Source organism: Vulpes vulpes, chromosome 12, assembly GCF_048418805.1.
Source record: "Vulpes vulpes isolate BD-2025 chromosome 12, VulVul3, whole genome shotgun sequence".
In the NCBI taxonomy this organism is placed as follows: Eukaryota; Metazoa; Chordata; class Mammalia; order Carnivora; family Canidae; genus Vulpes; species Vulpes vulpes.
Window position 1 is genome coordinate 11,936,640 of NC_132791.1, and position 288,358 is coordinate 12,224,997.

Consider the following 288,358-nt stretch of genomic DNA (forward strand, 5'->3'; position numbering starts at 1 on the left):
GTTAGTGGTTTTGCTGGTATCTCAGTGATGGGGAAGAGGCAGCTCTCAAACAGGACAGGGGAGGAGGCACTGAATACAACCTCCAGGACTGTGATTCCTGGACATAGCTGAGGGTATTTTCCTCCTCTTCTTCTTCCCCTTTCCTTTCTCTCTCTCTCTCTCTCTCTCTCCTTTATCTCCCCCTCCTTTCTCTATAATTCTTTGTATACAACTCTATTATATTATTCATTATATTGTGTTGTATTTTGTTTCCATGGCTGAGCTCCTCCCGCCTCCCATCCAAGACAGTGAATTTCCTGGTTTCAGAAACAATGTCATATCTTCCTTAGTGACCACAGGACCCAATATGGCCCTTGAATACTTAGCCCTTTCATGGGAGCTCAACAGTGGTAGAGTGAATAAAATGAATGAAAAAGGCTATTTAAGAAAAGACAGGGCAGGACACCTGGGTGACTCAGCGGTTGAGCATCTGCCTTTGGCTCAGGGCGTGATCCCGGAGTCCCAGGATCGAGTCCCACGTCAGGCTCCCTGCATGGAGCCTGCTTCTCCCTCTGCCTGTGTCTCTGCCTCTGTCTCTCTCATGAATAAATAAAATCTTAAAAAAAAAAAAGAAAGAAAGAAAAGAAAAGACAGGGCAAGAATGAAGTACATTTCATTTCTTCTGCCATTGGGAGATCAAACATCGAATAGTGTGGAGGATATTGATATAAAACCTTCCAGGTTAGACCAAAAAAATGTTTAATTCTCGTTCTCCTCAGGAAACCCTTTAACAAATGCAACCAAACACCTGGGAACAAGAGACCTGCCACTGGATCATCTATTTGATTTCAAAATGGAAACCCTAGACAGATTCCCTCGCCTGCAATTATCCAGGTGGAGCACAGACAAGTTAATATCAACAGCTCATCTTGATGCCTCCACTGCCTCCAGAATCCAGAGAAAGGTTTTCTTCCTTTTAATCCTCTGTGGCAGGACAGATGGCACTTACAACCCAGCCTCGCACCTGGGAAATGTTTTTCACGCTACCAATTAAGACGCGTTTCCTCTGCTGTGTCCGTCACTTGTACCTGTAGGACAACTGGTAGCCTCGCCAGGAGCATTTTCCATCTGATCACTCCCTTGTCCATTGGGGCACTTTGCTACAGTGCACCTGAGCTGGAAACTTCCTGGTACACTACTCATGGAGGTCCCAGCAAATTTTAAAAATTTTTTTTCATCCTGTGGACAATTTCTGTAAACCTACTATATAACAATAGACAGCAGAGGAAAAATAAAAGATCAATAAGACTCTACCCCTGGGGGGAACTCATAGTCTAGTGGGATGACAGATAGTAAACAATTCACTCAAAGTCACTGTGAAAATGCTTTCAGTAGAGAGACTTTGAGGTATGGATGATACAGAGAAGCAAAGGATGACAGATTTTGAGGAAGGGCCAAAATAAAGTCTCAGAGAGGTCATGTGTGTCAGTCCATATTTATATAAAAATACTAACTCACATTTCTATAGTACAATTTGGTTTTCAAAACATTTTCACATATTTGTTTCATTTTATGGCCTCACTACCTATAGGAAGAAACTCTCCTTCTTCCTTATTATTGTGTAAGGAGTTAGGGCTCAGACAGCCTAAGAGATTTGCACAAAATGGCCCCCAAATGGACAGCGGAATTCAAAACTAGGCTTTTCATTTCAGAGTTTATTTTCTTTTAAGATTTTATTTGTTTGACCGAGAGCGTGCGCACCCAAGCAAGGGGAGGGGCAGAGGGAGAGGGAGAAGCAGGCTCCCCACTGAGTTGGGAGCCTGACCTGGGGCTCCATCCCAGGACCCTGGGATCATGCCCTGAGCTGAAGGGAGATGCTTGACTGACTGAGCCACCCAGGAGCCCCTCATAGTTTATTTTGAACTTATTCTGAATTAAACAGGGCTCTTAGCTGCAAGCAAAAGTTGATCCAACAGCACCAAAACAAGAGACCCAAAAAGCCTCTGGCACGAGGGTTGGGCACCCTGCAGGCAGGAATACCACTGCCCAACCAGGCCCAGCACCAGCCTGGTCAAGGCAGCAGTGCAGCCTTCCCTGGGCATTCGGTGCCATAGCATGCACACCCGAAACCACCACCATGCCTTGTGATGTCTCTGGGACTGTTGCCCCAATGCTTCTAGAAACTCAGTAGAGTTGCCCTACCCTTTGGCAGGTGGATTCTCGATGATTCCTGCTTCTTGAGTCCTTCACTTCTGGTGGAATCTGAAGTTAGGGCACTGATGGACAGAGTCTCCATCAGGTCCCCTAAATGCAGGGAAGGCCAGGGAAGAAAGAGCTGACATTTTTAGTTTTGTGGGAATTGGACACAACTTCACAAGTTTCATAATTCTCAAGCACGAGAAAGAGGTTTAAAAGCCAACATTTAGCAGCACTTTATATTTCCTTCACCGTTACCCGTCAGTAGTACTGATTTTCCTGCTTTGAAAACCATGTTTATTCTGTAGGACTCAGTCTGTGACTCCTAAAGCCCTTTTGAACTCAACATGAACAAGCAAAACTGCTCCTAACCACCACCTACGTTGTGCAGCATGACCAGGGCTTCATCAACACAATCATTCCAGAAACAGCTCACTTAATTATTGATCAAACCATTCATTTACGTTTAGGTGTGTGGTTAAACCCTCTTCCCAGGATGACTGGCCAAGCCAGCTCGAGAGCTTCCTCACTAAGAGCCAGTGACTTTTGCTTCTGACCACTGATTGGAAGAGGAGGAGCAAGCGTTCTTACTAATCTGTGGAATGAAAAACGACTTCCTCTGGCTCTGCTGTGAAAGCAACGCACTGTTTCAGATCTGTAGTCCTTTTAGGTCAGTAGCTCTCAAAGTGTGGTCTCCTGGACAGCAGCAGCAGAAGCACCTGGAAACCTGGGAGATGTGGAAATACTTGGGACCCACCCTGGAGCCACTGACCCGGAAATTCTGGGGGTGGAGTGCAGCTATCAGTGTTTTAGTAAGACTTCCACGAGATCCTGAGGCAGGTTAAAGCTTGAAAAACACTGCTTTAGGCCAAGGAGCTGCTTCTGACATGGGCAACAAGCTTTTGTTCTTTCGGGGACTCAACTCTACTGGATGGGAAATGAAGAAAACCCATTCCCCGTCATGCTTTTGGGGAAATCTGCTCTGAAAAAGATCAGCCTCAAAGAAACCAATGATGATTGGCCACTTGAACAAACTAATGATGACTAACCCTTGCACTACTTCATATTCATTATCTCGTTCTGCCCACATTACAGGCCTGGAAGGGAAGTTGTTTTCAGGATGAGGAAACAGATTAGGGAAGTTAATTGACTTACCCAAGGTTGCCTGTCTAGAGTGGGATTGCTAGTGGCCTCCACACTATGCCAGGGCTTGGGGCATGACTGGGGGCAATCCAGGGAGAGTCCTCCCATCACTGACCCATCATTATTGTATCACAAGCACCTCAACTAATCATCCGTCTCTGCTGAAGAAATGTATCACTTGGTGAAATTCTCAGGAATTGTTCTTTTTGAGGAGACTCTCTTGATAAACACAATTTCATACAAATCTTCTATTAGCGCTTTGTCTTTGCAACAAAAATGACCCATTGCAGGAGTGTGCAGGCGAGGCGGTCCATTGTAGGAATGGCGGCATGTAGTAGGAATGGCACGGGGGAATCAAGCAGCTTCCAAACCCAGCTCTGTCAGATTGAGACACAAATGGAACCATTAACCTTCCTGAGTTCTTGTGAAATGAGAGGCTATTTTTCAGGTACTTCTAAGCTGCCTCTTTACTCTTATTCCAATATTTCTGACCCCATTCAAATTTTTGCTTTTTTAAGAAATCCCAGCTCATTTTTGCCTCTTTCCTAACTTAGCCTGGATCCCATGGACTGTATTTCAACTGAATTTAACCCCCTTGTTCTGTGCCCCACCCCAGACACACAAACACACACACAGCTCTTCTACCTGAGATGAATTTACTGCTCCCTTGCCCTCGCTCCTGTTTCTGAACTATTGATCGCTCCCAAATTAAAGTACTTAGCGGTGCTTTGGATTAGCTTCATTTCAAACCTATGCTTTCACTGGCAGCAGGGCTCTCAACCCTCCCTGCCAAGGCTTTCTCTCTCCTGCCTCCTCCTTCCCTTGTTGCCCACTGCTCTGTTCCCACATTCTGTCTCTTCCCTCTGGCCTCCGTCATCTCCTGATACCATTCATTGTCAACAGACAGCCTTGAATCCTGGGTCACAGAAGATAATGGCCACCAAACAGGAACTTTTTCAACTCCCTTTCTCTCTGCTTCCTAACTGATCTGTCTTTACCCATTGTTATGGACAGAATGTGTGTGTCTCCGAGATCCATATATTGAATCCCTAACCCCTAAGATGGTTATATTTAGAGACAGGGTTGATGGGGAGGTGATCAGGTTAAATGAGATCACAGGGGTGGTGGTGGGGGGTACTGATCTGATAGGATTGTGTCCTTATAAGAAGACACCAGACAGCAAACAATCTCTCTCTCTCTCTCTCTCTCTCTCTCTCAGTATACAGTGAGGAAAGGCCACATGAGGACACTGACATCAGCCATCTGCAAGCCAGGATGAAAGCTCTCACCAGTCTTTTCCAGTGATTTCTTTCCCCTAAGTCAGAACTACTTGGCAGGGCAGGGACTTAGGTGACTGGGGATGGGTTGTAAGACTGTTGGGTGAACCAGGAATTAGCACAGAGGGAATAAGATGAATTGGATACTTAATGACATTAATTAAGACACCTGATAAATCCACTTCATAATCCTGAAGACTTGAAGTGTGGAAGCTACAGCTTCCTTGCAGTTGGCTAAAGCTGCATAACAAACCACCATCACATTTAGATAATGAAATCGATTCATGTAATTCTTCAAAATGGGCTGGGCTCAGCTGGGCAGTTCTTCTACTGGTCTTACCGAAGGTCAGTCATATGGCTTTTTGTAGTTACTGGTCAGTGGGGGTTTGGTTCAGCTGAGAGGCTGGGATGGCTGGACCTCCTCCCTTTCCATATAATCTCAGGACCTCTCCTTTGATGCTGTTTTTCCATAGGTCTCTCCAGTGTTGCCAGACTCCTAGGATGGGGGCTTAGGGCTCAGCTGATAGATCTTCTTTAGGCTTAAACCCACAACTGGCACAGAATCACTTTTGCTGTCTGTTTATTGAAGCATGTCAGAGGACCAGCCCAGATTCAAGGAAGTGGCTAAACAGAGTGGTTCATTGAGGGCCACCTATGTAACAGGACACTACAAACATTTTGTATCCATCAACCTACTCAACAGGTAAGGGCTTTCCAAAAGGACTCTACACATCTGCTTCTGAGACTCTTCCTTGCTACTGTTGTAACGTTTCTAACTCCATCTTCTGAACCATCTATCCTATATATAGTGAGATATAAGAGAGCCCCCTATGCTTGGGAATGCTACTGTGTCTCTTTCAGGTGACTCTGCATATCCTTTTCGGGAGAAAAATTTATTTCCCAGTTTCTGGTACCACATCTTTTAGCTTTAACTACTGACAGTTATGATCGTAGAGCGCTCTCACTCTTGCTATGGCTTCACCTTCCATGTTTGGGTTTCAGAACCAAGCACAGACTTGAGCTCTGTTTTCAGTGGTGTTTAGAAGAAGACAACTGGTATTTGGCAAATATGCTAGGATAGGATTTTGAGTTAACCCGAGTGTGTTCCATATTCCACACACACGGACTTCCGCGTTTCTACTATACCATTTTCCATATTTCACACACACAGACCTCCGCGTTTTCTGCCATACCATGGGAAACCTCTATCATTGCAGACAGCAGCCATGGCCGTCTAAATTCATTGCCTCAAGGAAGGGAGGCCACAGCCAAACAAAAGAGAACAAAGGCATCAATTCCCAATCTTGAGTTTCAAAAGAGCCTTTTCAAAGTCCTGGCAAAGAAAACAGGTTAATAGAAAAGGTTTTTGAGTTTCAAAAGCTTGGCTTTTCTTGTGCCAAAAGCCATATGCTATGCTATTTACAATAGATTTGGGGAGAATGTGTGATGATAAGTAAAAATATAGAAACTATAAAGAAATATATAAAATTTTAAAATATAAAAATATATTAGAAACACTTTTAAAGTGAATGATCTAGTTCTATAGAATCTGTAGAGATTCCAGGGGCTGAGCTGAGGAGCCGAGGTGGTTCTTAAGGGAATGAGAGTTGCAGTTCTGACAAGGGACCTTAAACATGACCCAGCTTAGCAGACATTACTGGTTGGGTTCTCTGCAAGTAGACCCAGAGATGAAGTTTGGGGTGCAAAATGCTGTTGAGGAATTAACACATAAGAAAGAAAGGGAAAAAAAGCAGGATTGGGCAGAGGGAGAAATTAAGCTGGCTGAGAGATAAACCTTCTCTGGTAGGGAAGCCTGAGGCAAGTATTATTCACTATGGTGATTCTGTTGGGTGGAAAGGCTAGATCTAGTACTCTCCACCTTACTCAGTCTTTGGTGCCTGCTGCTCTGAGAAAAGCATGCCCTTGAACCAGGTGGGAAGAGCATCTGGGAGGAGCTGATAGCTGGACATGTCTGCTGGCTCCACTCCCTGCAGCTTGTCCTTGCATAGAGAAGGATCTGGGCAAAAAATAAATAAATAAATAAATAAATAAATAAATAAATAAATAAATAAATAAAATAAAAATAAAAAATAAAGAAGGATCTGGGCAGCTGTGGGTCTCCAGGTCTACATGCTCCTCCTCTCCTCTCTGAGCTTAACCTCAGGCCAGAAGATGATAGGGCAGTTGGATAGGTTTGGAACATCCCAAATTCAACCCAGGAGAGACAGTGTGGTAGGCTGGAAGTAAAGAGGAAATGGCAACAGGATGGGTAGAGTACCCAAGTCAGCTCCTTCTTCCCCAGACTGCCATGGAGGAGTGTCTGAAAATTCCCTGTGACCCGAAGAGGGTCAGAGATGGATTGCTTGGGCCAATTGACACCTGGAATTGGTAATGGTGAAGGGGACATCTCAGCTGATAAAAGTGAGATTAACCAAAGATCACAAAGTTCTTTTTGGTAGATTCCAGCAAAGGCAGATGATAGCTATACCCAGATCACCCTCCCTTTTTTCCTGTCTGGGCCTAGGATTCTATAAAGCCCCCCCCCCCCCCCCCAAACCCACTATCCCAATTGATTTAGATAAATCCCAGGTCATGAGCAGAAGAAAGGGTGGAGAAAAATCCAAATTGACTGAGTTTAAACTTGAGGAGATGAAGAAAACCCCTAAGTGATTGAGTTTATCTAGGATTAAATAGACTTCAGTTTCGTGCCACCAGACAACGTGGGGGTTCCAGATAGATGCCAAGTTTAATTATGAGGGGAAATATTTTAAAAGTTATATTTTTGATTCACTTATGCCATAGATTAAAAATTCATATTGCTATCTAGATAGGAAATGATCAAAGAAGTAATCATTGCTTCCGTCAGTAGCAGAGAGAGATAATGTAAACCAACGAAAAGAACCAAGTTTGCTCTTGGCCAAGTGTGTGGTACAACTAGGGACGCTATCTTGAAATCCAGACACTCAGACCCTGCTGGAGGGGTTGATACCGGGAGGTGATTTCTGTAAATCTGCTTGGATATATATACATATATAATCATGGCCTTAAATTATTTATGCTTTTTGCAATCCTACTTTTAGGTATCAGGCTTAAGAAAATAGCCATATATCATCCTAACTGCTGTACGAGGAACAGAGAAAGCAGAGAAACAAGTTAGGGCACTGGTCATACCCAATCCCTAGCAACAAATACTGACCTCAGGCACCTCGGTGATTGCAATGGGGATAGAAGACACATAGTAGATTGGGGTGTTCTTTAGAGTTAAGACTTGATGGTGGGCTAACTGGGTGTGAAGAGTAGGCTGTGATTTTTAGTTTTTGGCGGAAGCACCTGGGTAGGTAGTGGTGGCATTTACTACTAGGGAGGAGGTGAGAGGCAAAAATGGTTTTTCATGGAGGGAGTAGAGATCAAGAGGTTTAAGGCGGCCCATTTGAGCTTCTGAATCTATGAACTATCCACAAGGCTCTATCTCTTTGACATCTAGGCCTGGAACTTGTTGGAGGAGATGGGGTGGGAAATATTAACCTGAGAATCATGAACGTAAAGATGACATTTAAAGCCACAGGACTGAATGAGATCGTTAAATGAGTGAATTACTGAATGGAAATAGAGCGAATTGGATGGATGATAGGACCAGAAGTATAAAGTTATTAGAGATTTTTTTCCCCTATTGTTTTCTGCATTTTCCAAGGTGCTTACAATGCAAATGTATTACTTATATAATCAGAAAACAGGTAAAGTCATAATAAATCTGCTGCTGCCACTCAGAAACACGGCCACATAACTTTCTTGCTTCTTTGCTCAGAAAAAAGCACTTCACCTTGGTTGGGCCTTAAAAATATTAATGTGTTTATTTAATTGGGAATCTTAGAGACAGTGTTTGCATGAAAATCAACATCCTCACCTCTTCTGCAGTGCAAATGAGCCACTCATCCTCTGCTCTCACCCAACCTGCACCTTGCTGCTGATTGAACCTGTGCCTAATTATGTGTTGCTCCTTGAGTTCTGGAGTATGTAATAGCAATGTTTATTTGCCAAGGTTGACAGTGATGACTAAGTCATTTTCCTCTTCGTGGGTTTTTTTTTTTTCTTTTCCTTTGCTTTTTTAAGAGAAAGAGAGAGTAACCCTGCCTGTCAGGCCACCAGCACAGCGTGTTGACGGGGTTGTCCCCAGTTAGCGAGAACTGGGGCAGGAGCTCAAGCATCGGCAGGATATTTTGTCAGAAGCCCTGGTGACAAGAAGTTTCTGTAAGTCATCTGGGATGACTTTCAGGTGGTGGTAGAAAGGTCCCCTGGCCTGAACATTTATTCATTCAACTAACAGTCAGTACATCTCGAGAGGCAATGCTGCTAGCCCTACTCTGAGCGGTGACAGAGATGAGTACCACCCCGTGTAGGATCTCAGGGAATGTTAAATCTAGAGAGTCAGTCGGAGTTCCGTTTGTTAACAGTCGTGAGGAGGGAAGTGCGGGGCAATATGGAAACATGTAACCTGGAGAGTATGGCTCAGGGTCAAGGCTGCCCGGAAAGGAAAAATAATAGCTCGTGTTTGTCAAACTGCCTGGCACAGTTCTTCATGCCTTCGATGGATCGACTCACTCCTCCCTGGGAACGACCTGTGAAGTAGGTATCATTACTATGCTTATGTTATGGGATCAAAACCCAAACCCCTACACGTGGCGGGATGAGCACTGGGTTTTATGCTATATGTTGGCAAATTGAACTCCAATAAAAAATTTTAAAAAAACCCAAAAAACCCAGAGTGGTTAAATCTGAGCTGAGTATGCAAGGCCGAGAGGAGTTCTCTAGGTTGGAGGCAGAGAGAGGTGTTGCAAGCTATTGGAGCCACAGGTGGAAAGGTGCGGAGCATCCATGGGGAGGGCAAGGGGAGTAACTGGGGGGCAGACTGCAGGGTGTTTGCTGTGACTGGAGTCGGCAGGCAGGGCCCGGCAGATGGAGCTTGAGGGGTGCGAGAGGTATGAAGAGAGGAAACCAGCTGGGAAGTGGTCTAGCGGCCTTGCTAAGGCGGGACGGGACGGCTAAGCTGCAGCGCTTGGGTCCAAGTGGTGGGTGGGGCAGGGGGTGTTGTGGGGCGGCCCACTGGGCTGGGGACGCACCAAACACGTGGGACTGGAGTGAGGGAGGAGCTGGGGTGTCCGGCCTCTCCCTGGGTGGCTGGGCAAGAGGCTGGGCGCCCAGAGGAGCAGCACGCCTGTGCGCCCGGATGGTGCCTGGGCGTGTCCTCTGAGGGGCCTTGAGCTGGGCCTGCGAACCCAGGGAACATTCCCCCGGGGAAGCCAGCAGAAGACGATGCGCGTCCGGATGGAGACCTGCCCCTGCGAACAAGCAGGCCACCCGACAGACTCCTTCATGGTCTGCACCGCCACCTGAAGTTGCAGCATCTTCCCCAAACCTAAGGGGAGGGAGGTCTTGAAAATCTTCCTACAAGCAAGGGATGGTAAATAGAAATTAATTGGATGGCACTTGTTATTAGGGTTGTAATATGAGTTAAATGTCACTGACATTTTGTGTCTCCTTTTACTCTATTTTGGGGAAAAGTTAAAAATGTATATTCCTAAGACTTTTCATAGGTTTGCTGCTCCTGTGGCCCCTTCCTTCTCCGCAGTTCTCTGGAAGGTCTCTATTTCTCCAAACCACAATTCTCCTACTCTGGCAGTTTTCAGCAGCCCGTTCCTTGAGGCCGGGGATGGGGGGCAGTGCTTTATTTATGAACAGCCTGTCTCACAGGAAAGGAAAGGAAGACTCCGAGAGGACCAGTGATTTTCCATGGTCCCATTTCCAGTCAATCGCGGAGCCAGTGTTTTAAGACAAACTCACCAGATCCAAAGGTTCGCAGGGCCGATTGCCCTCACCCCGGCCCTGAGAAGTGAGTTGGGTAGATTGCAGGACGCCAGCTTGCAGAACCATTCATTTGTTTTCAGAAAACTTGAAAAGAATTGCACTTAAAAAAAAAAAAGTAAAAAGACTCATCGACAGGAGCAGCACATGCATATACCAAAGGCTTTGAGGATGTAAGCACCACTTTGACCCAGCTGAGTTACTGGTAAAATTGAGAGGTCCCCTTGGGCCATGCCTCCTTTCAGAAATTGGCACTGATGTTCTCCGGTCTCACCCCTCGGTCAGGCAGGCCATCAGCACTCACTGAGCACCTTTACAGCGGGCCAGGTGTGCTCAGAGCTGTAGGACACAACAGGAAGCCGAAGAGAGCCCTCCAGAAGCAGTGCTTCGTGTCGTGTGGACTCCTCTGCCCCACGCTGTGCGGCCTCGCGTCGCATTTCCACAGTAGGCACCGGTCATCCTCACCGTAGGTAGAGACCAAGGCACAGAAAGGCTGAAAACCTGTCGAAGCTTTCGAAGCAAATAAGAAAAGGACCTGGCACTCACACCGGGCTCTGTTTGACCCCAGAGCCCGTACCGGGAGCTAAATCTCTTCCGTTAGGACACATTCGGTCGAAAGAAACCATACCGTTCAGGCTTTTGTAGGCCCAGCGGGGGGATAAGTCAGTAGATGGTAAACTCCGGGGCCACGTGGCGCGAGCCCAACCCATTCTCTCTCGCCTCTTTCCATCTTAAGCCACTTTAAGAAAGAGACCTCGCTGTCCTCGAGAGGTGGGGAAGCAACGATTCCAGATCATTAAGGAGTCGGCCACGTGGCGAGCACGAGGACGGCTCATATCGGTTGGGCACAGACTATGGGAAACGCACAGCGCTCAGTGCCACCTGTGCATGTAATCTTTGTCACACGTGTGTGACTAATTCCAGGCTCCATGCCCTTCCTCCGACCCCATCATGCCTCAGAGGCTTTGACATCAGGGTGAGCATGAGCTAAGCCCACGGGGCAGTCTCCTCTTTGATGCGGATCCCAAAAGGCGCTGGGCCGCCACTGACCGGGCCACACGGGCTTCAGGTAAGGTTTGCCTCCCTTGGCCCTTTACAGACCTCCCTCCTCTTCTGGCCTCAGAGCCGTTCTTTCAGCAGCCTCCCCCCTTGCAGGGTGCCCAGCAGCCTCCAGGCCGGGCCGACTGGGGACAGACGGACACAAGAGGAGGGCTTCGCAGGGTCCTGGGGAGCCTCAGATGAGGCCGGGCCTGCAGCCGCAGTCTTCCACCAGCCCCCGGAGGAGGTGCTTTCAGCTTCGGGGAAGGTCAGAATTTCAATCTTGTGTTTTCACACATCTTAAATGGATTTCAGAGCCACTGGCCCTGCCCTGCTCGGCTCTGAGCGGTGCGGTTAAGCTGCCTGGCGCGGCTGGCGCTGCCCCCCTCCCGCATTGTGATGTGGTCTGGGGAAGGCAGCGTGCAGTCAGCTAACCACACTAAGCTGCTCCATCCTCGGGAGCAAACCCGACGGAGAAATTGTGAATAGGAACAAGGCAAGTTTGCTTTCCGCCGCTAATTCAAGAAGCCAGATAATTAAGTAGGCGGAGAAAGGAAGTATCCCTTCTGATTCCAAGAGCTGGCTCTCTGTCTCCTTCCTTTATTCCTGGCTCTCTGTTTCCTTCCTTTATTAGGTGGCGATGGTGGTGGTTGGTGGGGTGTGTGTTGGGGGGGTTGGGAGGGGAGTCCTAGCAAGAGATCTGTCACCCCGGACCCTGGGAGGGAGCCGTTCCTGTTGTGTGGCGAACCTAATAGTAATTGTTCTCTGTTCTCGTCCGCTCCCCTGTCCCCTCCACTCAGCTCCACATGGCCCTCATAGCAGCTCCAAGTCTCCACCTGTCTGCCAACTCATCCCCCACCGGCCACTTTGGGTCCCACCTCAGAGACCAAGGTCATTGGCGCCATCTCCATCTCCACCTGCACCTGCACCTCTGGATGCACACAGAGACCACCTTCCCCTCCCCTTACCCCCCAACCCCCTAGGAGGAAAGAGTCCCTCTCCATCTGCAAAGCCCATTGCTCCCCTGTGGCCTGGATCCCAGGAGGAGTCTACTTGCCAGGTCCCCTGCCGCTACCATGGCTCCTTCCCCCAGTATGATGAACGTGTCCGAGGCTTTCATAGTCCAGGAAAACGTCTTCTGCCAACCCTGCCTCTGGAGCTCCCCTCCCCGTGTCCGAGGTTCGCATCCACCGCCACGCATCTTAACACAGTCTACCCCCTTGTCACAGCCACATGTCTCCCCTACCATCGCCGCCAGCTCTGGCTTCTGCTCCCCCTGCCCCACAGCCAGTCACCACAGATGCCTAATCTTCACCACCTAGGGGACCTCCCCACCCATTTGCTCTTCACATCTGAGCAAGGCAGCAGGAAGATGGCCAAACTGACCCCTTGAGGGGGACTGCTGGTGTTCAGGGTGCTAAGGGTTTGTCTTCTTCTTCTTCTTCTTTTTTTTTTTTTTTTTAATTTTCCAGAGAGAGAGAGAGCGAGCCTAGAGTTTCAGACAAAGACATTTTCCATCTACCAAACTGCATATTTTTACTTAGATATTTAAAAAAGCAATCTCAAGCTCCGAAAGAAAATGTAACATTGATGCCAAATCAGATGAGAACTAACACTTGGTATCAACAGGAATATATTTGAATTTAAAAAGGCTAGCTGCATCTGACAGCAATGTGTCTCAGCTCCTTAAAGTCTGAGCTGGAGCGGGGGCTGGGGAGGAGGAGAGTCTTCGGTACATGTTTATCAGGCAGGGGACAGGTGATAAGTAGGGTGACCGCCTGAGTCATGTGACCCGTAGAGTCAGAGGCGGCTTCACATCAGAGCTTAGGTTTAGGCTGGGTCTTAAAGGGGAGGTAATTTCTGGTAAGGAAAGGAGTTCACTGAAGGCAGAGAGAACGGCATGTTGCAGAGGCAGGTTGTCTGGAAAAGAACTGGCATTTTGGGGGGGATAATGAGCACAAAACCTCGAAGCATCTTAGGATCTCTAGGACCAAGCGCTATCCCCTATCGCACCCCGGGCCTGAAATATGGACAGTTGCAAGGAAAGAGCCCATCCTATAGTAATGGTTGTTAAACTTAGGGCTAAGGACCCTCCAAATGCATAGGAGTCACCAACTTCTCGTACACTCTCCCTCAAATGTGGGCTTTTAGACAGGAAAGGCATTCACAGTCAGAGCCATCTGTCCCCAGGGATCCGGTATCCAGAGGTAGGTAGCCAATGGCCCAGCAAGCTCAGCACCTCCTGTGGTGCTCATCTTTCCCACGTTGCCCCTCTGGTCTCTATTCATGGGCTGCCCGAAGGAAGGTGCCATGCTTGTTGTTACGGTGGCTGGTGCCATATTTGCTCAAAACTACTGGTTAAGGGTGTGGGTGATGAGCCCAGCATCTTGTGCTTTATGAAGAATAGAGGGTTCATCACCCCTACAGTTTCCAAAGAACACTTCTATGTAGTCCCTGATTGTGTGTGCAAGGTGTCCTTCTTGGGCACAGGGGCAGACAAGGCCACACACTCCTCAGCTTTCTCGGGTTTAGCTGGGGCCCCGTGACCTGATCTAGACCTTGAAGCAAGACTAGAAATGATGTGTGCTACTTCCTGGGTGAGGCCTGTAAGTACACCACCCAGAGCTCTCAACAATGATCCCCGGATTCATGGATTGAGATGGCAGCATCAGATGGGGGAGTGCGGTTCCTGAGTCACCAGGTGGAAGCGTAACTCTATGGTTCTGAGGAGTGGCCTTGTGGCAGCCCCTACTGGGACTAATCTACCAGTACATTCCACTTCCTTTCCAGAAAATAAAGTGGGAATGTGGATTAGACATCAACTCAACAAAAACACCGTTCATTTAATTGATGGTGGCCACAAGAGCTGTTTTGCCATGGATAAGTTCTACATTGCTTTCTCCTCTTTAGAAAAACACACAGAATAAACTTCTCAACTCACAGTTTTAGAAAGGCTGAGTATCTCTTGAGCATTTGATAATAAAAAGTTACTAGGAAAGTGATTCTTGATGGATCTTTCATTTCTTTGCCTACCAGGAAGCTCTGAGCCAAATTATATGGCTTATGCATGGCCTCTTGGGGCCAAATTTTTAGAACGAGCTCTGGACAAAAGATACATGACCCTTTCATCTCCTAACCCTGGTGAAGACGGAGAGTATAAATCAGCTTGGAGTTTAACAGTCTGTGCTGATTTTAATGGACTCTTCTAGTTTTCATGTCTACTACTTTTTCCTTTGATTTATAACAGGGTAGCTCAAATAATATTTTAATGATAATAATTACTGGCGCAGGATGCATAGTAAGATAGTTTGTGGTAGTCGTTGTATCTTGCAATTAGCTTAAAATAACTGCTTATGGATTCAGGGTCCCCAGATGACATTTAATCACAAGTATTTCCTCTTTCTGAAGCTTCATACACAATTTTGACTTACATTTTTGATGGAAACACCCCCCTCTATGAAATTTCCCCAATTGGTGCTAAGTATCTGATGCAGAGATACCAATTCTTAAAATCCCAGCTCACACCTCACTTTGTTTTCCATACCTGTGTAGATTCAATGGCTTGAATTAGCTCTCATGTGCATGCACTGAAAGGCAACACTGTTATTATTCCTACATTTCATATCTGTAGTCCTATCTGTAAATGATCTACAACAGATGCACATAGACACATGTGAAAAAAATTCTTTATTAATTTCTCACATTTCATTACAAAAATGTATGTTGCAAACAACTTGAATAACCTACTGGTGTGTTTTTGTTGTTTTTTAAAACCCTTGGCTTCAAGAACTCAGAATCTCCCTCTCTCCTATCAAGTATTGGGAAACACTGATTATTGGAGTCAACAGGTTCTCATTTTGCTATTTATTTTCTTCTCTCAAGCTCTGAAAAAAAATGTCCTCTGTATAAATTAAACAAAAAAAAAATGTTGTAAATTCTATGTCATTACAGTCAACAGAATTATAATAATGCATCCAAAATGTGCGGCCACAAAATATCAGGTATATGTTTGAAAACAGAAAAAAATGACATTCTAGCCCTGTTAAAAGGATAATGGTCCCATATTTTTATTAACAGGTTAGCAAAACAAAATCCAATGGATTACAATATTTACATGTTATTTGAAAAATAAAGTAGTGATAAAAGCATGTCACAATTATTTTCTTTTTTTCCTTTTTTCTTTCTTTCTTTTTTCTTTTTTTTTTGTTTTTTGTTTTTTTTTTGTTTTTGTTTTTTTGTTTTTTGTTTTTTTTTTGGTAACCATTACAAACACCCAATCCAGGTATGGAACTGTTTAATACATCTGAAATGAGGCCAATTAAAAACAAATATGGACACAAAATGTTATCTTTGTCTAGATCACACTTTCCCCATTTTCTGGTTTCCACATGATGGCCCCCATCCCTAAAAAAAAAAAAAATTTAAATTAAAACAAACTCCCTACAAATAAAATTTCTTAACAGCAAGAAAATAAAAGAAGAACATGCTTTTCAAGTAAGGACTTATTCCACAAATGCAATATCTTTCCATGGATTTTATTTGAAGCTGTGTGGGACACTGTCATCTCAGCAATTCCCTGTCCCTTACTTCCCTCCCCCTCCCACAACCCTTCCAAGTAAAAAACAAAAAACAAAAACAAAACAAAACATGAAAATCAAAGGACTCACACACACGCACATGAGCACACACGCATCCAAGCACACACACACACACACACACACACACAGAAACTTCTATAACCTAAGCTTCAAGGAAAGTTCTTTTCTACTTTTTGGAATGAAACCCTTTGTTCACAATCAGAACATATTATAAATGTAGACTTAGATTTAGTCTAAGCTGCTCCCTCCTGAAAAAGCTAATATGGGGAAACAGAGCAGCTGGCAGCTAGATTAAGGAAAAAAAAAAAAAAAGTAGTTCTCCAGGCTCCTTGTAGGATATAAGTATTTCTTGTCCACTCTCACCAAAGGGATGGGATTCTAACACATCCCCTTGTCCTGCAAAATAAGTGAAAAACCCTCCCCCAAACACAATGCAAACAAAAACAGAACACAGATTTTAAAATCACACACAGAAGCCAGCCCATCCGAACAGAAATTATTTGTGTGAGACGGATAATGTGTTAATTTGACGAGCAACAAAAGGGTGAAGAGGACTTCCTCGTCTGGCCCACAAGCTGCATAGCTGTGCCGAAAAGTTTGGTTCTTTAGTTAAATTAAGAAAAAAAAAGTTAACTTCTTTGTTATTTCCATGTTTAAAATAAAAACATTCCTATTCACAAAAAAACCCCTAAATCTCCCTTGCCCCCAAATTAAAACAAGAACAACACGCACACAAAAAACAATTTATGTGAAAACTGAATTGTGCTGTGTTTGTAACACTCAAATTGATAGAAAATAAACATATGGCAAACAAAACTCCACAGTCACCATAAAATTAGCTCACATGAATCTACCAAATTCTAAATTATAGTTGAACACTAATAAACAGCTTACCTGGAATAAAGGATGACAATTCACAAACAGTTATCTAATAATTAAAGTCTGTTTCTTTTTTTTGTTTTGTTTTTTACTAAAATAATTAAAAAAATCACAGTATTTTAAGAAATAAAACCCACGTGGGGATTTTAAGCACAATTTGTGTTCCTTTCTTTAAAACTCTCTCTTTTTTTTTTTCTCCATTCACCGTCTTGCCCAGCAGTTCTCTCTACATTTAACCACGACGACGACAGGTAGTACTGACAAATGCAGAGAATTCCCTTGGTTAAGTTTGAGGTACTAGGAAACAGGTGACTGTTTTATGCAAAGCAGTTTTTTTGTTTTCTGTGTTTTTTTTTTTTTGTGGTTTTTTTTTGTTTGTTTGTTTGTTTGTTTGTTTTTTTCCCAAAGCGGCTGCAGTTAGGTCTTGAAAAAGCTTAAGGTATTAAAACTAGAAAAACGCACCAAAAGATGTGCGTCAGAAAGTTGTTCCCCTAAGAGAAGTCTTCTACTGTCATGGAGCTTGTTTCCACATCCTGTCCAAGACCGCCACAGAGCACACCGTGCGCACGGGAGGTGCTTCCGTATTCCACAACAAATGACACTTCCAGGATGAAGATCCAGAAGAAAAGGTGTAGTGATGGAAAAGGAGCCACATATTCCAACCATTTAAATAACTTTAATTTACATACTCACTCACACAGGTACCAGTGCTTTGAAAATAGATTGTTCAGTCCTAAAAAGCAGCTTTGTTCTGTCTTCTTTTCTGTCCCCCCCTTCTCAGCCCAAGCTGGCCCTCCCACTTTCTCATCACGGTTCAAGTACGGTTTGATTAAGAATTTCACCAAACGCTTATTCATTTTTGGCCTCTGCATTCTCCAGGAGAGATTTGTCAGCAGCTACTACACAGATGGCTACTGTTTCATTCTTTAGGGAAAAGTCTATCCCGATTGCCTCGTCATCTTCCTTTTCCTCTATAGAGGGCATCTTAATACTGTCCTCCACACTCTCTTTCAGGTGGATTTCTTCTCTGCTCACCGGCTTGGTGTCATTCAACGCCCTGGAAAAACATTGATGGTAGAGATGGATGGGTATGCATTTTGTTTTTTCTTTTTCAAATTAAACAAAAAAGTGTACTTATTTCCCTGATCCTAAAAAGACCCTGGGGTTTCCTTTGCATAAATGCCACGAATGTAGGACTAAATTGCCAGTGATTTATCCTTGCTACAAGTTAGGCCTAGGTCATGTTTTTCTGGCATCTTATTAAAGATGTGAATCTACAAAAGTATCCATTATTATACTATGTTTTAATTACACCATGTATAACGTGGACACATTAACATAATTATTTTATGTTCCCTCATCTCCTGCATTGGTCACAGGTCATAAGTGATAGGAGCAAGAACTGTCTTTCGCTCAGGCTCATCTGTGGAGCCCACAACTTGGAGATTGGCCATCTTTATTAAGACTAAAAGAGGAACTCGGGTAAAGATTTATGGATGGGTCCAGAAACAAAGCATACAAAGAGCAAAAACCTAAAGAAAGGACCCATGTCTTGGGAAGCTTAGTTATATTCTCTGAAGTATCGATGGCTTGGGGCTTCTGGGGCATTTTCTACTCAAGGACCAACTCCTAGGTTCTCTCTGTGTCTCATGGCTAAGACTGCCTCATCTAGGGGACAGTTTTATGTTCAAGTGTTTTACGGGTATGCTCCCACCTACCTGGGAGGCAGGCAGAAGCTGGCTCTGTCCCCGAGGCAGAGCATTGAAGGCACCAAGAGGTGCGAGGGCATGTTCAAGGCCACTCAGGGAATGAGTCATCACAGAGGCAGGAACAGAAGCCAGATCTTTTGACCCCGGTCCACGCTCTATCAGAGAATGTCATGCTAATGAAAGCTGAAGGGACACTGGCTGGAGAAGAGCACTAAACTTCCACGCGAGGGCTTGGGTGGGATTTGTCATTCGTAAAGATGATTTTTCCACATTTGACTGGTGTCTGGGTGACCATTTAAAAAACCAACAGAAAAGAACAAAACCTAGTTCCTGACAACTGCCTCTCCTCCCATGCCCAGAAGTGTGACACTGAGGGAGCGGTCTATGGATTGTCAGGGGAACCAAAAAAAAAAAAAAAAAAAAAAAAAGAAGAAAAAGAAAAAAAAGAAAAAAGAAAAAGAATAAAAGAAAAAGAACCTGCTCTCCCTGCCACTTCTCACTCTGGGCAAAGGCGTTCCTGGGATGGCTCAACTTACATGCCGTGTCTCAGCACGTGCCTTTCCCACTCAGAGCCCTGTGAAAACGCCCGTCCACAAAATTCACACGGAAAACGCTTCTCGGTGTTAATAGCAGCCCCATGGTCGGAAAATCTCATCAGATCTGTGAGGAGAAAACAGAAGTGTTACCTGTGCGCTGTGGGAGGCGGAAGACGTGAGTCCACATTCGTTAGGAAACCTCCTCTCCTTCCTTCACTCCTGAAACCATCCGTGAAGGCAGTTCCACATTCCTTACTCTTTCTCCTACCGGCTTTTCACCTAAGGGTGCTCTCAGCTAGTTCTCAAGAACCGTTCCTGGCTCCCTGGCCCCCGAGTGTCCCCCAGGCCTCCTCACTGCCCCAGCTGCTTCCATAACAAGTAATCTGGGTCTTTCTGGCCTGAGGAACCCCTTCTGTCCATTCCAACCATTTTTTCCTACCAAATCTCTTCCTTCTGAGATGCTTTGTCAGTGCCTCATGGGTTAGCACCTACCCGACGTGGGGGTTCCCTTTGCTCGCTAAAAGGAATACAGCAGCACTGGACCAGGTTACACGTAGCAGACCTCAGGGCTCTGACTCATTCCAAGTAAGGCTGAGGGCTCACCTGTCATGGATGTCATAGTCACCTCGCACGGAGGCTACGGGCCCTGAACGAGATCTGCAAGCGAAGAGCCTAGTGTGAACGAGAATCCTGGACAACAGGGCGGCCAGGATGTGAAAGCATGTCCTCAGCTGGTGAGGGACCCTGGCCGGCTGCCTGGCATCTACTCGTCAATCGGTGGTATTCCTGAATGTGGGGATACAGACATTTCTGCCCAGGTCTGTTGTAAACATCAGATATTGACTGTCGTGTTGTTTCCTCCACGGCGCTGGGCACATGTTAGGGGTCTGATAAATGTGGATTGGTTGGCTAATTGTTTACAGACCACCCCTCCTGGCAGACTCAAAGAGGAGAGCTCACATGGCCTTTGTGCTCTCCTGAGTCCTGGGCCCATATGTCTTGCATTATACCACAGAGGGCCCGTCTTCGTGTGGGTGAAAAACAGCAGGACCGAGATAGTCCTGCAGGCACGCTGCGACGTGAGGGCAGCGTGCAGGCAAGTGCCCACCGTCTCTACGAATCTGATGGCTCTGCGCCTGTACACGCATGATGTTACAGGAGGAGGTCTCCTGGTTGAAACACTCCATCCCATAAAACCCTCAGGATGACGTTAACGGGATAGGTGTCTCTGTGCTGCCTTAATCTTTAGCACAAAAAGCTATGTGAATGGGGCCAGTTTTAACAAAAGATGAAACATTTTCTCACAAATTAAGAAGATCACCACACAAGCCATTAAAAATAATTGCACAGACTATCTTCCTTGATTCTTTTCATTGGAAATGAGACAGCACCATCTGCTCTGCGCATTAATTCCTTAGCAGGGATTATCTTGGGCAAGAAATCAACAGAATGCCTTCCTGACTCCTCCCAACTGCATAATGAGAGGGGGCGGGGAGGATTCTGCTTGGGTTAATTTTGATTTCTTCATGCCTGGCTTCTTCTCTTTCAAATTCTCTCTGAGCTTCCTAGGCAGGACCTGCAGTGTGGCCACGGGCAGTCTTCCCTCCAGTTCCCGGGTTGGAAAGGGCACTGGCAGTGGGGTAGCTGCAAGGGCCTGAGCCCCCTGAACGGAGTGCGCCTGATGAAAGGCTACGTTGCCAACGAGGGGTATGCTCCTGGCACATTTGCTCCTTTACCCTTAGGAAACATGAAACCAGTCATCTATTCTTTCCAATGGCTCATGCTGTTTCATCCTCAAAGGAGGAGACCAGTCATTACCTGTCACACATCAAATAGCTCTCCATCAGCCCTGAGAGCTGCACTAAAGCCACCTCCCGCTCTACTCCTAGAAGACAGACTGTCTGGCAAAAACACCCCGAGGCTATTGTGTGCCATTTCTTCTTGTTGGCAAGAATATACCTAGATGGTGGAAAATTGATTCAAAGGAGATGAGACAAAGGAGGCTGTTCTTTCAAGAATTGCGAGGAGGGTGGGGGGTGGGCTAGGCTTGTACTGCCCATTAACAACACTAGGAGTTACTCATGTAAATCCCCTATGCTCAGAGAAGGGAAGCATGCTCCTCCACCCCAAGACTCTTCTTTCCCCCATGTGGTTAAGGCTCATGAATGTGGGTACTACACTTTCCAGTGCAAAGCTAGCAGCCACCAGGAAACCAAACTGTCTGATGCCACAGTGCCCCTGAGAAGGGGGCAGCCACACCGGTCAAGCAACAGTTATTTGTCTGGTGCTCCCCGCCAACCCTAACTGTTACCTGTTTTTCTAATTTGCTATGCTTTCATTTTGGAGGAATCACAGAGGAGGGGAGGACCAAAGGGGTTCTTGCCTTTGCAATGTGTATAACCTCTAAAATCGTATGTGCTCAGCTTTAGAGATTAAAAAAAGTCACAGCATCCAACAAGGAATAATTTATTTCCTGGAGAGGAACAGCAGGGCACAGAGCATCATGAAGCAAAAGGAGCCTCTGTACCCTCTGTCAAAAGCATCCTCTTCCAGAGAACTTTGGTAACAGTGCACAGACGTTAAAGAATTCATCACTAAGAACATATTTGTGAAATGTTAAAAAAAAAAAAAAGGAAAAGGAAATTAGGAAACATGCTTCCTCAGATCATAGCCATTTTCTTTGCAAGCAATGGATCACTGTGGCCTCTGCTAATAAAAGCTGTCACTTTACAAGGGCAGTCAACCCGGATGGTAGGATGTTTTCTTTGTCCATTTATTTTTTTAGGTTGACCACGGGCAAGGTGGGCTCTGGAGGGCCGGCGGTCCCTGCTGTGGTTTTCACTGGGGGGTTTAGGGGCCCAATGGCTCCTCGTGTTGCAAACCTGTGGTCTCCTGCTATGGTGTCATGGTGGGAATGGAGTGGAAGTGGGCCCGGTCAGGAAAAAGAACAGGGGGGAGCCTTCAAGGGAAATGGCCCCCAAATAGGCTTCCGTAGGCCCACAGACAGACGGAGCAAGGAGGAAAAACAAAGATGTTCTGCAGGGGTGCACCTCAGAGTGAGGACCGGAGGGGATTCAGGGCTAAGGCTCCCTTCACCTTAGAACATTCCACTGCCCAAAGGGTTAGGGAGATGGGATGTAGTGTACAGAGATCGTGTCTTTGGAGCCCAAAAGACCTAAATTCGGCCTCCAACATATGATGGTTTTGTTTTGTTTTGTTTTTCCCCCTTAAAATGAGCTCTTAAATTTTCTGGGCCTTTATTTCTCCATTTGTAAAATGGTAATACTACCACATACACTGCAGGGTTATCATCACTTATGAGGTGATTACTACGTTCTAGGAACTGGGCTGGTGTCTTGTATGTGATCTCATTTAAGCTTTCCGCAACTCTAGGAGGTAGGTGATATTATTCTTGTGATAGATGATGAGTGCATACAGGATAAAATACTTGACCCAAAGTCACAGAGCTAGTTTAGCAGGATAACTGGGAGCCAAATCCAGGACCCTTGACATTATATAAGATTAAGGATAAAGGATTATATAAAACCCACCAACACTGGATCTGGCACATAAGGAAGCCTGATGCTGGTAACTAACACCATTCTTCTGGTATCTATGATGTTTGTTATCCACGTGCTTTTGATGAATCTGCAATCACTAACCTAACAGAACCCAAACCCATATTCTTCTATGTGCCGTCTGGGGATTTCCACAGTGTTCTATGTCGAACAATATAGAACATCAACCCTAGGCCATACAAATGTATGCCTACCGCTAAATATACTTTTGAGAAACTTTATTTGCAAAGTAACAGTAGGCTCAGAGGAAACTGAAAATAGTACAAAAATCCCACGAAACCTTTCCCCCTAAACACCTGGCTGAATGAAAACTGTTGGCCTCTTCCTCCCTCTTTACAAAGCAAAAAGAGCATCAGAAGAGGGTTAAGGAAAGGGCCAGGCAGAGGGACTTCTGGGAAAGCTCAGGGCTCAAGTCCTTTGCAGTCTGCCCCCTACCCCCCAACCCCACGCAGCCTCAATACCTAAGCACCCGATGGGAAGTTCATTTATGTTCCCCCACAGCTTTACGGTGTCCTCTGCCTCACTGCCTGCCTGTCCTTACTGTGAAGATCCCCTAGACACCAGCTTTCCTTATTAAAAACAAATCACCACCATAGGTTTTTAAACAAACATATAGCTCTAGTTAGAGAGAAAATGTCTGTCTTCCTTAGAGTTCCCAGAGCTGGTAATAGTTTACGAAGACATGGCCCTTGACACGTTTCTGAACTCAGTCTGTTCTGCTACTTAACTAAGAAGGATCATTCCTTCTGTTCCCCCTCCAACAACCTTCTGCCTCCCTTCTGTCTCACCATGGACGTGCTAGATGCCAGCTGGGCCTCCGAGGGCAGGGCTGAGACTAACCTCTGTCAGCAGCCTTGCTGCTCATTTCCTCTTCCTTGTCCTCGTCCTCACTGCTGGAGCTCTCCATCTTTTCCTTCATCTGTTCCAGCTGATCCAAGTTAACCCGTCCAACCAGCTCAAAATTACGGCTCACCTGAAAGAGGTCCAAACAAAGAGAATAATGAACCACACACGGATGGGGGCTCTCCCCGGGGGGACAGATCTTTCCATCATCATTTTCCCTGGACCGTGTGTTTTTGGAACCAGGACCAAACAACACCAGCGCCGCAGAAGCGCTTTACGCTTGGACTGTGCCAGAGATGGATCTGAACCTCACCCCCGCGTTCCAACATTTTTAGAGGAACATTGGACAACCTTCCTCACCAAATGCAGTAAAAGAATACGAGCTCCGGTCAGCAGGAAAGCGAGGTATCACAAAGCCTGGGGGATAGGCTAGATGTCCAATAACACTTTTTGAGCTGAATTCAAAGGTGTAATTTTTGTAAACTATCCAAGGTTCAAATACCTCTGGAGGTGAAGAGGCTCCCTAAGTACCCTGAAAAGCAGCATGAGAGTCACAACCTTCCTCTCCACAGTCTCGTTAACTGGGAGGGCCATGGGCGGCCCTGGCTTAGGCCAGATGACGACTAACTGACTCCCGACTCCATAAATGGAAGACAACACTGTTACTGTTAGTCTATTTTTGAAGCTATTGATTAAGGCTGGGATTACCTGAGAAAAAAGTCTAGATGAGTAACCCCTAAAAAGCCCTCCCAGTGTTAACTAGGGCTGTAAAAGGTGGTTAGAATAATGTGGGAATCCAAACTTTCTTCCAAATAATGTCCAAGGGTTAGATAAAAATCCACACTAGGAAAATTTTATAATGATGCTATGTTTAGGAGTCTCACATCAACAGTAGCACAAAATTCACCTTCTTGACTAATCTATTTTCGGAACCTCTCCAGTTGTATGCATAGAATTATTAGGAATGACAGGTGAGCACGGACTCAAGCCAACAACATGTCTCAAGCCAATCAACAGCGATGGGCTTATTCCTCTGTAGAAGGCGCTGTGCTCCCCCTGTTGGGGGTCAGGAATGGGACCCACAAAGATGAATGAGATGCAGTCCTGGCCTCCAGAGGCTCACAGTTTAGTTGAAGAGGGAAGGCAGACATCATTAATGAGGTTCCAAGGTAGATTTACATAGCTGCTACAGTAGAGATAGAGCATATTGAGGGCACAGGAGAGGGAAAGGGAGAATTTACAAGATAATCCCAAAATACTCTCTGGGACCAGACTGGAACAAAGATTTGCTGAGCACCACCAATTCCATATGCCTGGCAGATGGGAACATCCTCATCAACTGTGACAAATGGGAGAGAAAGAGACTCAGAGTACCAGGGCCAATAGACAGTCCTATGAAAAGACTTAATATTGCCCCAACAACACCCTGAAGAAGGTAGGGAGCATTTAAAAGGAGGAAGAAAACTCAGGATAAAAGCTCTTTTAAAATGAGAGAAACAGGGATCCCTGGGTGGCTCAGTGGTTTAGTGCCTGCCTTCGGCCCAGGGCGTGATCTTGGGGTCCTGGGATCGAGTCCCACATCGGGCTCCCTGCATGGAGCCTGCTTATCTCTTTGCCCGTGTCTCTGCCTCTCTCTCTCTCTATGTCTCTTCATGAATAAATAAATAAAATCTTTAAAAAAATAAAATAAAATAAAATGAGAGAAACAGGGGCGCCTGGGTGGCTCAGTAGGTTAAGCGTCTGCCTTCAGCTCAGGTCACGATCTTGGGGTCCTGGGATGGAGCCTTGCATTGGCCGGGGGGGTGTCCCCTGCTTAGTGGGGGGCCTGCTTCTCCCTCCCCTGCACCCCCTCCACTGATGCTCTTTCTCCTTTCAAATAAATAAAATATTTTTAAAAAATTAAAAAATAAAATGAAAGAAACAATGGATTGACCTAACTGTAATAATGCCATCCATGAAATTGGTTAACACTCGACTCTGAAAACAAGTCAACACGAGGGACGAAAGATGTTTTTACATCTCAACGCTAAAATGCTCAGGGAAGACAAGATCTTATTTTGGTCATTTGCAAAATTAATTAAAATTAACAATAAATAGACTCAGTTGAGAAGGAGGAAGAGTCGAGTTCAGAACCTTCATATTTCTCTTTCCTCCCTTGTAAGAGTTCACGGTAAGTCTTCAAAGGGCTGTGGCTTGCAGCACCTTCCTACCTGGATTTATTACTATGCCTCACTCTTACAGACCCGAATCTTTCCTTGTTTGTTTTTATGACATAAAAGCAAAAAGAGAGCACAAGGAGCATGGGCTTTGAAGTCTGATCCCGGTTCAAGTTCAGAGTCTGCCATTAACCATGAGACTGTGGGCAAGTTACTCAGCATCCACCCTCAGTGTCCTCGTTTGTAAAACGGGGTCAGCATACTACCTGGAACACAATCATTCCCCAAAATGTAGTTTCCTCCTTCTTTCTGGGAATGTGGCCTTTTCCAATTTTGGCTTTTGGAAACACTTATAACAAGCATCGTAAATGCATATTTATGAAGTTATGTTTAGCCACAAAGTCTACATTTTAACCAAATAGCATTTATGACAAATATTTGAATAAAAGTTTTCTGGGTTGCCAGGTTTTCAGGAAAATGAGATAAGGTTCCAGTTTACCTAGCTTTGAAATCTGTGTGAAGTCACATATCCTTAAGTGACCAATCCGCAGAAGGCAGCCTTTTCTGACCACATCCCTCCACTTCCCATCTCTAGCCAGGGCAACGGCAGGTGTGTGTTAAGAGGCATGAGGGGTGGCCCTTGCCAGGAAATGAAAAGAGCAAAGCCAAGAAAGGTCAAAAAGAATCCTCAAATGCCTTCTTTAATCAGTATACATTCACTCATTTCTTCCTTCCTTCCTTCCTTCCTTCCTTCCTTCCTTCCTTCCTTCCTTCCTTCCTAGGGCCATTTCCCCTGCCCCAGGGCCCCATGCTAGATGTAGGAGCCCCTGCTTCTCAAGGAACTCATGGTGACATAAGGAGCTCCGTCACAAAACCAAATGTTATCTTTTTTCCCTCCTTCTGGGTTTCTTTGAGGCCTGTATTTGCCCATTTCCCCATCACCATCGTCCCTTCTCCGGAAAACTGTTAACATTTTGGATTCTGCACGATTTTAAAAGAGCACATGACATTTCTATGGCATGATGCTCGTCTGGGGCTAGCCTACGATGTATTTGTCCTTAAGATTCATAAAATATTTGTTAGGTATTAAAAGATAAAAAGCAAAAACTAAATATCTTGCTATTTAACTAGAAGGTTTTAAAATAAAAACTCTAAGAATTGGATTCTTTTTTTGTGTGTGTTGGATTCTTACTAATAAACTTTAAACCCCCAGTCAGCCATCCAATAATATTAATCTTCATACAAAAAAGACTCTCTTGCTGCATTAATTTATTTATTAAAAATATTTATTTATTTATCTTAGAGAGAGAGAAAAAGACTGAGAACACGAGTGTAGGAAGGCACAAAGGGAGATGGAGAACCTTTAGCAGACTCCTTGCTGAGACTGGAGCCCGATGTGGGGCTTGATCTCACGACCCTGAGATCATGACCTGAGCTCAAATCAAGAGTCAGATGCTTAACCGACTGCCATCCATCCAGGGGCCCCTCCTTGCTGCATTTAAAAAAAGTTTTTTTGAGCTATTATTTGGACTTTTAACTATATCTCAATATTAGGACTTTATCACATTCACTTTTAATTAATTATTTAGTCATGAGAGACATGCAGAGACATAGGCAGAGGGAAAAGCAGGCTCCCTGCGGGGAGCCCAATGCAGGACTTGATCCCAGGACCCCGGGACCATGACTGGAGCCAAACGCAGGCGCTCAACCACTGAGCCACCCAGGTGCCCCATCATATTCATTTTTTTAAAAAAAATCATACATGATTTTAAAAATGGAGGTATAGTTAACACACCCTGTGACATGAGTTTTGGGTATACGATAAAGCGACTGGTTTCTATGTTACGCTCTGCGCACCACCAGTGTGGCTACTACCAATCACTGTACATCACTGTTACAGTCCCATCCACTGTATTCCCCATGCGGTTCCTCTCATCCCCGTGACTGACGCAGTCTAGGGCCGGGAGCCTGTATCTCCCACTCCCCTTACCCACTCTGCCCATCCCCCACCACCCTCCTCTCTGGCAACCATTGGTTTGTTTTCTGTATTTATGGGTCTGTTTCTGCTTTTTGTTTGTTCATTTGTTTTTTCGATTCCACACGTGGTTCTTGTCTTTCTCTGTCTGACTTATATCACCTAGTATCATACCCTCCGGGTCCCTCCTTGCTGCATTGTGGAGCCACCATCTCTTACCTGGAATATTGCAAGCTGCACCCCCACCTCCTGCCCCGCACCCCCGCTGCTTTCCTGGCATCCATTCTTGCCCCTTCTTGCATCTATTCTCCAGTGTGGTCTGAGAGAGTAAAACCATGTAAATCTACTCATGGCAATTTCTGCTTGCCCTGAGGATAAAACCTGATTTTCACCATAGTTAGGAATGGCCAGCTATCTTCTCACACTGGCCCACCTTCTCCAGCCCACCTGAACCGACGTTCCCGGAATACGCCATGCTCTTGACTTTGTGCCTTTTACTGCACATGCTGCTTTCTCTATTGGGAATTCTTTCCACTGCCTCCTTCACATGGTAACTCGTCTTCCAGCCCTGCTTCCGTGTCACTACACCCGAGGGACCTTCCCTAAACTCCTTCTTGGTTAAATATCCTTACTTTCTGCTTCCACAGTGCTTTTCCCCTCCCCTTTTGATAACTCATTCCACTCAGTGGTTGTCTGGGGCCTGTCACCCCCACTGACCCGCATGCTTCATGAGGATGGACAGACATCCTGTGCATCCCGTTCACAGCTGGATCCAGGGTCAGCGAGAGTGGGTGCTGCTTTCACCTGCTGCCTACTGCACATCTTCCTTTTAACTTATCTCTTTCCTATTCATGGTCACAAAGAATCATTCGAAAATAGAAAAACTTCAAGTCTAGCTACCTATGTGTATATACAACTGTCAACAATGTATTGTATTTCTGTAATCCTGTTCTCTATACATAGATTATTTAATGCTGTAACCATATTAAAACGTGTGTGTATCCTGACTTTTTATGCCCGACATGGTATAAATATCATTTTTATTTTTTATTTTTTTAAATATCATTTTTAATCACTATCTTATCCAGTGCATAATATTGTGGTTTACTTGACTTCTTCCATAGGATTTTTACCTTTGGCTCCTCACTATTAAAAATGCAGCAATAAATCTTACTGTATATAAATTATACAGTTTTCATTCTTTCACATTTAGCTTTAATTTTATAGGTTAAATTTCCAGACAGGAAATTACAGGATCAAAGTCAAAGTCCATGGACTTTATTCAAGTTCCAACTGATTTCCAAGTTGGCTTCTGAACTGATCATACCAGTAAGTTACTTTCTGGACCTAGAGACTGGTGGGTATCTGGTGCAGAGGACATATTGAGGGAAATTCACTTCTTTCTCTGGAGGTACACAGAAATGTATTACTCTGTTTCCCAAAAGGCCCACAAAAGAGGGAGAAAGAGCAAAGCTAAAGAGTTTGAGATTTAGAACCTGGCTCCTTGCAGCCTTTGGAAGGCAAAACTAACCATACATGTGTTTGAAGGTTTGGACTGTTCAGATACATAATCCCTCAGACTATAAAACTATATATAGACCCTTATATCTTGTGAGAGTTAGTTGTGATTGCCTACAAATCCAAAGTCCTCTGTGAAGGCCACTCGCCTCTAAGAATGTGAGATGAAGTGCCAAGAACCAGCAAAAAGCTCTACCTGTTAACACTGGAGAGTTGATGCCGTCAACCCTTCCACGCTCACGCTAGATATGCAAGCTCCACAACTGTGTTCGTCTTTTTGTTTGTTGGTTTTTAACCATGCAGCAAAATGAATGAATTTTCCTAGCGTATGAACGAATTTCCATACTTGAGGCTTATTCTACAGGGAGAAGCATTACACGATTTACAAATACTATCAAGTTGAACATACATCTTCATGCTCTCCTATGGTGCGGTAAACCCGGTCTCACAGGCAAGCCAGCTGTAACCTTGCCGGTTAACGAAAGAATGAAATCAGACACCCTTGTCCTCAGATTACTTAGCAGACATTAAACTGGGGAGACTGTGATGAGAAGAATGCCGTAATGTTTCCAGAGCTCCCCCTCCTTCTTACTTAACATCTGTACCTTCGAAAGGGACATCCTGTCAGGATGTGCACATCACCTAATATTGCATGTTCCTGTTAAAAAGAAAGGCCAAAGTGAACATTTTTATTTCCAGAAAAAGTGACACGAGAGAACATGGAAAAACTGCCTCTTACATCAGAAATGCCCATCTCAGCTAAGGATGTGTAGCACTGACAAAGACTTTAAAGGCCTTACAGCACAGGCTGGCCAACTTTCTGCAAAGGGCCAGATAAGTAAGTATTCCAGGCTTTCTGCACCACCTAGTTTCTGTCACAGATACTCAACTGCTGCTGTAGCTTGGAAGTGGCCACAGACACTATGGAAATGGGCGAGCATGGCTGTGTTCCAATACAACTGTGTTTATGGACACTGGAGTTTGAAATTCATATAATTTCACATGTCATGAAATAGTACTCTTTGGATTTTTTTTCAACCATTTAAAAATGTCAAAACCATTCTTAGCTGGTGGGCCATATAAACACAAGCAGTAGGCTGGATTTGGTCCATGGACCAGGGTAAGCCAACCTCTGTGATTTACAGTATCAGGTGGTCTACCCAACGATCTTTGCCCATCTTTGAAAGTCAGAATGGGAATGAAATCAGTAGGACAAAGTTCAGCAAAGCACTGTCTCCACAATTTCTTATAGGAAGGCGGTCAAAGGTATAAGTAAAAATCTTGAATTCTCGGATCAGAGCATTTTGATCAGAGCTCCCATAAAAGCTTCTAGAAGGGATATTCAGCTAAGTATATTAAAGTTCTATGGGAGATAAGCCGTGACACCATATTTGCTTTGTACCGTACTGCCCTATTTCGTAGATACCTTTATCAAGAACTTAACGTGCTGGGTTATGGTTCTTTATTTAAGCTGTGTCACCTCCTTGCTTCTAAACTCTTCCAGGGTAGCAACTGTTTCTTATTAACTTTATATGCTCAGTGTAGGGTATAAGATTGGTCACCTAGTTGACACACACACAATAAGTGTTGTTTGAACTTACTGGTGACACAAAAACCGTAGGAGATCATCAAGTATAAAGAACTTCATAATATCATACCCAATGATAAAAATTTGCCTGCTACTAAGAATAAGATCAGACATTTTCTAGAAGATTTTGTTTCAGTTCTTACCAAATATCTATCATGGGCTAAAAATTAACCCACTCGTTTTCACATGTATCACTTAACCTTTATGATCATTTGGAGAGGTAGGAGTTACCTTCCATATTTGTGGGTGAGGAAAGCAACACAAAAGAAGCTAAGAGATAAAGCCAGGATTAGAACTCACATCTTCAGATGACAAGGCTCCATCTTTCCCCATAATAATGCAAATCATCTGTAGAAATGCAAACTTACAAAACATGTAAAAATTATCCATGGGATGCCAACTGAACACTAGAAGGAGACAGAAAAAAAGCACTGCGACTGTAACATTGCAAATTCGATGGAATAGAGGAGTAGCAACTTTTGAGAATTTTTCTTCGAAATAAAAACCTTTCTAAGCACAGTAAGAATAAAGGCTGGCAAAGTACCCAGGAGGCTATAGAGCACAGAGGTCAAGTAGAATATCTAGTTTCTTTTGTAATCACTGAGTCAGAAGCAGAAAACATGCTTCGGCCCATCCTAACTTGGCAAAAGCCCAGACAAAACTAAGTCATTTTGAGACTCTCGGGATAACCGCAGTCACAAGTACTCAAGAAAGCCAAGTGAAAGGTATCGTCAAGAAAGTCAAAGAACTTCAGTGCTGGCGAACTGAGCTGTGGCTAATCCCCTGAACTTGAAATCCAGAGGGCAAAGATGTGGATGGTGCTGCCACATTTTGCTTATGTGAACAAACAGGATACTTGAAATTTCCGATTGGAAAAGCGATTTCATAATATTGATTTATTTAGCAAACAGCAACCAGACACTTTACTGTATGCAGGGTGCTAGGACCAGGTGTTGGAAGAAAAGACAGATAAATAACATGGTTTCCATTTTAAGAACGTTGCATCCGATGGCAAGATAGAGACTTGTTAAAATGAGTTACGGGGTGTAAGTTGAGGCAGGACGAGATATGTGCCTTTACAGAGAAAAGAACAGGCCTGTGGAAGCTTGGAAGCAGGAACAATTCACTTTGGAGAGTTTAGTGGACAGTTCAAAAGATATAGGCGAAGAACACTTGCAAATGTCTGCTGGAAAAACACCATGTGAGGTTCTGCTAGGCACGTCCCTCTGACAAATGGTCCAACCTCTCTTGATCGTCTACTTCTGATTTCTCGGTCTTCCAAAATTCATGAAAGAAACCGGGTCTGTGGCTGACAGATCAAGAAGCAAGCCCAATATAAGGGAAAGCAGAGTTGAAGTGACGTAATCTTCAGGAGAAACCTCCAGCTCACACAAATCCTCGCAGTTGATCACGATACAGCTGCTGGCACTCAGTTCCAAAATTAAATACAATCCCCAAAACTGTGGCCAAAGGTGTGTTTTATGATCTGGAGTCAGGGGAAGGTTCTTCTTTTGTTTTATTTCTTCTCCTTTCCTTTGCTGGACACAAATGTCCTATGGGATTCTTCTGCCGCTGTGGATTTCACTAGTCCAGAAAGCTAAACAATTTTATTGGCATAACTGAAATGTTGGTGATTCCTCCTGAGCTTAATGTTCGGCTGCTTCTCCCAAACTGGCAAAAAGTAAGAGTAAAAGATACGAGTTCCTTAGAGTTCGGCCGCCTGAGGCTCCATTTGTATAAAAAATTAAAAACATTTCAAAGTAAATTCAATTAGTGAATGTGTATTGCCTGAATAGACTATCCTTCTAAATTTAATATAGCGAACATGACAATTTTATGAGCAAACCAAGTTAGAGATAATATATTTTTATGTTCCTTAAACTAGCAAAGAGACTTCAGAACCATAAAGAACACTAACAAGGTACTGCATATACTTAAACTTTCTTTAAAAAAAAAGTGTTTCTTAAATGTGAGTACAAGATCTTTTTTTTTTTTTTTCATTCTTCATGACTTTGAGGTTCTTGAATATGTGTTCTTCATCTTTCACTAGCATTACTAATAAATGGTGCCACTGATGTATGACTTCACTGTGTGTGTTGGGGGAGAGAGAGGGAGAGAGAGAGAGAGAAAGAGACGGGGAGGGAGGCAAGGAACGAAGGAGGGAGGGATTGAAGGCATGGAGCAGTCGGCCTCTACAAGACCCAGTGAGACTGGAGAAAACAGAACTGAAGGACGAAAAAATAAAATTTCAAATAGCCTGTACTGTTTACTTTAGATTCCAAGAGATTGCAAGTGAGTCTTTGGTCATTGGTGCAAAGATAAAGGTCTAGGAAGACAAGATGCTGTGTGTCATGTAAAAAATGAGGGTTACTGTCATCCCTCTTCTACTTCACTCGGCTTCCGAGGATAAACATGGCAGCGTGCATCCAGGGCTCCTGGGAATCCGATTCTTAAATAGAAAGGTGCATTTGACTTCAAGGATCCTTTCTGCTGTACCAGGATTCCGACTGGTCCATGAATGACAGGTCTATGGGCTTTGCAGGCGAATTCTAAAGGTTGGGGTGTCCAGGTCTGTCTAATAAAATCCTTGGACTGAAAACATCCTACAGTATCTCTTAGTTTTTTCTATAGATTCTCTCCACTACACAAAATCACCTAAAGCCATTTGTGGAAGAATATAATGAGCAATGCACTCAGCATATAGTCCAACTTGGGGGCAGGGGTGGGGGGAAGCAGTAAACCTTACTTTAGAACCAATTGCTAAGTCTCCTGCACACGTTATTTGTGGCAGGTTACACAATAATCTGGATCTCCAGCATCTTGTAGATCTGTTCCCAGGATCAACTTTGTAAAAGAAAGTCTGTAGGAAATTAACATGACTGAGGCTCTCCTGTAGGTGTCAGGTCCTGGGAAACTCGGATCTTTTAGGTATGAGGTATAATTTACTCACCATACAAGTCATCTGTTTTAAATAGTTCAGGGAGTTTCATTAAATTGATGCATCTGTGCAATCCTCACCACAATCTGGTTCTTCTATTACTTTGGGGAGTTCCCTCATAACCTCTGCAATCCATCTCCCAACCTCAAGCCCCAAGCAACCTCCCATCGGCTTTGTCTCCACAGTGTTGCCTTTTCTAGAAACTTTGTATAAATGGAACCATGCAACATGTGATCTTTCATGTCTGGCTCTTGTCCGCTTGACATGATGCTCTTGAGATTTATCCATGATGTTACATGTATCAGTAGGCTCATTTCTTTTTAACTGGTAAGTAGTATCCCCGTTGTACGTTGTATGGATATAGCACCTTTCATTTATCCATCCACTTTACAGGGCAGTAGACTTGCTAGATCCGATGGTAAGTGTACATTTCACTTTTAAACAAATTGCCAAAATGTTCCAAAGTGAACATGCCATTTTACATTCCAACCAGCGCCACATGAGAGTTCCAGTTTCTCCACATCCTTACCAACACTTTGGCACTATCAGTCTTCTTACTTTCAGCCATTTGCACGGGCGGGTAGTGATATCTTTCTGCTGTTTTATTTTGCATTTCCCTAATGATGACTCTTATTGGACCTCTTTTCATATGATCACCTGCCATTGGTGTATCCTCACAGGTAAAAGTGTCTATTCAGGTATTTTTCTCATTCTTAATTGGATTTTTATTTTCTTACTATTACGTTGTAAAGTTTGTATATTTTGGTTAAAAACCTTTGCTAGATAATTACTTTGCAGATATTTGCTTCCAATCCATTGCTTGACTTTTTTTTTTTCTTAATAGTGTCTCTGAGGGGCAGAAATTTATGTTTGATGGCATCTAATTTACTGATTTTTCTTCTTTTAATGTCTGTAGCTTTTGTATCATATCTAGGAAAATTTCCACTAACCCAAGCGAGATTTTCTATTATTTTTGCAGAAGTTTTCTGGTTTCAGTTCAGACACTGAGGTTTACGATCTATTTCGATTTAAATTTTGTGTTGGGAGTGAATTAAGGGTCAGCGATCATTATTTTTTTTTTTTTTTTTTTTTTTTTTTTTTAGCGATCATTATTTTGTATGTGGATATCCAATTGTTCAAAGCACTATTTGTTGAAAAACTATCCTTTCCTTATTACCTTGCTACTTTTGGTAAAAAAATAAAAATAAAAATAAAAAATAAACAAATGAACTGACCACATAGCTGAGGGTTGATTTCTGGACTTTTCCTTCTGCATCACTGATCCAGGCATCTATCCTTATGCCAATACCACATGCTCTGGAGTACTGCAGCTTTACGGAAGAATTTGAAATCAGGAAGGGTGAATTCCTCCAATTTTGTTTTTTTCCCATGCTAGTTAGGCTATTCTAGGTCCTCTGCATTTACATCTTAGTATCAGCTTGTCAACTTGCATCAAAGAAAAGAGATTTTGATAGAGATTCCGTTGGATCTGTAGGTTGATTTGGGGGAGAATTGCCAATACTGAGTCCTCTCATCCAGTCAATACAGTATATGTTGCATTAACTTTGTTCTGTTATTTCTCTCAATAACATTTTCTAATTTTCAGCACATGGCTTTCATAGTTCCTATGACAAATTTACTTTGAATGTTTTATTCTTTTTCATGTTACTGTAATGAAATTAATCAAATTTCATTCTCAGATTTCCGTTTCTGGTATGCAGACATAGACTTGATTTTTGCATACTGACCTTGTATCCTGCAACCAACTCTGCTATACTCACTAGTATTCCAGCAGGTTTTCTTTTATAGATTACTTCTAGGATTTTTCTCTGTACAAAGATCACCTTGTCTGTGAACACAAGTGATCTCATTTCTTCCTTCCAATTCTTAGGGCTTTCATTTCTTGTTCTTGCCTTATGGCCCTTGACCTTTATATATATGTGTATAAAAAGTTTTTATATGCATACATATATATAAATTTTTTAAAAAAGATTTTATTTATTTATTCAGGAGAGACACAGAGGGAGAGGCAGAGACATAGGCAGAAGGAGAAGCAGGCTCCCTGCGGGGAGCCCAATGCAGGACTCAATTCCAGGATCCCAGGATCACAACCTGAGCCAAAGGCAGACAGTCAACCACTGAGCCACCCAGGTGTCCCCCTTGATTTTTATATTTGAATTATTAGCAAACTTCACTTTAGTACACCGTATAGTGACACTCTTCATACCCCTTTCATAAATGCTCAAATCACCACAGTGAGTGGACTGTGTTTAACCAGCTTATGTTGTCGCCTACCAGTCATAACCTCTCTTTCAGCAGCACTGCTCTCCTTGTTTGTCAAATACTGTTTGGATAATTATTTAGAAATTCCAACTGCATTTTGTACTCATCATTTAGAAATGAAGGAACAGAAAATGGGAAAAAGAAAGTGCTGCCATCAGTAATAAGCACACATCTCATACACTTAACAACATTTGAGACCAAGATGAAAATTATTACGCATGCTGGAAGTGGCAATTCTTTAGCCTCAATTAGGTGCTCATTGGACTTAATAGGCTGGTCAACCATGAGAGAGAGTAAAATTAAAGAACATAACATGGCCTAGTGAAAATATAACATCAAAGACCATATCTAAGATGTAAGGTATAATTAGTGATTTTAAAATATATTTCAGTTCTAGGGGAACCTGACTGCCTTTCTGAGAGATACCATAGCTCTGTTTTTTATTCTTTTATTTTTTTAAAATTTTATTTATTTATTCATGAGAAACACAGAGAGAGTCAGAGACACAGGCAGAGGGAGAAGCAGGTTCCCTGCAGGGAGCCTGATGCAGGACTCGATCCCAGGACCCCAAGATCATGACCCGAGCCAAAGGCAGATGCTCAACCACTGAGCCACCCAGGCGTCCCTACCGCTCAATTCTTTAGTAGACTGAGGAACACATTAAGTCTCAAAGTGTGGGATATACCAGGACTTCATTTACTCTTACAAAACTTCCGGGAAAGATAAAACAACTCTCATAGAAATCAGAGAATGGGGGCACCTGAGTGGCTTAGTTGGTTAAGCACCTGTCTTGGGCTCAGGTCATGATCCAAGAGTCCTGGGATGGATCCCTGCTTGGCGGAGACTCTTGTTTCTTCCTCTCCCTCTGCCCCTCCCCCTGCTCATGCTCTGTTTTTCTCTTTCAAACTAAGTAAATAAAATCTTAAAAAGAAAAAATCAGAGAACAGATAAATTAGAGAACACATACAGAAACTTAAGTAACTTGCTGAAGTCGTATGGTTAAGTCGTGGAGACAAGACTCAAACCTAGGTCTGTTTGCTTCCAAAAGCTCTGAATTGAGGCCCTCTTTTCTGGAGCAGCCCATTTCCCTGTTGGGTATCCTGAAGCCCCAGCCTTCCATGCCTCCTCAGGAAAACCCCCGAGTCCACATGTGTCTGGTTCTAACCTTCTCAGCAGTGACTCAGAGCAACTGGGTAACGGGAGGATTTATCTTCCTGGTTTGCTCTCTCCCAAAATACCAGCCCAAAGGCTGAACACTATAATAAAGAGATCTGAGGTGGTTACATAAATAAGGTCCATGTGCATAAATGTGGAAAGCTCGGTTTGAAATGGATGAGCGATTTTCCTTTGAGTTTGGAGGCAGAGATGCCCAGGAAGTTTGACTAAGAAAGGACGCGAGAAAGTTTTTCAGTGAGGTAAAGTCAGGCTTTTCTCCTCTGCTTTCATTTTTGGGCAAACACATTAGAAAATGAATGCATTCCCAAGCAGAAAAGTGACCACGAAACCACTTCGTGGTGGATGGGTGATAGAGCTCAGCCTTCTCTCTCAACACCCCACAGAAAAATTCTACCCCTTGGGCGCAGATGATTCGGACTAAAATCTTGATCACTTGGGTTTGCAAGGCCGGGGAAAGAGGAGGAGGACACAGAGCAAAGAAAAAGGAAATTATCGAAAGCCCTTCTTCTCATTGTGCCTTAAGTAAACACTCCCTGGAGATTTTGGATTTTTGGGTTAATCAGAAAACATTTCAATAGGCTTTTTTTTTTTTTCATGAAACAAATGCAAATTGTAGTTCCAGTGCCCTCTGGGCTATCCACAAGACCAGAAGCAAGCATCTCAATTCCCCCCTGTGTGCCAGATAAGCCCTGGGACGCTGTCCTGTAGGATTTTGCTTCTCGATCGGCAAACCTTCCTAATCATCAGAAGTTTTTTCACAAACCCCGTATTTTAGGTCTTGTACTGACGTGTTCTCGTCCTCCTCAAATAAAACATGTATTTTACAGCCCTCACACCGTTTAGACACAAATAGCAACACTTTGGAACATCTCAGTAGTTAGCAAAGTACTGGGAAATGACCTACGTGATTGAGGGCCATCAGATCAGGGCCCAGCAGCGACAGGACCACAGCCTGCCACCCACTCCCATAAATAAAGTCTCACTGGAACCCAGCCAGGCCCGTTCATTTATATCTTGTCTGTTGCTGCTTTCTCGCTACAAAGGGCAGAGTTGAGGAGTTGCCACTGAGACCATCTGGCCCGCAAAGCCTAAAATATTTACTATCTGGTTCTTTACATAAAAAGTTCACCAATTACGGTGATGCTACATTTATAAAATGATACGGAAAAATATTCCTGTTAAGTAAAAAAAAAAAAAAAAAAAAATTGTAGGGATGACACACTATTACATGTGTGGTCTAGTCTGAATTATGTAAAACAAGGGAAAGCGGGCAGAGAAGAGGTAAAAAAATAAAGGTTAAGCAGGTAGATTTGGGTGGCAGCATTAGGGGCGATGTTCCTTATCCCCATCTATAGGTTCCCGTTTTCTAAAATGACCTTTTCTTTCTTTCATCGCAGAAAGAATACGGAACCTCACGCTGAACATTCTTTTAGTCCGTCTCTGACTTGCACACGGTGGGGGTGACTGCATTCGGCTCTGTCCTCTCGCCAGGCCCGACCCCACAGGTGTGCTGAGGGCGGCGGGGACGGGGGGGAGGGGAGGGGGGCTGCAGGAAGCCCCTGGCAGGTACCTTATGCTCGTCCCGAAGGTGGCTGTCCAGTTCTTCCGTGTGCTTGGTCTCGTAGTAGCAGAGCTGGCATTTGTAAGGTTTCAGTTCATTGTGCTTTTCTATGTGTTGCTGGAGGCTCTCGTCGCTGGAGCAGGTGAAGGTACATTTATCACAGCGGAAAACCACTCCCTGCAAGTATTTCGACAGCTTGGAACGGCACACCTCGATGGGGACGACTCGCTCTTCTGTGGAGACAAAACGGACGGAAAGATGGGAAGTTTCGCTGATGGTCAAGCCCACGCTCCTTCCCTGGCAGGTGGGAGGAAACCCAGCCAGCCCGGCTGCCCCTCAGGGGTCTGTCGGGAGCGGCCTGCAAGGTGCTCAGTAACCGCTGAGTGCAGGAGGCTCTAAGATGGGACAGGGGTGGCTACTGCGTCCTAGAGCCCCGAAGACCGTGGCCGGCAACTGTCCGCACTCCCCGCTTCCTCGCTAAGTGCCAGCCGGGCGGGACCCCGCGTCTCTAAGTAGAAGGGACAGTGCCAGCGGCCAACCACCCGTGTGCCACTACCGCGCACCTTCCTGGCAACTCTAAGAGCGCCGGCGTTATTTCTGTTTTTACAGATTAGTAAAGGCAGGAACGAGGCTCTTAGTAACTTCCTAACGGTCACACAGACGTGGTCACGGGCCCGGCTGAGTGCTGACCCCCGCCTGCAGAACTGCAAGTCCTTTATGTCGCACGGTTTCCACTTCCACTCCTGCTTCCCCTTCCGAGCTGTTCTCAAGGAGACGGTCTTCCTTATCCTGAAACCAAGGGACTCTAATCTAACAACAGATCTAAAAACAAAGGACCTGTACATTTTCATTCACTACAACTCCAGCTCTCTAACTAGGGGAAGCTCACAAATGAAATGGCTGCGGGCAGCATTTGGGGGTGTGTGTGTGGGGGAGGCAGGGGGTAGCGTGGGAGATAGGGAGGATTTGTGCCTTTTCAGACAATCTGTAATCTGATTGTCACAAGGGAAAAAATAAAAGAGGGAGAGGATTTGGGTGCTTTTCCCATTAACATACCAAATGCTGTAGGGCTGGAAATGCGTGTGCTTGTTTATTTTGCACTCTCTTACCCTTGTGTTTAACTGCTCAAATTAAATTTCACACCAGTCTGCCCAGAGTATCGGCGCACGCGCCAGATATCCATAACTGGGATAAAATTAAAATCTGTGCTATTTATGCAAGGATCAAATATAGCGTGTGTTTTCATGCTGTGTCTGGATTTCAGAAGACTCTGGAAGTTTACAAATGGACGCACACAACATATACTTATATTATTTAGAAACAGCAATGTATTATTAAGTCAAGAACGCGTGATTTATTCTCAGAGTCACTGAGTAGCAACGTTTCCAGGCGTCCGTGTTTTGTGCACTGATGCAGCTCACCCTTTGTCGTCGGCCGGCCCGGCCCCCGGGGAACCCTCGCCACCCAAAGCCAGGCCCGAGTGTCAACCACCACGTTCTCCCTGCAGGGCAGGCGGTCCCCGCCTCGTGAGTCCTCGAATACAGCGATTAATTGGCCAGCAAAAAGCCGGCCAGAGGAAGCGTGGAAGGTGGTGTCTGCTACATACTCCCCGGAGCTCTAATGCATATGTTATTTTCCCTATACAAAGAGTCAGTCGCTTATTTAGAAATATAAATATTTTTAAACCAAAGTAGAGCAGACAGCTAAGAAACACATGATTATAATGTAATCCACACATTTTCTTAGAATAGCAAATGTTTAACAGTCTTCTAACCATTCAGTTCCATGGTTTGGTGTAATCCGAGGAAAAAAAAATGCTTTGGCATCAGCCAGCCAGAGCCTTAGGAGGGCCCGAGCTACCGTGTTCCAGCCCCACACCAGAGTTTGTCCACAGCAGCACTACTGACATTTTGAGGCCAAACAGGTCTTTAGGCGGGGGGCTGTCCCATGCACCCGAGGATGTTCATCAGGTTCCCTGGCCTCTATCTCAACATTTGCCAGGAGACCCCTCTTGCCTCCCCGTTGTGATGACCAAAAATGCCTCCAAGCAGGTGCCCCCCGAGGAGGCAATGCTTGACACCAAGTGTCGGGCATCGCCTCCCACCACTCTGGGGGAGACACGCATGGACACGAGCCGTGAGCAACCGGGGCCCACCCTGAAGCCCTGAGATCGGCCCCATGGGCAGTGTGGACATGAACTTTCCCGGCTCCTTCCTAGACACCACAGCCCCTTCTGCTCTCCCCCTGCGTTTGGGCCCCGACGTGTACTTGGTCATTTCTATTGCTTCCACGCTCCGGCTCAGGCGACCCCAGTGGAGACGGACAACAGCTGCTATGACAGTCCCTGTGACGGTGCCTCGAGCGCCTGGGACACAGGCACGCAGTCGGCCTCCGCTCTTCACTTCTCCCCGTAAAGAATCGTGTCTTTCAGACTTGGTTTTTATGGGTCTCCCTCTCAATTCCTCTGCCACCCTGGTTAATTTTCTTTGCAGTTTCCGATTTCACTACATGCACCTAAGTGCATTTTACACAAAAAGGCACGAGCGCTCAAGATACTCCGGAGCCTAAAAAATAATCATTCATGCAAATGATCACAGCAATTTACCAAGAGCACGCTACGTCTCAAGCAATGTTAGGTATTCTCCTCTCACTGTCACTTTTTTATTCTCCAAACACTCTGCGAAGCCAGTTTTATTACCTTTCGTTTCCTGATGTGGAAGCTGAGAACAGGTCTGTGGAACTACTTTCTCAAAGTCACGCCTCTGGTTCAGAACAAAGTTGTGACCTGGGAGCACAGGTCTCCTGCTGACTCTGAGCCGGGGGGCCCTCTTCCTTCACCCCTGAAAAGAGCTCTCCTGGGGCATCCACTCTGCATGCCATTTATTTATAAGCCTTTTATTCCTAATCGTTGAAGAGTACAAAAGCAAGGCAACCATTTCTATCTGAATTTTCTTTCTATCTATCTGAACCATTTCTATCTGAATTAGATAAATGGTAAATTCCCACATACCTACAAACCCAGAACCTAAGACTTCCCATTTCCAAACTAAGACATCACCAACGTTCCGAATCTCCTGGTTACGTGGATTTTTACTAAGATATTTATCTTAGAAAAAAAAGTTAATTTTTCTCCTTTCTAAAACCAGGGCTAACACGACGAAGATAAAAAAAAACAAAAACAAAAAAACAAGACAGACTTGGAAAGGCGGGCAAATCACCGACACTGTTTTCTGAATGAGGTTATTCATTATTGAGGCGAGTCAAGGACATAAAGTTAGAGACTGGAATGTTTCCAGGTATGGACGGAGCCCTGTCTTGGCTACAGAAGCTCAGTGCTCAGGACTTTTTTTTTCTATGGAGGCAGCGACAACTGTGGCTCTTTCTTGACTTCACACCTCTCAAAATTACCTTGGGTAAGAAATCAAGGCTTGAATCACACTCATTGTGACTCAGCTTTCAGAGCTGGCTGCAAAAATATTATGACTTCACCAGTTTGACTACAAGATAGGTTGTGTCTCTCATCTCTTCCTACTCAAAAGCCGCTTGGTGCTACAGCTGGACATAAACCCCAAGAGTAATGCCACATGGAAGCCTGTGGGAACTAAGGCGCAAAGGAGCCTACAAGTGTGTGCCGACAAACTCCCGTGGTGCCCAGTGGAAAGATCTGCGGAGTTGCAACTAGAAGGAGGGCGGAGGGTCACTTTTGCTCCAAACAGAGAAAAACCACATCACTGTGGAATCCAGAATCACCAAGTGAAAATTCTTCCTGAAAAGGCAGACCGCAACACACTTGGGTTTCCTCCCCACAACATGCCAAGTCTGAACGAAGCAGGGAGAGATCTGGAAGTCATTCACGCCAACAAACTCCATATGCAAATGGTCATGCTAACGGGCCAAGACCCTCTTTGGACCAAACCAAAGTCCCACCCATTACTCTCAGCCAAACAAGTGACAAAAGTTGAGTACTAGAAAGCCATTAAGAAAATAATCGTTTCTAAAAAAAAAAAAAAAAATTTTTTCCAAAACATAACCATAAACAGACACACATAAACATAAGGACAACAGCTCCTGGTATGAAGTGATTAATTTGATGTTAGCCAGGCTACCGCCGTCAAGCCAGAGAAAGCTGGGAACCACACCTGTAGTTCTAACAGGCGAAGCATTTGGTGGGGATACAGGGGAACCTGTAATTTCACTGAATAAAATGAAAGACTAGTGATTTCACTCTAGATTTTTTTTTCCTTAAGAAAAATGATACTGATAAGGTAAATTTAGGGAGATTAGTTTTATTCCCCAAAGAGACCCACCTACAGGGTTCAGTTAAAATTCATTGTTTGCCTAGGTATTGGGGTTAAAGGTTGGGAAGCAGAAGCTTTAAGTTACCATGCCAACTGGAGACCAGCATCAATGATTACACAGTTCAGGAATTATAAATAAAAATACCTGGCAAAACTGTTTTATCCCTACAATTCAATCTGTACCCAACTTTCCAGGTGCACTGTAGGTATGCAAGGTACACACAGGCAAAGCTGTGCATGAGGCATCATACTTCGAGTGGTGCTGATAAACTGATAAACTCAGTGGAAATGCACTCATGAAACTATTTATTGCCTGTTCACTGTCTCTTCCCATTAAAGGTCCTTCAGTGCATGGACCTTGCCTGACTTCACGGCTGTATCTCTAGGGCCCAAAACACTGCCAGCACATAGTGAATGTTCCATAATTACGTGTTCCATTAAACGAAAATCCACCAAGAAGTCCTACCTCCAACCTTTTCCTTCAAACAAAAATCTCAGGGCTTAATTTTTCCCTTTCTAAACTGGTCCAATTAGGGCCAATCTCACCAAATGTTGGTCTCACCTAAGTTCCTACACATGATCTTAGCCAAAAGGCTGAGAAGTGATCACCTAAGTTCCTCAAAGAAATGGGTCTACCAATCCTTGGCTTCAACCTTTGCTAAACTGGTATTCATCAGGTACCCTGGTTTCCCATCTGAGTTCAAACTCATACATTGGTCTCCAAGCCCTACCTAATTTGCCAGAACACACTTTACCTGCCTTGACCCCTATTCCCTTCAGCCCGCCTCAGAACTCTCTAATACAACTCTGTCAACATATCTAGTTCCCACCTACTTCATCGATTTAAACCCCCCTCCACCATGAGGGACACCAATAGTGTCCCTCAGAAATTTATGTGTACCCGGAACCTCAAAATATGATCTTATTGGGACATAAGTTCCTTGCAGATGTAACTAGTCAGGATGAGGTAACAGTGGTTTGCAGTGGGCCCTAAATTCAATGAATAGGTTATTGGGAAAAGGGAGAGGCCACACAGAAGACACACACAGGGAAGATGGCCATGTGAGGACAGGTGCAGAAACCGGAATGACACAGCTGTAAGGCAAGGATGTCAGGAGCCCCCTGAAGCGAGGAAGGGCCAAGGGAGGATTCTTGTCTAGAGTCTTCAGAAGGAGCACGGTCATGCTGTCACCTTGCCATCAGACTTCTAGGTCCCAGAGCAGTGACAGTTCATTGTTGTTTCAAGCCACCCAGGAAACTCATATACCCCACCTTCAATCTTCTTTGCCTGCTGAAATGTCATCATGGCTCAGTTTCAAAGTCACACTTCACCAGCTTTCTCTACTCCAAACACAAATACACCTGCCACCATGAATCTCCTAGATACCCGTCACTCACTACCTTCTGCACGCAGACTTACGCACATGCTTCATCTTCTTGAGGAGGGCAGGTACTGGGTTTTACCTCATCTTGCCCAAAAACCCAGCATAGTATGGCATGTAACAAGCAAGTAATGAATGCTTGCTGAATGCATGGGCAAACAGTACGCTCTCTTTAGCTATAGCCAACATAAACCCACGACCATTTCTCATTCAGATTTCCCATGAGTGAAACGGATTCTCCTCTCTTTCCTCCCTATTTAAATATACCCTTCTGTCGGGATAAAAAGCTAAGGAAACTATTCTTGCAAGCAATATCTCAAGTTGAGAAGTTGTTTTTCTTCCCTTTCATCCCAAGTATTTTAATTAACCAAGGCCTCGGAAAGCTCTCTCACTGCACGCCCTAGAGACCAAAGATGTTTACTCATCCACAGAGCAAGGAGAGCACAGGTGCAGAAAGAGCTACATCTTGTTACTTTGAGATCAACCCTGACTTGAAATTTCAAGGCAAACACCCAGCCCTGGTCTTGACTTGTCAAGACCGGCTTCCCACCAAGATGCCGTTCTGAGTGGAGATGGACACCAAAGCCAAGCCAGGACACAGATGGAAGACATGGCTGTCCTGAGGCACCCTGCCATCTGTGGTGCAGTGGTCCTCATCTCTGACCTCCAACCCCACAGATGATTCCACCCTCAGACCCAGCTGCCACAGCCACTGTGGAACGCTCAACAGGGTGACATAGCCACCATCCCAGGGGAGAGACAGTGATGCCTGGTAGTTATAGGCCTGGGCTGTGGGGCAGGCAAGCCTGGGTTCAGATCCCAGCTGGGTCACTTATTAGTCATTTGGATCTTCGGTCACACTCAATCTCTCTGTACTTTTTATCCTTGTTATTGGGGAAAACAGTAATACCCATGCCATATAGGGTTTTGTGAGAATTCCATAAAATGGCATATTGGACTCACTCAGTATAGCACCTGCTACTAGCAAAACACTCAGTAATAGTAATTTGTTGTTGTTAATGTTGTTATTATTACTGCCAAGCCTCAAATGCCCCTTCATTCCAGACTGTGCACTTTCCAACCCTGATAAAGATATTTATCTATTTAGGTGGCTCTTTTAACATAAGTTACCTCTACAAATAAACAGAAGAGACTGTAAGTAACTAATGACGGGCAGTATGATGCATGGGTCACAGGATCAGAGGCCTGGAGTTGAGTCCTAGCATGGTTAGCGCTCAAGTGACTCCGGTTCAACTGGTCAGCTCTCGCTCTCCCCGTGGGACTTACCACTGTATTTGTAGGGGGGAGGGAGAATGCTACACACTGGATCACACATGGCCCCCTTTGGAGACCCCACTGGAGAAATCCTTCTCAGGTTTCCAGTGTCCAGGATCCCTGGAAATCTCCTGAACACAATTTCCAAAGTTTAACAAACATTTGAAATCCAACTGATTTTGTTGTTGTTGTTGTTGTTTTTCTCTTCCAAGGGAGGCTGGGATCTCAGGGCCAGACCTGCAGCCCACCGCTAACAGGTGCACAGCACCTCACTACATTCACTAGACACCAAACTCCTGGGGAGCTTCTCTGTATGTCTAGGGGGCTTGCAAGTGACCTCTTATTCCGCATGTGCCCCAATTTCCCATTTGTTTTAATCCTGTAGTTTGCACAAATATCTTTAAGATATCTGAAATCTCTTGTGGGATGACCACAAATAATTACACCAAATCAAAGAAAACATAGTTTTTTTCAGTTTCATGCAAGTAAAGTGGGAATACAAGTAATAATACTAGCCCTTACGATGTTGTTGGATATGAATGAGTTGGTGTCAAGTGTAGCACTACAAGGGTATTTCTCAGCTTTAGCATTTACTCTCTCCATGTCCCTCCACCGCCCCACTGCCCGCCCCCGCTTTCTTGAAGTCTCAGCTCAGCTTGGGAAATCATTGAGCTCATTAGACACTGAAGCTCTGATCCCGCCAGGCAGCAGTATGGGAAGCCGGAGGGAATCAACCCCAGAAGTGAGGTCTCATGGCTTCTGTGTGCTCAGCAGCAACGCTACTCATGGCCTCTCCTCACACTATGACGGGGACACACAGCCACCACAACACCTGGGCTGGGGGACCAGAAGCCAGGGGACTGAGGTGGAACACCAGATGGGACCACCCCGGCCAAGACTTCCTGCCTAAATGTTCCTACGCTGCTTCTCTCAGCTTGTGGGCGGGCGTCCCAGGCAGCAGCGGTGACCTCGCGTCTCATCAGAGTGGCCTAGAGAGGAAGGAAATCCAAGGGTGCTAAATGTGGCCTTCCACGGGGTGTGCGGCAGAGGTGGGCGAGATGTCACAACACGCAATGGCCCAAGACGGTGGCGCCAGGTGAATGCTGGAAACTTTTGAAAATGCTCAAAAAATCTCCAGCAATTCAGGGTGAGTGACATCTCAGCAGGACAGCAAGAAGGCACTCATTGTTTTTGAGGCACACGTGGCAAAACCAGAAAAGCCTCCTAAGGTTAGAGGCAAAGGAAGGAAGACTGGAAAGAAGAGGTGGACGAGGAGGGAGGGAGGGTAGGAACAAAGCAAAGATGAAAGATCCGTGGATGGGAACCGCACGAGAGACTGGCAACCAGGATTCTGGTCCTCTTTTTCCATTCACCTCCGGCTCGAATCTTTTTAGGACAGAGTAGTTTTTACATAAACATATTTTTCCTTCTAATGCAGAGGAAGCCTGTTGTTTAACAGTGTTTTAATTGGCCAAGAGTAAACTCCACTGAAAGAAAAACCAAAGAGGACTTGAAAGAAGTATCCCTGTTTATCAACAGGAAGCAACATGTACGGAACACCCAGTATGCATCCACCACGGAACACACTAGACCTTGGCTCATTATTTCATAGGCTTGACTGTCATCTCTTCTTACAGATGGGAGAGCAGGTAAATACAGGAGGCTTTAAAGCCAGGACTGAAATCTGAAGCCTATGGGATTTCTAATAGGTACCCAGGCCACTTTCATTTTAAGAATTTTCTCTCTCCATCCGTTTCAAGGATGATTCCACGTTCTGCTTTAGAAATCACCGAACTGCTTACAACCAGTTTGCTCGTCGCCTTTTATAATGAGTCCCCACCCGTCCATCCTGTTTCTCAGTCACTCCTTCCTTAGCAAGGCTGTGAGCATAGAGGGGTCAGAATGTGAAAACCCCTCAGGCTGGGAAGCCCCCAGAGAAGTGCTCACTGCTGAACCCACCACCTTTGCCTCCCTGCAAGGGGAGATCCTCGTGGCAGGGGCTTTTACCATTGGCTGTCACTGTGGCCATCACTGTGCTCGCCTGCCTGGAGATAAGGTGAGGAAGGAGGGGACCAGAGCCAAGGTGCCAACTGCCACCCCAACACAGGGTGTCTCTGTAATGCCACCCACCCTCACCCTGGTGCCCCAAGACAAGCACACTTAGGAGGGTTACCTCGGTGCAGCACGATGTGGTCGATCATGTTGCGTTTGTATTTGGTGTGATAGAGGCAGAGAGGACAGCGAAGATCTTTGGGGCCCTCCTCGGGAACCGCCGAATGCCCAGCTTCCACGTGCATAGTAAAAGCAGATCTGAGAAGGAGAGGGGTGAGGGGGGAGAGAGGCAGTGAGTGCGACAAGGGATTGTGTCACTCGCACATCCCCATCCCCCGCTGGCTGACTTACTACGGGTCTTCCAGGTGTGACACCCCGGCTTGACGGGACAGAACCAAGGTCCTTAATTAATCATATTTGCTGACCACAAGCTCCTCAGTCACTCATCCAGTAACTGAGCTTTGTCATGCAGCGGTAACTTCTTTTTTGAAAATGTTTGCCACTTGGCTGGGGTCAGGGCTTAGTTTGAAAAGAAATGGATTTCCCCAAACACTTCTATTCTTGAAGATTTAGAAGTTGCCTATTAAGAACATAAAGCCAGGGACACCTGGGTGGCTCAGCAGTTGAGCTGAACGTCTGCCTTTGGCTCAGGGTGTGGTCCTGGGGTCCCAGATCAAGTCCCATATCAGGCTCCCTGCATGGAGCCTGCTTCTCCCTTTGCCTGCGTCTCTGGCTGTCTCTCTCTGCGTCTCTCCTGAATAAATCAATAAAATCTTAAAAAAAAAAAAAAAAAAGAACATAAAGCCAAAATCCCTATGAGAACTTATTTCTCATCATGCCTGGAAGGAGGGGGACTAGAGTCCGGTTGATTTACCAGCTGCCTACGTGACTCTTCACACCTAAGGATGGGGAGGGCGAGGTGGCTGGGACATCATGGCGGTCGAAGGTGGCAGGGTATTGTTGCCTTTCTCTCCATCCTTTTCAAAACTTCATCATTTACAAAGCCTTCAAAGTCTCATAAAAATGGATGAAACCAAGAGTTTAATGGGCAAGGTCCCCTTCTTATTAACTCCAGTGCTTCTCTCAGGGGAAACATGTGCACCCGTCAGTGGGCCCTCGTTATCTGAGTCTTCAGCCTTTTCTCAGTTCTAAGGTCACATGCATATTTATTCGAAAAACAACTGAACCAAATTACTAGTCAGAGACGTAAAACATTTTCCATCAAATCCCAGCAACCACCGTATTGGTGGAAAAGAAACTTGTTCTTCTTCCAACTGTTTTCTGTTGGCCATGAAGCCTGCTTTTGCCAGCCTTGCTGTGTGGAGTCTGTATGGAAGCACTAGAGTGGCCTAAGGCTCAGGCCCTAATTGCAATAGGAAGAGATAATAATAGCTTTCCATCTGTAATATAGCATCTCCCACCATATTACTCTAATAGCTTTCTAAGATATTATAATACTTATTAGTGTTTCCTTTGCACCAGGCTCTATTCTGAGCACTTCAGATACTGTGGTTCATTTGCTCCTCCTAAGAGTCCTGTGAGTGGCACAGTATTACTATCTTTATTTTGCAGATAAGGAACAGGAGACACAGAGAAGCTTAGGGACTTGTCCAAAGTCACACGGCCAGACTGTGGCAAAGCTGGGACTCGCACCCAGGTAGTCAGGCCCCACATCCTGAACTCATAACCACTAACCTAAACAACGCTGCACAGGATGAGATTAAACCACAAGAGTCTAGATTACATGATGGGAAGCACTCCACTCTTTGAGTTCACCGATTCTGTTATACACAGGAGCAAAGGTGCTCTGGATTATCTTTCTCTGGATTGGAACAATCTCTCTATAGTTGTTCAGTTCTAGTCTTCACAGTGCTGGAGTTTTGATTCTCTGGGTGGCTTTCAATAATATGATCTTAGGAAATACAGTTTCTAAAGGGTAGCAGGGAAATCACGATGGCTGGATGTTCTCTCTTGACTTTGACTTCACTTTCAAAAACCTGTTTTTTTTTTTTTTTAACCAAAGACAAATTTTAAAAAGGGAGGATAGTCCTCTGGAGGAAAAACATGGATTGTTTTATGCACCGGGCCAGAGAAATCCCTTCCCACAATCTCACCCTGCTCGGGTGCCCATTTGTTCTAAGTTTGAAACTGGTTTGTCCTGACATATAGCGCTTCATGCCAAACCCCCTCCACAAACCCCAAAGCTGTCTTCTGGAAACTGGCCTCCTTTTGCGAAAACCAGACCCAATCCCTGTATGAGGCCCCGTGGGCAGGGGGCCTTCCCTGAGCTCCGGGTAGGATGGCGCAGGGAAGAGTGCGGTGAGGGATGGAGCGGGCGCAGCCGCCTCGTTTTTCGAGGCTGAGTTCTTCGCGCCACTTACTTAAAGCCTGTGTAAAAGGAGCAGTCTTTGCACTTGAAGAGCTTCTTCCCACCATGCTTGTCCCTGTAATGGCGCCTGATGCTCTGGATGTAGCCAGAGGAGAATTCACAGAATTCGCAGTGGAGAACAGCCTCGGTTTTCTGCTCGGCACCCCCGGCGGCCCCAGAAAGGGGCACGGGGCTGACGCGGCTGTTGTTCCTCGCCAGGGCAGCCGACTGATAGTGGTTCAACTGCTGCTGCACATCTGGAGGTTCTGAGTAGGAGGAGTCTGTGGACAGACGGGGAAAATGACACCGGACACAGAGAACACCAGGGAGGCCGGACACCTGAAAACCCTTGACATTACTGCCATGTAATTTTTTTTTTTTTTTTTTAAAGATGACGACTACGATCCACCTTTCATCTTCATTTACATCCTACAACACAGATCTAGGGAAGGGCAGGTAGGAAGGAAGTGCCACCTCTTTTCATCTGACTTTTGAGGGCTCAGAGCATTTAAAAATAAAACTCTGAGGTTAAAGGTTTCAAAGTGAAGGAAGAAAGTAAACTGTTTTCTAAAGGAAATTGCAGCGCGGCAACGGGCTGCCACAGGATACCCGTCCCCGTAGGTGAGATGAATAAACGCACAGAAGGTACACAGGCATCTCTGGGAGAAAGTCGATGATGTAAATCTCCTCCTCTGCAGCCCAGTACTAGTCCAGCCAACCCCCCACCACCCCCCAAAAAAAGATCTTTAAGAGAAACGTTCGAGCACATGGCAATCACAAATATAAAAAATGCTTTATGGCTTCACAGGCAAGTGATTTAAAATTTAAAATATAAAGATCTCATAGTGTTCTCCTGGAATGGATGTTTAAAGCTTAGTCAGCATTAAGATGGAGATTTATTCATAAATCCCATTAAAATGAAGTTCCAAACAAGTTTCCCTAAAAGGTATTTTAAAGTTTTCGATTTGGAGGAAAATGTGGGAAATGACAGGCATAAATCTCCACCCGGAGAAGCTTCCATGGTATGGGGTGGAGAAATCTGATCTAGATGGGAGGTGGGGAAAAACATCTCGGTCTCTTAAAAAAAAAAATAGGAGAGAGTGGGAGAAAGTAAAAGAAAGGTCTTGAACCTTTTCCCAACACGCGGCTTTGAGCATTGGGGCTACGCATTCTACAACATTGTCCCCCGGAACCTACAGTTGCCTGTGAATGACACAAATGACATCTATGAATACCACGCAGATGAATTTCAGTGTAACTTCCCTTGAAAAGAAAACAAAAGGCTCCTTTTTTTTTTTAAGCCTTTCAAAATGCAGGGGGGAAAGGGGATAGAAACTGTACCAGCCTCCTCCTGATGTGATGGACACTTAATTTTCCAAAGCACGATTCCCCGAGGCAGGACATGGAGGGATTCGGTAAAACCCGTATTTGCTGAAACCAGTCCCATCCATCCCATTGGCCTCTTCGAGAAGAAAAACAAAAACAGAGCAGCCTCCCTCATCTGTGGGGCCACCTCCTGTCTTCAAAATACTAAAATACCTTCCCTTCTTGTTCTCCCCCGCCCCCTCCTCCATTCGTATTCCTCAAGATTGAGGAAAAACCCCTTTGGAAATTGTAAACAAACCTGCCACACACACAAAAATAAAACAAAAGGAAACTTGAACAATACCTCCGAGCCTCCATGGGTTCATTACCAGGTGTAAACTGAAGACAAAGGAAGAAAGGAATGACACCACCGAATTCATTTTGCTCAAGTCTTTTATCTCTGCCTTCTTTATTCCTCAACCCTAGCTGATGAACCCACTCAGGATCACAATAATGCAATTGTCAACTTCTCATTCTTCCTTTCAATAGCAGGTTTGTTTACCACCGCACGGATTGTTCAAGATGTTTTCTATTTAAGCTCTCAAGACTACTTTCTGCTTAAAACACGCGCACAATGTAGCACAAAACACACTCCGCCTCTCTTGTTAACACAGGCTGGGGCTGCGGGTCGGGCCTGGCCCCACCAGCGCCCCGCCAAGGCCCCCGCCAGCACCCCGCCTTCTGGTCTGCAATCTGCGCTGCAGGATCGAAATTCCGTGCCCAGCAAGGCCAAAGCCAGGCCCCGCTGCCTGTGGGCAGGCCACCACCCGCAAGGCTACCCAGAGACCACATCGGATGTCCCAAGGAATGGTCCATCTCTCAAAAAGCAGCCAGCAGCTCCCTCCGGGACACAGCACCCAATTCAGGGAGTCCTGCAGGTTAGCACGGAGGCTGGGAGTCGCCTCAGTCACAGACCCCGACTTTCCAGCGGAATGGTCGAGAAATCAGTTGTTCCTACTCAGATCACAAGCCAGGTAAATTCATTTTCCCCTACCTCTCGCCCACCCCAGCTTCACACGTGCACTAATGTCTCCGGGAGCCTCCCTCCCAGGGAAGGGAGTCTCCTTCGATTTCACACATTTTTCTTGTCTCTAGGGTCTACTTGCATTTTATTCCATCCATCCCAAAAATCGAATTCTAAATTTTAACTTCGGTATATATATGTGACATGAAACTTGAAGAAACAGAAATGCAAGAAGTCGTGGGGAAAGCATTCCAAGAAAGGGAGGCTCATCGCCCTTCCTTCTTAAATGGCAGTGCAAGAGGAACAGCCGTCTGGACCGTGTTATGAATTCCTGTTTTCCTGGTTAAAATCGGACGGACAGGGTTTATTTAGCAAAATAGGCAAATCCCACTGCTGAGGGTACCTCGGTAATAACGCCCAGGTTACAACTTTTTGGGTCTTCTTAGAGCTTTACTTTCCTGTCGGGTGCCAAGACACACCATGTCTCTCATTCTCTCTCACTTGGGAGTTTGTGAATAATGTACAATTTTAGCACTTTGGGCACTCAAGTGACAAAGACGTGAGCGTGTATGATTCCACCGATCTTAAAAAAAGCCCACTTGCTAAGCTACATCAAATTCCAGCTTGTTCACGAGGCACAGCCTGAAGACGGTCGTCTTGTGCCCAGGTTAGAATGGCAAACCGATTGTTAGTAGTGAAGGATACGTCATGGAGGTTAAAAATCATCATTACGACTACTCCCTTCATTCCGAGCTCACAGAAAGTAAAAAACTCTGTGCTTCAGACAGCCGGGCTTGCAGTCCCTGAGAAATACAGCAACGGAAGCACAGAAGTGTGAATCCAGTGGGAGACTGAGCCCGAGGTGGTCACTCAGGTTACAGCTTTATCACCTGGATGGCCAGTAACGCTTACACTACAGAACCAACAGCAGAGACCAGGCTGGTCCCTGCGTTCCTAACTCAACCCTGAGACACACCTGCTGGCTAGGAGTTTAATTCTCTGACCCGGGACTTTATTTACGTGCAAAGTTTTGGAAATTACGTTATCATGTATAGCTAGAGTAGTAAAATAAATCTAAGTCACATGTAGCTGTCCATTTTGTAACTGTCTTTATAAAGATAATTTTCTTTTGTAAAATCTGGATCAAACCAGAATTCTAGCACAGACGGTCATGGTGCCTACAGATGTGGGTTTGGAATTTACTGAACAGCCAGCAATTAATTCTCATAGCTACGGTGTGCACTGTAGGTTCTCATCCCAATTTTCCCCATGATGTGGTTGAGGCAGTTGGTTATACGGCGAGTAACAGGCAGGGGTTGGATTTGAACAAAGGCTCATCTGACTCTAAAATTGGAGTCTTGCCCATCAAGTATCTATACCCAATGGTGGTGACCTTGGGTCCCATGATGCAAGTCAGACGAAGGAGAAAGAACATTTGAGTGTTCCATGCTCCTGGAGAAATGGAAGATTTCTTCTTGCTATATTCCATCTCCCAGAATGCCAGCCAAATCCAGGGGACCATCAGTGTGAGGGTTTTCGCTTTCTTTTTTCTCTAAAAATCAGCCAGCCCAGAAACAATCACAAGAAATTCGATTCTATAAAGGCGAATGATAAACAAGTAAACTCTGAGAGTAAATAAGCATAACAGGATGAAGTTCTTGAATATTCTTAGGCTACAAACATTGAGGTAATACCCTCTTAGTGCCAGGCTATGTGCTGGCTGTAGGGATTCAAAGTCCAAGAAGACACGAGGGGTCCCTCCTCAGGGCTGGGGCCTGATGGGGGGCAGGCCGTGCTGTTGGGACAACACCAGCTTTCTCCACGTCTAGCAAACTTACTCCATTGATTGAAGAAGGAATAAAAGAGGCAAGGAGAACAAATGGACAGTAACAGGAGAATTTAACTCTTGCAAGATTAAGGAAGACACAAGAAGAGTAGGAATCAATTGGGCAGTAAATTGTGGGCGCTGTGGAGGACAGCCCCCTTATGCACTGAGTGATCCAAAAAGGAAGCTGTACGGGAAGATCAATTCTCAATTTTCTACAGGTCCACAGAGAGGATGCGAGTGAAGGTACAAAAGTGGCAGAAGTATCTTGGTGTCAGCAACCACACTTAATTCTATTTGAACTAGATTTTCATGCAGACTTTGGAAGGCAGCCTCTTTGGTCAGCATGAACCAAGTAAGTACCAGGAGAAAAATAAAAGACAAAGGATCTTAGGCAAGCAAATTTTAGGGGTGTCCAGAGGCAGGGGGCAAAGGCTTCCATTATATCCATTTGTTCAGCAAATATATACCAAGCATCTAAGTCAACAGGAGACTCAGTTTTGGGGCATAGGACCGGGTTCCTGCCCTCAAGCAGCTCACCATCTCAGATGGACATGTAAATAACTGATTGTAATAAATGCAAAAAAATAAACCTCCTCATAGAGGCATCCACCAAGAGCTAGTGGAGAAGAAGCAACATCAAAACTGTCAAGAGAAACTTGAGTGCCCATTAATAATGAGTATTAGTCAGTGCATTCATTAATGAAGTCAACACTTGACATGAAGATGCTGGAATGTTCAATTCACCACACTTCTACCTTAAGTCAGAAATAGAAAATGAAATAACTACATTCTTAACACAATGAGAAAAAGTCACGTAATCCTGACAGGGAAAAGGAGTGAAGATCAGAGGATGAGTCTGAACGGAAAAATATGTACACCCGAGAGTGGGGTAGATTGCATAAGGGAGAATTTTAAATCTCCTAAAATAGCATAGAAAGTTCAAAATAATGCATGGATCGTAATTTTCTTTAGAAAAGCAGGCGACTTAACAACTCAAGTTTGGTAGTGTAAGGAACCAGAAATAGAATATTACCTGTGGATAATTTAACCACGACTATTGTAAATATCCAAAGTATGGGGGGGGTGGGGTGGAGGTGGGACCCACAAAATGCTGGAAACACAGCCCACTATTTCCAGTCAAGAAATCATAGAAAATTGGAGAAGGGCACGTTAACAATATCAAGGGAGCTGTTAAAGATGTACTTTAGTTAATAGCTGGGAAACCCTGGGAATGCCATACAACTTCTATCACACAGCTCCTAATAAACTTGGGGAAAAGACAAAAATAGTCTATGTGTTTGCACACATGTGCTAGTGACCCAGGTATCTGCGGGGACGAGAGAATCCTGCTGTCATGAGAAGCCCAGTGAGCTCTGAGATGCTTGAGTTTTCATGTAACGCTGAAAAAAATGTCAGACTCCTTAAACCCAATGCTGTGAAGATGGACCTCCTCTTTGCCCAAACTTCTCCTTGTGCCCTTTTTGTTCCTTTGCCCATGTGTCTGAACGTTAGTTAATGGCTCACCATTTCGTTCCAGTTTCAGCTGTGAGATTCTTCCTCCAAACGGTCCTTGGCAGCAGCTCTTCAGCCAAGTACCCCGCCCTAGAGACACAGGTCACACTCAGCTCCAATTGTTCCCCTCTCTAGGCCTTCCTTCCCATTGTTCATTCAGGCCCTCATATCCTGCATGGGCAGCTCGAACAGCCTCCTATCTGGTCTTCCTTCCTCAGATATCTGCTCTAGTCTAACCGACATGCCCATCAAAGACCTACAGGCAACATGTATCATTTACGTGGTTATGGTAGATTAGCCCTAACCCCTCCCCCACCCTGCCCCCCTGTGCCCAAAGGTGAAGTCCTGATTCCTTAGTGCAGTATGCAGAGCTCTTTAGTCTGGCCCCAGAGCACGTGTTCAGCCTCATTTCTAGCTAGTTCCCCATTCCTTGTACATTCTACTTATTTAATTCATCACTGGGAGTTCTTGACTGGGGCTACCAGTGCCCTTCCTCCTCTTCTTGCCCAGCAAATACCTACCCGTCCTTCAAAGCTCAGCTGAAATGCCATCTACATGGTGATGATTTTTCCCAACAATCCGCTCTCTTCTGTGCTTCGTCAGCACAGACACATCAGGATTCTCGCCCTGATCTCATTACACCTCACATTACACTTCTATGTTCCCCTAAGCAACCTCCACCATCACATTTGGCCAGATCAATGCCGCTGACCTGAAAACATCCTGACCAAAGAAGACCGATGGCAACAGTGTCTGGACTGGTGCTGTGGGTCACCCTCCAGCGGGCCCATCCATTTCTGATTCCAACAGTTGAGTTAATGCTAACAAGAATCCATTTTATTTGCTCCTAGACTTCTTTGGCCTGTGGTACTTGTTACTGAGCTTGTTCAATGTAATTAATATTACCTCAAAGGATGAAATGTGGGCATAAAGTGTCATTTCTATGAAAGCTACATTGACTGCTTTGGAAAGACTTGATAAAGTCAAGTTGCTAAAAAAAATTTTCTGTCAAATTATGTTTTGGCAAGACCAACTATAAAAGATTGAGAACATAAAAATCTAGAAGGACTCTCCTCTAAGACTGTTCCACAAATGTCTAAATTACCACTCCACTTAAAAAGAAACCAAATCTGAAAGGAGCACGTGATTCAATGGAGGTGCCTGTGGTTTATGCAAGAGACGAAATGCGGAACTTCAATCGAAGGACTTCCAATACACACGCTTGACCCTACATCATGATGCTGGAGAGTGAATCTATTTTGTAGGTGAAAATAAAATGCTTAAGGAATTTGAAAAAGGATTCCCTGCATTTAGAGACTTTCAAATATAACTGAGAATGTGGGTATTGATTACACCAAATGGAGTTTCTACTGCATCGGTCTACAGATTTGTTCCCAATTTTCTGTTAATTCAGAAAATATTTATTGAGAGGCTTCTGTGTGCCAGGCACCTCTAAGAACTTGGGATACATCAGTGAAAACAACAACAACAACAAGGATCCTTGTGGAGCTTACATTTTAGACTGGCAGAAGTAGTAGCTTGCAAGCTTTTACAGCCACAGAGACTCACGGTCCTTTCATCAAGTAAAGTACTTATGAAAATGTTGCTGGATTGAGTTTGTGGACTACTTTCTTAAATCTAGGCCGGCCTGCCTGTCCATCCATCCATCCATCCATCCATCCATCCATCCATCCATCCATTTATCATTTTAAGTTACATAAACAATATGCTGTCAAGATGATTCACAGACTCAAAAGGTTTAAGAATTTTTCTTAGGTTCTACCTGAATCCCTTTGAAACTCAATTTAACTCCCTTTGTTTCTCAAGATACCTGTTTACTTCATGCTATTAACACAGAGCAGAACTTGGCATTCAGAAGAATACCACCAACTACAAATCATCAATGCAACTTTCCAAGCATTTCCTTTGAAGAGTCTCGAAAATGTTCTCTATCTATGGGCCATTCCAAAAGAAAATCATATTAGAAACTAAGCTATGGAACATGAGCCATTTCAACTCCTTCTGGATAGTGTCTAAAGGGGAACATAAATCTCTAGAGGCAGCCACACTCTTTTATTTCCTTCTTTTGATTATGCCTTGAAAATCTCCAGGCCAAGGACTCCGGCACCTCCTCGTCTTCCATCATCAGTGGAGCTCTCTGGCCTGGATGCACAAGATTATGCTACAATGGCCAGGGGGACAATGGGCGCTGGATGACTATATATAGGAATTCTGGGCTTGGTTGTCATGGAGGCAAATGGAAAAACAAACGCCTAATCCTGAAAATAAGGTTGAGGCCAAACTTGAAGGAAACACACTTTGAAAACTTCCTGTCATTCTGATGAGTAAAAACAAAACCTTGAAATATGATCAGGGAATAGATGAGAAAAAAACAAAACAAAAAATTAGTCTTCAAAATGACAAAAACACAGAAAAAAAAAGGGCCATCTTCTCTTTTTGAGATTTAGTGTCCCATCATACTTAAGTTCATTGAAAGGGTCTTTCAAGGCCTTATTTTACACGAAGCTTCATGTTCTTGCTCTATTGGGGGATCTAGGCAAGTCTGACCTAAGCCTGCTAAGACTTGCAGTTTGCCAGGCCCTATATTTGGGCCACAAAACCATTTGTCTCTTTGTGGTTTATTTTGCAAATGGCATCACCATCCACCCAGTCAACAAAATTAGAACAAATCCTTGATTCATCTCTCTCTTTCATTCAATGTGTTCAATGAGTGGAAAGCCCCGTTGGTTCATCCCCCCTGAACAGCACTTACTCTGTGATCCACTTGCTACTCCATGGCCATGGCTTTTATTCAGGCCCTGTGGTTGCGCGCATTAACTCCCACTGCAAGATGTTCCTGACGAGCGTTCTATTTTCAAGTTTCTTCTCCTCCTAAAATTCCTTTCTTTTCTAAAAGCAAACATGACCATCACCACATCTTACAGGAAAAAGTCCAAACTCTGCATGTGGTGCTCCCACCCTCCTGCACCTGTCCAGACCTACCGCACCCCACATCCACATTGCTCACTGCCGGCCACACGGAAGGCTCCTAACGCTCACTGTGTGCTTTTCTTTCACCGCGTCATGCAGTCTTGCAATGCCTTTCATCTTAGGTTTCAGCGTTCTCCAACTTCTACCATCTTTCAAAACTCAACTCAGTTTAAATCTGCCATTACTGTAAAGATCTTCCTTGATCTTTCTAGATATAATTATTAAAATTCCTACTAGTGTTCAAGATGGAGCACTGCAGTTATTTTACCTCTGCCAAACTAGGATCTCTCTGAAACAGGCTATCCAAGCATGCATGGATATAACTTTTTAAAAGTTCGTATCCCCCAGAACTTAGGTCATGGTCTGGCCCAAAGCAGGTGCTCAATAAACATGTTACTAAGATCCAAAAAGAGTTCAAACTGAAAAGAGTGCCCTGGAAAACTGGATTCAAAAGGAAAATCCAATTAACCAAATGGCACTCTCGCACTGGACACCGAGATTGATAGAAGCTTCCCGTTTGAAACAAGCTACTTTTACTGAGACAAGCCGAGGCCTTTTTTAATTACCTGGAGAATGGCTTCTGGAACACTTGAGAGTTTGGATGGCATGAACTTCATAACCCATGGCCACCCCAAGAAGCCAAAGGCATAATTTCTGCTTTTGACCCTACATCAGCTCTTAAGTCTAAACTTTGAAACAGATGATTATCAGGCTACCTGGCAGCCACTTTAGTTGATTCCATATGCAACTCTCTCCTCCTTTTTTAAAGCACCCAGCGACAGGCACAGACCTTTGTAAAATGTGCAGGTGTAAATGGCACCACATATATAAATGCACCGTAACTTTTCTACAGTCAACTTCTACGGCCATGAAAATGGAGCCCTCTGCAATGCATGAGAAGGGATTCATGGATTATTTGCACACATTTATTACTATATTTTCACCGTATAAACTGTTTTACCAATTTTTCTCCATCAGGAACGCACTCTCATCTGAGGTATGTAGCATTCAGACAAGGCATTTTGTATGGAGACTTGTGGTGGTTTGGCAAAGCAGAGAGGACTTCCTGCTCCCCAGCCAGTCAATGGAGAACAGGAACATAACCCGGGGCCCCTGCGTCCCCTCGTTTCAAAAACACGTTCCTTTTCTGCCATAGTCATTAACAAACACTGTGGGCATTCCTTCTGCACTAAACGTTGTTACTCAAAGTATGTGTTCTTAAAAACCCTCCTCGGGGGGGTCCCTGGGTGGCTCAGCGGTTTAGAGCCTGCCTGTGGCCCAGGGCATGATCCTGGAATCCCTGGATTGAATCCCATGCCGGGCTCCCTGCATGGAGCCTGCTTCTCCCTCTGCCTGTGGTCTCTGCCTCTCTCTCTCTCTAGCTGCGTGTCTCTCATGAATAAATAAATAAAATCTAAAAAAAAACCAAAAAAACAACACAACCCTCCTTGAAGCAGGCTAGAAATTTGTAGGGCAACAAACGAATGTATAGTAAAGGAGCCTTTTTCTAATGTTTTTTCGAAGGAAGCTCTAGGTGGCATCTGCCATTGTTAATTGAGAAGCTCTTACAATACCAAATGCAAAATTCACCTGTGACTCTTTTGAATTGTGTGATGAGGAAGTAACGTTTCCTGCTGTTCGTTTAGATCATATAGATGTCTTTACCACCACACTGAAAATCAATGCAAAACTTTTGAGTACAAAAGCCTCTTTATATCAGTGACTTGGCCTCAACCATAGAGTGCTTGCTAGCAACTTCAGATGGCATTGAGAGCTCACGGGCTGTGGGCAAGGCCACAGAGCTTCCTCCTCAAGACCAGACTGGAGAGAAGATGCCTACGGACTTCAAGGACTCGGGTCACAATGGATGGCTTGCTATGAACAGTGCAGTAGGCCTGGGCAGGGAACAATTGTCGTGATTTCTTCAAAGATTAGATAATCAGGAGAAAAGAACACATCTGAGTTTAAGCATATATATTTAGATACGTGTAGAGCTCTAAGTGATGATATGGAAATCAGGTGAGAAAGGCAATGGTTTATCAAGAATAGAACAAGCAGCCACACTTCAAAGCACAGAGTTTTGCTAAAACTGTTCCAGGCGGCAGGAGTCTCCTAACCAACAAACCTAGTGGGTTTCTTACCGTTTTTCCTTTTCTTTCCCATGCCGTGGAAGGAAGAAAAACCTGGCTCTGAGTTAAGCTACATTTTTAACCATCATTAAAACAGGAGGTTCCTCCTTTGGGTTAGCAGCTCTTCTGCTCACACTAAACTCGCCTGCTCATGGGGCTTGGCTCAGGTGCAGGGCGAAAGCATCCAAGGATGAGGGACAGGTGGTGAGATCCAGGTTCACCATCTCCCGTCTCCACCAGCTCTAGGTCTAGCACCTATGTCAAGGGCTTCTTAGGAGGTCTCACCGAGACCTTATGAAATGGGAAAACCAAGGGAGCAAGTGTGAAAAAAGGCAACCTCTCATTTACCTAGAGGGGCACCTAGGCCCCTTGGAGAGGCTTAGTTAAGCAGACCTCTGCTTCCTCACTTATAAAATGGAGACTGGCAAACATCATGGCGTGGGGCAACGTAGAGGAAGCCAGAGTGGGAGGTACCCAAAGGAGTGCTTTAAGGGTCTCCGTTCCACAGCAGTTAAAGTCTACATCAGGGAATTTTGCACTAAATTATCAACTGCCTTTTAGGATGTCTGGAGTGTTTTCTATCCATGGGAAAATTCAGTCTCCTTAACTGGACCGCGGGATGGAGTGGCACGGGCATCTCTACCACTGCTCTGAACAGATGTAACTAACGTTCATCCCAGCTCCAGGTACGTGGTAGGAGCTCGGCAGGTAGTTTTTGACTGACTGATTCTGGGCAAAGCCAACCGCACTGCTACTTCTGGCAACAGCCCACCAGCTTATTTGGAAGGTGGAGAGGGCTGCAGTGGGGAGGGATTGTGATGGTGGAGCTTGGATTCAGCTCAAAGGCAGGGCTTGACCTGAATAACACCACAGACGCAATGATTCGCCCCATTTTGTTGGATAACAATGCACACAGCATGGTCACAAATCAACTTGCTGCAAAAAGAGTTGTCAGAGCAAATTTCATTTCCAAACTTTAGACACTTTTCTGGCAAGCCTTCTCGGGTTGACTTCCTTTCAGATTTTTTTTCAAGCTCACCTCCAGGTTTGAGTGAGGTCCTTGGGCATCCAATTTATAGGTGTGGCAATCATCCTCATTATCAACGATTGTCTCCCAAACCATCCCACCTGACACTGCAGCCCCCACCTTCCCTTTCCTTTACCTTGTTCTCCTCTGGACAGCACTTCCTGCCATGCAATCTATTCTAGATATGGACTGCTTGATTATCTGGTTTTCCCTACTAGCTGTGAGGGATTTTGTCTCAAATTTCTCACCATGCATGTATTTTGGATTTAATTTCATGACTAATGAGGGCATCTAAGCTTGCTTGGGAACCTGTGGCTTGGCTGAGCCTGGAGCATTTGGCCAGCACTCAGTATGAGAAACCTAAGGGCTTGTGCCAAGAAGTAGCCCTGCCATCACACGTCCTACATCTGGGCCTTTTGAGTGCCGTGGCCAGTGTGTGGCACCATGAACATCAACACTTCTAGGTTCAGTCACTCCAATAACTCATTCGAGTGCCCATAGTTTGCAAAGTAATCTGCCATGCTCTGGGGACCCAAAAATAAAATGATGACCTTTGCCTTCAAGAAGCCAATGGTCTTGGGGGAGCTGGAGACAGAGCAGAGAATGATCAGTGCTGGGTCACTAAAGAGACCTCAAAGATCTATGAGGAGCAAAAAGGAGGCTGCTCAGCCAGACAGGAAGGTTTCTGGAGGAAACACTCAAATTTTCAAGGATGAGTAGGAATTAGCCAAGTGAATGGAATAATGAGGAGGAAGGGCAGCAAAGGATGTTCTGGGCAGAAGGGACCACAAGGCCTGCGGTGCAAGATAGGATTGCAGGAGTCTGTGAACCAGAGCATTTGCGTGGCTGCAGCCCCATATGCAGCAGGGATGAGGGATGACGAATGATCCCAGACAGAAATGGGGGACCCAGAAAACAACTTTCATGCTGAGCTCAGAACTTATTCTGAAGGCAAAGTAGACAGCCCTCAGAGGGTTTTAAGCAGGAACCAGGTGAGATATAGCCCTCACATTTTTACCTTTTCTATGTCTCTAAATTGTACCCACAACCCTTGACCAACGACCTTTGGGTTGGGGGAAGATGGCTTGCTATAAATGCTAAATGCATTCCCACTGTGAGAAAAACCAAGTAGCAGCAAGTTCATTATTGCCGAGGGAAGATTAGCGGCAGTCTGTGACTCCATACTTTGTTTTGCTGAGTAGAAAACACCTATGTAGTATCTCTTCTGCTCTGGATTTTACTAGCAGGTTGGAAGTGTTCATCTGAAATTCAGTTCCCACTGTTTCTACTGAATGTACTAGACTTTCATCTGGAATAGATTATGGCCCTACTCTATGGGAAGGAAAGACAGAAACTCAATAGGCTACCTTTTCTGCTCCCTACTGACCATTCATGTGCCAAATACTAACAAGAAAGCACAGGGAACCAAGTGGTATGTCCACATGCTGGCAAATATGAGAAATGCGTTGGTCCAACCAAAATCCTGTGGTCTGTGTTCCAAATACAGGGCCTCAGCAACATCCAAAATATTTCTAGATCGGTATTTTACTCAATTTTAGTAGCCATGTGTCAAGCCAAGGACTCGATACATATTTTCTTACATTCATTTAGATGTTATACAAAATATTTTTTTGTTAAGTGATTCAATATTCTTTTGGATTAGCTTTATACAAATGGTCTGTTTATCCACAACAAACAGAACTATGATATGTTGATATGTTGGGTATTTGATGGATACAAAGATCATCATAGCTCTTATTTCAAGAGTTCTCGGGCTGTTAGGGGAGATTACTACAGTGCACACTGCAAATGAGTGAGCCCCCAAAGAAAAGAGCAAATGCCCGAGGGCATTTCTATCCATTCCTTGTTAGCATAATGGCTGGAAGACAACTGGGTTCTGCAGTGAGAAGAAAATTTAAATCTAGATTTATTGCTTTCAACATTGTAGGACACAACCAACTTTCATTTTACATTGATAGGACATCTGTAGGAAGAAAGTGACCCTGTGCCAGATGTTTAGAACATAAAGATGAGCAGGACAAAACTCCTGTCCTGAATGAGCTCCTTTTCTGGCATTATGACAGAGTCGGCAGGATGGACTACAAGTCCCCAGAAGAGGGAGGCCATGGCACCAGACGATTTCAGAGAAGGGAGAGCTGACACATCATGGACATCAGGAGAAGCATCATGAAGGTGGAGGAATCTGCACATGGCTCTGAAGGTCTAGTAGGTTGTGAACGTGTGGAAACAGAGGCAGGAGGGGCAGCTAGGAGTGGGCGTGGAGAATGTCGAGCGTGGGAATGTTCTTTAACTGTAGGGGCACCTGGGTGGCTCAGCGGTTGAGTGTCTGCCTTTGGCTCAGGTTGTAAGCTTGGGGTCCTGGGATCGAGTCCCATATCAGGCTCCCATTGGGAGCCTGCTTCTCCTCTGCCTGTGTCTCTCATGAATAAATAAGTAAAATCTAAAACAAAAACAAAAACAAAAAAACCAAAACCAAAACAAAACATAAACAGGCTACGTAGAGCTGTTAATGATTTGGAAGTAGGAGAATAATGTGACTCAACTATGTATGGAGTGGGTGAAGGGAGGAGTCTGCAGGTGGAGGGGATATGGGGATGGCTTCAGTAAGAGACGGTATAGGAAGGAAGGGTGGGTATGAGAGGATGTCGGGAGACAGAGGACAATAGGACTTTGTGGGCAGCTGAGCGGCTGATGGATCGTGGGCCAAGACCTGAAACACAGATGAGTCCAGCTGGCTACCATGAGCGCTGGGAGAGGGACAAGTCTGGGAAGAAGGCAAGGAGTTCCCTTCCAGAACCTTGGAGGTGAAGGTTGTGAGAAAACCCCAGGTAGAGAAGGCGAGAAACAGATGGAAAAGAAAGTCTGCAGCCAAACCTGACAGGTTAGGCTGGAGGTTGAGATTTTGGCAGCATCATTTAAACAGTGAGTTGATTCCACATGTCTGTGAAGGGGGGGGCTCCAAGGACCAGACCAAGAGGAGGGAAGACTGGCCCACAGTCTGTGTGTTGGCAGCTGGAGGAAGAGCAGTTGAAAACAGAGTAAAGACAAGGTACTACCAGCGAGGCCAGAGGAGAGCCCAAAAGAGACAGCAGGTCCCAAACCACAGGAGAATTCTCCTGGGAGGAAAGTCAGCAGTTTTAAATGCCACGGACAAAAAAAGAAGGATGAGGCAGGAGCAGAGGCCATGGACTCAGTTGTCTGGAGTCCTCATCAACCCTTGGGCAAGCCATTTCATTACTGTGCTAGGGGCCAGAGTGACACTGCCAGGGATGCCAGACAGGGCAAGGGGGGAAGAGGAGGCGGCAGGTACGAACAGGGAGGGACTCCCCAAGGAAATGTCACTGAGGTAGCTGATAGGTCCCTTCATGAGAGTGGTTTCAATGAAGGGCTGAAGGCAGAACAGGGATCCCAGCAATTTAAGAAAAGAATTAAGTGGTGAGTAAGTGTAAGTTGGGAATACTGGTTCTTTCAAGAGGTTTGGAGGCTAAGATGGCGACTACAGAATCAAACCACAGAAAATCATATCCAAGAGTGGTTTTAATATTTAAAACACAGACAGCCCTTTCCCAAAGGGGCTCAGAGAGCTCCTCTTTTTTGGACTTCCCATGGGAAAAATAATACATCCAAGAACTGAGGTTTAGGGAAACAGTGTCACACAGGAGATGGGCCTGTGGATTAGGACATGCACCTTAATCCCAATCTGCCAGGTAGTGACCAAGTGACTTCTTAAGCCTTTCTACCTCCTTCTGCAAATAGGAGGAAGCTAGTTATGGAAGGTTCCTGTCTCATGGGATTGTTGTGTGGACTAAATGGAATGAGATGACGTTTGTAAAAGTACTCATTCAACAGACATTCAGTAAACAACAGTTATCATTAATTAAGATATGTTTTGATTAGGGCCAATAATACTAATACTAATGAGACTGATGCGGGGACTTAGTGCATTTCCCCAGCCCATTAGGGCATCCACTGCTAAGGACTGTTTTTTTTTCTTTTAAGATTTTATTTATTGATTCATGAGAGACACAGAGAGAGTCAGAAACATAGGGAGAGGGAGAAGCAGACTCCATGTAGGGAGCCCGATGTGGGACTCGATCCCGGAACTCTAGGATCACACCCTGAGCTGAAGGCAGACGCTCAACCACTGAGCCACCCAGGCATCCCTGCTAAGGACTTTCTTGTGTGGATGGTTTCAATTAAGCTCCAAAGTTCAAATAAATTTAGATCGACAGGACTCTAGATTAAACACAACCTTCCAAACACTGAATTATTTTAGACTCCCAAGAAACAGCTCATGATGTGAGAGATTTCATTCAGCTTCTAAGGCTAAACAAGAACATTTTTTTCCTATTTTATTAAAAAAAAATCCTCATCAATCTCTGGATGATGACAACTGATTATATATTAACAAGAAACTTGCTTCTATTATACTACTTTAATAATATCTAAGATTCCTACAGTCACTTAGAATCTGAAAGCACATTTCCACATGTTATCTCACTTGATCCTCGAAATAATCCCACAAAGGTGGCATTAACATTATTTTACATGTAAGAAATGGAGGCTCAGAAAAGGTAGATGGTTTATTGTAGCACACTCCGGAGAGATGGAAGTGGACAGGACCTCCGCCGAGGCTGCACAGGTGGGTGTCTCATGGCCTGCTGTATGGATGGATTCCTGGGTTTGGGTCTATAGCAGCTCTCAAGCCAGACCTCAAACTCAGGAGCCTAACATTCTTGTGCAGAGAACCAGTTTCCGAGAGAGCATTTGCCTCTAATTTTCATGAGCGCCAGTGGCTTTGCTCAGTTAAAAGGAATCCACGGATGCACAGGAGAGTCATACTCGATGCCAGTATTGCAGCCCACCTCCAAAATTCCACTGAAAATAAATGGTTATAAGCTGGGAAGGAGGTTCTCTGAGACATCTGGATGCTTCCCCTGAGTGCAAGGGCCTGAGGGGAGCCACGGCCACCAGAATGCCCCAGAAGAACTGGATCAGGCTCAATGTGTCATCAGATGTTGCTGACCTGTGTGTATCATTAACCCTCATAACCCTTCTGGACACTGGAAGCCCAGAGCTGCTCCCCTTGGTCTGCAGGAAGGGTCTGGCCCTGTGACCCTCGGCACTTCTCAACTTTATATATGGCTTTATGTGGCCAGCTCAAGTGGTCAAGTAGAGTCACCTCCTTTGATTGGGATTATGGTGATGAGTATGAAAACCACCAATTTGCTCGGTATATTAGTTTACAAAACTTCTTTCTCATACTTTTTTTTTTTTTTTTTTGGCCTTCTCTCAGTTTAGGAAATGGCCCATAAATAAACACATAACTAAATCAAATCTTAAGCCTGTCTCTGACTTGCACGGAACCGCCCCTCCATCCTAGAGTTCTCGAACTCTTTGCTGCTCTGGCAATCCACAGTAGGTGAACATCTATGTTCTCAATGGTCTTCCCTAGGCATAACTTAAGTTTGGATAATATAACAGAAAATTAGAAGAGGGAGAAATATAGTGAAAAGCACTATAAACCTTTTTGTTAAGCTACAGGGGTAGAGGCACATAAAAATAAAGCCACTGAAAAACACTAGGAAAAAAAATAAATCTTTCACATAGAATTAGATTGTTTCAAGAGCGAGGTTTTCCAGTGTTCTCGTATCTATGCAACATACCCAAGATGCAAAAGTATATTCTAGCTGTCTTAGCAAAAATGATCTTATTATTAACATAACAATATACAGGACTTACCACTTTCAATGTGTTAGTTGGGAATGTTACTCACACTTCACTGCTTTTGACTTAGTTACCACAATTGTGGTCTCTCTTAACGGACATGCTGGTGGCATTATTCTTGCTTGCATGCAAGGTAGGAGTGGATTTCTTCATCTTCCCCTCTCTGTATTCCTAATTAAAAACTTACCCATGGGCAACATTTAAAAAAAAACCACAACGGTGAAACAGAGTAACAGTAAAATCACAATGCACAAGCACAATCATTTGTGACTGCCACAGCTATTAACTACATAGCTGCTCCTGCCATTGATCTACTATTAGCTTTGGGGCAGGCAAGATAGACTGCAGCTACTTGCAACCTCTAACACAGTGGCTGTGACTCCACTCTGGTCTCTTTCACTCAGGAGAAACACTTGGCACACTTGCAGGTAAGCTGGCGTTATAAAGGGATAAATCTGAATAAGCTCAAATTTATTCTTAAAAGTAAATCAGACTTGTGGTTTACAAATGTAACCTTGATAATAGATTGGAGAAGCTTGGGATCTGAGCCAGGACACCTAGCTAAAATCAGAGAAGTGGAGTGAGGGTTCTTTAGGGTGGGAGTCTGGCAAGTTGAAAGCAGTGAAGGACAAGGGAGTTAAGAGAAAAAGGATGCTGGGGAAAGCCCCTCTGAAATGGCTAACCTGGCCTGGGATGGGTAGAGAGGTCACAGAGAATTCAGAGCTAGAGATGCTCGAGGTGAAGCAGGTAGGGTGAATTCAGGCACCGGGGAATGGTGGCTGGAACACAGTCAGGAAGGAGGTTAAGTCTCTCTACCTGAAGAGAGGCAACTATTTGTTGGGTCATTATCACTGAGTCTAATACCTTGGGAATTCCAGAGCATGATGGTCACGGCTGCAGTCAAAAGGAAAGCGGTGAACCTGGCACTGAGTTCACTGAGAAAAGTGAAAGAACATTCCAGAAGATAAGGAGGAGGAAATAAGCAGAGAGCAGGCATTTGAAAGGGACCATTAAATGAAGGAAGCAGAAATATTCTCAAGAGGTGGCGGAGAGTAAGGTATGTGCTCTCCCTCTTCTTGGCCACTTGGGAGGAAATAGTCACTTTGGTCATAGAAGCTGAAAGGGATATGGTGTGGTCATTGGGGAGAAGGCCAAAGTTAGTTAATTGAAGGAGACAGGTGAGACCCAGGAAATGTGCACAGTATAGGGCAGCACATCATGGTATACATGCAGCCCAATTCCATTGGCTTTTTCCAAACATTATGCGGCATAACTGAGCTCACAGTCACTAAAAGTCCCAGGCTTTTCCACACATAAACTACTGTTTTGTCAGCTCTCCTTGTATGTGGCGCATTTTGCTGCCCTAATTCAAATCAACAAATATTTATTGAATGGCCTGCCAAGTGCTAGGGATCTGAAACAGTCCTTGACCTCAGAGAGCACACAGTTTAGCTGGGGAGACAGATATGATAAGCAACAATTATAAGAATATTTGGCAAGTCTAGTACTGGAAGAGAATATAAGGGTCAGAAGCTACCCAGCATATTTTATATTTATCACCTAGCAAAATCTCATTATAGCTCATACTCAGAACAGTCTAGACAGTCTGTAATCTTGATTCTGTCATTTAACTTATGGACAATTTGCCAATATTTCAAATGTACTAAGCCTCAAGCAATAGGAAAAAAAAAACTTAAGAAAATTTTTAAGCAATGAGTGAGCCTTAAAATTAACACAATTAGTGGATTTTTGATTGGCAAAACCTCAAAGGCCCTATCTAATTCGTAGAATCTCATCCTAAACACATTCTCCCTCTCTCTTTCTCACACACAAATAATTGCAGCCTTTAAATAACCTGATATTTATTATATGAAGGGGAATTGGTTTTTGTTCTTTGAGATACAGACCCTCATATTTTAAAATATAATGTGAATCAAGTAGTGATAGAACCTATCAAGTGAGAACCAAAAAACATGAAAAAAAATAATTTGTATATTATGGTTCCAGTTTTCTAAAGAAAAAAAAATTAAAACAGAACCTATGTTTGTGTATGTATAGAGCAAACACCCAGATGACTTTTATATTTTATTTTACATATTGCCATGAAGCTGTTTTTTAATTAAGAGTAGGTATTACTTTTGTAATCAAGAATAATCTGTGTGGGCATCTTAATGCAAAGACTATAGATGCTAGCTTATTTCACCTAGGGTTCAAAAGTACCCTCCCACTTCCAAAGGAGATAGAGCCCTTGCTGCTGGTCTTCCCTGTTCAACTTGCATCTAAAAACTAAAAATGTCTTCCTGGTACTAAGTACCACTGCAGTCTGCACCTCTGCTCACCTCGCCAACTCTCCTCTCACTAACATGCACCCTCCTGTATGGCCCAATCGGTCTCTGCATATCCCAGGAGTCCTCCTTCTCTACGTTTACTCACTTCTGAGTAATGGACTCATGGACTTCCTGCATGGACTTCCACCGTGTAAAACACACTCAGCCTTCAAGGCCCAGCCTGAGCCCCAGAAGCCTTCCATGACTCTTCAATTTCTTCTCCTCTCCATGGCTGTAACTATTAAAATCTAAGTGCACAATTTCTCACTTCACTCCATTCTGGTCTAACTTAACACTATCTGTGTATCTATCTATTAACTTAAGCTCCAAATCTCAGTCAATAATAAAAACTTAAAAAAATAATAATAAAAACTTGACTTTAGTTTCCTTTGGAAGATTCCAGGATCTCCAAACATTAAAAGAGGAGGTTGTCCGTTAGCCACTCTGGATCATGTGTGGATGTGCATTTCCACTACAAGAATGCCATGAGACGACACAAAGGTTAAGGGCACAAGCTTTGGATTCAGACAAGCTCTACCATACACACCCACACCCACATTTTGTGACAGGCTCATCATGTCACTCCTCAGGGTATCAGTTTCCTGCTCTATAAAATGAGACTAATAATTTGTACCCCTGACTCATCAGACATATTAAATCAGATAACAGATTTAAGGCAATCAGCAGAATTAAAAAAATAAAAATAATGGTAAATTTTATCCCTTAGGAATTAAACAAGAGACACAGAGAAGCCCTTTATAACAAAACCAGAATGGATGACTTTCAAACTGGTCAAGGAGGAAAAAATAGCTAGCAATGCTAAAAAGCCAAGAACTAGATTAAGGGTTCTTTAGAAGGCCCTGTTGCTCGACTGGCTATCATTGCCGCTTTGATGGAGGGCTCTCAGTGCATTAAAATAAAAGATGACATAAGGAGGGTGGCTTGCATGAGTCATCTAAGAATATTCTGTGTCCCTCAGGAAGCTGAAGAACCCAGCCCTGGGCTGACTTCTCGAAGAGCAGTGTACTGGTAAATAAAACCTTAGCTGGGCTCTGTACTCGCAGCCAAACATCTCCTTTGGGTCGACCTGATGGCTCTGAAACTGCTTGCAAAGTAAAGAGCCCCCGTGGCAGGAACTTATCCTTTCCTGGGCACAGACTACAAGGGAGTAAATCCAAGCAAAAAGCAAGCAGATCCTCCTGCCTAAACCTCTCGTGTCACTTTGGCTATTACTTACTTGGCCATTTTTTATTTAATCACCGCAATTGAGGTTTTTCTGTAGAATATTATTTAGGATGATGAATGATTTAACAGGAAAATGTGTATATTATTTGGACATGCTTTTCTGGTCTATATCATCAAAACTCATATAATTTATTTTTAAAAATAATAGTTGTTTTCTAAAATATTATTTCTAGCATCTTCTTCCCATCTCTGCACTTGAAAAAAAAAAATCTTCTTTGCATACTTATTCTTGCTTGGGACATACCCTCTGCTGGATCCAGCAAGACTGTCCCAGGATCTCTACCTCTGAATCATGGCTCACTCAAGCTGGTCCCTCAAAATATAATACCTTTCTTTCTGCTTGTCTAAGTTCCTCTAGCACAGAACAGTATTTGAAAGCGAGGAGAGAACCTATAGAAAAGGATTTTTTTAAAAAAGATTTTATTTATTTATTTACTAGAGACACAGAGAGAGAGCAAGAGAGGCAGAGGCACAGGCAGAGGGAGAAGCAGGCTCCATGCAGGGAGCCCGACGTGGGACTCGATCCCGGGTCTCCAGGATCACACCCTGGAGCTAAGGCGGCGCTAAACCGCTGTGCCACCATGGCTGCCCGAAAAGGATTTTTATATCAAATATAATAGGGCTAAAATATCTAGCTCTAGTTACAGAGAAAGAAAATTTGATAACAGCAATGAGAAGACTGGGGAAATTCTTTCTTTCCAAAAAGAACCGAAATGAATGTTTTAGATGATTTGACCAATCACAGAAAATATTTTCTGCCAAAGAATAAAACAGGTTTCTTCTTTCAGTTACTTCCCACAACACAGGTTCTAGGAGACTTAAGGTAACATCTAAGCTGTCCACCAAAAGATGTAAAAAAAAAAGATGGAGTTATGAAGCAAACTCCAGTGTTGGAGGAACTAGCTCTGAATGAGTTCAGTAGTATATATAAGCTTGTATTTCTGATGAACAAATGTTTTTCTTGGCATGAGAAGAGGGAGATGGGTTAGTTGACTAAGTTCCCAGGACACAGAAAGCTTACACTTGAAATGTTTTTTAATCCTTGGCACATGAAACTGTGGCTAATTCAAAAAGTCACAGAAATCTCAGGCAGGTGGGTTCTTTGGGAAGGATCTTTCACATGATACTCGACTTCGGGGTGGTGGTGATTCTGGAGGTTTCGTGTTTGCCACGGACGCCAAGTTCTAACACCTTAACGTCTGAAGACCGCTGGGCATAGGACAGGAGATCCATCCATACCGTCTTATCACTGGAGACACAAACCTCTAAATCTTTTTAGTAGAAATGCCATTCTTCATAAAAAGCATGAAAATAAACTCTAGATCACATTTTAATGTAGAATTCTTAGGTCAAAACAGGAAGGTTAGTATTCTCTGGTCAGATCATTTTGTGACCAGAAGAACCTACTAAAAATTATGGTCAAGCCATTAAAATTATGCCTTATATCCTATGCACTGGAAACTATGTACATCTTTGTACTTCACAATTATTCACTCTAGAGTCTCCACTGCATTATTGTCATTTTTAAAGAAACCACCTCTTCTTTCCTTCACCCCAAGAGAAATCTGATTGCAATTGGAACCTGTGTGGAAGGTCTGATGCCCTAGCAACTAATTGGATCCTCTTAAAGGTTGAATTTTATGTCTGACCTATTTAGAAATCTGAAAAGCTTCTCTTTGAAAAGCAGGCATCTCAGATCTTAATTTTTAAGTGTCAAGTACTGCTGCAGTCAAGGTTAAATGAGTTGATAGCTTGGCGCTAGACTCAACATAATTCTTAGAGAAGATTTTCTTTTAAGCTTAAATGTAATTCATGTGCTAATATTTTTAAACTCTATCTAATGCCCTACATTTCATATATGAAATAAAGAATATATTTAGGTCAAGTTACACTTTAAGTGGCATCTAGGAATATTCCGTGTTAAATATAAAAGTTGATAATGACATTTATTAAAGGCTGGGTTAATTTCATGGGTATTGCTGTAATCCCCTCCACCCACCCCCAGTTATCTAGGGCAGAGGTCAGTGACACACTGCCCATAAGCCAAATCTGGCCTTCCTTCCCTGTTTTTTTTGTACATAAAGTTTTATTGGAACACATCCACGTCCATTTATTTATATAGTATTCATGGCTGTTTTCACATTACAATGGCACAGCTGAGTAGCTCTAACAGAGACCGTATGGGTCACAAACCTGGCAATATTTTCTATCCGGCCCTTTCCAGAAAAAGTTTGCCAATCCCTGATTTTGGTAGAAACTGACCAGTGTATGAATCTCATAAAAAAGAGTCTCCTCTAATCAATATATTACGTTAAAATCCCAGTGGGTACGATTTTGAGGTAGAATAGAAAATGTTCAGAACTCATTAAACCATGGGTTCTGTTGGTTGGTTTCATTCTACAGAGTTTCTTTGAATTTGGATTTCACTGCAGCCGAACACTATTTCCCCCCGCCCTCCCTCCCCAAAGATATGGAGAACAAACATGCCCCCTCGAGGGTCAATGGTTGTGTACACTTGGCTCTACCACCGGGTGACCACTTTAGTAATGCCACACCTCTCCAGCTCTACTACACCCTGTCTCCTTCTGAGGGTTGGAAAGGTTTATACTCTGTTTCCACCTTCAATCTCCCACCTCTACAGAAGGGCTTGTTATGCAGGGAACAATGACCATGTTTAAAACACTTCATCAAGGTAGATCTTCTCTTCTTGGAGAACGTGTCAGAAAATTTCTGTTAAAGCAGTCTCTGAGGTTTCCTCTTTAGAATGTTTGCCTTTTGAACTTTACTTTTAAATGGAAATGAAATACATGTGCCCTCCTAACTTGGTTCTGCGGAGTTAAGTTAGACATAGAGACTCAACACAGGAATTGAAAATTGTGATGTCTCCAAGAAATCACTGGTCATTGAAAAGAAGTTAGGATTTCATATGTCCTTACATCTAACTGCTCCCATCAGAAAATCAGGGGGCAGAACCACTCGCATATCCACAAGTACAAACAGAGCCCTGAGAGTTACCAGAGTAGAGGGTTGGGCCAGTAAAAGTCAGTCTTCAGAGAAAGTGAAAGTCAGAGGCTTACAGACAGAAGCAGACAGGGAGGAAATCCTTCCAAGCTCCCAGGAGAGCCTATTCAAAGGCATGGGAGTGGAAATGAAGAAGTTAGATACTGAAGGAGGGGAGAGGTGGGTAGCTAGCACAGAGATAGTAGCACATCATCAGTATCTGCTAGCGAGGTCACTCTGGAATGGGGAGTGTGACCCAATGGTAAGTTCTCCATGCAATGCCCAGGACTTTGATATGACAAGTGCCTGGAGTTCTTTAGTGAGAGGTATCTGAGTAAAAACAGTGCTTCTCAAGCATTATTCTAGAGTTCAGAACAGAAAAGCTAACTGAAAAAATTCTAACAGAAAATCTCTTACTAACAGAAAAAATAAAATCACAAAGCTCCTTACAACATTTTCCTGCTGACCCGTAACAGCAAAGACTTCTCCACTGGGTGGACTGTATCCAGACCAATGCTGTAAAGAGAAAAAGGTATCACGACCAAAAGTTCGTGGCCTTCTCTCTAGGTCGCTATCAGGGCATAGACGAAGAAACTATGTTGTCCTCCTCCACCCAGGTGCCTGGTCTTAGCATCTCATTTTTGCTTTAAACGCACCACAGTAGCTACTTCCTAAAGCAGGCAATCCCATACAGCATCACTGGGTAGATAGAAGGAAGAAAATAATCTGTTCTTTGGGGAAAATTCAAGGAAGGAAAATAATGAAATGTCACCATTGGCTTGACTTCGTAGAAAGGATATGGCTCAATTTTCAATGACATGGCCACTATCCATGTATCACAGAGCTTCAGAGACCTAACCAAACTTCATACTAAACCATGTTCTTCTCGTTTCTTGGTTATTTTATACAGGTGTGCGTCTATGTGTTTTTCCATCCTGGAAGCAGAGACTTGGAAAAAAGCGTGACAAAACCCAGTCCTCTATTTTCTATGGCAGAAGAAGGAATCCAGTAAACACAAACACAGCAGCACTTCCTTCTGTTGACAACCTTATGATTTCCCCTTAATGCATTGTTTAGAATAGCAATTACGTGTCACTTCCCATTATCCTACACACAAAACCACCACCACACAGCCCTTGCTTTTCCTTCCAACAACCGATCGCAGAGAATATAGAAAGAATTCACATGCTGGTGGAACATGTCAAGATGGACAGCCCAGAGCCCAAGAGCTCTGTTTATGGACAGAACAGGTGTGTGGCCAGGCAGCTGGGGTGAAATCTCCCCTCCACCTTCTCAGCACCCCTCCCTTGCAGTGCTGGGCTCTGGGTTGGGAGGGAAAGCAGCTTTGGAAGAACCTTCTTTTTCAGCCTGTTTCCTCCTGCCAGAGAAGACTGGCTCGCTCTCAAGACTGCAAGCATTTGACCACTGCAAACAGCAGTGAGCATGTCAACTAGTTTTATTCACATCCCTCGCTAGGGAATCGGAAAGCCAAGGACACACTGGTGATTTCCCTGGTTTTATGGATCTCTACTCCCCCCAGGCCTGCAACACATTTTTGGGGCTTGTGTTCACAGTGTCCTGGCATCTGCAGTGTGGGAAACCCGAACTGAGAGCCAACAGCCCCAGAGCTTCTCCCTATTAAAATGTGCAATTGGATTTCACATGCGTGTTTCAAACACCATTCAAGGCATGATTTACAGGCTACTGTCTAGCCCCACAGCTGTTTTTTCATCCCCTAGACTTAGGCGTTTCTAGGAATCCACCACTCAGCTCCCCGGCAAATCGTCCTCCCCAATTCCAACCTCCTCAGTCCTTCCTGGGCACCCAAAGCTATGCAAGACCTACACTAAGGATTCAAGAAAATATTTATTGAATGAATAAACTATTATCCTTTCTACAGAACCATTTATTCATGAGAATAGCCCATTTGATGCCTTATTTCTGTACCCACCTTTGCATCAAGTTTTTTTTTTTTTTCATCAGATTAAACTCATCACTGCCGACCCATTGATAAAGGTTATTTATATACATTAAAAACAGTGCAGGTCCAAAGAGTTGCCACCCAGGGCTTTCAGAGTTGCTGAATTTTTTCTAGGGATGAGAAAAGAAAACACTTTTATATATTGCCAGATATCTTCTTGTGGTTGAATAGAGACAGACTGTCTGTGTTCAGCAGAGAGTTATCCTACCATTGTATTTCTGTGACCACTCACCCTAAGGTACTAATGTAGTCTCACTTCCAAGAATCTGAAATCACCCCCAAAAAGGTTAGACCTCAGGCTTAGGGTTATGGTTGGTTCAAAACCATATTGACAGCATCTTCTAAATATCTGGTTTTAAGCTACCGGAGGACCAGAATGGTAGTGTATTTATTTATGATTCTTCTGTGCAGAGCACAGCTCTTGGCAGAGGATGGACTCAGACACAGTGAGCAGTCGGCAGGATTCCCTTGCTCTGTGACTGAGGCCCACCTTTTAAGGGAAGAGGACAAAGGCGGGGGGGGGGGGCATGACACTGAGAGAAATGTCACAGGAAAAGTCCTTGCTGGAAATAGTGTGGATGGATCAATTTCACCCAAATGGCTCTGCAAATGTAGCTTCCATTTCAGATGAAAGCAATTAATTAAAAATGATGTTAATAAAGATCTTACAATTTACATCAAATGACATTTTGCCCTTTGTTGCAGTATACCAATCTTTTCCAATGACCAGAATCTCAAGGTGCAAAGGGGACACCTGTCCATTTTCGCATACGCTCTCACCGCACCCCCACCCCAGCGCCCTCCCACCCCAGCTCTGAGATTCAAAGTTTTCCAAGAAAACTTCCTCATCCTCCTTGAACTACTACACAACACTTGAGGAGATTCACTTTGTACAAGCCACAGTCACAATAACAAGCCTTCCTTGTTAAGCCAAAGTCCCTTAAGACAGGAATACTTGTAGGGAACTCTTGTGTTTCACATAGCATTTGATGGCTAGAAAGGCGAGGCCACCAAGTTCCTTAACTCAACAAAGGCAGCTTTAGTCTCGGGACTCCCCTTCCCTTCTCCTCCCAAAGCTGTGTCTTTACAGACCTCATGAAGGAAGATTAATCATTTACTCTTTGGATAATCTGATAATCAGACCATGTTGACATGCTGGGCTGTCAGGCCTGCAGGTTACCTGAAAAGGCTCTCCTTTTTTACACTAAAAATAACCCCAAATTCACACTTGTTACAAGTGGCTCCAAAGGCTGAAATCCCAATTGAAGAATAAAAATGGCAGCAATAAAATGACTCTTTATTAAATATCCACCATGCATCCGATGTTGTGTAGGGTGTTTGACACATGTGCCTTCTCTCCTTCACCTCTCAAGATAATCAGTGGAGGTAGTATTGTTACCTGATTCTACGTGAGTGTAGAAGTCACAACTGCCCAGAAAAATACAACTGGCATTAAAAGAAAATAGACTTAAAGCCAATCCTTTGTGCAAAAAAGCTCACGGACTTTCCTTCCAGTCCACTGTGCACCCACCCCCACCATGAAGGGAACAGTAGACCTTGGGAACAGTGCACTCCCAGGCTGGGAAGAACTCAAGCTGGTAGGAGATTGAAGGAGCATGAGGGGCAGGGAAGGGAGCAGCCCTGGCGTCTTCCACATCCTGAGAATCTGCACGCGTCCTCCTGTCCTAAGCACCTGATTCTGCAGTCCCCGGAGGTGAGCTGAGCCATCAAAACACTTGCTTCTTGGTCTGGTCAAAACAATAAGCTGTCCTCTTGCTCACTATGCCATACCTGCAGCCTCCCCCCCTACCCCACAGCTTTGGGTACATTGCCAGTGACGAGACCCCTCCATGGCTTTCTGTATTTCTGAATCTCCAAACCCGAGCAGTTAGACCCTCTTCCCACCTGGTGCTTTCTCAACATCCTTCGGTTATCGGAAATCACTAGTTACCCCTAAATTATCCTGTGACAGAATCAGACATACTTGCCCCACCCAACCCCTCTTTCTCCCTCCTCTGAATTCTGTGTAGCATAACATGACACCCCAGACACTTCACGCATATGTTTTTTTGGATTTGCAGGTTATTTTTTTTAGAGCAACACAGGATATAAATAAGTAACTAAATAAATAAATCGGCCTGGTATATCCCATTCCTTTTCTTGCTCACAACCACACAGAAGACTCCCAACGCTGGTCCACCCACAGGGAGTGCGCTTTCTGCAAGCACTGCCCACACGAGTCCAGCCTGACATTTCTGCATGGCGCCAGACACTCACCCAGGGTACCCCACCTTCCCACTCCCATTTTTACACTGTTGCGACCTTTCCCCATTTCTTCCTTCACTTGAACCGTCATGCTTTTGGATTCAACTTTCCTCCAGGAAGAATGACTGGCAATGAATCCCAGCCCACCCCGACCTTCGGTGCTTAGCTATGGCCCGAAGCCCAGTATTACCATTAGAGTCTTCCACTTCTTCGGCTGGGGTAGCTTTCTGGGAGGAGTGGTGAGCGTGTGAGGAGAGCAGACTGACGATCCGTGGCCTGGGGAGGGTCAGGGCTTTTCCGTGGACCTTGAGGGAGTGTTCCTTCAGCTGGCTGATTGTCATGGTGGAAAAGGAGCAGCAGGAACACTTGTAGGCATGCTCACCTGGAGGAAGATGGCAGTAAGGGGCAGAAGAGGAAAAAGAGGGGAGGAGAGACGGTGGGGGTGGGAAACAAAGTGACAGAGTTAATTCACGCCAGAGAAGTGTCTCTGAAGCGTCTTGGTCTGAGAAGCCTCCTAGACCAGTTATCGTCCCTTCGCACACAACCACAATGGTCCTCTGGGACTCGAACTCCTCGAAGAGCTCCATTATCAAGTGACCTGCTCCCTTCTCATTTCATGCTCTACTTACAGGGAAGAGCCCTATGGACTGATTCCCCAACGAGGAGTGAAACCAAATGTCTACGGCCCCACCTTCAGAAAGGTTTCCCAGTCTCTCGATCTCTCTCACTCTTCACTAGAAATGACCATGTCGGCTTTCGCTCAAGGATGTTTTTTTATCATCTGCAGAATATGATATGCTTAATTCTCACTCCAAGGGCCTATTGGTGGCTTTCCAAGCACAGACAACTAAGTGCAAACTCTGTTGTGTTATTTTCATCCTTTACGTCTTTGCTGACTATACACCTCCCTCCATTCCACACATCCTAGTTTTTGGTTTTTTTGGACCAGTTCACAAACCTCAGCATAAAACTCCACGCTCCTACTTAATCGTGCAGAAATGGGTAAAAATGAGTCATTTCTTTAACCGAGAGAGAGTTGTATATGTGTGTTAGCTCCCATATTCTTTGATAAGGACAGGTCAGTGAAAGTAGGTATTTTAATTTTAATTATTTTTATACCACTGAGACAAATGTGACCAAATGAGACTATGATTCACCTTTGCCCTAGGTCAGCTGTTAAATGAACTGCATTTTAAAAAGCCAGGCTGTGAAATGGGCATGCTTATGTTGTTGTATAAACACTGGTTAGATCCACTCAGAAAGCAATTTTGCTTTTTATAACAATAGGCTTAGAACGCTCATGCTTGCAGCTCAGTATTTGCACTTCTCAGAGTTTATATTAAAAAAGTATCCTTTGACACATAGGGTTTCCAGCCATAAGGAAATGATTAAGTAAATGTGGACACATCCTCTCGATGAATGATCATTCATTAAAATAAATTCTTGAAGAGTTTGTAATCATATAAAAAAACAAAACAAAATAAAATAGTGATACTCAGAAAAACAAACAGAAAGGCACAATATATTTTAGATTGAATTATTATCACAACTGTTAAAAATAATAATAGAGGAAATGGTTGAAGGGAAATGTCATCAAATGTTAACAGTGGTCTTTGGAGAATAAGATTATGGAGGACTGACTCTGTTTCTTCTTTCATTTCCAAATTTCCTCAAATGAGTGGAAGTTTTTTAACATTTCTTTTTTTTTTTTTTTTTTATGATAGTCACACAAAGAGAGAGAGAGATTGACAGAGACACAGGCAGAGGGAGAAGCAGGCTCCGTGCACCGGGAGCCCGACATGGGATTCGATCCCGGGTCTCCAGGATCGCGCCCTGGGCCAAAGGCAGGCGCCAAACCGCTGCGCCACCCAGGGATCCCCTTAACATTTCTTTTTAAGGTGAAATTGTAAAACCAGAGAAAAGGGAAGTGGAGAAAAAAAAAAAGCAGCAGAAAGGACCTTTAGCAAGGAAAAATTATGTGGGCCAGTGACAATGAACTGTGGCCACAGCTGCAGAGAAAAAGGTAAACCTCTGTTCCTGCTTTGATCCAGCTGGGATGGTTAGCTCCCTGCCACCTGGAAGATGACTAATGTTTTCACATGTGAGGTGAGCACAGCATCCCAAATTCTGCACTGAGCCTCCACTTTACCACTAGTGATCCTCAGAGCATGTACTGCCAAGAAAGTCTTGAAGAGAACCTTGAGTGATGCAACATCCGACAGACCAAGGAGGAAAGGAAGTTCACAGTCAGATGACCTGAACTAGAACCTCAGTCAGTCCCCAACTGTGATCCAGGAGTCCGGATAATGTCAGTTTGTCAACAGTGGTATTTATTACTATAATACATATGGATCTGTAGAATATTATTTATAATACAACATAGAATACATGTGCTAACATGTATTAGGGGCAGCCCGGATGGCTCAGCGTTTAGTGCTGCCTTTGGCCCGGGGCGTGATCCTGGGGACCCGGGATTGAGTCCCATGTCGGGCTCCCTGCATGGAGCCTGCTTCTCCCTCTGCCTGTGTCTCTGCCTCTCTCTCTCTCTCTCTGTGTGTCTCACAAATAAATAAATAAAAATCTTAAAAAAAAACCACATGTATTAGTTATTGCATATAATACGATTGACCTCCTTATTCCATTTTTTTTAAAAGATTTCATTCATTTACTCATGAGAGACAGAGAGAGAGAGAGAGAGAGAGAGGCAGAGACACAGACAGAGGAGAAGCAGGCTCCATGCAGGAAACCCGACGTGGGATTTGATCCTGGGACTCCAGGATCGCCTGGGCTGAAGGCAGGCGCCAAACCACTGAGCCACCCAGGGATCCCCTCCTTATTCCATTTTAAAATGTTTTAATGCAAGCTGGCTGCATGAACCCGGTTGGGCAGTTGCAAATAGCACAACCTGAGAGAGAATTCAAATCCAGATTATTTGATTTGTCTATGTGACTTTTACCCTTTAAAATAAAACAATGCATCTAGGATGGACAAGGTGAGTCAAGAGTTTTGGAAAATGTATCAGCTTTCTCCAAGCCAAGCCACTCTCAGTGGCTAAACTCCACACCATGGACACCAAGTTTCCCAGGTGTGCAGAGAAACAAATTATACTGCTCCCTCCTCTCTTTCTGGATGCTTCCTTCTCGCCAACCAGCGAGCACAGTCCACATGGTCAGTTCAATGCCCCAGAGTCAGCAGGAAGCCTCTGGCACTCTCTTAAAGTCCTTCCCACAGGCCAAATCATTCACCCAACTTCCACTGCTGACTGCTTTTGACAAGATGGAGACCTGTGAGAAAAACTGTCCAGGATGGTGTCCCAGTTGAATAGTTTACCATATGTACATGTTACAAAATACTGGTCTGAACCCTGAAGCCTCTTACTCTATAGCCTTTAGTAGACTTTTCCTGAAAACACAAAAATACTAAGAGACAAACAGAAGTCCCTAGAGCCAGTCTCCCTGTCCCACCTGCAGCCCAGTGGGGCTTGGGGCTGCTAGATGCCTTCAGTAGTTTCAATCCATTAAACCAGTTCAATAGGACCCAACATGACGAAACATGGGCAAGACCTCTGAGAAGGCCACTGGGTGCTGCGGAGTCCAGTGTGGCTGAGACCATCACAGAGAGGCCCCCAGACTGACTTCCCTGCATCACACCTCTTTCCTCTCTTGGCTGAGCTCTGATTTGCTACCTGCAAACACCCTCCATCATGTGCAAAAGGGAGAGAAGAACAGTATCTTGTCAGGGATGAGGATGGAGGCTTTCGTTCTGAAGTTGAATTCTTAGTGAAAGGGTTATACAGCCTTGAACAGGTTCCTTCATGTTGAGTCTCTGTATCCTCTTCTGACACTGAGGGTGACACCACCACCTACCGTTTAGGACCGTCATGAGGATGAAATAGTATGATGAACAGAACGTGCTCAGGCCACAGCCTGGTAGGTGAGGGTTGCTCATGAGATAAGCACAATGAGATGGAACCACAGAGTGACACAGACCAGCACAGCTCCTGGGCACTCAGGACCCAAAGTCATTTCTCATCTGCTGTATAGAAATGTATTTAGGGGCATCTCATGAGAAATCTTACACAGCTTGAGGACTTTGTCCCTTTGAACTTCCTCAGGATTATAATTTTATTTTAGTTGGGGATTATCTTTAGTAGATACTCACAATTCATGCCTTTCCAGTAGAAAGGCTGGGCAATTTAGAAATTTCGCTAAGAAACAAAACCCGTTAGTAGCACAAATCAACTATGACATGGATCAAGCTATTTTGGCTTTGGGTGATCATTTATTTTTTAATATAGTGATCATTTATTAATATATTTCTTCATTAGATTAAAATAAAAATGAACACACAATCATGTCAAAAATAACTTCTTCTCACGTGTGGCACAAGAGACTTTGAATTTCACTCAGGGAAGACCGCTGGATTTCCAATTCAAGGAAAGGATTCTGTGCATCAGGAAGGCTAACTCACCAGCATGAGCCTTGAGTATATGTGTTTTCAGCCGGCTGTTATAGGAGGACTTGAAGGAGCAGAGTTTGCACCGGAATGGTTTATGGTGTCCGTGGTGGGTTTGCATATGGCGATCCAAGCTTGATGTAGAAGAAAAATAAAAGAGAGAGAAAAAAACAACAGGATTAACAATTACATATATTTTCCCACTGCCCTTTCCCAGCAAACCCATTCCTAAACTGTTCAAAGTCATTGTTACTTTCCAGGGATGGCGCTTACCAAAAACAACGACAACGATGACAAGAGTGGTCATACCTACTGGAAAGGGAGGGGAGGCTAAAAGGAAGGAAGAGATCAAGAGCCCTCTGGACTGAAAGACATGGCAGCGGGAATAGGTCATAGTAGACTCTCATTTTCCCTTCCCTAGAAACATGTATAATCGGAAGAGGGCGTCCAAAGAGAAAAGGTAAAATACCAAGTGCGAGTTTCCTGCCAAGTCAGCAAGGAGTACCTATCACAGGGTCTCTCAACTTATTCCAAGAAAAAACCCAAACCACATAAGAATTAGAGAAACTTTGCATTTAAAAAGGGTTTTCTTTTTTAAATCTCCATTCTGCATTCCTGGTGAACACTCAGGAGGGAAAGGGAAGTTTCAAAGTAGTTGAGCTTTCAAAGTAGTTGAGCTACTTGCAACGGGGGCTGTCACGTCTCCAACATGAAAATATGGAGGCAAAGTGCAGGTGCGTTTAAAAGAAGTCACGTGATCCAAAGGCCACTCATCCCTTCTGATAAACACAACCATGTTTGCTGTACCTCAGTCTTCCAGAGCAACTTATAAAGAAGTTATTTAATTATGGTGAACTCCTAGTATTTCATAATAATTACTAGTCTAAAAAAAATAATAAATCTACCAAACAAGGTGTGGGAAGAAGTTCTAATTTGAATCGGTACCCCAGAGAAATAGATTCCATTCTAAATGACTCATGTGGGAATGGTGCTGGTTACCATTTAAACATATAATGTTCTCCTGAGCTCCAAAGCAGCACTTTCAATTGCCTCCGGACACCTCCCTCTGGGTGTCCGTTAGCTTTCTTAAATTCAACTGGCCCTAAACAAAACCATCAGTTTTTTTTCTCCCCTCCAAAACAAATGCTATTCCTCATTTCCTTGCTTCTGCAAAGGACACTACCATCCTCAAGCCAACCAGACTGAACACCTAGGTATCATTTGTCCTCTACTTTGCCTCTCATCCCTCATCCCCTACATTAAGTTGATTTTTCCTAATCGTGAAGATCCTACTTCCTTTAACCATTCCCAAAGTTCCATCCTAACTTCTCAGCTCACCTACTACTACTGCCTCCTAGTTGGGTTTCTCCCACGGTTGTTTTCAACTCAAGAGCATAAGCTATGGAGTCAGACTACCTGGGATCAAATCCCAGCGACGGCTTATAAACCGCGTGGCCTGGGCAAGTTGCATAAACCTCACTTTTCTTACCCACAAAATGGAGAGAGTAGTAGGACCACACCTCATAGGGTTGATTTAAGAATAAAATGAGATAATACTTGAAGGCACTTAGCGCACCGGTGGACACATAGGAAGTCTCAATAAATGGCAGTGATTATGATGACTCTACTCATTTCAGAGTCTTCCTTTTCCCAATAATGTAAATGACAAAATATTAATTCCACATTCAAAGATTCCAAATATGGTCTCTACTCAAGTCTTTGAACTTTATCTTCCATTATTCTTTTACATGTAACTTAAAGATTAGTCAGACTAGACTGCTAGCTGCCGCCCCCCCCCACCGAGCCTCACGCTCTGTTCCACAGGTTTATGCTCTCATCACTCCCTCCATGCTATACGTCCTTTCCAAACTAGTCAAGTCCTGTCTTCTGACTTTAAGACCTGACTCAAGGGCTCCCTACTCTGTAAAACCTTCCCAATTCTTCTACAGGGAGTATAACATTTCCCCTCTTTGAAACCTCACAGCATTTTATTGTTGTAGTTTTGAAAGGTACATGCCTTATTTTGCTCCATTTGTGTGCTTGCTTTATTTGTAACTCCACTGGCCCCTAAACTCCCTTAGCTCGCTGACCATGGCCTCTTCATCTTTATACTTCCCTTTACATCCCCCACTAAGTCCCCACCACACTGCCGAGAACAGGGGTATCCATTCATTCACAACGATCTGTTGAGACTGCTGGGTATCAGACAGCAAGATAGATGCTGTGGAATAAATATACGCCTTAAGCTGATGGGAACTACACAAGCTTTACGTCAGTGCTCGGATCTGACGACAAAGATGACACATTAGGCTCCGTAGGATTCAGGGTTTGTGTAACCCATCCTACTCTCTGTAAAAGCATTGCCTCCTCCGGCCTTTCAACAACTCACTAGCACTTTATCTTTTTAAGAACCGAACAGCCCAACATTTGTTTGCAATTATCATAAAAATAAACAGCACGTCAGTCTTACAATCGGTCACTTCCATCCAAGACGGTGGCACACACATTATTGAACACGTATCTCTCTTACACAGCTCAAAGACAAACGCAACCAAAGGCTGTTTCTTCTCCGAACCATCCCTCTTCCTGTTACCCCCAAAAGCCTGACATGATATTCTAAATCTACAATCCCAACGCCCTGATGGGCCCGGGCAGTTCCTTCTCCTCAACACCCCCCTTACATCAAGCACTTCAAGGTCTTTTTAAAATATCACGCAATGAGAGAATAGTCACACCAGTGAATAGTCCTAATTTTACCTCCTTCACCACTCAATTTCCCAAATGGCCTTTTGTAAATCATAGCAGTGCATCCAAAATAGACAACCCCCTTATTTTTTTTTAAAAGGCCTGTATGTGCCCAGTCTAATGTTAAGAGATCTTGGGCTCTTAGCCCCACTTCACAGACGAGATGACCGAGGCTCAAGGTGACAGAAGCAATTGCACGGCAGGTGCAAACCCTGAGCAGGGCTCACAGACCCCTCCAAACCTCCCCTGCTCTAGCTCAGCCACCTTCCACTATGACATCTCCTCCCCATCACCCCCCATGATCACGAGCCAGCACTTACTTGTGCCTGAAAGCAGAAACAAAGGAGCAATACTGGCAGCTGTACTTGTCCTCGCGGGTAAACATGGCCAGGGCCAGATGGCTCCTCTCATGAGAACGCAGCCCCTGCATGGACATCAGGACTCTGTCACATTGACTACAATGGTATCCCCCCGGCCGGGTTTCATCCTCCAACATTCCATCAAGCAAGCAGTGTTCACCATCCACCCGGTCCACCAGGGTGCCACTGGCATCTTTGGCTGCTTCCAGTCCATCCAGGAACAAATGGGAAGGGTCTTCGGCCTCCTGCTAAGAGAACCACACACACACACATGCCCCACCAACAAAATAAATATCCATCATCATCGTCTCCAGCTCTCCTCCTCTCCCTTCATTCTCCCAAACTCATCAGCATTTCCTGGTAAAGCTTTCTCCCCTGCCTCTCCAGCTCCCCCTAGAGGAAGGGCAAGCCCGCCTGCCATCCTTCATGCAGTGCTGGTGATTTTAGAGCAACGTCTCCGGGCACAGGTCGCTACTGCCTGGGAAACACGAGACAGGGGCTCTCCCACCGTGAAGACAGTTCACTCACTCATCTCCCATCTTAAAGAGAAGATTCAAACTGACACAAAGCAGGGTTAGGGTGACGGCTCAGAGAAAAGAAAGAAAAGGAGGAGGAGGGGAGGAAAAAGCAGAGTAGTGTGGGCATCTAGGAGCCATGGGCCATCTCTGGGAAAAGAAGGGAAGGGAAGGACCTTGCCGCCCGTGCTCTTCCCCATCCTGCCTGTGGTGACTCGGTCCATTGACCGAAGGCTGCCGGACGACCGACTGAAAAACTTAAGGAGCAGCCTGGTTTCAAGACACTCGTGTTTGGAGGTGACTCCTTGGGTTACTGATTACACATGAAGAGCTGCTCTGTCTCCCTCGAGCAATTCCAGGAAACAAGCCTGGGACACACCGAGGTGCCGTGGAAGAGGCTGACCGCCGCTGCCCCCGGGGGGCCACTGCTCTGCTGAGAGCCGGAGGCCTTCAGTCTTTACGTCCAGGGAAAGCAGAGACTTTACGTCCATGCTCCATGGGCAACACAAGACCCTGGAGGGAGACGGGCAGATGACAAAAATATATTCACGTATCTAGGGAGAAGGAGCAGGGCCCTGAACTAACCAACGTCTCTGCTCAAAAATGAGTGCTTAGCCGTATCCTGGAAGGCAGGGATGGTGGCTCGGTTCCCAACAGTGGCCGCTCTTCGGATCACCATGTTCGGAACAGGGGGCCTCATCAGAGCCACGGGGAGGAGGGAAAGCACTGGTCAGCCACATACGGGGAAAGGGCACGAAGGAGGCCAACCAGGTCAAGGGGCTCTCGGGCCTACTGTGGTGTGAAGGCTTTCAGCTTTAGATTTCACGTTTCTTACGCTCCTCAGAGGACCCAGAATAAGAAGTGAAAAGATTCTCCGGGGCTCTCTACACCGTCAGCCAGATGAGAACAGTAAGGAGTCAGGCAGTGGGAGGAGCAGAAGATGATGGGGAACAGGACCCACTTGATTCCAATCAAGAGCTCGGGCAACTCGGAAGAGCAAACACCTAACGGCACTAAACGCAGCACAGAAGGGCGACCCAAAGCCTCCTGCCCCGAGAGGCCCGGATCCTCCGTTTCCACCAAACTATCCGCGTGGAAGGCAACCAGATCGAAACGCGACCGGGTCGAGACACGAAAGATGAAGAAGGTCCAACCTGCAAAAGAATCACAACAAGCCAGACCGATCCAAGCGCAGCTCAGGAGTGCCCACATTCTGGGACGCCCTTTCCTGAGCTGCTCTGAGCAACGGGGGGGTTAATAGGTAACTGGAACCGCTCACACACAACAACGCTCCTCCAGGCCTCCCCCCCCCCAGCTCTCACCTTCACGGCGGCGGACACGGCGGGGACGCTGCCGTACTGGACGTGCTTTCGGAGGTGATTGCAGATGGCTCGGAGCGTCGGGTGCACTTCCACACAGAATTTACACTTGTAGCCCACCACCTTCCTCTCCTTGATCTTTGGCACCTCTTCTAAGTGACCAAAAGGCTGGTGAAATACAGTGGTAGCCATCAGTACTCCGAGCCCCCCCTCACATGCCGGCATTTATTCTTGCAGCTTACTAGCAGATTTTATTTCAAAGCGGATTAGCGGGTTAAAAACCAAAGGGAGAAATATGTGAGTATTTTTACATAACGAATTCGTCAGAGCCGTGGCACGCTGCCTACTATGCAAAGTCTCTGGAACCCAAATATGTTACAACTTGTGAGTAGAGAAGATTTCTGTGGAGAAGCCTCATCGTCACGGCCACCAGGTTATGTGGTTTTTCAAGCCAATTTCAACCACGCAGGTGAAACGTTGCGTTAGCTACGCCATTAGTGAACTTCTTGACCAAAAAAAAGGATCTACTCCCGGAGATGTGAGGTTCGTGTGGCGGACACCGCAGACCACAACACGGCTGAGAGGTGCCAGTGATACCCAGAGACGGCCCCCAGCTGCCTTAGAAAGAGAGCGAGCGTTGTCGTGCACCTAGGCCTCACGTAAGGCTACTCGGCAGAAGGAAATACAGAGAAACCACCCCAACCCTCCCCCCCTCCGGGGGGCCTGGGGTGGGGGGGCGGGAGCGGGAGGCAAGGGGAGCGGGGCCGTGGAGAAGGGCGAGCATGGAACGGGGGATAATCAAGCTCGAAATGTTTAATTGACTTATTGAGCTCTCTGGCAAGCTAAGTCGCTAGGAAGCCTGTAGCAGTTTGGCTGGCAACGAAGAAGTGCATGTGGGCACCAGTGATGAGAGGCCTCCTGGGGGAAGGGAAATCAAAACATATCCTTACCCTCTCTTGTTTGAAATCTGCAAAAGCACCATCTGCATATTTCTGCTTGCTCAAAAGCTGTTTCCTCCTCTCCTGACGTTTGGCACGCTTCTGGAATTCCTCATTGTGAATGTTCAAGTGTGAGGTCAGCTCCGCTGTGCTTTGCAGTTTGCTATCACAGTGCTTGCACTGGTAGGCGGGGTTCTGCAAGCGGGGGCCGCTGGCCAGAATGACGAAGTCCCTCTTCAGGTCCCGGCTGTGGTGGTCAGTGTAATGCATGCACAGCAGCTCCGCCGTGCTGAAGGACAGCTTGAAGCACTTGATGCAGCGGAACGGGAGCCACTCCATCTCCTGCGCTTCGCTTCCCTCCACCTCGGCTTTCTCGAAGCTGCCTCGCTCTTCCTCTTCCATCAGCACCGGCTTCTCGTGCTCGTCGGCGTAGACGGCCGTGAAGTAGCCTCCCAGCTTGCTGGCGTGCTGCTTCTTGGGGAACACCCCCGGGTGGCGCTTCATGTAATGGGACACGATGCCCTTCTTGCTGAAGGACTGGAAGGAGCAGAGCGAGCACTTTTTCTTCTCCACGGCCCGCCGGAGCTCCTCGCTGAGCTGCGGGGAGTCGTCCTTGGGCGGGGACGGGATGATCACCTTGTTGGGCTTGTCGCTGATGGTCCGGGAGGCTGCCAGGCAGTGGGTGTAATAGGCGTCGATGTCGTGGCGCTTCTGGTAGTGGGCCGCCAGCCCTTTGCGGATGGGGTTGGTGTAGGCGCACAGGGCGCACTTGAAGAGGTTGTTCTTGCCCTCCGGCTGGGCGCGGACGTTGTTGTGCTTGATGCGGTAGTGCCTGGCGATCCCCTTCCTCGTGGAGCAGAAGTACTTGCAGAGCTGGCACCGGAACACAGTGTGGGAGACCAGGTGCGAGGTAGAGAAGTGAGACGTGGACACGGGCTCCTCTCCCACGTCCTCCTCGGTGACGGAGACCTGGGAGGGGCTCACTTCAGTGGTTATCTCGGGCTCGAGGGAGACCGGCAGCTTCGGGGGCGACTGGGAAAAGACATCGAATTCAGGCTGATTGTGGTACTTCTCGTAGTGGATTTTGAGCTTCTCCAGCGTGCCGTGCGTGTACGGACACAGTTTGCAACGGTAGGCGCCGTAGCCTTGCTTGAAGATCCTGCTCGTCTCCTCCACGTCGTTCTGGGCTATGTCGGCCGACTGCTCCACGTCGTGCACAAAGTCCTCGGCGGTCACCTTGATGGACGGGTGTCGCTTCTGGTAGTGGGTCAGGACGCCATGGATGCGGGTGTTGATGTACGGGCAATGCCTGCATTTGTAAACGGCGCCGGGGTTAATGTCGATGTCCTGGGCAAAGTCGGCAGCCTTCACCTTCATGCCGGGGTGCTTCTTCCCATAATGGGTGAGAAGGCCGTGCAGGTTGTTATACTCGGACTGGCACACCGTGCACTGGTACGGGGTGGAGGATATGGCCGGGTTGGCAGAAGCCAGCTGGATGCTTTTCTCTGGGGACAGCCTCGCATCCTCTGGGCATTCGGCGTCCTGCTCGGGCAGTGGAGCGGGCATGCTGTTTTCACAATTCACAGGACCCACCAGCTCTTCGGAGGAGGGGAGGGGGTTCTCAATGGCATCTTTCTCCTTGATGATATCCAGCAGCACCGACTCATCACCATTCATGGCCCAGGGATGGAACGCCTGGTAGTGATTGGTGATGTCCCAGATGGACATGGCTTCAAAAACACAGTCTCTGCACCTGTACGTTTTGGCTTCCGCGGGCATTGCGAGAGAGGGGGGGGACGGGTCTGGCCCAGCCCAGAGTTTGGTAGCCATGTAAGTATAGTCAACGTAATGCTCTGGATGCCTCCTTTGGTAATGCAGGAGCAAACCGTTGGGCTCTGTGTGGGAATAGATGCACCACTCACAGTGGTAGCCAGCTTCTATCAAGCCATCTAGAAATGCCCACCGCATGATGGACGTGACCGTGGCCTTCAGGGCAGGGTGGTCTTTCTTGATATGCTTCCTCAGTGCATAGAAGTAGGGGGAGGTATACGAGCACTGCCTACACTTGAGCGCTCGCAGCTTAGCTTTATCCCTCTCCATGTTCGAGGGGGCGACAAGCACACAACCGGCAGGCTTCTTCTGGTTGCGGTCACAGAGGCTTCGGATGGTGGCCGTGTGCTGCCGAATCACATCTGCATTGGCCTTGAAGTCTCGGTGCTTCTTCTGATAGTGAATGAGGACACCTTTGACCGTCCGGTTCCCGTAATCACAGTGCTGGCAAAAGAACATCTCATTCTCGGCGGGAGGGCCGTCTCTCTCAGAGCTGCTTCGGGTCAGCTGCTGCATGGGGGCGGGTGGCCGAGGGGAGCCTTGGGGCCCCTCGGACCCCCTCATCATTGCAGCTGTGGGAGGAGCCTGCCTGATATATTTGGCAGTGACCTTTATCTCTGGGTGTCTTTTCTGGTAGTGGACAAGCACTCCCACAACTGACCGATTACTGTAGGAACAGTGTTTGCAGTAGTAAAGCTCAGTACTGAGGTCTGGTGGCGGGGGTGGTGGGGGGGGTGGGGAACCCATGTTGGACATTTTGGGAGACATTGGAGCACCCACCTCAAATGATAATTGAGAAAGGGCAGAGCCCCTGTCCACAGACACCATTCGCATGGTTTTCTGGATCCTAAAGTAGGAAGCCTTTTCTTCCGGGTGTTTCTTCTGATAATGAACCAAGACAGAATGCATGTTGGGGCTTGCGAACGAGCAAACGTCGCAATCGTAAACGACAACAGTGTTAACTGAGGGGTCCTTCTGATTTTCACATTCTGGAGTAAAGGTCTTTGAAGGAGTGTTTTTATTAAACGTAGCTGGCAGACCGCCACCGCGAGCCACGGGAGTGGAAGTTGCCAGGCTCTTGGGGGCCGAATTCAGAATCTCCCTCAGCGTCTGGGATTCCGTATTCAGCCCTTCCTGCTGCTCCACGACATAGCTGGAAAATATCATCGCGTTGTTAATCTTAACCGTGGGATGCATTCTTTGGTAATGTGGCATCAGGCTTCTGACATTCGGGCTCGTGTAGGAACAAAACCGACACCGGTAGATCAGGTCCGAATGGTCAAAGTTGAGTACATTCATGGCTTCTGGGTGGTGTTCGCCGTAATGCTGCTGCAGGTCTTCAAAGTTGGTGTAATCAATGTAGCATTCCAGGCACCTGTACACCGCACTGTGATCATTGGGATCCAAGATGTACCTAAAGCTGAACTTAATGTACGGGTGCATTCGTTGGTAGTGGGTGCTGACGCTCCGAGCAGATTTGTTGTTAAAGTCACAGTGTTTGCAATAGTAAAGCCTTCCAGAGTCACCAAAGTCCGTGTTCTCGTTATTGTGCTCGGTTCCATAGATGGGAGTCTGGGTGTTCAGCAGAGCGGCGTTGGAAACTTGGTGATCTTTCATGTTTGTCGAGGAGCCGTAATAATCCTCTTCGTCTTCAGAAAGGGTGAGCTCAATCTCAGCCCCGTTGGTGGCGTTGTAATCGTGGGCGACGCTTCTGAAGTTGGGCTCCTTCGGGGGCTCGCCGGCGTCTCTCGCCCAAATCTGCTGGGCCGAAAAGGAAGCGGACACCTCCATGACTGGCTCTGTTGGCTCTTCCTCCCTGTCCAACTCAACCTCTATCTCCACTTCATTGTCTTCCTCTTCCTCCTCGTCGTCCTCCACGTTGATCACCGCGTCCTCCTGCTGTTTTGTCTGGTTGATTTTGCTTTGCAGGTTGCTGGCTATCTCGTCGATCCTCGTTCTTTTCTTCACGGGCGATAAATCGAGGGGAAAGTCATTAGCGAGCTTCCTAGAGGCCTTAGCTACAAAATTGTTCTTGGAGGACAACCCAAGAATTGAGGTCTGACTTTTCTTCACAGTGTTGCTGGAAGAGGGGTGGCTGTCTGTCTCACTCTCCAACGGCAGGCTTGAGGGCTGCCCCTCGAATTTTGGCAAGTTGTCGCAGAACGAGTGTTTGTGCTGCTGATGGACCCGTAGCCCTTTCAGAGTCGTGGTGGAGTAATTACACATGGTGCATTTGTAAGGGTGCAGGGGCGGGGCTTGCACGGGGGGCTGGGGCTGCTGCGTCGGTGGGGGCTGGGGCTGCGGCTGGGGTGGCACCTGGTGTGGTGGCTGGAGCTGTGGTGGCTGTGGCTGAGACGGAGGCGGCGGTGGCGGTGGGGGCGGCGGCGGCGGCTGTTGCTGCTGCAAGGGATCCAACAGGACTCCTGACTTTCTGCCATTGATGCTTGGGCTCTCGTAAGACACAACGCCTTCATTCAGTGAAGAAGAAATGCTTTCGCTCTGGGAGTTCACAGCATCCCAATCTGACGTCGTACCCGTGTGACACTGCTTGTGAGCCCCGAGTTTTAACGAGCTCTTGCAAGTAAACGGACATTCGTCACATTTGTAGACAGCGGTCTTTCCGGACAGGTGGATGTTTTCTATGTGACGGGAGATGCTACGTCGATGCATAGTGAGGAAGGGACAAAAGGGGCACTGGAACCTATTCATGAACCTTCTAAACGGAATCCCCTTGGTCTCCAACAGCTTGTTGCCATCTGAGCCCATCAGCTGCTCTGCAGACATGCCCGATGTCTGGTGATCCATCGCATTCAAGCCATTCTCGCTGTCTATCTCGTTCAGCTCTTCATCAGAACTGGAGTCGTTCAGCATGCTGTTAGTTTCCAGGTCAGCGGAGGAATTGGTCATGTCAGCTATTCCATAACGCGATCGCTCTGCCAAGTTAACTAGGCCAGAGTTGTGAGGGGACTTCGGCTTCATCGGAGGGTAAGACACGGGTGAAAACTTGGAAGCGGACGAAGAATTGGGTCTCATAATGGAGTTACTGATGGAGCCCCGAAAGTTGGAGACGTTAGCGCTGGGCATCTCCCGGCTTGCAGCATTCATGGACAGATAGGTGGAATTGGAAGTGGGGCTGGGGGCGCTTTTGTTCTGCACGTCAGGGAGGTTCGTCCCTTCTTGCTGCTGTCGGAGGCTGGAAAGGATCTTGACCATGCTGCGATGCTTCTTCATCATGTGGTCACACCAGCGTTCTCGGCGGGGGGTCTGGTAGCTGCACCACTCACAGCAAAAGTTGCCTCGAGACTTGGTCAAAGGCTTGACCATGGACTCTAAGATGCTGCGCTCCACGACCTCTGCGGGCAGTTCCTTACAGGGGTCCTGCAGGGACACGGGTGGGACCACGGGGTCTGGCATTGGAGCGGGGGCAGGCAGGGCAGCAGTGGTCTCCTTCAAATTGTTCTTGTGATACATCTTCTGATGCTTAATTATTCTTGCCCGCCTCGGTGACTTGTACGTGCAAAACTGGCAAGAGAAGACCTTTCCAAACCCCTCGTGCATCATGATATTATAATTTAAGGATCCGGGAACAGGGGGTCCCGCTGAACTCCCTTCAGCTTGAGCTCCGTGGACCTTCCTTGTGTGTTCAATGAGGAGGTTTTTTGACCTGAAGTAGCGTACGCAGAACTTGCATTGAAAAAACTTGTTGGTTGGTTTGGGATTAGGGGCAATATGCTGACCGTAATATCCAGGACTGTGGCCGTAGTAGCTTCCGGTCCCCAACGCAGTTGCATTTTGACCTAAAGAGGAAGTGTAAGGTAAGTGAGAACAGAAAAGCAAACAAAAGCGAATTAAGAAATTTCATCATGCAAATCAATTTTTCTTTTCAATTATTCTTCATTAATAAACATCACATTCAAAAGGCCTAACGTCTCAAGATGAGGCCCTGAAGAGTATTAATGAAGCAGTAATGAACATCCACGTATCGCTTCTCACAGATGAAGATGGAGCATTCGGCTTTAGGAACAATACTCACCTCATCTCCTACTAAATGCGCCCTACGGCTATAAAAAGACACGTTTCACACACTGCGACATTCATTCCAGAATTCTGCAAGACACTATCCTGTTCTCCAAATTGAAAGGAAACTAAGAGACGTAAGGAAGCCGAAAAGGACAATAACCTAGGACGCTTAAGAAGAGAAACATGATGCCCAAACCACAAAAATGGCTTGCAAAGGGCAAGAAACTCTGAAGAAGCCACATGTATCGAGAGTCACGGCTACAGGCTACAGCTAGAGGCGAGCGGTAAAATAATATCAGGTGTGCCAAGATTCAGTAAAGATTTACCTGATAGATCCTCTGCGATCGCAAATTCGTCCTTTATAGAAGAATACTCCACCTCTGTCTGATTACTGGCATTCATGGACCCGGATCGTGGCTCGTTAGCATTGTCTTCAGCAACATCAGTTGGCTGTAGAAATGCCGTGTGGACATCCTGAATGTGCGCCTTGAGATCTTCGTAAGATGGGGCCCTGAAGTCACAGCCATCACACTGAAGCACCTCCATGATCCGGGCCTACCTTCTCACATTAGGAACCTGTGACAGAAATCAGAACAAAGCATCTAAAGAAATGCACTATTTGCATATCCCAAGTCAATGGGGCTATGAGTCCATTAACAGAAGAATTTCTAGTATCGGCAGATTTCTCTTCCTGAACTTTGCCAGTTGGAACACCGGCCAAAGGAAAGCAACCAGACATAATAGGGGATAATGTCCTTGAGTTCATAACTTCAAAGTAGGGGATGGGGGGGAACCCAGATAAACATTTTCCACTTTGATATAAATACATCTTCAAAAGCCATTTGTCAAGGAAACCCTTAACAGTTCAAAAGTTTTAGTAGTTTCTGAATTTCTTGACTGAATTCAAATTTCTTGGTAAGTTGATATTGACTTTGATTCTGCCTTGGACCCATTTTTCTTTTGAACTAGAACCTTCTCAGGAGTAAAGAGGATGTCTGCACAGAAAAAAAAAGGACAGATTTCAGTCTTTATTAGCCGTTTTAACATTAGAACATTGATGTTTCATCACCAAATGGTGAAACAGTATTGAATCCTGGACTGGTGGTAGAGAGAGCTTTTATTACACCTTTTATTATTTTAATATCTTAACTGATATTGGGGTACACCTCTTTCTTCCTTTTGCCAAACAGTTTAGTTGTGCGCATGTGTATGTGTTTCATAAGCTAAATGGTCATTTTGCCTTTTACTACCTACCAATTATAACCTAACAGCTTCTCCAACCTAATTAGGTCATAAACTATTTCTCATGAGATTCTCCAATAACCAACTTCAGATGACAGTCCAGTTTCTAGTTTAAAGTTGCACCTTGGTACCTGGATTTACATATTAAGGTAACACACACAGTTCTCAAGAGGGGCTGCTAGGGCATGCATGACTCTCTCTTTTCCTACATCTTCCCTTCTCAAACGTGAAGTGTACACTTGCACGCAAAAAGCTGTAAACCTACCACAGAATAAAGCACAACTTGCCCAGCACTCTGTTCTTTTCACTGTGTGATTGAAAGACATAGATAGCGTCACACTAACTCAACGGAGAGGCTCACCATGAAGCAGTTAAAAATGTATTAGGAGGTGTAGTCTGTCCCATCTTAACACATATCTTGAGTTGAGATACCCGGTTATTATCTTAATCGGGGAGTTACTTCATTGAGCTCACCGCAAACTCTACTGAGTCACTGTAATCTAGAACCAGATGTCCAAGAACTAAAGCCTTGGCCAAATCTTCCTTTACATCTATGGCACAGCAACTTTCCATACTTTGGTGGCAAAAGGCAAATTGTTTCTGCAGGAGGAACAACGTCTAGTAATAGGTCAACGTAAGAGAAAGGGAGCCATTGCGAGCGGATTTTCTATGAAAGAATGCTCCTGCTGATAGCCTGCTAAAATAACTTCTGGCAAGTCCAGCCCTGGACAGCCTGAGCTTGCAGAGTGAGACACAGATATTTACCTCCTCTTCTTTCACCCAGCAATTTATCCTTTTTCAATAAACACTGAACTGTGCACCAGAGTCTTTTCAGCTAACTAAGTCTCAATATTCGAGATACACAAGCTTTTATGCCTAAGCACCAACCCAAATTGTGTGGAAGAGGTTGCTATCAGCTCTGGATCAAATTACAGCAGTCACTGAGGCCCCACCCCACTTCTCCTTTCGCACAGTCCATTAGACCTGAAAACAAATTTTTCCATGGTGCAGACGACTCCTGCATTTAGAACACTTCGCAGAAAAAAGCAGATCATCCAGTGTGCACTCCCCATCCCCCAAGCCTAGCCCTTTCATCTCAGCCAAACAAGCCACAGCTCTGCTGAATGTGTTTATCACACTTTCAAGAGATAGGAGCTCCTGCGTCACTGAAGCTCTAAGACTCACTAAGCTGCCCTAGTCCCTCTGAGCTTTAGGAGCAGCCATTTTAGCTCAGAGCTTCTCCTCCGTGCACAACATGGCTTCTCTGGGATTCTGCTAGGCTGACGATCAGAAATGAGCAGTAGAAGAACGGGCTGGGCTCCTCCTATGCTCTTCTCCTCCCAACAAAGCATGAACTGTTTTCATTGCTTCCCGAAAAGCAGCACCTTTCTCCTCCTCAAATGTCATTCACCAAGATCTCCGAAGGTTCTTTTATCCCATGATTGATAAGCTTGTTCGTCAGCCCCAGCAGAGCACTGGTTATTGCAGGACGATCCTGGACCAGACCCCTGTTGTTCCACAGCAGGATTTTGGGGGTGGGCCGGGGGGACCTTCAGAATGCCTTGGCTTCTTGGGAGTCGTCCTTCCACACACAAGAAGACATACCATCCGACTCTGCTTGCCAGATTCCAAAGTCTAATGACCTTTGTTAATCACCAGCCAGTCTGTCTGCATCAGCAGACCCTGCCAACAGACACACCCTTCAACACAAAGGCTGTAGCTATTCCTTTTAAAAGAGGTTCTCTGAAAGCTCCATTGTGCAGCCCGAGAGGAAAACAAAATCTCTTCCCTTCAAAACTTCAAGCCTTTAGAAATAATGCAACAAAAGGCTTTCTGCTGTGTGTCTTTTGGAAATTTTGAGCCTGGTTTGCACAACATCAACAAAAATTATGGTTCTGCACAAGGAAAGCAGGGCACCTTCAGCATTAAGTCATCCACCCAGACATGAAATTCATCTCTCTACGCAGTTCTCTAATATCTTGGTGTCTTCGGAAGCTGTTATCAAGGATTCTAACTTCGCTGGATGCAAACACACACCAACAGTCTCCTTGTTCTGCTACAAAGGAGATTAAAGGGTCATGAGATCAGGAAAAAAAAAAAAAACCCACTGATTTGGAAAAAGAAGAGATGATGAAAGTGATTTCCTAATGGGTTCTAGCTTTAATGTTGTTGCAGTCTCTACCTCAAAAATAGCTCAGAGCCTTAGAAGAGGTTAATCTCCAGGCTGCTGAGAGAACCAGCGTCAGGTACAGCTGAATGGCCTTCAATCTGATGCCTGTACCAAGCACAGAAAGGAGGACGGAGCCTCCTTTGAAAGCCATTTTGCCTTTGTGTACACATTTCTCCTGAAGACGCTGACTGAAGAAGAAAGCAGAAATTTCCAGCATGGCCTAAACAATCAAAGAAACAGAAACTCGATGTGTTTATGAGACCGAGGATGCGCACACGTGCAAGAAGTGAGAACAGGAGAAGAAGGGAATGGGGGAGGACAGAGACAAATAAGCCGGACCCAAGGATGACCCATCCATCAACCGGAGTATGTTTTCACAGCAGATGGTAATCCTCTGAGGAAACCCTCGACAAGGAAAAAAAGGGAGAAATAAGCTCTGCATGTCTGACTGCCTCATCCACCCAGAAAGAGCAGCAACCCTAAAAGACTCATCTAGACACTGATCTGCTACAAAATTATGATTTAAAGCTAAAAGCCTTGATCTCCTATCTCCTTACTTCATTTAAAAATACTGTCATAATGAGATTAGCAATACTTTCCCCCACCCCCTGCACTGACCCAATCAGCAAAATCAAAAGCAGAAGAGGAAGCTTCGGAAACTAACTAAAAAGAAATGCTATTCCAGGAGGTCATGGGGTGAGTCTACAAATCAAACAAGCACCCCGGTGTCCTACACCCCCCCCATCCCCCACCCCCGGCAGTATTCTCAGGCTCCTCAAGGTCAAACTGGCATTGAGGACTAGCTCTAAATACCACCCTGGAGGAGACCTGCTCAATGAATACCCTATTGCCTGACGTGATCAGTCCTCTTAACATGCACCCACGAAACCCCTAGACCATTCAAACTATTCATTGCTCTTCAATACTACTTATTACTGGTGGTTGGGTTTTTCCATTTCTAAAAGGTGGGGTTTTGATGAGAAACCCTAAATCCAATTTCCATATACTGACAAACTCTTGAGGACATATTTAAAGAAAGCTCAGGGATCTTGCTCAAGATCTGGAATATACACGTGAGAAAGGGGAAAGGTAGAGCGCATGGACACAGGTTGCTCTTCCGCTTACATTGCCTGCGCACCCCGTTTCTGGGCTCAGAATCCCAGGGGGCCATCATGCCTCAGTGAAGGTGAAAGAGGACAATCCGCAGTTTCTTGGCCTATCCTTCCAGCTCACAGCCCAGACGTACCTGGAGAGGGGGAGGCACCCTTGATGGTTCACAGTGTTCTCACGACCCGGCCACCATCAACCCTCGCCCAGGGCAGCTTGGCGAACACTGTTCTCTAAGCTTGCATAAACATGGTCTTCAAGTCAAAGTCCCAACTGTCTCCAGGAAGTGCCCAAATTAAAACACACAGGCCTTGCCTGGATCGAACCTGTTCTCTGACTGAAGGACTGCAGACCAGAAATAAAGCTGTGAAGCCCCACAGCCACAGGGATTCAGCAGCAACTAATTATAACCTTCAAAGCCTTTGAGAAATAGAACCAGAAACACCATAAGGTGCTTTTCCTCTGTCCACTCCAGAAACCTAGTTTCATTTATAAGGCACTGAGCTCCCCAGTTCTCCTGAATCACAATTCTAATAAAAGGTTTTAGTTAGCACCTGTTGTTTGTGCTTTTCTTACTTTCCAATGAATGGAAAAACCAATTATCCAAGGACTGGTAGTGGAATGCATAAACTCTGGAATAGTTCAGCTAGAAAAACAGAAACATCAGGAACGTAAAGATCATTCTCCAAATGTATCTGTGGGTCGGAAACAGCTGATAGGATGAGGTCAAAGAGCCGTGAGGTGTTAGGAGGTTAGCATTTCTCACTGTGAGCCCCAGCACTGCCATGGGGTTTGGGAGGAAGGAAGAATTTTCATGCTGAGGATGAAAAAAGGGGGGCGGGGGGACCACTAACTCATCCACTTGTGAACGCGGGTTGCTACTCTTAAGACAAGGGGTGTTTTACATCGCTACTTATCACTTACCCTTGTCACGGTCCAAGTGGGAGTTCTAGTAATTTGAACATCATTTAAAGCATCTTTCCAAACAGGACTGGACTGAGAAATTGGGGTGAAACTTCCTTTGACAGGAACAGTAGTTGCAGGATCAAACTGACAAATACAAATGTAGAATAAATACTTCCTTCTCTCTCTCTCTCTCTATATATATATATCTGAAATAATTAATTTTACTGATTTAATGTTATCTCAGAAATGAACACCTGCACTCCAAATTTGACAGGGACTCCGTCTACTAGAGCAGAATCAGCTCCTTCCGAGTAAGTACAAATGATTTATGTACTCCTCCCAAGTTTAGTTAAAATAATAATAATAATAATAATAAATAAATAAATAAATAAATAAACAAACCAGCAAAATAAACCAACAAAGAACTTCTGACAACAAGCTACCTCCATCGATCCTGCAGCATTCAGTACCACTACAGATCCTGGCTCGCCATGTGGTGTCTTCAAATGTCCTATCAAATGTTTATACTGTTTGCCACATGATCTAAGCAGTTCTGTGTACTCTTGGCAATTCACCACACTAATGAAAGGTTTAACATATCAGGGAGGATAAATAATTAAGGAATTCAGAAGGGAGACACAGCTGTTCTTCAAAACCAAATTTTCAGAAGAGAAAGGATTAATTTGCGATCACATATGTAACCCCCAATATGAGACTGAATTTAAATACTAGCAGAGAAATACCAGGAGACTCTGAGTCCTGCCAATGCACGCAGCCTCTGTTGTATGTGGTCAGCCTGGTCCATCTGTGGACCCTCTATACCAGCACAAGTCTGAGGCAGGCAATCTGCAGATTAATAGCCCACTCGCTTTCTGGCCAACGATGGTACTTTTCAGGTGATCTCTTGTTTTAGCTTTGCTCTGTATAAAGTTTTCAAGTATTATGGGGCATGTTGAGTAATATTTCTTAACAGATGCCTCTGGGATCACCATTAAAATGAGATGAGCATCCAGGGATGTAATCTAAGTGACTAAAAAACTGTCAGATATGTAAATAAGAAGCAATTCTGGCTGAGTGACCTGTTATGAAAGCAGGTAGTGAGTGTCTAACACAGAAAGAGATAGTACATACCTTCTGGAGAATTCATGCATTCCTTTGCAATGATATAAGGCTAATTGAGGCCAACAGGCCAATCGGCAGCCTGCCAGCTCTCCTGTCCTTAGAAAAGGAAGCGTGTGATTTGACAAAGGAGATAAAAGAGGAGAGAAGGGACTAGAAAAGAAAGGGAGGAAGCAGGGTGGTATCTCAGTAGCTTTAGACTTCATTGTCTGTAAAGGGGAACCTGCAGTTCACTAGATAACTCGAATTCTGAGAAGCGTCTTGACAATATTCTCCTTGAGAAACAAAACAAACCAAGACGCCTCCTCATGCTAAAATTCTCAAAACGCAACCGTGACAAATGAGATCCCAGCTCATCTTGTTCTTTCAAATGACGGCAAGCCATTCTTGGTGTTGAATGAATTCTCTGAAATGTCATGGGCCCATCAGGAAGTTCCTTGGAAACTCTGAAGCCATTCTTGCCCTAGCATTGAGAACAAGAGATAACTGATTTCTCTCCTGGAGAGCCAACCCTCACCCAAACAGCAGAGACAGAAAATCACGGTGTTCCCTTAGAGACTCTTCAGAGTCTGGCTGGGTTTCTACAGAAACTTTTCACGCTACAAGAACCCTCATTATAAAAATTGTAAAATTAAAGGGAAGTTCCAGATACGCTGCTGGGTCGTCATTACAGAACTGATGGAGACGCAGAGTAAGCAGAAGTTGCAGTAAAACTCATCTTTTCACATCATGAAAGACCAGCCCATGCATCAAGTACCTCCTCTGTGGATCTGAGAGCTTGACTGACCTCAGGCGCTGGGCATGTCTTCACGGCCATAACCGTTCCTGGCACAGAAGGTCCGGCCAACCACACAAAGTCTAAATTCCACAGTTTCAGTGAATGGATCCAGAAATCATTTTAACAATTTACCTTGTTCTCTATTACCACTCAGAGAAAAACAAAACAAAACGGAACAAAAAACAGTATCTGGCTATTGACTTGTGGGGAGTATAAGAACATTTTGCTACAAGAATTTTTTTTATTCGGGGAGAAGCCCACAAAAATCCCAATCTAATCCCTCAGGAGACTTGCACTTTGCTTTATGTACATGGTTTGCTCAAAAAATTTAAACAAGCCACTTCCTTTAGTTGAGAATTATCCCAAGTTTGCCCATATCCGTGGAACACAAGTGCCGGATCCAAACACTGCAATGACCTTTCCAGCCTAATTTCTTATATCTGACAAAACTGACTACACAAGTCTGGCACCTTTGTCTTTCTCCAAACCTTGGTTCCTGATCTAACTACCCCGTCAGGATGAAAGCCCTATGCAGACTCCTTTCTAGAAAGGTAAACAATGCCTGGGCTTGCATGGATCATGAACACTTTCAGATCCTCCTATCCAAGCAGCCTATGGCCTGTTCTTTTCTTTTCTTTTTTCTCTTCTTGGCCTCCACCTATAGCAGAAGCTGTCCTTCCTCCTTATTAAACTAACCAACTGGCCCATTCATATCCATTGGTTGTTCCAACAAATTAATAGAATCTTACAGCAGGGAAAACACAGTATGTGTTTATATATGGCACCAGCAAATACCCAAGAGATTTAGGAATTTTTTAAAGGAAATGATAGGCAAAGAATTTCTTTTCTTTTGCAATCTCCAGTCTACTTTCAGCAAGTAAGTTTACACCTACAAAATTACTGTACCCCGGGAACTTCTATTTTATTTTATTTTATTTTTTTTAAATTTTATTTTATTTATTTATGATAGGCACACAGTGAGAGAGAGAGGCAGAGACACAGGCAGAGGGAGAAGCAGGCTCCATGCACCGGGAGCCTGACGTGGGATTCGATCCCGAGTCTCCAGGATCGCGCCCTGGGCCAAAGGCAGGCGCCAAACCGCTGAATGTTAAGACATTTGTTTGCCACCCAAAAAGTAAATTTACCACCGTGTAGAAACACTAGAACGCTCCAGTACTCTGCCAAGCCCCACATTCCCGTAAACCCTTAATGATAAATTTCATTTTTGCCCAACAAGTTTAGTTTTTTTTTTTTTCAGCTTATTCACTATGGGGCTGCTCAAAAAAAAAAAAAAAAAAAAAAAGACAAGGATATAGAATAGAAATGCCTATCCAGCAAGTAACAGAATCTGTTCCCAGCAGGTGTGACGACTCTGCCTGCCACCTTCACCTTGAGGAAGTCTTTTGAAGCCTCTCTTCGAACATTTTGCTAAATGAAGAAATTAGATTATGATATTCAACCTTTTTACACAAAAAGGGAGTGTTTTACAAGTTTTCCTTCTCATCTCTGAAAGACTTTTTTTCTGACTTAATTGACTCCTTTACTTTTATTATTATTCAGAGATAAACAAATGTGCAGTTTTGTATGGCTGACTCGTCATCATCAAAGCCTGGGCTCAAAGGTTCTAACCTCCAAGATGCATTCCCTGACAGTTCCATCTGACATTTGCCCACCCCTTTGGCCCCCAAGAAATCAAGCTCCCTCTCCACAACCCGGACCACACTCCCTTTCTACCATATTCCACTGCTTTATTTGCTTCACTGTTGATATGATACCCATTTGTGGTCTGTTTCCCTCTAAAACATAAGCACCCTGATAGCAAGTCCATGCCTGTCTATTCATATTGGTGTCTTCAGCACTGGGGACAGTTCACACAACGCGTTCAGCAAATGTGCTGAATGAATGAATGAATCAGAGGTTCTGAAGATTCCAATCAAACATAAAAAGAGCAGTCACAGGTATTAGATCCTTTTACTAACCCTATGTTAGCACAGAGTAGAAGCAAATTTGCCTATCCTACCCCCCCTCACAACCCCCCAACACCACCAAAAAACCCCAGCCCAGGGACCTTTGGCAATATCTAAAGACATTTTTGGTTCTCACAACCAGAGACGGAGGGTGCTATTGGCATCTAATGAGTAGAGGCCAAGGAAGAGACCGAACATTCCACAAAGCACCAGACAGACCCAATGGTGCTGAGGTGGGAAACTTTGTCTTAAGTGGTCTGTGGGTTATTTTCAGCCTCCATATATAACTCACCTGCCTTTGTAATCCTTCCATGGAGTCCCGGCTGGGGCATCTCTGAACTAGACAGTCAGCAAATTCTCTCCCAGCTCAAAGATTTCATGATTCTATGATTCAAAATGACCTCAGTAGTCTTCAGGTCATAGATCATGAGTTTTTCAGTCTTATTTTTCTGATTTGGGTATTTTACTAAAAATTTTTCAAGAAAAATGTAAAAATGTAAAGAGTGACTGGTCCATCTTTCTTTGGTGATAAGGCCCATACACTGTTGATGATCCCATGGGCTTTGAGGGCAAAGCGCCGATGTCATTAAAAATGTCAAGTTCTACACTTAGCATGCAGCCTCCAACTAAAATTTCTGTGGAAAACATGATGCACATGTTCTCCTCTTCAATACGTAAAATTATCTTCTTTCAAAGCGATGGGGCCCCAGGCTAATCAAAATCACTCTTCAGAGGACGAGTAATGTGTTCCTTTTGGTTCTTATACCCCCAGGGCCTAGCACAGGTCTGGTCCTGATGAGATTTGTGGTATGCATGAGTGTATGCATGCCTGCTTTCCAGGAAAGGATATGCCAGTGGTACCAACTGAAAGCTAAATATTTAGGAACCTAAGCAATTCCAGAGAACTTCCAATGATCAGAAAAACAACACGCAGTGTTATACAATACCCCTCCTCACTCCAACTAATGAAGCTCAAGAAGCCACATCACAATGATTAGCTGACTACTGGGGTGTGTACAAGAAATTGTTAAGTCTTCACTGGTCCTTGTATTTGAGTAAGTGACCATCTTCCTTTTCATCATCGTCCATAGGGAAGGTGCTCTGGCTGCATCATTCTACCCATATATTTATAACACTGTTAAGCTCCCCTGAACTGATGTGACACTTGGCATCATCACCTGGGGCTGTTCTTGAGACTATTCGGTTCTCTTCCCTCCACAAAAACCTTTTAATTCTTATTTGCAAGAATTCTGAAAGGCTGAGGAAAAATTCTCCCCTATAGCTCAAAATCATATAAAAATTTTCAGTGAAGGGAAGTATAACAAAATTTGGTAGGAACTGAATTTTCTCTCCTTTACTTCCCTGAAAAATATTGAAACAACATATTACTCGTGCCTTCCTTCAAAACAAATGGAAGAATTCACTCTAAAAGTTAATCACCTATAGGCTCATAATGTCCACTGGAGAGGAGATCTTAGACCATGTGGTTCAGCCTGGTCCAATATCTTCATGCTTTACGTAGGGAAACAGGCCTCATGAAAAATAACCTGCCCAAGGCTTCTAGAACACAAGTTCTCTGAAGCCAAAAAAGAAATCTTTTGAATTCCATAATTTGGGAACGGAAATGAGCAGTAAAGACACTCTATATATGTTATTTAGTTCATTAATGGCTATTCCCACTTAAAGTCCATGCTCCATACATATATCCTCCCTAACAAGAGTCTTTCTTCTCTGGGAGGCAGACTCTAGAATAACCTCCAGTGTTTCATCTACTCTGAATTCTACACTCAGGAGAGTAACTGAAAAGGTGCAAAATCCATCGTCTGCAGTTTGACTGTTCAAAGACCTTCTCAGGCATGCAAACAGTGTGTTCCTACTTTGGAAACACACTTGGAAGACTGAAAGTTGCTGACAAAGGTACACACAGAAGAACAAGAGTTATAACACTGAATTATCATTCTTCAGAATCCAACCTCATGGAATCGGAACAAGGTTACACAGGAGCTTTATGCCTGCCAAATCTACCCCATGAGAAACATCGTCTTGTTTCTTATGGAAAATGTGCACTGCCAACAAAGTCACTGAAGAGGCTGACTGAATGAGTCTTAGGGGTATCTGGAAATATCAGGGTCAGTTCTTTTAAAATGGGAAGGAGAAGTGCAGTCGGACACATGCCTGGCAAGGAAACCAATCTTCTTGTGGCACATCTAGTGTACGGCTCGGATCAGTAATTCCAGAACATTGCTGATACCAGGTTTTACTTCAGATTATATATTACATTCTGAAACCAACCACAGCTTGAGATATTTGACCACGTTTGCATATACACATATGTATGTATTTATCTTCCACTTATCTATATTCCTAGTAGACATCTATACTCGTGTATTGGATATAGAAAAGTTAATATATCAGTAAGGCTTGGAATGATCTTTAACTGTTTAAATATTCTCCATTAGGGTCTCTTACAAAGGGTCCCTTATCATCATGAAGAGAATGGTTTAGAAATCAAGAAGATGCTGAGGTCTCTATGTTTGTTCATGTTTTCCTCCCTATAGAATACTCTTATGTACATTTTGAAGGTCCAAGTGATCCCCATCACTTAGGACAATGATTCTCAAAGTGGGCTGCCTAGACCAGCGGCAGTAATACCATCCAAGAATGTTAGAAATTAGTTCTCATGTTCCCCTCCAGACTTAATGTGTTAGAAATTCTAGGGGGTAGGGCCTAGTGATCTGTATGTTAACAAGCCCTCAGGTTGATGCTGATACTCAAGTCTTAAGATTAAGCTTAAATCTGCCTTCCTGTATGAAACAGTCCAAGACCAATGTTCCCTTCTCCAATGTACAAGGAGCCTTACTTATAAATGCTGTTGATTGAATGACTACAATAATAGCTAGAGAGTCTTCAAAGAGCCTAAGAGAGGCCAAGGTTTGCAAATATTTCACTTCTTATTTAGCAATTAACGGGAAAACACTAAGTTGCAGAATCCAGCATTAGAAGCTATGAAGAGTACACTCATAAAAGGCAGAGTTCCTGTCTCTGAACCAGTGAATACTGTGGCCAATACAATGCTCGTATTGATATTCATCGCTCCTAAAAACTTCAACAGTTTGTGACATGGTGTCCTTGATATTTATAAAGTGGGATGAGGCAATCCACAAAGGAAAGAATTAGAGTATTTTATCCAGAAAATACTAAGAGCTGGGTAAATCCTCAAAACCCTAGATTCTTCCATGACAGGAGGCTTTCGTGATAAACAAAATCTTATTAGAAAACACCTCCAAACTTGGAGTGGTTATTTATCACACTAAAGCTAGAGTGCAGAGCTAAATCTGCAGTAAGAATCAACATCTGAAAACACAGATGTGTTTAGAAATCTCTCAAAGGAAGGATATGGGCTTTAAGCTAACCAAGGGACTCTCAGAAAAATGGTGGCTAATTGTCTCAAAGTGCAAACAAAGGCTTGGCTGAAGGAAAAGAAGGAAGACAACATAAACAAAGGGAAAAATAGTTTGGCGGCACTAAAGCAACAGACCAATGGGGCCCTCTAATCCAAAGCACGGCTTAGAACTTGGAATCACAGAGTTCAGAAGGAAAACTCATCAACTCTGTCTTGCCCAGGAATCTAATTCCAAGACCATGGTGGACTGCTCAAGGGGCACAGAAATTAAGACAAACCCATCAAGACCCAAACTCAGGCTCTGAAAGCAGAACCGAACAGGACTCAAGGAGAAAATGTAAAAGATACTACCCTTACTAGTTGGAGGCCAAGAGTAGGTTCTGATAGTTATGTCCCAACCAGAGATAAACTAGAGAAAAATGAACTGAGGTTTAAAAAAAAAAAAAAAGGTGATAGAAACGGTATGGAAAGGACCAATGAATAATCTATTTTGAAGGAACAGCACACAAAAATAGTTACATACAACAATTAACAGAGATACTATGAAAGAAGAGATCAAAGATAAGATGATAAGACATCAGAATGAGATGAAAGGGGAGCTGGCAGTTGAAAAAAGAAACTGACAACAAAAATAATATCATTGCAGAACCAATAAATATATTAGAGTAATAAGAGACAAAATCCACAAACCAAAAACGAAGTTGATGATGTGGAAAACAGTCTTCAAAAAAACTGCACAAAATGCAGAGGAAAAGGACAAGCAGATGAAAGCAAGTAGAGAAGATGACAGATAAGAAGGTCTGAAAACAGAGATCCAACGTACAGATAAAAGGTATTCTAGAAGTAGACAGAAAAACAAAACAGAGCAAAACAAAATATGCTCCAATCTGTGATAAGAAATAATTTTGTTGAAATAAAGAAGTATCTGCCGTTCTGGGAAAAGAGTGAAAATCATCAAAATTGAGACATACTGGTAAAGTTACAGAATTTCAAGAATCAACACTGAATGACATAAAATCAAGATCTTTTAAAATTAGTCAATTATGGGGGCACGGGGAGGATTCGGGACTTTTTCACAGAACATTCAGTGACAGGAAGCAGTGAAGGAATGTCTACAGAGGCTTGAGAAAGGAGCATCTTTAGTATTCAGTTCCCAACTAACTTTCCAACCATGTATAAAAGTAATAAGAAAGCATTTTCCAATCAGCAGAGTCAAGGCATGCTGCACTTACTAACAACTCTCCTTCATTATCTACTCAATGATGGAAGATATCCAACTAAGAGAAGATTCAAAATTGAGATCTCAAGAATATGGAATTTAGAGATAAACAGAAGATGTGAGCACTAAGTCCTCTTTCATCTGAAACTAAGACTGAATAATTCATAATAATTGCAAAACAAGATTATAGTCCCTTCAATGTAATAACTAATAACAACAAATTATCCCATAGAATAACAATAAATACATAGAATTGGGGAAAAAAATCCTTAAGCATAATAACAGCAACAAAGAGGTAGGCATTAGAGGATAAATGTAAGTGGGACACTATTCTCAACTTTCATAGTAGAACACACACAAAAAAAACACAAAACTTGGTATTGCCTCCTTCTGAAGTTAATGAATCCCCAAATAAAGGTATAAAGCACATTAAAGTTAAACATTTAAGTAATAAAAATCAAAACAGAGAATATAGCGCTTAATTTTTTTAATCAAAGAGAACATAGATCATGTAGTAAAAGATAAGGACAAAGGAAACAGCACAGAAATACACTAGTAATGAAATTAATTAGAATCAAGTATATATGTTATATCAATAAAGGTGATCTGGATAAATCCTCCCATGGAAAATATCCCCAGAGTAGATTCAAAAACAAACTAATACCATTTGGTCTACAGGATACACACACAGTAAAAAGACAAAAAAAGTCTGAAAGTAGTAATAATGTAAAAGATACATCAAGAAAAGAAAAAGTAGAAAGAATGATTAGTATTGTTCAAAGTTAAACTCACAGAAAAGTTTTTAGGCTTATCTTTAATTTTTATAGAAAATTACAGATAAGAAGAAACATTTTCACGATATAAAGGAATATAAATTATTATAAAAGTTGAAAGTTTAATTTTACAATTAATAATGTCAAAAAGTACAGTCTACAATGAAGATTTGTCATAAATATTTATGCTCCCTCACATCACCAAATAAAGGGAAAAAAATGGCAACAAATAAAAGAGGAAAGAGACATAAATACTTAATAGATTAAATGAGGAAAGCCAAATAAGAATAGAATTAATAGTTAGAATTCAGTTAAGAGATACATTTCAAATTCTATATCCTAGATATAGAAAGCACATTTAAAAAAATATATTTTGTTCATTTATTTGAGAGAGAGAGAAAGAGTGGGAGGAGGGGCAGAGGAGAAGCAGACTCCCCACTGAGCAGGGAGCCTAATGCAGGACTCAATTCCAGGACCCTGGGATCATGACCAGGGCCAAAGGCAGATGCTTAACTTAACTGACAGACCCACCCAGGCACCCTAGAAAGCACATTTTCATTTCAAGCAACTGTGGGACATTACAAAGATTTTCAAATCCCCATGGAAGTTTACAGGAGTCTATCATGTCAGAATTAGGATATAATAAATTACAAATAGAAAAAAAAGCCCATCACTTTTACTTATAATGCAGTAAAATTGGTCGAGGAGGCGACAAAAAATTCCCAACACTTGGAAAACCCTTTTTAACACTCTCTTCAACAGTTTCTGGACTAACCGGAAATGAAAACTCAAGTACAGAATGTAGTTCTGTTTTAAAATGCTATATATATCTATATATGGAATTTGGTAAAAGCTGTACTTAGAGGAAATTTCATAGCTTTATGAAAACTGCTAACTATGAAATAATAAATTTTTTTGAAATAATAATTCTTATAAAAATCAAGAAATAATGCTAAATTAAAAAGAAGAAATAATGCTAAATGAATTAAATATCCAACCCAAGTGAAAAGAAAAAGGAAGAAAGGAGTTGATTAAGATAAAGATAGAAGATCAGGAATTAAACAATCAAGACACAATGAAACTGGCCAAGTAACCACATTAAAACAAATCTAACACTGTATGAGATTAAATAAAAATCTCTAGCTAGCCTAATAAGAAAAAAGGTGTGTGTGTGTGTGTGTGTGTGTGTGTGTGTGTGTGTGTGTGTTGGGGGGGAGGGAGGGTAATGGGTCGGAAATACAGAGAATTAAGGATAAAAGTAGAAAATATTCACAAATGTAAATGAAAATAATAATAAACTATATTTAGAAATTACTATGTACAACTCATAGTAATGTTTGTAAACCTAAATGTAATGCATGATTGTCTAGAAACAAACATATATTACCAAAATCAATCCAAGAAGAAACCATACCAATAGAAGACTAGGAATGAGACAAGAGCCAACCCAATCACCAGAGAGCCTTCAAAGAATCAGTAAATCACATATTTTTGAAATTGCTCCAAAGTCTAAAGCATTAAGTTTCATCAATGTATTTCTAAACCAGCATGACACAGATAACAAAAAGCTCCCCTCAAAACAATAATCATAGTGTTAATAAAATCAACCAATTCACTTATAAATATTGAGGCAAGAGTTCAAATAAATTCCTGTGCACCTTAAAGGAATATTACTCCACGATCAAATGGGATTCACTGCAGGAAGGCAGTATTTCAATACCAGAAAATCTATACTCCACTACCTTAAGGAGTCAAAGGAGAAAAAATAATTTGACCAATACAGAACAGGCCAGACAGCGTTGGATGAAATTCAGGATCCATTTCTAATAAAAGTGGTTTGGTTAGATATAATATATGGATACACACACACATAATTCGGCATCATGCTTAAGGATAAAACATTAGAAGAACTCAAGTTAAAACCAAAGATTATACTTACTTAGCATTGTTGTGAAGATGCTAGCCAATGCATTTATACAAGAAAATAAAATAAATAACACTTGGAAAAGACAAGATAGTTTCCAAAATCTACAAATAAGGTAAATGACCCAGATGTGGGCCTCGGTGAACAACACTGTCATTTTCTACTTAATAATTTAGAGCTTTTTCAACAAGACTTTATTACTCGAACCTTTAAAACTCTCATCAAATGTAAAGCACTTAAGTGATTTGGCAACATATTGGTTATTGATGACTTTATTACAGCTCACCTTACTAAGAATGTTCAGTCTCCTGCCAACCCTGGCATTCTTTTTCTATCCTGTTTGGTATTCTTTAATAACTCCTTAAATAAATAATCTCAGATAAGCATATCCAGTGATCTTAGGAATTCCAGTCATAAGGTCATGAAGATAATTTTTAATCGATTATATCCACATATAATCAATCTTCAAGCAACAAGTTGCTCTACCGATGCACTGACCAATCATTTAGTTCTGTGAAAAGAAAAGCTACACTTGACCTCCTTAAAGGAACTTAAGCAGGCGAAAAAGAAGATTGTGAGAATGAATCCCTAAAATTAAAGTATGAAGCCTTACTCATGGTCTTTCCTTCATAACCACCTGGAAAAAAAATCTCAACCTTGGATCTGTTTAAATCAGTGTTTTCTCCCAACTTTTCTTTGACGTCAGATTGGCGACCCTGCAAATTCTTGGTTTCAGTTCTACCCCGAAGTCTGATGTTTACCTGTCTCCCGTTCTTGGCTGTGTCCAGTTGAGAGGAAGAAGTTTCCATCTTCTGTCTGCCTTTCCCTTCCTCATCCCAAGGGGTACCCATCCTTTCCATCTTCTTTTGCCACAAGTGGAAGACATACTTCCAATCCCCATGATCTCAGACTGACTCCTCAACTTGGGCTCCTGATCCAATTCCTCTCCTTCCTTATCCGAGAGCCCACGTGACCTGCATTTTCAATTTCTCTCTACTCGCCACATCACTCCCATCTGAAAACCCACTCACACATACACACACAGATACACACAAGCACTCCCACTCAACCCATGTCCCTCTGGCCTATCTTCTTCCCTCGGGAAACAATACAGGTATAGTCCAAGATGCCTGGGGTTGAATCCCAATTCCATGATTTATGAGCTGTGTGAATCCTTGACTAATTACTTAAATTCTCCAAACCCCTATCTCCTCATCCATACAAAGAAAATCCACATCTCACAGGTTTATTGTGTGGAACAACCTGGACAGTGAACATGAAGCATGTGGCACAGTTTCCAACATACACGAAGGCTCAATTATAACTGCCATTACTACCATAAATTCCCTTTTCACAGACAAACTGCTTTCCTGCTCCCTACTTCTCCTTCAGCCCTCTACACCTGGCACTTCTAAGTAGCATTCTTCCAAAACAACTTTCTTCAGACCAATGAAAGGATATTCTGACTCTCTGAGCCGCTACTTCCACGCCATTCTCCACCAGAGCCCATGCTCTCCTGTAAGTAACTCTCTCCCCTGGACTCCACAGACTGTCTTCATCCTCACTCAGCCCCAGTACCGCAGGCCTACATTCATCCTTCATTCTCAGTTCAGCCCAGGGTTTCTCAATCTTGGTACGTGGACATTCAGAGCCAGATTATCATTGTTGGAGTGGGAATTTGGGGGTGGGGGTGTCCTTGGCCCAGGTCTAGTAGCATCCTGGCCTCTACCCACTAGAGGTTAGTAACGTCTCTCTCCCCTGCTCCCAACAACCCCAGGAGTATATCCAACAGTGTTTTCCATTGGATTGAAAAAATCACACACACACACACACACACACACACACACATGCATGCCCCAGTTGAGAACCACATTCTCTAGAAAGCCCTGCCTGGCCCCCCAGGACTGGATTGAGACCCTTCCTAGATGCCCCCTAAATCTCCCAAGCATTTTTCATAAAGAATTAGGTAGTATGTGCTATACTATAATTTGTATACAGCACTAGGTCGTTATGCTTAACTGCCTGTTCCCCACAGTGTACAGTGAGTTCCTTGAGAGCTAGGACTGTGTGTGTGTGGTTCAGCCTCTCAACCTCAGCCAATGGCTAGAACCTCCACACACTTTCCTTCCTCTACTTGGAAACAAACTTATTATGAGACATACTTTAACACAGGTTTTCAAGGGAAAGAAACTCATGCATACTAAAAAGAAACTTTAATTGTAACATGCATCCCTTTGGAGAAATTATAAAGGTGGAGAAAAGTATGTTTTAGTCTCCAGGAATAAGGAATCAAGCTGGACTGATGGGCTGTGTACATTTGTGTGTACATGTGTGGAGGGGGATGCTGACAGAGGAGCTGAGGGTCAGAAACAGCAAAAGCCTTTAGCCTCAGTCCCATGTGACCATGAGCTAGGGACCTTGGGGCTGGATGCCCTGGGCTGGATGCCATCCAAGGGAGATGAGCAGGACCCTTCTGCGGGCCTCTTTCCCTCTGTATTCTATTCTCAGGCACAAGGCATCTCCTTCCTAATCTCAATTGCTGTCCTTGTCTTAAGACTTCCCAGCTGATCTGGAGTTTTTTTAACTTAATGATATGTTTCTACCTCCATCCTCCTGGTGCACATGACCATGCTCCTTATACTGTTCCTGCCTCTGGCGATGAAATTTCAGACCAAGTAGAGTGTCCTTACAAAATACCACTTGCACTCATAAAACAGTCCTGCATTCCAGAAGACTGGTGTATTTAGGGGGGAATGAGAAATGCCAGATTTGAAAAGAAGTAACAGGTCTCCAAACAGTTTATTTTTTCCGGAATTACCTTAAAAAATAAAGGTCTTTAAAGACCCACTTATGAAAACAGAATGAGGTCACTGAGGGCCAAAGTTCAGCACGACATCGGCAAAACTCTGTCACCCAAGCTAAGAACCCCAGGTATCCAGCTCCTTTGCCCACCTTATAAAACCTGTCCTTCTCCTTAAGGAATTCTTAAGTAAGTGTTCCTTAACATTTCAGATAAATGAAAGAGTAAGTTGCAAAACAGAATGCACAGTCTATTGCTACTTAAATGACAATAGTAATAACGACGTGCTAGTATATAAATATAGGAAAGAGACAATCTGTGCCCCAAACCCTTAAAAGAAGCTTTCTCTGGGCGTAGGGTTAAAAAGAACTTTCACTTTCTCTGAATTCCAACTTCTATAATGTTTGTATATATTTTGGTTATTATAAGCTGGAAATTCTTTTTAAGTTTAAGTGTTTTCAGAGAAATAGGTAAACAAGCTAAACAGTCTCCCTTAAAAAAAAGTCTCCCAGTTCCAACAAGTCAACCCACATTTTAGGGAACGTGTGGGTGTGTGATCACTTTGGTGTTTAAATACTTAATATGTGTCCACACAATAATGTGGGCACGTGAACAAAAGGAGTACAGCCAAGACTGACCACGGAACACTAACTGCCGATTAGCAAACAGACCAAATGTCAATGCTTTGCTAGCGCTCTTCATAAACTTCAGGCAGGAGCAGATGTGTCCCACACAATTTGAAAAAGCAAAGTTTAGCAGGAACACATAAATGATCACAACTTTAATCAATCCGTTGACCCCAGTGACTGACCATTCCACCTAATGTTCAGTTTTGTTCCAAGAGTCCTTATGGAAGACCACAACTCTGCCCTGAATCTACTCCCAAACAGGTAGAGACATCTTAAATGTCCCTCCAGGAAATATTAGAAGCAATATAATCCATTAACCCCCTGGAGATACATGGGCCACCAGTCATGACCATCTCATCCCACGACTGAGATAAGGTAGGAAATCTGAGACTCAATGAGGTAAGGTTTGGCTTAGAGGTGTCTTGTCATTGCCAACGGCCATTTCGTCACACATCCAGACTAGTGAAGAGGGAGCCACTGACCTAGCGTTCTCTGCCCTCATTTAAAAGAAAAATCATTTTCCATTGAGCCAAAAATACGTATTTATTGATCAGCGACCATGCGCCAATACCATCCAATTATTGAACATCTGAGTGCCTTCTAGGTAGCTGGTATGGCTCTAGACATGGGATAAAAACAAGGAACATGGGGACATGGTGGGGAGGGCACGAAAGACAGGGAAATGGCATGTTCTTTCCAACAGAAGTTTAAAAATACAGTTGGGACAAGACTTAACATTAAAAAAAAAATTAGAGAATGAAGAATTCTAAACACTCCATAATGAAGCATGGATTGTTATGGTACATTTTCCAAGCACAAAGATGATTAGAACAACTAGGAAAGCAAAGGACACAGTGAGTCCATGGGTTTAATAATGAATGTTTTTAAAAGCTGGGCAGCCATCATGGTCAATAGAACTAGCATTAGGTTTTAGCAAAGAAACAGGATAGGACCTCACCCTAGCAGTCAGGATCTAGCTTTATGGCCTACCCCTTGACCTTAGGTACCATAGAGAACTGCTTCCTCACCTGTATAATGGCGCTAAAAATATCCATCTCCTAGGGATTAAAAATATGGAGCTAAAAATATCCATCTCCTAGGGATTAAACAGATAACATCTATGGAGTCTCAAATGTCAGATCCTTCCCCCTCTACCTACATTGGGACAGCAACAGGGAACTCTTATCATCCTTCATCAGGGGAATGTGATATAATGAAAGCTGTGTCCTCTCAAGATTATTTTGGCAGCAGTATGAAGGACTTCTGAGGCTGGGAGGGGGAGCAGGGGGGGGCAGACAGAAGCTGCTGAAGTAGCTGCTGAGATGGTCCAGGGATGAGAGAAAGAGGGTCTGGGCTAGGAGGATACTCTGGAGGTGAAGGGGGTGGGGGTGGGGTCAAACCTAAACATTTAGAAGGGAGATAAGGACAACAGCTAACTCTCTGTGAACTCTATCTAATAACCAGTTTACCACCTAGAGTAAACAATGAGATGTGGTCCAAGTTCTTTAAAAAAAAAAAAAACAAAACGTCAGGAACAGTTAGTTCTTCAGTGACGGTGCAAGAAAAATTATATTCTTAACTGTATTTTAAAAAGAACAGTGCCAATGAAAGTATATAATGTCACCCAAGAACTTTAAGAAGCAAGAGTCTGTAGGTTGGAACATTTCAGCCAGATGGTACTCAGAGACAGCGCATCAACCTATGATAATGGCCTTCTTAGATACTTTCTATTTAACTAGATAGCAAGAAAATTACCTAGACCAGAAGGAAATATCCTGCAAGCCATGTATGTAAATTAAATATTTCTAGCAGCCAGAAACAGGTATAATTAATTTCAGTAATATATTCCATTTAGCCTAATATATCCAAACTATTATTTTCACATATACTCAACATAAACACAAGTTAGTGAGACATTTTACACATTCTTTTTTTTTAATCTACTAAGTCTCAAAATTCAACATATTTTAGACATGCAGCAAAATCTCCATTGAGACCAGGTATTTTTCAAATGCTCAACAGAGCTACTATAGTGGACAGTACAGACTCAGACAACCATCGGGTACTTCAGGTACTTGAACAAAGTACTTATTCAATAGAGTCTGCACTGGAACTCACCTGAAGGTAGTCACCTACTGCAGCTGAACATCTGGACTGAGAGATTTAAAATGCTTATCTAATCACATCTGTTCCCTGGCTCAGAGCCCTGCAATACCTTTACATTTTCCTTAAGATAAAGATGAACCAGCTAGAGATCTCTTCCATTCAACAAGGAAGGTGTCACATCAAGCTTTGTGGATTACTGAAATAATATCTTGGTAGCTTATCTCTGTAATTACAGAGATACAAAGGACTTTCTCAAACCACAATTTCTTTACCTTTACTGTTAAACTGGTCGTTTTCATAATGCACCCCCCCCGCCCCCCCCCCCGAGATGATCTGGTTGAAAAACACCTTGGGCCAACCAGGGCTATTTTGAACCTGGCACTTGGCCTGCAGAGCAGTATCCTGCATGGCAGTTAAGAGCATGGGCTTGGAGCCCATTTGCCTGGGTTTGAATCCAGGTTCAAAACGGTAGTACTATTTCATAGGATGACAGTACAGATTAAATGACGTGCTACATAAAAATTATTTGTCACTAATTTTTAGCCATTATTTGCATGGACATCTCTACTCCTCCAGCAATGCCAGTATGTTTCTCAACAATCTGAGAAGTCTGTAGGCAGCACTGTACAATGGAAAGGGCACAGCTGACCTGTGTTCCCATCCCTGCACTGACACCTAACTGATGTGACCATGTGCAAGTACCTTAACCTGTCTGAGCCTCTGTTTTCTCCTCCTTGAAATAGGAATCACAAGAAAATGGGATCCACTACACAATAATACACTTAAGATTCAACAACAAACACAGTGGGTAATTTGATAGTGTCTGTCCTCTCGAGTACCATGAGCATTTCCCCTTTCCCTTCTCTATTAGAGCCTGTTGCTTTGATCTGGGGATGAACTGGAATACATCTCTTCTGAGTGAAGTAAAGGCAAAGGGAAACTACCATGACAGGACTGTTTACTGTTTCAGGGACATTTGCTATTTCATCAAGTCTTTACCATGTCCTCACTCGTGTCCAATCCAACCTACATAAGCCATAGCAAACCATCCTGGCCACGGGCCCTGAGGAGGATTATTCCATGAAGAGCATGGTGATTTCCTTCCATGATGATACACCCTCACAAGGTTAGAGGATGTCTCCTGAATATCCCCAACTTCCTTTAAAAACCTACAAAGCATTTGTTATTCATGGGTGAGTCATCCATGGTGTACTGGAAAGGGCTGGTCAGAAGACAAGATCTGGGACTTTGTTCTGGCTTTCAACCAGCTGTAGCTTTGGGGAAGTCATTTGACCTCTGTGGGTCACAGAGAACCTATCTGCTTCATGGAGCCATTGTACAGAACACATTTACATAACATACACTTAAAGCCCTTGGTCTTATTTATAAAGAGTTTCGCAAATCAACATAAGGCAGGGATTGATCTAAACCTGATGTCCACACTTTTGTGTCTTGGTAATATATTTTGGGAATTTGCTGAGATGCAAAAGAGTCCTGAGGACTCTTGCTTTATGTTAGCTGTGTCATCTCCCACCTTCTTCCCCAGTTCCAAAGTGAGGAACTGGAGATGTAGACCTCTGACTCTGAGAGCAGGAATAGGATGAGGCTGAGGAGAAGCCTGGGGCCAGGGTGACTCATGGCTGTGGAACTCATTAACGGGTGGAATGCTCTCTGCATTTCCCTTCCATGTCAAGTCTCTGGGTTATAAGCAAGGTACAGATGACAGACGGAGGAAATGGGCATATTTCTGTACAGACCAAATGTTATTTACATATGCATACAGATGTGCCTACATGTATGCATATCCAGGTATGAAAGCAAAGTTCTAAGCAAATTATTCTTCTATTGAGTATAAAACTGTAAACATCATTTCTGTTTGAAGAAAAGGTGTGTTTTAGAAAGTATGGCATCTCCTCCAGTTGTCTTTTTCTCTACTGCCTTGGAGTCTGGCAAATTAAACCCCATAAATCCTTTGATATGATTAAAATTTTTAATAAAAAATGTTAAGCGCAAAGAGAGAACACACTGCTTAGATAACCCATTAAAGTTCTCAAACACTGTAACACTCCGAAGTTGTGGTGCTATTGTGGGGGACACAGAGATGTGCTGGTTGTAGGAAAAGCTTAATGATGCCAATTTTTTTTTTTTTAAATATAGTCAAAGTCCTAAACCAAATAAAGCCTGTATTACACACTCATGTACACAGTCTACCTAATCTTTTGTCCAAGTTGTACTTTTGCTAAATGGATGTCAGGATTATTCTAGAACAATAGGAAAGGACCTCAAAGGGACATTCCAAGTACCTTGTACTTGGATTTTCTCACACAGCTGTAGTTATTACAGCTCTATTAAACCAGCTGCTAATAATTTTCAAATGGTCCATTAGTTCTACCAATGACCTTGGGCCACCACCAATTTCAGACCTCATCTTCATGTCTTAATCAACAGCCTCAAATGGAATCCTCTCTTTCAATACAGAAATGCATTTTGAAGAAAGTTTGTTGATCGCGAAGCTTCTTTGTCATTAGGGAATTTGTATAATGTGGAATTTAACCTACAAACCCCAATTTTCCTAAAAGGAAAATGATTCCTCTGAGATTTCCTTCTCTAAAGCAAGGTGAAAACTAAACTTTTTCTTTTTTCGAATTTTTTTCTTTGTTTAACAGAACAAAATGCATGGATGGATCTCTCAGGGCTCTGGAAACCTCTCTTGAATATGCTTGATCAACAATGGGAACTAACCCAGAACAAAAAAAATGCCAGGAAAATATATCCTAAGCTACTTCAGATAAATCTAAGAAAACGTCACCTTCTCTATAACCAAGGGTGTGGAGAGGAAAAGAACTTACCAAAGTGATTTCATTTTCAGATGTGACTTATTAATGGGAATGAAGATGATTCTAGGGGAAATCAACACCATGAAAACAAGAGTGCCAAGACGAAAAGGAATGTCCTTTTCTTAGGCTTGGAACCGAAAATATTTTTCTCTCTCGTGACCATCTTAACTTCAAAAGCAGAAGCAAGGAATGTCAATCCGTATGGAGCTCCGCTGGCTGCTTACCATATTTCCATTCTTTCCACAGAGAAGGGGAAAGGCAGCCCATTGTGTGTCTCCGCCAACAGAGATGAGAAAAAAAATATCACTTGTTTTTAAACTTTCAGAGGACACAGATAACTCGGGGAGAACGAAAACACAGAGATGAATAAAGATTTTGGAATTAAATGTTAGATTTTGAAAATCAAGAAAGTTGGAGAAGTCAAGAAATGTCAGAACTTCCAGTAACAAAAAGCATGGGCTTCACAGTTTGCTTGCTGGGGAAATGCACCTTTTTTTTTTTTTTTTTGGCCTCTTTTTATTATTTCTGCAATACTTTTTGTTTCCGGAAGAACTTTTCTTTATTACTGTAAATATATCAAACAATCTCCCACTTCCTAAAAATTGGTATCTCCTTTTCCAACCTATGTATTTTCTGTTCCATCTTTGACTTTTTACCAACTCTCATCAAATTAGCTAAAAATCTTGGTTTCCCGTACTAGCCACATTCTTTGTCAAAGGGGGAAAAAAAAAAAAGCTTGCCTTATTCTTTACTCAATAAGAAGGGTACAGAGGAAACCATCAGACATTAAGAATGCCATTTAGTCTTCAAGAATAAAGGTGAGAAAGTGGCTTGGGGCATCTCTTTGTTCACTATTGCTGGCAAGTTTCCAGGCAAAAGTATTCAGTAATCTCATGATAATTGGACAACACAGTCTATTATGCACTCCCTGCGATGCAATATTGTTTCATGCCACAGCATGATGCAAGTGACATGAGCTTTGGTGTAGAGGACAAAGGCAGGGAACGACCTCTGGAATTCCATATCAAAGCATATGCCCTCTGACCTAGACACATCTGGCTAACCTGAGACATTTACCCATACTAGGAAGGGAAGCCTAAATGTCAGCGTGAGTAGGGACAAGCCTCAACATTTTCTCATCACAAATGGCGTTGAGCCTAACTGCATAATACAACAAATGGATAGCCATGCTTATTGACATGAATAAAGAACTGCCAGAGGCACATATGATAGTACATGATTGGATGGTTTCAAATGTGCTAGTTTTTTATACGCCCAAAAAGGGACTCTAGGAGTGGATGAAAGAATCTTCCCAAACATGTTTGGGAAACTCTTCCAAAGCGAGAGACTAGGGGATCACCAGTGTTCCTCGAAGCACTTCAGGTGCTACTGGGTTGACGACTGGAACTTTTGTGGTACCTACATGGAAATGATGGTGGAACATGGGCTGATAACAGATTTGAAGAGTGAGGCCATCCATAGCCCAGTCAAAGCCAGGAAAGCTGTATGTTTTTAAGGCCTAGGAGCTAAATTCTACCACCAAATTTCATAAATTTCATTTTAGGCAGAATGTCATCCAATGACACACAGGTTGACCAGCGCAGAAAAGCCTACTCTAAGAAACCTGCCAGCATCTTGGAAGGATGGCAGATGTAATATGAGATCAATGTGGAATCTAGTCTAGAGCATAAAGCACTCAAATAAATGGTCAAGCCCATTAGTTGCTCTGGATATATGTACATCAATGCTACTTGCAGCTTTTAAAGGGGCTGATCTTGCATCCTGATCACCTGGGTACCCCAACATGGCCAAAAGAATGGGTGGCTAGAAAGACATCCAAATAGCTTTATTTGAGGAAGTTGATCTTTGGCCATGAGACACCACAGAATCCAAAAGAACTGCATCAATAATGCATCTTTGAGGTGTGTCAGTGTGTTTGACCTGCCAACTACTGGAGATGTAAAAACTAGATTATGAGTTTCTAGGAGGCAGTGAGGGTCTGGGTCTTTCATTTCTGTAACCCTCAATATTTAGCACAAAGCCTGGCAAGTAGTCAAATGCTCAATAAAGGGTTGAATGAATGATCAAATGAATGCACAGAGTGAAAGACAGGTAAGCCTGGTGTCCAGTGTCCAAAAAGAGGCAAACAGGCTGTCACTTTTCAACTAACCAAGAAGAGTCTGAGCAGGGAAAGGCTGTGCAAACACCCATGGCAGCCACAAATCAAAGAGCAGGGCAGGGGGATGCATGCTCTGACAAAGAGAGTTCGCCAGCCCTGTTCCCTTTTAACCAGACTCCCCCATACATATACCACATCCCATCACTGCCATTACTTTCAAATCCAAGACAGCAGCAGTGACAGCAACAACCGGAGCTCGTTAACGATCACAACAGGGGAGCAAAGAGACAGGAAAGTTTTACAAGATAAATGGAGAGGCAGCAATTTCTGAGGCCTCTCTTTTAAAAGGGGTGGAGATGGAGGGTGTGTACACAGGGAGTGGAAGTACGAACTTCCACCTAGGTGCCCCATTAGGCCAATATTTTGCAAAACCAGGTGTGTGCAATTTGCTTATTAAAGTTCTCACCCTGGGGCAACTGACAAGACTCATCAGTCCTGGAAGACATGTGCTATGACCCCAAGGCAAGTTAAAGCACATCCGGAATATTTTATGCAAGAAAGAGAATCTTTTTGTTAAAGTGAAAGGGGATCATTTTGCTAAAACAACTGACTGGGAGGAAAAGGAATTAAGAGTGGTTTGTTCCCAGGTTTGTGTAGAAAAGATACCATTATCTTCCAAAACAAAGGCTCAAGGTTAGATTGAGGTTCCCCAAGGAGCAAGAGAAGTGTTTTTATTGATGATTCTGTAAGTGGTGGCACTTCAAAAGGAAATGTTCCAGCAGAGAGCAAAGCATCCGAGGTAGGCCACCTCGCCTACTTGCTAAGAGGTCCACGGGTGGACTCCTGTTTGAGCACCAAGCTCCCTTAGAAATCTGGACACCTTTCTTTCCTCAGGGGCTAATATGGTGGGGAGCGGGGTAGATACCAAGTGGCCAATGGGAACAGATGGAAATAGCATTGCTCAGGGGAGCTGTCTGCTGCTGAAGGCGCAAAAACAACCAGGAGACCTTCGATTCTGTTTTCCAGACCAGCCAAGAGGGGCAAATGACTACACAGGAAATTGCCGGTCTTTTATATATGTTACCAATGGTATTCATCTCAAATGAGACGTGAACAGATTATTCTGCCCGTGAAACATAGCTTCCTCCCTCCCAAACTCCGATTCTATCCAGGGCGAAGTGTTCTTGGTTCATACAAGCAGTAAGCATGACAGAGCTCTGGTGGGAGGTGCTCTAGAATCACAGTGACAGAACAAACGACCCTCATGTGCCCAGCACTGCGCCAATCTCAAGTTCACAGCACTCTTCAGATTGCTAGGCACATTTATACCTCTCACGTGGCCTCACATCAGTCTATCTTGGGAAGCAGAATGGGTTCCAAAATTATCCTTAAAAGCTTCTGAGGGGGGCACCTGGGTGGCTCAGGGGTTGAGCATCTGCCTTTGGCTCAGGTCGTGATCCCAGGGTCCTAGGACTGAGTCCCGAATCGGTTCCCCATGGGGAGCCTGCTTCTCCCTCTACCTATGTCTCTGCCTCTCTCTGTGTCCTCATGAATAAATAAAATCTTAAAAAAAAAATTTGTGAGGGTCCTGTGATAAGAAATTTATGATCAGAGTGTTTCCTTCCAAATTTATTATTTACTACATGCATCATGTAAGGATAATCCAAAAAGTCCTCTTCTAATCAACTTCATCCTTTTAACTATAAGAATGCTTACTTAGATTTTAATATCTCATGACCTCTGTGAACTTTGTGATAAAAGTTTATTTTTCTCATTAAAATAAAGAAAAGAGAGAAAAGTAAAGGAAAAAAATGTACACCACGGGTTTGGCTTTGTTCCTCAAGACTCAGAGGGGTTTTGTGCTATTTGACAACTTAGTTACCTTGGTTGGGCAGGTCCTTTCAGTGTTCTTGGATTCCATATCTCTAGCTATACATAAGATTAAATAAATAACCTCTCCAAGGTTCCCTCTGGTTTCAACATCACATGTGTTGTAGCAAGAAGGAAACCTCTAAGGAAATATCTTGGAGCAGTGATGGTCACCATCAGGGTTCTAGCTTGGCTCTCTTCCACAACTTGACTGTGTGACCCTCTGCAAGTTAACCGCCTCTCTGAACCATCCACAGAGGCAGACTTTACCAAATGGTCCAGGAGGTCCCATAAAGCATGCAGGCAATAAAAGGGAAACTGTGGACAACGTGCAGAATGGGTAAGAAGGTGGGAGTGAACAGGGTGAGTGATCCGTCACCAGTATCAAGGTTACAACTATACGAACAATGCAGAAAGAGAGCTCTTGGGCTGGTTGATAAAAACCACAATAAACACTCCACCACTGATTCCAACTGCTACCTAACAAGTTAGTGACCCTGGGTAAGTCACCTGGACAAGCGGTTCTGAATGAGTCGCCTCTTGACTGAGTATCTTCTTTGGTTTAGAACATTTGGAAACAGGAAGACATCATGAACACTAAGTGGGAAAGTGTTTTGGTAAAGAATAAGTCTATGATTTCAAAACACATAATTGTAAGGGACAGCAACTATGGGGAAGTGCCACTGCCTATCATTTACCCTCTCCCGCCTACTGCAGCCCTCTCTGCTTGATCTCCACGCTCCTTTCCAACAAGCCTCGACAAGGCACAGAATCCTCAAAGCGGAGCTCCGGGCAGTCTCCACCAATCAATCAAAACGGGCACAAGAAATACAAGCTACTTGCCAATGCTGTTCTAGTGGAATAAGCATAGATGGCCGAGGCAGGAAACTGAAATTGCATTTCAGGCTTCCCTAACTAACTTCTTACGTTGTGGACTCTGGACAAATCACTTTAGCCTTTCCAGGGATGCAAAATAAAGAGGCTGGGCAGGATGATTTCACAGATCCATTGTGGCTTGGGATCTCATTTCTTTGAATATAACCAGTAACCTTACGTTAAAGACAGATGACAGTAAGCCATTCCCTTTTGGACTCTCTCTTCTGGGTGTGTGCACATGCTGTATGTGTGTGTGTGTGTGTGTGTGTGTGTGGTTTGTTTTTTGTTTTTTGCTTTTTTTTTTTTTTTTTTTTTTTGAGTTGACACTGCTATGTACCCATGGATCAAGATTTAGAATGTGCTCACAGACTATGTCTGGATCTTCAAGGCGGCACCCTGGCATTTTATTTATAAAACTGGGATTCAGTATCATTGCCAACATGCAGTGGCTTGAATCTTGAGAGCTGGATACCCTTGAGTCATTATCAACTTTTGAAATAGGCAGCACATTCACTCAGCTGAACAGAAAGAAATTTTAAGCTTTAAAATAATTTTGGATTTACATAAACATACTGAAGTCATGAAAAGACAGAGAAAGTTTAAAGAGTGGTCTGGTGAGGTAAGAAGCTCAACCACCTTCCTACCACCCTACCCCCATTTTTCTTTTGTACTAAATCAGTAATGTTCAGTGAGTCATTATGCAGCTACCTCCTCTCACAGAAGGCCAACAAACCAGCTTCTTGGGTATGAGTTACCTCCTAATTATTATTTAGGAAAATACAATCTGTTTATCTGTTATTTTATTCAAAATAGGCATCACACATTTTTTTAGATTACCTAGGGTACACTTTACCTTTTTGCGGGGGGGAAACAAAAACACCCATCTATCTAGATGAGGAAACATCCAAAGAGCAAATCATTACGAGAACTCATGACTCTCTTTGGCATCCTCCCCTTCTGTTCAAGTGGTTTATAAGAGGGTAAGGTGTAGGGGTGGAGGTAGAAACTGGCAACACTTATGAATCAGATGGTTCCAAAACAACCAAGCAGCCCTCAACATAAGTCCCATGTGCAGGACAGCCCATTCAAGTTGTCCTTGTTCTGAAGTTTTGATATGAGCTCTGTACCATCTGTCTACAGGGTGACCCCAGCTGATTTCTGCTGGGGCAGCTGGAACAGGACAGGATCATTTGCCACTGTGATCTGAGTCATTATTCAACAACATCTCAGGGTTAACAAGATCACATGTTCAGCTGCTACTTAAAGCCTTGGAGGCACTTCAACCTCTTAACTTGGGTAAGCATTAGAAGCCTAGTAGGTAGTGTCCAACTCCTCAAAATAACTTTGAAAAGACTATCTTCCATTCTTGGAGCTTCTAAGCATGCCAAGGACATGACTATGAGTTCTTAGGCCATGACCACTGTTTTCTGTAACCACCAGATTACCATCAATAAGAGACATTTCCTCCACGTTCTTCTTTCTACTCAATTGTTTCTCCTCTTCTGCTCTTTGAAAACAACATTCTTCCCACTCCTTATGAGACCTTTAAAGCTCGAAGGAAGAATGGAGAAAGAACATCCAGTATCCTTAACGATGTTTGTTCTGTGCCACCCTCTTTAATGTGTGTGGGGATTTTTTTGTGGTAGTACTGCTGACAGTTGTTTTGGGGGATAGAGAACACATGAATAACTTCCCTGCATTTTCTTAGGAAGCCAAAGTGTCTGGTCTGTCAAATTTTAAAACAGGGTCATTTTCCTTTTTGTTGAAGATTAATACAGAAAACATCCTTAAAAGGTTATGTTGACCACACACATTGCTTTGAAGCAGAATCTTCTTCTTTCCAAGTTACTTCTTATTTCTTGGGGGCAATGTTTGCTTAGCTGGTTCATACATTCACCCACTAACTGTGCATTGAAGATCAACTATTTATCAGGCACACGATTAGACCCCAAATTAGGGTGATCCAGAAGTCAAAGCCATTCTGATTCACAAATGGGTTATTTAGCTGTGGCCCAATATCAGAGTCAGTAGCTTCAAACCAGGCCAGGTGGGCAGTTATAAGGAGCAAGTCCACAGTCAACATGTGCATCCTCTTTATTGTTAAAAGGAGGGAAGGGGGGGCGGGGCAGTAGCAGCAGCTATTTGGGTGGATCAGTAGCAATTTCTTTTTATACAGAAATCAACATAAGGTAACTTCTCTTTGTTTCAGCCAAAGGTATGACTATGAAAAAGCTCCATCCAATTTAATTGATGAATGACAGACATTCTGCTAACACTGTCTCCACGGTGGGTGGGAGGGAGAGGAAGGGGTAGTGGAGGATGGTGATGGTGGTGGAGCACAGTCAGTGGCATGCCACTAAGATGACATTTCCCAAGCCTAAATCACTTAGTATACAGTACCCGTAAGGTGCCCTGGAGGAACTGACTTCCTGGGGAAGAAAAGACGAAAGCCTATTCCATAGCTCAAATTATTAGCAGCTACAAATATCAAGTTCTGACAGCATCTCTTTTCCTTTTCCTACTTCCTGCATATGAGACATTAAAGCACAGTGGCTGCTTCCTCCTCCCTTGCCTGCCTAATGATACTGAATTCCCAAGACCAGTGGTTCCTAAATCAGGCTTCTAAGAATACACATTCTAGGGTCCCACCCTAGACCTACTGAATCCCTCTCCTGTGGTAGAACCTAAAAATCTATTTTTAATAACCTCCTTTTTGTTTCCAAGTTCTCAGAATGAGATTCTGAACATCAGCCTGGTTTAGGAAATCATTGTCCCATTCTACAATTATGGTGATTTTTAAAAACAAATTTAAAAGGAACTGTCCACGCCATCCCACCCCACCCCACACACTTGTGGTTCCTCAAGGGTTTTCTTTATGTGCAATGAAGACAAAAATCTTCCTCTACCACCACCCAAATATTCAGCAATTAGCAGACTAGACCCACAGACCCTTCACATTCTGAAGCTGTTAAACACTGTGTGTCTGGTACAAAGTTTACTCAGCAGCCCCCATGACTTCGTGGACTTGCCTGTCCATCTAAATGAACAGCCAAGGCTGCCAATTCCAGGTAGAATGATAAGTAAGTTAAAGGAGCCTCAGTCTTAAACTCTGGACTCCATCCAAACTTCAGACAAAAAGATTTACTAATCCCTTGTTGGCAATACAAAAATAATAATACAAAAACAAAATCACCTGCCATTAGCCAAATCTAATCTAATCTTTCCTTGCACAGGGTACCTCAACAGCTAACTGGGTCTAGCGCACATGAGAAAGGAACTAACCATGTAGGCTATAGGTACAAGGCACTTTGGGAAAGGGCAATTCCTTGGAATGCACTGGGATGAAGTGTGAGGACTGCACTAAGAATTAGTAAACAGGACCCTGAAGAGAAAAGTCTTTTCACTTTCCACCCATACACTATTCCGCCCTCACTGGGCCAGCATTAACATGGTCTCTGCTTCAGAAAGGCTTTGACTTTCCTGCTATTATCCTAGTCTTGCTTTAACACATACTTTATATTAGAATGCGTTCCAGGAAGCATATGGCAATAGAACTAGGTCAACCATTAACCAAATAACAGGAAACTGCTCTGCAGCGCACACCCTTCAAAAGCCTGCTTAATGAGCTGGCTCTTCAGAATATGGCCTTCAGTGAGGGTGGAACTAACAGGATCCGTGGGTTTCTTTAATACTGCAAGGTCACCTCATACCTAGAAGGCTTCTGCACATACTAGACTTTCAATGGTCTAAATCATTCCACTGAAATGTTCAAGAACTAAAGTCAAAGGTGGAGAAGCATGTTTTCTGAACCTGCTTGACCATCTTCAAAGAGCATGACTATTGGCCCAGTTCCATTGCTTCATTCTTCCAATTATGTTAAATTGATAGGAAATGCGACATACTCATCTTTCCTTTCTCTAACATTTTTATTTTCTATATTCCTTGAGGCTTCCATACCACCCATTTGCCCCATGAAAAAACATGCTACGATCCATACAGACTTAATAGGTCAAATTAAGTCTTGGAAAAAGATGTGTTTTCCTTTCTCATATAAAACTACAAATGAGATTCCTCCAAAACCACCGACCTTGAGTCGTTGAATATTCCTGAATTTGACTTTTTCCTCCCAATGTCTCAGACCTGGTTCCACAAAATCTAACTTTACAACGCCCAGAGAGGTCATTCAGAATCAGACTAGTAAAGTGTTGTCCTCAAATTAGTACCCTTCATGAACCACCAATACCCAAACTCTCCTTGGCTTCTTTACTCTAGAGGGCAATCTAGCCATTCTTACTTCCAGAATATACTTAATATGGATTGTTGAGCAGTTTCCCTTGATTAAGAACTTACATTAACTCTCAGTTTTAAATTAAAATGTCAGGGCGAAATCTCCATTTACTCAAGCTGAATGCTTTATACTAGAGATATCTGGAGTAGCAATCACTGTTTAGAAGAAACTAAGAGATATGGTTCTATGTTTAAAAAACCTAGGTGTATTTAGGGAACAGATATTTAAAAGCAATATGACCTTTCAAAAAGTGTTGGATTCGATTAATGACTCAACATTTACTTACTGATGCTGTACACCTGCCCCAGGCACTGTGCAAGGCACTGATGGATGATACAGATGTAAAGGAGAGACCCTGGGCATGCCTTTCTGTAGCTTCTAGTGGAGCCCTGTTCAGTAATTGACCAAGAGAAACCACTGGTTGGCCTTCGTAGTTGATTTGGCTAAATTTTAACTTTTCCCCCTAAAAACAGTCAACAAGGCTTCATGGAACACCAACATAGGGAATGGCACACTGGGCTAGAGGTCAGAGAAAAGAGGCTGTGAGGGTCATTAAATCGTCTATTGGGTTCTGGACACTATCTCCCATCTGTGCTATTCTTGGGAAACATCAGATTTTTCTTTAAAAGGAATTAGTTGTGCAACCATAGTCAAAACAACAACAAAAAACAAAAATAGAACCTCATCTGAGGAATTTAATACATAATCTATTACAGAATGTTCAAGACAGTACAAACAGAGGTTAAGGTACTTTTTTTCCCCTTTACCTAATTTTGGAGTCATATTTTATAGAGGAGTACATGGGCTTTTAAAAGTCACAATAGAGAGGCACTTGGGCGGTGCAGTCAGTTGGGCATCTGACACTTGGTTTAGCCTCAGGTCGTGATCTCAGGGTCATGGATCAAGTGCCATGTCAGGCTCCATGCTCAGCACGGAGTCTGCTTGGGACTCTCTCTCCCTCTGTCCCTCCCGCTCATGTTCTCTCTCTCTCTCTCTGATAAATAAATAAATATTTTTTAAAAATAAATAAAAGTCAACATATAATAAAACATATTGCTCCAGCCCCTAAAGCCAAGATGTTAAATGTTCATCAGCCCCATCAGAATAAGTCCCCTAACGGGGATTTCATGTGGACTCAAGTGTATTTTGAATCCTAATCAGATAGTCACTGTTAACAGTGCTTTGCCTCTAATAAGTGTTTTATGAAAACTTAAGGATGGGAGAAAAAGGAATTAGTATTTTTTATGTGCTCACTTTACATCAGGCTCCACACCGCAGATTTACACTCACAATCTCCTTTATTCCCCCATGAAGCTTTACAAAGTAGATTTTTTTACCCTCAGATAAGAAAATTAAAGATCAAAGATGAAATCATTCACTCAGGGTCACGCAGCTACTCACTGGCTCTGAGGTCTCCGTTCTTTCTACTATAGACCAGGGCCCTCACTGCCAAGGTCCTCATAGGCCTCCCAACACTGATAGCAAAGGGTTCCCTTCTATGTGGTCTCTGCACTCGGGTCAAGTGTCCCTTCCTGGTACGTGAGCACACTGCTCCCAACAGTCTCCAGGACCCTTGAGAGATGGTCCAGTGTTTTCTCAGAGTACCCGAACAAGGATGATAGAACAAGGTCAGGCCAGTTTCTAAGACACGAAGCAAGATGAACTCAGTGGGTCCTCCTGCCAACTGCCCTCGCCCTTTCTCATCTGTGGGAGCCTGCCAAGGCCTGCCTGGAATGACGCAGGAAGGGGTCACCATGGGTGATCCTATACCCCCCTCAGATTGCTACAAAATACGAGCTCAGGGCTGAGCCAGCCTGGCTCCTTGAAAACCCACCAACACTGTCTCATAGGAATCAAAACTCAAAAAGAAACTATTTGCATCCACTAAACCCAGGAGAAGAGGAGTAAAGCAGGCCTAAAGGTAAAAGGTCCAGGAATCTATGGCCCCAGTCCAGCCCGGAGACCCAACTCCTTCCAGTGCCCGCTGGCCGTTCCTTTTTTTAACTCACAAAGGAGCCAAAATGTTTGATTTGCCCTATGCGAGGTTCTGACTACAAACACATTTCAATTGAGAGATACAGATGAATGTCATCGTGATCAAAGGCCCAACTGAAAGCCATTGATAAAATGTGGCCCGACAACCACCCTCTACTCCAGCAGCTCCACAAAAGCGACCCAGAAAGGCAGGACTGCTGAAATGTAGAGCTACTTAACATAAACAAACATAAAGTCCACACTCGGGTTAGGAGATGTGGCTAATTTTAGATGACGGTTTCGTATCTGAAGAAACAGAGCCCGGACTTCTCGCTGGTTTAGTACAGGCCTCTCATGCCTCCATTTAACCGACTCCACCTCAAAATTTTCTCAACTATGGAAAACAAGTGGTCAGGTAGCTGAAAGAAGGAATTCATTCGTGCGCTATGAGGTCTTCAGAGACAAAGTGTCCAGTCTGCTCAAGCCCCTGGGCTGCCGGGGCACTACCATGGGTTGATGTTGAGAGGATTCCAGCATTTAGGAACATCGGATGACAGTCAGGCCCCGCAACGCTCCTGCTGATCAGCTTTCGAGGCAAGTGTTCATTCAAGAGAGGCTGTGAAAATCCTCCTGGGTGGGCAGCAGAACTTGAGGGCTCTCTCAGTGATGAAGTGCAGCTCCGCTGGTCCCATTCCTAGGAAAGCTCTGGAATACTCCATGCCTTGAATGCATGTGGAACGTAGCCTCACAGATTAGAAACAAGTCAGATAAAGGAATCCACTTTTCTGAGACCCGGTGAGTTGCACTCCCTCTCTGTCTCCCTTTGACGTAGCTGTGAAGTCCACTGAATGTCCAGCCAAGTGTACTTGTGAACATCGTCCTCTCTCATGCCAGGGAGAGGACCCGGTTCCAGCCTGGTGGCTTGATGTCCTTGCGCATCAGCTTTCGGGTTTAACAAGGGAAAACAATCTATCCCTTAGATTGTAGAAGCTTGCTTTCCAGGGGAACCAGACAGTCCTGATGGCTCTCTCCAGTTACATGGCAATTATGTAATTGCTAAGCTCCTGCAGAATCCCTGGGACCATTCTGCGGGCTTCTACGGACTACAGCTGCAGCCCAGTGTTCTGGGATGATTGCAGCCTTTGAACGGATGGCCGGTCTCAAAGCTGAGCACAAAGGGCCGGACAATGGGATTCCATCTCAAGCACAAAGATGCTCCTGCCTAACGAAGCCCTTTCTCCTCCTCCCAGGCTGTGCAGCTAACTCTTGCCTTTGCCCGCCCTACATGTGTGTGGAATGTGGTTCACTCTGTTTATGCTGACAGGTTCCAAAAGAGGCAGAAAATCAGCTGAAGTTTTGCCATGGACCATGCACAAGGTAATCATTTAACACATAATGTGAAAGCTCCAGAAGAGGACAAGATGCAAGGGGGTGGGAAGCATCTCTCTAGGCTTCCTGCACTGGCATGAAATGAGTGCTTCCCTTCTTTCTGCCAGCTCCAATCCTTCATGTTGACATTACACATCCTGTACTGTAGATCCACCCCCATGCTGCCGCTTGCCCAGCTGAATTATCTCCTGCGTCACAGCGGTGGTAACAGAACTGCTGGCTCGGCAGACCTGAAAGCACCATTTCAATGCTTAATGCATTCAGCAACTGGACATATTACCAGTGCGTCGGGGCTGGTTTGTGGCCCTCCCAGCAGCCACGCAGTGCTCGACCTAACCTTCTGCTAACCAGATGGTCTGTTTGCCTCTTGGGACCAAACCATTAAACTTTACTTTATTAAATTCTATCAAAATGTGGGGACAGTTTACAGCAGCGTGTCTGGTTCATCTCCAACAGGGTTGCTAAGATGAAAATGACCTAAAAATATCTGGAAACTCTACTTCACACCAACAGAGAACAAGATATTTTGGAGTAAATATTTAAATGGCCTGCCAGATTACGTACCCCGGCAGCATTGACTACATGGTTAGCAAATTATATTGTAAACATGTACACACAAAGACTCAGAGACGTGTGCATCTAAACAGGAATCCGTTTCCCACTGGCGAAAGCCACAGTGCACCAGCCCCTGGCTCCAACCTATTTAAATGTGGCTAAGGACACCATCTCCATCATAATCATTTCAATTACCAAAACAATGAGCCCAAGACAACTGATGGAGAGATCCCACATCCCCACCCTGGGTCCGACCACCCAGGCACCCAGGCATACCGCAGGTGGGCCAAGGGTATTCAAAAGGCGCTCAATAAATGTTTGGTGAATGAATAGATGGATGGGCACACATTTCTGAAATACAAGAGCATCTATAAACCACGCTGGATGATAGTGAAGACACTACATTCTTTCCAACTCTACATCATCCCACAACTGTTAACTAGGCGTGCAAAGCCAGGCGGCAGATGAATGGCAAGGAGCAAGCCATCTGCACAAGAGGCACTGGAAGGCTACTAATTGATCATTGCAAATGAACTACAGAGGTGGCCATTTACTGGGTACCTGGCAGGGTGCTGGGTGCTTTACATGCATTACGCTTCCTGCCTTCACCACAGAGAGAGTTCCATTTTAAAGATAAGCTGGAGGCTCGGAGCGAATTATAGGAGCTTGACCCAAGTTAAACCAATCCCTTTACTACTACTCTGTAGTCACAGGTAAGTAAAGGTCTTACAACTTGTAAAGAACTGAACACACGTGAAAGCAGCATTCCTAAAGACACCCATTACCAAAATCTCAAGGAAATTGGAGAAATCTTTCCACTCCCAGCTTCTCAGGCATCCTAAGAAGTCCTAGTGTCAGTTCCTAATGTTTCTCCTCATGGCTTACTTTACTGAGGGCATTTCATAATATTGTAACCACTGCCACACCTACAGCTATACTGGGACCTCTTTAGTCTTGGGATCTACACTTTTGAGACCCAAAATCTCTCACTCAAGACCATCCTAGAGATCTGAACACCAGGATATAAATGCACCGTCTCTTCTTCTTGCCTCAGATATCTCTGGACACAATTTCAACGCAGCAACCATACATTTTTTTATAATTTAAAAAACAGTCCACAGACACCCTCATCTCTCTGGAAGTTCTTGAAATGTAAACATTTTTAAATAAGGTAAATAAAGCAATCTTCACGGGTAATTTGCTTTTCGAGGGGCAAAGTCCCCATACTTTTTTTACCAAAGAACCGCTCAAACGCTATTCATTTCCGCCAGGGCCACCACCGACCACCATGCTGTCACAGGAGGAGGCCATCAACAAATGTTCTTCTGACTTGCAGCAAACACGGTTAGGTAAGTCCTGTTAGGCTCTACCGTTCCACATTTTGAAACATCATCTCCCCTTAAGGCACTCTAAAATTAGCCTCCTTACCCCTGAGATCTCAAAGCATCTGATATTACAGTACATTAGCAAGACCAAGTAGACATGGGTTATCAAAATAAACATTTGCACAGCGAAGACCAAAGCAATTCTAGGCGAGGACACGAGACAGTGCTCGAACTGGCTCAGAGCTATCCATACGAGTGAAGCTACCGAGAGGCATCTGTAATAGCACTATTTTCATTGCAATGAACTCTACTTTCTTGGACAAATAATTTTTGCCAGAATGATGCCAAACAAAAGGAACAGTAAGAACATCTTGCTTCCAAAATGCTCAAGGAAGTTCACGTTGATTAAAAATTGTTCCCCTACAACATTCCAGGGAATCTGTAGCTGCAGGGTTAGGATAGGTTTTGTTACCATGAAAATACACTATTCCAAGAGGTCACCACAGCATCATCCTCAGATAGTTGACAGATCCTACTGAACACCCCCCATGGATACGGAGCACTGCAGGGTCCGCAGGCAGGCCGACCAGAGGTTCACAATCTGGGAAATCTCCCCAAGAATGCACAACAGCGGTGAAGAACATTCATCAGTTAAGGCAGACACGGCACCAAGTTCATCAGGCGGGACTCAAAAAATGGAGTTTAAGACCAAGGACAAAACAATTCAAATCTGGCAAAGCCCTGGGAATTCTCTACCCCAGTTTCTCTATCAGTGAGGAAGGAAGAAACTATCATTTTTCAAGTGCCCATTCTGAACCAGGATCCTTATACACATAATATTCTATAGCCCTTATGTCAGTTCTACAGATTCGTATTATTGTCTCCCTTTCGCTGGGTGGGAACTCATGGGAACAGAGAGGTTAAGTGACTTATTCAAAGTCGCACAGCTAGGAAGAGACAGACACAAATTTCATCCTGTGCTCATGCAGTCCCAGAGAGTTTGCTCTACACACTACACACCACTGTCTTCCTGAAGACCCCTGCACAAAGAACTGCATGTTCACCCAGAAAGTCTGCAAAATTTGCACTCCTGATGTTTCAGCAAAAAAATAAGCACCTTCTCCCCAAAGAGAGTATACACATACATGTTTATATATATATATAAATTTATATTTATATACACAGATATATAAACACACACACACACACACACACACACACACACACCCCTACAGAGAGAGAGTAATCAAGTTCCTAGTTGTTCAGACAGTTCAACTGCATAGATGTTTAGCTATGGTGTGCACATTTTAAGTGCATTATTTTTTCATATAATTGCATGTCAGAAAGGGAAAGCTGCCAAGTGACAATCTGGCCCAGTGATTCATGGTGTCACACTGACATACCCACTTCTGATACAGGTTGTTGTTTGCATTTCCTAGAAATCATTGCCTTCATTGGGGAGATAAACAGTAAACAATGTCCCAGCAATGACTTGTTCTTCTTCCACTGAAATAGCCTAGCAGCAAATGTCACGAATTGGGGATAGGAACGTGTGGTTAATATAAAGTTAGAAGTTCTCCTTCTGTTCCTCAGACCTTAATGATCACATCGATAAGACAGTGTCTCAAACATAGATTCACTCTTTTTCACTTTAGAACTATGCCTTATAAAGTAAAGGCTCTGTTCAAATGAATCATATCAAATCTACTAAATAGGTTTCATGTGCTGAAAAAAAAATCTAGCTCATTTCCGATCTTTAAGTTTCAAGATTCTGACTTGCTGATTTATTAATGTTTTGCTTTTTTTTTCTTTTACTAAATCTATTTTTCTGTAGACATCAACACTAGATATACAATACGTGCATGGTCACAGACAAAATAATGTTACTTCTGATCTTTCTGCTAAAACGGAGAAAAGATGATGGGAAGGTGGCAAGTAGGGGGAAATGAAACAGGGAGGAACACCCCAGAACATGGAAATTCACCGTTCAGTAGCTGCTCCAAATAAGATCGCTAACACTTACCTGTGCTGGGGTCAATTTTGATAATTGTGGTTGACGTCTAGAAACGGGGTTATGAATATAATTATCATGAAGCAGCAATTGGGCAATCACAACCTAATTAAGCCCACTGACTAGATTATCTTGTTTTTCCCCTAATAATCACGTAACATTTAACACTTGCTAATTTCGGGACCTGTGGGTGATGTTCCTTCATTATTAACAAGCTACGGCCACTGGCCAGAAAAAGAATGGGTGAGTACTCAAAACCCTTGAGTCAAGCAAGGAGGAATGTCAGGGACAGCATGACATCTGTTCTTCAATGTCACGTCACTTCTCAGCCCCCCCCCAAACTACTAATCAGAGGCAAAGCTTCAAATCAGAGAAGACGGAATGCATGAGGAGAACTTTCACACAAGTGGAAGGATGTATACAATTCTGCTCTCCTGTATGTGTGCCATTTTATGTGATCCCTACAACACGCTTTTCCACATTACGATGGACTCTGCCTTTGAAGAGGCTATTTTCTTTTGTTTTCAGTATAATGGGAGATTCCTCCACCAGGCCTAAATACATAGACCTACTACAGTTACCACCTTGGACATGCTCCAAGGGTCCCTCTGCCACCCCGCCTCTCACGTTGAGTGTATTCTCAAATTCAAAGTCCTAGCCCCAGTTGGACATCACTGCACCCACCAAGATACGCTGGCTCAATTCACCTGCACCTTCTGCAAAGCTCCTGAATAGATCTCTCCTCAAAGAATTAAGAGGAAAATTGGGGAACCAGGCTAAGAACTGGTCTTTGAGACAAGCTGGTTTGAGGGAATATCTTAGAAGGCGGGGCGCTACTGATTAGGGTCACAACAGATGTTACCTAAGGCTCTTAAATCAGAAATTCCACCCAGAGAACCACACGCTTTGGTGTAGCTCAGTGTTATTACTCTCTTCCACTGTGTAGTTATTTCGGGGGTGGGGGGTTGGCAGGGGGCTTTCCCCCATAAAAGGCTTTTATCTAAGAAAAACAATGGTTTTGATAAGTTTGGTAGATGACAGGTAAAAATATGGGTGGCTCCGTGGCCTCCTCAGTACACTTAACAAACAGGACACATACTTATCTTCCTACAAAGGTTTTGGGTACAAGTCTGTCTGGGAACAGATCACCTGAACAGATCCTGTAGCAAAGTTAAGATTTTATAAAACTACGACTACTTGTTTTGAGGTTAAAGAGTCTACTCAGCAATTAATGCCCCAACTGCCTGTCTTACAGTAAAGCTACTGTCCTGGGTATCTCAGGGATATTTGGACCTGCTCCATCCCCCTTAGTACAGCTTGTTACTCTATTAAGGGCATTTGTGGTCATCCATGAACAGCAGCTTCCTTACTGTACTGTGATGTTTCAGGGAGAGGCAAATAAAACCCAAACATTCATCATGTCTCCATGATCTAAATAGAGCACATGGTGATCACTAAAAGGCATGGGGGATACCAGTACCCACGCTTTGAAGAGTATCTGTGCTATTTTCCAAAAATGACCATTAGACGGTGGAACTACTTTTCAAATATGTCTGTGTGGCTTTTGGAAACATGTTTCATGCTTACAGTAAACCAGAGCCAATACGGGGCACTGAGACTTTCAACAGGAGACCTAAGAAGGGAAAAAAAAAGTAAAACCCTTCTTTACTTAAAGAAAGAAAGAAAGAGAAAAAGAGAAAAAGAAAGAGAAAGAAAGAAAGAAAGAAAGAAAGAAAGAAAGAAAGAAAGAAAGAAAGAAAGAATCAGGCACCTGGGGGCTCAGTCAGCCAGAAAGGTAGCTCTGCCTTTCGCTCAGGTCATAATCCCAGGGTCTTGGGATCGAGTCCCCAAATCAGCTCCCTGCTCAGTGGGGAGTCTGTTTCTCCCTCTCCTTCCTGCTCCTGCTCTCTCTCAGAATCGGTCTCTCTCTCAAATAAATAAATAAAATCTTTAAAAAAAAAAAAAAGTCACACAGCATAACCTTCTGCTGTAACAGGTAGGTGTTCCTTCTTAACCATCCACGTGTATAACTACTTTACAATTCTGAGCTTCGCACAATACAATTTAAAAATATTTATTCTCTAAATTTCCTCATACATGGTCTCTTGCTGTTTTTCACCATCTCCTCTATAATTCAGAAGAACCAAAACAGGGTACTCTTTAGTTAAACACACTTTTATCAAGCTATTACAGTAAGTTATATCTCTCATATCAACTAATCTACTACAATTAATTTTCCATTATGCTCAAATTCCCCTTCTAGAACACCAGGATATACTAGTGGCATAAGCAACTGGAAGAGAGAAAGCATCAGGATTATAATCTATTAGCATACTAAGCAATAATCAAGGCCAGTTTCCACCAGCAGTGGGCCAAAAGGTAGTACCCATGTGTGAACCCTGGCTCCCCATCTTCTAGCTCCAAGACCTTGGGTAAATTACTTCATCTCCCCAAACCTCAGTTTTCTCTACCAGAAGAACAGTCCCAGTACGTATTAAATGTCAAACAAATGCTACCTGGAATTAATAATGAGTCTCTCCAGGAGGAGAATTAGCATTCTGTGAAAGATCTGTGTGATATTCCTACTCTAGGGGAGTTGGTAGCCTTTTTTGATGACACCATCATATTTATTCTCCTTATAGATGGTAGGTATTCTTACCCAAGATCAGAAGGGAAAATATTCAATTGACAGCAGAAGGGGGAGACGTTCCGGCAGCTGAACTGTAGCATTCAGATCAAAATGGTCTCTTCCATGAGCATCCCCTGCCCAGCTATCAATAGTCAGTACCAATTACCAGTCTTCAGAGAAGACCATGTAAGACAGAAACCACTGAAGAGAAGAAGTTTCTGGGTGATAAGTGCTTGTTATTGAAATCCTTACATAATCTCTAGCTGGCATCTAACCCTGGCCATCTTCGGGGCTACAGCCCAGTGTTCAAATTTTACCCCACACAAAGGACTCCTAGACCAGGTCCCACGTGGGTTGAATGATTGATACTCAATCGTTGACTAATTGGGCACAACAGAGGGATGACGTAATTAGGGATTAGAATGGCTAGCCATTCTGGGCCACAAAGGCCTTATTTGGGGTTTTTAAATGCCAGGATCGGATCGACAGACCAGCCTGCGCCTCCTGGCTCTAGCAAATGGCTTAATCCCAAACTGGACTCCAGGTAGCTGTCACGGTCCACTCCTTTCCCCTCGGAAAGAAGCATGTCTTTGTTCTTCCTTCATTCCCTCTCACACCCACAGCGTAGGTAGAGAAGCTCTATGGATGAGTGTAGAGGACTATCGCAGTGTCTGCCCATTAATAATGCAGCGACTTTCTGCTGTGCTCTCTTCTCTACTTCGTTCATTTTCCAGGAAAATCTCCACCCAGGCCTACTTAACCAGTTCCTTCAAGCTTCCCTCTGGTCCTCCCATCAGAAAGGCTGATTTGTAGCCCTGAAGTCACATAAATGGTCTTCCAAGTTCAATTCTTTCTCTTTTTCTCTTACAGTAAGAACTGACCAAAGACTGTGGGCCTGAGCACGGGTCTTCATTTTTCATGTGCAAGGAGTTCCAAATTACAGGGTCTTTTCCCACGTGCTTTATTGTTTTCTTAAAAAGCAGCGCCTTTCTTCTTCCTGTAGGCTCTTCCCAGTGGATAGACCTCTCCTACCTGGGCTTGGCAATCACTCCCCTGCCTCTCTCCTCCTGCTTTTCCTTCTCCCATCCAAGCGGTCTCTCCTTCCCAGCAGATTTCCACCACATAATTATGGCAATGCTTTAGCCTACTTTTCTGTTAGCTTGACAACCCTGTCTATTTCCTACTTGTGCTGATGCTACTGTTTGCTTTTCTGATGGGCTAATCCGTGTATCCTTTCAAGGCCTAACTTCCCCTACCATGATAGCAGCTGGAGCTCTAATTCACAGGTGCCTTCCAAAGCTTTTCATTAGCAATAGAAATGAGATGGTTTAGAAACCCATTTCTTAATCTGCAGGTGAGTACTGGAACCTTTGTGCAGCAAACATCTTTCAAGTATCCCACATTGTGCCACCGCACAATTATTTTCTGAGTAATAAGTACAATGTTATAGGCACATTTGTAGGGTTAAAAGGGAGAATGTTCCCTCAGAGGAAATCAGCTCCCACCTCCCCCCCTGCCTCTGGCATTTCCCAGCTCCAGAGAGAAGCAAGCACTCAGCTGACAGGAGCAAAACTGAATAAAGGCAACTTTACCTTCTTAAATCTGAACAGGGAAGAGAAAAACTCAAAAATGTGAAGGCCTTAGCTCCTGTTCTGGTTCAACTGGCCAGATGAGGGCTTAGGGAGCGAGGTTGGCCTTCCCCAGCTGGGCTCTGTGGCAGATAAGCCTCTCCACAAATCCTGGGCTTAATTACTTCTGACACAGTTGTCTCGCCTGGGCCTCCAGCTCCTTTTGTACTCAAACCAATCTGAATCCAAAGGTAAGTCTTTGCTTACTCATCTTGGACAAATGCTTAATTTCCTACGAAGTGATCCTAAAACATTTTAATCGGGATCTACTGGTTCCTAGTAGAATTTTCCCCATCTTTCCTTGCATGGTCTTTGTGAAAAGTCTACTCGAAAGCCTGGCAAATAATTCTCTGACTTGAGCCGTCTTCATCTTCTTCGGGTATTTATTTTTTGGAACAAGGAAGTACCTACCAACCTTCCCTTCACCCTCAAGAGCAGGCTGTGTTCTTTGAATGAAGTTGGGGCTAAGATGTGGACAGGCACAGCAGAAGTATTTTATTAATATCCAGAAGCAACATGCAGGGAACTGAACAAGCAAACACATGAAAGCAAGAAAATCAATATCAAAATACCCATGACCTGGCACAAAAAGAAACCTTCCCTCCAAGAATAACTCATAAAAAAAATGTCTCCAGCTAGGAATTAGGCAAGAACGCTTTGAAGACACCAAGTCATCTGCTCACTAGGATTAAAAGACAATGCATTTGCAGGTGACCATACTCATACCCTTCTCATACCACATCACTCTACCTACCTCTTGTCTTCCCAAGACCTGAAAAAACCAACTTTGAGTTGAAGTCACACATCCAAAAGCTAAAAAGCTTATGTACGCTTTAACTGATAAGGACAGGAGCCCTTAGAAAGTAAGACAACACTTATGATAGTATTTTTAAGCAGAAAATGTAAATCCAAAGTACTTCCAATTGACTTTCTATTTATCAGTGTGTACAGCTCTCCAGAGACAAAGTTCAAGGGGACAAAAGCTTCAAAAGAGCTTCCTAGTAAACTGCAAGTACAATCTAAATTCATAAAAATCCATTTTCCCCTCACTTGGAAACCTCTCTTCCTGGGTCTTATGAATCCAGGAGACAGTTCAGTTTGGGATTATCTTCTCTCCAATGCCCCCGCCCCCCCAACCCCAACATTTTTTTTTCTTCCCTCAGTACTGGCATGCAAACCATGCTGTTTTAACTTCTTTCCTGTTCTCCCAGTTCTTCTGGAACATTTTATTTTCGACAGTCAACTCATTTGGAGGAGTGCCACACTGAGGTTCAACTGTTTATAGCGTTAACTGTGTTTCTGCCAGAAGTCCACATCCAGCAGTACCTTCTCCAGACTGCCTCCTGGATTAAGAATTTATGCTTTAGTTTGGAAGAAGCTTAGAAAATGTGGAAACTTCCAAACATCACTCTTTACACAAAATGACTTTCACTTGTCCAAGAGGAATCAGAAATGGAAGTCCATTTCACCTTTCCCAAAGTACTGTCCTATCTCTCTCTCTCTCTCTCTCTCTCGTTAAATGTTCCCCGTGTTGTCAAAAACTCACTTGAAGGATGACTTCATGACTTCATTGGGGAATGGTAAATAGCTAGCCATTGATTGGCCTGCTAGCCATTGGTCTGCAAGAGAGAGAATCGGGCTCCAAGAAGATCCATGGAGCACACATTTTTGGATGAGTCTGGAATACTGGAAAATCACCAGTAATTGTCTTTGACTGGATTTCACTCTCTTGGCCATTCATCAGTATTACAAAATGGCATCTCTGAACGAAGCCAATTTAAATCTGTACCATGTTGCAAAATAGATCCTCTGAGTCCAATTGTGGGCACTCTGGTAAGTTGCAATAGTCCCAGACAAACCTCTGAAGAAGGGCATTCGCAAAGGACTCCCAAGCCCTGGATGACAGAACTATATAGAAGAGAGGAGGCCAGTGAAAAGAAAAGCACTGTCCCAAACCCAATAGCTGCAACTCGACGGGAAGTTGCATGAACAAAACTGGCCTCTGGAGTGTATCAGTTCTATGAATGAAACCATGCTCGGCCCCAACACGGTAAAGTCAACTAACAAAAACCAATACTCCTGCCCCACTAGTGTTTGATTACAGAGTTTCTCAGAGAGGCTTGCACTCTGGAGAGGAGAGCTGGTGTTTCACAAACCGCTAAAATCATCAGCAATGGGGTGGTGGAAAGGGCACTGGGTTGGGAGTCAGCTGACCTGAGCGCTGGGCCTGGCTTTGTTACAACTGAACCTTCTGACCTTGGGCAAGTCACTGCGCGTCTCTGTGCCAGTTTCCTCTTCAATAAAATGCCGCGGGAAGGGGAGATCTGAAGTAGATGATCTCTCTACGGCACAAAACAACTAGCTTCTCAATTAGAAGTTCTTACTATTCACCATTTACGGTGTACCAAATTAGTCAACCTATTTTAGGTGATTTTTATATTAATTTCTACTGAGGAAGTAGTATTTTTGTCCATCACCCCAAAACTCTTCAGCTTAATCTAGTCACTCCCTGGAGTTCTTCAAGATGACAATAAATGCCTCTTTTCTTTTTCTTTCTTATTTTTTTAAGCAACCTTCCCCAAACTAAGGCTTGTGCTATTAAAAGAGCTCAGAACTTCCCATTTCCTTGCTAGGGCTAAAATTAAACTGTCCATTCCTTAGGGCCCAACATAACATCTGCCAGATGTCTTGGCATATCACACAAGAGGAATTTTCTTCTAGCATTATCTACTCTCCTATTTTCTCATAATCAATTAATAGGTCACCAACACGCAGCTAATGTTTCTCTCCAAGCCACCAACTTCATAACTATGTGAACCTCCAAAGATACTTGCCCTCACACATACATACACACACACACACACACACACACACACACAGGCTGACTTTTTTTTTTTTTTTCCTCTAGTTTGCTGGATTTGCAATGAGACCCTGGAAATATTTTCCTCCACTTCTTTTGAATTTCCTTAATTTCCACATACCAGTCATCCAATCATATGCTCATGTCAGAACCTTTGCAATCTGAGCTCATTATTTATATATTTCCTAATTTGTGAATGTGGCATTGTGTAATAGCACCTCTGTTCTCCAGTGCTCTACTTGAAACATTCCGTACAGCTTTGTCAATGCTCTGTCCAATGAGCCTGATAAAGGCATATAGCACAAAGAGGATGAGTAAGGTTACTACCTTATCCAAGAACTCTCAACACCAGGAGAGAATTCGAGACAGACTAGACTCTATTCGACTCCATCACACAGAAAGCAGAACTCTTTCCAAGGCAATTTTACCATTCTTTTCTTTCAAGAAAACTGACCACAAATACTCTAGAGTCCATTAGTAGGGTTGGATTGCTTTTCTCCTATCTTCCAGAAGACTCATTAGAAAGAAAGAACACACACTCACACACGTGTATGTATACATGTGTGTATATACGTGTATATATATATTTTTTCTTTTTATCCAAAAGTTGTTTCCAACTCCAAGGAGTATGGAAAAAAACAAGCCCTCAGGGAATGTGGTCAATAAACTAGATGGACATAAATCTAACATGAGAAATATTATGGAACACAAAGATCCAACAAGAATCTTTCCTATGGCAATGGGCCTCAGAGCTCACATATATTTCTCCAGAATGATTTCTCTTTGTGATGTATTAGAGCTGAGGAAAAAATTTGCATAACGAGCCTCATCAACTTGCTGTCTCAAAAACAAAACAAAACAAAAAATTTGATGTCTGAGCCTTGACATCAGATGAGAATGTTCAATCTGACACTCTTCGTATTTCTTGCGTAGCACTTTATCCAAAATAGTTGGCACATTTTGAATGTGTAGGTTTGGAAAAATGTAAGCAACCACATCTTTAATACTAGTGCTTCCCATGTTGATGAAGGGCATCAGAGATGAACATGTCTCTTAGGTAACCAGTTAGAACATACTCTCAAACTCCAAAATGCCTCTTAGATACCTAATTTTTTCCCTCCAGAAAAGCCCAACTCTAAGACTGTGTATAAAGACACCAAAACACTTGGTCACAAAGTAAAAAAAATGTGGTGAGTCAAAACGCTGGACCAGCAACCAGTCTGTCAGATTTTTTTTTCCCCCACTGAAATAATTAACCGGTTGTCCTGGTATCAACAGCAACAACAAAGATATCATAGAAGTTCGCTTCAAGATCAACCTAGAATGTATTTGTTTACATACGCAAATATGGTTAATTAGATGCAAAATTATCTGGTAATTACTTTCCCAAATAACTCTCTTTATTCCGTTGCATCTGAACTTCCGAGTTTGAACAAGTAGCATCCACACATGCATTAGCAAATTTAAGTATTAACACTGACAACATTCCACCTAGGAGCAAAAGTAATGGTATCAAAAGACAACATTCAAAACTGAATAATACCAGGTATGATTCCAAGAAGAAAGATTTTTTCAAGTGCTCTTGGAGAAGCCCAGGCTTTTAATAAAGAAGCAGAGATCTGAAGAGAAGTATTTTTAAATGAGCACACACATCAACTGAAAATGTTGAAAACCATACATCTTCGTCTGCAAAAACAGGGTTTTACTTCATTGACCATGGACAATTATCAGCTAAGGAACCATGTATTTCTCCTTTCCTTTCACACTCCTCAGAAGAACAATAACCCTCAATTAATGACACAACAGTTTGGTTTGAAAAATGTGATGTTGTCATATACAGCATTGTGCATTTGCTGAATGACACTGCTACCAGCTACTCAACAGAATATAATTACATCTGGAATCTAAAGCCACTTCGATATGCACAATAATACTGTAGACATAGGAACTTTACATACGCACACACACACACACACACACACACACAAATCTGACACATGAGAAAGCAGAGCAAGAAAAAAGCTGGTGTAAGTCGCTCACCAATGTGTTCCTTATTTCTGTTGAAGCTGGTACCTTTCTATGTCCCTCCTTAGTTGAAAACGAGGTCCAATCAGCCTCCTTATTAATATATTAATTGGTTCTGAATCTCCTCCAAGTTTTCATTCCACCGTGGAGGCTTCCTCACCTATCTTATCAATAGTCCACCTAAAATTCTTCCAACATCTTCCCTCACCCTCAAGATGGCTACCTTACCTAATGGTAAAGCAACATCTTCATGGTTGGCTTTTATAAATTCCTCAAGCATTTCAGGACTGTGTCCTTTACTTGGCTCAATCACGTACATTCTCTAGAACTAATCTGTGAAGAGCTCCAATCAACGTGTGTGTGGACTGGGGTAGGACTGGGTCCTTCCTTCAAATCATCCTCACAAAATGTCTTCCTACAGGACTACTAAATTGTCCCCAATTAAAAAGGTGAAGATACCTGGACCTAAGGTTTTCTCCACAGACACAATATTGTAAAAATTTGTTTCCATAGTGACATTGTCAAGAAGACATCTGATATTTCTGAAGACTTACAGTCCTTGAGAACAGAGAGAAAAAGAGCAGAACGAAGGGGAAGGGGGAAAACAAAGGGACTACTAGAAGGCCTTATGCACAGATGGAACAACCTGAAGAGAAATGTGGACTCTGGAGAAACTGGGGTCAGTCTTAGGAGTTCCTCTGCGATCTTGCAGGATTTGTTGCGGTTGTGGTTGCTGTTGTTGTTCTTTCCCCTTTCTGCAAGAAGTCAGCCCACACCAGACAATAAAGTCTTGCCATGCATCAAATCATGGTGATCACCAAGCCCCAGGACTCCCCAGTCTCAGCTTAGGGCCACCACCATCTTCACAACGAGGCAACAACAATCCCTGGTGACTTTTCAGGAGACCTGGAGCTGCTTAAAAGTTGGGTGAAGACCTGGGTGGAAAATGAGTAAGGCTCTCCCTTGCCTTTCCCGAAGGAGGTCAAAACCCTTCAGGTCCACTCCCGAGAAGAAAAAAAAATGTCCAAAGTTTACTTTAAAATGGAAACAAACGCCTCAATAACTTGTGAAAGCACTCCTCTGGTGGGAGAAAAACCTGAGCGGCCCTTCCAGTAAGTCCCCTGGTTCCCTTGCATAATGAATAGATGGTGAGGAACCACCACACAAGATTTCACCCTGGAAAAGGAGGAGTAGGCAGGCAAGCCTAAGCCTAAGCCTCCTCCTCCTCCTCCTCCTCCTCCTCCTCCTCCTCCTCCTCCAGCCATCACCAACAGAGCTTCAAAATGGAGACATCCATAATTTTATAAACACTTCTCATCTCAGCTTTGTCTCCTGGAAACCCGCTCTCCTCCATTTTCTGGTGGAGTTACAACGTGACACGGCTTACCTGACTCAGTTCCCAGCTCTCAACCCAACTAGTCACTTGGTCCCCCAAACCTGCAAGCCACCTCCAGGAACAAAACCCAGAGCAGACCAAGCAACCAACACAGACACTCAGACACAACCCCCGGGGGGAGCCCTGGGAGAAAGCCCCAACTGGTTGGTCTTTCCCCATCCCAGACGCGTGCTTAAAAATAAAACTTTTTTTTTTTCCACCCCCCTTTGGGTAGAGGAGGAATATAAAAGGAACTCCGGGCGGCCTCCCTCCCTCTCTTGGAGGTTGGAAGCTACAATGAAAAGAAAACGAGGGTTCCTTCAGGAAGGGTGAAAAGCCTGGAGAATGAACGTGAGAAGGAGCTTTGTGTTTTGGAGTCTGGACTGGAACCAAAGCAGACAGCTTGCAAATGGAGGACAGGGAGATAAAGAAAGGGAAAGAGAGGGGCTGCTCCAACGGGGGGCGGCTGCGCCTTCCCCTCGTGCCTGCAAGGAGGGCAGGCCCCTGGGACCCGCACCAGGAGTGAGGCGACCCCCAGGCCCCTGCCTTCTCAGGCTCCCCTCCTCGGAGCCAAGCGTGTGTAATGGCTTCTCCTCTCCAGAAACCGTTGTCCTCCTCCACCAGACGCTTCTGAGCCCCCAGCCTGGAGACAGCTCCTCAGCGGCTCCCCAACCTGCGCGCGCGCCCCCCACCCCCGCCCCCGCCCCGCGGGCCGGGCCCGCGCCCCGCAGCTCCTCGCCTCTGCGCGCCCCGGCGGCCCCGGCGGCCCCGGCAGCGGCCGCCCCCCCCCGCCCCATCCCGACCCCGCATCCCAACTTCGGGGAGAGCGAGCGAGCGAGCGAGAGAGCGAGGGAGCGAGGGAGCCAAATACCTGAGCGAGGAGAGGGGGGCGCCGATCCGCACGGCTTTGCCATCGGGCTGGGGACGGGCAGACAGAGAGGGGGGCAAGGAAGGAGACGGACAGAGCAAGAAAGAGGTCAACGCGCGCAGGTCGCGGCGGCTCGGGGCGCTCGCTCCCCGGGCCCCCGCTCGCTCCCGCCCTCCGCCCCCCTCGCCGTGCCTACTCCGGTCCCCGCGCCCGGAGCATCCGTCCTAAGCCTGCAGCTCTCCTCTCACTCATCTTGCATTTTCTCTCCTCTCTCCATAGAACTACGCGAAATTAATTAAGCCCCAGCGCTGCGCTCCCCCCAGCAGAAGGAGCCGCCAGCAGGAAAAGCACAGCCACCTCCACCTCCTCCTCCTCTTCCTCCCTCGCTTCTCCTCCTCCTCCTCTTCCTCCTCCCCCTCGTGCTCTCCCTCCTCCCCCCCCCCTCCTCCTCCTCCTCCTCCTCCCCTGCCCTCTCGCCGCTTCTCCTCTCCCAGCAGCCAGTCCAGGCAGGGGACTTCCTCTCCGCCCCGCTCCGCCAGCCCCCGTCGGCCGAATGAATGAGCGCGCCCGAGCCTCCGCCGCGCCGCGCTCCCCTCCCCGGGGCACCCGGACCACCCCGAGCTGCCGCTTAATTGCAGCAACTTACGGAAGAAGCGTCCCGGCGCCGGGAGGGGTTTCGGCTTCTCCAGCCCCGCCGCCTCCTTATCCTCTTTCTCTTTCTCCTCTTCCTGCTCGGGTTATTGTTGTGGAAGTTGTTTGGGAGTCTCATGTGCGTGTGCCGGGTCTCAGCAATGGAGGATCGCCATCTTCCCTGCCTTCCTCGGCTCCTCAGGCTCGCTGCAGCTGCAGATGACCTGAGATATCCGTCTCCCCCTCTGCCTCTGCCTCTGCCTCTCCCTCCCTCCCTCCCTCCCTCTGCCTCTCACTCTCCCTCTCTCTCCCCTCTCCTCTCCCCTCTCCTCCCTCTCCCTCTCCCTCTCCCTCTCCCTCGCGCGCTCGCTCTCTCCCTCCCTCTGTGTCTCTCTCTGAATAATGAGCAACCGGAGGGAGAGGGAAAGCGAGGCCGAGGGAAGGGAGACGGTCTCCTCCTGCCACACAAAACGCCGGAGCACCAGGGGGTGCGCGAAGCCTTTCTAAGAGCAGCCGCGGCGCGCGGGGGACGGGAAGAGAACGCGGAGAGGGGAAGAGCCGGGGAGAGGGCTGGGGGGGGAAGAAAGGGAAGGACGATCCAAGAGCTGGAGAAGAGCAGAAGGAGACGCTGGAGGAGATGCTGAGGCTGCGGCGCTGGCCCCCCGCCCCCGCCCCCCGCCCCGCGCCGAGCCCCAGGAGGAGGCAAGGTGGCTGCAAAGTTAAGGCTGGGACATTGTCTTTGTCGCTCAGAGCAACACAGAGCCAGGCCAGTGAGATGCGAGAGGAGGAGGTGGCGGCGGAGGAGGAGGAGGAGGTGGAGGAGGAGGAGGAGGAGGAGGAAGAGGAGGAGAAGGAGGCAAAGGAGGAGGAGAAGGGGAAGAGGGAGATGAGACGAATAAAGACCTGCGGGGAAGGCGGTGCGAGGAGCGCGGCGGCCGGGCTGGGGCGCGCGCGCTCGCGTCCCGGAGGCGCCCGGCCGCCCTGGCCGGCGGAGGAAGCCCCCGGCGCCCACCCTGCCCGGCCGCCCCGGGCTCCCCCACCGTCAGCCCGGCCCGAGGCGCCCAGCCCGGGCCCCCGGGAGCCCCTCGCACGCATCCACCGGGAGGCCAGTCTTTGCAGAGAACATAACACGGGGAACTAGAGGTTGCAAGTCTAAACCCAGATCAACCACGTGGGGCTTTTTAATCCCTTTCCAGCCTGCGGTGTGAGTATCTCCAGTGAAAAGCTCAAATTGTCCATTACTGGCACGTATTTTGAAGTCTTCTCCCCCGAAATAAAGGCGCATTGTGCATTTTATTTCTTTTCTGATATGGAAAGGGATGGGGGGGGGGAGGGGTGCTGGGGAGGGGGGAAGGAAAGAACCCATCATTCCGAGCTTCGGAACCACCACTTTATTTTCCCAACTTGTGAAATGTTTTGACGGCGCACCAAAAGGGAAAAAAAAAAAGAAAAAAAAAAAAAAAAAAAAAGAGCCTACTTAAATAACTTTACACCCTCCAGCCCCGCGTTGTTTGCACTTTCTGGCTGATCATCTAAAGGCTCGGAAAGTAACAATCAGCGCTTCTAATGATAAGGTGTCATGGTGTTGAAGACAAGAGAACCAAGATGAAGCTTTCACACCTTGAATTTTTATTTGGTGTAATTTTCCCCAAAATCGTTCCGAACTATCTCTTTTGCAAAGGGATGGGTTCCCCCCCCCCTCCCTCCCTCACCCTTCACCACCAGGTCGCACGTCTCTCCTAAGGCTCTAATTTGATGGAGTGGGGTGGGGTGGGGTGGGGAGGGGGACGGTCTGTGCCTACACTATAAAAAAAAAAAAAAAATCAATACAGCAAGTCAGGAGCAATTGAAGTTCAAGGGCACCGGCTGGTTGTACCATTTCTATTTCTCGCTTCCTCGAGTTGGACATCACCAAGCGTCGGGAGAAGCACACGGCGCGCGGGGCAGGGACCTTAATTAAAGTTTCTTTTGTCCGCGTCTGAATTGGGGGATGTTGCTGGATTCCTTTGCATTGGGGAGCGCGCATCCGGTGGAGAAGGCGCGGTGTAGAAGATCCAGGGCCAGATTGTCCTCTTTAATACTCACTCCCTGCCCCCCCACCCCCCCCACCCCGCCCCTTCCAAACAACAGTCCGGGAGGATAGACCCATAAAGCCCTACAATAAAGGGGAGGAGGAGACGCGCGCGGAGTTGGTTCCCATCGGATAGCGGGCTTCCAGACACAGATCCCAATCCTCCTTTTCCAAGATTTCTTTTCTTTTCTTTTTTTTTTTTTTTTCCCTCCCCATCGTTTATTCCCGGGGCAGAATGTCTCACCCAGAGGCACGATTTCACCCCCTTCGCCGTCAACACTTCCTGCCCTTTTCTCCTCCCACTCGCACTGAAAAGCTCGGGAGCCCTAAAAGGGTGTTGATGGCGGGGGTGATGATAAATAAATAAATAAATGACACTCTACGCGTGCGGCGGCGAAGAAAGGAGGAGCGGGGGTGGGGGGGTGGGGGGCGGGGGGGAGGGCGAGGCGAGGGGAGAGGAAAAGTAGGGAGAGGAGAGCAAGGAGGAGAAAGCGCGGAGGCGAGAGGGAGACGGGGAGTCAGAGAAAGAGAAGAGAAAAGGAGAAAGGAGGAGAGGAGGACGGTAAGGCTGCTCCGGGCTGAAGCGCCGCCGGCTTTGTGCAGAACCGGGAGGACTCCCGGCTCCCAGGTGCCCGGCGGGACCCGGGGAAGCCCTTCTGCCCCGAGCTCCTCCCCCGGGACCCCAGGGGTGTCCGAGCGCAGGCTGCGGCTCCCCCACAAATTCCTCGTGGCCGCCCGAGGAGGCGCGCCAGGTCTCCGCCGTCCCCGCGGGGCCCCAGCTGATCGGTTACCTCTTTGTCTTTAATAAAAAGCTGACTTTCGCTGTCAAGCCCTTGCACCCGGAAAATCACCATCGTATTTCAGGGTTGGAAGCCCCTGGGACCGCTGGGTTTTGGAGGCTGTGCGGGGGAAAAAAAAGTCTTGCTCGACGTGAAGGTACCTCCTGGGGTTGGCCGGGGGCGGGGGGGGGGTCGGAAGTCCTGAAGACGGGGGCCGCCCTTCCCCGGGGGCAGGGTCGCTCGGAGCCCGGCGGTGGGGGGGAGGAGGAGGAGGAGGAGGAGGAGGAGGAGGGGGAGGAGGGGGAGTGGGGGGGCCGCGAGGAAGCGCCGGGGTCAGAGGGAGCCCGGGGCTCCGGGGGCACCGAAGGGCAGCCCGCAGTCGGGGAGCGAGCCCTGAGCCCTGGGGAGGAGCCTGGTGCGGGAATGCGAGCGCGCCCCGACACGCCGCGGACCTCGGCAACCCCCTGGGCCGGGCCAAGCCGCGGGCCGCTGGCCGACCGGCTGCGGTGAACTCGAGCAATTAACCTGCGCTGCGATGAAACGGGCCGCCGCCCGCTCAGACTCACCTCCAGCGACCCACACGGAAGCTCCCGAACCGGCCGCGGGGGGACCTGGCTCCTCCCTCCCGTCCCAGGAGAAGAGGACAAAAAGGGGAGATGGACTTGGAGATGGCCCCGCCCTTCAAACGCTCCAATCCTTGGAAACTAAACCTCCTCTCCAAGCCTCCCCGTCTACAAGGGACAAAGGCAGCGAGGAGATCCTGAGACCGATGGGTGGCTTCGGGGCTCCTCCCGAGGGGCGTGGGGGGCAAGGTGCGGTGGCTGAGTCTCCATTCCAAACACAGGACAGTCTTTACAAGACCATCTTCTGGTTCAGCAGCGACTGACTTCCCAAAGCCGGGAAGCGAACTCCTGCAAAACTCCCGCAAAGCCTTTTTGAATGTGGAAAGGCTAAATTTTCAATTAGTGATGCCACACACATACACACACACATTTTTTTTTCCCCCCGACTTCTTTTGGAGTCACAAGTGCCCGAACTGTCCAACTAAAATAAAAGGAAAAAAAAAAATTGTAACATGGTTGGGGATTAGGCTTTTTTTTTTTTTTTTTTAATTTTTTTAATTGGGGGCAGTTTTCTTTCAAATGATAGGAAAGCAACTGGGAAAATAAAAAAAAAAAAAAAAGGTGGGTCAAGTCAAGGAAAGAGCGCTGTGGCTGCAGGTTTTAGAGAAAACCTTGATAAAGTTGGCACTTGAGTAACCGTAATTATGCTTTGCCATTAGCGGACAATTAAGATAACAGGAGAAAGTTCTCACCTCCTGCTATGTCATTCCTTCAGAATATTCATAAGGATAATGCGAGGCTCCTTGGTGGAGTTATCCTCCTCCTCCAGGAAGGTTGGTTTCTCAATTTTTTGCATTAAAAATGGAAAAGTTTAGGTTTTGTACACAGCCAGCAATGTGAGGGAAGTCTCATGGGGACGTGGGGGCTGCGTGAAATTTGCCTTTTGTTACCCTATCCCATCCCACTGTGCCCTGGAGTCATACAGGATTTCAAGATTTTATTAATGTTCATAAGGAAATATGAATATGTTGGAAGTCTGGACTTTCTTCTCCCTTATCATGGGTGACTGGCATACAGGCTCCTCATAAAGGGAAATTATGGCTCATCAAAAGAGTGACTTTATGAGCATTAACAGAATAATAAATCTTGCTATTTTAGTTCAAGAAACAGTGGAGTCCTATAATTAGAGTGACCCGTGCAAATATGATCCACTCATGTGCCCACCTCTAGCAGGATAGGGGTAGCCTATAAATCATTTTGGGCTTTAAAGGTTTAGGAAAGGAAGGCACCCAGATCTCTCAAAGAAAAGTGTTTATGGCAGGAAAAGGGCCTTCTGTCACCTGCAGGAAGGAATCATGGAAAGAAGGAAGAGTTGGTCCAGAGGCTACATTAAAAAGACAGAATTTCAACTGAAACCAGAGTTATTCACTCATTGTTACAATATTTACATTATATGAAAAAAGGAAAAGTCCTCCTTCCTGAAAACTATACAAAAAAACAAAACAAAAATCCAGTTTATAACCCCACTTTCCAAATTCCAGCTGGAAAACTGTTCATGCTGATGATTTTAGCAAAACAAAGAGCAAATGAACGGAATATGGCTTTTTCAGAAGTCTCAATTATTCCGTCTTTAAACATTTGACCATATTGTGACAGACCTCTTGAACTTGATGGTATTTTCCTGCCTGTGTAAAACTCCTTTACTGAACAGTTCAAGACAGTCTTTTACTATTTGAGTTTCTGACTTTCAAAGGGTTGCTCCCAATCCTTCAGATCTTTTACTCTTGTTGGAAATTACTCAGTCCTTAAAAAGTTTTTTGTTTTTCTGAAAACTTCAAATTCGGTGATTACGGATCCACCAAATATGCAAAACGTGAAGTCGCTAGCAACTTACTCAGCCCTTACCGGAAAATCAATATATTCTCATAAACCCATATCCAAATATACATAACTAGTTGACTAGTGTCCATGCCTCTGGAGGAGTGACTAAAAGACAACAAAGGTGGATAATTCATGGTTCTGAACAGCTCTCAAAAGAAGAGAAATTGCAATAACTTATATTAAACTTACTCCTTATGAATCTTTGTATATATGCCTTTGGATACCAGAAAGGAATGGCAATGTTCTAAAATTCAAAAAAAAAAAAAAAAAAAAAAAAAAAAAACCTTTCTGCCATAGGTACAAGTTAAATTTACAGTTCTATCAAGCTAGTTACTATAACATAGAACATTCATGTGTAAGATCATTCAATCGTTGAATAGCTGTTTAGCAACTACAATGTGCCACACTCAGAGCCGAATATTAGGGATGCAAAGATGAATGAGAGATGATATGTTAGAAACTCAGTGCATGATCTACTTGCTGAGCCATTAGCTTTAAAATCACATTATTTATAGAACTTTAGTTTGTCTTTCGTTTTTGTTTTTTTAACTTTCTCAAAATCAATACAGGGATTTAGCCAATTTGGAGACTTTGACTTGAACATTTCTGCTCCTATTTTGGAGTTATTGAGAGGTAATATTTTGTTAAAGTAAAATTTTGGGACTTCATTTTAAAGCCAATATCCTGTCAAATTCATATTTTTACAAGAACTTCTTTATAGAGCGGATCTTTTTAGGAAAGAGAGCAACCTTGGCTCAACTATGATTAGATTAACCAAAATTCAGAAGAAAAAGACTCAACTGAAAGATTGCCCATTTGTTGAAGCATCCTCTTCCAGCAGAAAGACCAGTATTTCCAGATTCCTGCTACTGAAACTAAAGCTCAGAGAGGGGACATGACTTGGTCAGGACCACAGAGCTGGTCAGAGGCAGTCAGCTCTAGAAGCTATGCCTCTATGGCATTTTCCCAAAGTTCTCTTCTTATATCACTTTCAAGATTTTTTTTTTTTTTTTTACATATTGCCATGTTATTTACTTAATATATATTATTTTTAAATCAATAAAAATAATTTAGCTTTATCAAAAGGAATAAGACCCATGATACCATAGATCTGATGGGCTATTTATATACACATCTTCAATACATATCAAAGTAAATATATTATTAAAATTAAAAGAACAGAAAAACGTTTGGATTAAAGCAGTCTGATAGTATACATGCCAAACTGTTAATGGAGAAGTGGCAAAGAAAATGTTGTTTGAGCTATTTTTGTGTGTACAAACATGAATCACTTTTCAGTTTGAAAAGTAAAAAAAATAAAAAATAAATAATAATAATAATAATAATAATAATAATAATAATAAGGTCTAGCAGAGGCTAGTATAGCCCCAAATTAGCCCCCCCTTATATATTCCTGCTAGAAATTAAAAATTGTAAAAAAAATTGGCACAAATCTTTTTAGCACAATTAGCAATATATATTTAAAGTCCTAAAATGGTCACACTTTGTGTTCCCTTATTCCTCCTCTTAGAATCTACCCTAAAGAATCAATCAGAAATATAGAAAAAACTTACACAAAAAAATGGTGCAGGTGACGTGAGTAATTGAAAATAAAATTGTGATTAAGAGAAGAGGAATGGTAAATAAGAATATATGCCCACTATGATATATTAGGCAGCCTAAAATTGTTAGGAGGATTTTGTAATGAAATAGAAAAATAGCCTCCTGCTAGGTTAAAGACCTAGATATAAAATTATGATCACTGATTATCTTTTATAATACACATGCACATGCAAATCACCAATGTATCAATAGTAAGTTGACTTCTCATAAAAAATTTAGAAAATGTGGAACTTATATATAGTCTATATATGTTAGATAATTATATATAAACCATATATCCATATGTGCATATACTTATATATACATGCACATACATATATATTGCTATGGAGTTGACTGCTCTTTTTGGACTGAATTGTCAATTATCTGTTTAAGTATTTAAAAACATTTTAAAGTTAAATAATAGAACTTCCTTTTATGCGTCTGGTAATTATAAATGAGTTTCAAAGAGCTAATTAATATTGTTAATAAAATACAGTAACTGTTTTTTTCATAAAAATAATTTGCTTTTCACAGGAACAAAATAGGAAGATTTGAGTGGGCATTTTGAGTACATTTTATATACAAAAGGAAATTTAAGACCAAAGGGATTGAATGATTTAACCTAAGGTCTTCTCAAGTCAGTAGTGTAAAGAAAACTAAAATCCAAGTCTCCTAACTTCTTAACTCTTGTATTTTGAAATCTAGAATTCTACTACATACTCAAAATATTACCAAATATTATCAAAATAAAGTTACTGATGGCCAGTATGAATAAAGTTCAATTTCATCAGTTAGGAAAATGAAAGCTATGATACCCTTTCATACTTACAAGTTGGCAGAAATATATACTGCGTTATGTGCATATATGTGTGTGTATTTACATTAACCAATAGTTAAGAGTATACATAATTCCTTGTTGTTGAGGATATGGACAAATAGACCCTTCCATTCTCTATTATCGGAACAATGACAAGTTTCAATCCTTCTGGATATATTAAAAGTCTTTACCCCAGAAATTTAACTTTTAGAAATTGACTTAAAATATCCATGACTATCATCAAAAATTTATGTACAAGGAGGTCCACTGCAGCATTAATACCTAACAAGTGATTAGTTAAAGAAAATACATTCATCGGGACACCTGGTGGCTCAAGAGGTTGAGCATCTGCCTTTGGCTCAGGTCATGATCCTGGAGTTCCGGGATCGAGTCCAGCATTGGGTTCCTGAATGGAGCCTGCTTATCCTCCCTCTGCCTATGTCTCTGCCTCTCTCTGCGTCTCTCATGAATAAACAAATAAAATCTTTTTAAAATAAATAAATAAATAAATAATAAAGAAAATACGTTCATCTATGTAATAGAAAATAATACATTTTTATAAAGCTATCAGATTCTCTAAGAAATATTAAATGAGGGATCCCTGGGTGGCGCAGCGGTTTAGCGCCTGCCTTTGGCCCAGGGCGCGATCCTGGAGACCCGGGATCGAATCCCACGTCGGACTCCCGGTGCATGGAGCCTGCTTCTCCCTCTGCCTGTGTCTCTGCCTCTCTCTCACTGTGTGCCTATCATAAAAAATTAAAAAAAAAAAGAAATATTAAGTGACATTGAAATACATGATTTTTTGAAAAGAGAAAACTAGATTTCAAAACAATGCATATAGCATTATTCCACATTTATACATGTGTGTTTGTGTGGATCGAGGCATTGAAAAATGATTAGGAAAGTATAATAAAACTTAATATTTTTTTCCAAGTGATGTAATTTTTCTAGGTGATGTAATTATGAGTATATATATATATATATATATTTTTTTTTTTTTTTTTTCACTGTGGCTTCTCAGATTTTGGTGGGATGGAGGAAGGGACTGAGGGAGAGGGAGACTAGGTTTTTTTTCTTTTTAAAAAAATTTCAATTAGCCAGAATATATATACATCATTAGTTTCAGATGTACAGTTCAGTGATTCATCAGTTGCATAGGGCACCCAGTACTCATCACATCATGTACCCTTCTTAAACCCATCACCCAGTTACCCCATTCCCCCACATACCTCCCCTCCAGCGACCCCCAGTTTTCTATAGTTAAGAGTCTTTCATGGTTTATCTCCCTGGGAGAGGGATGATTTTAAGCAGGCTCAATATCCAGCAAGGAACCAACGCGGAGCTCAATCCCCCGACCCTGGTATCATAACCTGAACCGAAATCAAGAGTCAGACGCCTAACTGCTGAGCCACCCAGGAGCCCCAGCTTCTCAGATTTTTAAATGTTTCTATATATATATATATAGATTGGAGAATCTAGAATATATATATATATATATATATATATATATATATATATATATGATTGTGAGGAGATTTTTTTGCATCTAGAAAGAAAAAAATTTATAGCTTGCAAGTAAATTTTGCCAGCACAGAATTTCTCTTACATCATAATGACTGACCGAACCAAATGTTTTTTTCTAGTGTGTTGTAAGGTTCCATTAATTATTATCTTAAAACATACACATCTTGAAGTAGTTTTGCATATATTCATTCGATTTCCTAGACAGCCTTTACTCAAGAGTTCACTGTTCATATTTTGGATAGTAACTGCGAGCATGAGCATCAGGTTGACTTGACTCTTCATCCACTAACCACTAACCCTTGACTGATCCCTTGCAGATTTCATGTTAGTTGCCCTTTCACCATAAAGTGGAATCTACACATTCTCTCTCCTATCTACTAGGTTGAGGTTTGGTTTCCCAGTGAGTTGCTAAGAACAATGTTTCACAAAAGTTACTCATTGGTTATATTTTTTTAAGTTTCTAAAATGCAGACTAAATGTGCTTTTTAGTATCATTCTAATGTTTATCCTGAAAATCTGCTCATGCCAAGGAGCATGTTTTAAGTATTTATTGACTTAATGTTCAGAAGAACGACAAAGCCAAATCCAGAAATGTACATCTACTCACTAACTTCCAGCTCCAGCTCTTACTAGTGATGACCTTGAACTCCATGCATCAGTTTCTACATCTGTAAAAAAAGAACAATTAAATATTTATAAGATTGCTATGAAGCTTTCTTTTTTAAAATGCATATAAAGAACATGGGAGTTTTTAAATGTAAGCTAATACGATGCAAGTCCTTAAAGCTTCACTGTGAGATGGCATAGGTGAAAGAAAAGCTCTAAAGTCAAAAGACAGGTCTCTAGTCCAGATTTGAATTCAAAACCAAAACACGCACCCTTGTCAAACGCCAATCCATTACTATTTTAACAAAATTTAAAAATCAAAATAATAATAAAAAGCCTAGGCAAATTAATGTATCTAAGTTCTCCTATTACTATTTACTTGCTGCTTGCTGGTTCAGTGTGCTGTTCGCTAGAACTCAGAGCTACCAGGCCTTAGTGCCAAAGGTTTTTTCAAATGGAAAAAAAAATCTTAAAATCAGGAAAATGTTGTTTATTGATACCTCAAATCCAAGAAACAGTTGTTGATGCTCAGAAAAAACCATGCAGTGTGGGAATTGTTATAGTAAATATAAATAAATAAACCAGAGCAAAGGGGGAATTTTATTTTTCTTTATTTTTCTGTAAATTGTACTTTATTTTCCTTCATTTTTCTGTAAATTGTATAGAGACCACTTCTGTTCACTGCTTTAGCTTCTGGATCACCAATGTTCTGCTGGAGCACAATTTGAAAACCCACTGATCCTTTCCAGATGAGAAAATGGTCTCACCAAAAATGCTCAGGATTACATACCAAAGTGATCGAAGATCCATACCTATTCAATTTCTCTTTATGGTGATTTCTACTACAACCAATTTGCCTATCTTGGTAAAAGAGACTTCCTTGAGCTGGTATTGAATAAAAAATTCAGTTTTCTCCTTTCTCAGTCCTTTCTTTCCCTCTATCTCTCCTTCCCTTCCTCCGTAAGGTTTCCCAGAAATGAGCTTTTATACGTTACATAACCCACAATAATTAGCAGCTTAGTCAAGCAATAAATAATTTTTATACTTTCTCTAAAGTATGTTGATGACTCTCAGTCCATTTCATCTTTTTTGTAAACTCAGAGGATTAGCAGAACAGTTAATTATGTTATCTGTATATCAACATCTTCTCTACCTTGAGGATGTTCAGGGGTTTTCTCCACTTTTTCCTTCTCATCTTTCAGTCTAAAAGGGTTTTTATAGGCTTAGAATCAGAAAAGAAAAAAAAACCACAAAAGACAAGGAGGCACAGGGCTCTTCACCTGGAAAATTGTAATTCTGCTTTTATTTCACATAGAGATATAAATGGAGAATTAATGCTGTTCTGCATATCAGGGATCATAGAAAAGAAAAGTCGGTTCTTCTGGTCCTTTTGCAATCCCTCTACACCTCTATATCATGCAGCATTCACAGAGGACTTATTCTTGTTATTGAAAAGGGAGATTGGCCTTTCATCTGACTTATGACAGATGATTGAATTTGAATTAGTAGAAACTTTCTTTTCTTTTCTTTTTCTTTTTTTTTTTTTTTTTTTTTTTTTTTTTTTTTTTTGAGAAGAAGACAGAGAGAGAGAGGCAGACAGGGAGGGAGGGAGAGAATCCCAAGCAAGCTCCATGCACAGCATGGAGCCGAGCACACAACTCTGAGAACATGACCTGAACTGAAATTGTCAGATGCTTAACCAACTAAGCCATACAGGTGCCCCAGTAGAGACTTTTTAAGTGTCATAAAATGAAACTGTAGTATCAATTTGGCAATTGAATGAACTCTGTGGATCCTAGAACTGAATGATAAAGCATATGACATGGAGAAAGAAAAGCAACAGTGATTATTATTACAATTTCATTTAACTGTTAATCTGTATGTAGCCAGGCTCTAGCAGGTGCTCCATTCCCATTCACTGAGGAGATTGCAAAATCCAAGACATGTCCAGCTGTCATCTTCTCAATTTAGGAACCTAAGCCCTTATCAGGTAAAGGGATATGGTATTTGTAAGAGAAGACACAGATTTTGTCTGGAGGCTGAGAAGAGCCCCAGCACAGTAGATCAGTAATGGGAACCTCTGACATCTGTAAATGATCCTTACAAAGCATTTATCACATACATTTAAAAAAATCTATTCTTCATAACCATTTATGACATGAGATTATTTCTTATGTTTTGTAGTTGAAGAAACCAAGGCTCCAAGTTCAGTGACTCACTCAAGATCATCCAATGAGCCCTGGGTCTTGAACTCAGGACTTTTGATTCTGGATAGTACCATCTTTCCTCATTGTCAAATATTAAACTCCCAATATAATATAGTGATATGTGGTTTTTTTTTTTTTTTGCATCATGTCTCTATATACCTCTTGATATATCTATATTTCCTGATTATAAAAGTAATATATATTGTGACAAACACAGACAAGTTAAACAAAAGAAAATATAAGATAATATCTACTCTGAAATTACAGAGAGAACTACTGTTAACTCTTTTCTCTGTACTTTCCTCTGTACTTTGTGATTCGTTTATGTCTTCTGCTTATTTTTTATTGGTATGATTGTGTGTCTGTGTTTTTACAATTACTTGTGATGTCACCTTATAGAATAAGGATATTTACTCCTTACAATATGGAATAAAATATTTTTCTTAGTGTTTTGCTTTTAACTTTGATAATATCGCTCTTTAATATACTGAGGTCAGACGGCTCCGGTGGCTCAGCGGTTTAAGCGCCGCCTTCAGCCCAGGGCCTGATCTTGGAGATCTAAGATCGGGTCCCATGTCGGGCTCCCTGCATGGAGCCTGCTTCTTCCTCTGCCTGTGTCTCCGCCTCTCTCTCTCTGTATGTGTCTCAATAATAAATAAATAAAAACTTAAAAAAAAGATTTACTTCTATAAAAAAAATACTGAGGTTAAAATATTTTGTGTTCATATTTATCACTCATTTTCTTTTGGCTTTCCACCTCATTGGCATATTTTAGAAAAGCCTTCAAATCCCTAATGGGACAACCACTTATCTATGTGGGTGTTTATCCCCCCCACAAGTGTCAAGATTTTTATTATTTGAGCAGAATTTCTCTCTCCATATGTATAAGTAGTAATTTATATATATTTGTGTAAATTCATATAATACGTAATGATTTACATGTATAAATTTGCATGTATATGTATAAATATACATACATGTAATAGGCTCATTTATATGTATATGTATAAATTTGCATGTAATTTAACTTAGTCCAAATTCCTTCAGTAGGTACACAGGTTATTGCTTTGCCTATGATCCCAAATCATGGCTTTATCATTTTACAAAATTGTAGACATGTTATTGAGTTACCAGTCTATTCAAAACTTTATATCTGCTTTTTCCTTTTGTTTCATTTTGTTTGGTTTGGTTTAGTTTTGGGGGTTTGTTTTGGTTTTGGTTTTGGGTTTTTTTGGCTTTTTTCTTAACATAGTTAGATTCGGGATTCTGAGTCCAAAATCTTATATGACTATTCACTGTTCAACTTTTTTTCATCTCACTAAGAAAGTAGTTAAGGTGTTAGAACAGTGACTTCAAAATTGAGGAAGGAAAGAGAAATGAGAAAATCAGCTAATACAGTGAAAGAAAATAAAATATTTAAACAAACAAGAGTATTTGACAATAGACAACACAAACAGCATATCAGAAAAAATAAGAAGTTGGAAATAAAATTGTATAGTTAATATGTTTGTGTCGACTTTCAGAATAAATGTTAATGGATGGAGTTTCTCTATTGAGATATAGAGTCTCCTACTGCTAAACCAAGTTAATAACCATAAACTTTATTCAAGCTGATTAAATGGGTTGTACAATTCCTCTATATTCTGTTTGTTACCTGAGGGTCACAGAATCTGTCAGCTTCCAGAAGAAAGGTGTGTTAAACAATATGCTGGTCTAAGAGACAAAAAATGCAAAACAGCTATTTAAATAGGTCACAAGTAAAAGTAAATGGCCAGGAATTTTTGGAAATAAAAAAGAGTAACCAGAAATCAGATAAATACTATCAGAAATGAATTAGGAGAAAATATAGTAATATCAGACAAAATGAAGTTCAAGGTTAAAAACATTAAAATGAAAAAAAAACATTTTTAAAAAGTAAAAAGAGTAATTCATCATTTTTGTACCTAATAATATAGCTTCTAAATATGTGAAGTATGATTTGTTAAAACTACAAGGAGAAGTTTACAAAACTATATGATAATTGTAGATTTTTGATATGCCTCACCAAAAAATAACAAATTAAGTGGCCCTCAAATACAAAAGAATATGAAGGAATTGAATAACACACTCATCAAACATGATTGTAGATGTATGTGTAGGAGTGTATGCCTGATTTTCTTTTCCAATACCAGTTAAGCAGTCACGAAAATTGACCATCCAGCCACAAAAATAAAAGCTCTATAATCTCAATAAATATTGAAAGCAGAATACAGATCAGAATGCAAGAAACTATAAATAACTTCCAAAGAACAGAAATACACACACCCATACACACATACATCCATACCCACGCACACACCCAAAAACTTTAAAATACCTTTCATGATAATCTTTGGTTAAAAAAAAAAATCAAGCTGAAATTACAGACTATTTAAGTAGAAACAACACTGAGAATACTACATATGAAAATTTACATGATGTGACCCAATTTTAGTTATATAAAATTAATATCCTCATGTGCATTAATTAGAAGCAGAATGCATTTAAAATACACAAGACTTTGAATTGAAGGAGTTAAAAATCCTCCCCCAGTTTTTTTTTAAGTAGAATGTATTAAGTGTTAAAAGCAGAATTCTATGAAAATTAAGAAGTAAACTTTATCAATTAAACTATCAACAGAAAAGTCAGATAAGTCTGAAAAAAAAAACCCCACAAATATACAACATTAAGATAAGGAAAGAAACATAACTGCAGAGGAGATTAAAAAGTTATTAGAATATTATATCAATAAAATTGAATTTCTTAGGTAAAAAGGATAATTTTCCAAAAATCTATATAATAATGAAAATTGACTCAAGAGAAAGAAAAAAAGAAAAATAAACCAATTACCGCAGAAAAATAGAAAGCATAGTTAAATCCCCAACTCCCACAGCAGAGGCACTAGGTAAACTATTACACCTGATAGAAATGATAATCTGGGTTTGAAAAATATGTGTATGTATTTGTTTATCTTTAAATATTTTTATTATAAAGTAATAGATATTTGTGGAAAAAATTTTAAAATACAGAAAGTTTTAGACACCAAAGTGTAAGTCCTGGGCTATTTAAAGATTTTATATTCATTCTTTGTGTCTTAGAATTTTTAGAATACAATTCTTTGTGTTATTCTATAACCCCACAATCCACAAAGCAAACCAAATACAGAAACAAAACTTTATATCAATATTACTTGTAAATATAAATGTGAAATTTCTGAATAACATATTTCATGTAAAAATTCAACAGTGTATCAAAGAAATAATTCACCATAAGTAAATAAGGTTATCCCAGAAAAGCAAGGATGCTCAAAACCAGGAAATCTATTGAGGTAGCTCATTACATTAACTGAAGACAGTAGAATTACCATGTGATCATCTTGATAGATGCCAAAACAAGTTGTTAATAAAATTTAATATCCATTTCTGATTACAAACAAAACAAAATAAAACAAAATTGAATTTTCAGTAATTCACAACTAGAAGGATACTTTTTTCATTATCAGAATATCTACCAGGAAATTACAGCAAAACTTACTACTGAAGTATTAGAAACATTCCCATTAAGGTCAGGAATTAAAGAAAAAAATACCTGTTATTCACTGAGACAATTCAACATTTCACTGAGGTCTCGGCCTTTGGGATAATTCAAGAAATTTTCAGAATAAATATTAGAAAGACTGAGACCAAAAAACCATCATTATTTGCAAATGCAAATTAGAAACTCTCAAACAACCCTCTTAAAAACAAATAGAACTGAGAGTTCAAGAAAAGAACTGAGGACAACGGAAACATACAAAAATCTATTAATTTTCTCATATGCCAGTAATACCTACATAAGTTTGAATGCATTCAGCTTCAGTTAGAGAATGCCGAGTGAAAGTTTAAATCTTATTTACTGAAAAGAGAATCAGTTCATTGGTATGTCTAGTGGCTCAGTAACATTTCCTGGTACCTAAACACTTCATCTTTCTGCTACATTATCTCAACATGCTGCCTTTTTTGTCTTCATATGGCCACATTACGGTTTATCCCAATCAGGTGTCATGCCTGGTCATCAGCATTGAAAAGGAGAAGAAAGAATGGGTGTAGGAGCAAAGGGGATTTTACTTGTATCAAGTAATAAATATTATCAGAATTTTTCTTATCACACATTGTGTAATACTAGGTAATATGGCCAGCATTGGTGGCAAGAGTGCTAGAGAAGGTAAGCAAGTAGTAAAAGCACAATCATGTAGATTGCGTGGCTGGCTTAGCCCTTACCATGATTCATCCTCAGGTAATGGGCATACTGCAGACCCCAAATAAAATTAGGACCCCAAATAAAATTAGCAAGGAAGAAGTGATCAGAGGACTATTTGGTAGATGACTCATAGTGTATGTCACTGTACCATTTAGAAAATACAATGGGAATAGAAGATTCCAATCACCCAGATGACATTTTTTAAAACATCTATAATGTAGCTAAAGTAAATAATGAAATGTGCGAAACCTACATGATGATATTTTAAAACTTTACTGAAAGAACTTAAGACTTATGACATGGAAATGGAGAGACATATTGCATTGTTACATGAAAAGCCTCAATACTGTTGATTCCCTTTATAATAACCTAGAAATCCATAGTAGTCCCAATCAAAATGCCCTTTTCTTTTTCACCTTGATAACTGATTCTAAAGCCTATGTAAGAGGAAATTATCATTTTCAAAAATAAGCTAGTATGAAGTCTAATGCCTCATCATATATCCTAAAATTTAGTATACAGATAAAGTGACAAGAGTTGAATGCAAATTGAATACAGAATGGAATACAATAAAGAACACAAAACCCAAAACGAGCCTGTCATGTTAGGGTTCGTATATGATAAAAATAGTATTTCAGATCAGTTGGAAATAATCGATTATTTCAGATTTAATTTTGGAAACACGTCTCCACTTGGGAAGAAATAGTCATATTCTCACACCATGTATAAAAATAAATTCCAGATGGATTAAAATTATAAACATGAAAAAACAAAACTGTAACATACTGGGTCTCATGGGGAAATATTTTTAAAATCTTGGGTGTAAAAGATTTTCTAAAATGTCATAGAGTGTCCGGTTAATTTACATGATAAATTTTATAGGTGAAGAAAGTTAAAAGACAAATGACAGACCTGCAGAAGATATTTCCAACATATATGACAAAAGTAAGTATTATTTGTAAAGAGTTCCAATAATTCAATAAGAAAAAGACAATCTAGGGGTGCTGGAGTGGCTCAGTTGGTTAAGCACCTGTCTTCAGCTCAGGTTATGATTCTGGGTCTTGGGATCAAGCCCCATCCCGTGACAGGCTCTCTGGTCAGTGGGGAGTCTGCTTCTCCCTCTGACACTCCCACCACTCGTGCTCTCTCACTCACTTTCTCTCTCTCAAATAATAAATAAATAAAATCTTAAAAAACAAAGAAAGAAAAAGACAATCTACAATTTAAAAATGGAAATAGAAAATCATCAAACTATTCACAGAAGTCATACAAAACACATAATAAAAGACATTACACCTTTAATAATCACGAAAGTGAAACTTATAATAATCATAAAATTATTTCATTCATAAGATTGTCAATTATCTTTTAAATTTGTACTATCTAGTGTTGGCACTAGATACTGAAGTACTGAATTTGTGGAAACATACATCTGTACAGTGGTTTGGTGGACAATGGGATGATATCTAATAAAATTTAAAATATTCATAGCTTTCTGACCCAAAAACTGTATTTCTAAGAATTCATTTTATAGGAATATTTGCATATGTGTACAGGTGTAAATTGAAGTATTGTTTCTAATCGGAGAAAATCTGAAACTACTTAAATACCCAACAATAGTGGAATTATTTTATAAATTATAGCATATAAATTTACACCATTATAAATTTATATATTTTCATTATAATTAAGATAGACCTACTACACTGACATGGCAAGATCTTCAAGATACATCATTACATTAAAAACTCTTGTATTTATATTTTAAATGCTACGTTTTTAATATTACATATTATATTATTAACGTTATATTTATCTGTTATATCATATAAGTATGTAAATGCATAGAACAGTATTTAAAAGGTTGCTTTTACACATGATTTCTTATAGATCAGAGCATATTAATGCAGAGGTTGACAAGGCTGGGGAAAAGGCTATAAAAGATCTTTAATATTTAGTTTGTATATTGCTAAATTCAAAATTTTCAAAATAAGCATGTATCATGTGCTTCTGCAATTAAAAATATTTTAAAAGAGGCAGCTTAGTATTTGAATGAAACAAACATTTGACTGAGTTTCAAGTCTAGGTATATATCACCTAATTGTTGCATGACTTGAATACTTTCAATTTCCTTATCTTCAAATTAGGTAAAATAATACTTATTCCATAAATGGGTCACATGAGATTATGTAGGAAAATACCTAGCCCATAGTAGGTGCTCAAAATGTTGGTTTCTTAAATGGCTAAAGTTAGAGATAAATAAATTGTAATCTTTATCATTTGCTTTTCTTATTTGAGCTCAAAGGAAGCATGGTTGGATCAAACAGATATTTTCAAGCATTTGTACTTGAAGTTTTCATTGAAGGACAGCAGATCTACATTTTGAGATGAATTAAATATTCAATTTTTTTATCGTAGTATTATATACTATATACCAGACAGTGTGCTAGGCACTTGGAGGCATAAAGATGAACAAGAACTGGCCCATTCTATTGAGGAGCTTGAAGTTTGCCTTAATTTAATGCTTTCAGTTAGGTGAGATAAATGCAATGCTAGAGACATTTATAAATGCTAAGGATATAGAAAAGAATACTGCTAAGAAATCACAGAATGTTTGAATTGAGCAAGATCAAGAGATCATTTATCCAACTTCCCATCCAGTGTAAGAATTCCTTCCACAACATTCTTGTTATTCTTCCGTAACAAGATGGTAAGGTAGTTTCTGCCAGAATAATAATGATTTATTGAATGTTTTCTACAGTCCCAGATATCATTCAAACTCTTCACAAACATTGTCTTGACTTTAACATCGCCACAAAACTGAAAGCTAGTTAACATCATACATAATTTACAGATAGACACTGAGACCCAGAGTGGTTAAGTAATTTGTTTGAGGACACACAGCTAATTCACAAGGCTGAAATTTGTATTCAAATCCAAGTCAGCCTTATCCCAAAACCGGTGTTCCTAATCTGAGCCATTCCACCCTACTGTTTTTACAGCTGGGATATTTCCAGTGGTATGAAACTCGATATACTGAAAATCTGTTGTTCCATTTATACAGTTCTCTATATAGTGCTGGAATCTGTTGTCTTTTTTTTTTTTTTAGATTTTATTTAATTATTGGACAGAGTGAGAGAGCACATGAGCATGGGAGAGGGGCAGAAGGAGAGGGGGAAGCAGACTCCCCTCACCACTCCCTGAGCAGGGAGCCTGATGCACGGGGTTCAATCCCAGGACTCTGGGCGCATGACATGAGCAGAAGACAGATGCCCAACCAACTGAATCACCCTGGTGCCCTGTGGAATCTGTCTTCTAATAACATCAATCCTTACTTTAATGAGTATCAGATGACACCTGCAGTGGAATTGGACTTGCCAAGAATATTAAAATCTTTCAGACATGGTTTCTACCCTCAGACAGCTTATAATCTTGCCTTTTCTGTTTGGACAAGCACGGAATGCCTGTTCTCTTTTACCAGAGTGCCTTCCAAGAGTCTGAAAACAAATCCATCCCCCAACACACCTAAATAAAAACCACTCAACTTCTGACTGAATTTGTTGTTATTTCACACTAAATATCCTCAGATCTTCAACTGTTGCTGGATTTCCAGTCTCTCCACTTCAATTTTCTTTCTCTAAATGTGTATCGGATCCTGTCCTTAAAAGACAGGGTTTTGAACCCAAACAGTGTAATGCTAATGGTAGTAACAGAGGGAGTTTGACTTTCATTTGAATATTGACTTCAATTAATATTTGCAATAATGGTTCTGGTTTTTGATAGCCATAAAGTTATATACCTACATAAAGTCACCTTAATACCACTCAGTTCCCCCACATTTTTATTTTAACAAATATTCACCCATCCAGTCTTGGTTTTTTCTTTCACTTTGAACTCGTCAAATAGAATTTTTAAGCTTTTATACTTAATTCTTAAATCAGGACTTTATTATTATCTTTTCAAAATGCAATCTTTAAAGAAATAATTGGTCTACCATTTCAGACTGTCAAATTGTTTTTCAGTCTTGATATTGTTTTCCATTTTATTAGATATTTCACCCAGCTTTATGAAACCCTTAATCCTTAAAGCCCGATGTTTCTGTGAACTCTGAAGATTCAAGGCAAAGGAGGGAGTTTTGAATTGTGTTACTAATGACCTCTTCCAAGTTGGAATAGGTTCATTAATCAATCCTTCTTTGTTATCATTGTTCAATCAATCTTCCTTTGTTATCATGGTTCAATCAGGAATGAATTCACTTAGCTAAGTTAGCATCTGATGTATTATATTATGAGAAACAGAAAACATGTTCTTGAAATTAGGATCCGTTACATGCATGGCATTTTCCTGTAGTTGTTAATTTGGCCTGATTTATTCTTATTGAACCCATACTGGATCCAATAATCACTGTATTCTTTCCTAAATGCTCACAAATCCTTTATCCCAGTCACCTATCTATCTACCTGCCATCTTTCTTTTTTATTTCTCTTTAAGTTTTACAAAAGGTTCGGGTCAAATTATAAAAATAAATTCAATAAAAAGGGAAAAAGTTACAGAAATGGGAGCAAGGGTAAAAATGAAAGATAATCACAGGAGAGGTAAATTAATATACAATAATGCATGTCATAGACTCCTACATGTGTGTTTGGAGCAGGTCAGAACAGCTGAGACACAATATTAGGGACAAGGCACTCAGAAGATAAAGGCAAAGTTTTCTCTGTTTATGTTTGTTTTTAAACATTTAAGAGAGCCATTACATCTGTGGATTTACCTGCAGCCCCTCAGTAGGCCAGTGGGATATTATCAAATACTGATTGGATAAGAGTAGTTCTAGAAGGGCCAAAGCAATGCTGTCTGTGTGGGCATATTTCCCATGGTCTGACCTCATCCAGGACAATTCAGAGAACCAGAGGGTAGGATATATGCTTGGGCTTCAAGCAATCCTCTGTAAATGGCACTGCTTGCAACTGTGTTATTTGTTTGGAATAACTAGGCCCTCTAGTGAGAACCTAGTTCAGGGATGCCTTTGGCTCAGGGCATGATCCCAGGGTCCGGGGACCGAGTCCCACATCGGGCTCCCTGTGAGGAGTCTGTTTCTCCCTCTGCCTATGTCTCTGCCTCTCTCTGTGTCTCTCATGAATAAATAAAATCTTTAAAAAAAAAAAAAAGAACCTAGTTCAGATAGTCTGTGTCACCAACTAGAGGTATATCTATGTGAATAAGTTCCCCACAGAAAGGTAAGAAACTATACTAAGAAATAGTTTATTATCTATTTAATTAAGACCCATTGGTTATCAAGGTTAGAAGATACCTCTTGTGATAATGACAGTAGTTCACTAGATGAACTTAGGGATAATTTCATTTTAATGAGATATTTACATCGACTTGTACATAAACACACAAAAATGTTAATATTTATTTTACCCAGATGAAATCCTTTTGGTACTAGGTGGATCTAAATAAATTTTAAAATAAAAGGATGAATAGAATGCTATTTATAATATTTCTACTTCAATAATTTTCTTTCTGTTTTCTCTACACAGCAGAAACTGATTTTCCAGAAACTTCTGTATACAAAAAAGTGGGCAGAGCATTATCCTTCCTAATATTTTATTACTCTCAAGACATGATAAATATTACTGAAAAAAAGTGTCTCACCTAGTATATATTTTCTCCAAATCTAGAAAATGCTTAAGAATAGTACCCCTTGAGGAACCTGGGTGGCTCAGTTGGTTGGGCATCCAACTCTTGATTTCAGTTCAAGCCTGGGTCTTGGGGTTGTGAGATCAAGTTCCACCTTGGGCTCTGTGCTGGGCATGAGATCTTATTGACCCTTATAACTTTCTAACTATCCCATGATTCATTTCACAATTAAAGTGCAGAAAATGACAAAAATGAAATATACATTAAAGAAAATCTGGGGGCACCTGGGAGGCTCAGTGGTTGAGTGTCTGCCTTCCACTCAGGGCGTAGCCCCAGACTCCTGGGATCAAGTCCCACATCGGGCTTCCCATGGGGAGCCTACTTCTCCTTCTGTCTGTCTCTCTGCCTCTCTCTGTGTGTCTCTCATGAGTAAATAAATTTCAAAAAATCTTTATAAAAACAACAACAACTAGAAGAAAACCAAAGGAACTCTAAATAATGATAATGCATGTGTTGGATTTTTTGTGAAAATTGTGGTTCCCTGTTTTTTGAGGCCCTCAATGTCTCCCTATTCCTGCTGTGATTTTGGTGTGCATAGTCATGTGTAGAGACTTCTGGGAAGGTTTGGATGATTTTTGTGTGTGGATTACCAACAGGGTGGAAGCGGCAAGGGTAAGTGGAGGACACAGTGGTGACAGTGAGAGTAGGGAAGAGAAAATTAGATTCAATCCCTGATATGTAAATGTCTATTAGGTGCTTGTTCCATGCCAAGCAACATGTTAGACAGTGGGAATACAATGGTAAGTAAATCCAGACAGTGTCACAGATCTTCAAAGGTTATATTCTAGTGGGGCAGAGCAGGATGCTGGCATAGGAAGAAATATGGCTCCACATAAAAGTGTTAAATTGCAGCCATGTGACATGTTAAGGAAGACGAGGCCACTGCAGTTGTTCAGCTTGGGCCTCACCCAAAAGCACCAGGCCAAGGGGTTCGTGGTGCCTGAACACCAGCCAGAGCTCTGGCTGCTGAGTTTTCTGCAGGCATCTGGAAGAGTGACAAATTTTGTTATTTTCACCAAGGTGGACTAACAGGATACCAGAAAAGAGGGTCCAGGAGAGTTTACAATGGTTGGAGAGGTCAAGGAGGGTTTCGTTGAGGGAGAAGTAACCAATGAAGTGAGATCTGAAAAAAAAAAGATTTAAAAGAAGAATCAAGTGGGATGCAGATGACAGTGGGGAGGGCAGTGAGAAGCCCATTCATTGTACAGGGAGCAGCTTGTGTAAAGAGTATGTGCATCGTGTCTTGGAGAAGTTGAAGGAAGGATGCTGGACTGAAACAAGAAAAATGAAAAAAAGTCAGAGTGGTATTCATGGGCCAAGCATGGAAACTCGATCACGATGGGTTGTATTAAGGATTGAGTATTTAAGAGTGGTGAGTGTCCAGTGCTGGATTGTGGAGGGTCCAGGGCAATACAGACAAATTAAAGAGGCTATTGCCATGATGAGCAAGAGATGGTGATAGCATAGCCTGGGTGATGGTGAGATCCATACAAATGTTTAATAAAAATATGATAAGAGGGTGACAGTTTATTAGAAATGTTATAGAAGGAAAGTGTACAAATAGTGCAAAGAATAGAATTTAGGACCTGTAAGACCCAAGGCATGGTTTCCTGCCTCAGTAAACAGAGCAACACATTTTAGTTGTTTTGTTTTTGATAATGCTCTTGGTTAAAACAGAATATATTAATTTTTATGTAAAGAATCTGGAGTGATAAATAAGTTCTATGTTAGTTTCAAATGTGCTCTGAACGTGGTTCCTTAAAATTGTCCACATCAGACTTATCCCCTATTCTTTACATTTGTTTGCATAAATGTGAAGTGCTGTATGAGCTACTTGATGCAACATAGCTGTTTTAATGGAATGCTAATCATCTAATTTACTTTAGCATTCTACTATTATTGAATATTTAATTGTTTTCAGATTTTGGTTATTTCCTTAGGATAAGTTCCTGGAGGGATAATTTCTGGGTTATACAGCATATATACTTTTTTTTAAAGATTTTATTTATCCATTTATGAGAGACAGAGAGATTGCCAGAGACATAGGCAGAGGGAGAAGCAGGCTTCCTGTGGGGAACCCAATGTCGGACTCCATCCCAAGGACTCCAGGAACATGACCTGAGCCAAAGGTGGAGCTCAACACTCAACCACTGAGCCACCCAGGTGCCCTGAGTATATGTATTTCTAAGGCTTTTGACACACAATGCTAAATTTTCTAGAAAGTTTTGGTATTTTACATTCTTACTGGCTGTATAGGAATGCTCGTTTCTCCGTATTTGTATCAGCATTTGATGTTTTTTGTTTTGTTTTGTTTTTGTTTTTTTAAGATTTTATTTATTCTTGAGAGAGAGAGAGAGAGAGAGGCGGAGACACAGGCAGAGGGAGAAGCAGGCTCCATGCAGGGAGCCTGATGTGAGACTTGATCCCGGGACTCCAGGATCAGGCCCTGGGCCCAAGGCAGGTGCTAAACCGCTGAGCCAACCAGGGACCCCAGCATTGGATGTTTTTTTTTTTTTAATTTATTTTATTTTTTTATTCATTTATGACAGTCACAGAGAGAGAGGCGCAGAGACACAGGCAGAGGGAGAAGCAGGCTCCATGCACCGGGAGCCCGACGTGGGATTCGATCCCAGGTCTCCAGGATCGCGCCCTGGGCCAAAGGCAGGCGCCAAACCACTGCGCCACCCAGGGATCCCGCATTGGATGTTTTTATTAAGAAATTAAGCTTTGCCAATCTTGTAGATAAAATAGAATCTTATTATTATTTTGATTTTTGTCTATTACATTATATAGGTTTCCCCCCCCCCCCCCCCCAGATTAGTAGCCATTTATATTTCTGTGCCAAAATTTTTATTGGGTGCACATCTTTAACTTACTGATTTTCAAGGAATCTTTACATATTGCTATGTAAAGACTATACTCCTTTAGCTTTTTAAATAGGTTAAAACATTCTGTCGTTTCAGCATGTATTTACTGTTTTGCTCACTTTTAAGTTAACGAGAACTTTTTTTGTTATAAACTTAGAAAGTGATTAGTAATGATGAATAAAATCAGGTTGCATTTTTGAAACTGTAAGCGTGAGTGATAATTTCCAAATTTGGTTATTCACTTTTTCGCTGTTTATTCCACTATGCTGTGGTATATTTGAGGGCATAGATTTTAGAAGCAGCATTTTATAAGTAATTGACTCTAATATTTGTAATAATGACCTAGAAGCTGCTAGTTGGCTAGTGAATGTTTAACACTGGAGTCTCCTCATAGAACTGACCGCTTTCTATGTTATAAATACTCCCATCATGTCTGATTTCAAGCCACCAACATGAAGTTGCATGACACAGTTTTGAAAACCGGTATGGAAGCAGTACACGATTCTAAAAAACATCTGAATCATTGGTGGTTAAATTCTGTAGCACATAGTTCTATTGTTAGATATATTCCAAAATTTTTGAACATTAATATATAGAGGATATTTGATTAATCAAAAAACCATATTCCCCAAATATGTTAGCCAAATGAAAGTGAAATGTACTTGTAATTTTTTAAATTTACATTAACACATTATGGGAAATTCTAGGATCTTTAAATTAACTGGGGAATAATGAAGTACTTTAATTCCAAGTTATTTTCTAACATACAAATAAGATCCATGGCCGGGGTGGGGGTGGAATCGTAAAACTTGTATTAATTCATCTAGAAAAGAAGAGGTCAAGGATTGTATTAGTAATTGCCTTCAAATGCCTGAGTGGTGAGAGTTAAATGAGAATAAAACCACCATCACCACCACCACAATACACACACTATACACACACTACACACAAACACAACACACACACTTCCCTATATCTATAAAGTTAGGAACAAGAGAAAATAGTAACAGAGGAGGGATTTAGCTTGAAGAAAGGAGACTCACCTGGTTGCAAAGATTATCAAGAATATCTTAGTTTTGTATTGTCCTTTTTCTATATATCTGTTGAAATAATGTAATGTGGTTTGAGACCATTTTGGTGTGATTTTGTAATAGATCTAATGAATTTCAGGCATTGAATATGCTACTTTTTCTTTTCAGTACACAGAAGGAGAATGTATTAAGCAAAACCAACTTAAAATGTTGAGCAAGATGGAGTTCTTGAAACCCAAAAGTTTAGAGTGACACTGAGCATAGGAATGATTGCCCCTGTGAGGGGGAGAGCTCAGTGATTCAGGGAGGAAAGCCTCAAGATGGGGCGATAGGGACTGGAAAATTCATTTGGTTGCTTAAAAGATCAGCTTAACTCTGGCTCAAGATTCACATTTCCCACTTGTGTCTTGTCTTCAAAAATAAAAAAGAGGAAACCACCAATGAGAACATGTGGTGTTATAAATCATCCTGACTGTTGTTAGAAAAATGAGTAAGGGTTCTAAACAGTTTCAAAAGATCCTGATTAGCCCTTTTCACTCACCTTGAGAAGAACCATAAAAGTAAGAAAACAAAAGGAATTCTCTTTCTTTCTGTACACCAGTCATCAGCAGTGTTCTCTTTGGGCTCCTGGCATCTGGGCCCAGTTGCTGGGTTACAGGCAAATATAATCAAAACAAACACTAAAAGGTACTCTTTTGGCTCTTAACACATTGGAAAGGTCTTCTGCCTTCCATCCTCTGTGCTAGCCAACTCTCAACGCAAAAGTGACTTTCCCACTTGTTGTCCTTCCCTTTTCTTCCTGCAGGACAACTCCTGATTATAAACTTGTTGTGGAGAAGAAGCCCTTAATTATGAGGCCATTAGAACTTTAGACCCTTTTCCCAACTTCCTGCTGAACAGCACCAGGAATTCCACCTGTTTCTAGGCACTATCACCCTTCCCTGTCCTCTGAGAACTGGCAGGGTGCAGAGGTTCTTCCATGGGAGCATTATTAACCCTTTGCTCCCCACATTGTCCAGTTACCAGGGATAGATTGTCAAGGAAACCAATGGTATTTTCCACCCAGGACTATAATGCCAGATTCAGTGATGGACTTCCTCCTTCTCAGCACTTGTGATGTGTTATACTATATTTGAACTTGGACAGGAAAGCTACAAGCACGTTTAGAACTTTGGGAAATAAGATCTATGGCAAAAGTCAACCTGTTAGCCAGTTTGTCCAGAGTATTTTATTAAGGTCTATGCGGTGCCAAGCACTTAATAGAGTCAGGGCATTCTAGTATGCTCTGCAGAGGTTAAAGGCACTAGGATGATTTGTCCTGGAGAAGAGAAGAGTGAGAGGAAGCTATTATAAATCCTCCAGCATTTAAAGAGGTGTCACTCAGAGGGTGGCAACCAATTGTACTTCAACTCTGCTGAGGCTAGAACATGAGGAGATACGGACATTTTGTTTATTTTTAAGGAAGAATGTCCCAAGAGGGTGAATTTCTAAATACCCTGAAGGTTCCCTAGAAAGGTGGCTACATTTCCTTTCTGAAAACCTGGACCAAAAAAGGCTCACCTCTTATCTGCCTGAAATGGTTTGGTTTTATATGCATGATGATTATGAGTGGGTATGTGTTTACCCGAGGGAAAGAGCTGGACTAACTTCTGATATAGGAAACCTCTAACCATGACTGATCTTTCAAAAGCAAATATTCACCATATTTCTGGAAAGGTCAGAGTTAAGTGTTTTTATCCTGGTTTTGCAAAATCTGAGCCAAAGAAGACAAGTTATGTGTTCCAGGGTCACCCAAAATATGAGTGTTAGAACTAAACATGTATTTTGCAAGGGTATATTGTATTTATTAAAAGTTTAAAACCTCTGAAAGAATTTTACCCTAGTGACCTAAAAAATTACCACATCTCTCCAAAGCTGGCGATTAGTAGCGGGTTTTCTTTTGTTTCTTCATTCTTTTTCATCATCATAGCTACTATTCATTGAGCTTCTGCTATGTCAGGCATCAGACTCAGGGCTTTATATACATTTTTTTCTCTTTTCATCCTTACACCCATTGTATGAGATGGGTATTATGATTTTAATTTACCAGGCGATGGAACTGTGGCTCAGATAAATTCTGCTATCACTTGTCCAGTTGCAGTCACCAGTCTAGTAGGTGGTGGAACCAGAATTAAAATCCTGGCCTCTTTGAATGTTGAAGTTCTTTTTCCATGACACTGGTCTACCCAGGAAAATATGACTCAGTCATTATAATCAAAAGGATCAAACTAATTGTTAATAAAAATATAATTCATACATACTAACTTGCCAAAATTGCTAAAACATGTATGATTTATGTCAACATGCTTTAAAAGTGGTTGAAAACTGTTTTCTGCCTAAGAAAATACAACAGAATGTTCGAGGCAGGAAACATTTAAATTCCCTTACTATTCTTCTCTATCTGAAATGATTTTCCTGAGTGATTGTAAAGCCCAGAGATTGATTTCATCGGGGCTGTATTTCATAACATAACTAGCATCAAATTATGGAAATGTTTTCTAATGGCCTGGATTTTATGTTCAACAATTTTATTCTATTTTACAACCTGAGTCAGGCATGTCTTTTCCTCCTGGCTTCTGGAATATTCCAAATTCCTTTTAGAGATGACTCTTCCACTTGCGCCTCTTCAGCTGGTGTTTTCCCTCTCTCATGATCAAATTTGCAGGCTCACTGTTTAATAAGAGGAGGCTGCAGGGTAGAACACGCAGTGGTAAAAAAAAAAAAAAAAAGTCCTAGAACGAAATGTGATTTCAGGAGAGCCTCTTAAACTCTTTGTGTCTAGGCTGTTCATCTACAAACTAGCAGTGATGACCCTTGTATCTCCCAGTTGTGAGGTTTGTTGTGAGAACACAGGGAGACAGGCAGACAAGAAAACTTGGTTGTGTGTGTAGTGTTGCTGTTGGCATTTGATATGGGAAGTGGGATATACTGTAGCTCCCTCCAAATCCAGACGTTTGTAATAATAAATTGACCTATGATTTGGTCTGACTGACCTTCATAGTCTGTTTTCTCCCATTGGAAATAGGAAAAATTTGAGGGAGGAGAATACAATACCCCTTTTGCTTTGAATCTCCATTGATCTGGATCTTCACCAATACACAACTCACTATTTTCTTCATCAAACCTGTTCCTCTTCCCTTATTTCTATCCTTGTTAATGATGTCAAAATTCACTCAGCTTCAATCCCAATCTCTCCAATCAGAAATCTAGGAGCTATTCCCTACCAAACCACCGCCCCCCAACCTCTCTCTTTCTGCCATGTCTCTCTTCCCTAATCCAACTGGTCTTCAAATTTAGCAGATTCTAACACAGATATGTTTATTGGATGGATCTTCCATTTGCATCCCTACAACTCCTGTTCTAGGCAAGGCCTGGATCATTTCTTACTAGGACTGGTGAATTCTTTTCTGTCAAGATAAGTGGAAGAATGACTTCCATCCACAGTCACTATGAACTTGTGTCTGAAGGAAAGTTATACCAACAGTGGTCCACCAATTTGCCATATTTTCCTGTTGGCCTGGGCTTTTGTTCCAAATTCCTGTATTAGGAATTAGGTGGGATGACACACCAGCTGAAAAGATTGCTTATTTCTGGGCCAGCTGCTCATCTGCTTCAGGATCCTTTTTTTCTGGGCTACCTTTTGTTTTCTGTTGGCTATCTGTGCGTGGAGTAGGTTGGCAGAAGGTGATGACAAGACCTAAGACTTCTTATCTCACTAGCTATATGGGAAGTGATTTACAAGAAGGAGAAGCATTCCTAGGAAGAAAGGGAGGCCAAGCAAGATATCCCAAAATACTTCTCATTATGAGATCAAAAGCTGTTTCCCCTTTACTCTTTCCCCAAAAAAGCTCCAGCTCCTAGTTTTATGGCCCAGCTCTGTGTTCTTGGTCTTACCCATTCTTAGAGCTTGGTCTACATCTCAGGGATGGAGCTGGAGAGAGGAGAGGAGAGGGAGGCTAGGATTTATCCCAGAGTAGTGTTGTCACATATGAATCTTGAAATTATTTTTGTGGGTTGTGACAAGAATTTTTAAAAGATGTAATGTTGGGCAGCCCGGGTGGCTCAGCGGTTTAGTGCCACCTTCAGCCCAGGGCATGATCCTGGAGACCGGGGATGGAATCCCACGTCGGGCTCCTTGCATGGAGCCTGCTTCTCCCTCTGCCTGTGTCTCTGCCTCTTTCTCTCTCTTTCTCTCTCTGTCTGTGTCTCAGGAATAAAAAAGTAAAATCTTAAAAAGAAAAAAACAGCTAAAAATGTAATGCTATAGAGTGTAAAGGAATAGAACGCAACAGAACAGAAAGTATTAGGGTAGATTCCATAAGGTAAGGATATCACTTTTTCATGAAACTTGTGTTTCAGTCATATGTAGGATAATTGTGTGTGTGTGACTATGTTGGGTCACAGTATAAAATATATTTCTGACTGTGTGGGTCATGGTCTAGAAAGTTTGGAAGCTACTGTTAGGTTAGAGCATAGAGACAACAATCTCTCTCAGCTTCTAATTTTCTCCCTTTGGTCCATCTTCCATCCTCCAAATTGTCATTTTTTTAAAGATGTTATTTACCTATTTGAGAGCGGGAAAGCACGCACACAAGTCGGGGGGCAGAGGGAGAGGGAGAGGGTGAAGCAGACTCTTCTCTGAGTAGAGAGCCAGACTGGGGCTCCATCCCAGGACCCTGAGAGCATGACCTGAGCTGAAAGCAGATGCTTAACCGACTGAGCCACTCAAGTGCCTCCTCCCCCTCAATTGCCATTTAAACAGTCTTCCTACAAACCAATGGGATCGCACCACCACCCTCTTTAAGAATCTCTGCTACTCACACAACTAATTCATTAGCATGACAGTCTTCAGTATCTGCTTCCAACTACTTTTCCAATCTTATTTACTGCTACATTCCTTCTTATAGGTCTACTCTATTTTTTCTAGAAGTGTCTCTCATATTTATATTTTTGTCTTTACTCATTGTTCTTTGGCTTAAAATGTCATTTTCACTTCTCTACTTGCCTAAATTCAACTCATTAAAAAATTGTTGTTAAATAACATTTGTCTGATTAAAACTTTGGAATATGAGAGGTTACTGAGTATAAGATAAAATTACATAATCCCATAATTTAGAAATAGTATTATATCTTTATATATATCTTCCACTGTTTATTTCAAGCACATATACATATTTTATGTATATAAAAACATATATTTAGAACACTTCTCTCTCACTTAATGTATAAGCAAAGATTTCCAATGTCATTTAATATTCTTCTAAAATACATGTAATAGATACATTATATTTTACTATATAGATATTGTTGAGCATTTAAAGATTTCAGATATTTTATTTTTATAAATTATGCTTTGATATATGTCTTTATATGTCTCTCTGATTTTTCCTCCCTTTAAACAGAATATTAGATTTGGATTTACTGGGTAAAATTATATTAACATTTTTAAGGGTCTTGATATATATTGCTTGATTCCTCATAAACACTATGCACAATATCCCTATTTTGCCAGTATGGATATTATCATTTACAAAATGTTTGCCAGTCAGATAGATGAAAAATAGTTTTGCATTATTTTCATGTGCATTTTAAAGTATTTGTTAAGATTAACCTCTTTTTTCCTCCATGTTTATTGGTCATTTATATCGCATTTTAGATGAAATTGCTTGTCGATGGCCATGGTCCATTTTTTAATTAGAGGGTTTGCTTTTTCTGTGTTTTTAAAAATTCTTATTATAAATTCTGCTTATTCTTCAAAGCTCAATTTAAGACAGAATTTTTCCATGAAATTTTCTTTTAGTTTTTTAGTTTGAATTGTTTTTCCATGGCACATTATTTGTACTTCCTCTTAGTGATCAAGTTACTTTGCCATGTTGGTTGCTATCTTCTCCCACTTAATGACAAGATTTTGGGGGTAAAAACCTTTTCTTCTTCTTTTTTAAATCTCTCTCCAGGAAAAGGCACAGATCAGATATTCAGGATATTGTTGGTGTTCTTTGCCAAGCTAGAGAGCAGAGCTTTCCCTCCTCAATGTGAAATTTGCTAGGTTATTCTTCCTGTATGCTTTTAGAATATTCTATCTGAGGCTGTACTTACATATATTTAGGAAGATTCAGTGAGCACAGAATGCCTTTTTCTTGAGGTGCTGAGGTGAAGAAGACAGCACTCCCCTTTCTAACGTCCTCTTGGCTCTGTTTCCTAGTTCCATTTAAAATAATTTCACCCAGATTTGCATTATGATGTGAAATTTCTCTTTTCCCTTATTTTCCTCAACACTGTGGCATTCTGCTTTGATGCACTTACACGCCATTGAGATGATTTAAATTGCTTTTGCAAATTGGTCAGAAGTTCGAAGCATAATATGTGGTTGGTGGATTGACTCATCTAGTCTCATTCCTTAGACCCTCTACCAGCTTCTACTCCAGATATTTCTCCTACTTGAGATGACATTGACCTCTCAAAAGGAATAGAACTCAGCTCCAGCATTAGGGGACAAGTCCCCCTTTCCACACTGCATCCTGAAGGACTGTCCTCCAGACACCTTTTCTGGAGAAGAATATCCCTTTTATCCATCTGTAGGCTAGGGCCAGCAGCAGGTGCCACTCCAGAGACCTCCTTGGGCTAGCTCCCCTGCCTGCCTCCTTGCTGGTGTTCTCCAGAGGTGGCATAACCACCACACACCATTGCTTTCTATCTGTTTCTGGCTGTTGCAGTTTGCTTCCTTTCAACATGTTCTCTGAAGGAATCTGATATTTAACTTGCCTTTTATATGCCACACTGCACTCAGAGCTTTGCAGATAGTCTATCATTATTTCTTCCGATTGCTCCCATTTTACATTCAGGGAATTGAGGTTCACAGTAGTTAGAGTATTAAGGTCATGCAGCTGGTGAAGGAGTGGAGCGAGCCCTTGAGCCCAGGTTTGCCTCACTCAGACTCATGTTACTTTCACTACACCAGGTTTCAATTCAAAGAAGAGCGATTTGGATTACTGAAACCATATGTGCATCCCTGAGAGGCTCTCTTGCTTTTGGTAACGCAAACGTTACATTTTGGGGGTGGAAGGGAGAAGAATTGTTTTTAGATACATTTATTTTGAAAGTTAATTGTAGGTATTCTACATAAAGTCTGAATCAGTGTTTATAGAGGGATGGTTCGAAATATTTAAAAAATAGTAGGTGATCTAAAGTACTTATCAAATGATAGAGAATTGTATGCTTATTCTAATCAAGAATATGGTTTGATTAATGAGGAATTGAGACACAGGACCCATCATACCAGGAGGTGCTCTGCAGAGCACTCATAACCACAGATCCTGGAAGTCAATCAGAACTGGATTGAAATCCTAGTTTTGCTACACGCACTTTATCTCTCTCATGAGTCCCTAAGTTTACTCATCTGTAAAGATAGGTAATAATACCTATCTCTTAGGCACTTAATGAGATAATAGATTCATTCCTTCATCTATTCATTCCTTTGACAAAAGTACTTTTTGAATATTTACAATTTGCATGACACTGGAGATGTAGTCACGAACAAGACGCATACATGGTTCCTGCCCTAAGAGCTTTGACAGTCTGGTGGTTAAATGTAAAGTGTTTGTCATGGTGTCAAGCACATGCTAAGCACTAATAAGCGGTAGATGTTCCTATTATTATAATATTATTATTATCATTATTATTATGAGTGTGCATTTCTACAACTTCTTGTAATTTTGACGTATCTTACACTTGATAATAGGTGTGAGACCTAGTTAACGTTTTCCTGTATTGGCATTTCTAATTAAAGGATAGTGTCGTAAGGTAACAAGCAATTATTGTTAACAAAGGAAGTACTGTATAATCAGAGCCTTGCTTCAAGAATGTAGGATTTCTTCTCTGCTCCTTACTTGACTGTTATTCCGTCTCTAGCCACATGAAACACTCAGAACAGCGTCTGGCACAATGAATAACTATTAGTCAAAAAAAGAATGTACGAATGAATGAGGGTTGCACAAATTCTAAACACAGCATCTGGCTGGTGCCTACAGATGAGGATGCTCGCTGGTTATAAATTGTACAATGATAGTCTCCTGGTAATAAGTGCCCTAGGACTTTATTTGTAAACTCAAGCACGTTGGGGGAAAATCCAAGGTGGGAGACTCTAAGCAAGAAAGTTATTTTTCATGTCACTAGACTACCTTGGAAGAAGAAAAAGTGCAAAAAGTCTGAGTATGCAATATTCATCTCCTGCAAATTAGGGATTCTAATCTGAGGGCATTAAATGCTGAAATAGTTATTCAGGCATTTTTCCATGCACCCATATATTTTACAATGAGTGTCTTTACGTGTAACAGTTTGAGTCAGTATTTTATAATAATTTACTACATTTTCAGATTCATATCGAATTTAATGCCCTAGTCAATGGAAATAACTTTTACATGCACTTAAAACATATCCTTGCAAGTGTTTAGTAATGGAAAGAACATGTGGCATAGAACTTTGAAAAGGTTTCTGCATATCAGATTCACATCCATAAAGATAAATTTGTTTATGTGGGTCAGATTCCATTTCAACAAATACCTGTTTGCAAAAGATTAAAAAAAAAAAAGCCCCAAGTAATAATCTGTTCATTTCACATCATAAAATCTGTTCATTTAACATTATATTTATCTACCTCACATACTATCATAAAAAGTAGTATAACAAAAAATACTTTTATTGAATTTGAGATCATGGAATTTGACCCATACATTATTTAACTGTGATTTAACTGGCATAATTTCTAGACCATCTGGAGAAATCTTCTGTTCTTAATAACCTTTGCAAGAGCACTAGTGGTTATTTGGTTTTGATATTTTTACATTGTAATTCAAACTCATTACCACCATCAGGAAATTAATGTGATCAGTATGAGCATATTTTTACCTTTAAAGACATAATCGTAATAATTTTAATAGGTAGGCCAAGTAATGTAGATAATGAAGTCTGAAGGAAGTTATAGCTTTCTCTCCCGCCAGCCTCTTTCGCCCAACACACACTATCATTTTTGATAAACATTGCAAGTTACAAGTATAATACTCATTTACTGAAATATTCAGAGAATTAATATTTGACCCATAAATTCCAAAGTACATCAGCTCCTCTTTTTTTTTTCCCTTTCCCTTCTAAAAGAAATATGCTTTCATTCTCTATGTATTGAATGTAAATCAGAGACCCGATGCATCAGGGATGAACATTACCTTTCAAAATCTATCTATACACAAACGCTCATGTATCTTGAGCCGTAATTGTATGCATGTGTGCACGATGATTGCACATAGTGTGGAGAAACGTTGTTATGGTGGGTGAGCACTTAAGAAAACAGAAATCAGTCAGCACTAGTTTAAGCCAGACATGGTGTGGGTAGGTAATATAAAAGCCTCTTTCTGCAGACCTCCTAAGTTGGCTGTAGCATCCCAATTCTGAGCTAAAACCTTCATTGCTATTCTAGTCAGAGAATTCAAAGATGGAAAACACCTATTAGGTTACTTAGTTTATCCCCCTAGGGCCAGCATGGAAGATTACTCTGATAGCATATTTTATTCCTTCTTCTACTTCTTCTGTATTCGGTTCTCCCTTATTCCAAAATGTCTGTGCTGACAGGCTTTTCACCTTGTTTCTTTGAGTAGCTACATTCTCCTGGATTTCTTTACATTTCTTCAACATTTAGATACATTTTCTCATTTGCCAATTATGTTGTGTGCTTGTAATCAGATCTAGGCAAATGATTTTCATGGTATTAATCATCTGCTCATGGGTTATAAGCCTCCAAAGCAATGTGGTGGCAATGACATCTTTGAAGGATTTCTCACTTCCATGCATATATGTATGTATGTCTGTATGTACCTCATGGCCACCAATTTCTTTCTTAGATTGCTCATCAGCCAAGGCTGAAGAAAAGACAAGCAGGTCATTTGAGTTATGTAAAACTCTGCATGCTGAATGAATCACAAAAATAGGATTGCTCCCAATCTGATTATTGGAGCAAACAGGGTATATGCAAGGGGACTTGATTCAATTCCACTGAAGCTTTCTGGACTTCGAGAGCATATCTAAGTTGCTGGTCCTCTTTGAGCCCAGGAATCCCAACTGGATGCACCAAAGTGAATGGTGAGGAGCTTAAGATGTATTGGGAATTTTAAAAAACACTTCACATATTTAAACTCACTCAAGAGCACCTGGGTGGCTCAATGATTGAGTGTCTGTCTTTGACTCAGGTCATGATCCCAGCCAGGATCTTGGGATGGAGTCCCATATTAGGCTTCCTGTAGAAAGCCTGCTTCTCCCTCTGCCTATGTCTTTGCCTCTCTCTGTGTGTCTCTCATGAATAAATAAATAAAATATTAAAAAAAAAAACCTCACTCAATCCTTCTCACAGATTTTTGAATAGGTTCTAAAGAACTCATTTTACTGAGGACACCGAGATGCAGGTTCACTTGCCCTCTGTCCTACAACTGGTTGGGGATGGAGCTGGGTAAGACCTCAGGAGTCTGGTTTCAGAGTCCATGTCCCTAAGCGCCATGCTGATTAGAGTGTAAAGAAAGTGAGTGAGCATGTACTTTGGAGTCAGATGCACTCTGTGTTGAAGATTGACTCTATCATAACTTTTATGACTTGTACAAGTTAGCTTTCCTCACTGAGTCTCAGTTCCTTTATCTGGAGAGTGGGGTTAACAATAACCTCCTTTTAAAATTTTATGAGAATTAAATAAGAAAAATGCATGTTTCTGGCATATGACTGTCATGAAACAAAAGTTTGTTTTATTTGAGGATCTCCCTAATGTCATGGAGGAAGACTGGCCATCTTACCTTCTTCTCAGTCATTCATCTACCTTCTAAAAGTAAATTCTTTTCTAAGTGACTGGCCTCTGCTCTGCATGAAAAAATAGATCTGTGCTCATGACTGGTAGAGATTTTGTGGTATGAAGGAATGTTCTTGTGGAATAAGTTGAGACAAGTCTAACCAATGCCTTCATTTCATGTCATGTTTAGTTGGTAGACATTGTATGGAGATAGCCCCCAACTTAACAGATTCTGTCTCCAAAGGTTGTTGAAATTTGAAACTGGAGGCATGTTTTCTCATAAAAATTATGTTATATATTATAAACAATGGTGAGGTCCTTAGTTTAGTTGACACAATCTTTTTTTAACTCATCAGATTTCTAAGCCATAACAGTAGCTGGTAGCAAAAATAGAAGTTGATTTGCTTGTCATAACTAAATTCTCCTTTTAGCTTACCCTATCCTGCTCAAAGCCCTGGAAGAGCCAGAATTGAGTACTACAAGTTCTACTGGTCTCTGATAATTAGAGACATTTTACAGAACTTATCAATCTATCCATTGGCTAGTAGAGAAATTTTAGAGAAATGATAAACTCATCAGCTGACCACTGGTCAATTCCAAGACTTTCCTTAGAATTTGAAATGAGTCACAGAAGCTGAAGCCCAGCTATGTTGGATCCTAAGAGACTACAGTCATGGGGTTAAGCTATGGCCATGTTTTGGTTGGGACAAGAATGACCAAGCTAGTATACAGGAAGAGGAGAATGAAGTAGATGCCCAGCAGAGGAAGAGATCATGTGGCTCAGACAGTGAGATGGTCGGAGTAGGTGCATAATGACCTTCTAGATCATGTGACGCCCAGATGTTATATTCTACAGTTGGATCTCATAGGATCCTCCTGTATTGGTTCACCAAATCCTTCCCTACTTAAACTAGTTTCGATGAGTTTCTGTTATAAACAACAGAATGATTCCTGACAAAGCTAAATTTCTGAGACAGAGCCCTTCTGAACTCGTCTTTTTGTCTATCTGGATGGCTGTCTAGGTATGGCAGGGTAAGGTTTCTGATATTTGGATCTGATAATCTTTTTTTTTTTAAGATTTTATTTATTTATTCATGAGATAGAGATAGAGAGAGAGAGAGAGAGAGAGAGAGAGAGAGAGGCACTGAGACACAGGCAGAGGGAGGAGCAGTCTCCATGCAGGGAGCCCGAGGTGGGACTCGATCCTGGATCTCCAGGATCATGCTCTGGGCGGAAGGCGGTGCTAAACCTCTGAGCCACCCAGGCTGCTCAGGATCTGGTAATCTTAAAGGAGGGCTCTGCGTTGGGACAAGACAGCAAATGGCAGCCCTAGTGTTGACAGTCTATTTTTGTTAACTCTCAATCCAGAAAGCATTACTATCATCGCCTTAGGGTCTTCTATTCCAGACACAACCCATTGCTCTACTGCTTTACATTGTTCCTATCTTAAATGCCCTTTTGTTCCTCTCTACTTATACAAAGTTTATTCCACCTTCATTGTAGCTCAAGATGAGTCATGGAAAGTTAGCGTTTTATGGCAGGAAGAGGACAAAGCCATCTAGTTCAAAGGCTCAAAGAGGTTGCCCAAGATCACTCAACTGGAAAATAGTGCTGTCAGGACTTGAACTTAGGTTCTGACTTCGATATGTTTTCCACTGAACAACTCTGCCTATAGCCCACAGGGTCCTATCCTCTCCTAATATATCAGAGTGGCCTCCTCACCATGCACTATTTAATTACACATTCCCTTGACTTATATACTTGGCTCCTGTGCTATTCATGTTTATCTTAACAGGCTGCAAGCTTGTGGAAAGCAGAAAGAGTAAACTTTCTTTTAATTTGTTCTTCCTCTTAGTATGTCACACGAAGCTTGAAATATAAGTGATCAATACATTTCTGCATAGTGCTTAAATGATTGAAATATCATGTAGGGATGAATGAAGAATCTCAGAGGTTTTCAGAGTTGACATCTACAAAAGATGAACATTCCTAACACAGAGAAGTTCCATGAAAACAGCTTGATTTTATAATCAAACTGGTGATAGAGGGACAGCCCCGGTGGCTCAGCGGTTTAGCGCCGCCTTCTGCCCAGGGCGTGATCCTGGAGTCCTGAGATCAAGTCCCACATTGGGCTCCCTGCATGGAGCTCCCTAGCTTGCTTCTCTCTCTGCCTGTGTGTGTGTGTGTGTGTGTGTGTGTGTGTGTGTGTGTGTAATAAATAAATAAAATCTTAAAAAAAAAAAAAACCCAAACTGGTGATAGAGATTTTCAGTTGTGTAGAGATTTGACCCCTTACTCATTATGAATGGGAGCCAGATCCTGAGGCTGGATGCTTCACTAACTGAAGTTAGGGGGATGTTTAATGGTGGCACAAGCACAGAGATGAGTCATATGTAGCAGTCATTTCCATTCAAGTGTGAGTGGAGATATGGTATTCCCAGATGGGGAAGACAAGATGATTCATTGATTAACTTGTTTATTTCAAGTTGTGATCATGTGCTTTTCAGAAGATCATCTTGGATGGTCTTCTTCTAAGATTCTATACTTCATCCGGGACATGAATGAGAGGGCAAGTTAGCTTTTCTCTCTTTCCAGGTCCTAAGAATATCCTCCTGATTTCTGATTTCCTTACTAACTGCTATCTAAGTGTTGACAACCAACTTCGTGTTTCTAGATTTCATTGTTCACAGTTGTATCTTAACACATTTTGACAGTATGTTTTTGGCAAAATGGACATAACATTCAGATTACATCATGGGGACTAGCAAGTGGTAGTTATACCTTTTGAGTCTTAGACTCATGAAATGGGTCCATCCTTACTAGGACCACAAAGCTGTGATATCTTACTGGGTCATGTCACAAACCAACATCCTTTCACTTTGGTATATCCAATTGGTATTCCTGCGTTTGAGAAAGGCCAGCAACTTAAATATGTTCTCAATGTTCAGATATCTTCAATTGAACTGGGTCAAGGTCTCTTTGCTATACTCTATTTGTTCCAATAGCGAGGCTTACAGAAATCCTAGCAATCCCATTTTGTGGCTTTTTCAGCATGAACAGTCTTACATAATTCATGCTGTCTGTCTTCTCTTCTACTTCTGTGGATGAGCAATCTGAGAAGAAAATTGGTGGCCCACAAGGTATATATATGCATACATGCATGCAAACTTAGAAACAAACAAACAAAAAAGAATCAAAATATTAATAGATGATTAAAGTGAGCTTTTCTCTCTCAAATTTTGTAAAAATGTTACTTTATAATCAAGAAATCAATACTCTTATATATTAAAATAAGGAACAATTTTGAAATTTAGAAAAATATCACTGCTTATATCTTAAATGCACTCCACAATGTTCCTAATTTTGCTCTGAATTAGAAAGTACAATTTTGGAGAATATAAACCAGAAGGAATAAAAAATGTACTATCTTTCCAAATTCCTTGACTTACTGAGTAATTGTCCTATGTTCATTGGCATCAAAGTAAACATGCACATTAATTTCCCATGACATTTAGTTTATGAGGTGCTCAAGGGGGGATGCTTTTGCTCTGATAAAAAGAACATTTTACTTAAAGTTTAAGCTAAATATTTGCTGTGTGATTATCAACAAGATATCCATCTTTTCTGAAATTTGGTTTCCTCCTCAATTTAGTGCAAATAATAAAGAGTCATCATAAATGCCAACCTAGGTAATATATCTAAAATTTCTTTTAGGGCAGCCTGGATGGCTCAGCAGTTTAGCACTGCCTTCAGCCCACGGTGTGATTCTGGAGACCTGGGAGTGAGTCCACGTCAGGCCCACAGCATAGAGCCTGCTTCTCCCTCTGCCTGTGTCTCTGCCTCTCTCTCCCTCTCTCTCTCTCTCTCTGTGTCTCTCATGAATAAATAAATAAAATCTTTTAAAAAAATAAAATAAAATTTATTTTAAAGTATGGGATGTTTTATATGTCTAGGAATAATACTTATTATTTCTATCATAAAGTTCATAGATATCCTTACAAAGCACTCTTCTCCTTATTGTTGGACATCGACTGACTGAGACCCCTTCAAGTACAAGTTGTGCCCAGCTTCTCTGGTGTGCCCTTTCTTCTGTGACTACAGCTGGAAATGTCATGCCATCATGACTTTGCCCATGTTGTTCTTTCCACATAGAATCCTCTCCCTACAATCCTCCCAACTTACCTTCTCAGATGGGCATAAGTCTACTCATCATTCAAAGTCCAGTTCATAAGTCCACACCTCTGTGAAGCCTTCTCTGGTAACCTCTCAAGAAGAATTAATTGCTCCATCCTCTGTATTGACCTCCTTTTCTAGAATTCTCTTAGACTGTATTATAACTAGTTACTTACAAATCTCTCTTTTTTAACCAGGTGGGTATTTCTTGACTGTTGTGTCAAGGTTGACAGGTGTATCATGGAACTTTCCCTCATGTACATACCAACATTTGATCTAAGCAAAAGGTTTATTTTTGTTAGAGCTGAGTACATGCATTTATTACAGTGACTTCTGTCATAAGGTACAGATAAACTGAATAAGTTGTGCAATGTGGTATAAAACAGGGTATTATTTGCTGCAGGGAAAGGTAAGAACTGTCAACAGAAGTCCAGGAATAAATAAAGATCACAAATTTATGTCAAGCCAGTCCCTAGATCTACCTCAATAGTAGCTCTGTGATTGATGGAGAAAACTTAAACCCTTCAAATGCACACCCAAATTTCTAATATTTAAAAGTGTATCACAAATGCAAAAAGAATCAAGCACCACTGTACTTGATGTTGAGTTTGATGAGGGTGTGCATTTGTATCTGAATGGAAAAAAAAAGAGTAATACATAAGAATCAGGGCTGGTAGATCTAAAAAGATAATTGGTCAAGTAATTTTTTGGTAACTCAAGTCTAGCACTTTTCTAATATGAAGTAAAGAAATTTTTGGTAAAGTGATTGTCAATGGCCAAAAATTTTTAGAAATTTAAGAAAATGAGTTTAGTTTGTTTTGTAGTTAAGATCTTGGGCTCTGAAATCAGAAGGACATGTGCTTAAATCCCAACTTTTCTGCTTATTAGTTGTGCAGTTTCGTTGCTTCATGTCTCCGAGCCTCAGTTTTCTTATCTTTAAATGAGACTAATCGACTGTATCAGTTGGGATAATTTTGGCTGCAAGTAACAGACATTCTGGCAATAAAATAATTGGTTATTTCACATTGCAAGAAATTTGAAAGCACAGTGGATTCCCCGGTTGTGAGAGTCAGCGACTCAGTAATATTCTTTCCACCCTTCAGCATATTATCATCTTTAGGGTTCACTATTTTCTGAGGGGAAACAGAGGCCGTGTATTACATGTCTCTTGCTTAGGAGTGAGGGAAAAGACCACTGGGTTAACAGCTTATTGCCAAAGTAATAGCTGGAATTATAATGACTGGAACAGACCAATCATCTCAGGAGGAATAAATGCTGGATAGTTAACACAGCCACTACAGAATAAGTTTGTTTGTTTTAAAGGAAACTATTTGCAAAACTCTTAGCTCATTGTTTGGAACACAGGAATAGAGTAGTTCTTCTTATCAATAAATTACTAATCCCAACCTAAAATATCTACCTCATATTTCTGACTCATGACAATTTTTTGCACCATTCTCTTTCTTTTCTTGAAAAAAAATTTTTTTTTTCCTAAATCCTTCTTCTCACTTCTGGTCAAAGTTTGCCAGGTCTGTGTCTCACATACAGTGGACCTAACAGTGTCTACCTTAATGTGTTGATGCCTCTATGTTTACCTGCCAATGATTTTTAGATATTGTAGTCTGGAAACACTCTTTGGCCTGAGGAATATGGATTTTATTGTGAGTGTTCTTAAGGAAGGAGGTAATTCTCAGCACCAAGAGTCAGATCCTGAGGTAGGTGCTTTCTTTTTCTTTCTTTCTTTTTTTGTTTTCTTTCTTTCTTGCTTTTCCTTAAAGATTCGTTTATATATTTCAGAGAGCGAGAGCATAAGTGGGAGGGGCAGAGTGAGAAGGAAAAATAATATCAAGCAGACTGTGCTGACTGCAGAGCCTGAGGTGGGGCTCAATCATATGACCCCGAGATCATGACCTCATGAGACCACGACCCAAGCCTAAACCAAGAGTCAGATGCTTAACCAAATATACCACCTAGGCGCCCCCTGAAGTAGATGTTTTCATTTCAGATTTGGCCGAAGGAAACCTGGGCTACTTGGTCTCTCCCATTCTAGCTCAGTCACCTTGTGCAGATTACCCTCTCTTGTGAGTCTCTGTTGTCTCTTGCAAAATAAAGATGATCTGATGATCAAGGAGATAATGGTTTAGAAAGGCTTCCTAAACAATTTAGCTCTATGAAGATGCTAGTTATTTTTTCTCCACTGGATAGCTTTTTAGTGTAACATATAAACATGATAGTCACATGGGCATAGCCTACTCAAGGGGAAGGTGCAAAACAAACAATGCAAATGACTTGATTTGGGAGCAGCTTCCCATGTTTAAAGAAAAAAGAAAGCATGTTTCTTCTTGTCCTCCTTCTGCCCGAACTTCCCCACCCTTGACATTTTTAATGACCTCAGTAGAGTCTCCCAGTATTTGGAAAATATCTCTGATTGAACATGAACAAGGTAGATTGGATTGTTTGGTCTATGTTTGGTCATATGATCTATGTAGAGAGCTCTCCATTTTCTCCATGAGAAGCAAAGTCATCTGCTTTCTTTTCTGTGGATTGATGGGCAAAGTGCTACAAACATCGACACATTTGGTACATCAATGAAATGCATTCAAGGATGAGTGTCATTTTCTACAGTGTTCTTTTCTGGAGTTCAAGACTCAACCAGTCAGAGCTGTCTTTCAAATAATGAGAACTATCATTCCTTGGAAAGTAGCATCAAACAAAGTGGCTTTTAGGGATATTCCTTGGCCTAATCTAAAACCAAAACAGATACTGCACATGGCTTTATTTAGGATCCTGGAAGTTGAACATGGAAGGAGTTCTTAGTTCAACATTCATCCAGATTGTAGAAACTGGTTGATATTTCCTGACAAGGCCTCTTGCCAGTCTAACCTCTCCTAGCTAAGCTATTTTAACTCTGGTCTTAGGCTGATATATCTCCTAGCAACACATCTTCTCCAAAATAAAAACAGATCTCCCAGATGGTCTTGTTCACTCTTTCCTTCTATTGACCAATGTTGTTACCCATTTTCATCATATTCTCAATTTTGGTCATTGTCTCTTTTGTTCTTTTCCTTTAGCCACCTTATCTTATTGTTTTATCTTCATCAATCTAAGTAAAGATCTAGGTTAGCACTGCTGTGTGGGAGCCATTAGCCACGTGTGCTTATCTCAATTTCCACTAATTAGAATTAGTGAAAATAAAAAATTCAGTTCCTTTTCAGTTGCATTAGCCACATTTCAACTGCTTAATACCTAGTGGCCACCATATTGATTGGACAGTGCAGATACAGAATTTCCATTATCACTGAAAGTCCTGAAGACAGTGCTGATCTAGGCATTCAATTTTTCTGCTTCCTTAAGGGCTTCCCTCACTACTTTCAGCTAATTTCTACCTATTTCTTACTTTTATTCCTACAAAAAAGTCAAAGATATTTGTTGGAAACAACAGGAGCATCTTGATAAATTGTTACTTGGAGCACATGTTCTTTCCTTTGGGTATAGCCATTTCAGAGTTTCTGTAATCTTTTCAGCAGATTAAATTGAAGAACAGAGAATTGTTGTAGTCTTTAAGAATTTTAGTCTCAAAAATGGAATTTCATGTAAGCTGTGAAGACATGTAACTCCTTCTCCTTTGAGGCAGGCATCCACACAATTCGACAGTAATCACTAAGTAGAGACTTAGTCATCAAAAGAGGACAGTCACTTACTTCACACCTGTTAAGATGGCTTTTATCAAAAAATGAAAATGTAACAAACATTGGTGAGAATGTGGAGAAAAGGGAACCCTTCTATACTGTTTGTGAGACAGTAAATTGGTACAGCCACTATAGGAAATAGCATGGAGATTCCTTAAAAAACTAAAAATAGAACAATCATATGCTTTAGAATCTCATGTCTGAGTATGTATCAAAGTTGAAATCAAGGATCCCAAAGATACATCTGCACTTCCATGTTCACTTCCATGAGCAGCACTGTTCACAGTAGATAAGACATGGAAACAGCCTAAAGGTCCAATGATGGATGAATCATTTTTTAAAATGTTGCATACATCTATCTATCTATCTATCTATCTATCTATCTATCTATCATCTATCTATTTATCTATCTATCTATCTATCTATTTATCTATCTCTATTTTTCTATCTATCTATATACAATGGAATATTTTCAGCCTTAAAGAAGGAAATCTGCCACTTTCAATAACATGGATGAACCTATAGGATATTATGATAAGTGAAATAAGCCAGACACAGGAGAACAAATACTACATGATACCAATTACATGATAATGTAAAATCATCAAGTCATAGAAGCAGAGAGTAGATTAAGGTTGTCAAAAACTGGGGGGAGGAAAAAATGAGGGGTTATGAGGCAAAGGGTATAAAGTTTGGGTTATACAAGATCAGTAAGTCCTAGAGATCTACTGTACCCAGTAGCATTACCAAAACTGTATTGTACACTAAAATTTTGATGAGTAGATCTTATGTTAAGTGTTCTTATCACAAAATAATAGTAATAGCAATGAGAGAAGGAGGAGGAGAAGGGGTAGAAAGAAGAGGAAAAAGAAGAAGAGGATAAGGAGAAGAGAGCAAGAGCAACCATGAAAATGATGGGTAGGTTTATGGCATAGATCATGGTGATGGATTGGTGGATGTGTACTTATGTCCAAACTTAGCAAGTCATGTACATTAATTATGTACATCTTTTTGTATGTAAAAAAAAAGAATAAAAAAGGAGGTTGATCTCAGCAGAGTTATCTAAACAGTATGGTCCAGACCTAACTTTCAAATTTTATTTCCCTAACATCTTGCCTTTCAGCCCCTGCCAGCTCTAAACCTGACTTATTCCTTAAACTGATTCTTGCCCTTTGCTTTCTGTCAACCCTTTGATTAGGGTTGTCATCTTTTTCACTAGATACAAATCTGATCTCATGCTTCTCTGTTTTGTTTCCAGGCTAATCTTGCTAAGCTTGATGATTCATCTGCATTGTTGCCAATATACAATCTCTTCCTGCACCCACATTGTGCTTTGTCCATCAGAATTTGAGGGCACACTTGGAGTTTGGGGACATTGTCTGTTCCTCCATTAGCAAGCATGAGTTTTGCTTTCTTCCATTTGCCTTGTACTCAGCTTGGGGAGATGAAAAAGAATAAGAATTTTTTTTTTACTTTCCAGGAGTTTACAGACTTGTTGGGGATACAAGAGACAGTTAAGAAATAAGACCAGATGATTTTCAAAGAATTCAATGAGTGGCATAGACACAAGAACTGTTAGAATTAAGAGAAAGGTTTGGATTATTTCATTCGAGAGGTTGAACCTGGCTGTCTAGGAAAGTTCGGGCAAGTTTTGGACCTGCCAGAGGAGGGCATCACAGCTGGTGGGCTGTGGCAGATGACACGGAACAAGAATCACTTAGGACTTGCTTTGCCTCCACCTTATTTGCTTTCCTTCTTCATTTTCTGTTGACAGTTATGTCCAGATTTGGGCCCTGGGAGTCACCATCCTTCATTCTGATGCATTTTCATATGTGGTTTTGCTTGGCTATCTATGGTAGTAACTATCACAGGGAGCTTAAGATTCATTTACTTTTCTTTTCTTTTCTTTTTTGACCATATATTAAGACATTTTGGATATTCCACTGGGGATAATAGTCACTAAGAGTTGCATTTAAGTCTGTGGCTAACTTTATCCATATCTTTCACAATGATGAAAAAAAGAAAAATTGCTTGCTTCCTGCCCACTGCTCCCCGTCCCAACCCGGTGGGGGACCTTGAGATCTTAATTATTGGAAGCAATTCCATTGAGGCCATACATTTCATGAACTATTCTTGAGTAAGAATAGGTATCAGGAATTTAAAAACCCTATTTTTCAGATGGAAAATCTGCATTTCTACATGGAAACTGAGGGGCTCAGGATGTAAGCTCCTCCAAGGGTTGGGACTGTTCTTTCTGTTTGTCTCCCCAGTGCCCATTGTTGTTCCTGGAACATATCGGGTTCTCACTAAATGTTTTCTGGGTGAATATTTAATGAATGTCTCAGAAAACAACAGTAATGCAGGGTGTGAGCAGAGCTCAGCTAAGCTGAGTGTGCAGAACTTCATCCCTTCACAAAGATTTCTAAGTTCTACTTTATTCAAAAGTGTCAGATATGTAAGATTAGGTTCTCTCTGAAGTTTTGCATGACATCCACCCCTGCTGTTAGGTACTTATTCATTGTGATTTCATAGCACTTTTATTTTTGAAAATACCAACCACATTACATTTTGTGATTTCATTTATCTGTCCGGCCTTTCCTCCAGCTGTTGATGTTTTACATGAAATGGTTTCTTGTTCATTTTTATATGTCCAGCACTTGGCCCAGTACCTGGCACATAGTAGGCACTAAATGATTGCTTGGTGACTAAATGACCTTATGATCCTATGTCATAGTATATGTTGTTGGTACTCCACACAGATCCCCTCAAATACCATACCCTAACTCCTGTATGTTTTGCTCCTAACAGCTCATACCTTCTCAAGAGGGCTAGCCTTAGGCCATTGGACATTCTTTGCCTAGATCTTCAAAGAACCCAAAGTGCTTGGTAGTTTACATTCCTCTGGGGCTTCCTGGAGTTAGTGGTTTACTGGTTCTGAAGTATGAAATTCTAGCTCCCTTGCCTCAAAGTGGACAGGACACCATGGAATTATTTATCCTCCAGAGCTCCCCACAGGTTCAGATTGAGGCTGGACTTCACCTGAGCTTAGACTGTGCTTGGCTTCTTTCCCTTTGCTGTCCTGATTTCCCCACCCTTAGAACACTGAGAGTGCTTTCTCCTGAGAACACTTCTTCAATAAATCTCCCCTGCAAGAATCTTCATCTCGGGTTTTGCTTTTAGGAAACCTCTACTAAAAGCAATGTTGATTCTGAATGTTGGAATTATACATTCAAGTTTCTTTGAAACTTAGGCTGAAATAATAAAAATGTTTCAAACACCCAGGTAACTTCAAGAAGCATTAGAGATGGAGCTCCTGTAGTGAGTTTCCAACCCATTTTTATGATGTAAAACACCTTTGATGAGGAAGCATTTTCATCGGTAAATATGTTGGTAGAGAGCACTGGCTTTCTTCCTAACAAAAAGAAGTGCAGGAAGGTAGCACTGATGTTAAATAGGACCACTCGTGTATTAGAACTGAAGAGATGGGACCCTAAAGTATGAGTCACAGAGAAAACACAGCTGGAATGAAGCAAGACATTCCAGCACATTCAGGAATGTCACTAATTCATTTCTGAATACTTGGAAAATGTAGTCAACTGTGTAACACATACCTCTCTGTTTGCTCTTTCCCATCTCACCTCTTACTTTTTCCAATTTTACAGCTCTCCAGATCTGTTTCTCTCACTGTCCCAAAAACAGCTGGTCAAATTTCTTTCATTTTCTGGTGACTGTAGCTGCCGTAGGACCCAAGGTGCCAATGGAAAGAGCAATGGCTAAGAAAAAAGTGGCTTTCTTAATGGTTGTATATATTTTCCAAGAGGAGTAGATCACCGGCATTTTAAAGAGATCATAAATATACCATTAATGAAACTGTTAGCCATCACTTCCACCTCCAGATTAGTGTCACGAGTTGCCATTATTCCTAGAGGAGGGGAAAGCACTAAAATAAAATTACTCCAGTCCAAATATCTCCACCCTGCACAGGCTTTGGATGAATGACACTTGGGTAAACACGTGCATCAATATCTTTTAAGTGCAAACTGTCCCTTCCTAAACCCTTGGGCTGGTGACAACTTGACATACAGAAGACATAGCTCTGCATAGGCTATTTAACCAAGGAAAGATGATTGTCAGTTTTCTCCAGTGTTCTTTTGCTAATAGTCTATAAACACGGATGTCCCTATTAGGTGCAGCCCCTTCTTTTTATTTGAAATCACCATTAAATTACTCTCCCCAAATACTGTAGAACGGCTGCAGACCTCACTGAATGTAAGCTTGTCCCCTCTCCCTTGAGCTTTCCTCTGCTTAGCTGCTCATCCTTTGGCTCTGAGTATATAATCAGCCCCGATCTCCTGCTGAGCACCGTCAGGAAAATGGCAGCTCTCACTGAGAGACAGCAGAGCCATTCACAGTCATGGAGCTATTGAAACATTGACAGAAATGACAGACATTTCCAAAGCTGTGCGAAGCATTAATTTTAATGTATGCTGTGTGTCCTTACTTAGTAAATATTTATTTGACTGTGAAAGATAGGAGAGGTAATCACTGCTTTCCTTCAAATGCAGTTCCTGCATGAGCTCCAGCCCCTTTCTCTTGAGAGAGCTCAGGATTCAGTTGTGGAATTTTGAAACAGAATGTGTAGGGGAAAAAAAGATGCAAGAGGCTAGATCTTTATTTTGGAGTCAAGTTTTAACAGTCTTCTGTGATTTTGTCCAAAGTGCTCCCTTTGGTCATATGGACACAGAATAACCATGTTGCGTCAGCAACCAATAAGAATCTTGCTTTAGCTAGAAAATAATTTCTAGGAAGTCTGGATTGCCAATGAGATCTTATCTGAAGACATGTAAACCTATCTGACACTTTCTTCATTCCACTTTCCCCACCTGGATTTCCTAGTGTTGTCTTCTCAGCAAACCTCTATAGTCAATGGTTGTCCAATCTATTCAGAGTATTCAGAGGGTCTATCTGGGGCCACCACCTTTTCAGATGCGTGGCAGAGCATTTTCCTCTTTAATCTGGATGGATGGAAAAGTTGGAAGGCAGTAGATTGGGTCTCGACAATAATCACCAAATACCAGCAAAGGTGTACTTATTCTCATATGTACCATCTTAGTTAATCCAAACAACTCCCATGCAGACATTTCACAGAGCAGAAAACTGAGACATAAAGAGGACAGAACACTTTTTCCAATGTTACGTAATAGCAGAATTGAGATTTAGACTTGGGATTTCCAAATCCAAGGTCTGGTGCTCTGTCTACTACACTGCAACAAAGAGCATTACATACATAACAGCATTTTGTAAACCTGAAATCTTTATGAAAATGTTAGTTACTGCTATTGTGGATGGTTAGAAAAATGTGCTTGTTAATTTTGTCTGGCTGGTCAGCCATCCAGGGCTTTTCTAATGAGGCAATGAACCCAACAGGGGTGAGGGGATGAGCTGCCAAGCCTTTCACATCAACTTTGTGTGCACTAATTAAACATCATGCCTGGATAAATGGCCCAGGATGACAAAGTCCACAGCTTCTCACAGATGGTTCCAGGAAGTCGCATGGTTGGCTGGAGAGGATTTGGTCATGAATAAGATGCAACCTCAAATCTCCTCCACTGATTCTTTATGAGCAGGTACATTAATCTTTGTATCAGTAACAAGTTGTGGGTTGAATGTCAGGTGGGCTCCAGAAATCAATTTCCCATTGGTTAGTATCTGCTAATATGAGCTCATTTCATTATTATATATAAGGAGAATGCCATATACTGGGTTACGAGATCGAGCTCTAAAATATTAATTTATTATCAGTGTTTTTTTTTTTCTTTGAACCTATGCTATTTATCTTGGCAAGTTCCCTTAAATATTCTTTGATCTTTTAAAAACTGGTTTATTTGCTAAGTTTGCTCTCTTCAGTTCTTTGTATTCAGTTTAACTCTTTTGGAATCCCCTCTCCCCTCCCCAGTTTTATATTGAGGCAGGAAATATCCATAGCCAAATTCCCTAGGGAATAGAAATAGGTTTGCAAATTATGCATGATATTGGTCATGCATACTATGTTACAATATCAAGGCAGCCTAGTTAGAGTCTCAGAGGCAGCTAGTTTTCTACACTAAACTTTACTAAATTGGGTATGCTCTACCTTTTCAGTCTCGAGTTCTGTAAGTGAAAAAACCCAGCCTTTTTTTTTTTTTTTTTCTGCTTCAGCACTGAAGCTGATTCCAGCTCTTTTTATGTCATGGTAAGGGTATGTTCAATTGTGGAGTACCTGAAAAAAATCACAATGAGAAAAGCAACAACTTCCTAAAAGTCTTGAATTTTTTGGTCACCCAAATAGGAATGTATCTGTTGATAGTTAATATGAAGATGGATCTTCAACTAATTAATATGACCCAAGGTCTGTGACCTCAATAGTTCCATCTCACTAACTCACTACAGCAAAGACTCAACACCTGGTATAAGCAGACCATCATCTCATTTAGATCCCAAACAGTAATTCAAATCCAGTATTGGATCTTTATTTATTTGGCACTGTGGTGAGTGTTCTCACTTATATTATCCTGTTGATGCTTTAAAAAAAAATGCAAGGCTTTTGTTTGTTTGTTCGTTTCTTACAAAGAGAGACACTAACAAATAGAGACACGGACTCCCTAGGAAATTAATTGATTTGCTTGAGATAGGACCTGAGATGTAAACTCAGGTTTTCTAAATTTCAATTCTACATTCTTTCTTTGGTGATTCGGTAAACTGGCTTCTACTGTTGATAAGACATGTTATATTGATCAATGAAGAAATTGCTAAGCCATTCTGGTTAATCTTGTCCATCAGTCAGCTTGTGGGTATCCTTGGTAGTCTGCATCTTGTTTTTTGTCCAACATTTAGCTTGAGAGTGATGAAGCATGGTAGTTCCTAATAATGCTCCTGCCCATAAATTCTCTGCACTCAACCAAGGCAAATGGTGAACTATTTTAAAAAATGATAGTGTTTTAGACTTTCATTTGCTTCAAATAACTGGCCCAGGGCTGATGTTTAAGGTGGAACCAGGATCATCACAAGCCCTTTAGAAACAACTACAATAGAAATTTCTTGTCCTGGAAGAGTCATACAAAAATAATTGTATATCTGAGATATAATTAAGAGCTTAGACTCATCTACAGAGAAGAATGACTCCCCTCCCCAAAGATTTGTGAGGAAGACAAATGTCAAAAGGGAAGGAGGCCTTAAAACCTTGATTTCTGATTTCTGTCATAAAAAGATGGGCTTCTTGGTCAATGTGTATGCAGTTACTCTCTAAAGATGAGTTAATACTTGCATTGTAAAAAATAAGCAATTTAGTTCTCTAACATTTTGTGGCTGAGCCAAGTTGAAGCAAATTATTCATAGTGAGAGGCCATGGTTTCTGTCCACCATCAAGAAGTAACAGAGTCCAAGAAGCATGTATCTTTTGATTAATTCAATGCCATAGGACACTTCCTCTGCATTAGAAAGTGAAGTGATTTAACTATGGTTACAATTTGTGGAATAAAATGTGGTGAAAGTTGAATAGCTCTAGGATGACTGGAAGACCTTATTTTTGGAGACCATGTGACATGGATTACGCTTCACTTCATTTCAGAAGAGTGAATACCAGGGAAAGTAATGCAATAGACCAAGAAGATAGCATGTTGAACTCCTCTTCCTGGAACCATTCCCAGAGCTTTCACTGCTCACTATTCTCTGATGACTCCCAAATTTATTTCTTTAGCTCAGAGCTTTGCAATGAACTCCAGACCCAATTTTCAACTGCCTGTTCAACAGTTCCACTAACATGTTTGGCATACACATACTACTTATCTGACCAACAAAATCTCCCATGCCTCTGTTTTCTTGTCTCTCTTAATTCTAGCTAGAGTCACTCTAGACTTCCTTCTCTCTTGTTCCTTACATTTGATCAATCATTGTGTTATGCTAATCCTACCTTAGAAATATCCCTCAAATCCAATTCTTCTACTTCATTTCCCACTCCCTGGATTTTTCTTGCCAGGATTATTGCAAACATTTCCCACTACTCTCCCTGCCTCCTATGCTCCTCACTCCAGTCTCTCACATATTCTGCTGCCAGAATTTTTTTCCTAAAAAAAACAAAACAAAAACAAAGCCATAATATTACTTCTCTGCTTAAAGATGTCCATTGTCTCCTTCTTGCCAGCAGGATAAAGTTCAGACTCGTTCATACAGTTTATAAAGTCTTTCACAATCTGAACCTAACTTATCTTTCCAATCTCATCACTTGCCACTCCCCTCAACCACACACTCTACACAATCACCAAACTGAACTGTCTTGTTCCCCTAACACATGGCATGTTTTCTTAATCCTGTTTGTTTGCATAAGCTTTTCCCTTGGCTTAGAATCCGGCCTCTAGTTTTTCCCAGAGAGTGCCTCGTCCTCTTTAAAAAGAGCACAGTGACCGATACCAGGCATATTTATTGACCATTTAGTCTGTTTCGGGCACTGTGCTAGGTACTTGGCATGTATCATCTCAATTAATGAAAAAAATCCCATTTTCTATTAACATGTTAAAGAGGAGGAAATTGAGATTTAGAGAGCTCGGGTAATTGTCAAATTTACATACAATATCCTGGATGAGGGACTCCAAAGCTCCAACTCAAATCTCTACAGTATAGTGCTTAGAAAATTAAGTGAATGAGTATATGAAAGAATGAACAAATAGTACTAGGAAGATTGTGAGCTTTTCCTTTGGAGAAACTCTTGTATGGATGATATGATATATTCTTTACCTTTAGAGTGGAAGTTACCAGCTTTTTTTTTTTTTTTTTTTTTTTTTTCACTGAGATTTGTAAATCAATGAACTTCTCTGAAGCTTCTGTGATTACCACCATAACCCATCCCAGGCAAGTTAATATGACCTTTCACTGTGTTTCCATAAATTCATACTTGCCCTCTGTTGATCAATACTGGCTTAAGCATCTGTCTCTCCTTCATGAGACAAGGAGCTCCTAGAGAATCAAAACCAACATATTTGGTACAGAGTAGGCATATGGCATGTGTTTCTGGAATAAATGAATGAGTGTATCAATACTCTGAGAAGGCTTGGCACTCTTACTTTAGTCTAAGAGTAGATTTGTCATAAGTACTCTATGATGCATAGATATTTTTGCTCATACTTCCACTTAATGAGTGAATGTGAATTAGAAGCTATGATTGTGGTTTTCCTTGTCTCTCCAAGTTGCCTTGTGTCTCTTCTAGTGGGAGCATCTTCCTACTCTGATTCTATGTGAAGAGTTTAAAATATAGTTTATATTTTTTAATACAACATAGCCTCTAAACACACGCTAATGATTTTCTCTGGTGCTCGACTGAAGCATTAGCAATCCATGCTAATCCTAGAGGAAAAATTGTTTGTTTGGCTTCTAGAATTGTTGAGGATTATACTATATACAATTTTATGGATGATTTAAGGTATTTTGAAAGTAATTTTCTTTTCTTACTATATTGAATTTACACCTAAAACTAATACTGGAAACTAATCTTCAAACAAGATGTGACTCTACTCCTATTGAGTGGTGGATAGAGTATTAATGTAAGAGCATCAGAATATGATATTGAAGTTCCAACTTGACTTCTAGATTTTTCCCTCTGCTTTATAATTTGTTAAAGTGATATATGGCAACCAAAAGTTGTTTCATGAGTTCATCTTTCCTTGCCTGTATGATTGGTGTGCTATCTCTGTTGCATAGACTGATGTTAGCTGCTTATACCAAGTTAACTACCGAGCCAAATACTAGTAACCAGGCACAGCTGACAATGGTACGAAGAGTGTAGCGTACATAGGTTAGCAAAGCCCACACTAGGAGGAAGAGCAAAAAATGGGGGTGATAGGTGGGAGCAGTGGCCAGGGTTTAAGTCTATCATGAAAGACATAATCTGAGTGTTAGTGATAGGATGAGAGAGGTGGAAGTTGATAGGAGCATATCAGCATATAAAATATATGAGCTTTGGGAAGGGCCCTATTGGTTCACAGTGATTTCCTGGGAAGATAGTTTTGTAACTTTCATATAGTCACCTTGAAACCTGCCAAGTGACACATAAAACAGCCTGATAAGAACAACTCACTGCTACCACCCCATCCGAAAACACCATAAATTTAATTTCAGAAGATTGGAAAATAATGTGAGTCTTTACTATCTTTTCTTGAATGGCTACTCCAGGGGTTACATACTATATTATTCAGCAAAATATATTAAATATGTTAATATTTTTCTTTACTCATACATCTGTTCAAAGACATGAAAAAAATCCCCTCCTTTTCTTTCCCATTTATGGAAACAAAAAGATTACCTGATTCTTTGTTGATCTCTAACCCTCTATGTTTCTTGCCCCTCCTTCTTCCTCTTTCACTCAAGACAATGCTCCTCTTTTCCTTTTCTGGAAATACTCCTTGTACTCCTCAGCCCAGAGAAGGATTCTAGCGAATAAAGTCCTCCACCTCCCTGCAGATATCTGTATCAGCTTTCCTTCTTGAAGACTTACTGAAGCCCTAACTTCATCTCTTTTAAGGAATATTTCTCCAAAGCTATCCCAATACTGGATAGTTTTATGGGGAAAAGGTTTTCCAAAGGGATGGTATGTAACCTGCAATGGCCTTTCACAAGTAATAGTTGCATCATCAAAGATCAGCTGTTGACCAACTTGGACAAAGCTAGGCTTTGCAAAGTCCCCACACCAGCAAGAACATCCAGGAATAGATTGTCCAAAGATACTGCATATGGGTTCTGCTTAAAAGTTTTTAGTTATAGCTGCATTCTCTATAGTGTTCAATTATTAGGCAATTGTGAAGTGAAGGGTTAATGGCACTGCTGGCTTGAGGATGCTGATTATTTGTTGAAAAGTCTTCAATTATTTTCTTTGGAGCCCAAGATGATTTCTAGCATAAGAATCAACTGGTGCAATGGGTAAATGCAGGATGGACACAAGCTCAAATAATTTTTCAGAGACTACTTTGGGAGATCTCTGTCAATTTGTTGAGATTAGGATATTCAAATGATACTAATGATGGTACAAATGGGAAGTACATGGAAAAATAATTTGACTACTAATAATTTGAAGCTAATATCTACTAAGTATCTCTCTCTCTCTCTCTCTCTCTCTCTCTCTCTTTCTCTCTTTAAAGATTTCATTTATTTATTTGACAGGGACAAAGAGAAATAGCACCTGCAGGGGATGCTGTAGCGGGAGAGGGAAAAAGCAGGTTCCCCACTGAGCAAGGGGCCCAATAAGAGACTCAATCTCAGGACACTAGGATCATGACCTGAGCCTAAGGCAGATGCTTAACCAGCTGAGCCACTCAGGTACCCCTCTACTAAGAATCTTAAAATGATCATTAATTCTATTTATGAGTGTTTATCCAATGAAATAAGCCTAATATTAAAAAAAAATCTCGCATAAAGATGCGGATTGTCAAGTTTTTCATGATAAAGATCAACTGGTAAAACCTGAAAGGATTATTCTGTTGAGAAAAATAATATATAAGTTATGATAATCATGCTCAGTAGATAATTAAGCAGCCATTAACCTGCTACTATGTTATGTCCAAGATAACATCTAATATAGGATGTATATTGAAAAGTAAGATCTAAAGTTATATATCCTTTTGCAATATATACAAATATACAAATATCAAATCATTATGTTGTATGCCTAAAACTAATATAATGTTGTGTGTCAATTATACCTCAATAAAAAAAACAACAAAAGTTATATACCAGTATGATAACAACTTTATAGAAGATATATAAGGATATATAATACTATAAACATATTAAAAAGAGCAAAAAATAAAACACACTATTGGTTGTAGTTGACTTGAGATGCTGGAACTATGGATTTTCCCCTGTCTGCTTTCTACTTTTTAAAAAATATTTAAATCTTTTCTATAAAGATCATGCATTTCTTTAATAATAATAATAATAATAATAAAAATAAAAAGTTGATACAATATTTAGATACAGTTCCAAATGGAATGGTGACCTTGGGCACTGAAACCTATTGCTATAAACTAAATTTTCTCCTTTTTGATTTTTTGGTTGCATTCCCTTTGTAATGACACCTCGCAACGCAATTTCCAGCATCGTCAGCTGTGAGATTGTTGTAATCTCAAGGAATGCATGCTGGTCTTAACAACCATGGCAACAGACTTTGAAAAAAGTTAAATGGAATGTGCCTGATTAAGGATCTACCACAACTCTGTTCAATTTGAATCTTACTCTTCTGGTTGATGATGGAGCTCTGTTGCTAATTCTAGGGCAGGTGCATTGTGGCACAATTGGAAGAGAATTGCCACTTATTCCCTGTATGGCCTTTAGAGGCCACTTATTTTCTTGAACCTCTGTTTTTGTCTTTTTAAAACAAGGATAGTAATGTCTACATCAGAGAGATGATGACTAGAGCCAATGAGGCAATTAATATGCAGAAAGGCACCATGCAAACATTGAGGACATAGTTCAGTATGTAGGAAAATGCATCTGACTTGGTGTTGAGTAAACCTGACTTTTCCTGGTTTAGACAATTACTATGTCCTAAGCCTTCAGAAGATGACTCAGCACTCTTAATCCTTAACTTATTTCAATTGTAAAATGAGGATAATGGCACTCACCTTACAAAGTTATTATGAAGGTTGGAAATAATATTTGAAATGCTTGATATGAAGCTTTTAGAATTAGTAACACTATTTTTAAGTATTTATCAAAAGCAACTTGACCTATATATTCCCTGAATATGGTCCAACCTTTGGCATTGACTATATTTGAATAATCAAGAACTCTTGATGACAGGTTATGGGCACTGTTAACTATGTTCCTGGATTCCAGTCTAATGGATTCTGAAGAGCATGCTTGGCTAATATTATACTTCCTTTTGGAGAACTTGCACTTCATATTGCTAAACTTGTGAGTAGTTTTCATGTGAGTCTCTGAAGCTTGGTTGGGTTTGCCATATCTGGAATTAACTATAGAGATTCTGTACAGGTACTTTCTTGATCAGATAAATTAGTTTTTTAAAGATTTTTGTCTGTGCATTGTAGAAAGTACTTCTTGTGGAAGCTATGTCTTTGATTTCTGAGATACTTAATCATGCAGCCTTGATGTAGAGATTTTTCCCCAGGTCATCAGAAATGACCATACTGTTTCAATTCAGTGAGACCTTACAGAAGTTGGTTCATTGTGATCTTTTCAAATAGGATAATCTTGAAATATGTACATTAATAAATTCCAAAATCTGCAGTCTCAAGGCAGAAGGGATACGTCTGTGATGCAAATAGCTATGTCCTTAGCAGGATGTTCATTTTATTCGTAAAATGTCAGTCTCTAAACAATGACTAATGGTTAGAAGAAAAGTGCTGCTTTAATAATTTGCTCATAGGTAGAAAGCAGAATCTACGCAAATTCTTACCATCTGGAAGTTCTCTATCTGGTTGGTTGAGGACTGAATGAAAACATCCTCACACATACATTCTGTGAAGAAGGATGACTGACAAGGACTCCTCAGTGTAGTCCAGTGTTATCATTTAATCACAGAATGTACTCAATTTCAGGGTGATGTCAGGATTAATTTGTTTACTGGGAGAATCTTAAAGTGGATTTGCAGTGCATCTTACTCAGCTTTCTCCATTGTAATAAGAATTCATCTTGTTATTCAAAGTGGTGGGATTGAAGCCATAGAAAGAAGCTCTGGCCATAATTTGAACACGTAAATACATTACATTTGAAAACTATGGAACTGCATAATTGCACCCCTCTCTATGACGTATGCAGAGAGGAACCCCCAAACAGCAACAGCAACAAAAGTAGAAAATCTTAAGCATTCCCTCTAGGGCTTCTCCTCAGCTATCTAGCATATACCAGAATAGTCCACGAATTCTGCATGCCATGTTGGCTTCAGAACAGGGATTTTTGTCCAACTAGAAGCAAATGTTCTATTTTGAAATTTGGATGGAAAGTTATTGGTATGAAAGTGTATGTGAAGGAAGAATGACATCAACCTCCTTGAGGAGCAATGTGGGACTCCTCCCATGTTTTTCAGGTGGCAGAGACCACAACAGTTGTGGAGCTTATTTCCGAACATTGTGAAATAATATTTCACTCTTTCCATTACACACATTAGGAACAGCTCTACCATCAGGAATACTTATGACACAATAATAATAACAACAGCAACAACGACAACAACTAACATTTATTGAAAAATTAATTAGTGCCTGAAACATAGTAAGTTCTCAATAAATGTTACACATTATTGTTATAGTGGCTGTTATTATATTGTTACCAATATTCCTGCTGTAGTCTTATTCCCATGAGATAGTGTTATAAGCAATTTTACAAGTGAGGACCCTGAGGTACTAAAAGGTTAGATAAGTTGCCCAAGGCAGAACATACAGCTCACAGGTAGCAAGGTAGAAATGTGAATTTAGGCAGAATGTCTCCAAAGCCTGAGTTCCTGTTTTCATGAACACTTGCTCATGAGAGAACAAACAGATAAAGAAAAACTAAAAGTGCAGACTGTTTCTCATTTTCCCCACTAATATTTATTTACAACTTATCATTTTGTTGTCAGTGAGCGGAGATTTGAGTAAAAACTTAACATCAAACAAAACACTAAGCATTAATATTTTTTCTCAACAGTTCAAAAAAAGACGAGATTTTAGATGCAGAACCCTTTAGTCCAACTCAAGATAAACTACTGTTTTGTGGGATCACGATTTGAACTAGATATAAGAAAAGAGTCTTGGATTTGAGGTATAAGAAAAGAGTCTTGGATTTGAGGTAAAAAACACTTGGGTTTGATACATCTTTTACTTTTTTACTGTTATATCTATATGACTCTAGGTATAGGTGTCCAGAAAGAGATTGAGAATGGGATGAAATGTCACTAGCACGTACCAAGATGTCTCGTGCCAGCTGGTTTTGAATTACATTCTATCACTTATATTCTAGTCCCAGCCTGGGATTGAACCTTTCCATCTTGTGTATCTGCACGTTTCTTTAGCCCTTTCTTGCTCCCACTTTCCCCATCAGACATCAGCTCCTCACTGAATTCCTAGTGCCTTCACAAATGCTACTATACAGATAACAACTTGAGGTTTTCAAGATATTTCATGTATAATTACCATGGGTCTACAACTCGAAGGTAAACATGTTGAGGTGGGGGGGTGCTGGAATCATTTTTATCTCTTACTTTGCATGACACAGGCCTCAAGCCTTGTCTGATGGAGGTGGAGTAAGAGAATTTCATTTCCTTAAAAGAGATCCTACATCTGTATCTGAAAGGGCTATACAGAACTGCAAGGAAGATTAAACAAAAGACATTTTTAAAGTTTGTGTAACAGAAAAAGTCTTTTAAAAATAACCACAACCAACTGTTAAAGAGGATACTTTTGTTAAATGGAAGGCTGAGAGTCTTGCTGAGTTTGACTACCCAAATTGGGCGGTGAGAACTAGGGAGAATTGACTTGTTCTGAATAGTAGAGGGAGTGGAATCTGGAGTTCCAGGGGAAATCCAAGAGGAGAGGGGGAGGAGCTAGAGGCAAAAACTGAGCCAGGAGCTGTGGGAATTTATGTATCTTGGGGGGCATAGATCACAAAAGGAACTCTCTTAGAGGTAGGGTGGCTTGAAAGGGCTTTCAGACTAGAAATGTCTAATAGGAGATTTTTAGTTGTTTGATCTCAGATATGCTGTCAAACCACCTTTCCCAGTGCCTGTGTATTTGTGTGTGTATGTATAATAAGTTTTTTCTTAATTTTTTTTTTAAGAAATTGGCAAAATGGCTCAGTTTCATCTCTAATATTCCATTTTGTAGATGTGGAATCAGGAATCAGAATTGAAGGAAGAAGTCAAAGACTTGGGCTCAAAAGTCCTTAGAAGTCCAAAAGTCCTTAGAGAAGGATTCGACTTTCACAAAGCATTGAAATGGGATTCAAGTCAGGTGTCTAGACCTTGAGGGTCAAGCCTCAGGTATATCTGGGTTACTTTGGCAAGATCATACCTTGCCCTAGTGGAAGAGGTCATGAGGTATAGTGAGTGAAAGGAAGGCCAACCTTGGAGTAAGAGGACTTGGTTTGTCTTCTGACTCTTCGACTTACTGTTTGAAGCCTCAGTTTCATCATTTATAAAACATACCTACCTACCCAGTGGTTTGAAAATGAGGATAAAATATGTAGTATATATTAGCATACGGTACATACTTCATACATGTTTTTTCTTCGGTATGTACATCACAAAGTAGCTTGATATCTGTTTTGTCTTGTCTTGATTCTGGAATCAGGCTGATGAAGCAGCAATTATCATTGGTCATCAAGAGAGATAGAAAAAAAAGCTTTGGGAAAGTCTAGAAGAATGCTTGAAGGAACTGTAACATTCCCATGTGCTTGGAAAGCAGAGAGCCTGACAAATAGCACCAGGGCTAGCAAAACAATGTTATTCTTTATTGTTTCTCCAATCTCTTCATGAAGGCTGGTGCATGGGATTATTGGACAGAATGAGGGCTAGCAAGTTTCTTTAGAGTGCTGAGCCCTCTCATGATCAATTGCCCTCTGGTTCAAGGGAGAAAATTGTTTTCAATCTACCATAATGATTCTGAAGCAATAGATTTTCAACATCATTTAATTGAGTCAAAAATTTCGAAAGTGTACGCGTGAGATTTCCTGATGTAAGCTCTGATGTGTTCAGTTTAATGGCATTTGAAGCTAATTCTTCTGTCTTCATAGGAGGTGAAGATACTTTATAAGTCAAATTTGAATAACTATTGTAAAATCAAATCATTAAAATGTTGAATGTAAAGTATCTCAGTACTGTTATATCTCCTTATGATGTTTCTACAGGATAAAATATATATCTGCATATGTATATGTATGTATGTACACCCTGAGAAGAGAAACACTTATAAAGGTAAATTTATTTCTGTTTCCCCGCTTGTGCCACTGAAATTTGATGTGTGGCAACTGACAGAGTTGGGTTTGTGAAATGGTCATAGAAATACAGAGACAGATCTCTGGCCAATCTGTATTCTTTACACTTTTTCCCACCTGCCTGGAATTCTCATTAGCCATGCTGATTTTTCCCCCTTTTCTCCAAACACTATAAACCTCTATACATATAGAAGCGCAGACCAACCTCATTTTCTCTACCTAGAAGATATTTGCTCCTTAATTACTTAGCTCAAATTTCATGTCTTCTGTGAAGCTGCCTATATTTTCTCAAAGAGACCAAACTGCTCCCTCTGTAATTCCAAAGCACTTTGACGATGATTCTTTTATAGCACTTAGCACATTGCATTGTAATGGTCTGCCTCTTTCCCCTACTCATTTCTATATCACTAGCACCAAGCATAATTCCTGGTGCATAGTGGATGTTACAAGAATAAATGAAAGACATGAAGCCAGGGCTCGAAACTGGATCTTCTAATCATGACTGCAGATCAAGCTCCATTTTTCACACTGCTTATGACTGGTTTAGCAGTAGAGCTGTTCTGCTTAAGATAAAGATTAAGATTCTCATAATAATATAAGTTCCTTACTAGAACATGTGTGCTTTGAGAACAAGGATCTTCTCTTACTTACTCACTACTCTATTGCTGATGCCTAGAATAGTATCTGATCTGTAATTGGGAGATCAAAAAAAAATTTGTTGAATAAATAAGTGAAATACCATTAGAAGACATTTTAGCCATTATTATCACTGGGCATTTTTAAAATTATTATTTTCCCCCCAGCATGCCAGGCAGAGGGAATAGAAGAACACTGGGCAAATACAATGAAATGTTAGGGAAAAAGAGGAAAGGTTTGGAGCATGTGGTCATCCATGGTGAGCAGGTCTGTTTGTGGCAATAATGAGGAGCTCTGTGATCCTTATGGCTTTACTGATGCTCAGTGTCAAAAAGAACAGAGTGACTTTGAAGCACAGGCTATGCGCTTTGTCACCGTACAGGGGACTATCAAACTCCTGGAGATTCCAGTGAATTATAATGTTTTTTTTTCTTTATCAGAATCATGTAAGTGACACTGTCATCTCCCTTAATAAACTCAGATCCAAAAGCTCCAAATTTGCAATGGAGGGTGAAGCCCAGGGTGGGGAGAATTGGTAGATTGTGGTTGCCATAATTCTAGCCTTCACAGGATTTCCATTTCCCTGGGGATTTCTCTGCCACTGTGACCCGACCTGTTCCCCTTATGAAATGTTAGCCAGAGTGTACATATACACTAATTCACTACAGTGGTACAAATGAAGTGAATAAAGACACTTTTCTCCCTTTGGACATCTTGGGCTCACACTTTGGCTTTTTGACTACGACAAAATTACTTTACTTCTCTGAACCTCAGTTTTCTTCAGATGTACAATGGGGAAAATAATAGTGTTATGGACCGAATTGTGTCCCTCAAAATTCATATGTTCAAGACTTAACTCTTGTTGGACACAGGACCTCTTGACTGAAATTAAGGTTAAGTGACGTTAAAAGTCTTAATCTTTTAGGAGGTCTTAATCTGGTAGGAATGGTACCCTTATAAAAACATGAGACCTGAAACCATAAAATTCTTAGAAGAGAATATAGGCAGTAATTTCTTTGTCATTGGCTGTGGCAACATTTTTCTAGATATATCCCCTCAGGCAAGGGAAACAAAAGCAAAAATAAACTACTGGTATGATATCAAAACAAAAAGCTTTTGCATAGCAAAGGAAACCATCAACAAAATGGAAAGGCAACCTACTGAATGGGAGAAGATATTTACAAATGACATATCCAGCAAGGGGTTAATATCCAGAATATATAATGAATTCATACAAATTAACACACATGCAAAAAAAATCCCATTAAAAAAATGGGCAGAGTACCTGGATAGACATTTTTCCAAAGAAGGCATACAGATAGCTAACAGACACATAAAAAGATACTCAACATCACTAATCATCAGAGAATTGCAAGTCAACACCACAATGAGATATCACCTTACATCTGTCAGAATGGCTACAATCAAAAAGACAAGAAATAACAAGTGTTGGTAAGGATGTGGAGAAAAAGAAATTCTTGGGCGCTGTTGGTGGGAATGTAAATTGGTATAGGCACTGTGGAAAAGAGTCTGGAGGATTCTCAAAAAATTAAAAATAGAAATACCATATGATCCAATAATTCTATTACTGGGTATTTACCCAAGGAAAGTGAAAGCCTAATTTTGAAAGGATATACCCACCCCTGTTTATTAGAGCAGTATTTATAATAGACAAGATATGGAAGCAACCCAAATGTCCATCGATAGATGAATGGATGAGGAAGATGTGATATATATATCACTTATCTATCTATCTATCTATCTAGGTATATAGATAGATAGATAGATAATGGAATATTACTCAGCCATACAAAGGGATGAGATCTTGCTATTGTGACAATGTGGATGGAGCTGGGGGTATTATTTTAAATAAAATAAGTCAGATGGAGAAAGACATATACTGTTTGATTTCACTTATATGTGGAATCTAATAAACAAGACAAATGAATAAACAAGAAGCAAAATCGTATCTACAAATACTAAGAACAAACTGATGGTTGCCAGAGGGGAGAGGATGGGAGGATGGGAAAAATGGGTGAAGGGGCATAGGAGATACAACCTTCCAGTTATGAAATGTGAATAAAAGGTACAGCATAGGGAATATAATCTGTGTGGTATTATAATAGCATGGTATAGTGACAGATGGTAGCTACAGTGTAGTGAGCACAGGGTAACATATAGAGATGTCAAATCACTATGTTACACCTGAAACTAATGTAATATTGTGCATCAACTTACATTAAAAAATACATACACACATACCTGTGAGGAACAACAATGAAAAAAAGAGGAAGACACACCAGAGTTTTCTCTTTCTCCACATAAGCACAGGGGAAAGGCCATTGTCACGAGGTAAAATGGGAAGGAAGCTATCTCTTAGCCAGAAAGGATGACCTTCACCAGAAACCAAATTTGCCTGCACTCTGATCATGGACTTTTAGCTTCCAGAATGGTGGGAAAACAAATGTCTATTGTTTCATCCACCCAATCTGTGGTATTTTGTTATGGCAGCTGGAGAAGACTAATACCAATAGTGTCTAACGAAGCTTTTGTGGGGAGTAGGTGAGGACTCAAGACATGTAACTTGTATTTGTTGTACAACCAGAACAACATGCTGTTGCAACCAGCCGAGAAGATGATGGTTCACAGATATTACTATACTGGAGGTTCAGGAATAACCAAAGGAACTAGACACGTACAAATAGGTAACCGAGTTGATAGGACGCTGTTTCCTCGTCTCTAGGTTGGGGCTTCTGAAGGGATTTTTACATGTTATGAAGTCTTGTTATCCCTACTATTCAGGCCTGCCCTTAAGCGGGTCTCAACTCCAACGTATCCAGAAGTGAAAGAAGTGTCCTTTTCTTCTGTGTCTTATGAAGTGCCTGCTTCATAAGGCCTAATTTTCTGTCCCTGTTTGTTTTTTCCAGGGATGGTTAACTTAGAGGGAGGGTAGGCACAGGGTATCACCTGTTTAGTGGCATGCTCTTCCACCAATTCCTATGGCTTTTACCAGACAAAGACATCAAATAAACCCAAGAGTCATAGAAGAAATATATATATATAGTGGATGTCTTCTGTTGTCACTCTCCTTTTTAAACTATACAAAGAAAAGACACCTCTTTCATATTTTTAGAAACAACTTTTTTGGGGGGCATATAATCACCATCTTATACAATTCACCTATCCAAAGGTACCATTCAATGGTTTTTAGTCTATTCACAGATATGTGCCGCCATCTTCAAGCTCTCACATTTTTAATGTCTATCAGAGTTGGGTTCTCTGTTCTTACACAGCACCATGTGCAGGACATTGAATACACCAGCCTGAGGGAATGTCACCAATCTGAGGCCAGTGCATCTGGATAGTTCTTTCTCCAGTTCATGGTGGTTCCTCTTACATTCCTCTGGTGCTGGCTCTGGTTCCTGCTGGAAGCTCCCACTAGAACAAACACATCGCCATGAGGACAAGTAACTGTTGGCCAAATGTTGCTTGGGCTATATAAAATACTTTACTCAGAGGCCTCAGGCTCTATCCTTCCTTACTTCTCATGGTATATATGGCCAGAGATTCAGGGCTCCCTGAGAAAGCTAGTTGGTCTCAGTTCTTCCTGTGAATTCTTCTGTGTGTCAAATCTTCTGTCGTAAGCCCTGCTTACGAGGGTTTAATAGGCCCTCCCCGTGTCTGTGTCTGGGACAATCCCAGCTCTTGTTTTAGTAACCAGTTCCAGAGAAGAAACACTTGTAAAGAAATGGCAGAAAGTAGAAACACAGCTCAGCCTAAAGATACCCCAAATTTACATTACTGCACAAGACAGGATAGAATATTTTTTAGGTCATCCAAAACAGTTTTGCTTTTTAAACAAGTGAGTTTCAAGCATCTCCATTTTAGATGCTGGCTAATGAAAACCACTATTCCAAAGTGGGTTTCCAAAAACAGTGCCCAAGTACTTGCATTATATTTGCATAACCAGATCAGTTTTACGGGCTGCTCTTCTAGAAGAAAGGGAAAATACCAGAGGTGTATTCAAACCTTCACCTCTCACAAGACAGGCAACTGCTTAACAAGCTGAAATGGCTGGTTCTTCCAACATCTACCATTCTCACCAAGGCTTCACAGCCTTAGTGCCCTGGTCTCAGTCGGGACCACGTTCAAAGTTTCTGGTACTTCCCCTCATCCTGGCAGTACCAGCAAGACGAGGCTGCCCACAAGCAGGTGTGCAAGGAGGCTACCTGAGATTCTGCAGCTCTTATTTCCTTTTATCTCACATTCTGAATTTTGTTCTGAAAACCAGCAATAGACTTAACCCCAATAAAAAAACCCACAAATTCAGATTCAGCTAACGTTTTCTGGATTTTGACTGTGTGCCAGGTGCTCTCATAAAACTTTTCTTAGGAAATCTTTAGGTAGGACTAATATTATTGTTATATTCTTTTAACAACTGGAAAAATAGAGAGAGAGGGTAATTTGTGCACCAACCAACTAACAACATTTTGGGTCAAAGCTAAACCTTCTGACTATGGCAGGTTTCATGTAAACTTCTCTTTCCTAGGAAAGTGAGTTTATCCGGGCCATGCTACAAACAGGAGATTAGTACTGTAGGAGGTGAATACATGGCATAGTTTGCACTCAATACATGTTAAATGGGTAAATGAAATGAATGAATGGAATAAACTAATGAAAAATCCCTAGAAAGCTCAATATTTAGTCCAGTAGTTTCCTAGTTTAGCTCTTTGATACCTGGTTATCATGGAAGATTTGATTTCATTCCTATTTTCAAAGGCATCTCGTCAAGGTTCCTTTTTTCCCACCAATGCTTCTGGCCATTCAAGGAAGTAAGTGGTCATGTTTCCCTGCTGTTTACCCTTAAAGGGACTACATGCATCCTGGACATCTTCTGGACCTAAGGATCACAGGCTGAGGCTATTCCCAGTTCCCCCAGTACTCACACAGGGAACCTACTGCTGTTCTCCTTCTTCTCTTTGGAGGGAGATGAACAAAATGGCACAAGGGACTAATGGCATCGAGTGGGTGGGAACATTTCAGTGGAAATTATGATGGTGCTACTTGTAAGCTGGGTGATTTGGGGGAAAAATAATTTTTTGGAGGCTTATTTTACTGTTGACACAGCGCAAGTGATGACATCTACCTGATACTGTCCTAAAGAGGCTTAAATTATTGAAAAGAGGGTTGAAAGCCCAACATAGTCCAGCACAATCCAGCAGTACCTGGGCCCCTTGTAAAGTTGTGTGCAGTTTTATGTGGACTGCACAGAAGAAGGTGCTAACTTGTGTTTAAGAAAGCCATTGACAGCAGTAGTTCATTTATTACAGTACATAAGCTGTACTGACGTGGTCACTTGTCCCCTCGTCCAGTGCTTAGTAGGAGAGATATCTAAAGGCCTTGGTTTTGGTGAGAAGTTTTGTTTTTGTTGTTGATGCTGTTTTTGAAATTTTATGACACAACCATGAGACGCTGTATGATCCATTTCCAGATGGGACACCAGGGACTGGCACTCCTTGTAGTGGAAAAGCTACATGATGCACCCTCTGAGTCTGGTATAAGGTCACAGCTCCTCTCCCGACACCTCTGCTCTTGTGTATATATTAAAAACTTACTTCCTTACATTGTCGCTTTGCATCCATGAAGGCAGAGACTCTACTTATTTTACTGCCATATGCCTAACACTCAGAACAGGGTCTGGAATGTTGTAGGAACTTAAGACACAAGTATTAAAAGAGTAAGAGAATGTTCTTGTCATTGTCATTAGCGTCATTAATATTATGACAATGGAAATGTTTCTTGGGGAGATTGGCTTATTTCAACCTCTTTCAAGGTCACCCCAGACTTGGCCATCTCTTGGTTACCTAACCAACATTGACCCTCAGAAGACCTTGACCTGGTCCCATTTCTCCATGGCCTCCCACCCAGCTTTCTTCAGTTCTTGCTAGGAGTCGGCTGTACAACCCAGTGCATTGCCGCATGATGACTTAGTATTCCCAGTTGCAGAGTGCAGGGTGCCCTGAGAAACATGAGGCTTAGAGGTTTAGGCAGTAATTCACTCTTTTTTATTTTACACACATTTGCAAAGTGTTCCATGTGTGTCAGGATCAAATGGAGCAGACGTAAACGACAGTGGCCCCGGTGGGGCAGCCAGTCAAGTTAGTGGACAGTCTCAACAGTGCGTGTATGAAACAGAACAGGGGGTAAGCTCAGGGGCCCCAAAGAGTATGGAGGAATCAGCCCCACTCGCCTGTGTCCCAGCCTGTTTGTTAGAATGGGACTGAGCATGTGATGCCTGGTTACATAGGTGACTCATCCATGCTGCAGAAACAAACAGGCAATACCAACAGGCTGAAGACAGTCAAATATAATGAATTTTTCATAAGACATGTTGGAGGTCTGGGCGGGGGGGCTTCCAGTGGTTTCCAGAAGTTATTCACGGTTTCTTCACATAGAAGAAACAGAAGCAGAATTCCTTTCTTTTTCTTTCCTTTCTTTTCTTTTCTTGTCTCTTCTTTCTTTCCTCCCTTCTTTCCTTCCTTTCTCCCTCCTTCTCTCCTTTCTTTCTTTCTTTCTTTCTTTCTTTCTTTCTTTCTTTCGTTCTTTCTTTCTTTCTTTCTTTTCTTTTCTTTCTTTTTCTTTCTTTCTTTCTTTCTTTCTTTCTTTCTTTCTTTCTTTCTTTCTTTTTCTTCTTTCTCTCTCTCTTTCTTACTCTCTCTCACTCTCTCTTTTGGGCATGGCTAAGTGGCCCTTTAAAATCCACATTATACGTAGGGATCAGACCTGCCTTTTGCACATTCTATTCAGGGGTAGAGCTGCCTTGCTGAATCTGGTAGTGGTCTTCATACAACCGGCACCAGAACTCATGCTCTGTCCAGAAAGACAAAGTCATATGAGTATCTTCGGAGGCCCGAGAGGGAAATGCTAATCCTGATTTGAGTGCCAAAGCCTAAAAATAATCCAAGTCCAGAGCACAGCATATCACTGAGGTCCTGTCAGCTGTGGAACCATTCGACCTTCCTTCAATCTCCAGTGCTTTCCGTACGCCTCCTTTGTTTGCTTTTTCCGTATGCCTCCAGTGCTTTCCATACGCCTCCATAGCTCACTGATTTATACTTCATGGAGGCAAGAAGAGATGATAAAATCCTGTTTCTAAACTGGAGAAATTCCTCAACAAACTGCTCACCCTCTTTCGTTTAAGGACAACACATACTCTTGGAAAACTTTAACTTTGGGAGTTACTAAACAGGTTTTGATGTCATGCCTCTGAGGAGCCTTGGGTTTAGGTTGTACCTAATCACATTTCAGAGGCTGTTTGGGACTGAGAGATTGAAGGGAGTAGCCAGAAGTTTCCTTAAACATGTTAGGCCCTACATATGGTTCTAACTATAATCATGTTTTCAAGGGCCTATGAGATAGAGTGCTCCAAGAATGCTTCTTATGTCCGTGTTAGAAATTGGCTGTGGCTAGCTTGGCTTGAGGACACACTCAATACTTTGAAAGCTTTCCTCCAAAATCTTTCTGCTTCTCCTCCCTGCTCTTTCTGGCTTTCTCTTCCAGCTCAGGATTTTGAGCTGGATGTGAATTCATTTGAGGGAGGTGTCTTGATTCCTTATCTCTGCTAATGACATGTGAGGGAGGGACACGTGGTGTTATGAAGTGCTTACCTGTTACCAGGTTTATAAACAATCCCAAACATGGCAACTCTCTGTCCCTGGAGGCCTCAGCCCTGCCTAGTGCAGGTCCTGAAGCTTGCGGACTCAGTCCCACCCATTCACACAGCCAGCCCTGTACAGGCTTGGCCCTTTGTCAGGGGCTCCTCCTCTGACAGGAGGTTAAGTCTGATACGAGTCTTCCTGCTGTCATCCTCATCTTCATTTCCAAGGGCCCCAGCCCAAGTACCTGTGGACTCTGTGTTAGCTCAGAACCCTACTGGCCTTGGTTTCTTGAATGCGCTCTACTTATCCTAAAAATGGGAATTGGGCCCCTTGAATCCAACCCATTGGCTGGAACACTTGCCTGCCTAAATCAGCAATGGTCCAGTAGAAAGATAATGTGAGCTATGCGTGCAGACCACACACATAATTTCAAGTTTTCTTATAGCCACACTGGAAAAGGTAAAAAAGAAAAAAAGGGGGAGAAAAGGGGAAATTAATTTAATAATATAATTTATTTAAGCCAATAAAACCAAAGGGTTATCATGTCAACACATAGGAATACAAGATAGAGTATTAATGAGATATTTTACTATTTTTTTGCCACATTAGCCCTTTCAAATCTCCTGTGGATTTTATCCTTGTAATACATCTCAATGGGGACTACCCACATTTCACACGTTCAACAGCCACATGTGGCTGGTGGCTACCATAGTGAGCAATATAGACTCTCATCCCAAATTGCTTAGTTTGGACACTGTTACAGCCTGGAAGAAGAACCCAGGGTGGGGGAGCTGCCATTCTCCATGAGATTACTTTTGATGGGAGGTCACTGTCTACCAGTGGAGAATGTCTTCCCTTGGAGACTGAATCAGCCTGCAAAGAGTGTCAACTATAGTTTATCCCGGGCTAGCCCGCGTACTAAGAATTTTATAAGCATCATCTCATTCTAGCCTCAGAATAATCTGGAGGTTCTTTTATTACCTCTGGAGCATAAGAGGCTATGACAATTGCCTAAGGTCACAGAGTCGCTATGTGGCAGTGCCTGCATTCAAAACCAGTTCTGTCTCTCTTTGGAGTTTGAAACTCGTACCTGCTGTGCTAAACCCCCTTCCCTCCTGCCCCTTGGACAGCAGGACTTAGAGGGCTGCCTTCTCTCACAGAAACCATCTTGCAAGCTGGTCAGCTCCTCTCCCAGCGTTGCCTGTTCCTCACATTCATGTTTACTCATCTTTCTCTGCTGACTTAGCACAGACACCCCAGCAGCCTGTGCAGCTAAGTCTGACAGGTTATGGTGGTAACAAGCCTCTACAGCATGAGGTCCTCAGAAAAACTGATCTATGAGGCAAACCATGTGAAATATTTCTCTCTTCTCTGTTTGGAAAACCTGGTGAGCCCTGAGTTTCTGGCAAGCTTGCAGCTAATGAACACAAGAATATGGAATTAGAAAACACACCCAAAGCCAGTTGCTTGGCTAATGGAGACATATTGCACGTCTCCGGAGCTTGTCTCCGGTCTCTGGGGACCAGGAGCCTCTTGTGTTAAACAGCTGGTTTAGCACAGTGTCTGCCCCGTGAGTGGGTGCAGTGGAAAGCTCTTATGAAGAATCCTTGGGGACTGGAAGAATGTTAGCTATGAGATGGATTTTTCTTGGTGCAAACACTCCCAGCCAATCTGGTTTTCTCCTGGGAGGAAAGTGGGGTTGGACAGAGGTGCATTGAGGATGCAGAGGGTGATGAGTGAGCTCATGGACCTTTCTTAACCTCTGTGGGCATTCAATGTGACGGGACATTCAGCTGTGTCCCAGCAGCATTTCCTCCTTGCCACAGGAGTAAAATACAATTTCTGTTCTGAGCTAGTTCACTGTGACTTGGGAAAGCAGAGAAGCCGAGGACTGTACCAAGGTCCTCTCTGCAGAAAGCGTGTGCATTGAAATTGCATGACCTTTGGGGCCAGAATGGCAAAGAGCTGTGTATTCTTGGATGAATCACTTAACTTTGAGTCTTGGTTTTTCCACTTACTAAAATCAGGATTCAACTTTAGGGGAATTGCTAGGTATGTGAAAGTGGCTAGCACATTCCTCGTTCAGTTTATGCTAGATTCCATTTTTCTGAGATTGAGGGCAGCCATCCAAGTTCCTCTGCCCAAGGGGCCAGAGGGAAGGCGTTGAGGAGAAGTGGCTAGGTTGTCCTCATACAAGTGAACTTCTGGCTTGGGCACTCACCAGCTCTCTAGCTTCCTGGATTCTGATCTTTCCCTGACTTCCCTGACTAAATCTGAATTAGGTCCCAATCCACGGCTCCCACAGCCCCTGTACTTCATTATCTGACACGTTGAGTCTGATGGAGTGTGGGTGTACTGGATTGAATAATGTCCCCTCAAAATTCATGTCCACTTGGATTCTTGAAATAAGACTATTTGGAAATAGGGTCTTGCAAATGTAATCAGTTAAAGCCATACTGGATTAGGATGGGCCCTAAATCCCATGACTGCTGTCCTTATAAAAAGTCATATGAAGACACAGAGAGAAAAGAAGATGTGAAGATACATAGAAAATAAGGCCAGAAAAAAAAAAAGAAAGAAAGAAAGAAAAGAAAAGAAGGCCAGGTGATGCCAGAGGAAGATGTTGAAGTGGTACAGCTACAAGGAATGACAAAGATTATTGACAGTTACCAGAAACTAGGAAATATCAAATACTGTACCAAAGCCTTGAAATTTACAGGGAAGGATGGCACCCTCTGCCCCCCAACTTCATCCATGGTGTCTGCTATTCAGAATTCTCCCCTGGATGAGCCCTCTGTAGATTCATATTTGAACTCCAGGGAAAGATGGAACTGCAAATACGCATAAATACAACCTTACTACAGTTATCATAATGCTTCTTCTTCTTCTTCTTTTTTTTTTTTTTTAAAGATTTTATTTATTTGAGAGAGAGAGAGAGTGAGTGAGCAGGGGGAGAACCAGAAGGAGAGGGGTAATCGGACTGTGTTGAGCGCAGAGCCAAACATGGGGCTCAATCCCACACCCCCGAGATCATGACCGGAGCTGAAATCAAGAGTCAGACAAGACACTTAACTGACTGAGCCACTCAGGCACCCCAGTTGTTATAATATTTCTAATTATAATGGTATTTGTAGAAATTTCCTCCACTTTTGCACAAAGATAGGCGACTTAGGCACATTAAAGACTTATGGAAACAAAGTGCTGCTTTGGCAATTTCAGAAACTATAGCACATTAGTTGCATTTTTGGTAGGTCGGTGGGAGGGGTTTCAATGGTGTGCCCTAGAAACAGTGTTGGTACTTTTACACTGCTCTGAAGGTGATGGACATAGGGAAGTGTTTTGGCCTAGGAGGGAAGATGAGGTCCCATCTAGGTGGAAGCAGACAGAATAAGGGAGTGAGCACATGTGAGCCGTTAGGGGACTCCTGACAATCAACAGGCAAAATGATGAGGGTAAAGCTAGAGTACACTGAGTTTTAGGAGAACTAGTAGAGTTGGACCTACTGAAGTATTATTTTAATGAGAATCCCTTTCTATCCCCTACACTGGTTTGTCCTGGGGACACAATGGCTACCTTGATAGTAGGAGTTAGACAATCTCCTTGAGCCCAAACTTATTTGCAGGAGGGGATGGCATGAAGGAAAGGGTACATATGAGATGGAGATTTTGAGTGCAAGGTTTGAAAGAAGAGAGGCACCACCATTGGATTTTGCCACCAGTAGGCCATATGGAACCAGGTCTAGACTGCATGAGAAAGGCCTGTTTTTCTCATTTGTGCATAGAACTCAGCAGCGTCTTAATGCACTAAATACTAAAGGAGAACTTGTGGCACCTCGGAAGACAATAGCTTTGGGTGTCATCCCAGGATGTCAACCCCTCGGAATGCCCATTATTCACTCAGACAACAGCAGAAGAGTACTAGAGAGACCTGATGTGCCAAGGACATGGCATATGACCAGCTCCAGAGTTTTCCTTTCTCACATGTTCTTCAGTGTGGCTCAGTCAAATCAGCACTCCCTGGGACCGTGGCCCAATGAAATGTCATGGAATTTGGACAACTCTCCTCAGGAAGGAGCGGAGGTAGATAGAGGGGGAGATAACTTCAACCTCCCTCATTTAGAATCAGCATTTAACAGATGAGATGGTTTTATTTTCATAGATCAGGAGTGGATTTAAGAGACAATTTTCTTTTTTTTTTTTTTTGAAAAAAAATTTTTTTTAATTTTTATGATAGTCACACAGAGAGAGAGAGGCAGAGACACAGGCAGAGGGAGAAGCAGGCTCCATGCACCGGGAGCCCGACGTGGGATTCAATCCCGGGTCTCCAGGATCGCGCCAAAGGCAGGCGCTAAACCGCTGCGCCACCCAGGGATCCCAAGAGACAATTTTCTAACAACAAGAATAGCTGCTGATTAATCCTAATACTAATGTCAATCCTAAAACTAATGTTACTAATTTAGGGTAGATAAGTCAATTTTAAACTCATTTTTAGGAAATAATCCTATATAAAAAGTGGCATAAATAAGATACATTTTGTAGTTTGTTTCTCTTGGTGAGTGCACTAAAAAGTTGAGTTGTTTCAAAGTCTTTATAGGTATCATATATACATATATATGTGTTATGTATATGTGGAAATGGGAACATTATACTTGTTTTGGATTTTCCCTTATCTCTAGGTCTCATTATTTTGAGGCTCCTCCTCTTACCCTTTTAATTTATTTTTAATCAAATTGTTTTTGATGTGATAAAGTTGGTCTACATTGGAGGACACAGATTCTACTTGCTGTTGACACATTTTAATAATATTGCTGAGGATAATGCTCATTACATCATTTGATTTATTCTTTATGAAGGTTAGTGGGTAAAAGTTCTCCCTCGTTTCAGCAGCAAGGATAGATGAGGTTCTCTTTTGGGGAAATAATCTGACTTGATCTTACTTTGTGGACACTATGACTCTTCTAAGTTGTCAGTCTTATTCCCTTTTTAGCACTGGTCACTAGGAAGCTCAGAGTCAAATTTTAGTTCCATTTCTATTGTGATATATAGACAATTCTCTATTGTCTGTAGAGATTTGCTGGTTTACAATCTTAATCCTTGAATCTACTATTCTTATTCCTTCTCCTATGTGCTTCTCAAGTGATTTAAAAAAAATTCAGTTTATCTAAATTTTTATTCATCATTATGAGTTTCCTTAAGTACCTTTTGAGAGTCAGGCAGAACTGTAAATAAATATAAGTTATAATTTTGTTCTTTAACCTTTGGATGGAACAAAAGATAAGGATTTAGAATCAGTAAATTTGTCATAGCTCATCTCACCTCTCTAATTTTCCATTTCCTTGTCTATAAAATAGAGCTCACAGTAACTTCTAAGTCTGCAGACTCTTGTGAAAACCAAATGAGACAAGGGAAGCAAAAGTGCTTTGTGATATTATTTGTAATAGTAAAAACAGGAGATCGATCTTCTTTTCTATTAAAAATTATGTGCATGATACACATAGTTTGAACACAGAGTAGGACTGAAGCTTATGTAAGATATGACAATTCCTAGTCCCAACCCTTTCTGACTGCCAAGAATGATCTTCACTCCCATAGATGTGGCAAAGAGGATATTCTTTCTTAAATGCCTAATGATTTTCTATTCTCTGTTCTTATTTAAAATTGAGCCATTATTTGGAAGCTGTGTGCGTGTGTGTTTGTGTGTGTGTGTGTGTGTGTGTGTGTGTATAGGAGTGTGTGTTGAGACAGTGTGTATGAACTGGTGGGCTTCAGTCTAGAGAGATCGAGAACCTTAACCATAGGTGAGACCCTGGAATGTGTGTGTGTGGTCTTTTCCCTAGAATCCTTTAATTTTTCCAGAAGGAGATCTTCAAAATGTCTGCTTTGAACTTTTTAGATTACTGACCTGTGGGGGCTGCAGTAGGTCAAGTTATTTGCAAATGGCCTGTTTCCACTGGGGAAAAGTCTGGGGGTCTCTGTGAAATAAACCTTCATTCTACTACTCTGGAGGGTGAAGGGGGGGTGATTTTCCAGCTGCCCAGAGTGAAGGGGTGGGGTCCCACTCCTCTTCATACAGACATCCAGCTAATCCCTCTTTTATTTTTATATTTCAACCCCCTCCTTTACGTTCCAAGCTTCTCTCTCTTTCCCTCCAGGGTTCCTGCTGGGGAAATTGCCCACTAACTTCTCATGATTTTTTCATCTAACTGTAGGCACTGAGTTTGTAACTCACTTTGCTCTGCTAAATTCTGAAATCTGTTGAATTCTTACCTTCTGAAGACTTTTTTTCCCCTGTTCTTCTTGTCCTTGGGTGTCTTTTATCATTCCTTTACTACCATTTTAGTGAGAGGAAGCATAAAATAAATCCAGCATATTGAACTGTGAGTCCATGCTGAATTTCCTCGTGAATATATGACTATTTAAAACATTATAATAAACTTTATTGAGGTATAATTTACATACAATAAAATATACACATTTTAAGTGTACACCATGATGACTTTTGACAAAGGAATGTAGCTATATAACTACCACAGTCAAGATATACTTTTGTTGAGGGAAATCCTGCCATTTGCAACAACATGGATGAAACCTGAGGGCATTATGCTAAGTGAAAGAAGTCAGAGAAAGACAAATACTGTATGATATCATTTATATGTGGAATCTAAATGTAAAAAAACCCAACAACAACAATGGCAACCAAATTCATAGCAACAGAGAGTAAAGTGAACTGCTCATTTCCAGGGGCAGGAGGATGGGGAAAATGACTAAAGGTGCTCAAAAGGTACAAACTTCCAGTTATAAGATAGTAAGATCTGGGGATCTAAAGCACAGCATGACTTACTTTTAACTATTTTATATCTGAAAGTTACTAAGTGAGGAGATGTTGAAAATTCTCACCACACAAAAAAATGGTGAGTATGTGTGTGATGAATGTATTAACTAACCCCACTGTGGTAATCAATTTGCTGTATATATATATGCATATCAAATAATCACATTGTATACATTAAACTCACACAATGTTATATGGTGATTATACCTCAGTAAAGCTGGGGGTGGGGAAGATATACTGTTGTTACCCTAGAAAGTTCTTTCTTGCCCCTTACATTCAATTCTCGCACCCTCTCACCCCTGGTCCCAGACAACCACTGGTCTGCTTTCTGTCACTATAGATGATAAATGTATTATTTTTGTTTATAAGAAGAGTTACGTGGGTTGTGCAATGATGAAGATTTTTTTTTAAAAAATTTCTCTTTGTATTTAAAAAATGAATACATATACAAGAGCATAAAATGCAAATTGAATATAACAAAAGTACTCTGTAAATTGTAAAGTGCTTTCTAAATATTACTTATAAAATTTTTCTTTTTTGATCAGCTCACACATTACTGGAAATTGATGGGAGGGCAGGGATTTTGCTAGGAGAGGGTGGTCAGAGACCAGACCAGAAAGAAGGGGCTAGGGGGAACAAATGGCACCAGCTAGACTCCCAAGTAAAAATTTATCAGATGTTTCCCTTTGGGGAAAGGACTAGCTGGAGAAATATTATAACAGAACTGTGTGAGGAGAGCAACCAGTTAATGTCTATGAACCCTTTCATATTAGGAGGAGAAAAGAAGGATTGTGATCTCAAGGAATATGTGAGGTAGAATCAACAAGTTAACTTGTCCACGTAATATTTCTTCCATCTGTTGACACAAATCCAGGTGATCTAATTGCTCAATAGCAACAGACATAAGTAACAATATATGCATCTGAAGGAGTAAAGCTTAAATTAAAAGCCGATCTACCAGATATGGTCAAGACTAAGATGTTGACATGTCCCATTAGGGTCAGGAGTGATTTTTCAAGACCTTGAAACTCAATGCTTTTTTTTTTTTTTTTTTAAGATTAATTTATTTAGGCAGTCCGGGTGCCTCAGCGGTTTAGCGCCGCCTTCTGCACAGGGTGTGACCCTGGAGACCTGGGATCCAGTCCCACACTGGGCTCCCTGAAAGGAGCCTGCTTCTCTCTCTGCCTGTGTCTCTGTCTCTCTCTCTCTGTGTGTCTCATGAATAAATAAATAAAATCTTTAAATACAAGAAAAAGATTAATTTATTTATTTGAGAGAGAGAGAGAGAGAGAGAGAGAGTAGGAGCAGGGGGAGAGGCAGAGGGAGAGAGAAAATCCTCAAGCAGATTCCCTGCTGAGCACAGAGCCCAATGCAGGACTGGATCCCAGGACCCTGAGATCATGACCAGAGCCAAAATCAAGAGTCACACACTCAACCGACTGAACCACCTGGGTGCCCTGACCATCAATATTTTAAAAGGACAGAAAAGTATATGTCTTTAGGATGAAAGTAAGAAGTAGTTGGAATTCAATGACATATAAATGTTTCTTTTTCTTTTCAATTCTGATAAAAACACCTTGAACTTTAAAAAAATGAAATCCGGGTTTCTTTTTTTAATGTTTCAATCTTGGTAGCATATATGTTCTTCTCCGTGAATACATATTCTTAATGGACAAGAAGTATGAAGAGACTAAGTGGAAAGAAACAATGCTATCCCTCTGAACACTAAACCTAGTTTAAGAAAAATCAATAACCGTATTCAGGTTGTTGTGGGAAAGTGGAACAATTAAAATTCACCTTACTCATGAGGCTACACCTGAGGCTTTTTTTTTTTTTTACGTTGAAAGAAAAGTGTAACTGGGTATTTAATATTTCAGTTTATAGAAAGTATGTCGTAACAGGGAATTTGGATAACTCTGGACATTAATAGGGAGACGAACCAGTTGTAGTAGGAAGGGTGTTGCCATAAACACTACTTTAGGGCATAGGGCAGAGGAATACTTATATTAATTTAGAATTCTCTCACTGGAATCAGTGAGCTAGTTTGGGTTGTAATCCTATTCTACAAATCTTAGTGTTTTTCGTGCTCTTTTCTCTTTCCTAACCCTTGACCAAGAGAAATAAAGACTAGTTGAGTGGTCAAAGACCTCTGACAAATGTTATACATAGTAGTCTTACTTGTCTTTGCAAGACAGGTTTTAGTATGACATAAACAGTTTCTTTAGTAGCCTAACAAGTGTCCATTTGATCATGGGAAGAAAAAAAAAAGGGGGGACAAGAAGCCAAAGGAGGCCAACCCAGATTCAGCCCTGAAAATTTAAGTTTTCAGGTAGTTTTTTGATTTCCTGTTTTAGAAAGAAATGACTCTCAAGAGACCCAAAAAGCAAAATCACAATAAATTGGGAAATCAGTGCATTTCTCATTAACTGAGTTTCTACTTAGTCCCATCTTACCAAGATAAAAAATAAAAACAGAGTCAAATTTGTTGAGTAATGGGCTCGGGATATATATATATATATATATATATATATATATATATATATATATATATATATTTTATATATATATATAATATATAAAAATATATATTTTATAATTGAGTCTAAGGTTCAAAGAGTTGAGCTAAATGCAAATTGGCCCAGGCCTCAGGGGATGGAGGGTTTGTCTCAAAACCATTACCATCATTATCACCACCTCCACCAAGGATATGTTTTGGTTGTGAGTTTTTTCTTTTACTTGGAGAACCTGGGGGGAAAATAATAAGTGAGGAGTTTGGTTCATTCTGTTCGAGCTACTTGATGTTTAACCGTGTTTGCAAATGCACTGTAACTATAACTCCTATTTTCGTTGAAAGTGAAGATAAGAATAGCACTACATGGGGCTTCCGGAAGCTGGGAATTCTAGTGCAGGCTGGGTCAAGAACAAGCTCACTGTGTGATCCTAGGGAAGTCTTCTTATCTTGGTTTCAGATTTCCTTTTGTTGTAAAATATGCATGATATAAAACTTAACATTTTAGCCCTTGTTAAGTATACAGTTTAGTGGCAACATTCGCGTTGTTGTGCAATCATCACCACTATCCATCTCCACAACTTTTTCATCATCCCAAAAGGAAAGTCTATACCATTAAACAATAAGTCTCCATTCCCCTCTATCCTCAGTCCCTGACAGCCACTATCCTACCTTCTGCCTCTATGAATTTGACTACTCTAGGTACCTCACATAGTGGAATGATACCCTGTTTATCATTTTGTGTTTGGCTTATTTTCCTCAGCATAATGTCTTCCATGTTGCAGTAGCTGTCAGAATTTCATTCCATTTTAAGGCTGAATCATCTTCCATTGTAGGTATATCACATTTTGTTTATTCACTCACCTGTCGATGAGACATTTGGGTTGTTTTCACCTTTTGACTATTGTGAATAGTACTGCTATGAACAGGAGTGTGCAAATATTTGTTTGAGTCCCTGCCTTCAGTTCTTATAGCTATCCAGAAGTGGAATTGCTGGATCATATGATGATTCGATCTTGAATTACCCATATTGTTTCCCACAGTGGCTGCACTATTCTGCATTTCCACCAGCAATGAATGAGAGTTCCAATTTCTTCATATTGTCACCAACACTTCTTATTTTCTTTTGTTGTTGTTGTTGTTTTTGATAATTGCCACAGTAATGGGTGTGAAGCTGTATCTCACTGTGGGTTTTAATTTGCATTTCCCTAATGATAGTGATGTTGAGCCCCTTTTCATGTCCTTATTGGCCACCTATATACCCTTTTTGGAGAAATATATATTCAAATCTTTTGCCTATTTTAAAGTCAGGCTGTTTATTTTTTGTTGTTGAGCTGTAAGAGTTTCTTTTTATATATATTGGATATCAGTTCCTTATTAGGAATATGATTTGCAAAAATGCTCTCCCATTCTGTGTGTTGGCTTCTCACTCTTCTGACTGTGTCCTTTGATGCACAAAAGTTTTAAATTTGGGGGAAGTCCATTTTATCTACGTTTCTTTTGTTGCCTATGCTTTTGGTATCAGAGCCAAGAAGTCATGGGTAAATTCAATATAGTGAAGATTTTTTTCTCCCATGTTTTGTTCTAGGAGTTTTATGGCTTCAGTTCTTACATTTAGGTCTTTGATCCATTTGGGGTTATTTTTGTTTATGGTATAAAGTAAGGATCCAACTTCATTCTTTTGTGGGATGTCCACATTTTCTAGTACCATTTGGTGAAAAAGCTGTCCTTTTCCCATTGTAAGGTCTTGGCATTCTTGTCAGAAATCATTTAACCACATATCTGAGATTTTACTTGTGGACTCTCTTTTCTATTCCATTAGTTGATGATATGTTAGTTTTATGCCAGTAACCCAGTTTTTTATTATTGTAGCTTTGTAGTTAGTTTTGAAATCAGAGAGTGTTAATCCTCTAACTTTGTCCTTTTCCAGTTTTGTTCTATTTCAAGGTCTCCTGAAAGTCCGTATACATTTTAGAAAGGGTTTCTCCATTTCTGCAAAAACATCTTTGGGATCTTGATAGGGAGAGCACTGAATTTGTAGATCACTTTGAATAATGTTGACATTTTATAACAATGTGAAATTTCAGCACATCAAAACAGAGATGTTTCCATTTATTTGTATCTTTTAATTTCTTTAACAATGTTTTGCAGTTTTCAGTTTACAAATTTTTCACCTCCTTGGTTATGTTTTAAGTGTTTTATTCTTTTTGCGCTGTTGTAAATGTAATTGTTTTTATAATTGTGTTTTGCATTGTTCGTTGTTAGCGTGTAGAAATGCAACTGATTTTTGTATGTTGATTCTATATCCCACAACTTCGCTAAACTTATTAGTTCTAACAGTTTGTGCATGTATGTGTGTGCATAATCTTTAGGGTTTCCTACAATAGGATCATGTTGTCTGCAAATAGAGATAATTTTACTTCTTCCTTTCTTACTTGGATGACTATCATTTCTTTTTCTTGTCTAACTACTATGGCTAGAACTTCCAATACTATTCTGAATAGAGTGGAAAAAGCAGGTATTGGTGCCTAGTTCCTGGTCTTAGAGGAAACACGGAGTCTTTCACCACTGAGCATAATAATGTTAGCCATGGGTTTCTCATATACGTTCTTTATTATGTTGAGATAGTTGCCTCAAATGCCTATTTATTGAGTATTTTTATTGGTCTCAATTTTTTATCTCTAAAAATAGGTGGTTGAATGAAGTGACTTATTCAACATGGTGAACATGAGAGTGTATATTGTTAGATGACGTTTGATACATGACTTAAATTCTTGATATACATGAAATACATGACTTAAAGTCTTGGCTTTTTATTTGTAAAATGGAGATAAAAGGATCTACTACATGTGGTTATTGAGTAGAATACAAAAACATGACATAAGTTGATTGCCTAGGACACACTAGTGGGTTTAGTAAGTAGGTTATTAGTTATTTGTCCATCCCATTCTGTCACTCACAAGGATTCATTTATTTTTTATTTATTTATGTTTTAAAGACTTTATTTGTTCATGAGAGACACACAGAGAGAGGCAGAGACACAAGCAGAGGGAGAAGCAGGCTCCCTGTAAGGAGCCTGATGTGGGACTTGATCCTGGGGCCTTGGGATCATGACCTGAGCTGAGGGCAGACACTTAACCACTGAGCCACCTAGGTGCCCCATGTGCCTCAGTTTTCTTATCTATAAAAAGGAGATTATAGTAGTACTTACTTATAGTGTTGTTTGAGGTTTAAATGACTGAAGATATGTAAAGTGCTCAGTGCCCAGCATATACAAGCACTATACAACTACTATAGTCATCTTGCAGCCTTCTATCAGAAAATCTATAGACTACCTTATAAAACCATTTATAATCTCGCTTCCCCCCCCCACCCCATAAGTGAATGAAGCCTTAGGAAAAGAGAAGAGCCCCCACCCATGGCCTGAAATTCCCCTCCTGAGGGTGCTTTCCCCACCTCCCGCTTGCAGTGACACCACCTGGAGGGAACACCCTCTCTCCCCATGCCATGGCTCCAGTAACAGACCCGCTGGAGATCTGAGCAGATGTTTCTGCTTTTCAGACCCAGGCATTTCCTCTCTTCTAGGAGCACATGCCAGCACAGTCAATATCTGGAAACCTGCTGCTTCACAGTAGGGCTGAGGACTAAACTGGTACTTTACTAGAAAATGGTAATAAAGCAATTTGAATAGCTTTTCATCCTCCTTGCTCTTAACGGCTTTTAGGTTCATATGAGACCAATCAATTAATCCTGCTTCAGAGCTACGGGAATGGGGTGTTTTCCAGCCTATGAATAGGAGATGGGCCCATCACAGAGATTCTCCAGCACTATCCTGAGGACCACCCTGAGCCTGGTGTCTGGGGCAGTGGTGAGCAGATGTGCCCACTTGTGTGGTGCCCTATTCTTGCAACCTGGCTGGCTGCCCAGATGCTAATGCGTCACCTCTGTCACTAAGACAAATGAGAACGGAGATGATGCTTTGCACATTCCCCTCCTCATACACCCACTCTACCTCCTTCAATCTCAGGTGTCTTTCTGGGACAGTTAATAAGGAAGAGATGATGATTCACTTGGATGGACACTGATGTGCCAATAAAAAGAGGAGCTGCCTTTTCTTTCCTGGCCACGTGCAAGGTAGTTCACCTGAAAGCTTCCTCCTTCACCTTCAGGAAGTTCTTATCCATCTCAGTGTCACCAGGGTCGTGCTCAGCACACAGTGGTTCTCAAAGAGTCATGGATAAACTGAGTTAAGATAGAAATGGAATGGAAACTTGGAAAGAATACAGGTTAGGGTGGCATTTTTCCTCCTCCTCTTCATGACCAAGTATTGAATGTTATTCTTTTAGGAATTAATTTATTTTAAAAAATCTTAGGACCAAAAGACAAATGATTAATCCATAAGTGGAAAGTAACAGATTGAAAGTGATCAATGTAGGTAGACTGACTCATTGGCTCCCCTGCAGACAAATTGGTGATGGGATGAATCGATGTTTTTCCCTAGTTGTGAAGTCAGTGTGGGGGATTTCTCCATCTCAGCACAGATTTTTGCCAGAAGTTGTCTCAGGACCTCAAGTACAACTTGTTTAGACATTTTCCAGTTGTAATTTTTTTCTAGGCTGTTAAAAATATTGACTTTGACAGCTTTAAAATGATGGCCACAAAATTGGAATAATTTACATTCTGGAATTAAGATAATTCAGGCATTTCTGCTGGCAACGACAGAGTGTAGGAGCCAGTTATATAAATCCCAGATTTGAGGGAGACTGAGCCATTAGCATAGATTGGTCTGCTGTGGGTATTCAGAGCAGTCACCTTCCCATGTAAATGGATCTTTATGTCTCTCCCAGGCAGGCCCAAATTCTGAGCTATTTTCGGAGCTCCTTTCAGATCAGGTGATGTGGAAGAGGGTGGGTGAAGGCTGAGCACTCAGGCCCCACTTCTGTTGCTGGCCTCTTGGTGTTCTGCAAGATACACGGAAGGCCTGGGGAAAAATTCTAGCCACTGTCTGACTGTCGTGTGTTTACTCTAGATGTTCTCCCCTTTAAATCCTGGGTCTCAGTCCCAAGGAGTCAACATAGAAGGCATTCAGACCAGCTCAGTGGCCCTGGCCCAGGCCCAGTGCTCTCTGCCAGATTCCAAGCACACCTGCTAAACAGATTCCTTTCTCCCAGCACTTTGCTGACATTTTCAGCTGGAACCAAAGTCACTCTCTTGGTCCATTGCATTCCTTTGACTGCTAACTGGATCATTTGTCTACCCCATTCCTCAGGAGCTGCTCCTTGATTGTGACTGGAAACACCTAAATCAAAAGAAAACTGGATCCAAACCCGAAGGCTATGGCTGAGAAATGATTGAGTGGTAATCATTTCTGTAGGGAAAAATGAAAACAAGAGCCTTCCATTTGGACTTTTCCTCCTCCTTGGTACCAGACACATTCACACTGGCTGTATTTAGTCCTTCTTGAATTGATCTAAAGTATCATCCACTTTGACATATGAACAAATTGAGAAAAGCTCAGGATTTTGCCCAGAGATATCTGACTGGTGAATGGGTGGGATGAACCCCAAATCTGTGGTTAGGACAGTTCACTTGTCACCTCTAGCAAAGACATGGATTATGAGTCAATCACATCTGTGGAACTCAGCAGGTAGAAGAGATGCTAGAGGTAACAAGGGCCTCTCTAAAATCTGTGGAGTATGGGTGAGTTTGAGTTCAAATCCGTAACAGCATCACTGGCCTGTGGAATTTTATGGTTGGAAGGGGTATTAAAGCCCATCTAATCCAACTCTCTAAGTGACACCCAAGGCCTGAAACCCTTAAGAATATAGCAAATGGTTTTTAACTGGGGATGATTTTGACCTTCAGCATATATTTGGCAATATCTTGAGACATTTTTAAGTGTCATAGCTTGGATGGGGGTATCAATAAGGTAGTAGAGTCTAAAAAAGTTGCTAAACATCCTACAATGCTCAGGACAACCACCCCTCCTCAGCACAACAAAAAAGTATCTGGCTTTAAATGTCTGTAGTGCCTTGGCTGAGAAACCTTGATGTATGGGAAGGCAAAATAATAGACATAGCTAATGGCGATAATTTGGAGCAAGGCCTTCATAGTTATAGACAGAAATAAGAGGCCCAGAATGGTAAAGTCACTTACCCTTGATTACACAGTAAAATTTTGGTTGAGCTGGATTTGTACCCTGTTTGATATTGATGCATTAAATATCTATACAATAAACATAGAAAAATTGTTTATAAATGCAATGCCTTTGTAGAAAAAGGTACAAAAAATATTGAGAGTCATATAAATAGGACTAGGCATGGGGATAGCAGGCATTTTGCATTTGGAGCTATAAAAAATATGAGAGGAAAATACTGTCCAGATAGAATTCCTATTTAAACTAGCTCAAACTCTCATAGCTGGCAAGTGGCGGAGCTTGGAATTGAACCCGTCTTCTCTAACTCTTAAATCAAAGGCCTGTGGATTGATTAGCCTGAGCCTTGGTTAGTCTATGACTAAAGAGGCCTGAAAAAGAAAAGAAAGTTTATGTCTTTGTATGGGAGAACTGTAAGATGTTCAAACACCTTATATTGTATTATACTCATCTACATTTCATATACCTTTGGAGTCCACTGCTATGAAGGATGCTGCACTTAACCTCTGCAAGCACTTCTGTTGGGTGTATAAATTGCCCTAGAATTTGTAGAAGATAATTAAGCACTATGTAGAAGAGCCATCCTTTGATACAGTGATTTTACTCATTGGAATCTCTCCTAAGAAAACAATCAGAGCTGCAGATAGATTTACGTGCAAAGATATTATGCTAATAATAATGGCTGGGATTTATCGAGCTCATACCATATGCCAGACCCTGTGTTAAGTGCTTTACATGTATCGTCTTATTTACTCCTCATAACAACGTTGTGAGGTGAGTATTATTCTCATCTCCATTACCCAAGGGAAGCTGAGCTTAGGGGAGCCTCAGTAATTTGGCCAAGGTTACCTGGCTACTGTGTAATAAAGAAGATTCAAAGCAGGGCAACCTGATTCATAGAGTTCCTTTATTTTAATGATGATGTGAGACTGACTGATAGCAGGACATCACAACTTTTTTGGGAATAATTGGAAGGAACCTGGATGTCCAACATTAGTGCCCTTGGTTAGGTGAATAATGACCCGTTTCCTTCTTTTGGTGTCTTGACCTGAAATAACCTTGACTGTACCTTCCTTGGGTAACAAAGACATCAGAGGTAGATGTGCTCCACCTCTAGAGCTTTGAGCTAGAGTTTTTGCAGATAGTTCATGCTCGGGCATTAACATCATTTCGAGCTTAACTCTGGTCACAGGAAGGAGAACCACAGCCAACTGGAAATCAGACAGACCTGAGTTTGAATTCTGGTTTGGCACATCCTAGAAGTTCTGCCTCGGAGGAGCCACCTTTCCTTCACCAAACCTCACATTAAAATTGGGAAGTCACACCCACCTCTTGGAGTTGCTGTGGGAAGTCTCTACTTGCAGAAGTCATTGGCCCCGTACTCTGGCCCCAGTACAGTGCGCTTAAATGCGCACTGAGTTAGATGACTGGAAACAGGCAGAGGTGGAGCCCCCTACTGGTTAGGGGACCAAGGAGCAAGGCCTGCAGTCGGAGGGAAGTGGATTCCTGGCTTGCGCTGGGATGAGGAAGTAAAGGAAAACCACCTGAGAACCTTGCATTCTTGTGGCAAAGTCCTGTGAGCAGCTTTAGAACAATGTAAATAGGATAATTGGGTGTGGGGATTTGCCCAAGCAGGAAAAACAGACTCTGAGAAATTCAGAGACTTGAAAGAGAGAGCTCTTTCTTTGGTGGAAGCTCTGACTGGTCTATTGGACAGAGTGTGGTTGTGCACTTGAGAGGGAGAAGTTTGGAGAGGTTTGTGTAATCAGGGAATAGCCTCTGACAGCTGCCTCAGCCTCAGACCAGACCTGCTGGTCCCCAACTCCTGAGAATGCATCTTGGGATGCTACTGCAGTGACTGCACTCCCATTTCCCGGTCGGGCCAGAATAATCTCAGCTTCAGAGGTGACTCAGCTTGGGAAAGGCCAGGGCTGGTGGCCCCTTATCACAAGGGTTTGACTCACAGAGTGTGAGAGCTGGAGGGGAAGTCTTGGAGAAAATCATCCCAGCCACCTCCTCCATTTGGGACACAAAAGAGGCTTAAAATGGAGAAGGGACTTATCTACTGTCCAACCAGCTACTAGGAGAGTACCTGAATACCATCCCAGTGGATGCTGACCCAGAGTCCAGAAGAGCTAGTACCTTAATGTTGCTTTTGCGTAATCCTGGAGTACCTACCTAGTAAATTATGTGTCTTTACTTAAGCATTTAAGGAGCTTACAGACTTTTGTGCGCTCAAAATGTATATGGTGGGGGCCTGGGTGGCTCAGGTAGTTACGCGTCTGCCTTCAGCTTGGGTCATGATCTCAGGGTCCTGGGATGGAACCCTTGCATCAGGCTTCCTGCTTAGCAGGGAATCTGCTTCTCCCACTCTCCCTCTGTGCTCTCTCTCTCTCTAATAAATAAATAAATACAATCTTAAAAAAATGTATATGGTGGACACTGAAGTATATCTCCATCCTGTCAGCAAGTGCTGGCAATTCTAATCCAGAAATGTCTCTTTGAATCCTTATCTAATTCAGATATCTTTTTTGGATATTTGTAAATTCCTAATGCATTGTCTTATCTTCTGTAACTACCTCTCTTCTTGGACATTTTTTTTTTTTACATATTTTATGTGTTTATTTGAGATGAGAGAGAGAGAGAGAGTACACAAGCAGGGGGTGAGGGGCAGAGAGAGAGGGACAAGCATATTCCTTGCTGAGCAGTGAACCTGATATGCAGGGCTCGATCCCAAGACCCTGGGGTCATGACCTGAGCCGAAGGCAGACGCTTAATAGACTGGGCCACCCAAGTGTCCGTGGACCTTTTATCAACCCTGCCACCTGAATAATTTTTCAGAAATCTTTCCATGATCCCATTGCTTCCTGGACAACTCAAATTTCTTTGGAATACACGTCCAAGGCCTTTTATAATCTAAGCCTAACCTCCGTTGCCAGACTCCCGTTTAACTCTTCTGCCCGCCCATGCGTGATACACTCTGGTCACACAGGACAATTCACAGTAGCTGCTTTGTACCTCATGCTGTTTCCCTACAGCATCCCCTTTGTCTAGAAGGCCTATCTTTTGTGCCCCAGCCCAGAGAACTTTTGCTCATCCTTTAAGCACAACTCAGATATCATCTTCTTTATGAAGTCCTCCTTCATACCTCTTCAGGCAAAACCCAACACCCTCACTGCTCTGTTTCTCCAGTGCCCTACACATACTTGATTACAGCTCTCAGATAGTATAGGGGTGAGTTAGTTATTTGCCTGACTCTCAGAGGAGGCTGTGAGTAGGCATTTTCACAGCAGGCACTATGTCCATTTCATCCACACCCAAGTTTTAGCAGAGAGCCTAACACAGAATAAGTGTTGAATAGTGTTTTCTGATTTAATGAATAAATTATTGAATTAACGTAAATACAATTATATATTGCTTGTCTGTTGTCCTGCTAAGCAAAATATCTAGATAGATGTTCCCCAAATCTGGAGGGTATATCTGAGATGGCCTGATATAATTATAGCCTATGTAAGATAGAGAAATTTGCATGGATAGAGAAAATATCAGTTATTTTAAATACAGGCTCGCATAAAAATCATAAGAGAAGATGCTTTGAAATGCAGGCGTGGAATAGAAATGGAACTGCTTCTTATGTGGGCAGCTCTACATTGCATAGTCTGGGTGACTAGTGGCACATGTTTTCTTTTTTTTTAATTAACTTTTTAAAGGATTTTATTTATTTGAGAGAGAGAGAGCAAAAGCCAGGGGGAGAGGCAGAGAGAGAGAGAGGGAGAAGCAGACTCCCCACTGAGCAGGGAGCCTTATGTGGCGCTCAATCTTAGGACCCTGGGATCATGACCTGAGCCAAAGGCAGATGCTTAGCCAACTGAGCCACTCAGGTGCCCCTACATGTTTATTTAGTTAAGGAAGATGTGATGATTTCCAAATGCAGTACCAGGAAAACCAATGAGAATGTTATGAAATGTTTAAGTGAGGCTGATAAATGCCAAAGTGTTGGTTATAACACGATGTGCTCTAGACAATCAGTATGGGAGAGCTTGTCCTTTACCAAGGACAGCTTCTTGAAGGAGACACACCTGAGACAGACCATCACCACCAACATGGATCAATTATATGATCCCTCACGCTTTATATATAATCTTCTAGCTTACCCGTGTTGGAACACACCTGAGTTTTGAGTTTTTACGTTTTAAGGCAGCAGCTCTTAGGGGGACCTGAAGTTCTTGAATCAGACTATGTTCAGCGAAGAAATGAAAGCTAGAAAGTTTCAACCAGAATTTTCCTAGAGCTTACTTACCTGTGACCCTGAAGTGACTTAATTGATAACAGTCCTTCAAGTCCTTATCCTTGTCACCCACTAATATTTTATATTTGCTGTAAGAGATATGGGAATGAGTGTAGAAGACACAAATGAGAAATGACTCCATTACATTTTTTTGAAATCATTGTTTTTAGGGGTTGACATCCCTTACTAAAAAGATGTGGATTAATCATTATTTTTATCTGTCCATTTAGTCCTGTTTTTTATTTGCATGGATAGGTGAAAGTAGGTATACTAGACTTCCTGATAGTAACAGAGCACATTTGTGAAATGCTCGCACATTTGCCATATTCCTATATCTTCCTAATAACCTGGAGGGAGGACTTAAATAGATCCATTTTACAGACGAGCAATATGAAGTGCAGAGAGGTTAAGTAGCTTTCTAGAATAAGTAAAGTGGCACAGATGACACTTAAACCTAGATTTTGTGACTTCCATTGTAATGCTCTTGGATGGCTCATTGCTAGGGGGTTTCCATCTTGTCTCAACCACTTCTACTAAGCAATATGATTTGATGGGGGTGGGTAGTTGTGGGGAATGGGGAAAAATAAGAAAGAAGAAAACCTAACAGTACCTCTAAGAAAGATGTTGTACTCCATTTGGCTAATTTCCATCTCAGAAAGAGCTCTAGATGGGAAATAAAGCAAGAGAATGTATTATATTATGAAACTAATGGTTCAATCTTTAATAAATTGAATGATTGCATTATAAATAATATATAACATATCAAGCCAAAAATGCTTGTTCTGTAGACTTGTTTATTCAGCTGCTAAGATATATATCCCGGTTCGCGTTTCTTTTTCCCATTAAAAAATATATTTCATTGAAAAAATGCAACATCACTTTGACATAAATTCTGATGTAATTTTTCAGAAATGTGAAACTTGATGAAAATAGCCTCTCCACAAAGGCTTGCAAACAGCTGGTTAATATTTATCTCAAAGAACAAAGGAGGATGTAAAGTGAAACTGTGTGTATTTGGAGTAGAGTGGACAGGAGGTATAGATTCTCGTTCTCTTTTACTAACTAGTTGTGTTACCTTTGGGTAAGTTACTACTAACCCCTCTCTGACCTAGACTTACCCCATTCGAAAACTGTGCTGTTTTGACTGGAGGATCATAGAATTCCTTTCTTGATATCTGGTGAAAACATACAGCAGCCGCTGAGGGCTGGAGAGGTCTTCAGAATTCATATTTTATAACCTCTTGCCCTAAATGAGCACCCAATGCTCATTGTGCTACTTAGAGCTTTGTCTGGCACTTTCGTTAAAAGATCACAAAGGAAAGAGATTCTACAACTTGTCTTCGTAACTCAGTCCACTGTTTAGCAACCCCTCCCGTTTACTGGAGTTCTTCCTTTTACGTTGAATGTTGTAGAATGCTTTAAAGAACACACACACACACACACACACACACACACACTCCTGACTGCAGAGGACTATTCAGATGCAACAGGTGCAATGAGTTATAGATCTTACAAAGAGCACAAAGAAGCACCCAGTCAGCAGGAACAGCGGTTGCCAAGAATTTAATTCATCAGTACAAATCCAAATTTACAAAGAACTAATCCCACATAATGGATAAAGGACAAAAAAGAAGGATTAATGGGGGAAAAGGGAGTTTCTGAAAATTCACATTTCGAGTCCACTAAACTCCTCATTTGGCCTGCTTCATTTTCCTTCTTTTCCCAAGACCTTCATTTATTTTTCTTAAGAAAAATAAAGTTGACCGTGATGAATAGTTGCAACCTAAGAACATGTATGTGCTCAACTGCTCTGAAGTTGGTCTGAATGTGTCTGCGTGTGGAATAACGTTAGTGTTGGGAATGTGGGAAGACTGCAGTTGAAAATAATGAATCCCTTCCTCATGACTTGCATTGCCCTTGCAGAGTCAGGGCAAAAATCTGTTTCTTCTCAAATGAAAAGAAACCTTCTTTCTCTCAGCTATGGAAAGAATATTTTCCTCGTGCCAATCCAAAATGAAAAGCTCAGTCGGCCACCCAACAATATTCTCTTCAAGACTCACTATCAGTTCTTTATTGGAATACAGTTCCTGCCCAGGTTGGAAATCATTTGCCCTATTGGTTTTAGAGAAAAAAGTTTACAGTTTTTCTCCCCCTGCCCCCTCTAGCAGCTGTACCTTGGCGGGTGACCTAGTTTATAGAGGAGAATGACTTCTCCGCAAATGCCCCCTCCTTGGCCTTAGGGACTTGGGTTTCTTTGCTGTCCCGATATTCTTTGCTGTTTCCTTTGCTGGACTTTTTTTACCCTCTGTTTGTCCTAAAATGTTTCCCTCCTAGGATATGAGCCCCATTCTCTACTTTCCTCACTTCAAACTCTCACAGTTGTTGATCTCATTCATATCCATGACTTCAAACAGTATATCTTGATAGATGGCCACCGAACCTTCACTTTCCATTTTAATTCTTCTCTCAACTTTTCAACTCTATATGAAATTGGCTAATTAAACATTGCTTTCTAATGTTTTGTGGCCACATCAGGCACAGCTTGTCCTAAACTGAATATATCATTTTCCTCTTTAAACAAACACCATTTCTCTGTTCAGTTGCCCAAAGGGAGAGACTCAGGTCTGTATTCACTCATACTGAAAAGTCACTTTACTTCCTATTTTTCTTGCTTTCTTACTGTCCCAAATCTTTGTTAGGTCTTTCATCTCTTCTTTTGTACTCCCATGGACACTGAGAGCATGCTTTTAGATTAATTCCTTCTCTCGCTTTCATTTTCCACTTATTCATTTTTGAAGAAAAAATGGAAATATGCTAAATGTGCATTCTATTGTAATTATCTGTTTAAATGCCTTTCTCATACAAAAGAGTGTGGGGTTTATCTTTGTCATACCAAGCATTGAGTATGGTATTTAGTTTTGGGTCTCAAAATGGTGCCTAAGGGCATACTCAACCCTTTGGACGTATTTGGTTGGGCCTGCACAATATTTTTTGTCTTGCTTTGTTTTCTTTACAAAAGAAATGTCACCTTAAAAAAATTGAGACATTTTATACAAAATCTGTTTTTCAAATTTTCTTTTTTTTTAAATTTTTATTTATTTATGATAGTCACAGAGAGAGAGAGAGAGAGAGAGGCAGAGACACAGGCAGAGGGAGAAGCAGGCTCCATGCACCGGGAGCCCGAGGTGGGATTCGATCCCGGGTCTCCAGGATCGCGCCCTGGGCCAAAGGCAGGCGCCAAACCACTGCGCCACCCAGGGATCCCCTGTTTTTCAAATTTTATTTGAATAATCAAAATGACTGATAATGCTGGACCCCCATTCCTACTCAGCAATAATGCATGGGGCTGTGAAGTGAGTACTAGAATTACACATGGCATGTCTGCTCCAGTGTACCCCTCTCCCCACCACTCTCTAGTGATCTGCAATTCTCAACCCATTTAAGTCACCCACCTCACATATCACCGGTAGGCATTTGGGTTTGTGCTTTCTATTGAACTCCAAAGTAGATACTCAGAAGATATTAACTGAATGAACACTACAATGATACAGCATCTCAAAGATTTATCAGTCCCACATTCTCATTAGATGTCAAAGTCTCTACAGCAGGTTTGGAGATTCATCTCAATTCCCCCACAATTACTGTGATTGCATGCAAACTTTTGTTAAGAACCAGTTCTCTTCCTTCATAAGCAACTCATCTCTTCATAGGCAGAAAGCTCTAATTGTTGGAAAGGTCTTTCTCAATTGAATTGAAATCACTTAGAGATCATCATAAGGCACATATCAAAGTGCTGAGTGTTTTGAAATATTTGGAGGAGTGAGAAATCCCATCAGTTTGGGAAGGGGAAAAATCATGGGGGTTCTTGGAAATTGGAGACACTTAAAAATGGGCATTGAAGGAAGGTTAGGATTTTGCCAGAGTGGTATGAGGAAGACTGTTTCCAAGAAAGAAAGCACATTGGCATGGTAAGTCTGGAGTGCACTGCTAACAGCTCAGGTGGGCCAGACTGGCTGATGCACAGCCTGTGAACAGGGGACAGAAGATGGAAGAAAGCCTACAGGTGAAGAGTTGGTGAGTTCTAAGGAGGGATTCATCTTCACCAGGCCTTTCTTCTGACTCTTACTTACTGCTCATTTCCATTTCCATTTCTAGCCTCACTGCCCCAGTTCCTAGTTTCAATTGCTTCCCAACTGTGGTGCAGGTGTGGCTTCCTTGGCTCATCCCTGTCACGCACTTCCTTGTTCTCTTGTAATGCACCTTGCCCACCAAGGCCAGGACAATCTTCCTAAAATAACATTCTGATTAGGTATTAGATAATTCTCCTGTCAGACACCTGCCTTTTTTGTTTTGCTTATTTTTAAACTCCTTTCCCTGAGACTCAGTGATTTAAACCTGTGTATTCTCTCTGCATAAGCTTATTTTTCACTAGTTCCCCCACATTCCTCACTATGGCTAAAATGGACTCCCTATTACTGTATACACATACACACATAGTGAAACTCAGGCATGAGTGTGAAATTCACCTTCATTTCTTACTAGCTGAATAGGCTTGTATAAATAAGCTTCTGGGGGCACTCCGCTGACTCAGTCAGAAGAGTGACTCTTGATCTCAGGGTTGTGAGCTTGAGCCCTATATTGGTGTAGAGATTACTTAAGAATAAAATCTTTTCTAAAGATTTGCTTATTTATTTGAGAGAAAGAGAGAGGGGAGGGGCAGAGGGAAAAGGAGAGAATCTCAAGCAGGCTCCCCACTGAGCATAGAGCCCAATGTGGGGTTCCAGTTCATGACCCTAAGACCATGACCTGAGCTGAAATCAAGAGTCAGTGGCTTAACTGACTGAGCCACCCAGGTACCCCTAAAAATAAAATCTTAAAAAATTAAGCTATTGAACTGAATCTTAGTTTTCAAATATTTTTTTTTAAAAATGGGTTTAATACAGCCAACTGGATGAGATTTTTGAGATTATTGAGGCCAGGTGACTTATATTCTTTGAAGCCATGTTGACCTCCCCAACAAGTGAGCATTCCTCCTCTCAGCCAATGCCTTATCCAGAACTTCCATACATATCTTAACAGACTTTGTACCAGTTATTTGATAATAGCCACCCTTTCTTTTTTTTTAAGATTTTATTTATTTATTTATTTATTTATTTATTTATTTATTTGACACAGAGAGAGAGAGAGAGAGAGAGAGAGAGAGAGGCAGAAACACAGGCAAAGGGAGAAGCAGGCTCCACGCAGGGAGCCCGATGTGGGACTTGATCCTGGGTCTCCAGGATAATGCCCTGGGCTGAAGGCAGTGCTAAACCGCTGAGCCACCCAGGCTGCCCAATAGCTACTAGTTCTGAACACTAATTTTCATATGTCAGGCACTGTGATAAAGACTTGATATGTGTTTTTTTTTGTATATAATCCTATCTATTATAGCCTCATGAGGTAGGGATGATCAGCATCCAATTTATAACTCTCCGAAGATAAACATCATGTCAAATTCTTTTTTGTATGTCTTCTGTCAAGCAAACATTCCCTTGGCAGATGACAGATCCTTGTGGTAGGTAGAATTCTGAGATGGTCCCCAAGATTCCTGTCCCCTGGCATCCATGCCCTATATAAAATACCTCCCTTGAATGTGGGCAGGAACTGTTCATACAATGGAGGTCACGTATGTGTGGATATGATAGATGTCACTCCCATGATGAGGTTACCTTATATGGTCAAGGTGAAGGGATTTCTCATGACTCCCTACCCTATAGGCAGGTTTGTGAGGCATCTGTCCACAGTTGATAGCTGAAATAATGGCAAGGCTGAGCTTGACAAGAGACAGAGCATAAAGAGAAAAGATGAATATGGGTAGAGCATTGCCCATTGCATCTACACTAGTGAAATAGAAGAAAAATTCTTGAACAAAAAGAAAAAGAGGAGGAGCCTGGCATAATGCATTAGCCCATAAATTAACAAAGTAGTACTTCAAAAGTTATAAATTTGGGTGCTCAACTCTATGGTCAACTAGTATTCAACAAAGCAGGAAAGACTATCCACTGGAAAAAGGACCGTTTCAGGACGCCTGGGTGGCTCAGCTGTTGAGTGTCTGCCTTTGGCTCAAGGTGTGGTCTCGGAGTCCTGGAACCGAGTCCCACATCAGGCTCCCTGCATGGAGCCTGCTTTTCCTTCTGCCTATGTCTCTGCCTCTCTCTCTCTTTGTGTCTCTAATGAATAAATAGATAGAATCTTTAAAAAAAAAAAAAAAAAGGACAGTGCCGGGAAATGGTGCTGGGAAAATTGGACAGCCACACGCAGAAGAATGAAACTGGACCAGTCTCTTACACCATACACAAAGATAAACTCAAAATGGTTCAAAGATCTAAATGTAAGACAAGAATCCATCAAAATCCTAGAGGAGAACACAGGCAACAACCTTTTTTAACTTAGCCATAGCAACTTCTTGCTGGACATATCTATGAAGGCAAGGGAAACAAAAGCAAAAATAAACTATTGGGACTTAACGTAAGAAGCTTCTTCACAGGGATCCCTGGGTGGCTCAGTGGTTTAGCGCCTGCCTTTGGCCCAGGGTGCGATTCTGGAGTCCCGGGATCGAGTCCCAAGTCCAGATCCCAGCATGGAGCCTGCTTCTCCCTCCTTCTGTGTCTCTGCCTCCCTCTCTATGTCTATCATAAATAAAAAAATAAATAAATAGATAAATAAATAAATAAATAAATCTTAAAAAAAAAAAAGAAACTTCTGTACAGCAAAAGAAATAGTCAACACAACTAAAAGACAACCCACAGAATGGGAGAAGATATTTGCAAATGACATATCAGATAAAGGGCTGGTATCCAAGATCTATAAAGAACTTGTTAAACTCAACATCCAAGAAACACAAAACCCAATCATGAAATGGGCAGAAGACATGAATAGACATTTCTCCAAAGAAGGCATACACATGGCCAACAAGCACATGAAAAAATGCTCCACATCACTGGCCACCAGGGAAATACAAATCAAAACCACAATGAGACACCACCTCACACCAGTGAGAATGGCAAAAATTAACAAGGCAGGAAACCACAAATGTTGGAGAGGATGCGGAGAAAAGGGAACCCTCTTGCATGGTTGGTGGGAATGTGAACTGGTGCAGCCACTCTGGAAAACTGTGTGGAGGTTCCTCAAAGAGTTAAAAATAGACCTGCCCCACGACCCAGCAATTGCACTGTTGGGGATTTACCCCAAAGATACAGATGCAGTGAAACAGCAAGACACTTGCACCCCAATATTCACAGCAGCAATGTCCACAGTAGCCAAACTTTGGAAGGAGCCACGATGTCATTCGACAGATGAATAGATGAGGAGGATACAGTATGTATACAATGGAATATTCCTCAGCCATCAGAAAGGATGAATACCCACCATTTGCTTTGATGTGAATGGACCTAGAGGGTATTATGCTAAGTGAAGTAAGACAATTGGAGAAGGACAAACATCATACGGTTTCACCCATCTGAGGGATATAAAAAATAGTGAAAGGGATTATAAGGGAAAGGAGGAGAACTGAGTGGGAAAAAAATTAGAGAGGGAGACAAACCATGAGAGACTCTTAATTCTGGGAAACAAACAAAGTGTTGCAGAAGGGGAGGCGGGTGGGGCGATGGGGTAAGTGGGTGACAGGCAATGAGGAGGACACCTGATGGGATGAGCCCTGGGTGTTGTAGTATATTTTGGCAAATTGAATTTAAATTTTAAAAAAGTAAAAAAAAAAAGAAAGAAAAAGTAGAACTCGTATAAACACAAGAGAACAAGATGTAATTCTATACAAACTATGTATCTATCCAAAAAGAATACAGGTAATAAAACTTTAAACTTTGGTTAATGCTAGTAAAATACAAATCTGCATAAATTGGAAATCAATCAATCACTATATAACTATAAAAAACACCAAAAAGCCCCCATAGAAGTTATAAATTATCCATCACCCAGTGGTTCCTAAATTCCTATTAATTTTTCATCTTTTTATTTTCCTTGGTTATCATTCCTAGCAATTAAAATATTTTTGAACAATGTCCTATTTTACAAAGTGTTTTATTTATGTGATCTTATTACATGTCAATAAATTAAGTGTTATCATTATTTCCATTTTACAAATCTGTGAACTAAAGTGTGTGGATATGAAATAGCTTGCCCAAAACTCAGTCCATTTAATCCATGATTAAATCAGGATTCATACCCAAGTCTCTGACTCCTGATGCCATAGCGCTTCTAAAATCCACAAAGACAAGCATGGAGGTATCAGTGTCTGGGCAAATATAATTCAACTATATTCTGAACTGCTGACTGTCTCAGAGGCTGAGAGAGGTGTGAAGAGGAACAGACAGAAGAGGAGAAGGAGGAAGTTCTGAAGAAGGAGTAAGAAGGGCAACGTAGTCCTTCAGGGCACAACAGTTGGGAATCTGTTCATAAGAAGCAGTTGAAATAAGAACAGCCTCGCAGGAAAGAGAAAGATATATATGCAGATGAAAGAACACACTTCTCTGAGCTACAAAGGGACTTAAGAATTCCCTTTCTTAAAATGATCAAGTAGGGTTGTAGTAGCCTAGAAAAAATATTGCACAGAGAAGCCGAGGTGAGGTGAGGAGATTAAATGACCCAAGGGTGGTAAAAGAGAAGTAGAGGAGAATATTCTAGATCTCCCCAGATTCTTCAACTGGCAACTCAATGAACTTTGCCCCCAGGAATTTGGAGATGCCATTCTTGCCTCTGGTGGCTTCAGTGCTCCTAAAAGACATGACACAGCTAACGTTTACTCATTTGCTAGTGTAGAAAATTGAGTAAAAGCTTTTCCATCTTCATATCAAGTATCAGTTATCAGCAAATTGCTTTTTCTGCTGTTGACAATTCTGTATTCAACCCAAGAGGCTTTTGCTTTTCTTACTAGGGGCACATAATAAGTAATAGTAATGATGATGATGATAATCATGATGGATATTGGATGCTTGCTAAGTACCTGGCATTATGCTGCATGGTTTACATATTTGATTTCATTTGGTCATAATTATAATCCTGAGAGATTTTAATTTTTATTTCTATTTTGCAAATGAGGAAACTGAGGCTTGGGAAAGTTCAGTGATGTACTGGAGGACTGTGGCTAGAGAGCCCACAGTAAAGTCTGGTGTTAAGACCTGATGCCACAGCCCTCTGACTCTTAGTCACTGGGCTAAATAAGCACTTAGCTATGTGATCATTGAGCTATATGACCATGGACCTACATGACCTGTGGGGCAAGATAACTACGAGTTATTGGACTACAGAACTGTATGACCACTGAGCTAATATGCCAAAATGCTGCTCCACACAGGTAGCTTTAGGTATAAAAATAGACACAGGGACACCACCTGGCTCAGTGGTTGAGCATCTGTCTTCCGCTCAGGGAGTGGTCCCGGAGACCCTGGATGGAATCCCACATCTGGCTCTGCACAGGGAGCCTGCTTCTCCCTCTACCTATGTCTCCATCTCTCTCTCTGTACCTCTCATGAATAAATAAATTAAATCTTAAAAAAAAAAGAAAATAAAAATAGAAACATTCTTGGTTTAGGTATCTCATTTAGCATCTTTTTTTTAAAAATGAGACAGTAGTAACAATAGGTAAATAAACATTAATAGCGCTTTAAAAGGACATGTGATGTGGAGTCTGACATCTCATCTCTGTGCCTTACTAGCTGTAGAAACTTGATAAGTTCAATACTGCTAACGGTTATTGAGCACATACTGCGTGCCAGCTGCTATACTGGGTTCCTGCTTCCATAAAGCTTAGAGGGGAAGGCCAGCTTCAAGTAAGTAGACATGAGTGAGTGGTAAAGATAGGGTACTCTGGAAATACCCAGCAAGATCCATCCTGGTCACTTAATCGTTTGACCAATCTCAGTTTATTTATCTAAAGAATGGAGAGGATAGTAGTGCTTGCTCTCCTGATTTCATAAAAATCAAAGTAATATATATGACTGTATCACATAAACTATAAAAATGTAAATGTTGATTATCCTATTGTCTGGAATTGTTATTATGACGTTCATAAGATTCCCTTGTGAGTTATTAATAGCCCTGTTACATATTGCTTGTCTGTAGGTATCATGTACCCAGCTCATAGAGTTCCCCCACCCTCAACTCACAGTTTTAAGAAATAAATTCTTAGAAGGTCTAAATTCAGTGCTACACATAAGCCAGAATGTGGACATCAGCCAGCTTATTGACTTTAGAACTAATGTGTTCATTAAAAACATAAGCAATAGAAATATATTAGCATTTTGTAGCCTGAATTCACAGAAATGCTGAATAATTGGTTGGGTGGGAAAGATGTATATGCATAACCCAGACATATAGTCAACTGGACAAAAGATAGCTGTGACTCTGTATTGATAAATTTGGTGGGAGATTTTACTCCCCCCACTTCTGTTTTCTTCCAGTTGTTCTAAGTGTTCGCCTCAAGAAAAAGAAATAGTTCCATTTACCCAAACACACATGCATTTCCCATAAACTCTGCAGTCATGATCTTGAAGTGAAATCTCAAAACTGAATTTCTAAGAGGATCAGTTGGATACTGATGCTTGATGTAGAGAAGGAAAAGCTTTTACTCAATTATCTACAATAACAGCAGGGGAAATGCTGGAAATTACTGACACAGTAAATGGATTTTTTGCATAAATGCTCTCTGTTTTCAAGTTTACCTTCGTGTGAAAGACCTTTATTATGAAGCAGTCCCTCTATCTCATCTCTTGTTTTTCAAGGAATAGGAGATGGATTTATTTATTTTTGTCAGGGGCCATGGACAAATCACAGTGGTGGATTGCTTGGTCTTAGACATCTGACAGTTCCCAAGATTTGATTTTCTACAGTTAGGTGGCCAGCATTTGGTGGATCAAAGGATGATGTGACCTTAAATGGAGTGATTATCTCTTCTTATTTTTTTCCTTCTTAAAAAACAGCTTTATTAAGATACAATTTACGTGGTACAAAGTTCAGCCATTGAAAGTGTACAGTTTAATGGCTTTTAGTGTATTTACAGAGGTGTGCAGCCATTGGCATACTCTAAGCTTAGGACATTTCATCCCCTCGAAAAGAAATCCCATACTGAGTAGCAGTTACTGTCATTTCCATCAGTCCTGCTGTCCCTCTCAACCACGAAACTAGTTCCTGTCTCCCAGTGCTTGTCTGTAGTGGACAATACATCTCAATCTTATCTGTAGTCTTTCTTGATTTGTTTCTTTTCCTTAGCATCGTGTTTTTGAGGTTCCTTTGTGTCATGTGTCAGCACTCTATTTCTTTCCATTGCTGAATCATACTTGATTATACGGATATGCCACATTTTGTTTACCCAATGTCGTGCCACTTGACTCTGATGGTAATTCCTTGGAAATCCTTTTTCCCTTCATTTCTGTAACACCCCTTTTGATTTTCCTCTTATTTCTTGGCTTCGTGGGATCCTCTCCTGCAATTACTTTGCAGCTGTTGATGCTCCTCAGCTAGTACCGTTCTCTGGACTCAGCACTAGGGAGCCCTGCCCTGACCAACATCCTTTAGAAGGTTCCTCTCAGTCAATTTATTGAAGAGCACAAGGGCACTTCCACCATTTGGGATCCAGTGCTCAGTAGGGGCACACTGTGTCTCATAACTGTTACTCTCATGACTAACCTTGTTCAGGGCCCAGGAAAATCCTCTCTGCTTCTTTTGCACATGGATCCTAAACAAAAGTCAAAGCCCCATAAAGATGCCTGTGTTCTGCTGCCGTGGAAGGCAAAGGCTGATACTGCTTTGGAGTATATGGAGGATTTGAGTGGCAAAGTGCTTAGAAGAGAAAAGACAAATTAATTAATGTGTCAAATCTTTTCTCGGAGATAACATGAATGCAATACATTCTTATATAATGAAGTATCATTTGTCCAAAGTACCAAATGTCCATTTTTTTTTGCTTCTCTTCACTGTCTGATTCAGAATTCTAGAAATATTCATGAATTAATGTGGGATTTACAGTAGTGTCACAATGAGGCAGGGAAACATTTTGTAGTATTCAACAACTTGTGTTCCTCTTAAATTTGTATATATGCAGGCTGAGATGTAATGAGCATTGAATTTTTATATTTTTATATTTTTATATTGCTCTATAGATCTAGATACTACTCTAAGAGATAATGAACTTAAAATATTTTGTAATATTTTCTATATATTCTGTATATTACAATGTTTGGACATGATACGTAAAATGAATTGTTCATTTCTGAATTGAAGTGTTGGCTTAACATTTTTTTTTGACGTTTTCAATCACTACTGCCTCAGTTTTATATTTTGGTACTCCTGTGAGAAGAATATGAATTATATGAGAATCTTGATTATAACGACATAATTAGTGATTTTGTTGAAATGAAGAAAATACATTTCTTGGGATAAATTTATAATAACTCACAAAATGTGTATGACTTTTTTTTAATTCCTAAATTGCACATTGTTGGCCCACCGGAAGAACATGCAGCCATCTCAAAATAATAATTGAATTCACTCATTCTATTTTTTGCCAAATTCCAGTCATTTAAAGCCATTATTTTACATATTTAAAATTGCATTGTTACGAAGATATAATATGAAAAGTAGGAGGATTAGACATTTTAATAACCTGTTAGTTTGATGTTTCACTTTCAAATATTTAAGCATATGTATGGGCACTGGTACTCTTGCCCAAGGCCCCACAAATATAGACTGTCTTCAGGGATCTCCACTAGACCTTCTCTCTGTTCATTTTATATCCTTTTTTTGGGTGATATTTATTCTCATGTCTTCATATCACCTATTTGCTATGGAGCCCAAATTAATTTTTCCCATCTAGATTTTTCTCTTGAGCCTCAGATTTGTATGTCTTAATGTCCAATTTGGATACTCCATCCTGGACACAGTATATCCTGCTAACTAAATGCAGTCTAATTCCACTCCTTCTCGTACTGACACCACCTGAACCCTGGACCTCGTCCCTACCTTCTGGTCTTTCTTCCTCAGCTCCTCATCTAATAGCATGTTAGCCTGCTGATCCACCCATTTGACATCTATCATCTATCCTCTCCTCTCCATTTCACCACCTTTGTTAAGTCATTCTGCATTTCATGTTTATTTTTCTACTCATCTCTCTGACTCTAGGCTTGGCCTCTCCAGCAAAAGTCTGGTCAGTTTACTATCCTGGTTAAAATTTTCCAATGTCACATCAGGACCCTTAGGAGAAGGTCCAAACTCTTCAATATGGTATAAATGGCATTTACTGACCTCGCCTCCTGCCCCTCTGGCCACATCTTGAAACGGTTTCCCCTTACCCATTGTGCTCCAGTCACACTGGCCTTTGATTTTCTGAATTCCACCATTCTCTCTTCTGCCTCAGTTCCTTTGTATTTGCAATTCCCTTTGCCTAGAATGTTCTGTCTTTCTCTCTTCCCCTTTACCTAGTGTTTGGGTGAATATACAATAAAGGTCTGCCTCTACCATAGACAGTCCTTGTGGGCAAGTTCCAGGATTTTTCCCATCATGTTTTCTCTAATGCTTGCCTACACAAAGTAGATGCTTAGTTTGTTTGTTAAATGGAAAAAATAAAAAGGTGCATTTGTTTTTCTGTTCCCAATGCTTAGCAGAAAAAGTGGAATAGAGGAGCACCTGGCTGGCTTAGTTGGGGGAGCATGTGACTCTTGGTCTCAGGGTCATGAGTTTGAGCCCCACAGGAGGTATAGAGATTGCTTAATAAATAAGTAAACTTAAAAAAACAGAATGAGCGGAAGAGATTGTTCCCTAAATGCTGAGAAAATGAAATAAATGAATCGATGCAAGGTAGTTGTTTGAAGTGTGGCTTTCAGAGCTTGCCATCACTTGGAGGTCAAGTAACTTATCCCCTTTAATTCATGAAGAGCCTAATCAAGTGCTGGCTATGTTCAGGAACTTAATAAATGAAATAGATGGACACGGACAAGATCACATAGTTTGCCTCTGTCTGCACATAGTCCAGATTCCCTTTCCTGCAAAACATTATCAGGAGGCTGGTTTAGCAAGTGAGTGTTCTTTATAAGCTTAAGGGAGGAGGGAAAGAGTGGTTTATGATTTGGGCATGAAATTAAGAAGCTGTATATAGTCAGTAGATCTAACCCACTAAATCAGTGGGTCACACAGCTGGAGATGAAGGCCAGTGACACTGTCCTCAGCAGGGATATAAGACCAGGAATATGAGGGAGAAGGGGCCAAAATAGGTATCAGGTCTCACTTGTTTGTTATGATGCAGCATGTGCAAGAGTGATACTTAAAAAAAATCCTCCAAGGTTTCAGCCAACTCAATAAACCAAACGTATTCAGATTATTTTGGCCTCAAGTAACATAAGAAAATGAATTCTAAGTGGCTTACACAATAAAGAAATGTATTACTTCATATTACAAGCAATCTGGAGATAAGGGGGTTCCAGTGTTGGTTATTCAGCAGCACAATGCTAGTATCAAGAATTCAGGGTCTTTTTATCTTTCACCTCTGCCATACTTGTCCTCGTCCTCAGGCTGAATTCTCTCTTGGTTGCAAGATGGCTGCTGCGGTTGTAGATATCACAACTAGGCATGACAATGACCAGAGGAAAAAGAGAACAGCTTTTCCTATGTGTCTTTTTTTTTTTTTTTAATAAAGGAAAAGTTTCCTAAAATCCTCCAGCAGATTTTCTCTCACACCTCATTGGCTTGAATTACAACCATGCCACCATCTAAACCAATTACTGTCAAGGGGAATGGGTTCATGACCCATCCCTGGGGCTGGAGCTAAGGGCACGCATAGGTAACCAACAGTATCTGCTTTCCCGAGGCTGCCTTTACCTTGAACTTCTGACTTAAAAGCTTTGCCAAAGAAAATACATCCTCGTTCCTCCAAGCCCCCACTACACAGGAGGAGAAGGACTGAATTTTAAAAGAATTAATGAATTTTTGTGTGTAGACTCCATTATACATTGGAAGCATAGTCAATGGGCCCGTCTCTGTGGGTTGGGTGTAAGTTATGCAGCCTGGAGAGCAGTCCAGGGATGCTGGAGATTAATTGCACAATGCACGAGAGCGGTTAAGTTTAATCACTGCATTTTCTCCCCCTCTTACAAAGAGCAGCCTGGGTGGGGTTTGCCAATCGTATCAATCTGTTCCAGCCTCTAGGCCAGTAGTATTCGCAGTTATGTGGCCCTAGAGTCACATTTTCTGTCACCATTAACCAAAGGAGCCACATGAGCCTAGTATAACAGAATATTCTAATACAGAAATGAAAGGTCTTGCAGCCTTGCAGGTTGCGGAAGAAGGACCAACACTCAGCCTATTAGCTTTTGCCTGAGAGTGTGATTTTCTCAGACAAAGCTTCAAGCTGGCTTTGTATCCAGAGGGAAAGAAACTGGTCGAACCAGTTTATGTTTAATCCTTTGTTTTTCCTCCACCATTTTTTAACTTTCAAAACAATTTTGGACCACCATGCAGACAAAGTCATGTCAAAAAAAAAAAAAAAAAGAAAAAAAAGTAAATCCAATCAAGCTAAATGTTTCAGAGATGCTTAATTCGATTCCAATTATACCTCTTGAGCACCTACGGTGAGTAAAGCACAGCACTGGGTACCATGGGGAGCATGCAAAATAGCAAACATGTCACTGCATGGACAGGTGTTCTCCAAGAATGCATTTCTGGTCAAGAACTTGGGTACACTTGGAGATGTAAGATAAATAAGAAATTTTTCTGTTTTCACAGTGTGCACGTGTTTGGAGTTAGAGGAGACAATAATAGATAATTAAAAAGGTCCACTGCTAGAGACCAAATGTTTGTGTCCCTGCAAATTGATGTGTTCATACCTAATTTGAAGCATGCTGCTATTTTGGAGGTGGGGCCTTTGGGGGTGATTAGGTCATGAGGGTGGAGCCCTCACAAATGGGATTAGTGCCCTTATAAGAGACCCTAGGAGAGCTTGCCTTCCCCTTCTGCAACCCTGTGAGGACACCGTGAGGAGACAGCTGTCAATGAATGAGGAAGAGAGCTCCCACCAGACATGGAAGCTGCCAGGATCTTGACCTTGGAATTCCCAGCCTCTGGAATAGTAAACAACAATTCTGTTGTTTCTGAGCTGCCCAGTTCATGGTCTTTTGTTATAGTAGTCCAAATGGACACAGATATCCATTAAATTTCATTGTGGTGTATCAAATAAGTATTGGTTGCTGTAGCTTCAAAGGGATGGCCACACCAAGGATGAAAAGAGAGTGAGGAAAGTCATTTCCCAGGAAATGATATTTAATGGAGTATCAAAGGGTAAATGCCAGATGATCCTGGAGCTCCAATTTTCAAAAGCTGAGATACATATTTATACCAAAAGCTAAGTCAAGACAAAATGTGCAAAGTTCTCTAAGGGGGCATCATGGAATACTTCAAGGAGGAAGGACTTTTTGTTCTGGGCTTTGGCAATTGAATAGGGTATTGAATCGAAACGGGCAGAGGGTATTCTGTGCAGAGCGTACACTGTTAATGTGATAGTAATAAGACAAACTATATTAAAAACCTCCCCCCCCCCTCCTGCAGCCCCTCCCTTTTACCCTGTCTTTTAGTGGAGAACTTTTTGCTGTTGGGTCAGCTCTGGGGTTCTTAAAGGAAAATTCAAAGAAGCTTGGGAGGCTGAAATGACATAGATATAGAGAGCTTAATCAGAGAGGGGGACAAAAGAACCTGAATGTGGGCCTGAAGGAAGCCTTGGAGAAAGCTTAAAGCTGGGGGGAGGAGACTCCAGGTCAGCCTTGACACAGGTGAAAAAATGAGGGAAAGGAATGGGAAAAAGAGAGGTCTTAGGGCATTTTTCTGTGTTCCAAGCACGCTCTCCCTTTTGGTGTTTTCACAGAAAGACTTGTAAAGATTTAATTAATTTTACATTTTTGGGTCTGGGTTGATACTCAAGATGGCGCTATATGGCACTGGGCTTTGTGTGAGTGAGCTAAGCTAAGCTGTGAAGGTGGAAGAGCACAAGCAGAATTGGGGAAGCAAGAAGTCAGACTGGATGCTGAGAGATCGGTTGTTTGAGGAGAGTGCTGGGACAGAGGTCAGGTCTACTGCATGCAGTGGAGGGCTCAGAAGTCTAGGTTGGGAAGGTGCTATGTGCTCATGGGCAGGGCAGAGCTTCTGAGGTTTCAGAATATGGAGGCTCAGTACCAGAGACCTGGTTTAGGACAATTACATTGGCAGGAGAGTCAGTGGAAAAGGGAAAAAGGAGTAAGAGATATCACGGAAGATATAATAGTGCCAAAATAATAGATTTGGTAGATTTTTTTTTTTTTTTAATGAAACTGGTTTGTTTATTTGAATCGACCAAGTGTTTGAGTTCATCAAGATGCAGCCTTACCCAGGGCTACAAGATGAAAATGCACTCGCTAACCTCATTACTATTTTTTATTTCTATGATTTAGGAGGGACAGAGGACTTACAAAGTGCTCAGGGTGGATCTGGAGTGCAATGCAATAGAGCAAGTTTTTATTGAGCCCTCACCAGGTGGCTGGCACAAGGGCCTTGAGCACCAGGCTTACCATATAATTAGAGTTACCAGATCAACACACAAGCCTGCCCCCCAATGCAGAGGGAGACGGAGGGCTGTAACTTAATGAGAGGCAGATGTCAACGGGGAGCAGATGTTTGCAGCTCTTCAGTTCTATCAAATTAATCATCTCCTGACTTCAAGGTGCTTCTTGGAGTCCAGGAAATTTCCCTGTAATAAATTGCTCCTGGGATTGATTTTTAAAGTGAGAATGTATATGCCACTGTCTTGAATGCTTTAGAACAGTTCTACCTAGAAGCAGAAGAGGTTTTTTAGTATAGATGGAGGGGGAAAAAATCTAAATTCTCGGCCCTATTTCTAAAACACAGAGAGGCTGACTTTTTATTAATAAAATGAGCTGCTAGCACCACTCAATCAGTTTGCCGACCTTTTCATTTATTTAGCAAATAATTTTTATAGACACACTGTGTATTGAAGCTACAATAGTGTGTAGGAACACAGATGCTGACTTCATGGAACTTTCAACATAGTAAATAATGATGCAAATACATCCAAAATTACCAAAGTGGTAAGTGCTGTGAGAGAGAGCCATGTAGCTCTTAAAAAGAGTTCATGCAGGGATTTAGCTTAGATCTGAGAAATCGGAGAAGTCATTTCTGAGGAAAGGACAAGGGCAGAGCTATTCCTTTTCTCCCTTTCCTTCCCTTTCCCTTGTCCTCCTTCTGCCTCTCCCTTCCCCCATCCCCTTTGTCCTTCTTTTCCTTCCCTTCCTCCTGTCTGCTTTCTTCCCCCTATCCTTCTCTTTCTTTTCCTCTCTCTTTCCCTATTTCCCTGCCACCATCCCTCCATCCTCCTCCTTTCTTTCCTTCCTTCCCTGTCCCCCTTGTCCCTCTCTCTGTCACCTTTCTTCCATCGTTCTCTTTTCTGCTCTGTCTCTCTGTCCACCTTCCCTATCTCTTTAGTTTTCTTTCTATTCCTTTCCCAAATAGTTGTGGAAAGCTTGCTGGGGACTCAAGCCCTGTATGGGGTATGGAAGGGATCAAGGTGTTGGTGAACCAGACAGAGATGAGCAGGAAACCGTTCCTGTTCAAAGTGCCCAGAGACAATGCACAATTAGTAGAAATGCAGAATGGCAGGTGTTATGCTGGAGGTAGGAACAGGTGCTTCTGGGTGTCCACAAGAAGGGCATCGGACTCAGGCTGGAGTTTTCTGGGGCTGGGGCGGGTGTCAGGTGAGAAAATGGTTTTTAAGTGGTTGAGTTTTGAGTAAGTCTTTGAGAATGGTAGGAGGCAGGATGGAGGACCTTGAAGGCAGAGGAAAGCTCCCACATTTAAAAACAAGAAAAGAGGCATGACAGGACTGTTACATCCTGGGGAAGACAAGAAATTCAGTGTGACTAAGGCAAGAGATGTGAGTTGGGAAGATCCAGGAGATGATAGAGTTGGAGAGGCAGATAGGAGCTAGATTGTGGGGAACCACACAGTATTTTGTCCTGTGTACAATCAAGAGGAGCCATTGGGGGTGCCAAGAGGACAATCACACAATCCAGTCTATCATTTAGGAAGATCTTTTCAGGCAGTGGTGTGGTCCTGCCCACTGTCATCAGATAAGAAATCATGCATCCTCACATTTGGCTTTTTCATTACCATAATTATGATAAGGTAAGCCATTTCTTTTTCTTTTTCTTTTTTTTTTTAAAGATGGGTGTTGCTTTTCAAGGTATATATTAAAAATAAAATAAAATAAGCCTGTAAAGCATGAAAGTTTAGAAAATATCTGTAATTCTAAGCAGGGTTTCTCACTCTCAGTCCTATTGACATTGGGCTGAATAATTCTTTGCTGTGTCCTGCATTATAGGATGTTTAGCAGCATCGTTGGCCTTTACCCGTTAGGTGCCAGAGAAAATCCCTCGTCAGTTGTGACAATCACACATGTCTCCAGACATTGCCAAATGTCCCCTGGAGGGCAAGACTTCCCCTGTTGAGAATCATTTTTCTAAACTGTATGGATGGAAGTGTTGTAGATAAGAAGGAATTCAGATAGCCAATGCTCGGCAAATTCTTCCCATGTTTAGAGTCACATCAGGAGGGACCAGTGGCATCTGATGTTAAATGAATTCCGGCATTGCCTCCAGAAGCACCACATCTCCCCACTCTCAGGCCTCTGCTAATTATTAGACCACCTCTTACTTTCTTTCATCTCCAAATGCCTCTAATGTGTTATCATGGCACGGATCCTACTTTCTCTCCAATTACATGATCAGATGGACCTTTTTCAATTTGGCTTTCAAAGCTGGTTACTCCTAGGAGACAGCTTTGCTAAAAGCATTTAATGATCCTCGAGGTAGCCAAGCCTTAGAGGTGCCTCTCTGCAGGGTGGAGCGGGTTGGGGACACTGTCTGGGGTTCTGTCCACCTTCCAGCACTGCCGCATCTTCCATTCCTCTGTCCTCCAGAGTGGGGCTCGCTAGTTTTATTTAGGTTTTGCATTTCAGATTGCTGTTTGATATGATGCCAGCAGCGACATTTCAGACATTCCCAGGCAATACACGGGGCTGCTTTTCCCCGACTAGGTTTTGTATGCTGCAGTACAGCTTCACACATTACAATTATGATGCTTTGGAGTTGCCACTAGGCTGATGACTACATTTTAAGGACAAGGACTCTGTCCTATTTCTCTCTGTTTTCCCAGTGCTTATATCTTCTCTCACACCTTAAGGATGCTAAGAGGCGCCCTGCTGGGTGTTTAAAGTGGATGTCTTCCAGAACACACATGAGCCTTGGACTTGACACATTTGGCAGCAACATGGGGTGCTCGGCATTTGGAGTCTACATTATGGATGTGAACCCATATTTTGCCTGGAAACTTCAGCTGGGAGATTGCATGCTATTTTTAACAGTGTCCCTTTTTCCCCCCCAACATGGTTCTTTAACAAGGTCGTGTCATTATCAGTTATTTAATATTTCTAAAATTAGAAACAGTTTCACCACTGTGGCAGCTTGAGCTTTAGGCCAGACACCGTGAGCCTTCTCACACTGGAGCTATTGATATAGTCTTGTGGTGAGTCTTCTTGTTCCTTCTTTTTCTAGCTTACAGTTGGCTCGAAATTCAGCCAGGCTAAACCTTTTTGCTCTCTTTTGGTCAGGATTTCTCAAGATTTTATTTAGGGAATTGCAATAGCCACCTTTATGCCAAAGGGGTGGGATGTAGCTGCCTGGTTGGTAGTCAACATTCTGTACTCAGTGGTCTTATCCAACTAGCTCAAGATAGCACTCTGGCCAGCCTAGAGAAAACACAAAGGAGAGAAAGGGGTATAATAAGGATTCCTTCCTAAGCAGCCCTCCCTGCTGCTTCCTAATAAAGCAACCGTGAGAGCTGCGGATAATTAAGAGGAGTTGAAGTGGCAAGCAAGGAGAAGAAATAGAAGGAAAGATGCAGACTATTATTTGGCCGAAGCCTACTCTTCACCTGCAGTGTGCCAGCCAATCAGAAAGCATTACCTATGTGGTCCTGCCTTCACCCAACTCCTAGTCCACGGGCAAGGCAGTGGGGACTGGGAGCAAAAACCAGGGTCTGATGTAAGCCTATCTGAGAGGTTGCTCCTTGGCACTTCCTAGAATTTTGACTCTCTCCTGTAATCTCTACTTTGCATGGGTGCTACCAATATCCCCATTTTATAGAGGAGAAAATTGAGTCTCAGATTAAGTAGCTTATCCATAGTTACTTGTTCATGGTTACTTCACCGATAAGGGACAGAGCCAGGGCTGGAATCCGGATCTTCTGACTCCAAGTCCAGGGAAAGTTCTACACTCCTCCCTGTGTCCAACCTGCCTCCTTCCCCCAATATATCCTCAGTGTTGTTTCATTATTGATCTCATGGTAGTGTCTTTTGGTCCTTGTGCTATGTTGAAAGACAATATTTATTCCTCTTTCCACAGGGCTCCATTCCAGCAGAAGCGCTGCTCATTAGGTGTTCAAGAAATCCATAGCCCACCTTTGAGGGCAGCTTTAAAGCAGGGGTTCCAGGAGGGTTATTGATCAGTCTGTTTCCATGTCCCACTGTGGAGCACCATTCTCAAACACCAATGAAGGGCTTTGTGCCCATAAATCAGTTCCCTGGAAGAGTAATTAATAGGGCAATCTGTGGAGGGTGAATTCTTTTTTTCCCAAAGAATCTGAATAAATGGGTCATGGAGATGAACAGATCTGAAAAATGAGGAGGGTGGTGCTCAGGTGGAAATATGTCATTAATTTTTTTTTCTTCTGAGGAGAAATGAGGAGAGTTTCACTAGTCCAAAAATGGATTCAGCACAGTAGGATATAAATGCAAAAAGAGGTGTATTACACCTACGACGTGGATAAATTATTTACCCTGTTACAGGGAGGAAAATAATATGTGAAAATTTTAGTATTATGCCTAGAACATAGTACACACTGAGTAAATATTGGTTGTATATGGAATTAATAAATAAATGACTCACTGCCAAGAAATCCACTCAACATGGATCCACTTAGTGGGTCAATTGGGCATTTTGACTACATCCTGCCAAAAAAACCAGCCTTACTGACTTTTTCCCCCAGTGGAACTGGCCCAGTGCTGACTACATATTTGGGACAATTAGAACTTATGTGGAATTTTAGATTTGGTGCATGTACCAATTTATGCACATGACCTCTAATTACTGTGTGGGACAGTGAGAAAAATCCAAGGGATTCAGACTCAGAAGATTCAGATTAAAGTCCTAGTTCTGCCTCTTACAAGCTTTGAGATCTTAAGCCAGTCATTTAAACCTCTCTGAGCCTCAGTTTCTTCCTCTGTGGATGGACATGGCATCAACAGAGAACTCAGGTGTTGATTGATGAGTAAGTGCTGGCAATGACTGTGGAAGTGCACTCTCTACCATCCACTGAGATGCAAGTGTGACATGAGTCATATAATTAGTTACCAGTGTTCTTACCAGCATCGAATGAGTAGAATGAGTGGCCAGTTTCTCTGATTATGATGTTAATAATAATCATCATGAATATTAATTAATTTGAAGTGGCTCAAGTCTTTGCTCAAATGTGTCACCCTTTGAAGCTGTAGGAATACCTCCCTGAACGTTGTTAGAAAGCCATGAAAAGTGGGGGTTCCACTTGTCCTCTGGGTCCCTGTTGGTTATTCTGGAATCATCACTGGCTGACAGCACTTGAGTGAAGAGCTGTGTTTTCCCCCACAATGTGTTGTGATCAGAGGATATGGGACAAATGACTTCACTGAAGCCAAATAAGGGCTGTGTGCTTGAGCTGCAGTTTGCCAGTGCAAAGATTCTTTTCTATAGCTGGCTCCAAAGAGGAGATGAAATGGATGCTTCTGACCCTAACAGAATCCTATATGCTGAATGGTAGTCAGAAAGTAAGGAGGACTTCTTGTCCTCCATAGGTTTGTCCTAACACCTCTCTCTCCCAGCAGACATTTGGGTTATGGACTCTGCCCCAAAGACTATCACAGGGCAAGGTGAGAGAGCGGAGGCAGGATTTTACTCTTCTCCCCTGTCCATGTCTCATCTTTAGAAAATTGGACATTGGAATGGAATAAGAACATAAGCAAACATATTTCAAGAGGGGGCTCCATATGTCTGTTTAAAAAGCTAATCTCCTTTGCACCTCGAATTTTCTTTTCCCAAGAAGCTTTGTTTTGCCACCACCTCAGTAATTTGTATCTCTGCTAGCTCTGCTTGACTTGATCAAACTAACCTGTGTAACGTGTGAGCTATTAGGAGAACACACCTTTTCCTTGGGGAGTCATTTATTCCCATGATCATTGATAATAGAAAGTCCTTTTTCTGGGCTTGATGCTAATGACTTCTCAATCCAGACTGGATTCATTTTCTCCAATTGTTGGTTATTCTCAAGCTATTACTTGCAGTCTTGTGGAAGCAAGGATGGAATATGCTTCATTGACCCATTCTGTGCTCTGTTTTGATTATTGTCAGCAATGTGGATAAGGCAACAGAAGTAAATGGATGTTGAATAATCAGTTTTATTGGAGATTAGACAAAGAAGACATGAAATGCTCTTGTTTGTACTTTAAAATGACTTTATAAACTACGAGAAGGTATCATTAGACTTTACTACTTCACAGTTCAAGTCTAAGTTTGAAAAGGGAGATTTCTCACAGGCAGAGTTTGAAACTCAGAGTTTCTTACTCTTTAAATGTTTAAAACTGAGTTTGACATCATTCCTCATATACTGGTTGTCCCTCGGTGGAGCCATTGATATTCCATTTTAAAATTTCAGAGTCTTCTATATCTCCTTACGTAGCCCACATATATGGAGTCTTGTTTTTCCATATTTGTTATCATAGTTTTAATTTTTTTGTCTTCTAATCTCTACTTACCTAGGTGAGGTCACTATTAGCTTGCACGAGTCGACTGAGAGCCTTGTGACTGAGCATCATGGCCCCAAGCTCTCTTGACTTCAATGAGTCCCGCCCTGCACCCAATTTTGAGGACAGTGTTCTGAAAGCAACACTCTGCTTGTATCACTCCCTGCTCCAAATCATCACTGACTCCCCATTTCTAGTAAATGAAAGCCAGACTTGCCAGTGTGAGATTTAAAGTCATTCATAACCTGCCCCAATCTACTCATATCTTTCCCATACTCTTCCCTTCCCTTCCTCTAATGTCCAAGCACACTGACTCAGTCATGCCCTATAATAGCTTTGTACTTTTTGCCTCCAAGTCTATGCCCATACGACTGTCTTCCTGGGATTTTGTTCCTTTTTATCCTATTGTGTACTTTTTAAATGCTTCTTCTTTAGGGAAACCTGGGTGGCTCAGTGGTTGAGCGTCTGCCTTTGGCTCTGGTCATGATGCAGGGATCCTGGGATCAAGTCCCACATTAGGCTCCCACTGGGAGCCTGCTTCTCCCTCTGCCTGTGTCTCTGCCTCTCTCTGTGTGTCTCTCATGAATAAATAAATAAAATATTAAAATAAATACATACTTCTTCTTTAATTCTTTTAATAATCAATGCAGATTGATTAAATTACAGTCATATGCATCTCTATTTTATCTCCTCGTAAGACAATTAGATGGTAAAGGACAAAGCTATGCTTCATATATCCTTTCTACGATGCCTTGTACAGAATTCACTGTCTTGTACAGAATTCACTGTCGATAAGCATATTTACTGAAAGAATGAATGTAGAAATAGAGATAGAATCAACATATTGTTTAGACTTTGGGTTACATCATATACTAAATGGAAACTCATGGAAAATGAACTGGTAGTTTCAGAGCACAATAGAATTGAGAATTTGAAATATTTTTAGTCTCACCAAGGCCAGAGCTACCGACTGTTCTCTTGTTTAATCCTCTCCTCATTTTCATTTCATTGGACTCCTACCCCTTTATTGTCTCATAAATATAGCATGATATACAGAAAAAAATGGTTTAAAGCCGTTAGCATTTAAAGATATGTGGCAATCAAACTCCTTTTCCAAAACTCTGCCATACTGTCTCCACCATTCAGACACAGCGTGTAAATAAAGACAGCTCTTTGTGATCAGATCATTGGCAGAACCATGCAGTGGGCAACTCCAGCTAAGGCCATCGTTGGAAATGGCAGCCTCCTGGAGACCTCATTCTTTTAGCTGCCTTTAAATTGACATTCTCATCTTCTAGAAAAATGTCCTCCTCCTGATGTTGTAGAAGAGTGCAGGATGCCATGGTGCAGTACCTATAGCTGCTGGGACATATGGACATCTGTACATATAGGTATTGTGTGTGAGAGCATGTCTATTTGCATTTATGGGTTAGCTTTACCCAAAAGTTTCTGAGATCTTTTGAGACAGAATGAAAGTGCAAGTCTCAATTTAATCCTTCTTAAAAGAAGGGCCTGAGTCCAAGGACTCAGAGGTTTGGTTTGGACAAATACCCAGAAATTGGGATGACTATCTGAAGCTCTTGCATCTGCAAATTTGTACTGGATCAATTGAGGACAGGCGTTGTCAACATTTTCAGCACTCCTCACTGCCATTCAGACTAGAAAGGAGTATCTCCTTCACTATAATACACGAAGATTTGGGAAACTGGAATAACAAATAAGAAACGTAGAGAGAAGGAAAAAGGAAAGTTGGTTTGATTTCTTTAAGAATTGCCATTCGTTCATTGCCTCCAAAGTGGTGATTATACTGCTTATAGTTGGGTCAGGTTATGACACAAATGTGATGAGTTAATAATGGGCAACTTTACAATAGATCCATAGATCCACAGAACTTGAGAGCTAAAGGGGACCTTGGGGACCTTCTGCTCAAACCATCTTTTTTTATACAGATTATAAAACTGAGGCTTGGAGAGGAGACATGGCTTGCCAAGGACTCAGAGAACAGAACTGGGATTTATTCCAGAGTCTTGACATTTAGTCAACATAGTTATTCTAAATCATCACCCAGTCAGTTCTGTTGTAGCACATCCTGATAGATTCAATGGGCTGGGATCAGACCGAGGCTGAGTTTTACTGTAATTCTCATTTTTTATTTAAACCAACTTGACTTTGGTCAATTTGTTTGTAGAATGAGGGCTTAAAAGGTGAGATGGATTAATAAGTGTGGGAGCTATCAGCAGGGGGCAGTAGGACAGTCATTGCTGACATTCATTTGCCAGGAGGGAGCATTATTGAGAGTTCTGAACCAGGAGAGGAAATGCTTTCCGTCAAGGTGGAAGATGGCTACCAAGGATTGGATGAGAAAAGCCAATTTAGGGAAGCATATCTCATCAGCCAGAGAATCAACCAACCATGAAATGAAGGAAATGGGCCAGGGTTCCAAGAACCTTTAACCAAGCAAAGACAGGAAAGTTAGGGGGTTTTGGGATCGGTCCCAAAATAAGAAGAGAATTACAGGCAAGTGAGCTGGCCAGAGGGTCTCAAAAGGCAAGTTGCTTCTGCACATAAATCTGTGGTTACAACCATATTCTGGAGCTCCTTCTTGCTCTGCATTTTTTATGTGTAACAGTTTCAGAAACCTCCTGATGGAAGAAATTTTATGTGTTTGTGAAACTCGGTTTCCTAATTTATTGATGCAGTATATCTTTCAAATCTTCCTATCTTGAAAAATCAGAATAAAACATAGGAATATTAGTGAGGCTTAAGTCCATCATGATGGGATCACAGAGCAGGAGTGGTAAACTTAAAACATCCCCAGGCAAGTGTTTTGAACTCCATCTTAGATGAAGCCTCCTGAACTGTAGACCTTGTCCATGAAGAAAATCAAGCTTATTTAATTAATTTCTTTGCCCTCAGGCATGTGCAACTTCTTTTCCTCCCCCTCATCTTTTTTTTTTTTTTCCAGTTTGGGAGTAATATCAAATATATTAGATGATTGATTCAGTACCCAAGGAATTTCAAGTCTGAAACTGTGGATGGAGAAGCCTAAAGACATGAAGTAGTGTTATCCTTTGATCAATGATCAAGGTTCTACTATACCATATGATTTAGCTCTGTGTGTGGGGGGGGGGAGGGGATAAATGATGAATTAGTTAATCCACATACAATTGATTAGGAAGTGGATAAATGTTTATGGAAAAGAGGGAAAATGCTATTAATTATAATCTTAAAAGTTTGTTCCCAGGGAGAAGTCTCATATAGTTCATAAAAGAGATTATGAACCTTCGGGCCCAGAATGGGCCCACTGAGACCTGGACATGCTGGACTTTTTTTTTTTTTTTTTCAAAACTGGCTAACAAGAGAGGTGTCTGTACTTCCCTGAAGACTATAAAGTCCTATAGGTGGAAGGGGGGATAGGCATAATTTCATCTTCAACTTCATAATTTATGAAGATGATAGCAACAGACACTATAATTAAACTAGATAGTAACTAATCAATGAGCACCCAGAAAGTGTCATTACTGGATATATGGAAACCTGGAACTCCATATGATGCTTTTCTTAGTAGTTTCCAGTTTAGTGTTTTATATTAAAATAAGAATTGTTGAGTGATATTTCACATGGCAGTTGGAAGTGGTATCCAATATAATAATAAGGGAATCAGTATCTGAGATTCCCCAAATCTGAAATTATGGGGAAAATATTGGAAGAAATGTGATAGGCATAGATGTAAAGTGCTGGGAAAAATATTGAAGGTAGAAGATAGGAAAGATATGACTGACATAGCACCCAGCACTCTGTGATGGTTAATTTTATGTGTCAACTTGACTGGGCCAGAGGACAGTCAGATATTTGGTTAAACATCATTTCTAGGTGTATCTGTGAGGGTGCTTCTGGTTGGGATTAACATTTGAATCAAAGACTAAGTATTGCAGGTTGCTAGCCTCCATGTAGGTGGGCCTCATCTAATCTGTTGAAGGCCTGAAGAGAACAAAAGGCAGAATAAGAAGGAATTTTCTCTCTCCACTTGACTGTCTTTGAGCTGGGATATCAGTCTCCTGTGTAGGGACTCAGGCTCAGACTGGATCTTACACCAATGCCTCTCCTGGTTCTTAGGCTTTTGGACCTGCACTGGACTTTACCAGTAGCTCTGTTGAATCTGGTTCTCTCAGCCTCTATAATAGCATGAGCTAATTCCTTATAGTAAACCTCTCTCTCTCTCTCTTTCTCTTTTTTCCCCTGGAGAACCCTGACTAATGCAGTCCTCTCCCTGACTCCCTCCCTCACCCCCAAAGAGGGGGGAGCAAATGCTAGCCTTGGTATTAAGTCAAGAGCGTTAATGTCTACTAAAACATCAAAATTAATCTTGGGTCCAAAACAAGCAAGGCAATATCTTACTCATTATTCTGCTCTGACCAGATTATATCTGGAGCATCATGCTCAGTTCTGGTAATCCCGACATAGGAGGGAAAAGGTCAAACAAGAGGAAGTCCAGAAAAAATCAATCAAGGTGGAAAATGCATCTAACGACATGACAGTGAAAAACTGTCACAGAACTTAGGATACTCTTGCAGGGAGGAGACTTCAGAGAAAGATACAGCAGCTATCTTCCGATCCTCAAACTGCTATCAGCAAGAAGAGGAAGGATGTTGTCTCAGTGTAACTCCAAGGAGCAGTGACACAGAGTGCGTGTTCTACGAAGAGAGAGTTCAGGCCATTTTAAGGAAGCGCTTTCCAAAGATGGACTGGACTGAAATGAGAATATAAGTTTTCTCATTGAATGCACGTGACACACCAAGTGCTGCGTAGTTTGGGTTTCCTGGTAGGAGTAAGATTGGCATCAATTACTTTAAAGATGCTTCTCTATGCCTGTTTTAATCTATAAAATTGCTGTTCGTAGGGAGAGTGATTGTTAGCCAAGCAAATACTCTGGTGTAATGGAATATTTATGCCATTTAAGAGAAGACACTTTTCAAAGGACATATGCATTTATAAGCAAACTGTTACCTATTTTTTTGAAGTAGGTCCCTAGGAAACTTTCTGCATTAAGACATTTTAGGCCCTTCGGTTTACTTTTGTTACTTTAATTTAAATACCCACATCTTTTTGAAAGTAACATAAAGGATTATTATAAGTATTTTTAATCTACATTTTTCACCAATTCAAGCATATTTTTCCTTAATTATCCTGACTGAATCACTCTGCTCTGAACAAGCGAGTGACACGTACTACAGAAACACCGTAATAACAACAGCAGCAGCTTACCTTGGTTCGCAGTGCTTATTATGTGTTGGGCATGGTTTTAAGCATGGATTCACTCATTTACATGGATTTACTCCCTTAATCTTCACCAGGCAACTCTATGAAGTAGCTGCAATTATCATTCCCATTTTTATTAACGAAGAAACTAAGCCCCAGAGAGGTTACACAATTTGTCCAGAGACATATTGTTAGCAAGAAGCAAAGCTAGGATTCTGGTTCCAGTGTCAGCCTCTTTTTTTTCCCCCTTTCCTTTTCTCTTCTTTTTCTTTCTTTCTTTTTTTCTTTAGAGTCAGCATTCTTATTACCACGTTATTTCTGTTTAACAACTTTCTGATTTTACAGCATTTCACTTAGAAGTAGAACATCTTTGTGACCTAGTAATTAGTTGATGTTTCATTCCAGATCATCTCCCAAGGATGTTGCTTCTGCAGTCTGCAACCTAAGCTTTTAAGGTGCTTAGGTTCTATTATCACATGATTGGAACTCAGTTGCATCTGTCTTGTGAAATTGGACTGCCTAGACCTGAACTCAGATCCTAACTTGGCCTCTTACTGGGTATATGGACTGGGGCAAATGATGATTTCGTGTGATGGCTTTGTCCTCTACAGAGTTTTTGTTTCTATAAATGAAATAGTAGATGTAGGGAATTAAGAGGACACTATCATAATGACACTATCATGATGAGCACAGTATAGGATTGTTTAGTTATTAGATTGTACACTGGAAACTAACACTGCATGTTAACTGTACAGGAATTAGAGAAAAAGAATAAATAAGATATGCATTAACTCCCTTCTGAAGACCTGATGCATAAAATAAGTATTCTAGAAGTGGGACTTCTTCTTTTTATTTGATAAATGCTATTTATTCTGCTTAAGTTTTTTGGATTCTGCTGGTTGAAGGAAAAGTTACTCCTTGTAATTTGAGTTTCTATTGGGAGGTAAATAAGAATCATATTGAAAATGACTTTCAAGTAGTTGCTCAAGTTTAAGTAGTTCCTGTGTGCCTGTGGTGGGGGTAGTATTCCAATGCAATGTGTAATTGGGGATTTTTTTCATGCTTTGCAAAACATCCTAGTGTATCTTAAATTTCCCCATTATGGGTATTAATGACATGATTGTGTTTAGACATGGCCACCATGTCAAATGCACTTTCCATGTGATACCAATCTTTCTAAAAACACATTGAACAACTATATTCTTGCCTCAGAGTGATAGGACACAATGCCTAGTGCCTATGGCCTAGACAAAAAGCTCTGGAACCCAATGTGAATGTAACAAGGTAATGTTACAAAGTGCTCTGCAAACATGGAAAATAAATAGGGGCAGAGGAAAGAAGTCCTTCTACCTAACCACAGACTTAAGAATTCAAGAAAAGAGCTACACAAATGAATAGTTTTGTGAGTTGTGGGTGGATCTTACCGTATAACTTCTTGCTTTTTCAGAGTGCCACAAACAGATTATTTTCTCCTCTGGGCAACTGGGTTCATGATTAATTCTCTGTCTCTCTTGACCTTTATAAATAGAGGAGAGTATTTTGATTAGGTGGTTTATGGATATTTCTTTTCCCTTTTTTTAAAAAAAGAAAAATTAATATTGTCTTAAACTAATACACACATGATGCTGCAAATTAGAAAAAGTCAGAAAAATACAAAGAAAAAAGTGAAAATCACTTGCAAGCCGTCATGCAAATGTCTCTATTAACATTTGAGAGATTGACCTCCATTTTTTTCCCCTATAAACATATATGATACATAACAGAGTTATATTGCCATTTTTAAACAATGTCATAATATGTTGTGAATATTTTCTTGTGTTGTTAAAAAAGAGAGGGGGGTATAACCACTATGGAAGAAGATCTGGAGGTTTCTTATTAAAAACACATATACACCTAACCGTATGACTCAGCAGTTCCACCCTAGGTATGGTACCCAAGACGAAATAAATAAAGCATCTGTTCACATAATTACTAGTACAAGAATATGCATCACAACTTCATTCATAATAGTAAAAAACTGGAAACAGCTCAAATATTCATCAACAGATGAATGGATAAACTAGTCAGCGATAAGAAGGAACAAACTATTTTTTTAAATGAAATGAAATTTTTAAAAGTTTAATTTCAGTCTAGTTACCAGTGTCATAATAGTTTCAGGTGTACAATATAATGATTCAACAATTCTATATATTACTCGGTGCACATCATGATAAATGTACTCTTGATCTCCTTTACAGGTTTTACCCATTCCCCCTACCCACCTGCCCTCTGGCAACCATGAGTTTGTTCTCTTTAGTTAAGAATCTGTTTTTTTGGTTTATCTCTTTTTTTTCTTTGTTTTGTTTCTTATAGTCCACATAGGAGTAAAATTATATGGTATTTGTCTTTCTCTGACTGACTCATTTCACTTAGTATTATACTGTATAGATCCATCCATCTTGTTGCAAAGGGCAAGATTCCATTTTTTAATGGCTGAGTAATATTCCATGGTGCGTATGTATATATTATATATATATATATTTCACTTTTTTCATTTCAGATTTCATTTTTGATGGCTGAGTACTATTCCATGGTATATGTATGTGTGTATATATATATATCACATCTTTTTCCATTCATTTATCAATGGATACTTGGGTTGCTTCCATAGTTTGGCTATCTTAAATAATGCTGCAATAAACATAGGGGTGCATACATCTTTTTGAGTGAGTGTTTTCATTTTCTTTGGGTAAATCCCCAGTAGCAGAATTACTGGATCATATGTTAATTCTATTTTTAATTTTTTGAGGAACCTCCATACTATTTCCACAGTGACTGTGCCAGTTTGCATTCCCATGAACAGTGCACAAGGGTTTCTTTTCCTCCACATCCTCACCAACGCTGCTTCTTGTGTTTTTGATCTTAGCCATTCTTCTTCCAGGTGTGAGGTGATATCTCATTGTGGTCTTGATTTGCATTTCCCTGATGATGAGTGTTGTTGAGCAGTTTCATGTGTCTGTTGGCCAACTGTACGTCTTTCTTGAAGAAATGTCTCTTCCTGTCTTTTGCCTATTTTTAATTGGATTATTTTAGATTTTGTTTCTTTGGTGTTAGCTGTATAAGTTCTTTATGTATTTTGGATATTAACCATTTATCAGCTATGTCATTTGCAAATATCTTCTTTCACTCAGTAGATCATCTTTTAGTTTTGTTGAGTGTTTCCTTCGTTGTGTAGATTTTTATTTTGAGGTAGTCTCAATAGTTTATTTTTGCTTTTGTTTCCCTTGCCTCAGGAGACATATCTAGAAGAATGTTGCTACAGCTAAAATTACTGCCTCAGCTCTCTTCTAGGATTTTTATGATTTCAGGTCTCACATTTAGGTCCTTAATCCACTTTGAGTTTATTTTTGTGTATGGCATAAGAAAATGATTCCATTTTATTCTTTTGCGTGTAGCTGTCCAGTTTTCCCAACACCATTTGCTGAAGAGGAACTACTGATACATAGAACAATGTTAGTGAATCTCAAAAGCACTATACTACGTGAAAGAAAGCAGACTTTTAAAAAAAAGCATATATTGCATGATTCCATTTATATAAAGCTCTGGAATGAACTAAATCAATCTAGGTTGGAAAAAACCAGAACAGAAGTTTCCTCTGAAGGGTAAATTGGGATAAAGGCAGAACTGACTGGGAATGGGCATAAGAGAACTTTCTAGAGTGATGACACTCTTTTGTATCTTAGTAAGGGCTTATGTTACATAGATATATGCATTAGTCAAAATTCATTAAATGAGAGGTGCCTGGGTGGCTCAGTTAAGCCTCTAACTTTTGATTTCAGCTCAGGTCATGATCTTGGGGTCCTGAGATTGGGCCCTGCATCAGGCTCTGTGCTTAGAATTTCTGTGAAATTCTCTCTCTCCCTCTCCTTCTGTCCCTGCTCACATCCTCTTTTTCTCAAGAAAAAAAGAAATCAAATGATACAGTTAAGATTTGTGTATTTCACTGCATATAAACTTTACAAAAAAAAAAGAAAAGAAAAACACATACTGAATTTTAAATTTCTATTTCTTCATCAATGAAACTAAAACATGGAATTATATTTGTAAAGCCTAATGCCTTTATATATAATTACTCTGGAGGTTACAACAATCTTTTAAAACATGAATGTTTCTTTAAAACAAAGGTTTAATATACTTAATATTTGTATATATATAATAGTGTATATATACACACATATAGTATATATATAATATATAATATATAATAGTATATATATATATATACACACACATATACACACATATATACACACGTACAACTCATTAAAAGAAACCACTGAAACTTCAATGAAGAAATAAGAAAAATAAGTGAGATTAAAATTATTATTATTATTTTTAGTTTAAAATTATAAGGAGCAATATACATAGCTAGAAACAAATTTTGTTCAAACTCATTACTACAACAACAAAAATCTCTTTTTATTGAAGATCTATTAGGTTTACATGGATGATCTCAACTAATACACATGATTAATACACTTATCAAACATAATCAACCTCACCAGTATTCCAAAAATGAAAATTAAAATAATAGCTAACATTTTTTTCCTCACAAAATGATGAACTTTAAAGCATATAATAATGCTATGGAAAGGATGATTGAATAAACACTTGCAAATATTATCAGTGGGATGTAATTTGTTGCTACTCTTTTGGAAACCATCGCCTTTTTCTCCCCCATGTGGATCAAGAGTTCAAAAAGAGAATATATTCTTTGTATGAGTAATTGTGTTCTAGGATCTTTTCTAGGAAACCCAAGTGTACAAAAATGCAACTATAAAAATGTTCACTCCAACATTATTTATAATTGCAGATGACTGAAAACAATCTGCATGTCTAACACAAAAGGCTGGCAGATTATTTACTGGAGAATATTCATATGTTGGAGTCATGGGGATCCTTAATTGTTGTCTGATCAGTGATCAAGGTACCTGAGGGACACGAAGAGAGGGAAACTTTTCTTTTCCTTGTTCTGCCCCGGAGACTAGGGGAACAATCAGGACCAGCTTTACATGTGGTCTTCCAAGCTTTTGCACATTTCTGAGATAGGAATACCAGGGTCTCTGGGCACTGAACGAAGCAGAAGATGCCTGGGCTATGTCCATATGAGGATAGCAGATGGGCTGTTGCAAATACTATTAGGACACCCTTTCCTATGCTCCTACAGCTCCCTGCACACAGTCCTATCACCCCATCTATATCACTTTGTATCATACTCTCCACTTGTTTACTTTTTTCACTAATTCCTGGAGGCCAGGAGTTTTTGTTCATCTTGACGACCCAAGAGTAAATGTTCAATATATTAAATTGGGAGATTTTATAAAATACCGGTGAAGTTCTATATTCACACTGTTTTTTTTTTTTTTTTTTTTTTTGAGGAGTGCTACCCCTGCTTTTTTTTTTTTTTTTTAAGATTTATTTATTTATTATAGACAGAGAGAGAGAGAGGGGCAGAGACACAGGAGGAGGGAGAAGCAGGCTCCATGTCAGTAGTCCGATGTGGGACTGGATCTCCAGACTCCAGGATAGCGCCCTGGGCCAAAGGCAGGCGCCAAACTGCTGAGCCACCCAGGGATCCCCACACTGTCTGGTTTTTAATCTTGGCTTTGCCATTTCTTAGCTCTCTGAATTTGGATAACACATTTATCTGAACCTCAGTTTCCTTATTTGTAAAATGCGATTAGTAATACTCACCAAACTTAGGGAGTCATTAAGTGAGTTTGTCTCAGAACAATGCCTAGAAAAGAGTAAGTCCTCAAAAAATGTTGACTGCAGATATCCTTAGCAATTATTCTTTTTACAAAAAAATGCTCTGTTGAGATAGACATAGCCATACTTATCAAGGAATTCTAATCACTAAATAATCCATGAACTTACCTTGGGGACACAGAAACACATATTTGTCTCTTGGAATTCATTCCATGCGCTTGGCACAACTTTAGGTAAATAGTAGGTGCTCATTAAGTATTTAATGAATAGATAAACATATGGATTAGTTGCAGACCAAAATTAAGAAAAAGGAGAAAAATCTGTGGCTGCTATAACAAAATTAAATCCTCCATTTTTGGTTTCTTAATGACTAGGAAAGTTCCCTGGTTTGGAATTGGATGTATACACATCTTTCAGGAGGAGGCCATATGGCTTAATGGGAAAAGCCAAGGGGATGGAGTCACACGATTTGGCTCTCCTCTGCACTCTGCCACTTAGCAACTGTGTGACTTCAAACAAATTATCTAACTGGTTTGGTCGTCAGTGTTCTCCTTAGTAAGATAAGGTTAATTATTCCTACCTCTTGGAGCTATTATTTGGTTATTGTCATTGTTGGTTTGGTTTTTGTTTGGTGTGACAAATTTTTATTTCAACGATTTGTTAAAATACCATTCATTAGCTTATTCCTCAGGACTAGAGCAAAGGTTTCTGTGGAACTATGTATAGAATCTTATAGAATAGGGAACAACAGACTGAACCCAGACTGCCAACCAGATAACTTAATATAAGGTTATCATACCAGATACCTTAATATAAGGTATGTTAGGATAGTTTCTATAGAGTATTGGAGTTGTTATTTTTATTCCAGACTAATTTATGTCAGGTACAAGGACAGTGGTGAGATTCCTGGAATCCATTTTTCTGTCCGGTAAACACTAGTGGAAATTGAAGTGGTCATGAAGCTCTCAGAGGTGACATGTACCTGAGAACATGGAGGGCATTCAAATCAGATCAACTACTGAATACCAACATGGAAAGAAAATTTGTTACATGAGGACTTAATGGAAACTATGCCCTAATTTATGTTAAGCTGATTCAAGAAGCCTCTCCTAAAAGTCTGCCTGGAATTGTCTGTGTGATGTGTCATGTAAGACATTATATTTTGATTATATTTCTTTAATTCAATCAAAGGAGTTGCCTTGGGCTGACCTATAGTAGATTATGACATTAAATCATTATCTGGAGGAAAATACAGGGTACAAACATGGGTTTCATCTTTTGGCTTAGGAGGCAAAGATGTTTTATTGAGACTACCAGCAACTGGATTGTCACTCAAAATTGTTTAGACATTTGGAGTACTTGGTTGTGTATTCAGAATTTAGATTTGCAGGTTTTGTATTCATTAAACATTTCATTTCTCTAAGTGCTTACTGGGTGCCAGGCACTGCTCACGGTGCTAGGGACCCAAAAATGTAGAATATCCAGGAAGATCCTAGAGCTTACTGTAGCTGGGGAGACAAAAGTAATTTTTAAAAGTACAGTTTTGCACGTGTTCTAGCAGAGATGTGTGTAAGTGCTACGAGGGCACAGAAGTACAAGCACTCAATTCCTCCTGGGAGCATCGGGGAGGAGGTGAGATTTTGAGTGGCTCTTGAAGCACAAGTGGGGGTTCAACAGAGAAATGAGGGAGGGGTGGTCATTCCTGAGAGAGGATGGAGCACTGGTTGAAGGAGCATAGAGGTGGTGGTGGTGGTGGTGGTGGTGGTGGTGGTGGTGGTGGCAGGTGGTGGGAAACCAGAGCACACAGGAGAGTGGTAAGAGGCAGATGAGGTCACATTATTGAAGGCTTGAACTGGTGACTTTTTGGAAGATTAAAAAATGCTGACTCTAAAGTGACCTAAGTAATCAAAGTAATGCTTACTGCAAAAGTCTAAGATAAATTACCAAACTGCCTGAAGTAAAATGTTAAGTTCTAGATTTCTCACTCTTCTAGTTTCCAAATCCCACTTCCAGAGAGAATCATGATTGACAGGTGGTTTTTTCTTTTTCATAATATTTCCTTATATTTTCTATGCATATATACCATACATGTATGCATGTATATGTGCATTCATGTACACATTTTCACAGAAATGCAATCAATGTTTATGTATAACTTGCTTTATTTTCCATAGAAAGTTATATTTTAGACATCATTCTCCATGAATCCATATATTTGCATCTTCTTATTTTGGATGGCTGTCTGGTATTCCATCAGTGAGGTGGACCACAATTTGACTCAAATGATGTTTAAGGTTCTTCTTCACTTATCACTCTGGGAAATTCCACTGCCTTTCTTAGATTTCAAGGAAGGAGGCAGTAGGATGATATTCACAACCATTCAAAATGTCCCTTTGTGTTAAACAATCCTCCTACTGGGAGAGGAGGGGAGGAATGTCCTTCTAGGTCTCTGCAAGTTGCTCATCTCCACAGAAGTACCATGCTATTTGGTTTGATAAGGTGTTCTCAGAACTTTTCTGTTACTGGGGCTCCCGCAGGAGAGTTGGCATTTGGAGGGTTGGGGAAGCATCAGCAGGGGTTCCTCAGGCAGGAAAGCTTACTCTCTTCTGAGCAGAATGCTGCTGGACTGGATTCAGGTGGGAGGCTGGCTGTTTCCTCATTTTAATCGGTCAATCAACAAACAATTTTTGAATACCTGCCGTGTGCTCAGTGTGAACCAGCAGGGGAAACATGATTCTCGCCTTTGAATAACTTATAATCTGGTTAGGGAAACAAGATTCATGAAGCAGTGAGTAAGATCTATTAAGCAGTATGTAAGCAAGTGTTGTCGAGTTATGTCCTAATAAAAGTGCTGTAAGGACCGCTGAAAAGGATAATATGAGTGTGGGCTGGGGTAATCGGGAAGATCTCTCTGGAAAGGGTGAGATGTGAAATGGCTCTAGGAGATGGGTAGCACTCCAATAAACAGAGTACTTAAGAGGGACTTTCCAGCCCAAACCAGTGTGCAGACCTAACCTTGCAAGTCGATTGGTAGGAACACTGAATTCAGTTATTTGGTCTAAGTAACAGGAGAGGTCTAAGTTCTCTGTGTGAATTCCCAGTTACGGAAGCATCCTACAATGCTCCTTTGCTCACGAATCACAGATCCCTCCTGGTGAATAAAGAAAATAATGATTACTTACTATCTTGAAAATAAGTTGCAGGGCTTTGGTGGTGTTGATATTTATGGCCTGCCTCTCTTATTTTCAGGCACATCATCACTCTTACTTACCAGGGTTGCTGAAGAACTTTGGTTTCTGCTGCTCCCAAGCCAGAGCAAAACATTACGTTTGAGTTTCAGATATTTTGACCATAATCAGAAGACAGTCCAAGATTTACTTGAAAATGGATATGATGCTCTCATATATGTTGGTCCATTGAAAAACCATGGTATTGGTGACTTGGCATATCCCTTTGAGCCTAACTTTACTCCGAGTATGTTCTTAGTGTTGTATTCCCACAGGGTTTCTGTAGATGTGTGTGACAGAGATTTCTCTTTTAACCAGGGTTGTAGGAAACTAAGGAGGTCTTAAAATCTAAGTGATGTGGGAGAAGGAAGATCTGCTTTCCTGGGGGTTTGCCTTAGAAATTTGGGCAAGTTACTTCACTCACTTGGGAGGGACTAATTCTGCAAAACTAAGAAAAATTATTTGCTGGGGCAAAATGTAGCGTCTTGTTCTTAAGTCGTCTCAGAAAAACAAGGTTGAACTGACTCAGGTGTTCTTATCCTAGGGTATTTTGGGTAAATGTGAGGGCAGTCCTGAACCTCTTCAATTTTATGCAAAGCATGGTACATGTGTGTATTGCCGGAAAGAGACTCCAACCCCATAGCTTTCATTAGATTTCTAAGAAGTTCATGCCCTCCTCCAAGTTAATCACCTCTGGATGATAGGAACTCTAAAGGCTTTTTAATGTTTGAAAATTTTATCATTCTTTGATGTTCCATCTTTATAGTAAGACTTATAGAGTAAATATTTTTACAGGGAGAAGGATTTTCACAAATCCCTTTAAATCACACCTTCTTCACTTGAATCTGAGGCTAATTCTATCTTATGGAGGAATGTTTTTTACCAGAGAATTCTATGAGACCCAAGGTAATATAATTTTTGTTCCATTAAACTTGGGAGTTGTTTATATGTCAACAATGTTGTTTATTGCATTATTAACACTATCTACTCTAAATGACTTTGGGGAGAAAACATTGTTCTTTCAACCCAAGTGTTCCTCAGAGTTCTCAAAGATCTATCTTTGCATTAAGAGGTTAGGTATTCCAGGGTAAAAATGTCTTCATTATCTTACTTTACTTCCTTAAAAAAAATGTCTTCTCTGAGTTACTTACTCTTATTGCCTCAGTGTTTTTTTTTTTTTTTTTAGATGGCCACTATAAGGCTGTTCATGTGCAGAAAGTTTCTGTGTCTTTCACAGAAGCAATGAGAAGGCATTGCCCAATGACACCCAGTGTCTCTTTTATAAATATAGTCAGGGCCACCTGGGTGGCTTTCAGTTAAGCATCTGATTCTTGATTTCAGCTCAGGTCATGATTTCAGGGTTGTGAGATTGAGCCCTGCGACAGGCTCTGTGCTCAGCATGGAGTTGGCTAGAGATTCTTTCTCTCCCTCTCTCTCTGCCCCTCTCCCCACTCATATGCACGCACTCTCTCTCTCACTCTCAAATAAATATATAATAAATAAAAACTAAAAAATATATATAGTCAATAAGACCCTCTTTGAATTTAAAATCGGGGGAAAAAGATTTTGAAAGATGAATCTGAATTTAAATATCCCCAAAAGAAAGATAGATTTGTATTCTTTCTGTTAAAAAATAACATAAGACATTTATTTCTCTTTTTGCTTTATCTGCTGGGACTCTCAGAACTAAAGTCAATGCCTAAGTGTAATTTGCAAGAGGTTATTCATTACAGATACTTGTACACATCTCTATTTTCCTACATTTACTCCAATGCTACAATTTGTAATATTTTTTAAAATTATAAAACAATATGTTTTCACTGGAGAAGAATGCAGAGGAAAGAATCATGAGTAGCTTCATGCTGAGAAATAACACCTGTTAACTTTCTGGTCTTCCAGTGTTTCTTTTATGCATAGATGTACTTTCACAATGTTGTGATCGATTGTACATGTTGTTACACAAACTCCCCTCTTAATTAATAATATACTATGAGATTTTCAGTTTCTGTTACTTTTCCTTAAAAACATGATTTTTGACAATCGTTTGGTGTTCTATAACAAAGATGCGCTGTTATTTTACGCTAAAGTTGGTATCTTTATACATGGAGGCTTAGGGCTCCTTTTTATTAGAATAAATATCCTGGAGTGGAATTACTAAATTACTAAACCTATTTTAAAGATTTTCACTAATACTGGAAATTTGCTTTCCATTACTGTGGGAACAATTGCACCCCATACCAGCTGTGTTTGAGGGTGGCTATTCCTGTACACCATTGTCAGCACTGAATAGCCCTTTTTTCTTATAATCTTAATTTCTTTAATAGAACTAAAAGGTATATCATTCTTTGAATTTATGTTTCATTGATTTTAATATGATTTAATATTTTAAAAATGTATCAGCCATGTGGAGGTTTTTATATGTGTGAGCTGTCCATTGTTGTCCTTTTCTCATTTTTCTACTGAGGTGTCTGCCTTTTTTCCTATTGTCTTGCAAAAGCTCTCTCTATAGTTAAAATAATACCTCTTTGGCATCTGTCTTGCATATGTTTCTCTCATTTGCATGCCCATTGCTGTGAGAGGCATGTAGTACCGGGAGTACAAGTAAAGAGACTCCAGAGCTGGACTCTCTGGGTTCTTAGCACAACTCAGAAATTATTCCACATCTTTGTTCATCTCCTTCCTTATCTATAAATTGGGCTAATAGTGCTATCTTTCTGATATGTACAAAACTTGGAATAGTGCCTCGAGTATAATGTGCACTCAATACTAACTAGTTTCATTAATTAGAAGTCTATTTTCAAATGCCCTGCTTTATATTGAGCCAACTGAAGAATTGTCTTATATCTTTTTAAGGGGAAGAGTTGTGGGAGGAGGGGGGGAGGATAAAAGGAAAGTAAAAAAAAATGTCTGTGTCAATACCATTTACACTTTGTGACAGCTTTGCAAAGAACAAGTGATACTTCTCCAGATCCAAGTTTGATTTACACCCGAAATAAATGTAGGTGCAAAGGAAAAGAACTCAATATACTTGGAATGTGCTGGTCATCAAATGCATAGTTATTGCATCTATTTGATTGTTTTGGTTTAAATGACAGATGATGTTCCAGTGGCCTTTCTCTTGGAGGATCTCAGGATGTGTCACAGGTCTTTAATTTAAGCCTCGTCTTTTCCAACCAGGAAATAATCGGGGTAGGGCTCTCTTGCTTAAAGGAAGAGAAAATGACAGGCACAGTGTGAGGCTCCTCCTTGAGGGAGCTGCTGCAGGTGAACCACCAACCCTGGAAGGGCAGACATCAAATTTCGCTGGACACCGGAGACCCTCCCCACTGAAAATAAAATAAATTGTGTTCCAAATGTGGTTTTGAAACGAGGAGCGAAGAGCCTCCAATTTGAAAATAATCACATCCACTGTGTCTTCATCCTCCAAATGAGGACTCTCTTACATTTTAGTCAGTGTGCCATGTTCCTTTTATATCTGTTCTCGAAGTCTTGACATCACTAAAAATAAATGACTCAATTACGCTTGTGCAGAAGCAGCTGGAAATCTACCCAAATCTTCCCAATCTCTAAACTGTGTAAACAGAGACACCAAAGAGGGGGGAAAAAAAGAGAAAAAGGAAACAAAAATGAAGAAAGCGAGAGAGTTTTAAAAATAAGAAGTTCTCCAGGAGAAGCTCAGGGAAGAGAGGAGGGTGCTTATACTCCTTTTTTTTTTTTTTTTTTTTTTTTGTTCCTCCACAGCACACTGTCCTCCCTAAACCTTCGGGTCCAGGAAGCAAACCAGGTGGAAAAAAGGATCAAGAGACTTTATAAACACCTGGCAGAGAAACGCGCCCAGCCAACACACATTCCAGTGCTCACGGGAAAACGTTGGCAGCCGCCTCTGGTCAGATGGCCCAGGATCTTGGGGGCCTCGGCTCGCACTTGAGGGACTAATGGGAAAGATGGAAACAGAATCCTGGCCGGCCAGCAAGCCCCAAGATACAACCACAAACCCCCTCAGTTTCCAAAGACTGGTCTTTTGTGGTGGCTCTCAGCTCAGAATGCACAATTACAAAAATGAAATGTTCCAAACGTCCTATACACCCACAGCATTCTTTCTTTTATTTACTGTCTTGGGTCGAAGAATATACTTTGTCTCCTCGTGTCCTTTTGCCAGGAAAGAAAAGCAGGTTTGGCCAGCAGAAAACCTGATCGTCTCTATTCCTTCCTTCATGTTACTCAGGAGATGAAGGAAAAGGTCAGAGCAGTGGTGCAGCTCGGCTGCCTCACCCCTGCGTCGGGCTGCACGTTGTCTACACGCTTCAAGGGGGAGAACTGCACTGGAGATGAAAGTAGGTCACAAGGCGGTGAAAGGGGACCGAGACTTAACCGAGGAAAATGAGAAGTGAGAGCTGGGTTAAACCCGGGGCCTAGAGCCCTCGGTGCTTCTTCTGAGAGGTTGACCAGAGAGCCGAAGGCCGGCGTGGCCCGGTGACCCCTGTCTCCTTCTCCTGCTGCCCGGCCCCTGCTCTGCTCTCATTTCAATCAGTAAACGCAGCGCCTGTGGGAGCCAAGGAATCCGTGAAGGGACCCTGCGAGGGCAGTGGCAAAGAGCTTTCCTCTTTTTCCACACAAAGACAGGCCAAAGGGGAATGGTTTAAATTGCTTCCAGCAGGATTTAGGTTCGGCATGAGGAAAATCTCTCTGAGTGCGATGAGCCTCTGGAATGCATTACTAAGAGAGGCACAGGAATCCACTTCAGAGATCCCTGAGGACGCCATGGAATGCTAATCTTTCCTTAATGGCTAATATTTTGGTGTAATCAGAGGCGGAGGCATGGATGAGCTTTCAAGTCCCTCTCACTCCTGAGATTTGAATATGAAATCTGGCAGGAGAATGAAAGAGCAGTTGTCCTGTGGCATCTTCAGCCTCCGAGCCCTGCTGCATTTAGGTCACCTGAGGCCCTGTGGGTACCTGCCCCCGCTGGTGACTGGGTGTGGGTCCTGTGTGGATAGGTCTAGAGGTGTGCAGAGGCCTGGAGGGGGGGTACGGGGGAGAAAAGAGTCACGTTGAAAACAACAGGAGTGAAAGAACCGGAAAGTGAGTCTGAGCCAGAAGTTTTAGGAAGTGCTGAAATTTGAGTGAGGGAAAATGACAATAATCTATCAAATATTGCAAGGGGTAGGAACCAGACCAGACCTGGAAGGCAGAGCCAAGGCTCCCAAGCTGGATAGAAGGAAGATGGAGAGGGAGGGTGTTAAGGGCAGACTTTTACCTATGGGGTGCCTGAGACTCACCATCTCACCACGGGTAAGTCATAGGAGTCAAGAGTGAATGCATGAAATGCATCAAATATTTGTTATCAGCAAAAAGTTGATATCTAGAAATTTATAAATGAACCTAAGAATGACTTCAAGGGTATCGTTATTAAGAATAAAATAATTATATCAGTCTTTGGCCTTTTGGTTTTCTGGGGTAAAACCTAATGGGTAGGGAATTAGGATAATTTAGTATTTGATCTTGAAGGTGCTTCATGTAGGTAACGAGGGCCACATGTTTAACAGGCATGGACTGGCACTCAGTGAAGATCCTGTGGATGGATCCTGCGGCCGCAAGGTCATCAATGGGGAGTAGGCAATTAGGTGAGTCAGTCAGGCCACCCGGAAGTCCATAGCTTAGTGGTAACATACTCATCAGTGTGTCTTCATTGTGATAACATTTGCCTGTGCAGGGTCAGCATCGTTTTTCCTTGATGGTTTTCTTTCTCCAGAGCAACTATGTCACACAAGAATGTTCATTACCATTGATCGGTTTGGTAGAAACAACCTGTGTGTTTATATGCTGGGGTATGAGTTAGCCAACGTGTTGCTTTCCAGTTTGTGAGTTGTTGAGCTCACAAGCAAAGAGAAATGGTTGGCCTTCCTATCCCTTCTGCTTCACAGTGACATTCATGCAACATTGTGTACCACGAACTGGGCTGTGGAATAGGGAGTCAAAGATGAATAAGGGAGGTTTCCTGCTGTCAAGGCAATCTATTCGAGAATAGCCATTAGCTTACATCAGGCCTCTGTGTCATGGAACCCATGCTGAGAGGAGAGCAGGAATGAAGCCATTATTGATGAGCATCGTGACTCCTGGCATTACATTTTGTTTGGCTAAGACACTGATTTAATGAGAGAATGTAATCCATGGAGGTTAGTAGAAGTCATAACCCTTGGAGAGGATTGGTTAACACACCATACCATTTGTTTTCCTTCCCCGCAGGTAGAGTTTTAACTGGAATACTTGAAACCCCATCATTCTCTAAGATGAAGAACAAAGAGAATAAAACTAGTCAGAAACCCAGCAGCCAAGGTGCTCTAATCCTCTAGGCAAATATTTAATAAATGGGTTTCCTTCCATGATGCCTCCATCAGAATGGCTCTTAAGGCAAGAGGTTCTGAGACTTTCTGCTCCTCGAGGGTGGGTGGAGTGAGTTTATTGTTGATGTCAGGGATGATGTTAATGATGGTGGAGGGGGGGGTAGTTGTTGAACTGGTGGTAATTGTCTGAATCTCACCACTGACATTTCTAGGAAGGAATTTTGGCCTTCGTGATTTTGGCTGCAAAAAGTTGGTAAGCTAACCTTCCCTTCCCCCTTCCCATTTTCAGCTCCTTTGGGGGAAGAGGAAAACCCCAGACACCAGCTTTCTGGTAACATAAGAAGCTTCCCATAACCATGTACTATAAATTATAATAAGCACGACCCTTCTTTTTCTCTTCCTCTTTGTTTCGCTCCCTGAGCAATATTGTAAGAGTCTACACAATCTCATAAGGGACTTGGCTGGCAATCAGTTGAAGATACTGTTCCTTTGGCAGCAGTTCCAAGCAACTAGACTAATGTATTCCTTTTTGCTTAGTTTCTACAAAATTGCATTATGGTTCTACACAGCTGAGGAACTGGAAGAAGAAACCAAAGCGTAGAGAAAGTTAAGGCACAGACTAGCAAAGCCACTCAACCAAGCTGTATTATTTCACCCGCTTTATGTCATGGTTGTACACAGGTGGAGTGTGGAGTTGCTGTCTCTTTGGGGTGTGGCCTCTTGGCAGTCAGTGAGGTTCAGTGTCACTCGCTGACCAAGAGGCAGCTAGCTAGGGCTGTGATGAATCTTTATGGAGGTAAAATCTTTTGGGCTGATTTTTTTTTCTTTGTGGTGCATTCCCTTTTAGCTTCACCTTTGATCTTGCGGAGTCTGACTGTGTTTGGGCCTGGAGGATACACTTAATGCACAAACACCCCTGGAAACAAAGACCTCGGGCCAGTTTCTGCAGGCAAATCAGAGGAACAAGACTGTTAGGCCATTTGCTGCCCATCTTGCAGCCTTAAGCAATAAATACTCTTAACACCAGCACTTGCTACCTGTGCAAACTGGGGTAAGTTGTCAGCTTTTTTTTTGCCCCTACAGTCCTTCATTTGTAAAAGGATGGTAGGAGGCAAATGATCTCTGAGTTCCCTATAGCTCACTTAGAACAAGCCTATAAAAGTAAGTCAATTTCTCTGACGTGCGTTATTAGTAGATGAAAATACTTTCCCTATCTCCTGAAAAATAAATAAATGTACATAGAGAGTTATCAAACTTAAAATTTCTAGCCATTATTTTAAATTTCATTTCATAGAAAGTGAAACAAATTCGGACCAAATGTATTATCCACATGAAATAAATGAAGCTTCAGTCTGGCTCGGTGTCATAAACTGCAGTGAGTTGGACTAGCCTGGGTGGGCCTCTCTCTGAGGCTGGGCTACATCCACAGATAATGCAAGGAAGTTCAATCCAGCTTAAAAGTGAGGCCTGAAACACATGTACTTCTAGCTCCCATGGCCTCTTGCTAGCTTCTCTGCTTACCCCATGTACCTGACAGTTCAGTAAGAGGACATCTTTTTTTTTTTCTTTTAAGATTTTATTTATTTATTATGGAGAGAGGGCACAAACAGGGGTAGCAGTAGGCAGAGGGAGAGGGAGAGGCAGGCTCCCTGCTGAGCAAGGAGCCTGGTGTGGGACTCATCCCAGGACCCTGGGCTCATGACCTGAACCAAAGGCAGACGCTTGACTGCCTGAGCCACCCAGGTGCCCCAAGAGGACATCTTTTACCTGTGTCCACAGTTTTAGCTCTCAGCCTCTTACTCTGAATCATTTATTGAAGCTTGCTCTCTTCTGCTGAGGATCCACCCTACTGCTAACCTCAGTACTCATTCTCTGTTTCTGCGCTTGCTTTGCCCTCTGGACTTTATGGTGGGCATTATAGTCCCAGCTAAACTTCCTTCCATAAGATTTCATTTCACCCAGACAGACTGCTTGTAGACTTCCCTGGTTGAACCTAACGTTGGTCACTGCCCATGTGAGCTCTGCCGCCATGGGCATGATGCTTAGCAGTTTTTGCTAACTTCCACTGGCAGCCCCTGAATGTGGTAATGGGTAATAGGTGAAGTAGAAGCAAACGGAATCAAGGACCTAAGAAAATTTTACCAGGGTTTCTGATGGATGAGCACAGAGTGGTACTCCAAGATGTAGGTGTACGGTGGGAAACAAGGATGGAGAGTAGGGCCTCATCTACTGGACGAGAACTCAGAGTTTGGGCTCTAATTCCTGATGGTGGTGGTGTTGAGGATTCTGACACGATTGAGGTTCTAATGGCTCCAGAGATCCTACTGGGTCATAATAGTATTGCCAATTAAAAAAACCTTATTATGTCTGCATCTTTACCTGCAGGGTTATAATAGTTACATTTCGGGTAATGAATCCTAGCCATTGTGAGCAGGCAGGCAGTCTGCAATCTCTGAAGCAATACAACCATGACCTTTAGTCTGTGGATAGGTACCTACTGGGGCTCTGCTCTGTCTCCCTTGTTTTTCTCTGCAGGTGGCAGGCTTAACTCACCTGGTCCAAGTACATGGTATTTAGCCAGGTGTTAGAAATTTTGATGGTTTCAGACCATTCTGGGCCAGGTCAATTACATGAAGCCAGAGTTTCCTCTTGTGAAACAGACAGGAGGAGGGCTGTCACCAAAGGAAGTGAGTTGAGCAATAGGTGGGTGAGTGAGGACAGCATGGTGGCATGGGGCGAGACAGGGAGGAGTCTAGTACAAGAGTCAACAATGAGTTAGGGGGGGATGGCACTCCCTAGGGACTCAGTAAGTACTTGGGAATGAATGCATGAATAAATCATTCCAATTTTTCCCAGACTCAGGATGAAAGATCCAGGCTAAAGATTAATTATCCAAACTGACATACCAGGTCATGGTTGAACTATTAGCAGAAGTGACTCAATGTTGAGTCCCATAGCGAGAGACTCCTCCTGCCTTGTACCTCTAACCCCTGCTTGTTGGTCTTTGGGGGAAGGTTGAGTTGTGGGAAGGAAGGGGTATGAGGAAACAGAGCTGGATAGGGCTTTTCAGGGCAGTGTTTTTCAGAGCCAACCCATTTCTGGCAAAAAGTATTACTCTCTAGGCAAGTGTCTATTTGCTATGTTGATCTAATACAACATTAACTTCTGAAACAGTTGCACTCACTTTGCCAATTTTCCAAGCTCAAAACAGGAATGGAGTTAATAAAGTAACAGGCATTTTGGATGGTGAAGCTTTACTTTAAAAATGCCCACATGTGCATAATTTTCCACTTTCTTCCTAAATTCCTATGCCTGGAAGGAGCCTTAGAAATCTAAACCTCTTGTTTACAGATGAGAAAACTCAGGTCATGAGAAGTAGAGGATTTGCTCAAAGCCACATGGCTATCTAGGGAAAAGCCAGGATCAGAATCCAAGATCTCAGACTTCCGGAAAGTGCTGTTTTAATTCTATTCCAATCTTTTAATTCATGAATGGATACCATTGAGGGGTTTGGAGATACTCTTCAGCATCAGGGAGCAATCAGCTTGCTCCTGCACACACCACGGATTTGCTGCAGTGGGCAACTGCAGCCATGAAGAATCATGGTCTTCTCTTAAGGGGAGTTTCCTAAGGTTTGGCATTGCAGTTTGGGAAGTGTTATCTGAGCTGATGTTTTATTTTATAACAACTATTTTATGTTGTGATATTATTGATTATGATAAGCTGGCTCGTTCACATGTTCAGTCTGCAAATACTTGTGGATACCTACCATGGGCTCGCACCATTTTAGGGACTGGTAGGAATGTGGCAGTGGTGAGTATGGCTTCCTTGATCGTTGGCCCTATGGAGCTTTCAACCTAATAAAGGGTCTGGAAAGCTGTGTTTTGTTCATGTCCACTTTGCTATATCTACCCAAAGTCCCCAGTTGGATTAAATCCTTGTCTAGCTCCCTGCCCTGACACTCGAATTGATAAAAACGCACTTCAGAAGAGGAGAACACATCCTTTTTAAAAATTATTTAACCCTTTGTGAAGCACTTCTCGGTGAAGTAGTGCTACTAACTCAGAAAACAAAGCGAGGGGAGGTTGAAAGCCCTTAAATGTCAGGAAAGCTTAGAAACTGCAGGAAAGTGACTTGTTCAAGGCCTTGAATGTTGGTAAAGTCACGAAGGGAACCAGATTCCTGGGCTCTTATTTTATGACTCTTTCATAAGAATGGCAATCTTCTAAAAATCCAAAAACATTAAAAAAAATTGAAAACACTTCTATCTCTTTACACAATAAGAAACTCTCCTGAGAAGACTGTATCACTTGTCCCTATTGAGTCTGTGTGTTTTTAGCTATCATCCTAGCACTTGGCAAACTGCTCTATACAAAGTAGGCACCCAATATAATTGTTTAATGAACACATGAATGGATGAATAAATGAATGAATGTTATAGACATTGATATAATGTACTAACTTACTTTGGTCACTCAGATATGTGTGAAGCATCGTTTGGAAATTCATTTCACTCATGCTCTTAGAAGAGCTTTGCATAGGATTTTAAAAAAATCTGTTAAATTCTATAAGAAAGGAAAATGAAAACTATTTCTATGTACTTCTCTCTTCATAGGTGAAATTCAAAATGGGCTCTTGATGTGGAGTGTCAAGCTGGTCTCGGATATAGGACCCCCTTCAACTGGTGGTTGACTGACTATTACTTTTCAGAAGAAGGTAGGAGGTAGGAGTTGTCCTGTCTTCCTTTAAAATACTGATAAGGGGGTTCCTGGGTGGCTCAGTTGGTTAAGTGTTTGTCCTTGGCTCAGGTCATGATCTCAGGGTCCTGGGATCAAGCCCTGAATTGGGCTCTCTGCTCCACGGGAGTCTGCTTATCCTCTCCTTATCCCTCGCTGCTGCCATTTCTCAAATAAATAAAATCTTAAAAAAATAAGTAAAACACTAATAAGTCTGGACGAAACAGAAGTACAATGGAAGGAATGGAAAAATATGGAAGAAAGAAGACCAATGGTAGTACATTACTATTTATACAACATTTTCATATCCACCATCTAATTCACTAATTAAAACAATTCTGAAGATGCTATTATTATTCCCATTTTACAGCAAAGACACCGAGGCATAAAAGTATAAGCTAGGAAATGGCAGAGCCTGCACTCAAAGCTAATTCTCCCGACTTTAGAGCTGGTGCTGTTTCAAGCCCTTAGCCCTTCTTTGTAAACATGGTAATATCACAGCCACCCTGTGCCGCATTCAGACTTTCATCTGTGGGTCACGAAGTGGGAGATTTCGTGGTGAATCTGTCTTAAAAATGATGGATGCTCTACATTGGTGCACATTCCCTATTTTAGTTGACAGCATCACCTTGTGGATGAAAATACATCTGGTGTGTGTTTTTATTTGTAAATATACGTATACTCTGTCGATTAGGGATAATGAGCCAAAAGATTAGGCCATCAATCAGAATTGTTTAGGGGTTAAAACTTCTTTTCCAGAGCTTATATTTTGTTAATCGACTATTAAAGAGTGATCAAAGGGACGCCTGGATGGCTCAGCGGTTGAGCATCTGCCTTCAGCTCAGGGCATGATCTTGGAATCTCGGGATCGAGTCCCGCATTGGCTCTGTGCCTGCTTCTCCCTCTGCCTGTGTCTCTGCCTGTCTCTCTCTCTGCATCAAATACATAAAATCTTTTTTTTTTTTTTTAAAGAGTGATCTAATACTAATACTTAATTGATGAGGGAACAGAATGAAAGCTGGTTTGTTCCTGGCCACCTTGGTTAAAACCCACTGCAATTTTGTTTGCTTAATTCATAGTTTTTGAAAAGTGGGAATGATATAGTATTGTGGCTTAATGGCAAGAACTACAAGGGCAAAGTGAAATCAGAGGCTTAGCAGGATCTCATTGTCTAAGACAGAAGGACGGTAGGGTCTTAAGTCTGAAGGCCTTCGAGGTCTACCATTTCAACTTGGGGTCATGTAAAGCCCTCTGGGCCTCAATGCATTGATCTCTAATGTAGGGAGAATAATATCAAGATTTTGGAATGG

General features: G+C 41.8%; 1 protein-coding gene and 1 long non-coding RNA gene across 35 annotated transcripts in view; one reads left to right on the plus strand and one right to left on the minus strand.

Annotated features, from left to right (window-relative positions):
- Window positions 1-15,160: 15,160 nt before the first annotated feature.
- On the minus strand, window positions 15,161-151,646 carry ZNF462 (zinc finger protein 462). Of its 33 annotated transcripts, none has more exons than XR_011995435.1 (16): window positions 151,032-151,110; window positions 148,186-148,382; window positions 95,095-95,344; window positions 88,931-94,545; window positions 87,984-88,148; window positions 86,108-86,391; window positions 83,058-83,176; window positions 78,778-78,969; window positions 55,887-55,964; window positions 50,219-50,486; window positions 47,959-48,095; window positions 38,840-39,063; window positions 23,633-23,765; window positions 19,215-19,338; window positions 16,985-18,026; window positions 15,161-15,896 (listed from the first exon to the last, which is right to left on the minus strand). XR_011995435.1 is itself a non-coding variant. In XM_072727781.1 (14 exons), the coding sequence occupies exons 3-14, from the start codon at window positions 95,312-95,314 to the stop codon at window positions 17,819-17,821; spliced, it is 7,509 nt and encodes a 2,502-aa protein (XP_072583882.1). In that variant the 5' UTR covers window positions 95,315-95,344; window positions 151,032-151,139; window positions 151,586-151,646; the 3' UTR covers window positions 15,161-17,818. The 33 variants fall into 33 exon arrangements, 4 of the variants coding, with proteins under 4 accessions (XP_072583882.1, XP_025858522.1, XP_072583881.1 ...); XR_011995428.1 differs by lacking the exon at window positions 151,032-151,110 and adding an exon at window positions 147,543-147,589 and having other exon boundaries at window positions 86,108-86,394; window positions 148,186-148,302; XR_011995442.1 differs by lacking the exons at window positions 148,186-148,382; window positions 151,032-151,110 and adding exons at window positions 100,212-100,337; window positions 101,325-101,406 and having other exon boundaries at window positions 86,108-86,211.
- Window positions 151,647-198,319: 46,673 nt separating this feature from the next.
- Window positions 198,320-288,358, plus strand: part of LOC140594553 (uncharacterized) — a 101,679-nt gene continuing 11,640 nt past the window's right edge. The window contains exons 1-2 of one of the 2 annotated variants that reach the window (XR_011995455.1): window positions 198,320-198,424; window positions 286,928-287,028. This is a non-coding gene — a long non-coding RNA (uncharacterized lncRNA). Of the gene's footprint in view, window positions 198,425-283,195; window positions 283,364-286,927; window positions 287,029-288,358 lie in introns of those variants that run through there. The other variant, XR_011995454.1, reaches the window with a different exon arrangement.

Excerpts from the sequence above, each read along its gene's own strand:
- ZNF462 (XM_072727781.1), bottom strand. The coding sequence starts at position 95,314 with ATGGAGGTGCTTCAGTGTGATGGCTGTGACTTCAGGGCCCCATCTTAC. Across the intron at positions 83,177-86,107 it reads GTTTCTGCTTTCAGGCACAA|CTTGGATCGCCATATGCAAA; the intron begins GTAAGTGCTGGC and ends TTCTACATCAAG. Across the intron at positions 50,487-78,777 it reads AGAAGTGGAAGACTCTAATG|ACTCCTCCTACTCAGAACCT; the intron begins GTAATACTGGGC and ends GTCTGTCCACAG.